Source organism: Tachyglossus aculeatus, chromosome 3 (assembly GCF_015852505.1).
Source record: "Tachyglossus aculeatus isolate mTacAcu1 chromosome 3, mTacAcu1.pri, whole genome shotgun sequence".
In the NCBI taxonomy this organism is placed as follows: domain Eukaryota; kingdom Metazoa; phylum Chordata; class Mammalia; order Monotremata; family Tachyglossidae; genus Tachyglossus; species Tachyglossus aculeatus.
In genome coordinates, this window is record NC_052068.1 from 78252262 (window position 1) to 78540619 (window position 288358).

The following is a 288358-nucleotide window of genomic DNA, read 5'->3' on the forward strand; positions in this document are numbered from 1 at the left end:
GAGCAATGAATGAATTCAGTCTCTCATCCATCATCAACATCATCAATAGTATTTATCAAGTATGGTGCAAACATTATCCTTCCCAAAATGATTTATTGAACATCTACCTTGTGTGCTAGGTCGAACTAAATGTTTGGGCTATACAGACAAAATTAACTAGATACAATCCCTTTCCTCAAAGAGCTGCCTGCCCAAGGAGGAAGACCAGCACAGAAACAATAACAGTTCAACATTGTAAATGCACATTTCACCTATCAGAAAAGTGTAATCAACTGGATTTAATGTGGAACACTGAACAGCACCTTGCGAAGCCCATCAAAGCAGCTCAGCGACCCTTTCCCCAGCCCATTCCTGAACTCCATTCATTCATTCAATCGTATTTATTGAGCGCTTACTGTGTGCAGAGCACTGTACTAAGCACTTGGGAAGTACAAGTTGGCAACATATAGGGACGGTCCCTACCCAACAGTGGGCTCACAGTCTAGAAAGGGGAGACAGAGAATAAAACAAAACATATTAACAAAATAAAATAAGTAGAATAAAGATGTACAAGTAAAATAAATAAATAAATAGGGTAATAAATATGTACAAACATATATACATATATACAGGTGCTGTGGGGAAGGGAAGGAGGTAGGGTGGGGAGATGGAGAGGGGGAGGAGGGGGAGAGGAAGGAGGGGGCTCAGTCTGGGAACACCTTTATCTCTCATGTTCTATCATTTTTCTAGCTTATCCTCCCCTGGAGTAGTAGATAGAGCATGGGCCTGGGATTCAGAAGATCATGGGTTCTAATCCTGCTCTGCCACTTGTCTGCTTTGTGGCCTTGGGCAAGTCACTTTACTTCTCTGTACCTCAATTACCACATCTGTAAATTGGGAATTAAGACTGTGAACCCCACATGGGACAGGGATTGTGCCCAACCCAATTTGCTGGTATCCACCCCAACGCTTAGTACAGTGTCCGATGCACAGTAAGTGCTTAATGATACCACATTTATTATTATCATTAATGCCCTCTCCTTTGTGGAGAGGCTGGGCTTGGACAGTGTGGTGGTGGACATTGCTCTGAGGGTGGGGAGCGACCTGAAGCCTCAGCGTTCCAGGAAGTCCAGCCCCATGGCAGCAGTCTCGCACTGCAATCCAGCTCCACCCAATCCTGACTCCTTCAGAAAGCCATCTTTGGTTACCACAGTGGTGGGTGACATTCTGTTGGGGAGGAGGTTGAGGCTTTTGAAGCCCAGGTAATTGAGCACTAGTGGCAGACGGTTCAGGCTGCAGTCTATCTGGCTCCATCTACCCTCCACTTTAGGGGAGAGGCAGGACATGGCGCTGTAGTGGAAGACAGCTCTCTGGTTGGGTGACTAAGCGTCTAAATACACATGCCACCTGGCTCCAATGGCAGGGGTTCCTCCACCCTGGTCCCTGAGGGCCAGTAGATTGGTGTGAACCTGAATACTATTTTCTTTTATGTGCCTTGCAATACTTTATTCATTCTAGGGTAAGTGTACACAAGACCACAAGAAATGCCATATTGAATAAGACCATTACCTCAGTCAGTCCAGGATTGTGTCTCTTCAGTGGTGGCAAAGGATGCTTGGAGGATATATAATGTGTCACCCATTCTCCTGGTTAGTGATGCACCTGCTAAGAATCCCAATTTATTTTTAATGATATTTGGTAAGTGCTTATTATGTGCCAGGCACCGTACTAAGCACTGGGGTAGATACAAGCTAATCAGGTTGGACACAGTCCATGTCCCATGAGGGGCTCCCAGTGTTAATCCCCCCTGTACATATGAGGTGACTGAGGCCCAGAGAAGTTAAGTGACTAGCACAGGGTCACACAGCAGGAAAGTGGTGGAGGTAGGATTAGAACCTAGATCCTCTGACTGCCAACCTCGTGCTCTTTCCACAAGGCCACACCATAAATTTTCCTTCCAGTAATCCAGCATAGAGTTATTATACCTGCTGTTATTTTCCCTAACTTTTTCCACTGTTGTCTTGTTGTCCATGAATCTACTCAAACCCTTTTTGAACCTTTGGCTATTTCCTGTCTCCACCACTTCCTCATATTTGTTGTGGGCAATGAATTCTATGTATTCACCACCCACGGGGTGAATGTTAGACCATGTGCACTGTAGAAGAATCAGATCGCAAGTGTCCATGTTAACAATACTCGGGATTTAATGGAATCATCCAAGCGAGAATTTCCCGCTGCCTGCAACCAACCTTTCGTTAGTCCTCCCCAGTTATTTCATTGATTTTTAAAGAACAGAAGCACAGAGACATGTCAGCAGCCACAATCAGTACAGTACCGTGTCTAAGGTATCCTGGGTACCATACCAGCTCAAACAAAAGACCACCTCATTACCCCAAGACTGGGGGGGAAATTACATAACTGCCCTTCCAATTAAAAACACAAAAACGATGACAGCTTGTCCTTCACACCCATTCATCCTACTCACGCTTGGCTCAAGCTGGGTTTGCTTTTGTCTTTATTGTTTGGTTGTCAATAAACACTGCACCTTCTTTCCTCACCCTTTATTTCCCTCCGGGTGTGTTCAATCAGCTGTTAAGCTTGGTCACTAGTACCTTTCAAAGGGGCATCAAAACAAAAGACTAGAGTCATGTATTTGCATCCAGGCCTGGAGAGGTTTGTATTAAATGGAACACAAACATGAACTCCCACGACTTTAGTGTTCTGAAGCTGAGCAAAAAGCAGGCATAAGGCCTTAAATCTGGCCTGGGACCCTCCTGGTGAATGGACCCTATCACTGTCATTTCAGTCTATGATTAATCTTGGAGAAAAAACTCCACCAGGGCAGTGGCACTGGGCTCAAATGGGAATTTTGCAGAGGGCATTGCTTTTGGATAGAAGATCCTGAATGATGGGCATCTTTTGCATTACCACTTTCACCCATCTCTCCTCTCCAACAACAGGACTGAAAATGAAATTAATGCTGCTGTCACCACCAGGAATATCCACTGGGATGTAGAAAGAGAGGGGAGGGGAGAGGAAGGAGGCTTGGGTGAATAACCTTTTAGTTGCCTTAAGACTTGGATCTGCCACAGATGTGATTTTCGATTTCTGGAACGATTTTGTCAGCAGCTTACTCTAGAGTTCAGTGGTAAGACAGAATTATCAACCCCAGGTCCAGAAATGCAGAAGGTTTACCTGAGGAGCTATGTCTTGGCCTCTGGAGAACAAGGTACGGCAGGTTGTTTAAGCCGTTTCTAGGTGAAAAGAAGAAGGGTCTGTAATGGGTTCAATTTGCCTATGAGGCTTATAATTGGCTCACTAATTTGTCTGGATGTCCCATCAGATAATAATAATCATAATAATAATGGTATTTGTTAAGCACTTACTATATGCCAGGCACTAAGTGGATACAAGCAAATAGATTTAGACACAGTCTCTGTCCCATGCAGGCTCACAGTCTCAGTCCCCATTTTACAGATGTGGTAACTGAGGCCCAGAGAAATGAAGTGACTTGCCCAAGGTCACGCAGCAGACAAGACACCACTACCACTTCCCAGGTGAAGGGGTTGAACTATGACCCAACATGGTGCCACCTCCCCTATTCATCAATCAATGGCATTTACTGAGCACTTACTATGTGCAGAGCACTGTACTAGGTGCTTGGGAGAGTACAATACAACAGAACCAGCAGATGCGTTCGTTGCCCATTACGAGCTGGCAGTCTAGAGGGGGAGACAGACATTAAAATGAATAAATGATTGATATCTGTCAGTCATGTGATGCAATCTGACACCTGCCTGGGAATTTCCACCCTATTCCCCACACTTTCTCGTGCTCCCCAGCTGTGCTAGTGATGCTGACAGCAGCAGTGGCAGCTGTCCACACCCAACAGAGAGGCCTGGCTCCCCCTCCTCCAACTGAGAGACCTTTCCATCCTCCTCTGTGGCTCCTCACCCTACGGAGCCAGGACAGAGTCGCTTTGATTTTTTTTAAGGTACTTGTCAAGCACTTCTTATGTGCCAGATACTGTACTGAGTGCTGGGCTAGACACAAAATGATCAGGATAAGTACAGTCCCTGTCCCCCATGCAGCTCACAATCTTCATCCTCATTTACACATTAGATAACTGAGGGTCAGAGGTGTGAAGTGACTTGCCCAAGGTCATGCTGCAGACACATGGCAGAGGTAAGATTAGAACCCAGGTCCTTTGACTCCCAGGCCAGTGTTCTTTCCACTAGGCCACACTGTTTCAATCAATCAGATGTATTTATTGAGCACTAAGTGTGTGCAGAGCACTGTACTAAGCGCTTGGGAGAGCACAATATAACAACAGACACATTCCCTGCCCACAATGAACTTACAGTCTAGGCAGAGAGACAAACATTAATATAAATATATTACAGATATGTACAGAAGTGCTGTGGGCCTGGGAAAGAGAATGAATAAAGGGAGCTTGTCAGGGCGACGCAGAAGGTAGTGGGAGAAGAGGAAAGAAGGGCTTGGTCAGGAAAGGCCTTTTGGAGGAGATGTGCCTTCAATAAGGCTTCAAAGGCTTCACAAAGTAATTGTTGGATTTGAGGAGGAAGAGTGCTCCAGACCCGAGGGAAGACATGGGCGAGGGGTCAAGATAGATGCGATCAAGGTACAGTGAGAAGAAGGTTAGCAGTAGAGGAGCAAAGTGTGTGGGTTGGGTTATAGTAGGAGAGTAGCGAGGTGAGGCAGGAGGGGGCAAGGTGACAGAGTTGTTCAAAGCCAATACTGAGGAGCTTCTGTTTGATGCAGAGATGGATGGGCAACCACTGTTTGGGGTTTTGGAGAAGTCCGGACAGGGGGATTGTGGTGTGGGCAGCTCTCTAAATTCTGGCACATAGTAAGCGCTTAACAAATACCACCATCATTGTTATTATTATTATTATTAAAAAACTCCGAGAAGTGTGATTTAGTGAAGTAGCATGGCCTAGTGGATAGAGCACAGCCTGAGCAGTAGGAAGGACCTGATTTCTACCCACCCCAGTGCTTAGTACAGTGCTTGGCACATAGTAAGTGCTTTAATACCACAATTATTATTATTGTTATTATTATTAATTCCAGCTCCACCACTTGTCTGCTGTGTGATCTTGGGCAAGTCTGCTAACTTCTCTGTGCCTCAGTTATCTCATCTGTAAAATGGGGCTTAAGACTGTGAGCCCTGTGTGGGGCAGGGGATGTGTTCAATCTGATTAAATTGTATCTACCACAGCCCTAAGTACAGTGCCTGGTGCACAGTAAGAGCTTAAACAAACGCCATAAAAACAAATTGGAGACAGGGAAGATGGTGGTGTTGCCTACTGAGATGGGAAAATTAAGATGGAGGAGCGGATTTGGGAGGGAAGTTGAGAAGTTCAATATTAGACATATTGTGTTTAGTCGTGATGACCTGGAAGCAAGGAGAAGTGTGAGATTGCAGGGGAGCTGAGAGTTCAGTAAATCAATTAACAAGTCACTCAACGAAGTGCCTGGGAGAGAACAATAGAATTAGTGGACAAGATACTTGTCCTCAATGAGTTTACAGTCTAGCATGAGAGACAGACAATAAAATCAAGTACATATTATAGAAAGAAGGAAAAGGGGATTTGGGCCTGTGTTAGGGGTTAAGTAATAGGATAGGTAATTTATATAAAAATTGAATATTAAGTGCTTAAATGATGCAGACTGTAAGCTCCTCTGTTACACTGTCAGCTCCTGGAAGGCAGGAATTATGTCTACCAATTTTACTGCACTTTGCCAAGTGCTTTATTCAGTGCTCTGCACACAGTAACTGGATTGCTGGGGTCAAGAAGGGTGTTGGAGGAGACACGGTGAGATGGATTTAGATGGGCTGAAGAGGACAGCTCTGCTCTTACCTCTGAATGAGCATGGACTGGTGGATAGGACTGGGAATAATTAAGCTCTCATTGCCAGGCCAGTGTGGAAGATTCTATGGGCACCAACTGGAAGAGAAGTGCCTTGCATTATGTCTTCTCTTAGAACGGAGTCTTTCTCTGAATATCAGGAGCACACACAACTTCTCCCAGTCCAATATGGAGGTGCTCACAGAAATAGTGAATGCCACAGAGGCTCCAGTATCCATGGAGGTGTGTGTTCAAATCCCACCACAGTCTTTCTTTCTCCCCCTCTAGAGTGTAAGCTTGTGGGCAGGGAATGTGCTTATCAACTCTGTTGCATTGAACTCTCCCAAGTGCTTAGTACAGTGCTTTGTACATAGTACGTGCTCAACAAATACAGTTGATTGATTGATTGGAAGAGCTTAGTACAGTGCTCTACACACAGTAAGCGCTCAATAAATACAACTGAATGAATGATTGAAAGAGCCAATTCCCAGGGGGGCCAAGACAACCTGACTCAAGCCAACTACATCAGTGGAAAAGAAGGTGCTTGGTCTAGTAAATAGAGTATGGTTTTCGGGTCCTTGAGTTCTCATTCCAGCACCACCACTTCTGCTGTTTGACCTTGGGCAAGTCACTTCACTTCTCTGTGCCTCAGTTACCTCAGTTGTAAAATGGTGATTATGACTGTAAGCACCACGTGGAACATGGACTGTGTCCAACCTGATTAGCTATATCTACCCCGGCACTTACTACAGTGTCTGGCACATAGTAAGCACTTAACAAATACCATTAAAAGAAATAGCTTTTCCCCAGTTCAGAGACCTCTGCCAGCCTTCTGAGGTGATCCTTGATATGGGAGGGGTAACAGCCAGGAAACTTCAGGCCCTAAGCGCGAATTCCTTTGACAGAATTGCATAGCTTATGCTGCATGAGGACAACTGGATGGTTTTTCTATCACTCAGCCTGCCTCAGTTAGGGTCACCCCCCTGCTGAATCTTATGTGATGGGTGTCCCCACAGCTGTTTAAAATCTGTTTAAAAGGACAACTTGGTAGTATTTCAACCTAAATAATGAGAGACACTGGCTGACAAAGGCCACTGGGCAGAAAAGTGGGGCTTCAATCAGCCAATCAATCATCAATCGCATTTATTTAGCACTTACCCTGCAAGGTGACTGTTGCAATAGTCAAGCTAGGATCTATCACATGCCTGAACCACCACGGTGGTCATTTGAGTGGAGAAGAATTGATGGATTCTGTAAATGTTATGGAGGAAAAATAGACAGGATTTGGTGACAGACTGGATGTGGAGTTTGAAAGAGAGGGATGAATCAAGGATACTGCCAAGGTTGTATGCTCCAGAGATCGGGTGGATGATGGTGGTGGAACGGTGATGAGAAAATGATGGGAAGGAGACAATTTGGTGGGGAAGATAAGGAGTTCAGTGAATGAAGTTCAGATTCCACTATTCCAGTGCCATTAGCATGCAGAACTCAGCCAGACCTGCCCTGTGAATAAAATAATGTCAGCTAAGCAATCAGGATATTTTCTTAAATGCTTTAAAAAAACAAGCCAAGGAAATCTGGAGCCTGAGTATCCAGAGAAAAGATATCCAAGGGAGATCTAGGGGAGGGGAGAGTCTTCAGTTAGGGCTTCTTGGCATTTTCATTGCAAGCAGAAAATATTAATGTTCCTGAAGACAGATATGGTTGGCATGTGCTTGATGTTGTTAGCCACTCATTAAGCAAGGCCCGAGGCAGAGAGCTGTCGAGAATGGAACAAGCCCATCTATCTCTAATAGTTGAATCAGTGACTTAAACTATTTTCTGGAAAATAGTGTTAAGGGATATATTTTTAGATACTAAGTTCAATTCTATTTTCTGATATACATGTCATTAGTCAAGATCTATTTTTTTCCTTCAAATGATCTCTAAAGAAGATACAGAGTACAGCAAGAGTGAAAATACCAGCACTAGTTTCTTATTCTCACAGTAGTAATAATAATAATAATAGTATTTGGCAAGCCTTTACTATGTACCAAACACTGTTCTAAGCACTGGGGTAGATACAGGGTAATGAGGTTGTCCCATGTCAGCCTCACACTTTTACTCCCCATTTTACAGATGAAGTAACTGAGGCACAGAGAAGTTAAGCGACTTGCCCAAGGTCACACAGCAGACAGGTGACAAAGCCAGGGTTCGAGCTCATGTCCTCTGACTCCCAAGCCCATGCTCTTTCCACTAAGCCACATTGTTTCTCTATTCATCTAGGGAATAATGGGAAGCAGAGGGGCCTAGTGGAAAGAGCATGAACTGGGAGCCAGAAGGATCTGAGTTCTAATCCCACTTCCACCACTTGCCTGCTGTGTGACCTTGAGCAAGTCACTTACTTTCCTTGAGCCTCAGCTGCCTCACCCATAAAATAGGAATTAAATCTTCCTCCCTCCTACTTAGACTGTGAGCCCCATGTGGGACAAAGGCTGTGTCCACTTGATTATCCTGCCTCTATCCCTGTGCTTAGTACAGGGCTTGGCACGTAGTAAACAGTAAATTCAATTGTTATTGTTGTTGTCTTTATCATTCTTATTGTTATCTAGGGATTTCAAATTTTACAATCCAGGGTTACATATTAATATCCTCATCTTAAAGACACCATGGTCAAGTGACTTTAGTACAGTTACTTTCAGGCTGCTGAACATGCTATCATGTGACCTCCCCAAAAATGGCTCAAGATTTTACAGTAGGCCTTGGTCAGTATTTTGGCACTGTTCATCTGACATGGTGACAATAAGCCCAGTGGAAAATGCCACATGGGCCCAGTGGCCATAATCAAAACAAAAAGAGTTTCAGTTGGGAGAAAGATGGCAAAAGGGAAAGAGTGGGAGGGAAAGGGAGGAGAGAAGAGAAAAATGAGGGGGAAAAGAGAAAGCCAGGAAGGGATGGAGGGGGGAGAGGACAGGAAGAGAAGGACTGAGAAATGAAGGAAATAATAGGAAAGAGCGAGTGAAACAGGTAGGAAGAAAGAGGGAAACAATTAAAGGGACGGAAAGCAAGAAGGAGAGAATGCCAGTGAGAGAGAGACAAAGAAATTTACTTTGAGGGACTAACTGTCTGGTATCTGGTAGTACTGTTGAATAACTGGGGCCCATAGCATGCTCAGGCACTGTATAGCACTGCTCAAGGTGCCACAAACCACGCCCGCTAACTTCTTGTGTCCATTTGTCACACAAATATGGGTGGCTTCAGTTGTGCTGCAGGTGGACAGAACTATGCTCTGCTATAATGTTCAACAGGTTCCTGTTCTGAGGCTTACAGGATGCCAGTCATAAAAGAAAATGGCTCTATCTAGCCCACAGCCCGTGTTGGAATTAAGTGGCAGACTTATGTGTCACAGGACACACCTGTCATGGTGTGCCACACATATACGAAAAACAATCTTCCATACTGTCTTGGAAATGCTTCTTTTTTCTCTTCTCTCTCATGTGGTAGAGCTAATCCATCAATCAACTGTATTTATTGAAGGCTTACTGTGTTCAGAGCACTCTACTAAGCTTTTGGGAGAGTATGATATAACAGAGGTAGTAGATGCGTTCCCTGCCTGACAATTACAACAGGGGAAGGGGTAATGACTTGACAGAAACACTTCGGGGATATGGGACTTTTCATCCCATCAGTAATTTTGGTAGCTGGAGGGGTTTAAGGAACATTTTGAGTCAGGGAAGGAAGGAGACATGACAAAGAGAAAGAGGAATAGCTTCCAGCATGTCAGACAGCTGGAAGAACTAGCTTAGCCTAGAATAGTTGAAGGGAGCAGGTAAAACATGGCTGAAATACCTCCCCATCTTCCCTCCCTCTTAAATTGTAAGTCTCATGTGGGATAAGTTCTCTCTCTGATATAACTGCATTGTAACTACTCCAGCACTTAGCACAGTGCTTGGCACATAGTAAGTGCCTAATGAATATGATTATTATTATTATAATTATTAGCAAGCAGGGAAAACGGAGCAAATGATAAAGATGGGGAATGGACAAGATGAAAGCCCCTTCAGATGGGGTTGTATCGGTATTCCCATTACTCAGATGAGGAAATTGAGGTATAGGGGAATTTAGGCTCAACACCAAGCCTTTTGACGATGGAAAGTTTGGGGACAGGAGTCATATTTTCCAACCTAGGAAAACGTCAAAGAGCCTGTGGGCAGGGACCACATAATAATAATAATAATAATAATAATAATAGTAATAATAGCATTTATTAAATGCTTACTATGTGCAAAGCACTGTTCTAAGCGCTGGGGAGGTTACAAGGTGATCACATTGTCCTGCGGGGGGCTCACAGTCTTAATCCCCATTTTACAAATGAGGTAACTGAGACACAGAGAAGTTAAGTGACTTGCCCAAAGTCACACAACTGACAATTGGTGGAGTCGGGATTTGAACCCATGACCTCTGATTCCAAAGCCCATGCTCTTTCCACTGAGCCATGCTGCTTTGATTTATGGTACTTGTTAAGCACACACTATATGCCAAGCACTATTCTAAGCACTGTAGTAGGTAAAAGTTAATCAGGTTGGACACAGTCCCTGTCCCACACGGGACTTACAGTCTAAATAGGATTTAATCCCCAATTTCCAGATGACATAATTGAGGCACAGAGAAGTTAAGTGACTTGCCTGAGATCACACAGCAGACAAGTGGAGATGCTGGGACTAAACCCAGGTTCTCTTACTCCCAGACCGTGCTCTTTTCAGTAGGCCATGCTGCTTCCCCCAACCCACTGGTTCTGCAGTTTACACTCTGAGTAATACTTCGGGAAACAATTTTAGATCCTTTCCACTATCAGCATCCATATCTACAATTTGACAGGAGGAGAATTTAGAGAGCTGGGGGAACACACATCACAATATGTTCTCACATCTTTTCCTCTTTCTTCTTTTTTTAAAAAAAATTCCTCCAGAGAGTGGTGCCAAGATAACCTTTCAATAATCTGAAATCCCAATAAAAAGAAATTCCCTCTTAAAAATACTTGGTGTTTGGGAAGGTTTTAGGATATAGTAGATTTTAAAGATTTGCATTATTGTTTCCAATCTCACTGTGTGCTTTGGAGACCGGGGGGGGTAGTAATATTAAACCAAACGAAAAGGTCAATACCTAAAGTGTTGTTTTTAGTTGAATATGTTTGACATAGAAGATTCCCCCTAGAAACCTGAGATATTATGGAACTGGTAACATTTGGGTCATATTGTGTAGGTACAATTACTGTCAAAAATAAAAGGAAATAAAGGAGCCTCTGAGAGTAAACAGCTTAGTGTATCAGCACCCGGAATATGATGAACAAATGTGACCTTTGCATTCTTTTTCATACACTTTCTATTTTTTCCTCTTTCTCTACTTCTCCCCCTAAGAATATCTTGTCATTCTCACATTCTATGAATCCACATGCTTCTAGTAAAGGCCCTAGTACAATTGGCCTTTTGTGTTTGCCTTGGGTCATTTGCCTCTTTGAGTCTAGGGGTGTTCTAACACCCACTATTCAACACTGCCTGATTCCCCTTGTCTTCAGTGCAGAACTTTGTGCAGTTTGAAATTCTGCAAGGTGATTTTGTCTTATCTAATGCTATCAAGTCATCCCTGACCCATAGCGACGAGGCTTCCTGATTTCTTTGGGGCAGCCCTGAAATCAGAGAAACTGTTGACCTGTCTCTAGATTGAGGGTCAGGTTTATGTCACACAGACACAAAAAACCAGTTTACCAGGCTGTTGGCCCCTTAGCCAATGATAAGGGTGGGTTCACAAAGGCAGGCACCTCCCCAACTTCCCTCCCCCAACAAGACAGAGTGAGGGTGGCAAGAAAGAATTTGGGGGGTGCTGGAGAAGAAGGTGGGCTCACAAGCTTCCCAGGGGATAATAATAATAATGGTGGTATTTGTTAAGCATTTACTATGTGCCAGGCACTGTGTTAAGCACTGGGGTGGATACAAGCAAATCCAGCTGGACACAGTCCCTGTCCTACAAGGGGCTCACAATCTCAATCCTTATTTTACAGATGAGGGAACTGAAGTCCAGAGAAGAGAAGTGGCTTGCCCAAGGCCACACAACAGACAAGTGGCAGAGCCGGGGTTAGAACCCATGACTTTCTGACTCCCAAGCCTGTGCTCTATTCACTTTGCCAGGCTGCTTCAGGGGGATCCAGGCTCAAGGGCCCCAGAGGTTCAGTATATATACTACTAATAATAATTATGGCACTGCTTAAACACTTAAACACTATATAGCTAAGCACTAGGATAGGAATAAGATAATCAGATTGGTCCCAGGCTCATAATCTAAGAGGTGCAAAGAACAGGGATCTTATCCCTATTTTGCAGATGTGAAAATGGAGGCACAGAGAGATGACATGGTCTGCCCAAGGTTACACAGCAAGCTGATGGCAGAGCTGGGATTAGAACCTGTGTCTTTTGCCTGCAAGAGCCCCAGGCTCTTTGTGCTAGCCACACCATTTTCCAATAACATAAGAACTCTGATGGAAAATCCTGGCTGGAAAGGACCATTGTGGGTTTTCCGAATGCATTGTGGAAAAGGAAATGAGCTAATTAATACGGTTCTGCTGAAACTTGACTAGCAATAGTTTCCATTTCCTGTGGATTTCTGCAAATTAATATGGGGGCCAAGACACTACCCCTAGCTAGTTTCTTTGCTGGTCACATGTCATCCCTGAGGTAGTAATGGTAAAAATTGCCAATATGCTGTCTCCAACTACACAGACAAAGTGCTTCTCCACAGGATCCCCGCCATGGCTCTTCAGTCAAAAAAGAACATGATTTCCCTCCTTCAGGCCCCCATATCTCCTTTTATTCTCCTCCCTCCCAGCTGGGCCTGTCTCAGCTCATTCCCCTCCTTCTAGAGGCTGCATTTCATGGTGCATGAACCTCTGTACTTCCCCAGTTAGTCGATCAACCAATCACTGGTATTTACTGAGAATTTTGTGCGCAGAGTACTGTACTCCACACTTGGGAAAGTACAATAAAAATAGCAGACAATGATCCCAGCCCTTAAGGAGCTGACAGTTTAGCGTGGGAGATGGACACAAAATAATTTACAGTTGGGCTACAGATAAGTGTGAGTGCACAAGTGTGTAGTTGGTGCAGTAGTTGGGGGATATGAGCAGGAGAGATTCAAGATTAATCAGGGAAGGCTTCCTGGAGGAGTTGGAACTTCAGGAGGGCTTTGAATATGAGGAGTACTCTGGTCAGGCAGGCTAGGTCATGCAGAAGAAGCAGTGTGGCTCAGTGGAAAGAGTCCGGGCTTGGGAGTCAGAGGTCATGGGTTCAAATCCCGACTCCACCAATTGTCAGCTGTGTGACTTTGGGCAAATCACTTAACTTCTCTGGGCCTCAGTTACCTCATCTGTAAAATGGGGATAAAGACTGTGAGCCCCACGTGGGACAACCTGATCACTTTGTAACCTCCCCAGTGCTTAGAACAGTGTTTGGCACATAGTAAGAGCTTAATAAATGCCATTATTATTATTATTATTTGAATAATAATAATGGTATTTAAGCGCCTACTATGTGTCAAGCATTGTTCTAAGCACTGGGGTAGATGCAAGATAATCAAGTTGGACACAGTCCCTGTCCCACATGCGGCTTACAGTCTTAATCCCTATTTTAAAGACGAGGTTAGATTAGGTCTGGAGAAGTGAAGTTACTTGCCCAAGGTCAATCAGCAGACACACGGAAGAGCCAGATCCTTCTGAGTCCCTGGCCCGTGTGTTATCCACTAGGCCATGAGGCTGGAAAAGGGAGGGAGGGCACTCCAGACAGAAGGAAACCCTTGGGCAAAGGTTCAGAGGTAAAACAGATGAGAATGAGACACAGTGAGTAGGTTATCTCGAGGGGAGCAGAGAGGTGAAATGGAAAGAGCACAGGACTTCTACCATTCACCTGTGGTGTAATCTCGAGTAAGCTATTTAACTTTTCTGTGCCTCAGTTTCCTCATCTATAAAATGGAGAGTCAGATGCCAACTCTCCCTACCTCTTAGACTGTGACCCCAGCATGGGACAGGGACTGTGCTTCATTTGATTCTTTCTATTTATTCTGACGGTTTTGACACCTGTCTACATGTTTTGTTTTGTTGTCTGTCTCCCCTTTCTAGACTGTGAGCCCATTGTTGGGTTGGGACCATCTCTATATGTTGCCGACTTGTACTTCCCAATCACTTAGTCCAGTGCTCTGCACCCAATAAGTGCTCAATAAATACGACTGAATGAATGAATGAATCTCCCACAGTGCTTAGCACAATGCAGGGCACATAGTAAGATTTTAATAAACACCATCATTAGGAGCAAAGAGGGCAAGCTGGGGTGTAGTGGGAAGAGAGTGGATAAGTAAGAGGAAGAAAGCTGATGGAGAGCCTTAAATTTAATGGTCAAGCATTTCGGTTAGACTTTGAGCCCACTCAAAGTAGGGTTGGGTAGGGACTGTCTCTCTATGTTGTCAACTTGTACTTCCCAAGCGCTTAGTACAGTGCTCTACACACAGTAAGTGCTCAATAAATATGACTGATGATGATGATGATGATATTAGAGTCTTAAGTTCCCACATGGAGTGTACACTCCTTCTTGTTGTGGGCAGGGAATATGTCTGTTTATTGTTATATTGTTCTCTCCCAAGCTCTTAGTACAGTGCTCTGCACACAATAAGTGCTCAATAAACAATAATAAGAAGAATAATAATGGCATTTATTAAGCGCTTACTATGTGCAAAGCACTGTTCTAAGTGCTGGGGAGGATACAAGGTGGTCAGATTGTCCCATGGGGGGCTCACAGTCTTCATCCCATTTTACAGATGAGGGAACTGAGGCCCAGAGAAGCGAAGCCACTTGCCCAAAGTCACACAGCTGACAATTGGCAGAGCCGGGATTTGAACCCATGACCTCTGACTCCAAAGCCCCTGCTCTTGCCACTGAGCCACGCTGCTTCTCCTGAGCCACGCTGCTTCTCTACAACTAATTAATACAACTAACTGACCCCTGGGCAGGAGACAACATTCCTTAATCAGTCAATCAATGGCATTCATTAAATGCTTACTGAGTGCAGAGCACTGTACTAAGCACATGTAGATTATAAACTCATTGTGGGCAGGGAATGTGCCTGTTTATTATTATACTGTACTCTCCTAAACACTTAGTACAGTGCTCAGAAGCAGCCTGGTGGTGTGGATAGAGCATGGGCCTGGGAGTTGGAAGGCCATGGGTTCTAATTCCTGTTTCATCACTTGACTGCTGTGTGACCTAGGGCAAGTCACTTCACTTCTCTGTGCCTCAGTTACCTCAGCTGTAAAAAATGGGGATTAAGAGTGGGAGCCCAATGTGGGACAGGGACTGTGTCCAACTGATTAACTTGTATCTATCCCAGTGCTTAGAACAGTGGTTAGTACATAGTAAGTGCTTAACAAGTACTATAATTATTATTATTATTATTGTCAATAAATATGACTGATTGACTGACTGGTACAGTAGAGCTGGTAGATAGGATCCTTGTCCTGCCGGGGCTTATAGTCTAAATGAGGAGACAGACAACAAAAAAAAAATTATTGAGAGGAGAAACAGGAGATTATAAGGATATGCACGAAAAATGATGCAGGGCTGAGGGTAGGGTAAAAAAATTTTTAGGGGCTCAGATCCAAGTGCATAAGTAGAGCAGAAGGGAGGAAGCCATGCAGAAAGGAGGGGAAATAGGATGGGATAATGAGGCGTTCATCAGGGAAGGGTCTCTTAGAGGACATGTGATTTTAATAGGGCTTTAAAGGTAGAGAGACTGATGAATTGTAGGGGGAGGGAGTTCCAGGCCAGAGGAAGGACATAGGCAAGACAGATTGAGATAAAGTTAGTTTAGGTTGGTGTTGGAAGAGCAAAGTGTAGTAGGAGATTAGGGAGGTTATGTAGGAAAGGGGGAGCAGAATGAGTGCTTTAAAGCCAACGATAAGAATTTTCTGTTTGATGTGGGATGGATGGGCAATGATTGGAGGGTTTTGAGGAGTGGGAAGCTATGGACTGAATTTTTTTTAGAAAAATGATCTGCGAAGCACAGTGAAGTGCGGAATGGAGAGGGGAGAGAGAGAAGTCAGAGATTTCAGCAAGGAGACTGTGAGCCCACTGTTGGGTAGGGACCGTCTCTATATGTTGCCAACTTGTACTTCCCAAGCGCTTAGTACAGTGCTCTGCACACAGTAAGCACTCAATAAATACGACTGAATGAATGAATGAATAAATGCTTGTATCAGTGTGGTGGACGTTTGGATGTAGAGGAAAGGGTGGATTTTGGCCATGTTGCTAAGGTAGAATTGACAGGATTTAGTGACAGATTGCATATGTGGGTTGAATGAGAGGGATGAGTCAAGGATAATGCCAAGGTTGTGGGCATGTGAAACAGGGAGGATGGTGGTGATGGGAAAGTTGTGGAGAGCACAGGGTTTAGGGGGAAAGATGAGAGCTCTGTTTTGGACATGTTAAGTTTGAGATGTCAGTGGGACAGCCAAGTAGAGATGTCCTAAAGGCAGGAGGAAATGTGAGATTTCAGAGAAGAAGAATCAGTGTTGCTTAGTGAATAGAAGAGGAGTACGCGAAAGAGACTGAGAATGAGCAGCCAGAGAGATAGGAGGAGAACCAGGAGAGGACAGCGTCAGTGAAGCCAAGGTTGGATAATATTTCCAGGAGAAGGGAGTGGTTCACAGTGCCGAAGGCAGCTGAGGAGTTGAGGAGGATTAGGATGGAGTAGAGGCTGTTGGATTGGGTTAAAAAGAGGTAACTGACTTTTTAGAGGACAGTTTCTGTGGAGTGGAGGGAGAAGAAGCCATATTTCAGGTGGTCAAAGACAGCTGGAGTAGAGGAACTGGAGACAGTAGGGGCAAACAACTCAAAGAGTTTGGAGAAGGATTGTAGGAAGGACTTGGGGTGATAACTGGAGGGAGCCATGGGTGCTAAGGGATGGGATCCGAAGTGCATGTGGAGGGGATAGATTGTTTTGTACTTCCCAAGTGTGTGGAATAGAGCATTGAATCTGGAGGGTGCTCAGTAAATACTGTTGCTACTGATTCAGAGAGTAACTGATCATCATTGAAGGTTTTGAAGGAGTGGGGAGATATGAACAGAATAATAGTTTAGAGAAATATGGCATAGAGAGAGAGGAGAGGCTGGAAGCAGGAAGACCAGAAAGGAAGTTGATACAAGTAGTGAAACTGGAAAATGATAAATATCTTGGACCAGGATGGTGGATGTTGGGAGGAAGAGGGAGATCTGATTAGAACTGGCCCAGACCCTTAAAAGCTCTAAAAGACACAGCTTCAAGAACTTAAGATTGAATTGGGGAGACCGAGCAAGTACAAATGCATCAACCCAAGAGACAGATGTGTAAACGTTCTTGTCTACATTAATAGATTCCTTCTCTGTGGATTTGCAAGTGTTCCCACTCTCTCTCCCACTAGAGGGTAAACTCCTTGAGGGCAGGGACCGTATTTTGCTATTTCGATTGCACATTTCCAAACAACAAATACAGTGCTCCAAATACAACAGGCACTCAATAACAGTGAAAAGGATGTCAAGTAGGTGGGGGTAGGAGGTTAGAAAGAAGTGTAAAATTTCCCACTGATGTTAGTCTTGAAGAATGGAGCTGGGAATAGTGAAATAGCTGGTGTTGGGGATAGGGAGTTCTTAGAAAAAACACCAGTCTCCACTTTCCTTTTCCTAGCTTAGGAGTTTGCTCTCCTGTGCTCTTCCTTTCGTTGTTGATCATTCATTGGCTATTTACTGACTGCTTATCACACCCACCCCCTACCCCATCAATAGTGGTCCAGAAAGAAGCCTTCACTCGGAAGGGGAGTATTCAGGAAAGGGAGAAGGATATAGGATGGAAGAAGGGTTAGGGAAAGAAAAGAACAATAAGCCAAGAGGGGCCAGTGTGGAAAGACTTCATGGAGGAGTTAATGCCTCACTGACATCCTGAAAGAATTATTTTCTGGAGCGGGCGGGGAATATGTCTATCAGGTTTGTTACATTGTATTCTCCCAAGTTCTTAATACAGTGCTCTGCACACCGTAAGTGCTCAATAAATATGATTGATTGATTATATGTCAATTCATATTCAACTACTGGTGTTTGTTCTGTTTTGTTTTTGGTATTAAGTGTTAAGTGCCAAGCACTATCCCCTCTCATGACAGCACCTGGAGAGTTTCCAGTACTCTATCAGTCTTGGCTATGGGAGGGAGAGTCAAACAGAGGCCTAACTATTCCATTCCTAGCTGGTCAGGGGGTAGCCAGTGGAAGGCAATCTGATACATGTCAAAGCTCAGCTGTCCTGGGCAGCAGCGGCATGGGAGAGAGTCACAAGTTTATTGCGCAGAAGGAGGCAATGGTAAACCACTTCCATGTTTTTTACCAAGGAAACTATGGATACACTACCAGAACAATTACAGTTGGAGGGGAGGTGTTCTGGGGGAGATGTGTCCTTGGAGTCGCTATGGGTCAGAGATGACTTGGCAGCATAAGACAAGACAAGCACTATATTTAAGTCTGCCGCAGATATAAGATAATCAGGTCAGACAGAGTCCCTGTCACACATGGGGCTCACAGTGTATGGGAGAGGGAGAACAGGTATTGAATCCCCATTTTACAGGTAAGGACATTGAAGCACAGAGAAGTTAAGTGATTTGTCCAAGGTCACAAAGTAGGTTAGTGGTGGTGCAGGGGTTAGAATCTAGGTGTTTGTAACTCCCAGACTCAGGCTCTTTCCACTAGGCCATGATGCTTCTCACAGAAGTTCTTGGGATTGTTTGAGAAGCCCAGTTCCCTCGAGCCCCTCCTGCCACCTCATGCGCTGCTGCAGCTGTTTCACCCCTGTGTTTCTCCATCTCATCCCAGCCCTAATATTCAGGACTTGATGAACTCTAATTGATGTTTGCCTGCACACACTGTACTTGTTTCATGTTTCATCTCTACTCGAATATCCTCAACCTCTATTATCTTTCTTGTCAGTCTCATTATTCTCTGAATTATTTACTTCTTTCAAAATGGCATCTAAACACTGATCAGCACACCTGGAGGTGGTTGTTATCTTACTCAAATAAAGGACTATACATCAGGCCATAATTGAAGCCCAGTATGTACGTATATATATAGTGTGTGTGTGTGTGTCTGTCTGTCTGTCTGTCTGTCTGAGTTCCACAGCAGGTCTGACAGAGAAGAGATCCCCACAGAGAAGCCCAGAAGGAGCATGGTCTAGTGGACACAGCATGGGTTTGGGAGTCAGAAGGACCTGGGTTCTAATCCTGGGTCTGCCTCTTGTCTGCTGTATGATTTTGGGCAAGTCACTTCACTTCTCAGTGCCTCAGTTCCCTCATCTGTAAAATGGGGATTAAGACTGTGAGCCCTATGTGGGACAGGGATTGTGTCCAATCTGATTAACTTGTATCTACTCCAGCACTTAGAAAAGTGCCTGGCACACTGGGGAAGCAGCGTGGCTCAGTGGAAAGAGAACAGGCTTAGAAGTCAGAGGTCATGGGTTTGAATCCCGACTCCGCCACTCAACAGCTGTGTGACCTTGAGCAAGCCACTTAACTTCTCTGTGCCTCAGTTGCTTCATCTGTAAAATGGGGATTAAGACCGTGAGCCCCAAGTGGGACAACCTGATCACCTTGTATCCCCCCCAGTGCTTAGAACAGTGCTTTGGACATAGTAAGCGCGTAACAAATACCACCATTATTATTATTATATTAAGTGCTGAACAAATACCACAATTAAGGGATGAATTGAGCATTCATATCCACCCCTGGAAGCGGGTCAGGAATGGCAAGTGGGACGCCTTTCCCAAGGCTCACACCCGGGACCTGGAGTAACCCAATCACTGGTTCTGTACCACCACCACTTTTGAGGAGCCTCTCTGGCTTGAGAAACAGAATAGCCTAGCGGATAGAGCACAGGCCTGAGAGTCAGAAGGTAATGGGTTCTTATCCTGACTCCTCCACTTGTCTGCTGTGTGACCCTGGACAAGTTACTTCACTTCTAAACTTAACTTCTCTGTGCCTCAATTACCTCATCTGTAAAATGGGGATTGAGACTGAGAGTCCCATGTGAGACTAGGGACTGTGTGTTCACACCAATTTGCTTGTATCCACCACACTGTTTAGTACAGTGCCTGGCACATAGTAAGCGCTGAACAAATACCATAATTATTATTATTATTCTGTGGGGGGCCAGAGGGGAAAAGGGCAGGCAACCGTAGGGACTCCGGTGAAGCATTGCCTCCAGCTGGAGATTTTGACCCCAAAGGCAGGACTGCCTCTCTTGGGCAGTGTGGAGGACTACAGGCCCTGTTTTGAGTGGTCTATGGGTCACAAAGGTGGGCCTGGAGGTGTGAAGCTAGCAGGCGAACACTGATCTCACTTACTCTCAACACAAACCTTGCCAGCGAAATGTGGACATTCAATGGTGCCAAGTTAGCTCTGGAGCATTGTGGCCCTGGGCATCGGTGGGTCAAATGGGCCCCCAGAGGTCTTAGCCAACCTCCCTGGAACGACAAACCCGCACCTCATATCTCCAGGGTATCTCTAAATGATGAAAGATACAGGTTTGAAGTGGGCTGGTTAGTGATGATATTTAAGTGCTTACAATAAGCCAAACACTGTGCTAAGTGCTGGGGTGGGTACAATGCAGTCAGATTGGAAACTGCTCCTACCCCAACCAGGGCCCACAATTTATCTCATCCCCATTTTACATATGGGAAACCTGAGGACTAGAGATATTGAGTGATTTGCTAAAGATCACACAATAGGTCAGTGGCAGAGCTGGGACCAGAAATCCATTTTTTCCAGCCCCATTTTCTTTCCTGTAAGCCACGCTGTCTCCCTCAGGAACCAGCTCTTGCCCCAAGCTTCTGTAAAGGCTCTCTTCTGAGGCCAGGCCAGCCACAAAAGGACCAAAGGGTGAGGATGGACTCAAGATCCTGTCCCAGTGCTTTCTCAGAGTGGGTAGGGACCCATGGGAGTGATCTAGAATCAATCAGTCAATGGTATTTATTCATTAATTCATTCGATCGTACTTATTGAGCGCTAACTGAGTATGGAGCACTGTATAACAATAAACAGACACAGTCCCTGCCTGCAACGAGCTTATGTAGAGCACTGTGCTAAGTGTTCGGAAGAGTAAACAGAGTTCCCTGTCCGCAGTGAGCTTAGACTGTACAGGGGGAGAAACGTTAAAATACATTTTGGATATGTACATAAGTGCTCTAGGAGCATGGAGTGACTATGGAGAGAAGCACGTGGCTTGAGTGGAAAGAGCCCGGGCTTGGGAGTCAGTGGTCATGAGTTCTAATGTCGCCTCCACCATTTGTCAGCTGTGTGACTTTGGGCCAGTCACTTAACTTCTCTGTGCCTCAGTTACCTCATCTGTAAAATGGGGATGAAGACTGTGAGCCCCACGTGGGACAACCTTGTTACCTTGTATCAACCCCAGTGCTTAGAACAGTGCTTGGCACATAGTAAGTGCTTAACAAATACCAACATTATTAAAGGGTACAGATCCAAGTGCACAGGTGATGCAGAAGGGAGAGGGAGTAGCGGAAATGAGGGCTTAATCAGGGAAAGCCTCTTGGAGATTTGACTTCAGGAGAGCTTGGAAAGTGGGAAGAGGGGTGGCCTGTCATATATGAAGGGGGAGAGAGTTCTAGGTCAGAGGGGGAATGTTGGCAAGGGGTCGACAGTGAAACAGACAAGACTGAAGTACAGTAAGTAGGTTGGTGTTGGAGGAGCAAAATATGTCGGCTGAGTTGTATAGGATAAGAGAAGATCAGGAGTGGGGAGAGTAGATGGAGTGCTTTAAAGCCAAAGGTCCCCTGGTCTGGGACAACCAACTTCTCCCTCTTCAGTCTATCTGATGTGGTGCCTGGGTCATATCTGTAATGTCATTTTGACCACATCATTCTGCTCTTCAGAAACATCTAGTACTTGCACATTTCTCTCTGTTTAGACCAGAAACACCTGAAGAAAACTCCCGTCCATCTCTCTCCTTACTTTTCTGTCTTCTTCTCCCACTGCATCACAGTTTACAGCATTCATTCAGCCTAAGCTCCTAGCTGTACTTTACTCCTGACTCTCCCTTCCTCTTGCTGGGAGCTCCCTCCTTCCAAACCAAGACCCTCTCCTTTTTCAAAACCACCCCATAAATCCATCTCCTCCAATAATAACAACAGAAATAATAATAATTATGGTATTTGTTAAGTGCTTACTATGTGCCAAGCACTGGGGCAGAGTCAAGAAAATCAGGTCAGATACGGTCTTTGGCCCACACAGGACTCACAGTCTAAGAGGGAGGGAGGACAGGTATCGAATCTCCATTTTGCAAATGAAAAAACTGAGAGAGAAATTAAATGACTTGCCCAGATTCACACAGAGGCAAGTGGCAGAGTTGGAATTGGAACCCAAGTCCTCTGACTCCCAGAACCATACTCTTTCCACTAGGCCACACTGCTTCTATAAGAAGCTCTCCCCTATTAATCCTCACCTCCTGTAAGATCGACCCAAGAAGCCACACTTAGCACTCATAGGTCCATCATTTGAAAAACACATAACCCTGCTGTTAGTACAAGAAAGAGCATAGTTTTTTGTTGCGTTTTTATTCTGTGTGTGTGTGTGTGTGTTCATGATATTTGTTAAATACTACTATGTGCCAGGCACTTTACTACGTGATAATCAGGTTGGACACAGTCCATGTCCTACATGGGACTCACAGTCTTAATCCCCATTTTACAGATGAGATAGCTGAGACTCAGAGAAGTTAAGTGACTTTCCCAAAGTCACAGAGCAGACAAGTGGTGCAGCCAGGATTAGAACCCAGGGGCCTGGGCTCTTTCCACTAGGCCAGCTGCTTCCCATACCTAGTCCTGGTTCTGCAAGCAGGGAAATGTTTCACTGGTGAAGGCTTCTAGACAAAGAACTATCTAGGACATTCCTCAAGGTGGACAGGCCCAGGAGGAGGCCGGAAACATAGCTGGACAAAGTGGGTGCCCACCTGCTGGGCACTATGGCACAGCATTGTCACTATGCTGCACTCACTTGGGCTGCTATTGGGTTCTTTACAAGCACTTCTCAACGGTCGGCACCCCTGCCCATCTCCCTCATTGCGCTTTGTGCCACAGTGGGAACATCACTGGCAGGGATGAGGGATTGACTGGCGCGGCCAAACCACTATCACCATAATCAATTCCAGGTACAGATTCTCAATTCTCAAATGACACCTCAAGGGACACTTTTCTGGGGGAGAGTCCATCCTCATCATATAGGTTTATTTATTCTTCCCTAACCATTTATGCCCTCATTTTTGCTTCCTTTTGTTGAGGATCTTTTTCCATTACTGGGAAGGCATTCACTGGGCCATTTCTCACTGGAACGCAAACCTATCCAATTGGTCCCTCCCTTGAAAATGTTACTGGCCAGTGAGATAGAGGAGATTGAAGTACAGTGAGTTTATTGGTGTTGAAGGAGCAAAGAGTGCGGGCCAAGTTGCAGTAAGAGATTAGGGGCGGGGAGGGCTGATGGGGCGCTTTGAAAACAATGGTTCCCTGGACTGGGACAACCAACTTATCCCTCTTGGGTCTATCTAACGTGGTGCCTGGGGGTTATGTCAGTTGTGTGGCTCTTCGGAAGACTAATTCGAAATTCCAGAACGCCGTCCATGAGCCACGAGAGGGCACCCGTGCAGCTCTGTAGAGGAAATGAAGCCAAAGAACTAGGACCTCCTCCCTTCCCAACAGGACGGTAGGGCTCCTCCAAAACTCCCACCATCATCATCATCAATCGTATTTATTGAGCGCTTACTATGTGCAGAGCACTGTACTAAACGCTTGGGAAGTACAAATTGGCAACATATAGAGACAGTCCCTACCCAACAGTGGGCTCACAGTCTAAAAGGGGGAGACAGAAAACAAAATCAAACACACTAACAAAATCTCCCTGACATCCACAGCCTCGGAAAGCCCAGATTACCGGAAAATGGGCCCAGGCAGAGTCGGTCCTGGAGCTTCCTTCCCAGGATCGGATGGTGGGGGTGGGGAGAATGCTCCACTGACACATGATCTCCCCCTCTTAGACTGTGAGCCCACTGTTGGATAGGGACTGTCTCTATATGTTGCCAAATTGTACTTCCCAAGCGCTTAATGCAGTGCTCTGCACACAGTAAGCGCTCAATAAATACGATTGATGATGATGATATAGACCCAGGCCCAGTCCAAAGTGCAGGGATGGAAGAAAGTTCCATTCTAATGGAGTTAATTGACTTTCCAAATGGTTCTTGCAGCTACAGGAATGTTTTTAGCCGGTACCACTCCTGGGATTTTCAAAGAAAACTTAAAGTTCCGGACTATGAGTTCCTTTGCCTTGATTTTCTTATCTGTAAAACAGGGATTCAATACTTGCTCTTCCTCAAACATAATAGTAATGATAATAATGATAATAATTGCGGCATTTGTTAAGTGCTTACTATGTTATGTGCCAGGCACTATTTTAAGCGCTGGAGTGGACCCGAGCACAGTCTCTGTGCTCTGTGTGGGACACAGTCTCTGTCCCACATGGAGCTCACAGGGACTGTGTCCAACCTCATTAACGTGTATGATAATAATAATAATAATAATAATAATAATAATGCCATTTATTAAGTGCTTACTATGTGCAAAGCACTGTTCTAAGCTCTGGGGAGGTTACAAAGTGATCAGGTTGTCCCATGGGGGGCTCATAGTCTTAATCCCCATTTTACAGATGAGGTATCTGAGGCACAGAGAAGTTGAGTGGCTTGCCCAAAGTCACACAGCTGACAATTGGCAGAGCCGGGGTTTGAACCCATGACCTCTGACTCCAAAGCCCGGGCTCTTTCCACTGAGCCACGCTGCTTCTCCAATGCTATCTACCCCAATGCTTAAAAAAGTGCTTCCCACATGGCAAATGCTCAACAAATACCAAAATCATCATCATCACAAATACCATAATAAAAGTTGGAAAAAAAAATCACGCTCAACCCTTCCTCGTAAAGGGAAGCGATGTGGTTTGAAGACAGGGCTGAAGAAGAGCCCTTATCTTGCCCTGGCCCCACAAAGCCACAGAACAGACTGTTGAACAGATGCTGTCTCCAGCTGACCACATCCACCGCCTGTGCTTTGACCTGAGAAGCCCAGATGAGGAAGTGGTAGCTGACCACACCATATGGGTAGAATCATTGTCAATCTGCCTGCTGAGCCCTTGTGAGAAATTTACTAGGTCATCATCACTTAGACTCCCTACTCTGATGTAACGCTCCGGGCTGATGGAAGGCAATAAGACACTGTGTGAAGTTATAGGTCAAGGTATGTTTTCGCAAACCAGTCATAGGCAAGAAGTAATATTTTAAATTTAATCAAAAGGAAAGGACAGAGAGTAAGTTGTATACAGCAATTCCCAATTATAATGCTCTTCTTTTATCCTACTTTTACAGCCTGTAAAGTCTGCCTTGGCTTAGATGCCTCAACTTTTGAAGTACTTTGAAGTTGAATAGAGACATTAAAGGCCATTTACATTTAGCATTAGCTAATGATAGCTCTCTAGTCTGTTAGTTCAAAGTATCTTTTTGCTGAATAGGACCAATCTTATTTATTAAGCACTAACTCTGTGCAGAGCACTCTACTAAGCAATTGGGAGAGTACAGTTCAACAGAATTGGTAGATGTGCTCCCTGCCCACAAGGAGCTTAAAGTCTAGAGATGAAAAAAGAACATTCTGAAAATCAAATATTTGCGCATGCAAACGTTATTGGTACATATGTATATTGCTACTTCAAAGCCCCTCAAAAATCCTATCTCCACCAAGAAGCCTTCCTTGACTAACATCTATTCCCACCCTATACCCCCTCCCCTGTGTGTTGCCTAGGCACTTGGGTCTGTACCCCTAAGCACTTTGATAACTCATCCCACTTCCACAGCACTTATGTCCATATCCTTATTCTCTGCTGCCTCCCCTATCTGAAATTGATTTTAATGTCTCTCCTGCATGATTATAAACTTGAGGACAGGGACTGTATCCACCAACTCTATGTATTGCACTCTCCCAAGTGCTTAGAACAGTGCTCTATACATAGTAAATGCTCAATAAATACCACTGATTGGTTAACTATTTTGATTTTATCACAAATTAGGACAATTTTTTTGGATCTTGGAAATACTTTAAGCACTTTCCATTATATTCATTTAGCGCTCTTTCACTTAACATTCTCTTTTCATGGAGCCCTTTAAGAGCTTTCCTTGGGATATGACAATGCTGAGCCAGTTTTCCTCAGGTTTCTTAGTCTTGTGAGAATAAGACCAAGTGGTTGTTAGTTACTTCATTATTGCAACAGCTGAAGTCACTGAAATCTGTAAGTTCTAAATGATTTTACTCCATGCTATCAGCTAACATTATAATCAGAGATCCAATTCCACTATTTGCTTTGGTTTTTCCCTCCCAAGAAGACCATCTCCCCCAGCAGAAATTACCCTACGACTACCCGTTTCAGCTCTTGAAATGGCCTCTCCACCATCACTGTCAATGCCAGCCCGGAGACAAACGTCAATAAGCAGTGCCCAGAAAACAGATAGAACTAGGGAAAGAGAGAAAGACAGAATAGGAGGAATATTATTTTTAAAGCAATACAGTGATAACATCTCCTTTATCGCTTAAATAGACGAGGTTCTTATTGTAGAGGAGGATAAGAGCAATAAAAATATTTATATTCCTCTTGCTCTCATCACCCCATGCTAGTCAACTCAGCCCCAATTTCTCACAAAAGCCTACTGAGCTACAGCTCAGCTTCGAATATAGAAGGCGGGAAGTGAAGTTACTTAAATAATATTACGCATTTAATATTTGGTACATTAAGCCTAAAAGACAAGGCTATGCAAATTCAAGCTCTACCATAAAATCCTATTTGTCAATATAGGCAATTCAATCCTAAACCAACTTTACCATCTCTGCCCCCAAATTAAAAACATCAACGGCATATCCTGGCAGTCCTTAAAATATTTAAGGACAAAATTGTTTTTATAATAATGTAACTTTCTCCTACCACTCTCTTTAAATTGCAAGCTGGACCACAAAGCTTCTGAGGAACCCAGTATTTTATCTCTTTCACCCCCCAAAACAGATGATAACATCCACAAAAACAGCAGCTCCCCCAGCTCACCATGGTGGTATCGGTATAGTGAATCAGAGTTTCCTGGAGACCATTGTAGAGGATGATCAGCATAGGATGCATCAAGTAGCAGGCATAACTGATTTTTGCAAGGAAATTCCAGATGTTCCAGGAAAGCACTTGGTTCAATGGGCCTGTGGCAACAGAATCTGGAGTTAATGGTTCTACGATGTTCCTCAAGTATGTCCCTATCATTCTCAGAGTTGAACATGGGTTGGAAGACAATGCTGATGGAGGTGAGCGCTTTTACAAAAATGTTCAGTCCGTGGTTCCCCACTCCTCAAGAACCTCCAGTTGTTGCCCATGCACCTCTGCATCAAACAGAAACTCCTTATATCTGCTTTAAAGCACTCAATTACCTTGCCCTCTCCTGCCTCACCTCATTACTCTCCTACTACAATCCAGCCCATTCACTTTGCTCCTCAAATGCTAACCTACTCAATCTCAATCTCATCTGTCTCGCTGCTGACCCCTTGCTCACATCCTGTCTCTGGCCTGGAATATTTTTCCCTCTTCGTATCTGACAATTACTCTCCCCTCAACTCCGCAAACCTTCAAAGCCTTATTGAAGGCAAATTTTCTCCTAGAGACCTTCCTTGACTAAGCTCCCATTTCCTTGTCTTCCACTCCCTTCTCAGTCACCCTGATTTGCTCCCTTTATTCACCACCCCTCTCCCAGCCCCACAGCACTTATGTACATATCCATAACATTTATTTTTATTAATGTCTGTCTCCCCCTTTAGACTGTAAGATCATTGTGAGCAGGGAATGTGTCTGTTCTATTTTTATATTGTACTCTCCCAATCACTTAGTACAGTGCTTTACACCCAGTAAGTGCTGGTAAATATGATCGATAGGTTGACTATGGTTATATCCATGAGTGTAAGGGTCTTTGAGAGAGAATCTCTTGTAAACTTGCATACTGTACCAATGAAGATTGCAGGCAGGAAACCTTTCCGGCCTCTTTTTTTTTAATGGCATTTATTAAGCGCTTACTATGTGCAAAGCACTGTTCTAAGCACTGGGGAGGTTACAAAGTGATCACGTTGTCGTTGTCCCACGGGGTGGGGGGGGGGGTTAACAGTCTTAATCCCCATTTTACAGATGAGGTAACTGAGGCACAGAGAAGTGACTTGCCCAAAGTCACACAGCTGACAAGTGGCAGAGCCGGTATATGAACCCATGACCTCTGACTCCAAAGCCCGGGCTCTTTCCACTGAGCCACTTTACTTCTTGCCATTTAGGTGACTGATCATTAAGAGGGCAAAGCTCTACTCCACCTAGTACTTAGCCTTGTGAATGCAGCATGGGCATAGGAGTCAGGAAGACCTGGGTTCTACTCTCAGCTCCATCACTTGCCTTCTGTGTGATCTTGGGCAAGTCCATTCACTTCTCTGTGCTTCAGTTACCTCATCCATAAAATGGGGATTAAGACTGTGAGCCTCATGTAGGACAGGGACTGTGCCCAACATGAAAACCTTGTATCTACCTCAGTGCTTAGTACAGTGCCTGGCACATAGTAAACACTTAATGAATACCGTTAAAAAAAAAACATGCATTCAAGTTGTTTTTGTAGTAGTGGTGATGGTTGGTGCTGAGTCTGGTATCTGTCCTGGTCTCACTGTGTCCAGTGGCAGGGACTGCGTGACAGTCGGCAAGGAGAATGGCTGCAATCTGTGGTCCCAAAACACAATATCTCTATGTCCTCAATGGGAGCGGAAGCCACTATGTCCTCACCCATTTCGTTACCCATCGTTGAGTTTGACAATCCAGAGTGGCCTTGTAAAGACCTGAGAAATCTTTTCCATTCTTGCAAAAAACATCAGCCAAGCAAAAAGAAGAAATAAAAAAACAAAAAGCAACCACAAAAAATTCAGTTGTGCCCTGCCATTATTGCTTCCTTAGCATCACGGCAGGAAATGTGTCTGCTAATTCTGTTGTACTGTACTCTCCCAAGCCCTTAATACAGTGCTCTGCACATACTAAGTGTTCAATAAATACCATTAATTGATTTCAAATTTCATCCAGGAAGGACTACACTATAAAGACATCCATTCAAATATTTCAGCAAAAAAGAAATAATCAAAACACAGTTACCCATACAGCAACGTAAAGGAACCAGTTGATTTTAGTTATGAGAACAAAGTGGCTGAACACCACGTTCATCCCCTATTAGGAGACCTTGGCTTAGTCAACCCGAGCTACCCATAAGCCTGGTTTCAAACCCCAAACATCCTCGGGCCAAAACCCTGGTGAAAGAAAGACTATTTCGATATGTCTTTGTACATTATTAGGAACAGGAGACTGGCCAGCTGTCTCTAGTTTCGCAAACAAGATGAAACAGATTCAGGGTCTACGTAAGCAAGGGCTTCCTGCCCACAGTGGAATGAGTTGTGGAAGGAGATTATGAAATCTCTTCCTCCCAGAGATCCTGGTCTGCTCGGCGGCAAGGAGGAGCAGGGATGAGGAAACCATGGTAATGATCCAAGCTTCTCAACATCTGAGGTCTGCTTCTTTTTGCCTATGGCCCTCTATGTCTGGTTTAGGGCTCTGCATGGGCTGAGAAGGGTCTTGATAATTGATGATTATCAATAATCCAAGCGCTTAGTACAGTGCTCTGCACATAGTAAGCGCTCAATAAATACGATTGATTGATTGATTGATGATGCTCTGGAGATCTTTGTCTGTCTCCCTCCCTCCTGCTGTGTGGCACATCCTGACCTTTTGGCCCTTGCTTTCCTCCATGATCCTCTTGTACATATTTATTACTCTATTTATTTGTTTATTTATTTTACTTGTACATATCTATTCTATTTATTTTATTTTGTTAGTATGTTTGGTTTTGTTCTCTGTCTCCCCCTTTTAGACTGTGAGCCCACTGTTGGGTAGGGACTGTCTCTATATGTTGTCAACTTGTACTTCCCAAGCGCTTAGTACAGTGCTCTGCACACAGTAAGTGCTCAATAAATACGATTGATGATGATGATGATGATGATGTTCTTCATCTGAGATATTCCAAGGTTTCTGTTAGCATCTCGTGGCTTTCTGCTCAGCTTCTGGACTAAGCACTGGGGTAGATACAAGGTAGTAGGATTGGACACAGTTCCTGTCCCATTTAGGGCTCACAGTCTTCAACCCCATTTTACAGATGAGGGAACTGAGGTACTGAGAAGTGAAGTGATTTGCCCAAGGTCACACAACAGACAAGTGGCGGAGGTAGGATTAGAACCCAAGTCCTCTCGACTCCCAGGCCTATGGTTTATCATTCATTCAATCATATTTATTGAGCTTTTACTGTGTGCAGAACGCTGTAGCAAGTGCTTGGGAAAGTACAATGTAACAATAAATAGTGACATTCCCTGCCCACAACGAGCTTAGGCCATGCTGCTAATGAAGAAGGGCAACCCAGAGAAGGAGGGTAGCCAGAGCCAGCTAGTCTCGGAAGGCCCCTAATTCCAATTCTGCCTGGAGGGAAGGGATCATTTGTGCTAATTCCTTTTCTAACTCACACACTGTTGGTAGAATACTCTACACAGAATGAACACTCCACACTTTGCGGAGAAAGAGTGAATGCAGAGGTTGCTTTATCGGCCATCAGAACTGTCGATGTGTTGACCCCTCAAGAATCCTTGAATCAGTGGGTAATTTTCATGAAGTGCACTTTATTTACAGAGTATTGGATGTCATGCTGTCCTTTTGGCTCTTTACGAAAAAAAACAAACCTCATGAAACATTGATTTTTGAAAGGATGGTTCTGAATTTTCATTACAGGTTGTCTCCACCCTCCCTTCCTATCTTGTGCCCCACTAAGGCTGTGACGGGCTGCGGCAATGCTCCTGCACAGAGAAAGAGCCCGCTCATCATCAGATAAGCAGTGTGGTCTAGTGGAAAAAGCACAGGCCTAAGAGACAGAGGACCTAGGTTCTCATACTGGTTCCATCTCTTGTCTGCTGTGTGACTTTGGACAAGTCACTTAACTTCCCTGTGCCTCAGTTACTTCACCTGCAAAATGGGGGTTAAGTCTATGAGCCCCATGTGGGACATGGACTTCATTCAACCTGATTATCTCAAATCTACCTTAACATCGAGTACAGTGCCTGGCACATAGTAAGCATTTAAATACCATTTTTTAAAAAAGTACCTACACCTTGGCATCTGATCACTCCAGCTACAAACCAGCCACCAGCCCCAATTCCTCAGATTGTGTTTGCAGAGTGGCTCAGTGGAAAGAGCCTGGGCTTTGGAGTCAGAGGTCATGGGTTCAAATCCCTGCTCCACCAATTGTCAGCTGTGTGATTTTGGGCAAATCATTTAACTTCTCTGTGCCTCGGTTACCTCATCTGTAAAATGGGGATTAAGACTGTGAGCCCCCCCGTGGGACAACCTGATCACCTTGTAACCTCCCCAGTGCTTAGAACAGTGGTTTGCACTGTAGTAAGCACTTAATAAATGCCATTATTATTATTATTATACCAGGCAGCTTTAAAGAAATTTGGTCAGTTTGACCTTGTGCAGGACGGTACCTCCATAACCTTCCTGGCAGGAAAAAATAATCCAGCCCCCAGCAGCAGCCCAGGCGGTTCTGTGAAGGGCTTGGTAGACAGCAGCTGCAGTCGAGTAGGAGTCAAAAGAGTCGTCCACTGTATAGGCCAGAGAAACCACTGCTAGAAGTGTAAACAGGGAGCACAGCCACCCAGCTAGAGCCTGTGCCTGCAGGAAAACAGCATGGGCAAGTCTGAATAAGCCGTCCATATCTCGGCAGTTTCCTCCTCCCCTCCACAATGATCAATCAATCAGTGGTATTTATTGAGCACCTACTGAAAGCAGAGCACTGTACTAAGTGCTTGGAGAGCACAATATAACAGAGTTGGCAGACATGAACCCTGCCCTCAAGAAGATTACAATCTCTTTATTCCTTTGATTGAAAGATAAATCATTTATCTATGTTAATGCCCATCTCCCCCCCTACATTGTGAGATCACTGTGAGCAGGGGACATGTCTACCACCACTGATATATTGTAATGAAGGTAATAATAATGGTACTTGTTAAGCACTTACTATGTGCTAAGCGCTTGTTCTAAGCACTGCATCTGGTACAAGTTGATCAGGTTGGACACAGTCCCTGTCCCATATGGGGTTCACACTCAATCTCCATTTTACCGATGAGGTAACTGAGGCCCAAAGAAGGTAAATGACTTGCACAAGGTCACATGGCAAACATGTGGTGGAGCCAGAACTGGAACCCAGGTCCTTCTGACTCCCAGGGCCATACTCTATCCACTAAGTTACACTGCTTTCCCAAGTGCTTAGTACTGTGCTCTGCACACAGTAAGTACTCAAACACCACTGATGATGGAGATGAAAAGGGACAACCTATAAAGTGGTTGAAAAATCTTTCTTCCATCTGCCTCTGGGCTACCTTCTGGCCTCAGTGCCGGAGCAGCTAGTGGTCAGCAGGGCTAGACTACAGAAACTTCCTTTGCAGGTTCATTAAATCCGTAGTGGCCCCAATTCGAGAAAACTGAATTTTCCTCCCCATATAAGAAGTAAACGATGGGCTTCAGTGGAAGCTTAATCAGGCATGAAGGGAAGAAGGCCAGCCTCATTGCTTCTCCCCAGACCAATGTGGAACAGAAGCCTCATACCCTGTGGGAGTGGTGGGCAGAAGCGAGGAGCCACATGTCCAGGAGCCCCTAAAAGGCCAGGAGCTTTAGGGTCTGGTCACCATCAGGTTCCTGGCCTGGCTCCCCTGCCTCCTGAAAGATAAAGTGGGGCATAAGAGAAGCAGCATGGCCTAGTGACAAGAGCACAGGCCCAGGAGTCAGAGGACGTGGGTTCTAACCCGAGCTCCATGCTTGTCTGCTGTGTAACCTCGGGCAAGTCACTTCACTTCTCTGGGTCTCAGTTACCTAAACCATAAAATGGGGATTAAGACTGTGAGCCCCATGTGGGACAGAGGCTGTGTCCAACCTGATTACCTTGTATCTAGAACAGCCCTTGGCACAGAATAAGTGCTTAACAAATACCATAACTCCCCTTCTAAGCTCACTGTGGGCAGGGAATGTGTCTGTTTATTGTAATATACTTTCCCAAGTGCTTAGTACAGTGTTCTGCACACAGTAAGCACTCAATAAATATGATTGAAAGAATGAATGAAAGCTCCATCCCCCCATCTCCAGAACCATTCTGATGCTGGGGAAGCTTTTGGGGTTTGGAAACGAACACTGTTGCATGAGGAGTGGCAAGACTGAAACCTCCTCTATCCAACAATTGTATGGAGTTTTTTAGTCCCATGTGGGGCCGGGAAGGGGGAGGAGGGCCTGCGACTGCCCATAGCACAATGCTTGACTCATAGTAGGCACTTAATAAACATCACAATTATCCTTTGCTTAACGTTATTATCTTGGATTGTTGATTTTGCAATTCACTGTATTGTTGTTTTATATTTGCCGTTATTAGCCTAGGGGTCTGTTTGTTCCCATTTAGACTGGATAAGACAGTGGGACAGGAGGCCATGTCTAATCTGTTTTAGCACAGTGCTTAGTCCACTGTAAGTGCTTAGTAAATAAATGACATGAGGTCCCCTTTGGACTGCCTTCTGTCTATATTATAGGAAACAAGATGTAACAACTCATTAGCTGTCAGGTTTCACCTTACAGATCTATGAATAGAATGCTGTTTGGTAATTAGGAAACGTTTGTCCAGCCACACAAGCCTGATTTACTGGATACAGCCGCCGGGGGTCAGAAGAAATAGCTTGTATCCATGAACGCTCCAGCATGAGTATTTCTTAACTTAGGGTTTTGCAAGAATGCAACCTTTCATGCGCACACACACATACACACAGACAGTCTCTCTTCCTTAGACCACTCCCTCCAATTCCTTGCATAGTGTATGGGCTAAATCGATGTCATTACTCCTCATTTCTCTCCTATTTCTTCCCCTAAAACACAAATGTATTTTAATCATATGAAAGCACTCCAAAAACAAAAATAAAGATATTTTCTAACAAGTTAGCGTTGAGCTGGATAGGCAACAGCATGCCCAGTGGAAAGAGCACAGTCCTGGAAGTCAGAAGTCTGCGTTCTGATCCCAGCTCTGCTACATGCCTGCTGTGTGAACTAGGCAAGTCAATTAACTTCTTTGTGATTCAGCCTTCTCATTTGTAAAATGAGGATGGATCCTAGCTCTCTCTCCCTCTTAGACTGTGAACTCCATGTGGGACTTTGTCCACCTGCTTATCTTGTATCTACCCCAGTGCTTAGTACAGTGCTTGGCATCTAGTGAGTCCTCAACAAATACCAGGATTATTATCAGGCTGAATCTCGTAGCTGAAATTTAGGATTGTGTGATTGGATTTTCAGATGGTTTTCCTAATTGATTAGAAGACTGCCTGTCTGACACTTCTCATGTGCCACTTCAAAACTTCCCTCTTTAGCAACTACTGGAGCTCAGTTTGAAACAGTTTTCCTTTATTCCTTTTGCAACAATGTAACCCTTTCATGATCTCTAAATCCAAAGGCCTAGGGCAGCACTTCTCAAACTGCAGTTTCTATGGTAGATGATCCCAGGAAAAAAAAAATCTAAACTAGGTTCCCATATCTGAAATCAGGAAACATTCAAAATCAATAGTCTAACACAAAGTCATTTGCTGTATTTTGGGTAGTGTACTTGGGTAGTACTGTATTTGGGTAGTGTACACACACAAACTGTACCGCAGTACAAACGTAACACACAGAATCCACATAGGTATACAAATCCTCTGTTATGATGACAACATGTTTAGGCTACAATCTATGTTACATTTGATATAAAATAGGTGGAAATTTGATGCCCTGACTTTTTTTTTCCATTATAGTGTACGCTCTTGGAGAAGAGGGAATGTCTTCTTCTGTTGTATGCTCCTGAGCAATTAGAACAGCGTTTAGCATCTAGTGGGCATTCAATTTAATACCGATGATGATAATTTTAGAGATACACTGAAAGTTATCCCCAAATTTGTGGAAAGACTTATTTTTCTTAATCCTGTTCACAGAGCCTCTTCATGTCTCCATCCATATCCTGGGCTATCCCGGGTGGGGGTAGATCCCAAACCTAGTCATTTGTTTAAAAACCTTCATGGTTCAGTGCAATATGGTAGATACCAGCTAACAGCTTCCTGAGCTTTTTAGAACAGACCATCAGATAGGTTAACTCAATTCAAACCCAAAGAAGCTGCATGGCTTAGTAGATAAAACACAGTCAGAAGGACCTGGGTTCTACTCCTAGCTCTGCCACTTATCTTCTCTCTGACCCCGGGCAAGTCACTTCACTTCTAGGACCTCAGTTACCACATCTGTAACATGGGGATTAATAACGTAAGCCCTCTGTAGGACAGGGACTGTGTCCAACCCAATTTCCTTGCATCTACCCCAGCGCTTAGTAAAGTGCCTGGCACATAGTAGGTGCTTAATAATATCACTATTATTATTATCATCTTATGGGAGGGAACATGACATTGTGTATAGAGTGGGCCTGGGAGACAGAAGGTCATAGTTTCTAATCGTTACTCTGCTTCGTGTTTGCTGTGTTACCTTGGGCAAGTCACTTCACTTCTCTGTGCCTCAGTCAACTTATCTTTAACATGGGGATTGAGACAGTGTACCCCACGTGGGTCATGGACTGTGTCCATCCTGATTTGCTTGTATCCACCCCCCTGCTCAATACAGTGCCTGGCACAGAGTATGCCCTTAACAAATACCATGGTTAGAATTATCATTATTGTTGTTGTCTTAATGGTATTGGAAAGCACTTACCTTGTGTCAAGTACTGCTTTAAGTGCTGGAATCAGTCAGGTGGAAAGTTCTGCATTCGGTTTTAAGGCAGGATGGGCAATACCTTACCTTGTGTTTCAGGACTTGCGTCTGCTGGTGGTGCATGAAAAGACTCAGTATGATACCCACGAGAAATGGTCCATATCGGCAGTAGGGCTTGCTGTAGTATTCCAGGAAATACTCTGAGGCAGAATTTTCTCTGAAAAATATGTGAAGAAAACAAGAAGATTAAGTTCACGCTGAGAAGAGAAACCCAGCAGATGCCTATTGGGTAGGGGAGTGAAAGGCATAGAGGCAGAGATAGCTGTTTAAGCAACCTAAGGAATTTACCTATTTTTACCCAAATTAAAAATCATCTAGCTGACACGAACCAGGATAAGTGTCGCCAACTAAGATTTCAAAGAGGCACGACATTCATTCATTCACTGTACTTATTGAGCACTCTCTGTGTGCACAGCACTGTATTAAGTGCTTGGGAAAGTACAACACAACAATAAACAGTGACATTCCCTGCTCACAAGCTGGCACATAAGAGCCCTCCCAAAATTGTACTTGATTTTTCTATAGAGGTATGTAAAACTAGCCAAAACAATCAGTGGTCTAGGGGAGAAAGGGGAAGGGATATCACAGAACTGTGAAATTGAAAGAGTCACAGATACAATAATTTCAAATGGGAAAACTGTCTTTGACAAGTATCTCCAACAGATTTTCAACTCCTTTTTAAAAATTTGTGTTAAAACAGTGCTTTTCCTCCAATGTATTTATTCAAGGCACATCTGTGATCTGGGATTATAACCTGGGTCATCTGACTCCCAATCCAATGCTCTTTCCACTAGGTTATGCTTCCTGCCCAGCTATCGCTAACATGGGTCACGATGATTCCTTTTTTCATTTTTAGTTTCTGCCCTTTGTCCTACAGTTGTGAGTGTGAGATTAGGAGACAAAACAAAACACAACAAGAGGAGCTGAAAATGTTAATTTCAGCTGGGCAGGGGAAAGTCTTGGTGTGTACACAGTGTGGTGGGGACTGTCAGTTTGCTACTCATCTTTCAAGCTACATCTTCACACAGGGATGATATCCATCGCCCATGGCATCATCTTTAAATATGAAAGACTATGAATACTGTGCAATGAGTGAGAGGGACATATGATCCGGGAGCCTCTGATTCTCAGTTTAGGCTGGGAAGCTGAAGCAATAGTAATGATAATAATAAAATTGGCAATATTTGTTAAGCACTTACTCTGGGTCAAGTACTATACTACGAGCTGGGAAAGATACAATACATGCAGATCGGATGCAGTCTCTGTTCCACACAGAGCCCACCGTCTAAGGGGGAAGGAGACCGGGAATTGAATCCTCATTTTACAGGTGAGGAAACTGAGTCACAGAGAAATTGAGTGACTTGCCGAATGTCCCGAACAAGCAAGCAGAAGAACCAGAACTGGAACCCAGGTCCCCTGACACCCAGGCCCGAACTCTTTCCACCAGCCCATACTGCTTACAAAGTCACCATGCAACGGAAAAGGTTTGAAAGCACCAGTATGAAATGGCACACTTCACTTGCAGGACAACTGAATGCCCGTTTCAATCAGGTTAGGGGCGGTTATCTTATTTGAAAGGGGTTTCAAAGGTGGATTTAATCTTTAGTCTGAACACGAAGACTGACCATTCCTGTGCTATATTCTTTAAACAGAATAAAGAGTTGAGGGCACAAAGATCCGTTTACAATTCAAACTTGGCTGCTTGCTAATTTCTATTTACTCAGGACTCCGCTCCCTTGGGTGATGTTTGAAGAGGACTCTCGTGGAGGCAGGAATCAGAGCTCAGGTGGTTGCTTATTAAGTGTGGCAGCTGACATACTTATCCCCACAGAAGGACTACCTTTTCCTCACTGATGCCCAGGGGGCTCTCAGAGCCATATGTGAGGTGACCAGGGTCTTGGATCTCTGCCACTAGCAACTAGCTCCCCTCTCCAATCCTGGTACCTATTTCTCAGCAGCAATCTGGGTTGGCAGGGCCTGGGAAGGAGGTGAGGGAAGCACCAGGGACGAGTCCTAAGTGGCTTCTCCAATTACCAATTCCCCCCTCTCTTCTCCATGCTACTTCTGCTGCTGGGAAGAAGAGACAAAAACATAAAGGGAAGAGACTTGGGTGTGGAAAAAGAATGTATTCCAGATATTGGGGTGATCATGCCAGAAACCCAACAGTAGAGATCTGGAACCATTAATTACCTTGCATCTGAAGGGGAGGCAACAGGGAGTTTGAAGAGCAGAGACAGAAGAGCCGTCACTGTAAAAGAGGTCAGGAAGAGCATGGTCACCAGGAGAAAGAATGAACATTTCCCCCTGGAAAAGAATAGTGACAGTGGCAGGCATATTCTTTTAAGCCCTTGTTTCCTCTTCTCCCACTTCATTCTGCATTACCCTTGCACTAGGATTTTATCCCTTTATTCAACCCTCCCTCAGCCTCCCAGCACTTATGTACATATCCAAAATATATATGTTGCCAACTTGTACTTCCCAAGCTCTTAGTACAGTGCTCTGCACACAGTAAGCACTCAATAAATACGATTGACTGAATGAATGAATATTTATTTATATTAATGCCTGTCTCTCCCCTAGACTGTAAACGCATTGAAGGCAGGGACCATGTCTACCAACTCTTTAATATTTTTCTCTCCCAAGCACTTAGCAAAGTGCTGTGCACACAGTAAGCACTCCATATATGTGATTGATTAAAAAGCATTCTAAGACAGGCATTCCTTTTCACCTTTGGGATCACATTTTATTTTTCTAACATGGCAGGTTTATGATGCTATGGTGGCAGCACTCAGAGCTGGCATGATTTCAGAAAGTAGAAAATTAAAGGGTCAGAGATCAACGAGGCTATTCCACTGGTATCTCTGGTCAATGACTTGGAGGCATGTAGCTCATGAGGAGTCAAGAAGATCACATGGCCCCACTGGAACTCAGAAGGGTGGGGGAGAGAAGACATTCCCCTGTTCCACCCATACTCTGTGGTCCCCTCTCTTCCCCATGGGAAACCAACGCAGTGCTGACTGCAGCAGCCCACTGAGCTGAAATATTCTGGGCCTCAGGGAGACGAAAGGTCCAGTTCTCCACAGTTCTTTCCTGAGTCCTGGGAGTTCTGCAGACCCTAAACTTAGAGTAACCTCTCCTCTCTCTGCCTCCTCCTCCTCCCCCTAAAACACCCATCAGATTTACAGTGGGAAGAGTGGCTGTCACTGTCCTGTGGCCCTGCTAGGTGTTAGACCATTCAGGCTCCTCTCGAAAGGAGAGCTTCTGGAAGGCACAGTTTGTTGGAGGCTGAGAAGGCCAGAGTCTTCTCAGAGATATTCCAGGTGAAGGCCCAGAGAAGAAGAATGGAAATCTTTACAGAAATGTACTGAGGCTCAGGGAAGATGGAAAAAGGAAACAGGCCATTGCCTGGATGCAGGGGACACTCACTTTCCATGGACAAAGACCACCAGTGGCGTTGAGAGGTGAAACTGGAAATCGTCCGCCAGGTACCAGGTCCAGCCACTGCACTAAAGATGGTAAGATGAAACATAGCATGTGCAGTGTTCCTGGGCTTCTCCTAACCTCTTGCTCCCATCAAGCATGGCGCCCCAGGGTGGCCACATACCCTGTCTATCCTCCCCATGAAGACAAGCTACGTCAAATCTTGGCTGGGCAGGGCCTCAAGGGCTTAAGTAAAGTCCAGCCCTGTCTCACACCCCCTCCTCCTCCTCCCCTGGCCTGCACCAACACTTGGTATTTTTGCCTGGCTGTTCAGTTTGGGTGGTGGCATCACAGCCAGGAGAGGAGCTCTGAGGAGAGCTCTCTTCTTCCCTTCAAAGTCCTACTGAGAGCTCACCTCCTCCAGTAGGCCTCCCCAGACTGAGTCCCCTTTTCCTCTGCTCCTCCTCCCCTCCCCATTGCCCCCACCCCCCTCCCCTACCCACAGCACTTGTGTATATTTTACATATTTATTGTTCTATTGTATTAATGATGTGTATACAGCTATAATTCTATTTATCTATTCTGACAGTACTGACATCTGTCTACTTGTTTTGTTTTGTTGTCTGTATCCCCCTTCTAGACTGTGAGCCCGTTGTTGGGTAGGGAACATCTCTATCTGTTGCCGATTTGTACTTTCCAAGTGCTTAGTACAGTGCTCTGCACACAGTAAACGCTCAGTAAATATGAATGAATGAATGAATGAATGAATGAATGAATGAATGAATGAATGAGAGAGAGCAGGCTCTTGAGCTCCCTGCTGCCTTGCGGGGATCTACTCCAGGACTGGATTAAACAGGGGCTCATGGGGTCAAAGTCAGGGATCCCAGGCTAAGGCACTTCACTCTTCTAGTGCTAACCTTCTCACTGTATCACTGTATTTCAGTCTTGTCTATCTTGCCACTGACCACTTGTCCACATGATGCCCCTGGCCTGGAACATCCTCCCTCCTCATATCCGACAGACAATGACTCTCTCCAGCTTCAAAGCCTTATTGAAGGCACATCTCCTCCAAGAGGCCTTCTCTAAGCACTCCTTTCCTCTTCTCCCACTCCCTTCTGCGTTGCCCTGACTTGCTCCCTTTAGTCATCCCCCCACCAGCCCCACAGCACTTATGTATATACCTGTAACATTTATATTAATGTCTGTCTCTTGCTCTAGGCTGTAAACTCATTGCGGGTAGGGAATGTATCCATTTACTGTTATACTGTACTCTTCCAACCGCTTAGTATGGTGCTCAATAAATATGATTGACTAAGTGAACCACAAGGCATAAACCTCAAATGTGGCCCCTGGTCTTGCAAGTGGCTTCCGCTACTCTGATCCACATCCCCATCAAAAGCAGCCCTAAAGCACAGATGGATCAGTCAATCGTATTTATTGAGCATTTACTGTGTGTAGAGCACTGTACTAAATTCTTGGAGAGTAATAATAATAATAATAATAATAATGGCATTTATTAAGCGCTTACTATGTGCAAAGCACTGTTCTAAGCGCTGCGGATGTTACAAGGTGATCAGGTTGTCCCACAGGGGGCTTACAGTCTTAATCCCCATTTTACAGATGAGGTAACTGAGGCACAGAGAAGTGAAGTGACTAGCCCAAAGTCACATGGCTGACAAGTGGCAGAGCCAGGAGTACAATATAACAGAGACGGTAAAAACGTTCCTTGCCCACAAGGAGTTTACAGTAGTGGATAGAGCACAGGCCTGGGAGTCATGAGGTCATGGGTTCTAATCCTGGCTCTGCCATTTGTCCGCTGTGTGACCTTAAGCAATTCACTTCACTTCTCTAAGCCTCAGTTACCTCATCTGTAAAATGGAGATTAAGACTGTGAGCCCCATGCGAGACAGGGACTGTGTCCAACCCAACTGGCTTGTATCCATCCCAGCCCTTAGTACAGTGCCATGCACTTTGTAAGCGTTTAACAAATATCACAGTTATTATTATTATGGAGACCATTTCCCCCCAGGCAATCCCTCCATGCTTCCAGCAGTTTGGGTCTGTAGCAGGGAACAGACTGCAGGAGCTGCAAGGGATCCTTTCTCCCTGCAGGGGCAATACATGATGGGGGCATCTGATTTCCCAATATCTCTATGTCTCTATTAATAGCATCTCTCTTTAGCCACACTAATGGGTTCATCACGTTGATTCCCAGAATAATACAGGCTACATCTGAGGGGGTCAGTAACCCAGTCAGGCCTTGGACCATTTCAGGGAAAAGAGCAAACCATCCCTCCACGGAACTTCCCACACCTGCCCATTGGCGTAATTAGGCAATGATTTATGCTCTTCCCTACCCTATTGCACATTTGTGAATCGAAGGCAGCTGTCCACTTTATCAACTGGGTTATGTTCAGTAATTACCAAGCTTCCATACATCAATGGTTTCCCTTTCAGCAGGGTTTTCAACTGCAAATCCAGAACTGGCTACTTGATTTAATTACAGCCATAGAGCCTTTAGTCACACGAAGAACACTAAAGAGGAAATTGCTTTTGTGCTTTGCAGAAGCAGCTTGGGAAAAAAGATCGCTTATCCTTATAGACTCCGGCTCAGGTGTGCGATGCACGGATGGAACTGAATTAGGAGGCCAAAGAGCCAAGACTTACGGCCTCCTTTACGGAGATGAAGTTGTTTAGAAGGAGCAGATTGGTCCACCAGACACGCCTGCAGTTATCCAGATGGAATCTGGGGATCTCCCAGACTGATCCCCAGGGAACAAGGGAATACAATCCAACTAGCGTACACACCGAATAGAGGTGGAGAGGCTGCAACCTGCAACAGACCAGGGAAAGAGGTGACTTGGTGCATTTCATTCCCTGAGTACAGCTAGCGGGTACATAGTCTCCCTTAAATGCAGAGTGTGCTTCACAGGCAGATTCCCCATCCCCAAACCTTGGATTGCTCTTGTTGTGGGAGTGAAACCCTCCAGGAACAAGCCGCTACGTCATCATCTTAAAGGAGACTATTCCATCCTCTGCCTGACCTCCTCATGGTGACCACATAGACCCAACAGCTCGGTCTTTCTGGTCATCCAATTCTATTGTCCTCTCCCAACTGCTTAGTATGGTGCTTTTCACACAGTAAGTGCAGTAAGTAAGTGAATACGATAATTGACTGTCCTTTTCTTACCTTTAATACCTTTAACTGTAAAATCAATTAAACCACCACAAGCCAACAGCCACCAAGGATATAACAGAAAATAATTTCAGAAGAAACATGATGAAAAAGATCGTAAGCTTTCACCTCTAGAGACCCAATAGCTCACTTAATGTACAATCACACATTTTCTCCTGCCTCCAGGATGGATGCATTTAGCCGTCCTTCTGGCATCTTTAGTTCAACATGTCCAAAACAAACTTCATATCTTCCCTCCCCAAATCAACCCTTCTCCTAACTTTTCCATTCATATAGAAACAACTCCATTGTTCCTGTCCCAGAAGCACACAACCTCAACCTCATCTTTGAATCCTTACCATCTTTCAGCCCTCACAGCTAATCAATTGCTAAATCTTGCCATTTCTTCCTCTGTAGCATATCCTAGATCCACCCTTTCCTCTGCACTCAAACATGACCACCCTGGATCAAGCTGTGGTCATATGTATCTACCAATTCTGCTGTACTGTACTCTCCAAGCACTTAGTACAATGCTGTTCACACAGTGAGTGCTCAATAAATTCCATTGATTGATTGACTGATATCAAAGTAAAACTGCGGAACCAGTTTTACTGCCTCCAGCCTCCAACTACTCCCCACTTCAGTCCATACCCCGTGCTGCTGCATGAATCATTTTACTGTGAGCTCATTGAGGGCAGGGACTATGCTGTTTGTTTTTATATTGTACTCTCCCAAGTGCTTAGTACAGTGCTTTGCAAACAGTAAGCGCCCAATAAATACGATTGAATGAATTTTGCAGTGGTCCTCTCCACATCTCAAAAGGCTCCAAGGGTTACTTTGCATCAGACACAACTTCCTTCCTATCGGCAATCAGTCTCTTCTCCACTCTCTCCATCAGTTCTCTCCATCTTAAACATTGATTTTTGTCACCCACTACTCCCCAGCTCATACTCTCCACTCCTCTCATGTACCCCGTTTTAGACTCTCCCACCTCTGACCCCCTAACTCATGCCATTCCCCTTGGCTGAAAATCCCTTCACCTGCAAAGCCAACAGACTTCAGCTCTCTCCATCTTTAAAGCCTTCATAAAACACCAACTCCTTCAGGAAGCCTTCTCCAATCAATTCACCATGCCTCAGTTGCACTGGTCCAATACTCACCCTTGGCACTTTTGTTCTTAAATTTCATCCTTACCACTTGTGTACATTAATATTTGCATACTATTCACAGGTTTATGTGCACATTAAATTATTTTTCATGCCTGTTCACCTCGTAGCTTTATACTGCTTCCAGCTTATACTTGTTCTTCCTCTGTCTTTCACTATCTGGGAATAATTTTGTTTGTCTCCTCAGTTAGATTGTGGGCTAGAGGGCAGGAATTATGTCTTGTTACTACTGTACTCTTCCAAGCAGTTACTACAGTACTTAGCACTCAATACACCCAATAAATGTCACTGAGTGATCCACTGTTCTGGATCTAGATCCACTGCATCTTTTATTTCTATTGCATGTTTCCAAGCATGTACAGATCTCTGCATGAATCAATCAATCAATCGTATTTATTGAGCGCTTACTGTGTGCAGAGCACTGTACTAAGCACTTGGGAAGTACAAGCTGGCAACATATAGAGACAGTCCCTACCCAACAGTGGGCTCACAGTCTAAAAGGGGGAGACAGAGAACAAAACCAAACATACTGACAAAATAAAATAAATAGAATAGATATGTACAAGTAAAATAAATAAATAAATAAATAGAGTAATAAATATGTACAAACATATATACATATATACTCTGCATATTGTAGGACCTCAATACATGCTGTTGATTTTAATAATGAATGTGCAGCAAAAATAAAACTGGAAAATAGAAAGAAACCTACCTTGTGAGTCGATTGCCCAGGTATTTTACTATGATTTTTAAGGTTATTCCTTTTTCTGATCTTTCAAGCATCTTTAAAAATGACCTTGTGCTTAACCAACCACTGAAAAAAGCAAATAAGTGTTTCAGTAATGTCAGAACATTGTTCAGTTCATGCAGTTTAGTCTTTCAATCAAGTAGCTCAAAGTGACTTTTATGGTATGAAGTGCTTACTTTTTTATGGTATTCATTAAGTGCTTTCTATGTATCAGGCACTGGGATAGATACATATAATTAGGTTGGACTGAGTCCAAGTCCTACATGTAGCATACAGTCTTATTCCCCATTTTGTAAATTAGGTAACAAGGACACGGACGTTAAGTGACTTGCCCAAGGTCACACAGCAGACAAGTGGCAGAGTCAGAATTAAAACCTAGGTCCTTCAAATTCCCAGGCCCATACTCTATCCACTAGACCACAGTGCTTCTCAATGATGTTCTAATATTATCTGCTGGCAAAGATCAAAAGTTAAAAACCTCTGGCCAATGAGTGAAAGAGAGAATGCAATTGAACCCAAATCTCCCCATTCCAGTGTTCCAGACCCAATCAACCAGGTTGTTTGCTTTGTCTTCTATCCTAACTCATCTCTTCCTGGCAATATACCTCAATCATGGTCAAATCGAAGCCCTTGAGATTCTTAATCTTCCCAATTGGATTCTCACCCGCACTGCCAGCTCTGTACCTTTTAAACACTTGATATTTATCCCACCCTCAGCCCCACAGGGTTTAGGTACATATCTATAATTTATTTATTTGTATTAATGTCTGTTTCCCCCTCTAGACTGTAAGCTTCTGGTAGGCAGGGAACATGCCTACCAACTCTTCTGCATTGTCCTCTCACAAGTGCTTAGAATACTGGTTTGCAAACAGTAAGAGCTCAGTAAACACAACTGATTGATTTATTGTTCAATTGGTAGTGTGTGTGTGTGTGTGTGTGTGCACATGCGCGCACATGCACTTGTGTGTTTTCATTTGGGAAACCTTTGTCTGAAAATTAGAGCCAAAGGCAGACACAGAGAAAGAGAAAGAAGTAGAGGCCAAAGAGAGTCAGGTGATGAGAAACAGGCAGCAGGAGGTCAAAGACAGTGTTATAAAGAGTCTAGGAAGACAGATACAGGAACACAGAAACAGAGGCTGGAATGGTCATGTCACCAGAGATAGAGTATTGCATAAAGACAGTCAGGCAAAGGGAGAAACAGAATGGCAGACAAAGACAGAGGGGAAAAAGGAATCTTGGCAGGGAGCACAATGGCCCACTACTGATTAGACTGAGACTTCCATTCTCTTTTTGACCCTTATTTATTGCCTAATTTAATCTGACAGCTACTTTCCTTTTAAACCGTTTTCTAAACAAATACAAAGACATCTTTCTAACCAAAGGCAGAGAGCTCTTCCGATGTTTCCCCACCCCATTTGATTCGGCAGGCAGAAAGAAGAGAATAATGTTCGTAGCATAATGGCAGTGGATGGAAATTAAACAAAGTCACCTACAGAGACCATTCATTCTCCAGCTTTCTTCACTGACAGAAGGAGAAAGAGTTTCTGCAGGAACAATGTTTTAACCTTGTTACCTGATTAAGAAAAATGTATCCACCCCTAGGTAGAATGGACCGCTGTGAGAATAGAGGTACAGGGGATTTTTTAGCACTTTGGCTCGCCATTCAACTGCATTATCTGGAAGAAACATATAAATGCACACACTCATATTTCGGCGGTCAGATTAGCTAACGGTCATTTAGCCAGGTGCAGAAGTTGGAAACTGAATTTCTTGCTGTGAGTTGGGGTTTGTGGTGGTCAGAGGAGTCCCTCAGTGGATTTTTCTATTCATCCAAACATCCAGATTTTGATGAAAAGTCCGAAAGGAAGGGTAGGCACTTGTGGGCACTGAGGTTGCTGGCCTGACTTCTAGGAACATAATGAAACAGTATGGGCAAACCTACAGAGCAATGACCCCATCACTCATACCTAAATTGAGCCAACTAGTAATCTGACTGGTGTGTCCAGAAATGATCCATAAAAGACTTAAGACATGGATGCCATTCAGTGAAGAATAGACCCCATCAGCTGTCTTTAGAGTCCATACGCTTTGAATGTTCTTCTGACAGGAAAAACACCTTAGAACATAATCCATTGCTCCTATGAACCCTAAACAAAAAAAGATGATTTTAGAGAAGGTTCCTCAAATCTGTTCAATGAGGAGTTTCACCAGGCATGTCATCCCTAGTCCTTTTTCCAAGGAGTAGGGCAGCATTTACTAGCACCACTGTTCGGGTTTTCCCAGGGAAAAATAAGCATAACTGCTGGAAAAGGTGGTGGCCAGAACATTCACACTTCTCCCCCACTAGATTATTAAGAACCTTGTGGGCAGGGATCATGTCTGCCAACCCTATTGTATTGCACTTTCCCAAGCACTTAGTACAGTGCTTTGCAAACAGTAAGCCCTCAATAATAACAATGATGGTATTTGTTAAGCACTTACTTGCATCAGCCTCCTGTCTCTCCCCACTCCAGTCCATACTTATACTTCACTCTGCTGCATGGATCATTTTTCTACACAAACGTTCAGGACATGTCATCCCTCTCCAAAAAACTCCAGGGGTTGCCCATCCATCTCCACATCAAACATAAACTCCTCACCATTGGCTTTAAAGCACTCCAGCACCTTGCATCCTCCTACCTCACCTCGCTTCTCTCCTTCTACAACCCAGCCCTCACACATCGCTCCTCTAGTGCTAACCTTCTCACTATGCCTCCATCTCACCTATCTTTGTTGCCCACCCCTAGTCCACATTCTGCCTCTGCCTCTGCCTCTGCCCTGGCCTCCCTCCTCAAATCTGACAGGCAATTACTCTCCATACCTTCAAAGCCTCACTGAAGACACATCTCCTCCAAGAGGCCTTCCCAGACTAAGCCCCACCTTTCCTCAACTCTCACTCCCTTCAATATCTTTGCTCTTTGCTCGTCCCCCCAACCCCCAGCCCCACAGTACTTATGCACATATCTGTAATTTTATTTCAATTGATGTCTGTTTCCCCTCCTTTAGACTGTAAACTTGTTGTGGGCAGGGAATGTGCCTGTTTATTGTTGAACTGTACTCTCCCAAGTGCTTAGTACAGTGCTCTGCACACAGTAAGTGCCCCCTTCTAGACTGTGAGCCCGTTGTTGGGTAGGGACCATCTCTATATGTTGCCAACTTGTACTTCCCAAGCGCTTAGTACAGTGCTCTGCACACAGTGAGCGCTCAATAAATATGATTGAATGAATGAATAAATGCGATTGAATGAATGAATGAACAAATAAATGAATGTGTCGACACTGTACTAAGTGCTGGGGTGGATAAAAGCTTATCGGGTTGGACAAAATCCATATCCCATGTGGGGCTCACAGTCTTAATCCCCATTTAACAGATGAGGTAACTGAGGCACATAGAAGTAAAGTGACTTGCCCAAGGTCACACAGCAGACAAGTGGTGGAGCCAGGATTAGAAGCCAGCACCTTCTGACTCCCATGCTCTACCCACTAAGTCATACTGCTTCTCAAAATAAATACCACTGTTGGATAGACTGATTGATTGAGGCAGAGCTAAGAGTACTAAGGGTACTCTGCTTTCCAATCAACTATCTTCTGGGGCTACATTTTTAGAAAATAAAGCAAGAGGAGGAACTCAAAGATTTAAGCACCTTATTTATTTGCTTTTCCATTTCTAAATTCTCCTTTATGTTGTAAAGATAAATTATTTTGTGTCAGTCTCTCCTGTTATAGTGTAAGCTCCTTTAGAATAGGAAGTGTCTTTTCCTTGTATTGTATCTCCAGACACTTAGTATTTAAGGCTCTGCTTACAATAGACAATAAATACTATTAATTGACTGAAAAATGACATTATTTCTCAACTGCATACTTGCTTTGACACCATTTGACATGAATGTGGCCTGGCTGTAACTAAAGGACCTACTTTTTCTTCCATCAGAGATGTTGTTGGGGGCTCCTGATGGTAATGAATGAGTCTGACATGGAATCCATCTGAAACCTTCTCTTGATTCACCTCTGGACAAACTCCCATAGCCGGCAGAAGGTAAATAACCTGGGGGTGATTCTTCTTCATGATTGGCATCCCACTTCATGACTTCTACATAGATAGTGCCAGCCACTGGGAGGGCGATGAACAACAGGCTAAAAAACCTTCAGGGAACAAGAGAGTAAGACGTTTTAATCTTCAAATTCCCCTCTTTTTTCCTCCTTCCCCACTTCTTATAATAATAATAATGGCATTTATTAAGCACTTCCTATGTGCTAAGTTCTTATAGCCCAAGATAGGTGTCTTCCTTCCTGAATAGACCACATTCCCTTTAGAATTTCTTCCTGCCTCTTATCATATACTTACTTTTTTCAATACTTGTCCTTGGATGCACTGATCTATCTGTTTTTGTCTTGCCTAGACTATATTGTGAGCTCTCGGAAGGTAGGGTACGTGTCTTCTCTTGATGACATATTCATGCTTCATGCTTCTGGGACAGTACCAAGTAGTGTGTAGGCATTCAATAAATATGAATTCAGTTCCTATCAACTCATTTCAAGGACTGGGTTGCCCTGCCTGAATGAACACCACAAAAGCAGCATAGCATAGTGGCTAGAGCACAGGCCTTGGAGTCGGAAGGTGATGGGTTCCAATCTCAGCTCTGCCACTTGTCTGCTGTGTGACCTCGGGCAAGTCATTTCACTTCTCTGTACCTCAGTCACCTCATCTGTAAAATGGGGATTGAGCCTGTGAGTCCCACGTGGGACAGGGACTGTTTCCAACCCGATTTGCTTATATCCACCCCAGCACTTAATATAGTGTCTGGAATATAGCAAGCGCTTAACCAATACCACAATTATTATTAACACCTGAGATCCAGACACCTGCTGGAATCTCTAGCAAAGTTGCTCTTCAGGTTGGCCATGCAGAATAAAGATGTGGGGTTGGGGGAGTGCCAAGTTGCTCATTGGGTTGGCCAACTGGGGTAAAGATGAGGGGCTAGGGGTGCACCAGGTTGCTCACTGGGGTGGCCAATCGATGTGGGGTGGGGGTGCCAGATTGGCTGGTGCTTTGTTGAATGAATGGCAGATCAGTGGCCATTCAGGATGCCTATGGTAAAGACGATCCAGGACTGGGCCTTGGGCAGCCCTGAAGCTGCTCCTTTCCTTCCTCCATCTCTTCCTTCCCTCACTCTACAGCTTCAACCCCAGTTAACACCACTCTGCTGTGACAGTGCTTAGTACAGTGCTCGGCACATAGTAAGTGCTTAATGAATATTATTATTAAGGGAGGACAGCAGGATGAGAAGAACGGCTGCTTCCGTATCATATTACCTGTGCATAGCATGTGCCAGGCAGTAGAGACCCACATTTTACCTAGCCTGGTCTATGGGTATCAGCTGCAAAGTTGCAATTCACGGTAGGTAAGTAGACTCGGAGACCCCAAGTGGGACAGGGACTGTGCCTGGACTGATTATCTTGTATTTAGCCCAGGGCTTAGTCTAGGGTTTGTCATATACTAAGCACTTAACAAGTACCACAGTTATTATTATTATTTTTATTATTAAAGTTCTTGGTGGGTAAAGGTGAATGGTCTGCAATTGCATGGTGGGTACAGGTACAAAATATAATGCCAGTGCAGGACTTTATGGAAAATCAGTGCTTGGGGTAAGAATAAAAAGGAAGCAGGATCGTTTGTGTCTCATTTTAATCAATGAAGTAAGGTACTGGCGGCATGGTTTATCCATAAGCAACTGTCAAAAAACTGGGATGACTTCAGATGCTCCCAAAAACAAGGGTGTCAGCTTGCCTTTTTTTAAAATGGTATTTGTTAAGTGCTCACTATATGCTGGGCACTTTACTCAGCACAGGGGTAGAAACAAGCTACTCAGGTTGGACACAGTCCATGTTCCACATGGGGCTCACTATTTTAATCCCCATTTTACAAATGAGGTAACAGGCACAGAGAGGTGAAGCGACCTACCCAAAGTCACACAGCAGACAAGTGGCAGAGCCAGAATTAGAACCTAGGTCCTCAGCCTCCCAGGCCTGTGCTCTTTCCACTAGGCCATGCTGCTTCTCTAAGACCTCCTAAGGCTCTTCTCTAAGACCATGCACTGCCCTGCACTAGTTCAAATACTGAGAGCACATCTTAGACCAACACACCAAACCCCTAGTACTCACAAGCACAGAGCAGCAAACGGATCGAGTGGGAAAAGGCCGACAGCACAGCTGGCACCTCTCCCAACAGAGGCCGTGTTATTCAAACCAAACAGGGTCAAGGAAGGGGCTGCAAATGAAGTGTTTCTGAATTTTAAAATATCTGCCAAGAAAGGAGAAACTGCCATGAAATTTTCAGAGAAAATCCCTTCCGAAACACAGAACTTGTCCAGTCACTGAATATCTGAAAATACTTCCAGAATCTCATCTGTGCACATGTTCTATGTGTTCTATGCAGAAAGCAAAATTTGATTAGCTATGTAGTCCAGGTGAATACCTGGGATGCATTGGGTAATTACAGAGCCTGAAGGGAAAAATCTAAGGCGGTTTAAAAAGTTATGTTCAAAAAGTTATAAGACAAATATCCTGCTGGGAGGTTTAAGATAATAAACAATGATTTGGGGAGGTGTAAAATGAAGGGTGTGAAATTACTGCCTTTGAAATAATCAATCAATGCAAACTGCATCCCAATGGCCCCAGGTTACATTTCTATTGCACTGTAATTATTTCTAAAAGAACAAAATTTCCCTTAACAACTCGGATTTTCCCAAGAACATTAAACACAGCTCTGACGGCCAACATTTAGAGGCTTTGCTTTAAATGATAGCTTCATGTTCTGTGATTCACGTGCAGCATAACTAGATGGCTGAGTGAGTTGAACTGCATTAGGCTCATTTACTTGGAAAGCAGCCCCTTCTTTCCTCCACTTCCCCTTCCATCAGGCTTGGTGGATTTCCAGCTGGAGGGGAGGAAGGAGCTGCACTGATTACTGAAACAAGAAGCTGGGCCACCTGGTCCTGTCCTCCTCTGAGGAAGATCTGGGTCATCAGGACAAATCAACGCTCGTCCAGGAGCCAGAAATAGATGAGTAGGAGATGAGAAAGGAAGTAGGAAGGTGAGAAAGGGGTCCAAGTCATTCAGAAAAGCAGAGATGGGACCAGGACGGTGGTAGTTGGGGTGAAGGTAATGGGTTCGATCCCCTGGGGGTGGCAGTCCTGATTACCTATTTTTAACTGTGTTATCAGAGAAATTGAGGGCACTCTAGACCTCAGGAGCATGAGGGATCAAAATCTGACTCTGGAGTGACTCCAGGGGTCAAAACACAAGACTGGGGTTCTGCACCCCCAGCCTTGGAACAGGGGCAGAATTACCAGCTCTCATATGTGCTATGTAAAGTGAGAGAGGGATAGTTCTGCAGGCCAACTGTGCTTGGTGCAGTGCTATGCACTCAGTAACTGCTCAAAAAATACCACTGATTTAACAATTGAAGTGGTCAATAAATACCACTGATTGAGAAGCAATGGGCAGAGCACTGCATTAAACAATAAAAATAATACTAACAACAATAATATTGATCATGGTATTCATTACATGCAAACTATGTGCCAAGCACTGTGTTACAGGCTGGAGAAGACACAAGATAAATCAGCTTGGACACAGTCCCTGCCCACAGGGTGTGCAGAGTCTGTGAGGGAAGGAGATGCTTAGTACAGTGCTCTGCACATTAAGTGCTCAATAAATACGATTGAATGAATGAGACTGGTTTCTTATCCCTGTTTCATAGTTGAGGAAACTGAGGCAAAGAGTGGTCAAGTGACCTGTCCAAGATCACAAAACAGGTCTATGTGGAGCTAGGACTACAAACTGGATCTTCTCACTAGTAGTCCTGTGCTCTCTCCACTAGATCAAGAGTACAGTGCTTAGTACAGTGCTCTGCACACAGTAAGTGCTCAATAAATATGATTGATTGATTGATCAAGAGGCTACCCACCAGATACAATCTTTTGCAAACTAATGGGACAGATTTCTGAGCTGCTCAATTTCAGAGTCTAGATATGGTAGCTTTCACTTACTAGCCATAGCCAAGTATTTATTGAGCACCTACTATCTGCATATCTCTGTATTAATCTTTTGAGAGAAGACAATAGAGTTAAAAGACACAATCCCTGCCTTCGAAGTGCTTACAGTTGACTGAAGGAGAAACAAAATCATTTTCAGAGAGACGAGAAAATAAAATCAGATATATAGAATGGGTGGGTGTAAGTGCATAAGTACATAGTTGGCACAGAAGTTTTGAAGTGGTAGTGAGGGAGATGTGACAGGGAGAAGAAAAATTTATTGTGGAAGGCTTCCTGGAGGAGACGAGATTTCAGAAGAGCTTTGAAGATGGGGAGATCTGAGGTCTGGTGTATTTGAAGGTGAAGGGAGTTCCAGGAAGTAGGAAGTGTATGAGCGTGAGGTGTGAGGAGAGAGAGATGGGAATGAAGCATAGTGATTATGTTTACTTTAGGGGAACAAAGCGTGTGAGCTGGGACATTGTTGGGAAAAGAGAATGGGTAAGTAAGAGGTAGAGAACTGATGGAATGCCTAGACAATAATTGTCAGGAGTTTTTGTTTAATGTGAGAGGAATGCATAATTATTGGAGGTTTTGAGGAATGGGAAATGGGTGCAGAATAGAAATTTAGAAAATAATCCAACAGGAGGCAGGAGGCAGGTAGAAAAGTGAGCAGGTTGCTGCAGTAATCAAGCCAAAATATGATAGGTGGCTGCTGGGATGGAGAAGAAGTAACAGAAGTGAGAAATTTTGTGGCGGGAAAACTGAAAGGATTGATTTGCAGCAGACTAAATATAAGAGTTGAAAGGGAGGGAGGAGTCAATGATAATGCCACAGTTGAAGGAGTCAGAGACAAGGAGGATGGTGGTTTTGCCAACTCTGACGAGAAAGTTAAATGGAGAACATGGATTAGTTCAGTTTAAACATATTGAATTTAAGATGCCACCAGGACATCTAGAATATAAGCTCATTATGGGCAGGGGACGTGTCTACCCACTCCACTGTATTGTATTCTCCTAAACGCTAAATACAGTATGCACACAGTTAAGCGCTCATCATTGATGATAATGTCATCCACGGGGAGAAGATCTGGTGGCAACAGGTGGTAGTTGTACCCATGGCAGAGAGATGACCTCCCCAAGGGAGTGACTGCAAAGTGAGTTTAAATTAGAGGCCTTTTGAAAGGCTGAATCAGTCATCGAGGATTCTATTGCTTGGCTAGAAGGAGTCAGTGAGTTTGCGGCCTTGCGTGCAGACTCCTCAGATTTTTCACCTACCTAAATGAGCCAGGTTTGCCACATCTTCCTCAGTGCAGGAATCAGGAACACACACAGCGACAATATAGTCAACTCCTCCCTGCAGAAGATAACATGATTTAGCTTCTTGGCCCAGGGGATGACAATCCCGTAGTCAGAATATTCTAAGACACCTGACAGATGCCGGTTATAAACTAGAGTTGATTAATTTCTCTGAAATTGCCTAAAAGCCTCCTCATGGTAATGGAAACCAGTTCATTAATCACAAGATAAAACAAGCATTCATAGATTTTACTAAGAATATATTCTAACAATGACAAGATTTCCTGGGCAGGAAAATAAAATATTCCCTGACAATTACATAAAAAAATGAAGGGATTATTTTACCTAAAGAATTTAAGTATCTGTGCTTGACATTTTGCTTTTGATTCTGAACCATTAATCCATTCTGAAAATACTCTACAAATTGTTTTCACATTGATTGAATGATATAATAATAATAATTCAAAGGCTCCATGTGGCTCAGTGGAAAAAGCACAGGCTTCGGAGTCAGAGGTCGTGGGTTCTAATCCCAGCTCTGCCACATGTCTGCTGTGTGACCTTGGGCAAGTCACTTAACTTCTCTGTGCCTCAGTTACCTCACCTGTAAAATGGGAATTAAGACTGTGAGCACCACGAGGGATAACCTGATCACCTTGTATCCCCCCCAGCGCTTAGAACAGTGCTTTGCACATAGTAAGCACTTAACAAATGCCATTATTATTATTATTATATATGATATTAACCTTGCCATCTCCCATGATTACCATTTGTACCTCAATTTTACACTGGACTGTTTTAAGGGTTGCAAAATATCTGTAAATCCAATTTTCTTTCCTCTCATTGTTTAACACATGGGTTCAAGAAATAGGATTTTCTCTTTTGCTTTCTGTAACTGTGAAAATCTGGATCTCGAGGTGATTACATCATTATTGTCAACAGGCTATTGGGTGCCAACTGCATCAAGAAAGGTGTTCTGGGGCCAGTAATGCAAACAGAAACATGGTACTGGGTGGTGTATGGAGATGGTGTTCTTACCATACCAGGAGCCTACTGTTGGTGATAGCATTTGTTAAGCATTTAATAAGTTCCAAGCACTGTTCTAAGCACTGGGGTAGATACAAGCTAATCAGGTTGGACACAATCCCTGTCCCACGTGGGGCTCACAGTCTTAATCCCCACTTTATAGATGAGGTAATAATAATAATAATCACAATGACATTTATTAAGCACTTACTATGTGCAAAGCACTGTTCTAAGCACTGGGGAGGTTACAAAGTGATCAGGTTGTCCCATGGGGGGTTCACAGTCTTAATCCCCATTTTCCAGATGAGGTAACTGAGGCCCATAGAAGTGCAGTGACTTGCCCAAAGTCACACAGCTGACAACTGGCAGAGCCGGGATTTGAACCCATGACCTCTGACTCCAAAGCCCGTGTTCTTTCCACTGAGCCACGCTGCTTCTCAACTGAGGCACAAAGAAGAAAAGTGACTTGCCCAAGGTCATATAGCAGAAAAGCAGCAGAGCCAGGATTAGAAACCAGGTCCTTCTAACTCCCAGGCCAGTGCTATACCCACTAGGCCATGCTGTTTCATAGTGGTGGCAGAGGACTTAGTGAGGTACCTACTGGCACAATAGTGAAGTGGAAGCCCATTGTGGTAGGGACAATGTACCAGGTGCTTGGGGAAATTGAGGCTCTGGGCCTTCAGGCCTCATCCTCAATTTACCATGTCCCCCCCAAAGCCCCTTCTCCTGGCAAAAAGAGCACAGGTGTCACTTGTGAATTCCCTCGGGAGAATGGGGTGATGAAGAATCTCAGCCCTCCCTAGGCCAACCAGGAAAGTGTACTTTTCTCCTCAGAAACAAGGTTTGATCATGTTTTGCTGAAATTACCCAGTGCCACAAGCTGAGGGAACAATAATTTAGAGATGATCACAGAGCTTATGCCTTTACATCTGAGCTTCCAGGAAGGTAGGCCACAAAGAGTGGGACCTAACATGAATTTGTACTTGTACGCAGGTTTCAGGGAATGTGTCCATTTGTTGTTATATTGTACTCTCCCAAGTGCTTAGTACAGGGCTTTGCACACAGTAAACGCTCAATAAATCGATTGAATGAATTGAATGAATGAATGGGTTCTTCAGAAAGTGGATGGAGCTGCATTTTAATATTTTATTTTAATTAATTTGCAACCGATCTTAATGTGCTAGAAAACTAGCTAACTCCTTTCCAAAGGAAATCAGGCTTTTGCCATCCCAACTTTGGTATTCACTCGCTCTACCTTGCTTTACTCAGTTCTGCCATCAGCCCAACAAGTATTCTATGGGCCTATCTCACAGAAGGGTTGTGATGGGAATCAATTTGCAGAGCACTTTGAAAATGGCTAAGAGTTAATGTAAATGCTGAAGAGTGAAATCTCTAGGAGTCATTTTTCATAGAGGCAGAGTCAACAGGATTATAGAGAACTGCATTCATTGCCCGGCACTCCTTTGCAATTCACCAACATTTACAGTGTTCAGCCAACGGTTTCCATGGATGCAAAATAAATTAAAGCTGCACAGATGACGATTAACATACCTGCTGCATTTGAAGCTTGCAGTACTGCCCTTGGAAGTTCCCAAGAGGCGCTTTGGCAGACAGGCACTCGCTGTAAGACCCCAGCCTGTCTGTGTTTCCACTAAGTATATTGCTACCAAGTTTTCCCACAGAGTCATACACTGCATAAAGAAAACAAAAAGACTTTATGTAAGCCCCAGCTACTGGTAAAATCAGAAGTGAAAGCCAGTGGGGATGGGCTGGAATGTGGTTCCGGGAAAACAGTGAGCACCGGAATGCCATTCTGGTATGAATATTTGGAAGTGTTGAACCTCATTCTGTAGTGACTGTGTCAGACTCTCAGACCATCAGTAGTATTTATTGGGAATTTATTGTGTGCAGAGTCCTGTACTCAGCACTTGGAAGAGTACCAAGGAGGAAATAGATACGATCCCTACACCCAAGGAGCTTACGGTTTAGTGGGGGGGAACAGGTAGGAGGAAGCAATTACAAGAAGCAATAAAGGTTATGTACAAGAGTGCTGTGGGGAATGGGAAAGTATCTAAGTAATAATAATAATAATAATTGTGGCATTTATTAAGTGCTTACTGTATGCCAAGCACTGTTGTAAGTGCTGGGGTAGATACGTCTGTCCCGCCATCGACCCCTGGCCCACAGCCTACCTCTGGCCTGCCTGGAATGCCCTTCCTCCTCACATCCACCAAACTAGCTCTCTTCCTCCCTTCAAAGCCCTACTGAGAGCTCACCTCCTCCAGGAGGCCTTCCCAGACTGACCCCCTTATCCCCTGCTCCTCCTCCCTTCCCCATCACCCTCACTCCCTCCCTCTGCCTACCCCCTTCCCCTCTCCACAGCACTTGTGCATATTTGTACATATCTATTACTCTATTTTAACAACCATATATATCTATAATTCTATTTATTTTGATGGTATTGACACCTGTCTACTTGTTTTGTTTTGCTGTCTGTTTCCCTCTTCTACCCTGTGAGCCCGTTGTTGGGTAGGGACTGTCTCTATATGTTGCCAAATTGTACTTCCCAAGCACTTAGTGAGTGACTTGCCCATCACACAGGACTCGAGTGGCAGGGCTGGGATTAGAACCCATGTCCTTCTGACTCCAAGGCCCGTGCTCTATTCCCTAGTTCACACCACTTCTTGAGTGTTTCAGGGGTGAAGACTCAAATGCACAGGAGACCCAGAAGGGTGGAAAACAGGGTGGGGAAATGACAGATTAGTCAGGGCAGGCTTCCTGGAGGAGAAGCCATTTTAAGATTTAATACAGACCAGGGAGAGAAGCACATAATAAGTGTGGGTACTCCCATGTGTGCCAGGAATGCCCATGGCACTGGCACAGTTTCCCCTACTGCTCAGGCCAATCAATCAATCAATCAATGGCATTTATTGAGCACTTCACTAAGGGCAGGATGCCCGCCGTGCTGTCTGCTCCCAAAGCTACCTTGGCCTGACTCTGCAGGTAAGGGAGGGGAGCACCAACCCACCACCATGGCTGCTTCACCCTTTTACCAGCCATTAGGTGAGCAGTGGTGTGGCATAGGTGTGTGTCATAGATGCCCTGTGTCAGGCTCCATGTGCATTGATGGCAGCAGTGGGCAGTGCCATCTGCCTGCTGCCATCTGGGCAGCAGGGACGAGGATGAGTCTGAGGGAGATTGAGAAGGGGAGCAAACGGCAACCAAGTTGCCTTTTACTTCACTGGGCATCTACACCTACTGGGTACAGGGAACTGAACTAGGCGCTTGGGACAGTGAAAATGATGCTCTCCTGCCTCAGACACCAGAGTTCCCCACTGCCGAGATTTGAAGTCTTCGAACGTCCCTGTAACAAAATCTTTTTACTTTCACACCTGAAATGCAAAATAATTAAGGGGTTCCTGAGCTACTGCCCAACTGGGATGAAGGCTTTAAAAATACAAAATCAGGAAAGTTTCCCTGCTCTTTCTGTTGCCCAACCAGCCTAGCTTTCTACCTATACTCTCTGATTGGTGCCCTTTTCTGTTCTTGCCTATGTATCTGATCTATGGGGGGGGGGGGGGTGTGTGTGTGTGTGTGTGTGTGTGTGTGTGTGTGTGTGTGTGTGTGTGTGTGTGTGTGTGTGTGTGTGTGTGTGTGTGTGTGTGTGTGTGTTAGAGAGAGAGAGAAGGTGTTGGTGTATAGAGTAGAAAGGGAAAGAGAATAAAATAAATCTGGAATGGGAGAGAAATACAAAGGGAAGGGATGGCAAGTAGGTTAAGGAGAGCTGGAAGGAGAGAGAGAAAGAGAGAGATAGAGAGAGACTATAATGGGAAAAAACGACACCCTGCCCTCCTCCTCCTGTCCCCCCTTCTTCTCCTCCATCACTTCTCTCAGTAGTTGAGGTGGTACAGCTACTGCTCTAAATAAGCAGCATGGATTAGTGGACAGAGCATGGATCTGGGACTCAGAAGGACCTGGATTCTAATCCCAGCTCTGCCACATGTCTGCTGGGTGACCCTGGGTAAGTCACTTCACTTTTCTGGGCCTCATTAACCTCATCTGTAAAATGGAGATTAAGAGTGGGAGCCCCATGTGGGACAGGGACTGCATCCACCCTGATTAACTTGTATCTACCCCAGTGCTTAGAACAGTGCTTAGCACATAGTAAGTGCTTAACAAGAACCATTATTATCATTATTAGTATTGTTAACTAAGGGATCTCTTTTACCCCACTGGCAATGGTCTTTCTTGATTTTCAGGCCATTGGTCATAAGGCAGGTCGGCCTTCTCCCTTAAATTTGATGAAAACTGCAGGAGGAGACGGTAGTCATGTTGGCAGCCCTTACACCTGTTTGGAAATTCTCCGGCTACTGGACTGAGAAACACTGTAAGTTTTAGCCTTTAACAAAATCACATAAATATCAAGTGTTAGACAGCCAAGTTTTCATAAGTCTTTCACAATGATAGAATATGTTCAGCTCACATTTTCTGAGAAACTTGTGTGGCGAATGAAAGTGTTTGTTTTAATCTTGTCACATTTTCTTTAAACAGGAACTGAAAAAGCTGAAGGATTTGATTTGCTTTTGAAGCAAGCCTATACTGGAGATTAACGATATGAAGTTACATAAAGATTTTCATTTTCATCTCAAAAGACCTATCAATGTTCTAAAATAAACTTCTAAATCACATTTAGGGGGAAATCACTTTGGAGAGTAATTATATCATACTGTATATGAAGAATATCATTCATAGGAACCCATTTTCATCCACTGGATTTACTTTTCTAAAAATAATCACTTCATTTTAGATGTATCCTGGCTCTTCCACTCAGTTTGGACAGACCTTTAACTAGCACATGAATATATTTCTCAGTTCACATCCTTTATTCACTTTCAAAAGTGCTACGTGGTACACTCTCTTGTACTCCTTTTTCTAGTTTTTTTTAAAAGGTATTTGTTAAGTGCTTAACATGTGCCAGGAACTTTATAAAGTGCTGGAGTAGATACAAGATAATCAAGGTTGGACAAAGTCCCTGTCACACATGCAGTTTACAGCTAAATCAGCGGAAATAGGATTTAATCCCATCATCATCATCATCAATCATATTTATTGAGCGCTTACTATGTGCAGAGCACTGTACTAAGCACTTGGGAAGTACAAATTACAAAGTACCCCATTCTACAGATGAGGTAGCTGAGGCACAGAGAAGTTCAATGGCTTGCCCAAAGGCACACAGCAGACAGAGGCAGAGCTGATGAGATTATTACCCAGATCCTCTGGCATAAAAAGTTAAGTGGCTTGCCCAAGATTAGATAGTAAGCAAGTGGCAGAGCCAGGATTAGAAACCAGGTCCTCTGATTCCCAGGCCTATACTCCTTTCACTAGACCATACTGTTTCCAATTTTACCCAGAATCATTAAAGAGCCTAAATTCTAAGTACAGAGTTTGGAGCATTTGTGATAAAATCCTGTCTGACTCTACCTTCTGCAACGCATCTAGACACATGGCTGGCACAATCTGACAGATGGTTAAATCTGGGCACATGAAATTTGGGGGTGGGGCCCTAAGGGATGAGAAAATGATTGCAGTGATGATTTTTAGTGGTTGTGATATATTTGTTTTGAAAAGATACATTCATATATCCTTCAAAATATGAGACAATTAATGTTTTACATTAAAAATGGGAAGCAGCATGGCCTAGTGGAAAAATCACAGGCCTGGGAATCAGAGGACCTGGGTTGTAATACTAGCTCTTCCACTTGCTTGCTATCTAATCTTGGCAAGTCACTTAACTTCTTTGTGCCTCAGTTTCCTCAACTGCGAAATGAGGATTCAAAACCTGTTGTCTCTCCCACCTAGACTGTGAGCCCAATATGGGACAGGGACTGTGTCCAACCTGATTGATTTGTATCTATTCCAGTGCTTGACACATAATATTCACTTAAAAGATACCATAAAAAACCTGTGATTTTGCCACTGTTGGGTTGAAACCTTCCCTTGCAAATGAAATCAACTTGAAGTGATGAAATTTTGCTTATAAAAGTGCACCACACCAAGTGGATATTTGCACTGTCCTAAGTAGTACCCACTACCACTATGATTAGTGGTAAGTGCTTAGTACAGTGCTCTGCACATAGTAAGCGCTCAATAAATACGATTGATGATGATTAAACAATAATAATTATACTAATTGTGGTATATGGGATATCAGTACCATAATCATTATACTCAGGCTGGGAAATGTTACCTGCGTCTATAACTGACAGATTTATGCTAGCATTTGAGTTTCCCAAATAATTATAATATTTTATCCCTATAACATCCCTGTGAGATTAAGATAAGCAGGAATTCTTATCATTCATTCATTCAATCGTATTTATTGAGCGCTTACTGTGTGCAGAGCACTGTACTAAGCTCTTGGGAACTACAAGTTGGCAGCATATAGAGACGGTCCCTACCCAACAGCGGGCTCACAGTCTATCAATCATTTGACAAGTGAGAAAACTGAGCCCGAGAATTAAAATGACTGGTTTAAGGTCTCAAAGCAGCTTAGAGGCAGACAAGATCCCAAGTCTCCCAACTCCCAGGTCAATATTCTTTCCACTAGGTCACATTGCCTCTCAACACAGTGAGGTAAAATGAAAGTGCTTTGGAAACATAATGGTAAAGTAAATGTGAGGTACCCCTTTATGAATCTCATGAACTATTACAGAAAAAAGAAAAATCCTTGCTACCTATGCTTGGGAGTCCAAGAGCTGACAAAGTCATCTTTCTTCAGGTATTTCTATTGAGGTCAAGGCTGACCAGGTACATCTAGTTCTGGGGGAAACTAAGTCTGGCTCAGTTGGAATGGAACTACTCTAGCTTGTTGTCATGTAAATTGTCAGGTCAAATACTTTAACCACTTGATTCTCACCTCACTCTCATCCCCACAGCACGTACGTATATAACCATAATTTATTTACTTATATTAAAGTCTGTCTCCCCTTCTAGACTGTAAGCTCATTATGGGCAGGGAACGTAACTGCCAACTCTGTTGTTTTATACTCTCCCAAGCTCTTAGTATAGTTCTCTATGAACAGTAAGTGCTCAATAAATACCATTGATTGATGTAAAGGGAATTCATCCATTCATGAGTCCTTACTGAATTTGCAGAACATGGTGCTATGCACGTGAGGGCTTGTCTTGCCTTATGCTGTCGAGTCACCGCCGACCCATAGCAACTCCATAGACACATCTCTCCCAGAACGCCCTGCCTGCATCTGCAATCGTTCTAGTAATGTATTCATAGAGTTTTATTGGTAAAAATAGGGAAGTTGTTTACCACTGCTGCCTTTCACGCAGTAAACTTGAGTCTTCAACCTTGACTGTCTCCCATGCTGCTGCTGCCCAACACAGGTGAGTTTTGACTTGTAGCAAATTGCCTTCCACTCGCCAGCCACTGCCCAAGCTAGGAATGGAATAGGTATGCCTCTGCTTGATTCTCCCTCCCGTAGTCAAGACTGGTAGAGTACTGGAAACTCTCCAGGTGTGATCCTGAGAAGATCATGAGAGCTTATGATAGCAGTAAAGGCTTGGCCTTTACTCTGGAGGAATTTACAATCTTACAGAATGACTGGCCACCCCACCCAGCTGACTCCAACTCTGACTTTCTAATCTAAACAAGCAGAAGCAGGGAGCATGCATGCCCTCAATCCGAATCTAGGTCTGGAGAACCAGAGCGGTTCTGCCACTGTGGACAATGCATTTGGAGCAGCGTGGCCTGTGGAAAGAGCACTGTCTAGGAGTCAGAGCACCTGGGTTCTAATCCTGACTCTGCCACTTGCCTGCTGGGTGGCCTTGGATACAGTCACTTAACTTCTCTGTGCCTCAGTTTCCTCACCTGTAAAGTGGGGATTCAATTCCTCTTCTCCCACTTGGGCTGTGAGCCCCCTGTGGAACAGGGACTATGTCCAACCTGATTAATTATGTCCGACCTGATTAATTTATATCTACCCCAGCACTTAGAACAATGCCGAGACATAGTAACCTCATAAACATAATAATCAGTGGGACTCCAAGACCCTGCCAATATGCAAATCAATTGATAGCGTGTGACCAACTTTGACTCTCAGGCACTTCCAGAGGCAGCTGTCAGGGATAGCTTTGTCCTGGCCAAGCCAAGCTAAATCCAGGCCACTTATGAAGAACTTAAAGAAACATCCTCTTCCTGCTGTCGGGTCCCAACAGCTAACTAGGCAAACAGGGAGTAGGGTAGGGGATTAAAGACTTATTTAAACCTTTCCTCCATTTCCACCATGTACCTGCTGTGTGACCTTGGGCAAGTCACTTCACATCTCTGTGCCTCAATTCCCTAATCTGTAAAATGGTGATTCAATACCTGTTCTCCTACTTAGCCTATGAGCCCATGTGGGATCTGGTTATTTTGTATCTACTGGTTATCTTGTCTCTACCCCAGCACTTGGCACAGTGCTTGGCACATAGTAAGCACTTAAACTATGAGCCCATTGTTGGGTAGGAACCGTCTCTATATGTTGCCGACTTGTACTTCCAAAGTGCTTAGTACAATGCTCTGCACACAGTAAGCGCTCAATAAATATGATTGAATGAATGAATTTAACAAATACCATTATTATTATTAGTCATAATGGTATTATGATGATACCTACTTTTCCCAGGGGTCACCCTGAGCTGCCTCTCAACAAACAAGACATGTTTTCCACTAAATGGCAGCCTGATGCAGGCAAACTGAAAAAAAAAATTGGAGAATTAGGAGCCTGGGCCCCAGTGGAATCAGATGGAGCAAGATCCCTTGTAAACAGACTCAGATGATTGGCTAATTAGAGCATGGGCCTGGGAATCAGAAGGACTTGAGTTCTAATCCTGACTCCACCACTAGTCTGCTGGGTGACACTGGGCAAGTCACTTCAATGCTCAGTGCCTCATGTCCCTCATCTGTAAAATGGGGATGAAGACTGTGAGCCCTGTGTGGGACAGAGGCTGTGTTCAACCCAATGATCTTCTATCTACCTCCGAGCATAGAACAGTGCCTGGAGCATAGTAAGTACTCAACAAATACCACAATTATTAATTATTAGATGAGCAAGAGCCCTTGATACCTGTTCCTTGTTGAGTTCTTCCAGCCAGGTGAAGGGGAGAAAGAACTTCGCCAACACAGATGCTTAAGCAGTGTGGCTCAGTGGAAAGAGCCCAGGCTTGGGAATCGGAGGTCATGGGTTCTAATCCCAACTCCGCCACTTGTCAGCTGTGTGACTTTAGGCAAGTCACTTAACTTCTCTGTGCCTCAGTTACCTCATCTGTAAAATGGGGATTAAGACTGTGAGCCCTACATGGAAAAACCCGATCACCTTGTATCCTCCCCAGCGCTTAGAACAGTGCTTTGCATATAGTAAGAGCTTAACAAATGCCATCATTATTATTACTATTAATTTTGGAAATCTCACATCTATTTCAAGTCAGAGGACCTCAAGAAATCTCCTCAACTGGGAAGGAGAAAGCTCTGGTCTCCTTGTCAGTCTGGGGGGTTGGACATAGGTGGACAGGTTTTAGGGTTCGTGGTCGAAGTTGATATTTTCTGGGCTTTGTGGAGGTGGTAGACTTTTTTTTTGTTGGGTTTGAACCGTGTTTCTTTCGCTCCTGAACACTGATGCAAACTGCCCTTTTACAATCATATTCTTAATTAGCTTTTGTTGCATCCCCTAGAGACCTAAGGGCATAGGTGCCTTCAAAATTAAAATGAATGACTTCAATTATGAGGATGAAGAATAGCGCACAGTAAATGCTTAGCAGCATCTGCTATTTCAGATAGCGGGTTAGTGGGTTCAAGTTTTCCATTTTCAAAATATTAAAAACAACTCATTTCAATTATGTTAGACTAATTGGCAGCCAGATTTTTCCTTTCCCACATTGCAGCAAGGATGCAGAGATGCTCTGACATAAAACGGTCCGGTGCCTGTGCTGGGGCTGGAAAGGGCAGAGGGATAACCAAATTCACTCCTTTAAACATGTCAATATCTTCATTTGCCTTGAGGTTAGAGGCAGCTGGACCTTACGAAATGCTCTAACAAAGTTCAAGAGGCCAGAAAAACGAGAATAAAAATGATTTTGATAAGGATACCTGAAAATGTTACTACTGTTATGCCCAGGAGATTGATGTTTACTCACTCTACGCCATGTGAAACAGCATCACTTTTTCTACAAGAATAAAACATAAAATACTGTCAAAGTACAGAGACGGAGAGGAAATCCACGAAACAGTCGAATTCAACATTCAGCCATTAGCTTCCACCACATTGAACCTTGGACCAGAGCTGCAAGCAAGGGTGTTGCCTCTCATAGCTGCTCTGTACTCAAACTCATCCGCATCTTCTGGTGGGGGTGGTAACGACATTAAAAACGATTTTGATAAGGATACCTGAAAATGTTACTAATGTTATTCTCAAGACAGTGATGTTCACTCTACGTCATGTGAAACAGCATCACTGTTCCTACAAGAATAAAACATAAAATACTGTCAAAGTACAGAGTGGGAGATGAAATCCATGAAACAGTCAAATCCCACATTCAACCATTAGCTGCCACCACATCGAACCTTGGACCAGAGCTGCAAACAAGGGTGTTGCCTCTCACAGCTGCTCTGTACTCTACCTCATCCGCATCTTCTGGTGGGGGTGGCTAGAGTTAAGGGAAAAAGTCTGAAGAAAGTTGGTAATAGGAGGGAAGAAGTGTAATATCATTCCCTAAATAAACAATAAAACAGTGGGCACAATTTATTACGATGCCTCAGAGGATGAAAGCTCCAGTGAGCTATGGGGAGGGCATGAGAAGCCATTATCAATCATCATCATCATCATCAATCGTATTTATTGAGCGCTTACTGTGTGCAGAGCACTGTACTAAGCGCTTGGGAAGTTGGTAGCATATAAAGACAGTCCCTACCCAGCAGTGGGCTCACAGTCTAAAAGGGGGAGACAGAGAACAAAACCAAACATACAAACAAAATAAAATAAATAGAATAGATATGTACAAGTAAAATAAATAAATAAATATTTATTATTTCAATCAGTCAATCAACAACCAATGGTATTTACTGAGTGCTTACTGGGAGCAGAGCACTGTACTAAGTGTCTGGGAGAGGACAATACAAGAGTTGGTAGACACATGCTCTGCCCATATTGAGTTTACCGTCTAGAATTCCCACCAGTATGTGTGACTTCTCCCTCCCACGAAGTATCCAGGGGAAAGCAGAGGTCTGAACTCCATGATTCCTTGCCCCACTCTCCCCCCAACAACCACCACCTTAATGGGCTCTCCTACCACCAACCAAGATGTGGTGATGACCCCAAGAATCCAGCTTCTACACACTTGGGTGACTGCTGTAACTTTGATGCCCTGGGAAACGGACCTTCTCTTTTATTATTATTATTGTTAATAATAATTATGCTATTTGTTAAGTGCTTATTATGTGCCAGGCACTATGCTAAGCACTGGGGTGAATACAAGCAAATCATGTTGGACACAGTCCATGTCCCGCATGGGGCTCACAGCCTTAATCCCCATTTTACTGATGAGGAAACTGAGGTTCAAAGAAGTGCAGTGACTTGCCCAAGGTCACAGAGCAGACAAGTGGTGAAGCCAGGATTAGAACCCAGGTCCTTCTGACTCCCAGGATGGAGCTCTACCCACTAGACCATGCTGCTTGTTCCCAAGCTTAGATTTTTTTTTTTTTACCATGCCTTGATCCTATCTCTCCCATCAGCTGGTCCCCCTACCTCCTGCCTGGACCTCCCCTTGTAATTCTGCAAGGTCACAATGTTCCCCATCTTAAGAGCCCTGCTGAAAACCCTTCACCTTCAGGGAGGCATGTCCCTATTAAATTCCACTAGTCCTGGTCATATTATCCCAACAGCCTCCTTAGGATTTATGAATCTCTTGATTTACATAAGCCATTTATTTACTCATTTTTCTATACTCATGACATGTGAGCTCCTTTCTCTCCTCCTACAGCCCAGCCCACACCCTCCGCTCCTCTGCCGCTAACCTCTGTGCCTCGTTCTCACCTGTCCCGCCGTCGACCCCGGCCCACGTCCTACCTCTGGCCTGGAATGCCCACCCTTCCTCACATCCACCAAACTAGCTCTCTTCCCCTCTTCAAAGCCCTACTGAGAGCTCACCTCCTCCAGGCAGCCCTCCCAGATGGAGCCCCCCCTTTCCTCTGCTCCTCCTCCCCTCCCAATCGCCCCCCCTCCCTCTGCCCTACCCCCTTCCCCTCCCCACAGCACTTGTATATATTTGTACATATTTAGTACTCTATTTTATTAATGATGTGTATATATCTATAATTCTATTTATCTATTTTGATGCTATTGATGCTTGTCTACTTGTTTCGTTTTGTTGTCTGTCTCCCCCTTCTAGACTGTGAGCCCATTGTTGGGTAGGGATTGTCTCTGTTGCTGAATTGTACTTTCCAACCGCTTAGTACAGTGCTCTGCACACAGTAAGCACTCAATAAATATGACTGAATGAATGAATGAAATGAATGATTCAGTGCAGTTCTCCCTTCTATTTAATAATAATAATAATGTTGGTACTTAAGCGCTTACTGTGTGCCAAGCACTGTTCCAAGTGCTGGGGTAGATACAAGGTAAGCAGGCTGTCCCACTTGGGGCTCACAGTCTTCATTCCCATTTCACAGATGAGGTAACTGAGGCACAGAAAAGTTAAGTGATTTGCCCAAGGTCACACAGTTGACAAGTGGCAAAGCTGAGATTTGAACCCACGGCCTCTGACTCCCAAGCCCGTGCTCTTTCCACTAGCCATGCTGCTTCTTAGAGCAGACTTACTTTCTTACTTACAGACTTACTTACTCATACTTAGAGTATAAGCCCCATTTGGGGCAGGGACAGTGTCCAATCTGATTATCTTGGTCCTTACTCCAGTACTTAGAACAGTGCTTGGCACATAGTAAGCACTTTGTCACATAGTAAGCACTTAAATACAATAATAATAATAATGATGATGGCATTTATTAAGTGCTTACTATGTGCCAAGCACTGTTCTAAGCGCTGGGGTGGTTACAAGGTGATCAGGTTGCCCCACGGGGGGCTTACAGCCTTCATCCCCATTTTACAGATGAGGTAACTGAGGCACAGAGAAGTGAAGTGACTTGCCCAAAATTACACAGCTGACAATTGGCAGAGCTGGAATTTGAACCCATGACCTCTGACTCCAAAGCCCATGCTCTTTCCACTGAGCCACGCTGCATCATGAATGAATGATAACCAAACAGATACTGTTTATTTATGGTACAAATGAGAGTCAATTTACATTCTAAACAGGGAATGCATCTACTAACTCTGTTATATTGTACTCTCCCATGTGTTTAGTACAGTTCTCTGCACACAGCAAGTGCTCAATAAATATGACTGATTGATATCCAATGTGAACCACCAAACACATTAGCATACTCCTCCCAGAGTAGCTTTAGCAGTGAAGAGAATAATAAACACTGCCTGAATAGCCGGAATTCATCATGAATATGGCACCAACCCCAGAGAAGCCTGCATAATATAAAGCTCTTCATTTCAACACTTTGAATGCCAACACATTTAACAAACAGAACGCCTGTCTCCCAAAACAGTTCAACCCTTCTTGAACTCCCTGACTGGATTCCCTGTCACTCATGCTTTTACCTCCTGAAATCAAAAATTATCATCTGGTTCTTCAGCATAATATGAATAATTAGAGTAGGATAAGGCTTATCTTTCTTTAGTAGTCTTAATTTTCCTTTCAACAGTTTTAAGTGCTATTCTAAAAAATTCCTAGCATGAGCAACTACATGGCTCCAGGCCTGTTCCCTATTTTACAGAGAGGGAAAGTGAAGTACAGAGAAGTTAAGTGACTTGCCCAGGTGCTCTGATTCCCAGGCCCATGCTCTTTCCACTGTTCTATGTCAGTTTACATACCTGTCCAATCACCAAACATGGAAAAAAGAGCCTACTTACTTCTTATGGCATATGCTTTAGGATCCATTGAATTCAAATAGGAAAGAAATTCATCAGTGTTTTTCAAGCATTTTAGAGAAATATTTCTTGCAGATGATGCACAGGGCAATAGAAGGGGCAGCAAAAGAGTCAGCAAACTGGATACCATCATTTCTTCCCTTTTTCTGGCTCTCTGCGCCACTCGCTCAGGCAAAACTGCATTTTTATGCAACAATGACCATTTCACACGTTATTGGAGAAAAACATGATACTCCTTTCTCTTTTAACCTGCATAGACAGGTTTTTGTTTTTTAAACATCTGCAGTGACCAAGATGAACAAAGAATAAAAGCAATTTATATCCTATTTTGTGGTTGGAAAAAATATCTCTAGCCTTGTGTACTCCCCAGGCCACCTGCCCTCCATTAGTTATGCAGCTCAAAATTTAATTTTAATATGGATCAGGCTTCATCTTCTTTAATTAAGTTGTTTTCAACACCTCAGTTACTTTCCAGGCTCAAATTTTCAAAGGGCACACTGATGCCTTGCCCAGAGCTAGCCTTAAAATGAGAAACCCAGGGTCAAGAAAAGGAGGAATCTTTGAGGTTAAGATGATTTACTATCAATAATTTTTTTTAGTATTACAAGTCCTTTTCTTACTACTGGAAAGGATGCAATCTTATTTTAGCCTTAATGATGATTCATATTAGAGATCAATAAAAAGGTGTGGCAAAATTACTTTTTTTTCCCCCAAAATGTCAGTGGGTTGGGAAATTTTCCTTTAAGATCACAATTTGATATTTATCCAATACATACCTTTCATCTTTGGGATATTTTCCCAAAATGATTCATTCATTTTCTCATTCTTCTGTGAGTTGGTATTCCCCAACTGAAGGAGAGATTAAAATCATTTGACGAAGGGGTGGCAGAGTTGGGATTGAAATTCTCTTTTCCTAACTCCATCTTCTGACTAAACCATTCTGCTACAAAACATAAACAAACAACATGTAAAGAAGCTGTAACAGGTGATTTGGGCATTTATAGATACCTTTAGAAGACTTTTAAATAGAAGAATATCTAAAAACATGTTCAAAGAGCCATGTCAGAAACAGAGTATCTCTACCTATATGTAAAATGTATAAATTTGTACAGAATTTTAAAACTCTTTTTCTATTAATCTGCTTGATAATGGTTATAGGATCAAGTGTTTAGTCCTGTATCTGACATGTCCAAAAGAAATGCAAAAAAGAATGAACCTGAATAATAATAATAGTTATAATAATTTTGGTATTTGTTAAGCACTTACTATGTGCCAAGCACTGTTCCAAGCACTTGGGGAGATAGAAGGTAATCAGGTTGTCCCACATTGGGCTCACAGTCTTAATCCCCATTTTCCAGTTGAGGTAACTGAGGCACAGAGAAGTTAAGTGACGTATCCCAAGTCACGCAGCTGATAAGCAACGGAGCCAGGATTAGAACCCATGACCTCTGACTCCCAAGCCTGTGCTCTTTCCACTGAGCCACGCTGCTTCTCTATTACAAGAGCTGAGCAATATCCATTAGCTATGCTAAACAGATCCTGATTGAAACTATAATCCCTCTATTCAAGTCAGTCAAAATATTTAAAAGGGAGGGAAAACGAACTGCTCAAGACTGCAGTGGTGTTTAATTAATATAAGGGAACTTGCCATAGCTAGATGCCAACTCCACAAACTGCATTCAGAAGCAAATTTTACAACTCTTCACAGGAAATGACTGAACAAATAGTTTTAGAAGACGCTAGACCCTTAAAGATAAATATCAGAGAAATGACAGGGAATGATTTCCATAATGAGTAAATACAATGGACTCTGCACACAGTAGGCACTTAATAAATCCTATTGTTTGAGTATCAAAGGGAATATAGGATGGTCAAGTTCACTTTTCTCCTTGATCTCCCATCTAGAAGGCTGACTTAGGAAGTGGATTCTCCTGATGGCAATAATAATAATGATAATAATGATGGCATTTATTAAGCGCTTACTATGTGCATAGCACTGTTCTAAGTGCTGGGGAGGTTACAAGGTGATCAGGTTTTCCCATGGGGGGCTCACAGTCTTAATCCCCATTTACAGATGAGGTAACTATGGCACAGAGAAGTTAAGTAACTTGCCCAAAGTCACACAGTTGACAATTGGCGGAGCTGGGATTTGAACCCATGACCTCTGACTCCAAAGCCCGGGCTCTTTCCACTGAGCCATGCTGGGTATTCCAGGAACACTTGAATTCTTAAAAAGATATTGTTGCCCATTTAAACAAGAGGCAACTTTGGAGTGCCGTGGTTGTCTAACTGCGGGTTGTCTAACTGAACTGGTCATTCATTCTCAGTCTCTTTTGCAGGCTCCTCCTCCCCCTCCCATCCCCTTACTGTAGGGGTTCCTCTACGTTCAGTTCTTGGTCCCCTTCTGTTCTCAATCTACACTCACTCCCTTGGTGACATCATTCGCTCCCACGGCTTCAACTATCATCTCTACGCTGATGACACCCAAATCTACATCTCTGCCCCTGCTCTCTCTCCCTCCCTCCAGGCTCACATTTCCTCCTGCCTTCAGGATAGCTCCATCTGGATGTCTGCCCGCCACCTAAAACTCAACATGTCCAAGACTGAACTCCTTCTCTTCCCTCCCAAACCCTGCCCTCTCCCTGACTTTCCCATCACTGTTGATGGCACTACCATCCTTCCTGTCTCACAAGCCCGCAACCTTGGTGTCATCCTCAACTCCGCTCTCTCGTTCACCCCTCACATCCAAGCTGTCACCAAAACCTGCAGGTCTGACCTCCGCAACATTGCCAAGATCTGCCCTTTCCTCTCCATCCAAACTGCTACTCTGCTCGTTCAAGCTCTCATCATATCCCGTCTGGACTACTGTATCAGCCTCCTCTCCGATCTCCCATCCTCCTGTCTCTCCCCACTTCAGTCCATACTTCACGCCACTGCCCGGATTGTCTTTGTCCAGAAACACTATGGGCATGTTACTCCCCTCCTCAAAAATCTCCAGTGGCCACCAATCAACCTACACATCAGGCAGAAACTCCTCACCCTCGGCTTCAAGGCTCTCCATCACCTCGCATCCTCCTACCTCACCTCCCTTCTCTCCTTCTACAGCCCAGCCCGCACCCTCCACTACTCTGCCGCTAATCTCCTCATGGTGCCTCGTTCTCGCCTGTCCCGCCGTCGACCCCCAGCCCACATCATCCCCCTGGCCTGGAATGCCCTCCCTCCCCACATCCGCCAAGCTAGCTCTCTTCCTCCCTTCAAGGCCCTACCGAGAGCTCTCCTCCTCCAGGAGGCCTTCCCAGACTGAGCCCCTTCTTTCCTCTCCCCCTCCTTCCTCTCTCCATCCCCCCTGCCTTACCTCCTTCCCTTCCCCACAGCACCTGTATATATGTATATGTTTGTACGTATTTATTACTCTGTTTATTTTAATTGTACATATCTATTCTATTTATTTTGTTAATATGTTTTGTTTTGTTCTCTGTCTCCCCCTTCTAGACTGTGAGCCCACTGTTGGGTAGGGACCGTCTCTATATGTTGCCAACTTGTACTTCCCAAGCGCTTAGTACAGTGCTCTGCACACAGTAAGCGCTCAATAAATACGATTGATTGATTGATTGGGGGAACTGCCCTTTATGCTGGCTATAAGGCAATCATGACTAAGTCCACCATCTAAGGAAGTATTGCTATTTGATTGTGAAATTACTAGGGGGAGAGGACTGGGGCCTTGACCATAACGACAAGACAGAAGACAGTTGATCTAGATTGGGTCACACACTTCTTCCAGGAAATAAACCATAGGAACGAATGGAAAAGTTCTGAGAGCAATCAGGAAATCCTCATCTGCAAAAAGTCTACTTTTTGTGTTTCCTATGGGAATGTAGAATATCTGACAATAGCAAAGCCCTAAAGTTGGGTTCATGGCCCAGCAAGGAGGGCCTATTTCTAAAAACTAACGTGAACACAAGCAGCCAGGCTGGTGTTCAACAATGTCATGTGGATTGAGATCTACATTAAAATGTAGATGTTTCATAATTCTAAGGTTAGGAAGTGAAATATGGGATTTCTAACAATATCATGCTCCAGGCAGTTCAGAGAAAGGAGAGACATTAATTTTATTTTTCTAGGTCTATACAAGGATAAAAATGATTCCATCCCTGCTTCAATTACAAGTAACAGCATGGGCTAGTGGAAAGAGCATGGGCCTGAGAATCAGAGGACCTGGGATTTAATCCCCACTTGTCTGCTGTGTGACCTTGGGCAAGTCACTTAACTTCTCCATGCCTCAGTTACCTCACCTGTAAAATGGGGATTAAGACTGAGCCTTATTTGGGACATGGCCCATGTCCAACCTGGTTATCTTGTATCTACCCCAGTGCTTCGTTTTGTGTATGACCCATAGTAAGTGTTTACTAAATACAGTAAAACACAAAAAAGGGATTTCCTGGAATGGAAGTGTGGCTACAAAAGGTGTTGGCTAAGCTAGTAATAATAATAATAATAACAATAATAGTGATACTGGTTTAAGTGGTTACTATGTTCCAAGAACTGTTCTCAGCACTGGATTAGATACAAGATAATCAATCAAGTTGGCTACAGTCCCTGTCCCACATGGGATTCACAATCTCACTAGAAGAGGATAGGACTTAATCCTTATTTCAAAGATAATGGAACTGAGGCACAGAGAAATTAAATGACTCACCGAAGGTCACACAGCAGGCATGTGGTGGAGCCAGAATTAGAATCCAGGTCCCCTGACACTCAGGCCTGTGCACTTTTCACCAGGCCACTGAATTCTCTCTTACCATTGCAGGAAGCAGAATAAACAAAGGCCAAGAAGGAAATTGCCGAGTCACTTGCTGTACACTTGCTCTAAGTATAATACAGCCAACTTGGATGCAATAAAAAAAAATTAACCCAGTGGCCTTAGACAGTGATTTGCACACCCAGAAGTTTGAGAAGTTAACAAAGCAGCTCCGTGGGCTGGGAAAGCAGGCTGCATCTCCTATCCCAGGATCCATATTCACAGCAAGGCCCATTTAAATTGAGATGAACATATACAAGTGTCACCCTCTCTGAATAAATAATTCATGGTCTTCTGTTTTGGGAGATAATCAATCCTCACAAAGGATTTGATGGGTCTAGAGGTAAAATTAACATTTATAACATCCTTTTCTGAGAGAAAAAAACCTAAAAACTCTGATTGTGGATGAGGCAGAAATCCATCCATATGGATGGATCATAGTTTTAGAGAACTCTACTAAGCATTTGGCTGAGTACAAACTAGGCTTTCTCTTTGTGGTGTTTTTTTGTGAAGGACTTGCATTTTCCGATTTTGGGATCATCTTTTTCCTTTTCTTTTCAAGAGGTTGGAGGCGGAGTGCTGAAAAAGGATAAAACATCAGGTTTAGTAGTGGGAAAAAGTTAACTCTGAAAAGCCCTTCTTCCCTGCCCCCAATTTTTACCTGGAACCTCGTCGTTTTGGATCAATAACCCTGTAATGGTTTTATAGGGAGATCCATGTGATCTGTGACACTGAAGGAGGCTGAGGGCCCCTGGTTTTACTGGACAACTTTGCTATATGAACACTTAGAAACAAAATCCTTCACCCCCATCATACCGACATAGTGGTATCATCTCTTGTTGTGGCAGGGCATCTTGATGATGGCACTGCCTGAAGTAAGCACTCAATAAATATATCTCAGCTCCGCAACATTGCCAAGATCCGCCCTTTCCTCTCCATCCATACCGCTACCCTGCTCATTCAAGCTCTCATCCTATCCCGTCTGGACTACTGCATCAGCCTTCTCTCTGATCTCCCATCCTCGTGTCTCTCTCCACTTCAATCCATACTTCATGCTGCTGCCCGGATTATCTTTGTCCAGAAACACTCTTGGCATATTACTCCCCTCCTCAAAAATCTCCAGTGGCTACCAATCAATCTGCACATCAGGCAGAAACTCCTCACCCTGGGCTTCAAGGCTGTCCATCACCTCGCCCCCTCCTACCTCACCTCCCTTCTCTCCTTCTACAGCCCAGCCCGCACCCTCCGCTCCTCCGCCGCTAATCTCCTCACCGTACCTCGTTCTCGCCTGTCCCGCCATCGACCCCCGGCCCATGTCATCCCCCGGGTCTGGAATGCCCTCCCTCTGCTCATCCGCCGAGCTAGCTCTCTTCCTCCCTTCAAGGCCCTGCTGAGAGCTCACCTCCTCCAGGAGGCCTTTCCAGACTGAGCCCCTTTCCTTCCTCTCCCCCTCGTCCCCCTCTCCATCCCCCCCATCTTACCTCCTTCCCTTCCCCACAGCACCTGCATATATGTATATATGTTTGTACATATTTATTACTCTATTTATTTTACTTGTACATATCTATTCTATTTATTTGATTTTGTTAGTATGTTTGGTTTTGTTCTCTGTCTCCCCCTTTTAGACTGTGAGCCCACTGTTGGGTAGGGACTGTCTCTACATGTTGCCAATTTGTACTTCCCAAGCGCTTAGTTCAGTGCTCTGCACATAGTAAGCGCTCAATAAATACGATTGATGATGATGATGATATTGATTGACTGACTGATTATGTAAAGTTTTTCCCCATCTCCAAGGGGCGGAGGTAGTTCCCATCATGAGCAAAAATATCTTAAATTAGAAATTCCGAATTAAACAAATATATTCTTTCTTACCTGAAGGGCAACAGTGTTTATCAGTAAGTTGCATGTTTTCAAGTGAGAAATAAAAAGCGCAAAAAGCACCCAGATATTGGACAGGTTGACTAACATTAAGACTTACACCATCAACGGACGCAGAGCTTCAAAATGCTTAGTTTGTCTAAAATCTATTTCTTTAGAACCACAGAGGACAGAAGAAATAACCAGGAGTCCAACAACTAAATTGGCAGTGGGGTTACGGGGCCAAAATGTGTATTTCTAGGGGTCAAGTCTTTGTGATAGTTCACGAAAACGGCAGCGTTGAACTCTAAATAACAGTATGTCACAGAACCACGAAGGGCCAAATGTGCCACATTTATTTACATATGAAATGCGTTTAATACAGTTATAATGAACATAGTGTATAACATCTGACAGCAGCAAGACTTTTTAAGGAACTGAACAATTACTACAGTATATCATGCAATTATCTCTATATACACAAAAGAATTTTTAAAAAAAGTACAAAACTTGTTTAGGGATAAATACAAGGTATAAAATGCAAAAACAAACCAAAAAATATAACTCTCATAGAGAACTATATATAGGGTAGGGACAGAACGGTACCTTTTCTGCACTTCATTAAAGCATAACTAGTGATGTTAGGTATACTTACTGAAATGGCTGAACTAAATTAACAGAACCCTGGCTAAATCTAAAAAGACCAATTGTAACGAAATAGGCTACTGTACTAACACTTTGGTGGCTACAGCTGTGCATCCCAACTCTTAAGTACTAGAACATTTGGCATTAGCACCCAGAAAAGGAAGCATCAACTTTTGAGACAACAAAGGGTTAAATCATGATTTTTTTTTTTTTTCCGTGAGTCAAAATAATTAACGCTTAGGCTTCTTTTTATATGTTTAATAAATTACATGACCAATAATCCAACCATAGAAATCTACTGATCTAATTACCTATTTGCTTCTTCTACAGCAGTCCAGCCGTTTTGTAACAACTGTGATTCCTTGTGATCATAATTAAAACCAGCCTCCTTACAAAGTACAGAGAAAATGATCATTCCCCAAAGTTTTTTTTTTTTAAGCAGCCTATCCCACCTCCACCTTGGGGGTGTTCAAATATAAAATGAATGAAATCAGCATTCTTTTCTACTTATTTGGCCTAAATGGTTACTCACTGTGGTGAGTGGCTATTTGCAAGGCTGCCTTAACTTCCAACATGACCTAAAAAATATGCAGTGATGCACTGATGAGCAATAATCGGTCTCAAGTGTGTGCCTTTCCTCCTTTAAAGCACACACACTGAGTTAGTGCTAAAATACTTGACATTTCTAGTGTTGGTGCGATTTAGAATCAGCTGCATTCAAACAGTGATTTCTTAAAAAATAATAATTAAAAATATCTAAAAAAACAGGCATTGCCTTTGGGTGTAATTTAATTAGCTAAATCTGCTTTCAAATTTAGGTCATAAAAAACTGTTTACCTGAACCCAAGGAACTGCCCCAGTACTAAGACTTTTGTCTTAAAAGAAACTTAGTACAAAAGAAAAACCCAAACCAAACAAAAAAAACCCAAATGTTTTCCACTAAATACTGATACAAACACGTAACAAAGAGTATAAAAATTATTAGTTTAAATATATACAAACTCTTTTTAACTCAAATACTGTTTTAATACTTATTGAGGGTATATATGATGAGGTGAAGAGGATACGTTAAAGGAGAATATATTGCAACAGCCTAAACAGTACTGTTAACTCTCTATTATACTGCGGTCCTTCTGTAACAAAAAATGTCTACTATATTCCAATATGGAGAGGGATTTTCCTTTTGGAATACTTGCAATCATTTTTCGGCGGAGCTCATTCTTTTAGATTTAATGAAGGCCATGCCATGCGTTCTCATGTGAGTATTTAAGGCAGCTTCAGTTTCAAAAGTCTTTGCACACACTTTGCATTTACGGTCTGACATCATGCTATCTGACGACTCATCTTCATGACTGAGTTTGTTTTCCTGCTGATTATCCTCCCCGGACCCATTCTGCTTAGACACCGGTTGAGGTTCCTTCAACTTGTGAACTATGAAGAGATGCCTAGAGAGAGAGACGTGGGATGTGTAGCAAAGACCACACTCTCTGCACTGGTAAGAAGAACCATCAGACTTGTGCTGAGGGATGTGTTCGTGAAACTGCAGAAGGTTTTCTGTTGTAAAGCCACACACGGCACACTTGTGAACTTTAAACACATTTATCTTGAGCTTCTTCAATGGTTGAGTAATTGCTCCTCGGGGGGGCCTGAAGTCTAAGACGGGCTCTTCCAATTTTCGCTTTGGACTAGGAACCTGAGGTTGGGGGAGAAATGAAAAATTATCCAATTAAAAATGGTTCCAATATTTTCCGGACAAACGTATACAACGTGTTGATTTCTAAAATGTTATCAAGATATGTTCTAACCATAAGCATCTGGCACATGAAAACAACCGTAATGCACAAGTACCACAAGAGTCCCTGACTTTCTCAAATTACCAAGCTTTGAGCTCTTGTCGAGACACAGTCAAATTCACCCAAGATTCACTCACAAACCCAAATTCTCTAAAGAACACCTAATGAAAAGGAAAAGCTTAAATTTCAGTTTCTCAAAGGTCCTGAGCATACATTCACAAATTTTCAGAGTTAATTTTAGAGGTTTGCAGTTTTTCTAGTACTGCATGCTGTAGGGACATCTTACAGCGGCTACCTACTGTCACTTGTCTTCTGTGAGATGACTAGCAGATTTTTTTCTACTGCTAAGGTATTTGGTAAGCCCATACTATGTCACAAGCATTATACTAAGCACTGGGGTAGATACAATGCAATCAGGTCAGACACAGTCCTTGTCCCAGCCAGGGCTTACAAACTAAAGGGAAGGGAGGACAGGCAGAGAATCCCCATTTTACAGACGAGGAAACTGAGGCACAGAGAAGTTAAGTGACTTGCCTAAGGTCACAAAAGTAGGATGGCGGCAGATCTGGGATTAGAACCCAGGTTTTCAGTCTTCCAGGCTCCCAGTTCTTTCCTTTCTTTTTGACAGAAGCGGTGTGGACTAGTGGAAAGAGCACAGGCCTGGGAATCAGAGCACTTGGGTTCTAATTCTGACTGCCATTTGTCTGCTGTGTGACCTTGGGCAAGTCATTTAACTTTTTGGTGCCTTTGTTTCTTCAATGAAGAATGGGGATTCAAACCTGTTTCCCCCCTATTTAGTCTGTGAGCCTTACATTGGACAGGGATGGTGTTTGACCCAATTACCCTGAAGCTACTCCAGGACATGGTACAGTGCTTGGCATATACGAAGTGCCTAAGAAATAATACAGTTGGTACAATTCTGACACCAAATCATGCTGTATCCAAGCAGGCTTGGGGTGTCAGACAAATACTCTCTAATTCCCTAACAGTGATCTAGAAAAAAAGGCACTGATTTGAACATCAAAATCCCTAGAATGAAAGATGTAGTCAAGCTTCCTGAGTCCCTTATATTAGTACAAAGTAAATGCTTACCAAAGTCACAATTAATTACGGTTGGAAAAATTCTGAAAGGTTAACAATATTCTATTTTGAATTGATAGAATATGGGAAAATGTTGTCTACCAACTCTGTTATATTGTACTCTCCTTAACGCTTGGTGCAGTGCTCTAAACAGAGTAAGCACTCAATAAATATGGCTGACAGATTGATTTGTCTTATATGGAAACTCTTCATCCCATGTAACAGGAATGCCAACCTCATTCCAGCTCTTGAGGCACTTCTGTGGCTGCATATTTATAAGCAGGCCATATGGTGAGTCACTAAATAATTCTCTGTAAAACAATTAGCAACCAATCACATTTGTAAATAAAATGAAAAAACTGAAAAAAAGGAAATGAAAGTTCCTTTTTGCTTGATTGAAATTAATGAAGATCAAATCAATTCACAAATTTATTGCAGATACGGAGTTAGTGGGTGCAGTTTCTATCAAAGGAAAGGATGTGGCCTAGGATTAGGAGGGAGGGGTACCTATTAAGGGAGAAAGAAAACCCTAGATATAGAAAGACATAACACAGATGCCTTAGACCCCAATCCTTCAAACCTCTTTAAAAATGCTTGTTTCTACTATCCTCCCCTCTCACTGCTTTTTTCAATCTTGCCCTTTCTTTTGGTTCTGTCCTCCATGCCTTCAAACAAGCCCAAGTCTTAGCCATAATGAAAAATCCATCCCATGACCTCACTTATCCTGTTTCTAATCTAAATCCTGGAATGGGATTGTACATTCTCACTGCCCCCATTACCACTCCACAAACTTTCTTCTTGACCTCCCCTGAAATCTGGATTTCTCCTCTTCACTCTGAGACAACATGTACCACAGTAACCACTTCCTGGCTTAACTTGATGGGCTCTTCTCTGACATAATCTTCCTTGATTCCCCAGCTATCTTTGACACTGATGACCACTCACTTCTGGAAAACCTCTCTGGCCTTGGTTTTACTCACACAGCATTTTCCCAGTTCTTTTTCTTTCTCTTTGACAGAAAGCACAGGACTGGAAGTCAGAGGACCTGGGTTCTAATCTAATCGTGGCTCTGTCATTGCCTCCTGTGTAACCTTGGGCAACTCCCTTAACTTCTTGGTGACTCAGTTTCCTCATCTGTAAAATGGGGATAAAGCACCTGTTCTCCCTCACTCTTTGTCTATAAGCCATTATGTGAGACAGGTACTATGTCCCACATTATTATCTTGCATCCCCCCAGTGCTTGGCACATAGCAAGTTCTTAACAAGTATCACAATTACTATGATTCCTTCTGTTTCCTTAGCTGGCTCTTCACCCTCTCTCACCCTTTAATAATACCTTGGATGTATAAAGCACTTTTATTACCAAAGCACTTTCACACTACTTAGGTCCTTTTTGTTTTAACAATATCCCTGTGAGATAGGGAAAGGAGAGGCTAAGAGGACTACTACCCTCGCCAGTTGTTTCAGGCATTTAACTCCTCCTCAAACCCCCTGCTCCCCCACCTCCACATCTCTTGCCCCTAATAATCTGGCCATGTATTTTACTAAGAAAACTGAAATCATCAGGCATAATCTCCCTAAAATTTCCCCTACTCCTCTCCAGTCTCTCCTCCTCTTGCCCCTGCTTCGACTCTCCCATCTTTCTCAGCAGTATCTCAAGAGATCTCCCACCTCCTCTCAAAATCCTTGCCCTCCACCTGCACATCTGACTCCATTCCTCCTTACCACATCAAAGCACTTGCTCCATCTCGTCTTCCCTCCTAGACTTCCATCTTCAGCTGTTCACCCTCCAATGGCTTCTTCTCCACTGCTTTCAAACATGCTCATGTCTCTACCCCAGTTTCCTCGTTACTTCCCCATCTCTCTCCTATCATTCCTCTCCACACTCTTCAAGTGCTTCTACTTCCGCTACACTAATTCTCTCCTTGACTTCTTCAAATCTGGTTTTTGCTCCAATCACTCCATTGAAACTGCCCTCTCAAAGGTCAGCAATGATCTCCTTCTTGCCAAATTCAATGGCCTCTACTCCATCCTAATCCTCCTTGAACTCTCAGCTACCTTCAACACTGCTGACCACCCCGTTCTCCAGGAAACATTATCCAACCTTGGCTTCACTGTCCTCTCCTGGTTCTCCTTCTAGCTCTCTAGCCACTCATTCTCTGTCTCTTTCATGGGCTCCTCTTCGGCTTCCCACCCACTAACTGTGGGAGTCCCTCAAGGCTCAGTTCTGGGTCCTCTTCTTTCTCCCTTGGAGAACTCATTCACTCCCATACCTTCAATTACCATCTCTATGCAGATGATTCCCAAATCTCCATCTCCAGCCCTGATCTCTCTCCTCTGCAGTTTTGTATTTCCTCCTGTCTTCGGGACATCTCTATCTGAATATCCTGTTGACACTACAAATTTACAGTGTCCAAAATAGAACTCCTCATCTTCCCACCCAAACCCTGACTTCCCCATGTCTTTCCCATCACCGTAGACAATACCACCATCCTGGTCTCGCAAGCCCATAACCTTGGTGTTATCCTTGACTCATCTCTCTCATTCAACCCACATATTCAATCTGTCACCAAATCCAATCCTTCATCCTTCAAGACAGCACTAAAATCCATCTTTTCCTCTTCATCCAAACTGCTACCTCATTACTCAAAGCACTTATTCTATCCCACCTTAATTACTGCATCTGCCTTCCCACCTTAATTACTGCATCTGCCTCCTTGTTGACCTCTGCCTCCCGTCTTTCCCTACTCCAGTCAATATTTCATTCTGCTGCCCGGACCATTCTTCTACAAAATCATTCAGTCCATGTTTCCCCAGTCCCCGAGAAGGTCCAGTTGTTGCCTAACAGAAACATTTTATCATAGGCTTTAAAGCACTCAATCACCTTGGCCTCTCCTACCTTACCTCCCTATTTTCCTACTACAACCCTGACTGAACACTTTGCTCCTGTAATGCCAAACTACTCGTTGCATCCCCATCTTGTCTATCTTGCCCCGACCCTTCGTTCACATCCTGCCTTTAGCCCCCCCCCACCTCCCTGTCATATCCTACAGACGATCACTCTCCCCACCTCCAAAGCCTCATTCAAAGTATACCTCCTCCAAAAGGGCTTCCCCGACTAAGCTCACATTTCCTCGTCTCCCACTCCCTTCTATGTCACCCTTGCACTTGGATTTGCACCCTTATTCTCCCCTCCCTTGGCACCAATTCAATTATATTAAGTCTGTCTCCCCCTCTAGACGTAAGCTCATTGTAGGCAGGCAATGTGTCTGTAACTCTGTTACACTGTACCCTCCCAAGCACTTAGCACAGTGCTCTGCACACAGTAGGCACTTGATAAATACCACTGATTGACTGAAGTCACAGAGCAGGCAGATAGCAAATTGGGGACTGGAACTTGGTTCCTGCCTCTCCTAGACCTGTTCTCTTTCTACTACACGAGGCTCAGTCCTAGGTCCTCTACTGTTCTAACTCTACACTCGCTCTCATGGAGAGAGAGCTTTCAGTGGCACTTGTACATAGTACACAGCCATAATTTATTTATTTACACTAGTCTGTCTCCCCCTCTAGACATAAGCTCACTGTGGGCAAGAAACGTGTCTACCAGCTGTTATACCATACTCTCCCAAGTTCTGTACACAGTAAGCACTCAATAAATACAAATGACTGACTACTTCTCAAAACATCATCTCCAGCCCTGTCTTCTCATCTATTTTATAACATCTTCACAAAGGTCAATCCTATCTGTATGACCAACTAGGACCTTCAACTCGAATATTCCCTCCTAAACCTTCACCTCTTAACTTTTCCAGGACTGTGAACAACTATACATATATATATATATATATGTCTTTAAATCCTGCAGGTTCTTCCTCTACAATATTTCAGATTCACCTCAACTGCTCATTCCTTATGGCCATCCATCTTGTGCAAGCCGTTACTATTTTCTGGCCGGGCAACCCTCTTTCTGGTCTTTCCGGTCTCTCTGCCTCCCTCCTCTCCCCTCTATCCCGCACAAACCAGCCCTTATCTCCTTGAACACCCATGACAGCACAGCGTGCTCCCCTCTCTCAAACCTAAATGAGCTACCCATTTCTTCTGGCAAAAATCAGAAACTCCTGCTAACCAGCTTCTTGGCTCTCCACTGGCTGACTGCCTCCTACTGATCTGCTCTCTTCTGCACTGTTCCCAATACAACCCCAGCCTATGCACCACTGTAGAGGTGCTTCCTCGCTCCCGATTCCCTGACTAATCCCCGGCTTCCTGGTCATGCCACCCTAATTTTAAATCTGTCACATTTTCAGGACTAGTTTTATATCTGCTTATTTCTCTGTTAATTGCTGCTTTTGTCCTTTGATCATTAGCAACTCTGATCTTACCATTTAACTTAGTGTACTTTGGCCAAATTGTGCCCTTCTCCATGTTCCCTGGACCGGACGTTATCTTTTATTGGTCAGAGCAGTAAGAAGCAGACAAAGCAGGCAGCATTCATGGGCCTGGGAGTTAGAAAGAGCTAGGTTATAATCCCAACTCTGCCACATGTCTGCTGTGTGACCTTGGGCAAGCCACTGAACTTCTCTGTGCCTCCGTTACCTCATCTGTAAAATGGAGATAACAGATTGAGTCCCTTGTGGGACAGGGACTGTGCCACTGTGTGATTAACTTGCATCAAGCGCTTAGTACAGTGCTCTGCACACAGTAAGCACTCAATAAATACGATTGATGATCTACCCCAGTGCTTGGCATAGTAAGCGCTTAACAAGTACTATTATTAAGTTAAACTCCTGCCTGCCATCTGGCTTTGAGCAGGACACTGGAGGGGCTGCCGCTCCCTTGTGAAGGAGATTGCCCTGACGAGGACACAGCAGATGGAGCCTGGAAAATCCCACACGTGCTCTCCAGTCAACAGCAGCCGTAGTGTTGGCAGCTCTAGCCGCAGACCCCAGCAACTCCCCAAAGAGGGAGACTTTGACAGTCAGTCAGTCAGTTGTATTTATTGAGCACTTATTGTGTGCAGAGCACTGTACTAAGTGCTTGGGAGAGTACAATATCACAATATAACAGACACATTCCCTGCCCACAATGAGCTTACAGTCTAAGGGACAAGTCTATGCCACTAACTACAAGCCTGGGTGACGTGATAGAATCCTTCTTTGAGTTCAGGCCACCACACTTGAAAGCCCATGACTTTTTTATCTGTCTCTGCTGTGATGAACCAGCTCAGGGCCTGTGCAGACTTCTGGCAGCAGCAGCCTGAACCAGAAGAACAAGCCCTAACACCCCAAGCTGGTTGGGAAAGCACTATCCACCACCGCTTTATTCTAATTGCAAAGACTCGTCACCCTTCAAAGGAAATCAAAATTCCAGATTTCGTTTCCACTGGTGCCCTGAAGCGCAGTAAGCCCGTCTCTAGACAGTAATCTCCCCTCTAAGAGTGCAAACTTGTTCTGGGCAGGGAACGTGTCTGCTAATTCTGTTGTACTGTACTCTCCCAAGCACTTAGTACAGTGCTTAGCACATAGTAAGCGCTCAATAAATACCACTGATTGATTGCCATAGCCATTATTTTAAATCTAAGACCGACTAAAGCAAAATTTCCCACAGTAAATAAGATGCAAATGCCGGGATATTAGATGTATGCTCTTAATACAGTGCTCTGCACACAGTAAGTGCTCAATAAATCGATTGAATGAATAATAATACTTTACCATCAGCACCCATCATCTCAATGACCAAAATGTAATTATTTTGCCATCTCACAACCATTTTCTATTAAGTCTAACTAATGATAATAATTAGTAATAACAATAATATTAATTGTGGTATTTGTTAAGCATTTACTATGTGCCAGGCACTGTGCTAATCACTGGGGTGGATACAAGCAAATTGGGTTGGACACAGTCCCTGACCCACACGGGGCTCACAATCTTAATCCCCGTTTTACAGATGAGGGAACCGAGGCACAGAGAAGTGAAGTGACTTGCCCAAGGTCACACAGCGGACAGGTGGCAGAGCCAGGATTAGAACCCAGGACCTTCGGACTCCCAGGCCTGGGCTCTATCCACTAGGGCCACATTACCCTCTTCTTTGTGTGAGCCCATTGTTGGGTAAGGACTGTCTGTATATGTTCCCAACTAGTATTTCCCAAGCGCTTAGTACAGTGCTCTGCACACAGTAAGTGCTCAATAAATACGATTGAATGAATGAATGAATGTGAGAAGCAATCTTTGGAAGTAAGTCAGCACAACTTAAACCGATATTCAATGTAAAGACAAGTGGTTGCATTTTACCTTGGTATCTTCCTTTATTTCTGTTTCTTCCACACTGGTAGATTCTGTCATTTCTTTCACATCGGGATCCTTAATACCGTGCATAAGCTGAATATGCTTTTCTAGCATCAACCGTTTTGTAAACGTACGTCGTGAATCTGGGCAGTGCCTACGCAAACCAATAGAAGGCACATTCAATTCAATGCAGGGTTGCAGCTGACTCTTGAAGCTTCAAAAACCTGCTTTCGTCTTCAAGCATGTTGAATGACTGGCTCATGGACCTTCCAGAACTTACCAGTGTCAAGAGGACATAGCCGAGCTGCAGGAGCCTAAAGAAATGCTGTGGGTCATGAAGATTTTCATTTGCCCTCAGCATGATTTATTTTAGGCCCAAATTAACTTTGTTTACGTTCGGATTTATTAACATCTACAGATGAATATAGAGTTCCTCTACCCCAAGTACCTGGGATTCCTAACAAAAAGAATTCGCCTGATGGTTATATATTAATTCAGCATATTAAAATTATCAGAGAAACTAAAAAATCATGGAAAATAAAATGAAATGCTCTCACATTTAGTTTACCAAATCTCATTCCGGTGAACAACTCACTGGGACAGTTTATCAGGTAGCACAGCTGGCTACCATTTCGGGGATAACTGGCTTAGAAATATATTTACTCACTTCTACCCATAATTCTTACAGTCATAACTACTTATACATTCTACTATTCAAGCACTTATTTATTTGCTTATATATCTTTCCATTCTGTTGTCACAACTATTTGTAACTATCTTTCTCCTCCTTGCTTATCAAGCTGTCAGAGTCGCCTCCAGCCCATAGTGACATCATGGATATATCTCTCCCAGAACACCCCAACTCCATCTGCAATTGTTCTGGTAGTGTATCTATGGAGTTTTCTTGGTAAAGATATGGAAGTGGTTTACCATCACCTCCTTCCGAACAGTAAACTTGAGTCTCTGCCCTCGACTCTCTCCCATGAGGCTGCTGCCCAGCACAGGTGAATTTTGACTTGTAGCAGATTGCCTTCCACTTGCTAGCCACTGGCCAAGCTAGGAATGAAATGGATATGCCTCTGTTCAACTCTCCCTCCCACAGTTGAGACTGGAAGAGTATTGGAAACTCCCCAGGTGCGACCCTGAGAGGGGATTTTTTTTCTCCTAACTGTAAATACCTGTGTGTCTGCCTGATTCTCCCAGTGGGCTGTTAAGTTCCTTGAAGGCATGGGCTGGGTTCCCAGTCCTATGCTCTTTCCACTAGGCCACACTGAATCAATCAATTAATCATATTTATTGAGCGCTTACTGTGTGCAGAGCACTGTACTAAGCACTTGGGAAGTACAAGTTGGCAGCATATAGAGACGGTCCCTACCCAACAGTGGGCTCACAGTCTAGAACAACTGAACCTAATAGAGCATGGTCTGCCCTGTGAGAGGCACTGTGGGAAGCTTTCAGTCCAGCCCTCTTGACTGGAAGCTCACGGTGCAGAGGGAAAGTGTCTGTTATATCCTTTTGCACTGTTCCAAGCACTTAATACAGTGATCTGCACACAGTAAGCACTCAATAAATACGAATGAATGAATGAACTATTCCAGGGCTGCCCTGTTCGCAATCCTGTCTTGACCCTTGACACTGAGTATGGCTCAATCTGTTGTCGGTGGAAATGCTCAAGGAGTATGAGAGTGGCACTTGTGGCGGGTGCATGTGTCCAACCACAGAGACTACAAAGTCAGTCATTAGCAGGGAATGAAAACCTGGGTACAGAGCATGAGTATTAGCTGCTTTGGGTCACACAAGACAAGTCCTTACTAGGGAACAAATATGGTCTTGCCAGGCACTATATTAAGTGCTGGGGTAGATACAAGCTAATCAAGATGGACACAGTCCACGTCCCTCGTGGGGCTCACAGTCTCAATCCCCATTTTACAGATGAGGTGACTCAGGCACAGAGAAGATAACTGACTTGCCCAAGGTCACACAACAGATAAGTGGAGGATCTAGAACTAGAAACCAGATCCTTCTGACTCCTAGGCCTGTGCTCTCTCCACTAGGCCATGTTGCTTCCTCAGAGCTAAAGTACATATAAAATACTTAGATCAGATATAGTCCCTGCCCGACACAGATAGAGGGCATAAGTATCTTATCTTTGACATGGCAGAGACCATGCAGAAGGAGTTTGGCAGTTTGTTGCCAAAAAGCATATTAAGCCTAGGGGGCAGAGGGGAGGGAGACAGACCCATTTATATACCCTGTCAATCACTCTTGGCTGGGCCAGCTCACCTGGGATTCCTAACAAAAAGAATTCGCCTGATGGTTATATATTAATTCAGCATATTAAAATTATCAGAGAAACTAAAAAATCATGGAAAATAAAATGAAATGCTCTCACATTTAGTTTACCAAATCTCATTCCAGTGAACAACTCACTGGGACAGTTTATCAGGTAGCACAGCTGGCTGGCTTCCCAATACTAGGGAAGGCTAGGGGCTAAAGGGAAATCAAGGGACCAAGGGTCACATCAGGAAACACTAGGTAACACCAATTTCTTGGTGCCTCTTGAGCTGAAGAACTTGGCATTTCAGCTAGGACCAAAAAAGTAAGTTAGAATGCTTTCCCCAAGCTGAATGTGTTAAATCTGGGGTAAAATCTTGTCTTAACGGACTGAGACAGCGAAGTGACAACTATTTGAGGGTGGCAGCGTGGTTTAGTGGAAAGAGCACAGGCTTGGGAGTCAGAGGTCATGGGTTCTAATCCCAACTCCGCCACTTGTCAGCTGTGTGACTTTGGGCAAGTCACTTAACTTCTCCGTGCCTCAGTTACCTCATCTGTAAAATGGGGATTAAGACTGTGTGCCCCACGTGGGACAACCTGATTACCTTGGATCTACCCCAGTGCTTAGAACAGTGCTTGGCACATGGTCAGTGCTTAACAAATACCACCATTATTATTATTATTATTATTATTACTTGAAGGACATTTAAAGACACTATGTATAGCTGGATTTTACAAATACTTGACTTCCGTAAGGCCTTCGTAAAAATGTCTTTGGTAAGGCTAATTTGGGAGGGTATGATCATTATGTTTTCACCTTTTACATTTTAATAATCCAAACAAAAGAACTAGGGGGAAGACACCCAAGTTACCATTCAATTATTAATTTGGTAAAAAGCTAGAGCAGAGTATTTTAGAAAAATTAAAGAGGGATGATCAAAAACAATTCAGAAAGCAACAAATCTCAAGAAGCAATATGCAATTCAATCAAAAACAGCTTACATTTATTTTTCACTCTTATTTGCTAGGTCTATGAGAACATTAAAAACCGGAACTTACGAGCAGGTGTAAACTTTCCTTATGCCTTTGTGTTTGATGCGATTATGGCGACAGAGACTGTGTGATGAACTGAACGATTTGTCACACTGGCGGCAAGGATGCTTCTTCATTTGCTTTACAGGAAGAGAAGACAGATCACTTAGAGGTATTCAAAAGCATTTTCAAAGTTAAGAACTCTGTGTTAAAGGTTACAGTTCATGCTTGAGGGACTGTGGCAACTTGATGTAGAGAAGGACAAGACAGGGAAAGAAGTGCTTCGAGGAGAAACGTTAATGAAAAATTAGGAGTTTATCTGGGTAGCTTTTAATCAACGCTTCCCCTTTATAACAAGATTTCTATAAAAACTCCCTTACTTGTGATAATGAGGGAAAATATGTTATTGCTTTTCCTCGGGAGACACAGCATAAAATAGTTCCACAAATAAATGCCAAATACAGTTATTGTTTAATTTAGTGCTTTCACATACACCCCGTTGTCCCATCCTGCATGCCATTTTAAATTGAATTCTTTAAGGAATAAATCTATCTAGATCATTTTAAATGTAATCAAAACTCTATTTTTTTAAATGAAGCAGTGATGATGCCACATTATAAGAAGCAACAGAGTCAGTCAGAACACTTCGTTCTTAAAATCTAAATGGTTAGGAAACAAAAAAGTTTGGAAACATCCCCAAAGAGACTGAAAACTCAATTAGGAAACAAACCCCCACTCACGTATCAAAAAAACCAAGAATTTTTAAAAAACGGAATGATAGAGATGCTGTCATTTTCAACTCCAAAACAGTTTCATGTTATAATTATATTCACTAAAAATTGGAGCTCAAAATAAAACTAGCACCTCAACTTTAAATAATGTAGAGTAAAATCAATTCTGCTTCATTCACAAAGCATTTCCCAAGTGTCAGTTTAACTGGACTCTCTACATTCATCTGATAAGAAGCTGTACTATATTTCATAAAACAATTTATTAAGGTAAGAGACAATGTATAAATAGTACAGCACGTGCAAAGACATGATCTCATGCAGTACAGGGTCTCAAAAGACCTCAAATCTAGGACTTTTTTTCACTAGCATAAGGAGTTAGAGAATCAACTCTCAGCATGGCCTAGTGGAAATCAATCAATCAATCAATTGTATTTATTGAGCACTTACTGTGTGCAAAACACTGTACTAAGCGCTTGGGAAGTACAAGTTGGCAAACTATAGAGACAGTCCCTACCCAACAGTGGGCTCACAGTCTAAAAGGGGGAGACAGAGAACAAAACCAAACATACTAATAAACAGGCCTGAGAATCAGAAGGACCTGGGTTCTAATCCCGCCTCCATCATCTGGCTGCTGTGTGACCTTGGGCACGCCACTTAACTTCTCTGTGTCTCAGCTTCTTCATCTGCAAAATGGGGTTTAAGGCTGTGAGTCCCATGTGGGGCATGGACCATGTCCGACTAGATTAGCCTGTATCTACCCCAGCACATAGTACAGTGCCTGGCACAAAGTAAGCGCTGAATGAATATTGTAAAAACAAAAACAAACTCTGGGGTGATAGAGATCAGCATTAGGAGGGCTGATTTAATTTACTTAATAATTTTCAGAATTTCCACAAACATAAGTCAATGGGCACAGGTGAACGGAACCCAGGGCTGCGCCTTATGGTATGATCTATTAGGGCAACTGCCTTGGGGCATGTTCGCTAGAGCTCTGCATGCCTACTGCCACTACAAGGTACTGTGGGGGAAGAGGAGGTGGCACTTTATGCTCAAGTCACCACGTCCCTGTCCTATCTTGGAGAAGCAGCGTGGCTCAGTGGAAACAGCCCGGGCTTGGGAGTCAGGGGTCATGGGTTCTAATCCCGGCTCCGCCACATGCCAGCTGTGTGACTCCGGGCAAGTCACTTCACTTCTCTGAGCTTCAGTTACCTCATCTGTAAAATGGGGATTAAGACTGTGAGCTCCACGGGGGACAACCTGATCACCTTGTGTCCCCCCCCCAGCGCTTAGGACAGTGTTTCACACATAGTATGCGCTTAACAAATGCCATCATTATTATTATTATCTCCTCCTCTGCTGCCCCATGCAGTACCAGTTTTGTGAGGCCTTGCTCGGTGAAGAGCTGGTGCTCAGGGTTCGGGGATGAAGGGACTCCATGGAGTGGGGTGGGGAAGGTGCTGGCATAGTATCAGACTATGGTGGGGTGGAGGGGTGTGTGGGTAGGTGGGGTGAGACTTAAGAATGGAACAACCGCTTGGAAATATTCTCCCTTCTGCATCAACATCCCACTACTGCCTCCCTGCCCCTTGTGATGGCGTTTCAACATTCTTAGCCCTTTACCTGAATGGAGGGCTCTACAGGTTTTGGGGCCTGCCACCAGAAAGGGAGGAAAGAAGGAACAAGGGGGCATGCTGATTTTAAAGCTTTAGAAGGTGCAGGAAGACGGTGGGCATGATGCTGGCTCAGTGGTGGGAGAGCAGGAGATTTTAAGAACGGAGGTTCTGTTCTTTAAATGACCTTCCCCGCACCCCTCCACCCCATCAAAGTTGCGAGGAAAACTTCCAGTGCAAACCAATGCTCAGGAGACTGCAGTCATGCTACTGTAGACAAGCTCACAGAGGATAGGACTAAGACCCAGACACTTTTTCCCTTCTGCGGTCCCAATATCACTGCCACCATCAGTTCCTCCTCTCCACGAATGTCCAAGCTATGCAACCCCAGTAACGCAGCCTAGCTTTCAGTAGAAAAATTCACCAACTACAAGTACTGGGAGAAATTAGAACGCTCCCCGAGGGCACTCAGTATTCACTCCCCACTTCGACAACTAGATTGTCCCTGAGGGACAGGGACCATGTCTGATTCCCATCTGAGTATTCTCTCCCAGGGCTTGGTATAACATTCTACACACAGTAAGTGCTTAATAAATACTATCACTACTACAGCATTACTGCTTGGGGCATAAAGATAATTTCCATTCATTCAGTCATATTTACTGAGTACTTACTGGGTGCAAAGCACTGTACTAGGTGCTTGAGAGAGTTCAATATAACTATAAACACATTCCCTGGCCACAACAAGCTCCCATCCCGACTTCCACTCCACCATTTTTCATCTCTTCCCCAGGTCCTACCTGAGAGTAGGAATCATGATGAAATGAATTGAAATTACTCAGTAATTACCAAAGAGACTAGTTTATTACTAGGGATAAGTGACAAACCATCTTAGTGCTGGGGAAAAAACAATAGGTGTCGTAAGTCAACCCTTAAAGGAGAAAATTAGTTAAAATTGCTAACTTTTTCCAAGTAGCAGTGATAGCATTTATTGAGTGTCCATTGGATGCATTGTACTCTACTAAGCTGTTCGGAAGTACAACATAAGTCAGTGATATTCCCTACCCACAAAGAACTTACATTCTTTGGCAGTCTGACAAACACTCTAAATACATCTTCAAGTTTGAGAAAGGTATGAGAAAATTAAAGCTATGTGCCTTTTCAGTGCATACTGTAAATGTCAGAGGGTGGGGGGAAGACTAATGTAAATGACAGAAGCAGTGATGGGAATTCAGGCACTGCTTTTCACTACTCAATGTCCATGATATTCTCCTACGTGGTCTTTCTGAATGAAGCAGTGTGACTTAGTGAAAACAGCATGGGCTTGGGAGGAAGTCACAACTTCTCTGCACCTCAGTTTGTTCAACTATAAAATGGGGATTCAAAACCAGTTCACCCCCCCTACTTAGACTGTGCACCCCATGTGGGACACAGACTGTGTCCAACCTGATTAATTTGTATCTATCCTGGCACTTAGAAGACTGCTCAGCATAGTAAGCATTTAACAAATGCCATAAAAAAGAATACTCTCATAAAAATGAGAGGCACGCAACCAAAGTAAGCAACGGTCACTACTTCAAAAATGATTAAATTAGTACCCAGCATGCTTTTATGATGCACTAGGGTTAATATTCCTCATTCTAAAATGTTTCTGTAAAATGTTGGGAATTGTGTACGCATAAACACTGAGGTAAAGGTATGATATTCTCTGCTTCAGTTCTGTGACATTTGATTGTAAGCTCTTTATACTTTCCAAGGTCTGCCTACCAATGTGTAGCACTTTGAAGGCACTCAAAAAGTGTTATATGTATATACATATATATATACATATATCTATATATATACACACACATATATATATACATATATCTATATATATACACACACACATTTATATATATATATATCACTGTATATTACTTTACCTTTGCAAATATTTCAACACATCAATAGGAAACTAGGAAAATAGTCTACCCAGTGATGTATTTACCCACTTCCGGGAAACAAAACATAGATGCAAAAATTCCCTACAAGTATCACACTTTAAAGTGAAAATTACTTATTTTGCACAAGGAGTGCATTTAAAGGAGTGCACTCAGTAGACAGAGCACAGGAATGGGAATCAGAAGGATCTGGGTGCTAATCCTGACTCTGCAATTTGTCGGCTGTGTGATCTTGGGCGAGTCACTTAACTTCTCTGTGCCTCAGTTACCTCAACTGTAAAATGGGGATTAAGGCTGTGAGCCCCATGTGGGATGTGGACTGTGTCCAACCTAATTAGGTTGTACCTACCGCAGTGCTTAGTATAGTGTCTGGCACAAAGCGAGTGCTTAACAAATACCATAAAAAAGCCTGCTCACCCAAAATGGGTGATTGGTCACTCTAACAGTGGAAGATGGAAAATCTCCAAAAGGTCATTCTTCAAAGGATGAATGTTGAAGGGACAAAGCTAAGTGTACTGCTACCTTTATATCTCAGTGAAAGTTTGGGCAAAACTGCTCTTCTGTGTACACAGAGATTGCAAAATGATGGAAAGGGTCCTGAGTTAAAATGCCAGAGGCGCAGAAAAATGGTGAATTGAATGATGCCCCTTTGCAAAATACTATCAAAATTATTTCTGAGTTTTAGAATTTCAAAATAATTTCAAACTTTTAATCATTTAAATCATTTTATTAACTTTTTTGCTCTAAATGTTTCTTCATATTTTAATAAATTACATTAGGCAATCTTGTTTGGAATTCAGATATAAATCAAATAAACACCGGGAGGCAGGCATGGAATTCCTAGGGGAATTTTGCAAAACAAATTAATTGATGTGGAAAAATAAGTTTCAAGGGAATGATCAACGGGAGGCTAAAGAAGAAGCAATAACGGTGAATAGGGGAATTTTTTAAAGATACAATCTAGAGTTGCTTGGTAACGTTCATGAAAAAAGTTTGGACAATAATAGAGTTTCTTTTTCATATTTCACTTAAAGGGAAAAGTTGAGAAACATTTTCCTTAGTTCTCATGTAAATTCTAGGAATTTATAATTTGTTGAAAAGTGTGTATTAATAATTTGTTCTAACATTTCCCGCACAGAGAGACTGCATCGATAAAATAAGTTAAGGACTTCTAAGCAACGGCTAAGCAGGCTTCAAAGCTGCTTTCAGAACCCATATATTTTGCCTCCAGTGTTCCTGTCAGGTCAAAGGAGAAGAAAGGGGTGAAAATGTGCAGAAAGAGAACATCAGAACAGTCTAAAAACTTCATAGCTAAGATTTCCACTTCATCCTGCTAGTGAATGATTTTGGGTGCTACCAAATCTACAAGTATTCCAATGTGGCTCAGTGGAAAGAGCCTAGGGCTGGGAGATGGGAGACCTGGGTTCTAATCCTGGCTCCAATGCTTGCCTGCTGTGGGAACTTGGGCACTTGACTTCTCTGTGCCTCAATTTCCTCATTTGTAAATGGGGATTAAATATTGGTTCTCTTCCCCCTTAGGCTGTGAGCCCTGTGTAGGATAGGAACTGTGTCACATTGGATCATCTTGCATCTCCCCAAGCCTCTGGCATATAGCAAAGAACCAATATTTTTATTATTAAGAAGATATAGTACTTTGGTCAAAAGGTTGTTAGAGGGAATAACTTATAAAACTATTTTTTTCATTGTCTTAATAGCATTTCTTAAGCACTTACAATGTTTCAAGCACTGAACTAAGCCTGTTGTTGGGTAGGGACCGTCTCTATACGTTGCCGACTTGTACTTCCCAAGCACTTAGTACAGTGCTCTTCACACAGTAAGCGCTCAATAAATACGATTGAATGAATACAAGATAATCAGGTCAAACACAGGCCTTGTCACTCATGAAGCTCACAGTTTAGACTGCCGAAGTTCTTTGCAAACATTAAACACTGAACAAAAAAACTTGTTCAAACACTTAAACATGTAACATTACATGAGAACTCTCAAAGTTCTCACTGTTACAATAAGCCAGTTTGAATTTTTATTGTTCCTCTGACAGTTGACTGAGACTGCCTTAGAACACCGATAAGAACCACTGCAACTGTATCAAAAGGCTTAAACAGTAGAAAACCAGATCAATATTGCTCTACAGTTCTTCCACCAGCTGTGTTTCTACTCTGAGTTTTGGATGCAACACTGTAAGGGAATTAGGGAACTTTATTCCAATAATACGTGTCTATCCTGGATAGAGGTCCTTCGGCAAGTCACTTAACTTCTTCGTGCCTCAGTTATTTCATCTGTAAAATGGAGGTTGACTGTGAGCCCCATGTGGGATATGGACTATGTCCAACCTGATTAGCTAGTTTCTAATCCAGTGCTTAGAACATTGCTTGACACATAGTAAGTGCTTACCAGATAATATTTTTAAAAACCAACAAAATCTTGATGGCAGTATTGGAAGAAATGGTTGTGCATGTGTGTGGTATTCAACATGCTGTTCACACTAGAAAGCAAGCAATTTTTCCTTAACATATAACCCCCATAGTACAAGGGAATTGGCTGCATTACTTGGAGATATTTATAGTCATGCCAAACGACAAAGCCACTTTAAGTGAAGCAGCATGGCTCAGTGGAAAGAGCACGGACTTTGGAGTCAGAGGTCATGGGTTCGAATCCCACTCTGCCACATGTCTGCTGTGTGACCTTGGGCAAGACACTTAACTTCTCTGAGCCCGTGTTACCTCATCTGTAAAATGGGGATTAAGACCGTGAACACCACGTGGGACAACTTGATCACCTTGTATCCCCTCCCCCAGTGCTTGTAACAGTGCTCTGCACATAGTAAGTGCTTAACAAATGCCATTATTATTATTATTATTGACACTAATTCCCTATACAAACAACTGGTTTGACATTATTATATAACAAAAGGAGTTCACACCTTTCAAAATTATTGATTTATAATGAAACCTCGGTATAGGAGATTATCCCCAATTACACGGGAAAAACGTGTCCTTTCTCCTCTTTGAGAGCAGGTAGTCATTTCTGCTATTACTTTGTAGTTATATTCCTTGGTCTAGAGGGAAAACCATTCTCAATTCAATTCCTCATAGATGATTCCCAACTTAAACTCTGCAGCCCTATCCTTTCTCCTTCTCTGCAGTGTTGCATTTTCCAGCTTCAAAACATCTATATCTGGATTTCTTGCCAACACCTCAAACTAAACTTGTACAAAACAGAACTTATCTTCCCACCCAAACCCTGTCCTACCTGTTACTTTCCTATCATTATATGCACCACTGCTGTCCTACCTAGCTCATAGACCCAGCATTATCCTCAACTCATCTCTCTCATTCAACCTACATATTCCATGTCACCAAATCCTGATCTTCTATCTTCACAGCACTAAAATCCACCCTTTTCTTTCCAGCTAAAACTGCTACTACTGATCCAAGTAGCACTTATAGCCAGCCTTGACTATGACATTGGTCTCCTCGCTGACCTCCCTTCCTCCTGTCTCTTTACACTCCAGTCCTACTCTGTGCTCGTCTGCCTGGATCATTTTTCTAAAAAAATGTTCAGTCCACGTCTTCCTACTCCTCAATCATCATCATCAATCGTATTTATTGAGCGCTTACCAGTGGTTGTTCATCCACCTCTGCATCAAACAGAAGCTCTTTACAATCAGCCTGCCCCCACCTCAGCTTGCTGATTTCCTACCACAACTCAGCTGAACACTTTACCCAACTTATTCACTGTACCTCAATCTTGTCTATCTCGCTGTCGACCCCTTGCTCATGGCCTGCAACTCCCTCCCCATCCATACATGCCAGATCACTACTCTTTCTACCTTCAAAGCTTACTGAAGGCTTGTTTCTGCTAAGAGGCCTTCCCTAAGCCCTCTTTTGCCCTACTCCCTCTCCCTTCTACATTGTCTATGCATTTGGATTTGCACTCCTTAAGCACCTGATAGTCACCCCACACTCAGCTCCTCAGAACTTATTTAGGTATCTATGATTTATCTATTTATGTTAATGTCTGCCCCCTCCACTAGACCAAAAGCTTTGTGTGGGTAGAGAACATGTTGTATTGTATTCTCCCAAGTGCTTAGTACAGTCTGCACACAGCACTCTGCTGCCTGGATCATTTTCTACAAAAGCATTCAAGACCTGTCACCCCACTCCTCAAAAAACTTCAGTGGCTTCCCATCCACCTCTGCATCAAACAAAAATGCCTCACCATTGGCTTTAAAGCACTCAATCACCTTGCCTCTTTCTACCTCTCCTACTACAACCCAGTTCACTCCTCTAATGCTAACCTCCTTACTGTGCCTTGATCTCACCTATCTCACCACCGACCCCTCGCCCATGTCCTGCCTCTAGTCTGGAACGCCCTCCCTCCTCAATTCCAACAGAAAATTATTCTTCCCTTCTCCAAAGTCTTATGGAAGGCTCGTCTCCTCCAGTAGGCCTTCCCTGACTAAGCCTCCCCTTTCCTCTTCTTTCATTCCCTTTTGCATCGGCCTGACTTGCTCCCTTTGTTCTTCCCCCGTCCCAGCCCCACAGCACTCATATACTTATCTGTAATTTATTAATACTAATGTCTTGTCTCCCACTCTCTGGACTGTAAGCTTCTTGTGGGCTGGGAATTTGTCTGTTTATTGTTGAATTGTACTCTCCCAAGCATTTAGTCCAGTGCTTTGCACACAATAAGCACTCATTAAATACAACTGAATGAAAGAATGAATGAAAAGTACTCAATAAATACCACTGATTGACTGGGAATTAATGGATTAGGTGTTGGCTGATTCAAAGATACCATGACTGACCTTTTGTTTTGCACAAATCTCTATATGGCCCTACTCAAATTACTGCTTTCAATTAGATTCAAATACACTTCTAACAAAGTATATCCAGTCCTGCTATAGCAAGAGGGTCATGTTCTTGCAAAATCCCACATTAAGATAAACTAATGCTATAGTTGCAGAACACTTAATATTCAAACAAGCTCAAATTGTCAGACAAATATTCCTTAAGTCTTCAACATTGTTCTGACTAAAACATTTAGTGAAAGCTCATATTATCACCGAACTTAGTGTAGTTTCCCATATGAAATTATGTGAAGCACATGAATGCATTCCAAAGATCCAAAATACTAACCCAAACTATATAAATATGATTTCTATAATAGAGGTAAAATAATAAATGTGTTCCTCAACTGAAGAGCAGTGTAAGTGTGCACAAATGATAACGTAATAAAGGGCACCTATGTAAATACTCAAAAGTTTCACCTTTTAAATCACATTAAGGTCACATGATCTCCAAGAAGCCTTCCCCAACGATGTCCTCTTTTCCCTGACTCCCTCTCCCTTCTCTGTTGTCTATGCACTTTATCCGTGATCTTTAGGCATTTGATATTCACCCTATCCTCAACCCCACAGCACTTATATCTATAAATCATATATTACAGATCATTCATTTATATTCATATCTGTTTACCCCTCTAGATTGTAAGCTCAATGGGGGTAGAATAATAATAATGATGGTATTTGTCAAGCACTTACTATAATAATAACAATGGTATCTGTTCAGCACGTACTATGTGCAAAGCACTGTTCTAAGCACTGGGGAGGTTACAAGGTGATCAGGTTGTCCCACGGGGGGCTCACAGTTTTAATCCCCATTTTATAGATGAGGCACCTGAGGCACAGAGAAGTTAAGTGACTTGCCCAAAGTCACACAGCTGACAGTTGGCGGGGCCGGGATTTGAACCCATGACCTCTGACTCCAAAGCCCATGCTCCATCCACTGAGCCATGCTGCTTCTCCATGCCAAGCACTGCTCTAAGCACTGGGGTAGACACAAGGTAATCAGGTTGTCCCACATGGGGCTCACAGTCTTAATCCCAGTTTTACAGATGAGGTAACTGAGGCACAGAGTAGTTAAGTGACTTGCTCAGAATCACAGAGCGGACAAGTGGCGGAGGCAGGATTAGAACCCATGACCTCTGACTCCCAAGCCCGTGCTTTTGCCACTAAGCCACGCTGCTTCTGTAGGGTAGGGAACCTGTCTACCAAGTCTGTTGCATGTACTCTCCCAAGTGCTTAGATTGCGCTCTGCAAATAATAAGTGCTCAATGAACACCACTGATGATGATGATTCTGAAAAAAGGCACTTTTTGTTAATGCACTAGATATGTCATTATCTATGATAAATAAATCTGCTATTAACTAATACCACATTAATTTGCTCAAAATACTTCAAAGATTGGGGAGGAGAGGAAGCCAAGTTATATTGTACAGGTCTGGGCATTAACATTCAATAGAGTGCTTTTAAGAGTAGCAATAGAAAGTGGATGACTTTATTATCTTAATGTTCACCACTAGCAAAAAGCCTCTGTACCCTTTCCACTGATTGTTATTTTAATAAAATACATTCTATAAACATGCAGAAACACAAACTATTGTACTGTACTGCACGGTAAAGCTAAAAAAGTCAGCAAAGCAAAGCAGTATTGCACTTTGACTGAAGCCACCCATGTGAACACAACCACTTCTTCCTACATTAACCTATTTGCGCCAACTCATAGATCATGTTATGCCTATTACGGAAATGACCCTTGCTGGGAGAAAAATGTTCCCCGATACTTCTATCTTGTTAAGTCTAATGCATGCACTGAAAACATGAGATAGCAGAAATGACTAAACTCCCAAATCGATGCAATAAAAATGACATTTTAGGCATATTTGGATTGGGCACTAGGGAAGACAATGTATGGATACACATCAGATATCATCTGGGAGCGCTGATTCTGTCCAACTAGACATTGGAAGTTAGAAATCAGCCATTTCACAAGGCTTCAAACTGTGTCTTTCCATTTAACAACAAATGTGAAGCTCACACTACAGCACACATTTTGGAGCTACAGGTCACTTACAGGCAACTTATGACAAAAGAGAAAAACTGCAAAACGCTCCAGGGTGACTGGCACTTGTGAACCTAAAAAATATGTTCCATGATAAAAGATGTAAGGAACTTAAGAAAATGTTAATACATAAATACACAGTATGCCACAGTTTTATACATCAGTGTTTACTTCCCTTACTACCAACTTGAAGTTTATCTGCCACCTTATCTAAATATGCATCTACATCTCTGCCCCTGCTCTCTCCCCCTCCCTCCAGGCTCGCATCTCCTCCTGCCTTCAGGACATCTCCATCTGAATGTCTGCCAGCCACCTAAAACTCAACATGTCCAAGACTGAACTCCTTGTCTTCCCTCCCAAACCCTGCCCTCTCCCTGACTTTCCCATCACTGTTGACGGCACTACCATCCTTCCCGTCTCACAAGCCCGCAAACTTGGTGTCATCCTCGACTCCGCTCTCTCATTCACCCCTCACATCCAAGCCGTCACCAAAACCTGCCGGTCTCAGCTCCGCAACATTGCCAAGATCCGCCCTTTCCTCTCCATCCATACCGCTACCCTGCTCGTTCAAGCTCTCATCCTATCCCGTCTGGACTACTGCATCAGCCTCCTCTCTGATCCCCCATCCTCGTGTCTCTCCCCACTTCAATCCATACTTCATGCTGCTGCCCAGATTGTCTTTGTCCAGAAACGCTCTGGGCATGTTACTCCCCTCCTCAAAAATCTCCAGTGGCTACCAATCAATCTGCACATCAGCCAGAAACTCCTCACCCTCGGCTTCAAGGCTGTCCATCACCTTGCCCCCTCCTACCTCACCTCCCTTCTCTCCTTCTACAGCCCAGCCCGCACCCTCCGCCGCTAACCTCCTCACTGTGCCTCATTCTCACCTGTCCCGCCATCGACCCCCGGCCCACGTCATAAATGCCTGGAATGCCCTCCCTCTGCCCATCTGCCAAGCTAGCTCTCTTCCTCCCTTCAAGGCCCTACTGAGAGCTCACCTACTCCAGGAGGCCTTTCCAGACTGAGCCCCCTCCTTCCTCTCCCCCTCGTCCCCCTCTCCATTCCCCCTCATTACCTCCTTCCCTTCCCCACAGCACTTGTATATATGTATATATGTTTGTACATATTTATTACTCTATTTATTTTACTTGTACATATCTATTCTATTTATTTTATTTTGTTAATATATTTGGTTTTGTTCTCTATCATCCCCTTCTAGACTGTGAGCCCACTGTTGGGTAGGGACCGTCTCTATATGTTGCCAACTAGTACTTCCCAAGCGCTTAGTACACTGCTCTGCACACAGTAAGCACTCAATAAATACGATTGATTGATTGATTGATTGCACAAGAGCCATCTAAATATGCAAAAGAGCCACTTAATACCTGAATTTAGAAGATCCTATTTTCACAACTATTAAACAATGAGTAGCCTGGGGAGAAACAGTAGTCTAGGCTTGGTTATTTTACATGATGTTCAGATAAATTTCCTAGAAAACCCAGAATTTAAAGAGGTTTCAACTAAATTTTGAGCAATCTACATGGGAAGATTATTTTTTGGTAAAGAAGACAAGTGGCAGAGATTAGAACCCAGGTCCTAATGCCTGTCTTTCCTTCTAGACTGTAAGCTCGCTGTGGGCAGGGAATCTACCAACTCTTAAATTGTACTCTCTCATGCACTTAGAACAGTGTTCTGCACATAATAGGGGCTCAAAATATGACTGATTGATGAGGCTCACAGTCTACGTGGGAAGTATTTAATAGATGAGTTAGCTGAGGCAAAGAGAAGTTAGATGACTCATTCAAGGTCACAAGCAGGAAAAATAGACTGTGGAATAAACATTTTTAAGTAAGAAATTTAATAATTACCAAAAAATAATCTTCCCATCTACATTGCTCAAAATTTAGTTGAAAACTTTTTAAAACTGGGATAAGAAGAGAATGATATATTTTCAAAGGTGAATACTGACCACCCCAATTTTGGTGGGAAACTTTAAATCAAAAATATATGGTAAATGGTCACCTCTTCTCCCTTTATCAGCTCACTATCGGAACTTCTCACAGTTAGCACAAACAACCAAACAATGCATCAATTTGTATATTCAATTCAATTAGTGTCTTATGGGATGAAATCTACCTCCTACCCCAGCTACCTAATCCTCCTGTTTCCATCTCTATTTAGGTGGAGCAGGTGCCTCCCAATTCATTGCTGTCTTTCTGGTACCCAAAATCTGCAGACCCAGCCAGCTTCATTTTTCAAGTATAAATGTCTCTACTCCTTCTCATGCCTCCTAAACAGTTCCTAAAAGGAGAGGTGAACTCAGAGGTCTGCGTTAAGTACCAGGATCCCACTGAAGACTGCAGAGACCACAACCTTATTTTAGTTCCTCTAACTGTCTAGCTTTAAACTGACAACATCCCTGAAAATAAATCAGACCTCAAATTTATTCAGCTGAAGCTACTAGTTATCTCCAATTGGGCTGCAAGAAAGCCAGCCAGTAGGAAAACTAGAGACAACTACTCTGATTCCAGAACTTCTTGCCCAACCCAACCTAAGGACACAAATGAATTCATTTCCAGGTCCCTTCTGGACTGAACAATAGTGTGCCAAAACTGTTAATTCAGAATTGTTTAAAAAAAAAAAAGGTGCCACAAGTTGTTGAGGTTTTGTATCTTTCTCCTAATTTCTAGTTCTTTTCTTTACAGTTTTGTTGCTTGGCCTCTAAAATCACTGTAGTTCCTAAGTGGTTGCTTGCAGATTGCAAAGACCATATTTCTGCTCTCAGCAAGTCATGGACTTAATAAATCAGTATTTGCTTTACTGGGAAAATGGGAAAAAAGACTCGGGGCAGGACGAAGGACCTGGGTTCTGGTCCTGGCTCTACCACTTGTTTGCTGTGTGACCCTGGGAAAGTCACTTAACTTCTCTGTGCCTCAGTTACCTCAAGTTTCCTCATCTGTAAAATGGGGATTATGACTGTGAGCTCCATGTGGAACATGGAATATATCATCATCATCAATCTGATTACCTTGTACCTACCCCAGTGCTTAGAACAGTGCCTGGCACATAGTAAGCACTTAATTTTTTAAAAAGATGCATAGTGCTATTCATTTGCATATTTTTATTTTTAAGTGATTGGGTTTGGATTTTCTTTTTAAAGACAGCATGACCACACTTAGCAAGGAAGGGTAGTCAAGGGAAAGGAGTTGAAATGGAGAGCATTTTCTTTTTCTCTTTGAATAACTGTCAACTACTCCAAATAAAGGGATCTGCCTATTTAACAAAAACCAAAAAATAACAATATAGTTCTGGGGTAGTGTCACTGAAATGTGATATTAAAAATCATAATGTTTCGACATTCTAAAACAAATTTCATAAATTGCCTTTTACTGAAACTCTAAGGAGAAAGGGAGTTGATCAGTTCCTCCAAGTGATTTAAATTACCTGGGAACAAACTATCATGGAAAAATGATAAAAATAAAATGTGAGAAAGACACTTGTATTGCTTGTGTAACTTTATGAGTATTTACTAGCTGGCCCAACAAGTCTTTTAGAGCAGATGTTTCTGGCATGCTACGTGTATGCTGGCCAAGGAAAAAATGGAAGAAATGTGAGTACTACTGACAAAACAACACTGGTGCCCAGCAAAGAGGAATGTACTGGGAACAGAAGTCACATTATTTTCCTCATCTGCCTGGCAGCTACCCCACCACCCCACCCCAAACCTGATAACCCTGCCTAAGCCCTCATATAATGAATAACATTGATGGTATTTGTTAAGCGCTTACTATTCATTCATTCAGCTGTATTTATTGAGCGCTTACTGTGTGCAGAGCACTGTACTAAGCACTTGGGAACTACAAGTTGGCAACATATAGAGACGGTCCTTACCCAACAGTGGGATCACAGTCTAGAAGGGGGAGACAGACAAACAAGTAGACAGGTGTCATCAGAATAAAAAGAATTATAGCTATATGCACATTATTAATAAAATAGAATAGTAAATATGGACAAGTAAAATAAATGGAGTAATAAATATGTACAAATATATACAAGCGCTGTGGGGAGGGTAAGGAGGTAGGCGGGGGGGCGATGGGGAGCGGAGGAGGAGAGGGAAAAGGGGGCTCAGTCAGCGAAGGCCTCCTGGAAGAGGTGAGCTCTCAGTAAGGCTTTGAAGGGAAGAAGAGAGCTAGCTTGGCAGATGTGTGGAGGGAGGGCATTCCAGGCCAGGGGAAGGATGTGGGCCAGGGGTCAACGGTGGGACAGGCGAGAACGAGGCAAAATGAGGAGGTTAGCAGCAGAGGAGCGGAGGATGTGGGCTGGGCTGTAGAAGGAGAGAAGGGAGGTGAGGTAGGAGGGGTTGAGGTGATGGAGAGCCTTGAAGCCGAGAGAGAGGAGTTTTTACTTGATTCGTAGGTTGACAGGCAACTACTGGAGATTATTGAGGAGGGGAGCGACATGCTATGTGCCAAGCACTGTTCTAAGCACTAGGGTAGATACAAGGTAATCAGGTTGTCCTATGTGGGGCTCACAGACTTATTCCCCATTTGACAGATGAGGTAACTGAGGCACAGAGAAGTCAAGTGACTTGCCCAAAGTCACACAGCTGATAAGTGCTGGAGCCAGGATTAGAACCCACGACCTCCGAGTCCCAAGCCCGTGCTCTTTCCGCTAAGCCACACTGCTTCTATGCTCATTTCACCTCTGGGCCACTGACTGTCAACTACAACCTTAGCTGTGTACTCCTTGAGCATTTCATACTCACCCCAGCTGCACAACACTTATGTGTATATCTTTATACTCTACTACTTCCCCTGTCTATTACTTATTTTAATGTCTGCTTTTCCCTGTAGACTTGTGGGCAAGAATCACATCTACCAACTCTACTGTATCATACTTTCCCAAGAGCTTAGCACAGTGTTCTGCACACAGTAAGCACTCAATAAATACCACTGATTGACTGATCAATTGATAACTAGGGGCTGGGTACCTCCATTTTAAAGAACTGCTTGTTAACAGTGCTTATGAGATGCTGTGTCTGTCTCCCCCTTCTAGACTGTGAGCCCGTTGTTGGGTAGGGACCGTCTCTATATGTTGCCGATTTGTACTTCCCAAGCGCTTAGTACAGTGCTCTGCACATAGTAAGTGCTCAAAAAGTACGATTGAATGAATGAATGAATTACAGAGGTGTTCAGCAACCCACATAGAACTGAAAGCAACTGAGTGTTTTATATCAAGGATTATGCAAAAAAGAGATTACTGAAGTGACAAAGAGAACTGCAAAAACCTCTTACCCTGTTGATCGGGGTGTAAGTTTTTGCCTGAATGTCCTCTAGAGTAGTCCAACTCTGCTCCTTGTTTTATGGTATTTCTTAAGCACTTACTATGCATCAAGTACTGTTTTACGCGCTGGAGTAGATACAAGTTAATCAGGCTGGACACAGCCTCTCTCCTACCTTGGGCAAACAGTCTAAGTAGGAGGGAGAACAGGTAATGAAGCCCCATTTTACAGTTGAGGAACCTGAGGTTCAAAGAAGTTGAGTGACTTGCCCTAAAATCACCCAGCAGGCAGGTGGAGGTTCTGGGATTAGAACCTAGGGCCTCGCCCTCCCAGGACCGTGCTCTTTCCACTAGGTCATGCTGCTTCTACTGCAGAATTTCCTTGGGTATTTGTAATGTCCACTGCCACCAACAATGTTCCTTTCAAACTCATCACTGACAAGTACATGAGGGGTCCCCAAACAGGGAACAAAATGATGGGTACAAAAATCCCCCAGCAGAATTGCTGAGAGGGTATGGTAAAGCATGCTTCCAGCTACTTCCAGCAAAGCTTTCCAATTGTACTGTCCAACTAACTGCTGTCACTCACCCTGGGGAACTGAGCCCTCAAGGAATGGAGAAGCTGAACTTATGGCTTGAAAACGGTATGCTGTGGGAGACTGGCTCTGTTAATCAAGTCAGGTAAGTTACATAGGATCAATCAATTAACAGCATTTATTATTAAGCGCTTACTATGTGCAAAGCACTGTTTAAGCACTGGGAAGGTTACAAGGTGATCAGGTTGTCCCGTGGGGGGCTCACAGTCTTAATCCCCATTTTACAGATGAGGTAACTGAAGCACAGAGAAGTTAAGTGACTTGCCCAAAGTCACACAGCTGACAATTGGCAGAGCCTGGATTTGAACCCATGACCTATGACTCCAAAGCCCATGCTCTTTCCACTGAGCCACGCTGCTTCTCTAATTAATGGTATGTATTCAGAGCTTACTGTGTGAAGGGCACTGTAATAAGTCCTTGGGAGAGGACAATACATCAGTCGACAAACATATCCCTTGCCCACAAGGAGCTTACAATCTAGAGGGGAATACAGGCATTTAAAAAATGAATAAACAACAGATATGTACATGAAGGCTGTGGGGCTGAGGGTGGAGTGAATATCAAGTCCTTAAACGGACTTTAACGTACAGATCCAAGTGCACAGACAATGTAAAAGGGAGAGGGAATCAGGGAAAAGAGGGCTTAGTTGGGGAAGACCCCTCTGAGGAGATGTGATCTTAGTAAGGCTTTGACAATGTAGAGAGGAGTGACCTGTCATATATGGAGGGGGAGGGAGTTCCAAAAACAGAGGATGTGGGCAAGGGGTCGGTGGTGAGATAAAAGAGATTGAGGTTCAGTGGTCGGGTAGAAGCAGCATAATTCTTAGAATCCCAAGTCTTTCTACGTCAGGGATCGGCAAACAAGCTACATTTGCCTCTTCTTGGAACCAAATATGGCTTTTGAGCTTCCTACCTCTCTCAAATCCAGTCCTTAATTCACTCTGCTACATGGATCATTTAAAAAAAATTCAGTCCAGGCCTCCCTACTCCTCAAGAACCCTCTGTGGTTGCCCACCCACATCCACACCAAAAAGAAGCTCCTTACCACCGGCTTTAAAGTACTCAACCAACTCCCCCATCTCCTAACTGATTTCCTACTAATGCTCCTCTAGTGCCATTCATTCAATCGTATTTACTGAGCGCTTACTGTGTGCAGAGCACTGTACTAAGCGCTTGGGAAGTACAAGTTGGCAACATATAGAGACGGCCCCTACCCAACAGCGGGCTCACAGTCTAGAAGGGAGAGACAGACAACAAAACAAAACATATTAACAGAATAAAATAAATAGCATATGTAAATATGTACAAGTAAAATAAATAGAGTAATAAATTTGTACAAACATATATACAGGTGCTGTGGGGAGGGGAAGGAGGGAGGGTGGGGGGATGGGGAGGGGGAGAGGAAGGAAGGGGCTCAGTCTGGGCAGGCCTCCTGGAGGAGGTGAGCTCTCAGTAGGGCTTTGAAGGGAAGAAGAATGTAGCCTACTCACTGTACCTCGATCTTGTCTATCCCGCCTCTGACCCCTTGCTTACGTCCTCACTTGGCCTGGATCTCCCTCCCCCTTCATATCAGACAGTTCACCACTCTCCCCACCATCAAAATCCTCCAAGAAGCCTTCCCTAACTGAGCTCATTTCCCTTAACCACCTTCCCCTCACCACTGACTATGCACTTGCCTGTATATCCCTTAATGATAATAATAATAATAACGATGCTATTTGTTAAGCACTGTTCTAAGCACTATGGTAGATACAAGGTAATCAGGTTGTCCCACGTGGGGCTCAAAGTCTTAATCCCCATTTTACAGATGAGGTAACTGAAACACAGAGAAGTTAAGTGACATGCCCAAGGTCACACAGCAGACAAGGGGCAGAGGCAGTGTTAGAACCCAGGTACTCTGGCCCCCAGACCCATGTTAGGTCACACTGCTTCAAGAACTAAGCACTTGATATCCTTGAAGGGCAATCTTTTTCAATCAGTGGTATTATTAAGCACTGTGTGCAGAATGCTGCACCAAGTTTTTGGGAAAGTTGAATATAACAAAGTTGGAAGATGTGATTCCTGCCCACAATGAATCAATCGATCATATTTACTGACCACAATGTGTGCAGAGCACTGTACTACATTCTTGGGAGAGTACAATACAACGGAGCTGGTAGACACGTTCCCTGCCCACAAGGAGCTTACAGTCTAGAGGGGGAGACACGTTAATATAAACAAGGAGCTGACAGTTTACAATCCTTCTGCTCAAGGTACTGTTTGTCCGGTCAATATAAAAGTATAAAAATTCTTGTTAGACTATCAGCCCATTTGGAGAGTGGAAGAAGAGGTGGCTCATATGAAGCAGCATGGCTTTTGGAGAAAGCATGGGCTTGGAAATCAGAGGACCTGGGTTCTAATCCTGGCTCTGCTAGTTGCTTGCTGTGTGACTTTGGGCAAAGCACTTCACTTCTCTGTGCCTCAGTTTCCTGAACTGTAAAATGGAGATACAAAATTTTTTCTCTCTCCTACTTAGACTGTGAGCCCCATGTGGGACAGGGACTATGACTAACCCAATTAACCTGCATTTACCCCAGCACTTAAAACAGTGCTTGACACATAGTAAGCACTTAAACACCTAAAACAAAAGCAAAACAAAACAAGGTAGTATAAATTTGAAACACTTTGGTAATCCCAACAGTGTCACAAAAGAAACAAGTATCTTACGAAAGCTCATTATGGGTTAATTGTGTTGTACTGTACTCCCCCAGGGGCTTAGTACAGTCCTCTACACATAGTAAGTGCTCAATAAATACCACTGATTGACTGAATGATTATGGTTGATGTTCATTTAAATAATCAATTATCAGACCTCCTGCTTCTCTTTCTTTTCCCTCCAAACACCCTTCTTTTGGATATCTCATGACTTTTTAGTACCTCTGATAAAGAGCAGACATGGAAAAGGAACTATTAATATAATTAATAAGTTAATAATTAATTATTCAAATTAAAATTATTAATAGTACCTGGAAAGATTTGAAGGGGGGGACTAAAGTGAAGTTTTTGGATAACTAAACATTTGTACTTAACTTATCCATATCCTCATTCATAGGGTTAACTGGAAGTTGACTGTATCAACACTTAAATAATGAAATGGGTGGATCTAAGAGAAAAGTACGTAAGAATCATAGGAATTACAACGTTGTTACCGTTAGGCACAAAAATCAACCAACGGTTGTCTTATGTATTTAGTGATTCCAAAATTTGCGGGATTTTTTTTCCCTTGGAAAATCCAAAATTAAATAAATTATAAAACACAGACCTACTTTCCATAGCACCTCTCATCTGAGGACTTCCGAGCACTTTAAAAATGTTACTTCAGGACAGTTCAAATGAAGACAGGATCTCTAGCACACAGCAGCAGTTAAGAAAGCAAACAAGAAAAACAAGCATCAAGTACTCTAACATTACTTCTGTCACTTTATAAAGAAGGCACAAAACCTTATTTACAGTTCTGTGCTTTCATTCCTCACCTTGATAAAGGTACAATACAGATGAAAACAAACCTTGAAATGTTAAAGAGATGTTAAACAGTCTATGAAAATTCAAAATCCTCCTTTTACTCTACCTGGTTGGGGGGGATGGGACAGGGATAGAGATGAATTGAAAGGATGTTGGTACATATAGAACAATGAAGGCATCTGATGAGTATAATCAGCTGTCTTTCTTTGCATTTGCTTAGTGGACATACATTTTTTAAAAGTTTCTAAGGTCACGGTTACAAACTGAGTTCTATTAACAAAGCAATCAGGAAAACACTTTCTGAGAAAGAATAGGGATAGTGGCACATATGTGCATATCTGCAATTTATTCATTTATATTAACATCTACTTCCACCTCTAAACCGTGAGCTTGTTGTGGGCAGGGAATGTGTCTGTTTATTGTTGTATTGTACTCTCCCAAGCACTTAGTACAGTGCTTTGCACACAGTAGTGCTCCATAAAAAGACTGAATGAATGACAGGAGAAAAGAGAGTACAGGTGCTGCTCTCTCTGAGCACCTGAGAAGATGCACTATGTCATAAAGTCCCAGTTTTAACTGGGACTTCAGGCTGATAACCCAGTATATACCACTGGAAAGATGGACAGAAAAATCACATAGCTTTATCAGCCTTGGAGCAATACTACTAGATTCCAAAGCAGACATGCTGGCATAGGCAGCACTAATAATCTTACTTAACATTTTATGGAATTAGGAAATTCTGAATCTGAAATACAAATGGATGCCAATGAACTTGCATGCATGCAAATTGTTTTAAAACTATGAATACCCAGCAAGGCAAAAGACTTAGGAAGGACAACTTCTCCCAAGAGTCTCATGCTTGGTCAGTAACAAAAGCAACAGTGCATATAAATGTGCCTTCAACCCTAATTACTGGGCTTCACAGCACTTATGGTTAAATTCCAGAGCTTAAAGAGAAAGGTTTCACTGTAAGTGGCTATAAAAAGTAACAGATCTGATTCAAGAATTGATTTCAGATTCACAAAAATGATTTCTTCTAATAATCAGGAGGCATTCTTTAGTTATGAACCAAATTTGGCATTATCATTTGTCATTCTTCTGTCTAGACTGCAAGCTCCTCGTGGGCAGGGAACACAAGAGAAGCAACATGGCTCAGTGGAAAGAGCACGGGCTTGGGAGCCAGAGGTCATGGGCTCTAATCCCAGCTCTGTCAATTATCAGCTGTATGACTTTGGGCAAGTCACTTCACTTCTCTGGGCCCTAGTTACCTCATCTGTAAAATGGGGATTAAAACTGTGAGCCCCACGTGGGGCAACCTGATCACCTTGTATCCCCCCCGCCCCCCAGCACTTAGAAGTGCTTCGTACACAGTAAGCGCTTAACAAATGCCATTATTAATTAAACACATCTACCAATTCTGCTGTTTTCTACTCCCCCAAGTGCTTAGTTCAGTACTCTGCACACAGTTAAGTGCTCAATAAATACTACTGATTGTCTAATTAGCCCTTAACTGCTATATTTAGGAAACAAGCTTTTTGTTTATGGGGAGAGTATTAAAGCTATGCTATCTCTGAAAGATTTCAAGGGCTTGCTTTCTTAACTAATCTTGCCATCATCTTGCTCTTCATTTTTCTTTATTTTTTTTTTATCATACTGAAAGATAACATGGGAAAGTTAATTTTCAAGATGAAGGCAAGACAACCAAACCAAAGAAACTAAACCTACTGGTAGCAGGGTAGTGCACTTTGCTTTCTGGTTTCCTGATGATCTATGACAGGAAAAAAAATTTCCACAAAGTATTTCATATTTACTTAGGCAGAGGAGTGGTTGGTTTATTGGAAGCTCATTTAAATGTGGAATTATAAAAATTGATAGCAGACACTGGACCCTAGTGCATGCAGACATGACAGATTCACTTGCAAGGTATGTGAATATTACACGTGTGTGTGTGTGTGTGTGTGTGTGTGTGTGTGTGTGTGTGTGTGTGTGTCCCCATGTCCGTAGTGGTAAATGTTTATTCATTTTAAGCCTTGGCTTTGTATACAATCAGTATTATCACCTACATAATCCCACAATTTTCTTATTCATTCATTCATTCAATCGTATTTATTGAGCACTAACCGTGTGCAGAGCACTGTACTAAGCGCTTGGGAAGTACAAGTCGGCAACATTTAGAGACGGTCCCTACCCAACAACGGGCTCACATACCAAAGTAAACCACTGACCACTCCAGAAATTAAACCTAATACTCTGAAATAACCATCAACACTTGTGAATTCCAACTTCTGAGAAATGCTTCCATTTTTGAGTGATTATATGTTTTGAATTTTCTATTATTGGTCAGAATTCTTGGATAAGATTACTAAATATGGATGAGGGGACACAATTATGTCAAGGACAACAAAAATGTATTTTAAAATAATCTTGTGGGCAAAATCTGCATCTACGTATATTTGTGGTGCAAAACACAAATTTACTGACCTGAATTTACGTGTCTTTTACCCCTTGGACCTGGATTTGACTCTAGCCATGAATGAAGTGACATAATCATCCTGTTTTAACAACTGTGGAAGGGTAAAAGTAAAAGTGCAACTGATTTTAAACCCATTTCTAATAAGCAATTCTAGCAACTATAAATGATTGCCAAAACTACACAAAATAGACAATATAATTAACTTTTTTATGTTGCTGAGGTAAAATGATTTTAGTAGAACGTGACTTGTAATGCCACTTAGTGGACCGGTTCAAGTTCATTTTGATAAGAACACAGGTTTAAATGCACACAGAAAGAGTCAATATAGTGCTTTTAGTCAATTTGTGACGAGACAAGTAGCAAGAGGACAAAACAGAGATAGTCCTTATACCATGAAAATGGAAAAACATGGAAGTGACTATGGTATGTGAAAAGGCCCCATAAGTAACATTCATGCCCTATTTTTGCCATGGGTAAGCAGAAGCAGTCAATGTTGCAGAGGTTTCAAACCCAGTGAAAAATGGAAAAAAGTAAAGACTGAGCTTGAACAGTACAGAAATGTCCTTAGATAGCACTCAGCGTTCTCTATATGTGGCACCGGGTAGGAATACGGTGACACAGAAACAAAGGGAGAATTAATATTTTCCCACTGACTACCGAACCTTTAGCTTGGAATGACTTTCATAGGGTTCTAAGAAAGATAATACAGAATGTTTGGGCTAGGACATGGTGGTAGAATCAGAGAACATTCTCTTGACAACACAAGCCCGTCTAGATAGAGCGTAACCTGTTGTTGGAACAAATGGATGTGCATATGGGCACGGCATCAGACATGCTGAGTGCCTCAATGTGAGTTTTCCTTAATGCACGGTTCTGTAAGACAGCAATCCCCACGTTAACAGACGAGCGAGATAAACTGTGAGGTTTTGTAATCCCATTACAACATATTCAAAGTAAAAGGAGACCATTTCCTCTAGACTGTAAGCTCCTGGAGGGCAGAGAACATGCCTACCAACTCTGTTACACTGTACTCTCACAAGAGCTTAAAACAGTGCTCTATACAGTGCTCAATAAATATAATCAATTGATTAATTGGCATTTTGGGACTACCACAGAGACAATTTTGGGGCACTGTAGAGGAGAAATCCCTGGTGATCACTCAGGGTCTCCAATTTTAAGGAGCCGCCTGTTGAGGAAAAATAGCCTGACATAAACGCTCATCCCAGGAGAGGAGGCAATTTAAAGAGCAGAACTATTAACTCAGCAAATGGCTGCTTCCTTTCTCCTCACTTTTCCTTCTTACACTTGGCACAGAAGCAGCGTGGCTCGGTGGAAAGAGCACAGGCTTGGGAGTCAGAGGTCATGGGTTCAAATCCCGGCTCCACCACTTGTCAGCTGTGTGACTTTGGGTGAGTTAAGTTCTCTGTGCCTCAGTTACCTCGTCTGTAAAATGGGGATTAAGACTGTTAGCCCCATGTGGGACAACCTGATTACTTTGCATCCCCATAGTACTTAGAACGGTGCTTGGCACATACTAAGTACTTAAATATCATCATCATTATTATAGAACCGGTCCCAACAACCAACAGAGACAACACAAGTCCACAGGACCTACACAGGACCACTAAATTCACAGAATGGCTTCTGGGCATCTAAACATGTTACCCTTGAGGGGAATAGATAATAAGGCTGTTCTCATGAGTTTTCTCCCTTGTTCCTCCTCTATCCTTGTCCAACAATGAAGTTGATGGCACTGCTGCTGCATCTGGGCCCACAGGCACTCAATAATAAAATAACAATATGAAATAAGCAACATCATACTGGATCCGATTCAGATCAACTGTCATGTGTCTCCCCCGCCACTTGACCCCCGCCCCCAGTACAGGTTCACTCTAGCAGTGGTGCCAAAAGGATGCTTGATCTCCAGGAGCTCCTCTACCATAGAGTAATTTTGTAACCACCAAATGCTCATTTTGGGCAGGGAATGTATGTTTACTGTAATACTGTACTCTCCTGAATGCTTAGTACGGTGGTCTGCACACAGAAAGCACTCAGTAAATACGACTGACTGAGATGATTGAATGCCATTTCAGTGCTATACATCCCGATGACACCCAATAAATGCTTCCTGACTAGCCCGGAAGCATTTTTCCTCCTAACTTAAAGTAGTTCTGGGTGCACACCCTGGCTTATCTGATCCGCCCCACCTGCTAGCTACCTTAACCAAGTTCTCAACATGAATGGCAATTACAAAATGTCCCTGGGAGCATACTTGGGTCCCTCCCTTTTTTCTCATGCCAGGGAAGAGAAAGAGGGGTAACGCTGCCAGCACCCCTTTAGAATTGGTCTTCGGGCTGGATTTGAGATCTGGGGCCAGATCCTTTGTATGAAGCAACTGGAGAGAATCACAGATGACTCCACCATATTCTCGAAGCAGTGTTGCCTAGTAGAAAGAGCAGGGGTTTTGGACTCAGGGTTTTAATCCCAGCTCTGCAACTTTCCTGCTGGGTCATTGTGGGTGCCTTGGTTTCCTCACCTATAAAATGAGATGAAATACCTGTTTTCCCCCTGCTTAGGCTTTGCGGGTACTGCATCTGACCTGAGTATCTTGTTTCTACTCCAGCGCTTAATACACTGATTAGCACAAAGTAGGCACCTAACGAATATCACAACTCATTACATGCCAGCTACTTCTGGAATATCTATATTTTCATATCTGAATCATGCATGTTTGAGAGTCATCCACCTATGCAGAGTTTTACTTTGTAAAGGGCCATGTCCAGGCCTTTACTGATATTCTGGATACTGGATACTCTGATACTGGAAATGGCATTCATGTAAAAACAGTACATGGCTGCCCTGCTTGACATCCCACTGTATCATCAACCTCGTTAACTTTTCCCAATATTAACCAATTATCCATGAATTATCCAACCCCTTCTTTAACCTATTATTATTTTCAGTCTGCAAACAACATTCTGTGATAATGAGTTCCATATGCTTACCATCTGCTGTATTAAAAAAAGTCTTTCCTTTTATTTTAAACCCATTGTCTTCAGGTCATAGTGGGTTCCCCCCTAATTCTGGCTTTGGGAGATGTGGGGAATAATAATTTTAGGATTACCTTATGCAATTACCTAACCTAATAACCTTTATGTACAGTAAAATAGTGGGGGCCTAGCTACCACAACGCTAAATTTGAAGAACATTCCCTAGACATATAATAACATATAATTAATAGTGATCATTCAAATGAGTTAGTAATTTTTCTAGTATGGATTTTATTTTGAATTTGAAACAGAGCTGTCATGCTCTGTTTAAAATGTGGGTAAATGACAACTATTGTATTCTATGAATCACCTAAAAGGAGTGGGTGGGAAAAAAAATTACCCAGACATAAACTTTAGTTCACACCTTTGCAGAATATAAAAGAAGTTATATATCAAAACCCTTTCTCAAGGTCCCATCGAAGTAATAACAGCAGCACTAGTAGCAACAACAATAAAGCAATCTCTGTTGCAATATGGTTGCCTAAATTATTCCCCAACCTTTGCTACATCATTACATGAAAAAAAAAAATTACTGAAGTCATTTACACCTCTGTGGTACATTGGTTTGAATCATTTACATATTTGTTCTAATATAGCTATACTGTTTCACTGAAGAAGCCAACCAGATTTTTCCAAGAAACTTTGTGATTACAAGGATTTCTGTGCTACAAGAAACACTTTTCTTGATGCGAAAATTAATGTGTGCTCTAAGTGCCTAAATGACAGATTATACAGTAATTGGTTAGACACAAAATGCAGGCCATTTTTTCTTTCACTCCAGTAGGAGAGAGAAGGCAGTTTTAATTAAATTCATGAACTGATCATCTGGGAGAAATGTACATTACTATTGCAAAAGGCACCCTCCTATTTCCTTCTGGCATCATTAACACTTGAAGATTAATCCTAAATCTTACAAATGCTGAAGTTTTCAGTTGCTCTGACAACAGTCTCTATTTGCTCTTCCCCAAAAGCAAAAACAACATTAGCATCTTTGAGGTGATAAAAAAAATATTGTTTTTAGAGTTACTTTAGGGTACTAAGAACATACAAAATATATTTTTCCTCCCCACCCCTGGAAAAGCAATGAACGGCAAAAGATTTTCTGTTACGCCACACACACATATTCTCTCTCGCTCATTGTTTCACATCTTAAATGTCATTTAGATTAAGGAAAATGATTAAGATCTATTCCAGAATCCTTTTTTTATAACTTTTACAATTCATCATTAGGATGATGGGTCATATTAGTTTTATAGGCTCCTGGACTGGACTCCACTGGACTCCTTTCAAAAGGTTTATGAACTTCACCGGTTAACAGGAGTTCCTAGACTTGGGGCTAACAGGTTAAGAAGAGAGCATCTTATGAATAATTTTATATCTGCAGACACAGTCACAATTTCCAAGCCATCATATGCCAAAGTGTATTTATAGATATAATGCAAGTAATATGGGATTATAAAATACCTTCTAAAATATACTTTCTTCATTTGAAGACATCTAATGTTACTTTTATCATGGGGTCTCATCCTGCCTAAATAATTATCACACAACTCAAAATAGAATATGTTTTTTTAATTTTTAAATGGTGTTGTGGCTTATAGACGCTCATTATTCTGAACTAAAAGGTTCTCAATTCATGATTCCAAACTAGATTCTGCAGCCATCTGTCATCAGTAGCAGGCATTGCTGCAAAGCGCAAAAATGCTAGTGAAATAGGCTCAAATGAACATAGGCAAGAAGAAAATGCAGTGTGGCCTAGTGGATGGAGCATGGGTCTGGCAGTCGGGAAGACCTGGGTTCTAATCCTGGCTCGGCCACATGTCTGCTGTGGGACCTTGGGCAAGTCATTTAACATCTCTGTGGCTCAGTTTCCTCATCTGTAAAATGGGGATAAGAGATTGCGCCTCATGTGGGACAGGGACTGTTTCCAACCTGATTAACTTGTATCTACCCCAGCACAAAGTAAGCGCTTAACAAGTATCATTAAAAATATATATGTATATTGTATCTACCCCAGTGCTTAGTACAGTGCCTGGCACATGGAAAGAACATAAATACCACAATTATTATCATTATTATTATTAAAATTGAGCATTAAAGTAAAAATGTGCCATGTACTATCTCTATAGGAAGAAGCATCAACTGAGCTTCCAAGAAGAGGAAACTAAATTTCCCAGAGGCCAAAACTAGCCAGAAACTCAAGGCGAAAGACCTGTGGTCCACACTGATGACTCCAGGTAAAAAGCATTAATGTCCCTTAATCTCAGGTTCCTCATCTGCATACATGAGAATGGTGGGATGACAGACCTTTCCCCTTCAGAGATGAGTCAAGTTGCATTAGGTTACTCACCTTTCCATGCTCCTTTCTCATGTGGGATATGTAAACATCTCTCTGGGTAAACAGACGGTCACACTCCCAGCACGTCCACCCAGGATTGGTTATTTTTTTAGATTCTGTTGATTTTTTCCCAGGAGAAGGAGATTTTTTCTCCAGTTTCTCTTTCCCATTGATGGATTTTGTGTCCTCTTTGCCGTGGCTGGATGAATTTTGAGTTGTAGGCTTAATGCTCAATGGCAAATTTATACCCAAATTTGGAGGCCCCTCCACACTTTTCAGTGTTCCATGCATAGACTACAGTGTGAAAAAGAAAAAAAAAAGACATCACAAATTTTGCCATAAGGCCTGAAGTGCAACAACTAATTGTTAAAGTTGCATTTATTCTTTAGTTGTTTTTTATTTAAAACACCCATCAAGCTTTGCACCAGAGAAACCTAACCAAAGTAAAAAGGACAAAAAGCAAACGATAATACAAAGCTGGACTTATTTCAAGGGTTGCCATATGCTTTGTACACGCTATTTCATGTTTGCAATCACAAACTTTCCTTTTCTGTAGCCAAAAAATGGTTACTAATTCTCTAACTTATGAGTTACAGAAATCGAGGGTGATCTTACAATGCGCATGCACTGGCATCGTCTAGGTCATTGCTTTCTCCACCTTGCATTGCTCTATACAATCCAGTGCTACTGGAAAGAAACTATCCCATCGTGTATTCAATCCTCACCAAAGGTAAAATGTCCTGAAGCAGCAAGGAGGATACATCTCTCCATGTAGTACCCTGATTATAAAAGGAGCCCCACAACATATCCTGGCAGGGGGAAAAAAAATCTGAGTGTTTCTTTAGTAAGTTCTGAGGTAAGGGAAAAAGCAGGCAGGAAGTGAGGATGAGGAGGAGCCTTATGTAGCAACATGGCTGTGTGTGGTATTCTTTGCCATGTTGCCACCTGCTTTTGGTGTTTAAATGGGTGTGCCTGAAACACGAGCCGACAGTATCGACCTCAAAGAAAAGCCCAGGATTTCTTTTTAAGTTATATCCAAAAACAAAAGGAAAAAAACCCTGGCTCTTTAAATAGTCTTTAAATACAATTGGGGGCCAAAACATTATGAAACTTCACAAGGTGAATTGGGGATAATGACACTTTCCACTAAAAGATGAATTCGGAATACATAGGTGTGGGCAATCACTAAATACCACTGATTGATTGATTGTACTGCAAAAGAATCAAATTAATTTTGAATAGTGGAAGACTGTAGGGTAATGTAGCAATCCCTCTGTTCTTTTTTTTCCTAATTTGCTCATTCTAAATCAAAATATGATTATTCAGCAAGAATTTAATTCATATAAATATCGAAATGTGACTATTCGGTAGTAATTATATATCGAGAGATAGATGGATATGTACATATGCTATTTCAGAGCTCATTTGGAAATAATTCATTTTTAGACTCCTCAATAATGAGAATTCAGTACTAAGACAATTGCCTAGCTGATTAGGGAGTCAGGGACAAAACAGAGATACAAGGACAATATATTCTACTTTTGGCAAATTAAACTAATGATGCAAATTCTGGTTAAAGCAGGCATGTCTACCAGACAGGTTAATAAGCCCAGAGAGAAAGAGACACTTTCCTTGCCCTCCCTCTCTTTTTACTTCCCTCCAGTTGAAGTAATTCAACTAAGATACACATTTTTATAGAAATGCAAGTGGGGGATAAAGTAAAATACTTAGTTTTTCTTTCTACACCACATTATACACACTATAAATGTGTTTGAAATACTTCATTCATTCAATCAATCGGATTTGCTGAGCACTTACTGTGCACAGAGCACTGTTCTAAGTGCTTGGGAGAGTACAACAATTAAACAGACACATTCCCTGCCCCCAGTGAGCTTACAATCTTGAAATGTGATTATGAGACACTCCCATATTCTCCCTGTCACCCTGTTATTTTCCTCTTCCTAGGCCCTGGATTCTAAAACTTCTCCAGAGTTCACAGTTTCTTGTCAGCTTTGGTATTAACTCAAGGGAGCCCTTAGCTTCAAAGGGGGTGGACCTACTCATGGATTTTAAGAGGAACCATAGAAATCATATATGGTAAGACCTTCTTAAAGGGTTACATATGCCTCTTCTTCAAGAGGTTTTTCCCGAATAAGCCCTCATTTCCCTATCTCCCTCCTACATTGCCCTTGCACTTAGATTTGTACCCATTATTCACTCCACTCTCATCTCCACAACACTTATGTACATATCTGTAATTATTTTAATGTGTCTCCCCCGTAGAGTGTAAGCTCCTGGTGGGCAGGGAGTGTATCTATCAACTCTATTATATTGTATTTTCCAAGCACTTAGAAAAGTCCTTTGCCCACAATAAGTGCTTAATAAATATTATTGATTGACTGATAAGAGAGACAAAGTGACCTAATGCAAACAGTAGGAGAATAGGGAAGCAGCCCTATCCAGTAGAAAACACAGTCCTGGGAGTCAGAGGACATGGGTTCTAATTGTGGCTCTGCATTTTCTTTTGTGTGACCTTGAGCAAATCACTTAACTTCTCTGTGCCTCAGTTACCTCATCTGTAAAATGGGGATTAGGACTGTGAGCCCCATGTGAGGTATGGATTGTGTCCAACCTGATTATCCAACCTTGTTATCTTGTATCTACCCCAGCACTTAGATCACTGTACTAAGTGCTTGGAAAATACAATTCCTCAACAGATAGACAATCCCTACCCAATGACACTCCCGCAATTCCCTAATAAGTAATGTATTTTAATGTCTGTTTCCCCCTCTAGACTGTGAGCTTCTCATGGGCAGGGAATATGACTACCAAGTCAACTGTATGTACTCTCCCAAGCACCTAGTACAGTGCTCTGCACACAGTAAGTACTCAATTAATAACACTGATTAATGGACTGATCAACTGGAGACAGGAAACCCAGTTTCTGGCCCAGCTCTGTCACTGTCTGCTATGTGACCTAAGTTGGCCACTTAAATTCTCTAGGCCTCTGTTTTCTTGAAGGTAAAATGGAGATAATAAACCCGCTCTTCCTCCCACTTAGACCTGTATGAAGGAGGGCTATGTATGACCTGCTTATTTAAAACCTATCCCTCAAAGCTTGGAATGGAGGAACGATAACATGAATACCATTATCATTAAAAAAATTCCTATGTTTACTTCAAAAAATTCAAATGTTCAGGTCCCATTAATCCATTTAAAATTTCCATTTCCTCCAGTAAGAAATATATGTTTATTGGGAAGAACTGAATAACTGCTCCTTTGAAAACATCTTTAAAGGTTTTTTTAAAAATGAATTTATACAAGTGAGGATATATAATTTATTTTCCATTAAAATGTGTTTTCCTTTTACTCAAATGTAATCATGATGTACTTGAATGGCAAAGACTGCATCTAACTGAGGGTGACAGAGTTCACATTCTCTGTAAGAAATGACATGACTAGGCATGTGGACATTGGGCAATAAAGATACACTTCTGGAATGTATTCAGTTGTGTTCAACCCAGAGAAAGCAAGGGCTTTAGAACTAGAAAAATCGATTTACTTTGTCACTGAAAGACTAGAAGCACTATGGGTAGTTTCACATTTAAAGCTATCACTTTCCTGGAGTTTTGACCAGACAGCAGTTACTGCAGTGCCATTCTGGAATTAAAATGGAGAGTTGTAATTTAAGCAAAAATGAGATTCCATGTTTCCAGGGTAATATTACATCTCAGTTTAAAAAGGCACTTTTAACCCACTATACTGAATAACTGGCAAGTTCATACATGGTTGGGATGGGAAGGTAAAGGAGGAAGAAAGAGGGCAAGAACTGTCACACAACTCACAGGGGAACAAGATTGTTCTACCAGTCAGACTGGGCCATAAAATGGATGGGATTCAAGGAAAAAATTTCCAGAACTAGCCTGCAGACTTTGAAAATTACCTGCACCTTATTTTATCAGACTCCATATTAGTCATTTATTGGCCAGTTTATCTGCACCCTCTAAAAGAAGAATCAAAAAACAGGGGTAAGGCTATGGTGAAAATGAGATAATTTCAGAATATTTATATACACACATATTATTTATATATATATGCATATATACATGAATGCATATGCACACAAACATGATTCTATGTTCCCCACTAATGCCACTCAGATCCACCTCTGCAAGGATAGTGTCTGTTTCTTTGAATAAAGTAGTACTGGCTGATTCGCAGAAAAATGTTAAATTGTGAAATTACTACTGATGCCCCAAACTAATATAAAGCGTAAAGTTAACTACATGCAGTTAGAGTCAACATTAGTTAACTTTTACAATTATCCACATCACAGCTTCAAACAAGAGCATTTTAGAGTTGCACCGTTTAGAAGATATTAACCTGTAAATTGCTCTAAACAAGAGTATGCATCCACCCCTTCCTTCATAGCGCTTGCCTCCATCTACTACCAATAAACAAATCTGCCAGTGAATTTAAAGGAGATGAGAGATGCCCACACACCTTGATATGGTCCATCATAAGTTGCTTCTGTGCATATAAAAGAGAACAGTCTGGACACTTGAAAACAGACACCTTCTGGTTTTCAATGTGTTGGTCAAAGTGGCGATACAGCAAGGGTTGCAGGGTAAACACAGTGTCACACATGGAACATTTATATATTATTCTAAAAACAGAAGAAGTTCAGTAAAAATAACGTCAGTTAAGCCCGATCGCTTAAGTCGCAGGAACTGTTATTTTACAACTGGTGTTATCAGGAGGTATAAGTACATGGAAAATAAACATTCACAATAAAATTAATTGCGCTCATCTAAATAATATCTGAAAAAAGAACTGGTTATCACTCGACTCATTCTTCCATTTAAAATAAAGGAGCACTCCAATACCTACTCATCAAAGCCTGAAGTGATGGGTCTTTTCACCTCTTATAAATTCATAAATAAAACATCCTGACAGATTTGACGGGAAACTTAATTTGACAGGAGAGGGTAAGCAAACACGCCCGCTGTCCTATGAGCCAATTACCTATACTTAACTGATAGTGCAGCCACAAAATACACTTTGGCTTTCAATACCCTAGATATATCACCTGTAGGTGTCTCAAATGTACATACTGCTTAAAACCATTTTAGGCATTTAGCTGGCTTTAGAACGAATCCTGAATCTGGTTGTTCAATCAGCATCTGGGGTAAGGCAACTATGACTCTTCTTCATTGTCCAAATTTACAAATCAATCACTTTTGAGGTGAGCCGTTGTTGCAGTTTTTATATGTCCAATTTTAAGCAATGAATTCCATCTTGGTGGCCAAAGGGGTGGGCCAACAAGAAGGAAATGAAAAAAGAAATCACAAGCAAGTTAGTGTTTCAAGTGCTGAAGCTTGATTTCATTTTACAGGAAGAATGCTAGGCTACTGAACGATCATTTCTACAGTAACCACCTCTCTTGTTACCTGCCTGAGGTACTACTCTTCAGCAACTCTGAATCCCCAGATCATCTCTTCATCCCTCCCCTCTCCCCCATCCCGCTCTCTAAACACAGACACACACACACACAGACACTCAAAGCCCTGGGCAGAAGTTGTCAGAAATGTCCTGACCCTAGATTTTCCCTACCATCTCTTCCTTGAAATGGATTTTATCAGTCACTTAGAAACAGTTCTGGCCTCAGCAGGACAGTCTCTCCTTTTCCACTGTGTTGGTTTGTGGAGGGCCTCCTAGAAGGCCCCCAATCTGAACCTTCCTCTCCTTTGAAGAACTGTGGGAATAGGCACAAAAAATACTAGGGGGAAGCTGAGGGAAACCAACTGAAAGGGGATGAATGTGGAGGTCACGGAAGGAGAAAAAGAAGGGGATGAGACCCCCTGCATCAATTTCTAGGGTAAAAAATGAAGATGGGGACATAAAAACTAACAGCCTCTTTTTCTCTTCAATCTGTTCTTCCTTAATGCAATTTTTGAACTTAAAATCCCTGATTTAAATTTCCTGAGTTAGACAGCTTTTTAAGAAATATTTGCTATTTACAGGACTTAGATTATCTCCTTCTGTTTTCTCTTTAATTACTGAAATAACTCCCAAGTGAAATGAAAAGGTGTAAAGTTGGTGGCAGTGCTATTTTAATAGCACTATTTTCCCAAATACTTTCGGAATAAAATTATTTCTTTAAAAGTAAAATGATGTCATTTCATTCACATCACACTTCTTCCCTTAAATGTGAAAAGAAACATCTTCCTTAAACTAAGGAAACCTTCCCCTCCACCCCCGCCAAATTTTGATATTTCTGTGTTTATTTCTGTGAGCACGTTCAGGAAAAAACACGAGTTTTTCCTCAAGAATTTTCTGGGAGGCAGGATGGAGAACATGGGCATGGGAGTCAAAAGGACCAGAGTTCTAATCCCAGCTCAGCCATTTGTCTGTTGTGTGACCTTGGGCAAATTACTTTACTTCTCTGTTCCTCAGCCTCCTCATCTGTAAAAAGTGGGGATTAAGAGTGTGAGCTCAGTGTGGAACAGGGACTGCAGTCAACCTGATTAACTTGTATCTACTCCAGGGCTTAGAATAGTGCTTGGCCCATAGTAAGTGCTTAACAAGTACCATTATTATTATTAGGATAAGGGGGCACATTTCTCCCTAGGATGCAAAAAAGTTATAAATTACTTAGCAAAAGGTACTTATGACTTCCCACCATATAACAATACTGCAGGGTGAATCAACAATAAAACTTTGTACTATAAATCCACTTAGTTCCACAAACATGAATTTTTATACCACTTCAAAATATTTTGAAATAATGAACTACAAATAATGAACCATTTCCAATTAAGATTATCAATGTTTATCTCTAGATAGAAATGGACAATCACTGTCAAGAAGACAGGACTATAGAAAATATCCATATTGAGGCTTGATCAACCAAAGATGAACCCTTCAAATCATATTCGATCCTCTTACTTCTAAACAGGACCATATCTAACAGTGTACTATGCAGACAATGACTTATCCTTTTCCAAAAATGTATGTAGAATTAGAGTATTTGTTCATTTCATTTAAACAATGATGAGAGACATTTCCTTTTTCTCGTAGCATTTAATAATACATTTATACTTTATATGGACCACAACTAATAACGTTACAGTTTTGTTTCCTTAATATCAATAGCTTTATTCATTTAAATGTTTATGAATTTATAAATCAAGTTTATGGTCTAATTTTGGGGTTTAATATCACTTCAGAGTGAGAAAAAAAATTATTCACATCAAAACATCATCAGGAGATAAAACATCAGCAGGAGATTCAAAGGCTATTTTAAATTTTCTATTATTACTGGAAAAATAGTCTCACCAAGATGTAACGGGCTTGAAAAGATAACACAGCCAAAATTAAAACTATCATTTCTGACATGCTTCCTCCGAATAATAATAATAATAATTATGGTATTTGTTAAGCAAATATGCAGTACTGATCAGAAATAACCATCAGGAGAGTATAACCATCAATAAACTGTAATCTAATCTGCTTTCCTCTGAGCCCTCAAGCATTACACACCACCAGGTCCTGCTCAAGTCAACTGACCTAACCAAAGAAAGGTTCTTATCTAATAATAGTAATAATAATGGCATTTATTAAGTGCTTACTATGTGCAAAGCACTGTTCTAAGCACTGGAGAGGATACAAGGTGATCAGGTTGTCCCACGGGGGGCTCACAGTCTTAATCCCCATTTTACAGATGAGGTAACTGAGGCACAGAGAAGCTGTGACTTGCCCAAAGTCACACAGCTGACAATTGGTGGAGCTGGGATTTGCAACCATGACCTCTGATTCCAGAGCCCATGCTCTTTCCACAGAGTCACGCTGCTTCTCTATCTGGCCATAAAACCCTAAACTGACAGAACAGAGCTCCAAGGCAAAAAACCCAAGCCTTCCAAGGAAGAGCACTCAAACAAAGAAGTTACCCTAGCCCTCTTAAGCTCCTAAACCTCATTCAGATTTCCAGAATCAAAACTCAGGCCTAAAGGGCAGTTTTCTGAGAAGTGGTTAAAAGCTAAGCATCATGGGCTCTCTATTTCTGTTGGGTCCTAGGCGTAATCTTAGCAACTTTGTAGAGAACATAAATACCTTCTTCCATATTTAAGTGATTAGCATAGCAGCAATTTATGATCAAGGCAGCATAGGAGAAAGGAAGGGAGTTGATTCAGTATTAGAAAAGGGTGACTTTTTATACTCAGTCAAAGCCTGTAAATTAGGACTGGCTGGAGTAGATTCCTAATACTTGATATCTGCCTTTAAGATTGCCATTTTTATTGGGAAAAGTGCAAATTGTTTTCCTTTCCTCCCCCATATTCCCAACCTCCAATTCTCTCCCCCAAGTCCCCAGACTCCTTTTCCTTTACCTTTTTAGCTGGATTAAAAACAAGGGTGGATAAGAAAGGAAAAGAAGGTCTTAGATTTTGGAAGAGACAATTTCAGAGGGAAAAGAAAGGTACATCAGCCTTCTCACAAAAGCCCCAAATGAGACCCTACCTCTCTTAAGGCCGACCTAGAGTTTTGTCTTTTCCTTTGAAGATAGTGCTATGTATACATGACTGAGTACCTTGGAGTAAAAAAATATTTTTGCACATTTTGTCCATGAAAAGGCAGAAAGCAGATCCTTTCTGACACTTTGCCTTTTGGGGAACACTCCTCGGACTCCAACAATTTATTAGAGAAAGGCATATCCTACTGCCAAGAGGATACTACCTTTTTATGGTATTTGTTAAGCACTTCCTATGTGCCAAGCACTGTACTAAGCACTGGGGTAGATATAGGCTAATCAGGTTGAAAGAAGTTCCACAAGGGGCTCAGAGTCTTGTGCTAGAGTTGGTTTTGCAGAGTAGATTTGCCCTGAGGTAGCTCCATTACTGGTTAATCCCCCTGTGCCCAGTGACATTTCCAGGTGGTTGGCAAGGAGAACGAGTGCAGGCTTTGGTCACAAACGGAATACCTCTCAGCCTGAAGAACGGCAAATGCCATTGTGCTCTCGTCCATTTGGTAAGCCATCAGTAAGAATAATGCTTACAGTGGCTTAGTACAGACTGATAGGGTTTTTTTCATTTTCTTGTGAAAAGCACTAGAAAAAGCAAGGAAAAACCCCCACCAATGAGCAATAGCAATAAAAAATGTGCAGTTATTCTCCACACAACTAGACAGGCTGGAGCCAGAAAAGTACAGGAGTATCAGGACAGGGCATTTGCAGGGAAGGGAGAATTTCTTTTAGGGAACAGTACTGCATCACCAGTCTACTACAACTGGGCAGATTTGGAAGTCAGCTGCCACTACAAAATGATGATAATAATAATATTTGTTGAGTAACAATAACAATGATGGCATTTATTAAGCGCTTACTGTGTGCAAAGCAGTGTTCTAAGCGCTGGGGAGGTTACAAGGTGATCAGGTCGTCCCACGGGGGGCTAACAGTCTTCATCCCCATTTTACAGATGTGGTAACTGAGGCACAGAGAAATGAAGTGACTTGCCCAAAGTCGCACAGCTGACAAGTGGGGGAGCCGGGATTTGAACCCATCAATCAATCAATCAATCGTATTTATTGAGCGCTTACTGTGTGCAGAGCACTGTACTAAGCACTTGGGAAGTACAAGTTGGCAACATATAGAGATGGTCCCTACCCAACAGTGGGGTCACAGTCTAGAAACCCATGACCTCTGACTCCAAAGCCCGGGCTCTTTCCACTGGGCCACACTGCTTCTCATCCTTACTATGTGTCAAGCACTGTTCTAAGCACTGGGGTAGATCAAAGTTAATCAGGTCGGGGCTCACAGTCTAAGCAGGAGGGAGACTAGGTACTGAACTCTCATTTTTACAATGAGGAAACTGAGGCACAAACTGACTTGACCAGGGTCTCCCATCAGACAAACAGCAGAACCAGGATTAGAACCCAGGTTCTTTGACTCCCAGGCCCAACGCTCTTTCCACAAGACCACTCTGCTCCTCTGTTGGAAGAGGAAACACTTCTCCGAAATAAGGTGCAGCCAGATTCCATCTCCATGAGCCCTCTTTCATAAGGGTGTGGAGTCTCATCTAGTACTGAAATAGTGACTTCACACTTGCCTGGTCAGTCCTTGTGCTACTGTATTGACACCACTACAGTGTAGGTGATTTATTTATATTAGCGTCTGTCTCCCCCTCTAGACTGTAAACTCGCTGTGTTATATTATGTATATTGTTATATGCAATGATATATTAATTATATACATAATTATATATATATTATGTAATTATACACTGCTATATGCAATATTATACTGTACTCTCCCAAGTGCTTAGTACAGTCCTCTGCACACAGTAAGTGCTCAATAAATACGATTGACTGATTGACCATACCTTCTAATTGACGTTAGCATGTTTGCTTTGCTAGACTGTAAATTCCTTCAGAGCAGGGATTGTGTCTACTGTACTCTCCCAAGCATTTAGTACAATGTTCACCAAATAGTAGGTGCTCAATAACTACTATTGATACATTAATATTTACTGGAAATTAATTCCTGTCATTTCTCAGCAGTCCCATCAGAGGCCGCAATACGGAAATACATTGTAGATAGTGAAGGGGGAGGGTGAAATGGTTAAACAAACCCACTCTTTGTACCAAACACTCCCAGGAAGCCAGAAATGAGGAAACCCTGAATGTCCAGAAGTCTCTTTTTTTGAGCTGGATCAGTTGAATGTCACCTAACAAAAATAGCTTACCCTACTCATTGTCCTATTGCTTAGAACGACTCACTTCCATTGTAAAGAATACACGCAATTTAGAAGAGGTTGAGAAATGGGAAGCTGGTTGTAGAAAGTGAAAGATGAATTTAAACTATGTGACAGTCTCCAACTTGCAGAGAATTTCACATTTTACTCCATGTTGACGAGGAGGCATGCATTAGTGAAACTATTGTGCCCCACTTTACTAACATATCTACCCCAGTGCTCAGAACAGTGCTGGATACATAGTAAGTGCTTAACAAATATCATAATAATAATAATAACTTAAGCCAGTGTATGGGCATGTAGGTCAAAGGAAAAAGGACAAAAATAAGAGAGGGGGGTCTTACTCCAACTGCTGCCCTCCTGTTGCCTAATCTTGTTGCTGCCACAAAGTGAAATGGACTCTGGCTCTAGATTGTTCCCAGTGAAGGCAGAGTTCGACTACATTCTTGAAGCAGGGTAGACCATTTCCGTAAACATCAGATTATGAAATGGAGCGTTAAAGTAGCTAGTTTCATCAAATGAAAATTCAATTTATATAAATTTCAAATTCGCTCACCTCTGGCCTCAAGTGCTTCACATTCCCTGAATCAATGCCTTTAAGTTTGGGAGGTATTTTTCTGGTCCTGTTGTTTTTCATTGTTACCCAGTTTTCTTCCCCATCTGTTCCTTCTTTCTTCCTTCCTCTCTCTCTTTCTCCCTGACAAAATGCACCTGCTTCCTTCCTTCCTCAAAATCTAATGCCATCATATAAGATATACTACATAAAAATCCAATAATATGTTTAAAACATAAATTTTAAAATGCTGTTTTAAAGGCAAGCGAACACCCACACACCTGTTCTTAGTCAACTGCCATAAAATAGACAAGAAGAGGCATGAGGGGCTGCATGAGGTGAAATGGTAGTGGACAATTTTAAGCTGTAGCAGCTGTGATGGGTCTTTCAGGAAGAGAACTTTTTTTCTCCCTTCAGCAAAACAACCTCTTGCCTGGAACTAAAGAAATGGAATTCAGATTCTACCCTCCTGAAATGTCTCTCTGGGAGTGTCACAAGGTAAGACAAGTCATATGCTAATTATAAGTAACTTCCTGATTTCATTTCTTCTCAGGTATTTGGTAAGCACTTACTCATTTGCCAAACACTGCATTAAGTGCTAGGGTAGACAGGTAAAATGAAAAAGAGATTATAGACAAAAAAGTAACACCAGCAATGATTCTTCAATTCACTTTCCTTCTTATTTGTAGGTGGCTGGTCTCCCCCCAGAATAAAACGAAAAGGCATATATTCACTGAAAATCATTACTGCTCAACAGAAATCTTGTTGGGAAAATGCTGGTAAATGGAATCCCCTATTTAGGGATATGGCCAATGGTTTGTTTCCATGTCAAGATGGCATTATTAAAAAAAAAAAAACTACAATGCTTCCTTCTACTGTTACCACTGTAACTATCATGTACTGGTTTGGGTTTCTAAAGGATAAACAATTATTAAAACTCAAACTAATTTATTAGGAGAAGCCAATGAATGCTAATTTACAAGCAGCTAGAATGATGAAAGTAGAGACAATTTTGAGAAATAAAGTTTTACTTAGGGGGGCTAATTTAACAATTCTAAATTTAATAGGAAATAAAAAGGCATTTTTTTTGCTCAGCAGCCTCTCTGGTTTGGAACAAATTAACTTATTTTTGCTTAAAGACATGGTGGCAAAAGCTGCTGATAACCACTGTCCAGAAGTTTATCTGAGCCCTTGTGCTGACTGAATTAAGGAATTTTAAGAAACAATCGAACATTTAAAATTTTTTATGCTTCCAAAATACCAAATATGGTGACATTCCAGGATTAACGATTTAAAAATCAACTCCAGCATCATTTTTAAAACAATTTCAGAGTTTCTAAAGTGTGCTCTCAATTCTTTTGCTTTCAGGCAGAGCCCCACCCCAACCATACCATGCAGCTAATAATCTCAATATTGCTTTTTTTAAAAAATCCTTTGCTAAAAGGAGTTTCATTTCATCTGCCTCATTCCCAACCAAATTCTTCTTGCTGCAGCTTAAGTCCATTTCCTTTCATTCTATCTTTATTCAAACATCACATAATAGCATTTGCGTGATCTAAAGAATCCTAAAAACTATAGTTGGTCTTCAATTATAAAACACAGGCCACTCAGTTCTCCTATGCTGCATGTTTTCATTACACATGTGGATATAACCCGATTAGGGACTTAGGGGATGTTCTACCAAAAACGCAGGTCTATCTGAACAGATTGCAATGTCTCTTCAAAAGTAATAGTCGGGCTATGTCACTCACACCATGGGTAATTTAATGTGCATTTTCCTTAAAGCATAATTTGTGAAAATCATAACCCCCTAATAATGGGAGAACTGTATAATGCACATCAAAACTATTATCTGGGCCTTGTCTGGGTTCACTAGATTATACGCTTCTTATTCTCTCCCTTTTCAATTTCAATTCTATTTTTCCCCCTCCTGTTTTCTTCCTACCTCTTGCTTTTTCTGGAACCTGAATCTTTCTGGGTCTCTGTCTGTCTCTTGCTTCTGGGTGTACCTGTGCTTTTGTGATTGTGTATCCTGGAAAGTTTTTCTGGGTTCCTGTGCACATAGCCACTTGTGTACTCCAATTGGTGATCTTAGCTTCTCTGGATAAGCGTGTTCCTCTGGGTCCTGGCACATGTCTATATTTATGTGGGGATATGTGGGGATATATAGGTATGTATACATAGATTGTGAGAAGGGGAAGGTGGTCTGTGCATTTATAAGTGTGTGTAAAATGCCTCTGGTAGTACTTTCTTTTAATGTGGGTGGTTGGGTGTGTGTATGTATTGAATGAAGTGGGAGATGAGTATGTGCTTGCATATATATTAATAGAAATATCTAGTCTGTGCCCATGTTTCCCTCCTCTCTGCCCCTATAGATGAAGGATGAAGTCTAATTTTAGACATGTTTGAGGTGCCTGGGAGGCACCTGCCTCAACAGCAATCCACTGTCCAACTTCCTCCTCAGTGGGCTCTCTCAGGGGCCGGTCCTACCACTCTTTTCTCCCCGAGCTATCCTGAACGAGAAGCAGCATGGAGTAGTGGATACAGCACAGGCCTCGAAGTCAGAAGGTCATGGGTTCCAATCCCTACTCTGCCACTTGTCTGCTGTGTGACCTGGGGCAAGTCACTTCACTTCTCTGTGCCTCAGTTATCTCAACTGTAAAATGGGGATTGAGACCGTGAGACTCACATGAGACAGACTGTGTCCAACCCTATTTGCTTGTATCCACCTACCTCAATGCCTGGCACATAGTAAGCGCTTAACAGATACCTTTTTTATTAATTATTAACAGCTTGGGGAAGTACATTCTAACAGAGTGGGTAGACAGATTCCCTACCTACAACAAGTTTAGAGTCAAGAGAGATGGCACCCAAATCTCAGGCTCTGGCCCTCCTACCTCCTCCCCACTGCTTACTCTTCATTTGTCCTCCCCGTCTCTCTGCCCAGCCCCTCCACCCTCACCCCCCAGTCAAAGATAGCTAGTGAACTAGCTCTGAAATGAAACCTCTCTTCGGGCTAAAATTGTTTCACATGTCATGGCTGACTCCCCAGTCAACATCTCCAGCCCTGACTACCAGTCACTTCTTTATTCTTGTCTCCAGGACAACTACACTTGGAAGCCTCCCAGGCACCTCAAACATGTCTAAAATTGAATTTAATCCTCCCCCTAAATCAACTCCTCCTCCTAACCTTCCCATTTGGTGATAACACTTCCATCTCCCCTGTCTATGAAACCCACAGTCCTAATGTTACACTCAACTCCTCACTGTCTTGGATCATGTTCTTTAACTGTTGTTTGGCACCCCTCACTCCACTCCTTAAAACACTCCAAAAGATCTCCATCTTGCTCCACAACAAAACTCCTTGCACTTGATGTCAAGGTTCTCTCCCATATCTTGCCCTCTTATACACTAGCAGTCATTCCCCCACCCCTCCAACCCCACACACTCTCTGGCTCACCCCCATGCTACTCTCAAACTCACTTTCTAACTGCACTTTACTCTCCACTCTCACAGCTCCAACTTGTCATTCACTCTGTTCTCTCAGCCTAGATTACTTTCTTGCACCCAAAATATGCCAGGTCACAGCTGTTCCAGTTTTCAAACTCCTCTTAAAAATCCCACCTTCTGCAGGAAACCATTCCTGATTGTCATATTAATCAATTTATGATATTTATTGTGAGCTTACTGTGTGCCAAGTACTGTAGTAAGCTCTTGGGAGGGTATATATATATATATTACTCTATTTATTTTACTTGTACATATCTATTCTATTTATTTTATTTTGTTAGTATGTTTTGTTTTGTTCTCTGTCTCCCCCTTCTACAATGTGAGCCCACTGTTGGGTAGGGACCGTCTCTATATGTTGCCAACTTGTACTTCCCAAGTGCTTAGTACAGTGCTCTGCACATAGTAAGCACTCAATAAATATGATTGATTGATTGATATAATACAATAATGTTGGTAGATACACATGATCCCTGATAACAAGTAATTTACAATCTAGTTGGGAAACAGATATTAAAATACATTACAGGTAGAGGAAATGGGAGAGTATATGGAGATGTACAGAAATCCAAGTACTTCTGTATTCAATTCCTACTCACTACACTTTTGCATATCTGCATATTTAATTATTTATTCAGCTATTTCACCTTGAAATCAGTTGTACTACTTTCTAATATCCTTGTTCTTCTTTCAGCTCCCATCTGTAAATAAAATACATCTGACGGCCCCATTAAATTATACATTTCTTGAGGACTGGGAACTGCGTGTTTCGCTTCTATTGTACTTTCTTGAGAGAGTGCTTTGCATTCATTAGGTACTCAATAAATACCATTGGCTGAGTTGGTGATACTGTTGGACACAACTTCTTTAGACACAATGAACAGAGAGAGGACCAGGGGCCAGAGCAGAAAAAGGGAAAGGAGTGAATGAGTATGTTTGTGCTTCTCTATACATATCAGGTGCATGAAAAATCAAATCTCATGCTAGAGTGACCCTTATTTTATTAACTTCTAATGTTTTAAGATAATTGAGGCGATGGATTAATTCACAGATCAAGAGAAAGTAGAATAGTCTTTTTTGAAAATCCTATACATGCTTTTGTGGATTAAGTGGGAGAAAGTGGTGTGTGTGTGTGTGTGTGTGCGTGTGTGCATGCGCACGCTGGCGCACATTTTCCGTTTCCTTCCATACAACCATTGAGATGATTGGAAGGAAGAATCCTGACTCTGCTTTGCTGCAGGCTCAAGCCCTCTGTCCAGGAATTTGATCTCCTCTGGTTCCTGCCATCTTCTCGTCCCCTTCTTGCCCCTCCCCATCATCCCACCCCAGCATGGAGTGACTTGCACTGGTTAGGCCCTCCTGCCTCCTTCGCTGACCTTCAGGTTCTAAACTCACCCTCCCATCCCCATAGTGGCAAATTCCTCCACCCCCACAGCCCATATCTCTGCTGGATTCAGCAGTCCCTTCCCAGAGATTCCTGGACTGGGGACAAGTGGAAAGGGGTGTTGAGGAGTGGGAAGGGGAGAACACCACTCGGTATCTCAGCGGCAGTTGAGCAGTTCTACCTCTCCTGGGGAGGAAGAACAGTTCCAAGCAGAGTAATGCCCACATTTCTGTGGAATACAACTGGGAGACTGACTTCCACAGGCAAGGAAGGAAGTGCTTCAGTAATGTTGTCTACATCGGTCTTACCCCATAAGCATGGACTGGTCAGCATATGCATTTTACATTGCTTTGTGGAAACAGAAAAATGGTAACACTTCCAGGAAACATCTAGATTTATAGATAGGAACTTTGTTAATCCTTTCCTCCTGGGAAAATCCCCAAGGGTAGAAAGTGTCAATCTTTTCTCTGTGGGAATGAATCACTAGGTTTCTGCTGCTTGCTTGTATCTTATTGTAGCATACAAAAGCACTGTCACTGAAAAACCATGAAGCCCTGGACTGGCTGTGTATGAAGAGATGGGTAGACTATAAGCTCCTTGAGGGCAGGGATTGCGTCTACTAACCTGATTCATTTGTATCTATTTCAGCACTTAGAACAGTGCTTGCAATAGCAAACACTTACCAAGTACTCTTATTATGATTATTATCACTGAATTGTACTCTTCCAAGAGAGTAGTACAGTGTGTTATACAGAGTAAGTGCTCAATACATATCATTGATGAATGGATTGAGTGATGGGTTGGGGAAACTCTCAGCCATCTTAGTTTTCAGACATTTAAAACTCTTGATTTCATCTGTCTCTCACAAAAAGACAAAAAAAATCTTTCCATGAGTAACCCAATGCTGCCTAGGAGATGCATTGTCAGGCAGATGGCACTGTGCCCTGGGAAGTCATTACATTAATGGATTCTGGACAGGAAGCTTAGTTCTACTTCTCATTCATTCTCGTATTTACTGAGTGCTTTCTGTTTGCAAAGCACTGTACTATTCACGTGGGAGAGTACAGCATAACAAGAGACATTCCCTGCCCACAGTGAGCTCACAGTCTGCAGGTGGAGACAGATATTAATACACTTAAATAAATAATAAATTACATGTACATATGTGCTGTGGGGATGGGAAGGAGGATGAATGAAGGGAGCAGGTCAGGGCGAAGCAGAAGGGAGTGGGAAAAGAGGAGAGGGGGGCTTAGTCAGGTAAGGCTTCTAGGAGGAGATGTGCTAAGGCTTTAAAGTGGGGGAGAGTAATTATCTGCCTGATATGAGGAGAGAGGGTGTTCCAGGCCAGAGGTAAGATACGGGCAAGAGGTCAGCAGTGACCTACCAATAACTTTCTATGAGGCGTCGGTGGGGGGGAGTGGGGGAATCACTCCCTCTCTCTCTGCTTCAGTATCTCCAATCCTAGAGACAATAGTGTTGAGGATGTGATGATGATACTTCCCGCATAACTCACAAGGGTGTTTTCAGGATTAATGAACTAAGGCTCGCATGGTATTTTTATATACACAGAAAGCTTTTTAATAACATAGAATTTGAGGAAGGAGGACTGTCCCTTCATTACACAGCAACACTGGTTAAATGAAAGCGTTCTATTAGTGGCCTGCCAAACACATGAAATGGTCCTCTGGTAGCCTGGTGTGCAACCCAAATTGTTTTACTTCTATTCTTTGCCTGCTGATAAGATGAAAAGCCAATGTAGTACAATTCTGTCAAGGAATGGCAAGTACAAACAGCTTGATTTTTCAGAGCTACAGTCTTTTCATGGGACGTGATTAGACCGTTATATACTCAATCACATGGAATCCAAGCAGGGCGATCATATCCTTGCACTCTGACACTTCCCTATCCAAAACTTAATTTTACTATCCCTGCCACTAGACTTAAGCTTTTTGTGAGTGGGGAGTGTGTCTACCAGCCCTGTAATACTGTACTTTCCCAAGTGCTTAGTAAGCTCTGCCTCTAGACTAGTTGTGGGCAGGGAATGTGTTTATTGTTGTATTGTCCTCTCCCAAGCACTTAGTACACTGCTCTGCACACAGTAAACACTCAATAAATTCGGCTGAGTGAATGAAAAAGTGAGCAGTGCTCTGCACACAGTAAGCAATGAGACAAATACAACTGAATGATTGATAAGGAGAGTCTGTGGTCTTGAATGCTTTCTGAAAGAGAACTACAGGGAAGCCTAGTGAACTGCAGGGGTGGGGGGGGAGGGGAGGGAAACAGTGACTAATGAGTTCTTTCTAGGTTCTATCTCGTGGATGTAATAATAACATGGTATTGAGTAAAAAGGCATCATGATTCAATTTTTAAAAAAATTAAAATGCTTTTACACTCAGTAGGGGGTGGGGTGGTGGGGGGGATGTGTGTGTGTGTGGCAAATCAAAACAAAAAGAGAAAAAGAAGCTTCTTGCCTCTCAAAACGTCATTTGAAAATTATAGCACTGGTAAGGTATCATCTTTTAAAAATAGACTTGTTATGCAAACCTTCTTTCTTTCTTAAGTATATTCAGAGCAGTCAAATTTACACAGGCATGTTCTACATCCCCTGTACTAATAACAATGGTAGCCTAGTTAAGCACAACTTGACTTTCTACTACCACTAAAACACTCAACAGAAGACATTCTCTTTCATGTGAATTACTTACTTTGGTTCTCCAATCTTGATTCCAGGATGCTGGGTATAAGCATGGGAATGTGTGCTAGGAGCTGATTTAAATGCCATTGGACAGATAGGACACTTGTAGAAGACTTCACAGTGAGAACCTTGAATGTGAGACTTCAGTGCAGCCACATCAGAGTACACGACATTGCAATGTACACATCTGCAAAACGGAAAAAGTAACAATCATCATTTGTGGGAAGACTTAAGATGAGGCTTTCATTACATTCTAGACTGTGAGCCCGTTGTTGGGTAAGGACCATCTTTATATGTTGCCAACTTGTACTTCCCAAGCACTTAGTACAGTGCTCTGCACACAGTAAGCGCTCAATACATACGATTGAATGAATGAATGAATTGCATTTCCCGATTTCATTAATTGAGCTCTTTTCAAAAGACTGAAGGCTTGGTGTAATTCTCAGATATGAATAGAGCTGTTGCAGAAAAAGAAATCAGTGTCAACTTCAGAAGTGTATAGAACAGCTAACTTCGAAGGTTTTAACCAACCCTAATATGTGTCAGTAGAACAACATTTTGTACTGACGCAAAAATCCAATATAGAACAGATTTCGGAGAAACATGAAAGGCACAAATTAGTGGTGGCTTGTCTGGGAGTTACAGATTCCACATCTATGAGTGACCTAAAAGAGAGTATGGGTTTTCCCAGATCTGCCCAACATACCTATAGCATCAATCTTGTGTTTGCCTAGCACTTTAGAAGGGCCTTTCCTCAGGCACTGCTGTATGGTACTCTAGGAAAACCTATAGTGGCAAAGATCAAAGCAGGGTTACTCACCATTCATGATTTGCCTGAGAACAGTGCATGGCTCAAAGAAAGTTGCCTTTTTAGGGTAAGCATGCCTTGATTTACAACAGAACCTATTCTAAAATACAATGGCTTTTTCTATCTTGCTTCCATTGAATTCCAGCCTTTTATGTACAATAAATCTATAATTTCACTCATCAGCAGATCTCTTGGGTGCCTCCTGAGGTTTTCTGGCAGTGCTCAGACTACCAAAAAAAAAAATCCTCCAAAACACTGCTACTTGTATCAAAAACTGTAAATACTACCTTCTCTTGGTTAACACCTCCAGTGCTCACCCAGCTATCTTTAATCCATCTTGGAAGCATCTTTTGCTGTTACCTGGAAGGGTCTTCTAGAACACATAACCCTCATCCAGCATCTCTGAAGATACTTTCTTAAAGTAAGATACCTCACTTAAAATTTGCCTTATTTGGTTAATTTTTTACTCTAGAATAGACACTTCCATCCTAAGTGTCAGGGCAGGATCGGTTAGATAGATAATCACCACAGGCATTGTTTCAAATGAATGTTTTTCATGCACAAAATGGAATTACAAATATATGAAAATTGATTCAAAAGTATACTCCTCCTTTTCCACCTGACATACTCTTGTGAATAGAAATGCTACCTAAGCACTAAAAATCCTCCGTGGTGGACCAAGTGAACAAATCAACCTTGTTACAGTGAGGGAAAACTTAGCCAATCACAAGCAAAATACACTCTTTATTTGTAGAATTCTTAATATGGTCTATCTGTTTCCTAATACAAAAAGTGTTTTGCTGTAGCCCAAAATGCATTTATGGGGCTGGCATGCTGTTTCTATTATCTCAGGGAAAATGAAAAAAATAAATGGACAACAGCATTTTGACTGTGGGATTCATTCTCTGTCATTCATGCTGAACACAGTAGTTCCAGCATCCCCATCTTGAAGAACTGAAAGTCAATAATACTAACAGACATTATTGCAGCTTGTTCCTAAACACTTTTTACATCTTGGTTCAAGAAACTCCAACAATGATTCAAGTGGAATATCTTCATTTAACCAACCTTAGCCAATAGTAGCTAACAAATTGGAGGTAATTCAAATGAAAAGCACCCTCTTCCATTTGAGAGATCTGACTGACCTCAAACATTTTTATATTCCCTGAATAGCTAAGGAAACAGGAAACACAGAAATGGTAGATTGAAAAAAAATAAAACTTCATGGCTCCAAGAGATGAATTTAGTAACACAGACAAGGGTAAGAATATGTCCTTCAGAAGAAAATGATGGAGTCTCATCAGGGATCAATTGTATTTGAGAGCTACTGCATGCAGAGCAGTGTATTAAGTGCTCGGAACAGATGAGCTTCGGTCCTCAGATTTCAGGCCTGAGAATATACACAGTGGAACCAGTAATAGTGGTAGTGGCTTTAGCCTATCCCCATTTAGTCATGTTCCTGAAAGGGCACAGAGTACGCTAAGAGGGGCAAAGTACAGGGAATTGCCATGGTCCTATGGGGTTTCAGCCTTCATCAGCCAGCTCCAGCCAGCTCTCCATTTGCAGTGGTCTCTCCAGTGGACCCAGAGCAGAGCTTCATGTCCTTTACATGATATTCAAAAGCAAAAGAAGGATTGAATCAAGCATATTTATTGAGCACTTCCTGTGTATCGAGTATTGTACTAAGAGCTTGGGAGAGTACACTATAATGGAGTTGGTAAATACATTCCCTGCCCATAGCGAGCTTACAATCTAGAGGAGGAGATGGACATTAATATGAATAAATGAATTACGGATATGTACATAATATCTGCGGGGCTGAGAAAACGTGAACATGGGTGTAAATCCAAGTGCAAGTAGAGAAGCAGCGTGGCTCAATGGAAAGAGCCCGGGCTTTGGAGTCAGAGGTCAGGGGTTCAAATTCTGGCTCCACCAGCTGTCAGCTGTGTGACTTTGGGCAAGTCACTTCACTTCTCTGGGCCTCAGTTCCCTCATCTGGAAAATGGGGATGAAGACTGTGAGCCCCCCATGGGACAACCTGATCACCTTGTAACCTCCCCAGCGCTTAGAACAGTGCTTTGCACACAGAAAGCGCTTAATAAACGCCATTATTATTATTATTAACACCGAAGAGAAACGGAGAAGAAGAAATGTGGGCTTGGTTAGGGAAAGCTACTTGGAGGAGATGTGCTTTTAATAAGGCTTTGAAGGTTGAGAGAGTGATCACCTCTCTGACATAAAGAGGGAAGGCATTCCAGACCAGAGGCAGGACGTGAATGAGAGGATGGCGGTGAGATTGGCAAGAATGAAGTAGTTATTAGGTTGGCATTAGATGAGCAAAGCGTGCCAGCTGGGTTTCAGTAGGAAATCAGGGAGGTAAGGTCGGAGGGGGAAAGGTGATTGAGTGCTTTAAAGCCTATGGAAATGAGTTTCTGTTTGACGCAGAGGTGGATGGGCAACCACTGGACGTTCTTGAGGACTGGGGAAACATGCACTGAGTGGTTTTGTAAATAAACGATCTGTGCAGCAGAGTGAGGTATGGACTGCAATGGGGTAGAGATAGAAGAAAGGAAGGTCAGCAAGGAGGCTGACGCGGTAATCAAAGCAGGATAAGATAAATTCTTAGATTAACATGGTAGCAGTTTGAATGGAGAAGTGGTGGATTTTAACATTCTTGTGAAGGTTGAACCATCAAGGTTTGGTAACAGATTGAATTGGTGGGTTAAATGAGAGACATGAGTCGAGGATAACGCCAGGGTTATGGCCCTGTAAGAAAGGGAGGGTGGTTGTACTGTCTAAGGTGATGAGAAAGTCAAGGAAGGGAGGACAGGGTTTGAGTGGGAAGATAAGGCATTCTGTTTGGGACATGTTAGATTTGAAGTGTCAGCAGGACTTCCAAGTAGAGATGATCTGAAGGCAGGAGGAAATGCGAGACTGCAGAGAAGTAGAGCGATCAGGGCTGGAGTTGTAGATTAAGGAAGACTGAAGATCAAGAATAAGGGATCTGTTCTCCCTCCTACTTAGACTTTCAGTCCCACATGGGACAGGGACTGTGTCCAACCTCATCATTTTATATCTACCTACTGCAGTGCTTACAACAGAGCATGACACATAGCAGGTATTTAACCAATATTCCAATAATTATTAATCATACATGATAGATTTTAAGATCTTTGAGAAAAGGAATCATTTATACTCACTTTAACTGATTTTCAATTATTCATTCAATCGTATTCATTAAGCATTTACTCTGTGCAGAGCACACAGGCGCTAAGTATAGTTCTCTGTCCAGAGGGTGCTCAACGTTATGGATTGATAGATTGATAAGAGGTTCACAGAAAAGAGTTACACTAACAGTTACAAGATAGTGTTAGGATAAAGAGTGATGAATGGTGTATGATTAAAAGTAGCATATAATCCATTAGATGGTAACCTCTTCGAGGGATGGGAGAGTGACTTTTACTTCTATGGAGCACTCCAAGTGCTTAGAAAAGTGCACAATAGGAGCTTAATAAATAATATTGATTAGTTGACTGAAGTGTAGGGTGAAATAGTGATATTGTGAATTAGGTTGGTGTGAGAGGAGGGGATTCTAATCCTGGGGAGTTTACAAAGGGAGCCACTGGATTTGATGGAATTATAGGTTGCTTCTGAAATGACAATAGGCAAAGTTGTTGATACATGACTTTTGGGCACCTGATATTCACTCCAGACTCAATCCCATAACACTTATATACATATCGTTACATTATATATTATACACAATTTATATTTATACTAATGTCTGTCTCCCCCTCTAGATTATAAACTTGCTACGGGTAGGGAACGTGCCAACTCTATTACACCGTACTCTCTCAAGTGTTTATCACAGTGCTCTGCACATAGTAAAAGCTAAGCAAATCCCATTGATGATGATGATGATGATGATATAGATGGATGAGAAAGTAATTTTAGAGTTTGCTAGAATGTCAAGACTGTGGAGACAACAATGAATTCAGCTGAAGAAAACTCTTCTTATTTATGAATGTGTAAATATCTGTCTATATATCTATATATAAGAATCCTGTCATTGAAACAAAGAGACTTAGTAGGATGTCACCAATAAAAAGGGATAAAAAATGTAAAAGTTAAAGAGACTGATTCATTCCATCAAGAAAGGTTTCTATTACAAAGAAAACATCCTCAGATCTAAATCTAGCCTGGAAGATAGGAAGAAACCAAAAAAACAAACAAAATACCCCTCTGGAAAACAAATTGAGTTTAGGAGCAAGAACTAATCCTTGATAATGAAGGTTATCCTGTAGTTAGGAATGACACTATGAACAGACACACAGGAGGCTGAAAACAGCTTAAAGTGTTCATGGATGGTGGTGGGGCAGGGTGGGAGAGCAGTGAATCTCCTCCAATTGAAGAAATAATAGAAAGTTAATTTCATAATTACTTAGCCTCAGAAATATTGCCAACAACAAAAGACATTAGGAATTGCTATTACATGTTCCCAAGTGGCTAATGCAGTGCTGTTCTCGCTGGAGGGGTTCAATGCAATTGCTAATGCTATTTTACAGCAGCTGTAACTGCTATATAGACTTATTTACTCAGGTACCTAATGAAATTAGGTTGCGGCATAAGCACCCTCCCAACACCCCGGGGCATATGCACGCGCACACACACACACACACACACACACACACACACACACACACACACAACTCCCCCCCTAAATTTATTGTATAAGGTGATATCACTGACAATGAATTATTTTTCATTAGGGCAAATGTTGTTGAATATGGGAACGGGTAAGTACTTTCAATGCAGTATTTTTACTTTATTATATAGCTCTGGTGAGGATTAGAAAGAATTTCAAAAATACAAGGCCAATTGATGTATTCTGCCCTACTGCAAACTTGGAGAATCTGGGAAAGTTGTAGTTTCCACCAAACCTAAGGGATATTGGGGTGATAATATAAACCCTTCATCGCCACTTTCACACATTTCAACTTTTTCAGGTTTGAATATATTGGAGTTGAGCTCACACTCTTAGGAATATTGAAACAAAATTCTAGCAATACAGCAATATAAAGGTAAAAAATTGTATTTTTTCCAATCAATATTGAAAACAATCATAATCTTTTCTTAAAGTTAGTGCTTACTTCTGATTGGTTCATTCTCCAACAAAACAAATCAGATGTGAGAGGGGTGGAGAAAGAGGAAAATTGAAAGAAGCTATTCTGCAAGGATATTGTATGACCTTAGCCAACCAAGTTGACTCAAACACATGGGATATAAACCTATCATGCCAGAACACTGCCCAGCTCCCTGGAGGTCAGAGTTGAACACCTGCCACAGACTTTACTCCCATACAATTGCTACATGCAACATCAAATTAGAAACACATTTCCGTGGCCTTCAATAACACCCCCACAAGGTGTTAGGAACCATAAGGTTTAGCTTATTATAATAGCTAAACCAAGGATAAATACATAAGCCCCTTGAGAAGCAGCATGGACTAGTGGCTAGGGATGAGCCTGAGAGTCAGAAGGACATGGGTTCCAATCCTAGCTCTGCCACTTGTATGCTGTGTGACCTTGGACAAGTCACTTCACTTCTCTGTGCCTCAATTACCTCATCTGAAAAATGGGGATTAAAGCTGTGAACCCCGTGTGGGACAGGGACTGTGTCCAACCTGACTAGCTTGTATCTACCCCAGCGTTTAATACAGTGCCTGTCACATAATGAGCACTTAACCAAAAGACAGACAGGCAATGCATTCCTAAAATTTTGAAAAGATTCAAATATCATCCATCACTTTTTTTGAGCTGAAATTTTTCTGAGTTTTAATTACTTAGAGTGGTCTGTCATTTCCAGTACCTGCCAAGTTTATTTGAGCCTTCAACCCTTCCTCATCTTCTCAACTTTTGATGGGCTTTGGCTGTCCTCAATGGAGACTACAGTCCACTTCAATATTGCATTAAATGTTGGCAAATCTTTGAGACTGGTCATGGATGTCGGGCAGGGCAAGGCACCCGCTGGCCACGATCAATGGCTGGAGCAAAGCACATGCTAGCCACTGTCACTGGGTGAAATGAGGCACACCTTGGCCACGGTCATTGGTGAGGCAAGTCACCCACTGGCTATGGTCACTGGGTGGGGTGGAGAACTGAGTATGCATGGTGATTGATAGGGGTGAGGCACATGCTAGCCACGGTCATGGGGCCGAGCAAGCCATACCCTGGCCGTGGTCGATGGGCAAACTGAAGCAAACACTGGCCAGGGTCAATGGATGGACTGAAGCACACACTGGCCACAGTCATTGGTCAGGGCATAGCACCCCTGGCCGTGCTGAATGGAGAACCCACTGGCTGCAGTCACTGGGGAGGTTGAGGCACCACTGGCTGCCATCATTTGGTGAAGCTGGATAATAATAATAATAATGGCATTTATTAAGCGCTTACTATGTGCAAAGCACTGTTCTAAGCACTGGGGAGGTTACAAGGTGATCAGGTTGTCCCACGGGAGGCTCACAGTCTTAATCCCCACTGTACAGATGAGGTAACTGAGGCACAGAGAAGTTAAGTGACTTGCCCAAAGTCACAGAGCCGACAATTGGCGAAGCTGAGATTTGAACCCATGACCTCTGACTCCAAAGCCCGTGCTCTTTGCATTGAGCCACACTGCTTCTGCTTCTCTATTGCAGGTGGTAGGTGGATTAAGGCACACATGGTTGTGGTCACTGGGTGGGGTGCACGCTGGCTATAGTCATCACGCAATGGCTCCGGTCAATGGGTCAATGGCTACAGTCAATGTCAGTGACAGCCACCATCTTTCCCTCCCTCCCGCACCGTGGCAGAGCAACCAAAAAAAGCATCCAGGGTAACTGCAGCCTTCCCTCCAAATACCGAGAGCCCCAATTCCTGGCGTGCTCCACGCCTGTCAGACCGGGAATAAAAACGACAGCAAAACCCTCATTTTACATGAGGAAGGTGAGGCACAGAGCAGTTAAGTGAGTTGCCTGAGGTTACACAGCAGGATAGTGGCAGAGCTGGAATTAGAACCTAGGCCTCTAACTTCCAGGCCTATGCTCTTTCCACTAGATGATGCTGCTACCCATCTATTAACATGCTGCTGCAGCGCTAATACGTTAGGATAAGGTGCTTTTTGCTGAATGAGGTGAAAAATAATTCTCTGAACATTAAGTACTTATATAATTAAATATTAAAACATATATTCATTCATTAATTCTTACCCTTTATTACTGGCACATATTTGCAATACTATTGGATCACCAACTGTATTTTGCTTTTTTTATTTTTCAAAGGAGGTTTATATTGTTTTGCTCAATATTTTGGATCTCAGAACTGCATTCATGTACATTCTTTCCTATGGAGCCTAAGCTTTAGACAGCCTTTTTTGCTTAACCCTATTTTCCTGGGATCAATTAAGAGGGCTAAATTGGGGTATGGCACGAACACAATTTAGTCACAACACAATTTTACTTGCACACGAGGAAAAAGCATACTGACCGGAAACCAACTCTCCGTGTATAGTGCAGACAGTTCTTGGTGACATGGGTTTGGAAGTGGACCGATCTGCAGATTGCCCCACATTCGGGGCACGTATATGGAGATTTGTGCTGATGGATTCTCTGGTGGGATGCAAAACTGCACTGGTTAGGAAGCAGCATCTGGCAGATAGTGCAAGTCTTCTAAATAAACAAAAGGAAACACAGAAATGAAAAGTGAAGTTTGGCTGCACCACGCATTTTCTGTTCCGCAAAGAATTTTGGCTATACCTTAGAAGATAACCCTCAGAAAATCCCCTCATTTTAAACACTACCATGGTTGAGGCTAAACAAACCAATGGAAAAAGCCAAGTGATTAATTTAACAGTAAATGTGAACCTGCTTAATTTGGTACAGGTGAAAAATGTTACATAATTCATTCTAACCCAACCAGGTGAGACAGGGGCTCGGTTACTTTTACAGTTCCCAATTTAATTAATGTGAGTGTCTCTTGCATAATACTGCTTAAATGTGATATGTTTGAACTTGACTTTCTCCTTCAAGTCTTTCAAGTCTTTCAAGTCTGCCAAAACACATTTCATCTGACTGTTACATGTTCAAGCCTTAATTTTCATGCATATAAATATTATAGCTAGTGAATATTTCTTTAATACACCTCTGCAGGAGTCACAGTCCCAATCACTCATTATTGTTTTCTTCGAAGTACCTAGAATAATTTATACGCTAATCTATTTGTGACTTGTTTCTACAATGTTAACTCTGAAATATGGGTGTACAAAAGAACATCGTCAGTTAGTCTGGGGGGTGGAGGGCGGAGGGTTTGCACCCAAATTAATCTTTAAAATGACTTATTTTGTAATATCAGCACCAATATCAAATTCAAAGATACAAATTCCAAACTAAGTTAATATTCTACTTTAGAGCTTTAGATTGCTACTTTATTTCCATTTAAAATACACACATAAAAACTACAGTTAGGTGCTGTCAAGTCAGAAAAATCAGGATTAAGTGTGATCCACTCTTCTCTAACAGGAAGTTACACAACAGTCTTTGGGCACCATATGTGAAACACTTTAAAAATCACTAACTAATCACTAATAAACTAATCAATAACTAATCACTAATAAAAAACAAAAACTTACAAATGCAGGATTTATCTTAAAATCTTACTTCATTAAACCAAGCTATAAATGCAAATGAAAAATAATGTGCACTTTGTGTGAATCAGAAAAACGCTGTCAGAACTCAAAACTTGAAAATCGGCCATCAAACTTTCTTTAAAAAGAGTGTCTTTCAACTTTACTATTGTTAGTCTTTAAATGAAAAATAAAACACTTAAAATGGTCCTTTATGGTACTTTATAGCATTTAGAAATTCAAATAATAAAGCACACTCACTATTGTTCAATTTTGGGCTAATCAAATCTTAAAATTGACCTTTAAATTTCCTTAATACTTTAAATATTTATGCAAGGCATACAATTAAGCCCCACATGGGACAGGGCCCGTGTCCAGTCGGATTTGCTTTAACCCACCCCAGCGCTTAGAACAGTGCCTGGCACATACTAAGCGCTTAACCCCCATTATTATTATTAAACTACATTTACACTGCTAAATATTAACTCTAAACACATTTGAAGAACTTCACAAGTGGCTGCTGTTTGCTACAGCTTCATTAATAACAGCCATCCTACCTAAACCTTATTATTGATAAATGGTATTAGAGTGGGTAGGTTTTTTTTTTTAAGTGTCCTAATGTATCACAATAATTTAAAATCTCAGAAAAGTAATCCTTTTCTGAAATATTCATTGCGTGTTAACATTAGTCTCAACTATGAAAATGTCTTGTACATTACAGTTTAATTTCATTTCATCTGGGACTCCCATACTTCTACACCACCCTTCCAGGAAAATACTGACTCCTAGACTCTATTAGGTTTACTAGCTCTGCAGGAAGTGAACCAGCAAAAAAAAGACAGGAAAAGAGCATTGGAGCAAGGTGAGAAAGCTGTGCTCTACTGCTCCCTGTGCCACTGATGTAATACTCTGAATTTGATAAATCAGTATCCATTTCATATTTATAAAATGGGGTCCCTCTCTGCCTCCAGAGTGTGAGGGGAAGAATGAAATGCTTAGAAAATATTTGGGGTTTTCTGAAAAAAGCGTGCTTTTTGGCCAATGGACAGCACTCCCCTAATGAAGAGGTTATGTTCTCTATGAACCCGGGTTCATAGAGAACAAGTCGTGGTTGAGTACCCATGTCTTGACTGATGCTATACTATGCACACAACTATATCCTTTGACACACAGGTGTGTGTCATTGGAAGAATGTTCTCTGATTCTCAAACACCATTCTAACCCAAGATGGTACTGATAACGTATTATGGAAGAACTGAGTGTATAGCACTAGTTCTTTTCAATTACTGTCAATCAATCATATTTACTGAGCACTTACTATGTGCAGAGTACTGTATTGTCATTAATTATCACCAGATTATTCCCCTTTATTCCTCTGGAGTGGTGTCACTGATTATATTTTTTGACATCCTAATTTCCATAAATTTATACTTTTTAATCTGCACTAATTGAGCTCTTTTAAAATGCCCTAACTTTTATAGAACTCTTCATTCTGATCATTTCTCAAGCACTTCTCCATGTTTTGGACCATAAGACACTGCGTTATGCAAGGATACATATACATATATATTTTTTTAAAGAAAACAAAGTACTTAGACCATGTAGGTGCAAGATAGTCTGTATGTCAACCACAACCTTAGGCTACTTCACAAAGGTTATATACAAAGCTAGATTTGATGACCATTTCTTTCAGCAAAAGATTTTGCTTCCTAATTTATTCTCTCACCTAATTTCAAAATGGAAGCTCAAAGCACTACATTTTAGAATTATCTGAAATGTAATGGAATAAAGTCGACTTTAAAATAAAAATATTTATTCAATTATTTGGAAAACAACAAGCCCCCAAAGAGATCCCAAAGGGAAACTGATAAATTTTATTGTTGAGAACTGCTTTTGGAATTTGCCTGAATTTGTCAAGACTCGATTAAGAGCAAAAGCCTAACCATAACCCTGTTTAAAATGGCCTTACCACATTTAATGAACTTCAAAACCAATGCCAATAATTTATCTTTTGTCATCTACGCATTAATAAAGACCAAAGTGGAGAATCTGCAGTACTCTTTGATTACATAAGAAAATGGCAAAACAAAAGTTCTTATTCCAAAAATAGAAATACACGGTTTTTTCACAGTCCTTCCAAAGCATCTTTCTTTACAGCACTACAAAAGAAAACCTGAATGTTATGCCACAGAAAAAAGCCACAGACCAACCCCAAGAAATATCTGTGAAGTGACAAAATTAGTTTGTACCACTAACAACCCACAGTGTCAAAGCAGCAATTTGACTAAGGTGAAGAAGAATCAAACATTCACATTCGCTTTTGGTTAAGATTCCATGGAAGATCAATAGCAGCCAGATGCTGTGGTTATGAATACTAGCATAAAATTTGCTCTTGCTAACCACCTTCTGCGTTTATGATTTCAGCCTGACAAGAATTACATACTTTGCAATAAGACTTAGCACACAGAAGAGTGAGAGGCAAGGGATGATTTTCCTACTAGACAATCCATTTTTGTATTTCATAATAACAGGTATGTCCAGAGACAAACATAACCGACATAGCTTGTTATGAATCTTAATAATTTCTCAAAATCTACCCACAGGTATTGTAAATAACACATTTCTTATTTTTGTGAATACAAGATGCACAATTAAGCCAAAGGCATTCTGTTAGAAGTAAACCTAACAGATTTGTACTCAGAACCATAGGGATAAATCATAAGCCCTTCAGTAGAATTTTGCCTTTCAGCTTTCAAAATTTTACATTTTTTATGGTATTTATTAGATACTTACTACGTGCCATGCACTGTATTAAGTAACCAAGATAATCAAGTTAGACACAGTCCAGTTTTCATCCCCATTTTACAGATGAGGTAACTGAGGCACAGAGATACTAAGTGACTTGCCCAAGGTCACAGAGCTGACAAGTGGCAGAGCCAGGATCAGACCCCAGGTCCTTCTGACTCCCAAGCCCGTGCTCTTTCCAATGAGCCATGATGCTTCTCTGTGCCTCAGTTACCTCATCTGTAAAATGGGGAAGCTGCATGGCTCAGTGGAAAGCGCAGGGCTTTGGAGTCAGAGTTCATGGGTTCAAATCCCGGCTTCGCCTAATTGTCGGCTGTGTGACTTTGGGCAAGTCACTTCACTTCTCTGTGCCTCAGCTCACTCATCTGTAAAATGGGGGTGAAGACTGTGAGCCCCCTGTGGGACAACCTGATCACCTTGTAACCTCCCCAGCGCTTAGAACAGTGCTTTGCACATAGTAAGCGCTTAATAAATGCCATCATTATTATTATTATCAGGCCCACGCTCTAGCCACTAGGCCACGCTGCTTCTCATTTAGATCAACTCCCAGGACTCTGGAAAATATTCAGAGGAAAAATCCTGGAATGACATTTAAATGGAAACTATTTTTCCATTTCTGTTCCAAACTGCAGTTGAGGTGCAAAAGTACACCGTAAAATGCTCATGTTTGACTCCAGAGCAAACTACTCTTGAAAGCTATTTCAATAATGTACACACTTAGGAAACAAGGAAAAGCAGATTTTGAAAATCAGGCTGCAACCTCTAGAATCCTTACTTGTTCTGATCTGCTCTAGGGCTCTGCTTGGCCCAGGCACGAAGAATACGTGGTGCTCTGCTGTTTAAGTCTGATTGATGCCCCAAATTCTAAATTTCCTCTGATTGGTGGTTTCAGGTGGACGCACGGTGGGGAGGAGGCTGTTACACAGCCCACTATATGAAGATACACCACCCCAAACACAAGGATTTTCAACATGTGCAACATGTAGAGGGCTGCTGGGACTTGTAGTTCCAGCAGTCCACAGGGAAAACAGTTCAGGCATGGTTCCATCTCCCGGAAATAATAATAATAATAATTATGGTATTTGTTAAGTCCTTACTATGTGCAGAGCACTGTTCTAAGCGCTGGGGTAGTGCTTTGCACAGAGTAAGCACTTAACAAATGCCATCATTATTATTATTACTACAAAGAAATTAGATTGTCCCACGTGAGGCTCACAGTCTTAATCCCCATTTTACAGATGAGGTAACTGAGGCCCAGAGAACACAGAGAGGCACAGAGAAGCAGCATGGCTCATTGGAAAGAGCAAGGGCTTGGGAGTCAGAGGTCATGGGTTCTAATCCTGGCTCTGCCACTTGTCAGCTGTGTGACTTTGGGCAAGTCCCGTAACTTCTCTGTGCCTCAGTTACCTCATCTGTAAAATGGGGATTAAGGCTGTGAACCCCACGTGGGTCAACCTGATCACCTTGTATCCCCCCAGCACTTAGAACAGTGCTTTGCACATAGTAAGCGCTTAACAAATACCATCGTCATCATTATTATTACTATTATTATTAAGTGGCTTGCCCAAGGTCACACAGCAGACAAGTGGCAGAGTCAGGATTAGAACCCACATCCTCTGACTCCCAAGCTCGGGCTCTTTCCACTGAGCCATGCTACTTCTCCAGTAAGCCTGGACCCGCTTGTAAATATGCTTATTATTGCACTGTACTCTTCCAAGTGCTTAGTAAAGTGCTCTGCACACAGTAAGCACTCAATAAATACAACAGAATGAATGATTCTGCCAAAGATCACTTCCAGTCCAGATTAGTTTCCATCTGTCCATCCACTGCCATCATGGACCTGGATTTCTAGGGCACACTGGGATCTAAGTGTTTTTGGTTTTTCTATGGAATACTGTGTGATGGGCACTGTATTAAGCACTGGGGTAGATACAACCTAATCAAGTCGGACATAATCCATGTCCCACGGGGGATCGTAGCCTTCATCCCCATCTTACAGATGAGGGAACTGAGGCACAGAGAAGTGAAGTGATGTACCCAAGGTCACACGGCAGACAAGTGAGGGAGCTGGGATTAGAACCCAGATCCTTCTGACTTCCAGGCCTGTATTCTGCCCACTAGGCCATTCTGCTTCCTAAATTCCAGCATCAGGCTGCTTGCTTTTGCTATTCTACTTCTTTACTGCCAAATGCTTTCATTAATGATATACTTTATTAGCCTACTTACAGGTGCTTTTTAAGTAAAGCATTTTTCATTTTTACAAATTGAAAAACAAAACAAATGAAGCAGGAATACTGAGTTGATTGTTTTCGTTATTCTTCTTCTCTGCTATCAAATGTTACTGTTAATGAAACATTATTATTTACTATATATAATTTACTAAATTTTATTACTTTTAAAATCACGGGGGATAATTTTTCAGAATGGAAAACAATCAATCTTATTTATTGAGCACTAACTGTGTACGGAGCACTGGGCTAAGTGCTTGGGAGAGCACGCTGTAACAGAATTTGTAGACATGTTCCCCGCCCACAATGAGCTTACAGTCTAGAGAGGGAGACAGACATTGAAATAAAGTAAATAAATTAGGGGTATGTACATAAGTGCCAGACTAGTGAGTGAATTCTTCTTTTAGGGTTCTAAAGGGACATTCATTCTACCCTGAAAGAATTGCAGCCAGCAATCCTAAGGCCTTTGAGGCTGTCAGAAATGCAGCATAGGAAACCACACAAGGGCTTCTGCAGCACCCCTGCTCAATCACCAAACAGATCTGCGGAGGTTGCCCAAAGCCATACTGCCAGGCATGCTATGCTATGCTATACGCCCAGAGAGCACCATGCCATGTCTCTCAGAATGGGGGAGAAACCAGAAAAGTGTTTTCCACCGATTGTAAACTTGTGGAACTACGTGACTTTACAACAACCCAGTTTTCCCTTATGTAGGGAATGCCACATGTGTAAAACTTTGCATTCGAAAATATGATAGTTGGTGCTATGGTAGCTCAACCCGTGGAGATGACAAGAAACTCTAGTTCATACAGCCTCTGTTTCTGCTCCATGGGCGCACCAAAATCCTCAGGAGTTGGCCCCCTGACTGGGGCCTTATCCTGCCTCCCAACACTCTGACAAATCAGCCATGTTCCCAGAAGTAACAGGTGGGCAGAAAGAAACCCTTGTTCTACCTTCAGGACACGAACAGTGGTGGCAGTTTTTCACTAAAGACTGATTTGCCCCAAATGATGATGTATCTAAAAACCGCACCTTCCAACTTAACTTTTAAACAGCTTAACAAACTTAGCTGACATCGTTGATACATTTGATTTGTTCAGTTTGAATTGTCTTTTATGGTTGAATGTATAATAACCTTATTATATGTGTCTGTCCTCCCTCACTTAGGCTGTGTGGATTTTGTGGGCCAGGGTCCCTGTTGGAATTGATTTTCACATAATTACTCCAGAACCTAATATGGAGGAGCTATCAGCTCCTCTAGACTGTAAGCTTGTTGTGGGCAGGAAGTGTGTCTGTTGTTACAGTGTACTCTCCCAGGTGCTTAGTACAGTGCTTTGCACACAGTAAGCACTCAATAAATACAATGACTGAACCTAGCACAGTGTTTTTGAACTAAACAAACGGAAGTAACAAATAGCGCACTTAGTGGAGTCACTTCAGAACTAAATCAGTAATGCCGATGGTCCTGAAACAATCTGGGACTCGCCACCTTTTTGGTAGAATACAAGGGATAATACTAGAAATTTTCCCAGGCACCATCTAGCAGCCTGCACCAAAACAGGGGACCACCACCACCACCACCTCATCTTTCCCTAGGTCTTCCCCTTGTTCCTCCAACCCCAATACCTCTCTCCAGTTCACCTGCTCACCTCTAGCCCCTCAAATATTCCACCTGTCTTCCATAGCTTTCTCTCTTATGAATCAACACCTTATTGTGGCAGGAGAGTTTGCGGATGCCAATGAAGCTCAGAGCTGTACCACTAAGTGATATTCTCTTGCCATAATGGAAAGGTCTAAGACAAAGCATCAGACAAAGCTGTTTCACCTATGCTGAGCGGCAGCAGCATGGGAAAGAGTAAAGGAGGATGATCAAGTGATCAAAATGTTGATCAAAGACAACAGCACAGACTTAAGTTTTTACTGCGTGGGAAGATGGTAATGGTAAACCACTTCCGTATTTTTTTTTAACCAAGAAAACTCTAAGGATATACATACCAGAGTGACTACAGAAGAGCGAAGATAGGACGTTCTGGAGAAAATAAGTCCACAGAGTGGCTATGGATCGGAAACGACTCAACGGCATTTGATGATAATTACAGCTATGCTATTTGGGCTTGTGGAGCAGAACCACATGCTCCCATTTGTTCTGTTCTCTTTCGCAGCCTGGGCCCACCATGCAATACTGCAGTTAAGCCCAACACACATGCATAAAAACACCAGGCTCCATATTCCCCTACTCTTGATTAGAGAATTCTGAATAATCAAAAGAAAGTCTTGTCTTGCCATGAACGAGACCCACACAATATGGAAACTGGCAAAGGTGAGAGTCTGTTTCAGCAGGAGATGGTTTGCTTAAAAATTTAAGGCTCCTCGGGAATGCTCCGGGGAGTCTGGACATCATATAAAAAAGTCAGTTAGTTGATCGTATTTATTGAGCACTTATTGTGTGCAGGGCACTGTAATAAGAGCTTGGGAGAGTATGACAGAACTATACAACAGACAAATTCCCTGTCCACGAGTTTACATTCTAGAGGACGAGCTTACAGTCAAGAGGGAAGAGGGGATGGTGGCAGGTAGGGAAGTGAAGGCTTTTGTACTCTCCCATGCTCTCAGTACAGAGCTCAGCACATGGTAAGCACTCAAGAAACAGCACTGATTGAATGACTGGGGTGGTAGAAGAGGTAGGGAAAGAGATACAAGTCTGACATACATTGCTGCCTGTTGGTGCTGAGGATCTCCCAAAGATTTTGCTACTAAAATGAACTAGCAATGATGACATGTTGGCATGATCACGTGGAAAACACGTGTCAAATATTCAATTCAATTCCTTGGGAAAAAACCCCAACACACTTTAGGTAAGAAAAGTTGAATTAAACTTAAAAACTAAACTATCTCCAATACAAATAGGGAATTTCCTAATGGAGTTTCAGAAACTGAAGTATATTGTGTTAGTATTAAGTCATATCATAGACCCAGGAGGATTGATGGACTTTGCACTACCGTATTACTGAATTCATTTAAGATATGTAGTATAAAAGTTCAGAATGGTCACAATATATCAGCATTAAACAATTTGTGTCATCAATCTAGGAGTTTCTCAAAACCTCTAGATACTTATAAAAATGCTCTAGCTGTGTTTTTTTTGTTCCAAAGGTACACTGATAGCAGTGACCTCTGAAAATAAATCCCACAATAAAAAAAACTACATACATTTTGACAAAAATGTGTCCAACTCTATCTAACCTGATTAGCTTATATCTACCCCGGAGCTTAGTACAGTGCCTGGCATATGTTAAGAACTTAAAAACACCATAAAAACAAAGAAAGATGGAAGGATTTAGAACAAAAAGCATTTTTCAAAATGATCAAAATTAATCCCCTCAAGATTTAAGGTCTTTATGGGTGGGGTTCATGTCTACCAACTTTACTGTACTTTCTCAAGGGCTTAGTTTAGTGCTCTGCACAGAGTAAGTGCTCAATAAATACCACTGATTTAGTATTTAGAGGCAACACATTTCTAAGAATAAAGCTAAGATTAATCTGAAATACTGAAAGTAATTATGGCATTTGTTAAGCACATACTATGTGGTAAGTGCTGGGGTCGATGCAAGGAAATGAATTTGACAACATTTAGTCATTAAAAAGTGCAGTACAACTGCTGGTAAGAGGATTTCACCTCCCCACTAACCACTCATGGTTATCAAGCTCTATCCCTAAATACAAATATGTTGTCTTGACATTGGCAGCATAAACACAGAACATCCAATTTACAGGTTGAAGCTACTTCAGATTAGATATGTGTCTTTTCTGCATTAATCCTAGGAAATTCTGCATTAATTTCCTGACATTAAACAGCTAATAATAATAATGGCATAACAATAATAATAATAATAATATTATAAAATGCTAACAGGAGTGTGCTTTGGAAATTGCATTTTATTTCACAATTTGGCCAGGTAAAGCAAAAAAGTATTAGGCTGACTTCTTGGAGACACTATTTGGATAAGAGGTGGGAACAGGTCTGCTAATTCTATTGAACTGTACTTTCTCAATCACTTAGTATGGTGCTCTGCACATAGTATGTGCTCAATAAATACCACTGACTGATAAGAGACGACTTGTTGATGCCTCCTCTTTGGTTAGATGCCTGGCCAAATGGCAGTTCCTATCCCAGAGTCCTGGAGAGCTGTCCCAGTTGCTACACCTGCTTGGGCTCTGAAGAATGACAATCAATCAGTGGTATTTACTGAGTGCTTAATGTGTGCAGAGCACTGTACTGAGCACTTGGGAGAGTTCAGTAAAACAGCAGTGGCAGATATGATCCCTGCGCACAAGGAGCTTACCCAGAGGACCCTTACAGACGCAACAAGGGAAAGGCAGGAACAGGGACAGTTTTGAAGGAGTAAAAAAGCCTGAGTTAAGGAGAATAGTTGATGTACATTGCTAATAGGGACTTGGATTTGGTGCTAGTGAATATGGATCATAACCAATTAACACTAGGTTGGTTCTTCATGTTGAATTTGCCCTGTAAAGTTCCATGGGCAAACTGGAATTATATATGACAGATTTATCTTCAAAATACACATGTGTTCCACGACACCCCAAGCCAAAGAGACCTACCTGAAAAAATAACAAGGAAAGCTTCTAACTGAAAACATAAAAGCAAATAGTGAGTGGGACCAAGCAACCTATATTTGCCAAAAAGAAATGAAAAGGAAATACTTTTTCTTCTTTTGATTTCTTCCTTCATATCTGACTTTAATGTCTTTGGTAAAACGGGGAAAACATTCACTGTGGTAATTGTTTTAAAGGATGAGAATAAAATTGGAGTCACATGGCAGGTGTGTCTCAAGTGCACATTTTTACAATAAAAAGGACAGTTCTCCTTTGGCAAAATGGTAACAATAGGGAGGCTTTCACTCTAGCGAAAGAATATGTACACTTTCGCTAGAGTGAAAGCCTCCCTATTGTTACCATTTTGCCAAAGGGGAACTGTCCTTTTGGTAGCCCATTTAGTTACCAAACCTGTCACACTATTCTACTCTCCTTTGACGGGTACATAATAATAATAATAATGGTATTTGTTAGGTACTTACTATGTGCCAAGCACTGTACTAAGTGCTGGGGAGAATACAAGATAATCGGGTTGTCCCATGTGGGGCTCACAGTCTCAATCCCCATTTTACAGATGAGGTAATAGACCCAGAAAAGTTAAACAACTTGCCCAAAGTCACACAGCTGACAAGTGGCGGAGCCGGAATTAGAACCCATGACCTTTGACTCCCAAGCACGTGCTCTTTCCACTGAGCCACGCTGCTTCTCTAAAGGCCAGAAACTTAAAAAGCATGCAAGATGATGATGCTACTCCCCTAACTGCTCTTATTTCAGAAAACTAGAGCAGGAGACACTTGAGGACTCTTTATCTTTTTATCCCAAAGAACTTAAAAGATTCTCTGGTCCACTGCAATAGGAAAAGGGGGATGGATGGAAGAGGGAAAGAGAGGAAAAGGGTTAGGATCCTAGAACACTGCTCTGCACATAGTAAGTGCTCAATAAATACAAATAATTGATTAATTGAAAGTTTCAGGAGTAAAGGAACTGAAGGGCTTCCCTCATCCCCCTGTAAAATTCATGGTTTGTGGAAAGCAAAGAAAAAAATATTCTAAGCCAGTTTCAAGGGGATGACTTCTTATCCTAGCACTTCAATCCCATTGTGCTTTTCCACCATTGTATCAGTAATCATTAGCATTACAAAGAGAACTTAATTGCTTAAAGTTCTCTTATCATAAGCTTAGTGGTAACAGTGAATTTAGTTCCGATTATGTTCTCCATGTAATGCAAACGAACTCTGACAGTATCAAAGAAGCTCAATGTTGTCTCAGAATCGCTTGAAATGACAGTATTATTTGGGGCCAAGGAAAAGCACTGTTCAGAATGATATACCCTGAAAGCCAAAACTGAATTAAAAAAAAAATTGAGGCTACAATCATTTCTGCCATAATACCTACTTTCATCACTTTAGACACAACGTTGTGGAAAAATTAGGGAATGCTCTTTCCACAATACGCATCAGATCGGTCTGGAAAGAACATGATCTGGTGTTGGCAGAAATGGCTGTGTTCATGCTTGAGGCATCAGTCAGGTGATGAGTAGTAGAACACGAGTTTTACATAACCTGGGGGTCTTTAAGAACATGACCCCTGTGTTACAGGAGAGCTGACTGTAGTTAAAACCATGACTAGGAAAACTGTGATAGGCCAGGAAAACATAGGAGTCTGTAGAGTTCCCTTTCTCCATACAGCAGAAGGTTGGATGACTGAGACCAACACTAGACAATTCCTCAAAAACACAACAAGCTCCTTCTTTTCATCCTACACTGGTTATGGAGGGGGCGGGGGGGAATGATGGAAAAAGCCAATTCATACCAGTTAATTAGAAGATTAAGGGGGACAGAGCAGATTGGACTAAAATGAAAACAATTTGGCAAATTGGCTTAAAAGGGGGAGGACCAGATGTCTTGATTTAGACAGAATATCCCAGGATTTTAGGGCCTTTAAATCACCTTTGGGACACAGCTGAACCCTACACCACTGAAAGGGGGAAAGAATGGTTGGCTCATAAACCAAAGCTGATTGGAGGGACCAGGAAAGGAGTGAAGGAAGAAGGACAGTGGCAGTAACCCTTTATTTTCCCTTCTCTCCGTATCCCTTTCTACCTTCAACCCACCCATGTGGTCCAACATTAAGCAACCAGATTAATAAGTACCTTTCCCCAGTTCCTCTCTATCCCCTATTTTCTTTGTTTATTGTCTTTCTGCCTTCCTTTTTATTTCACCTCTTACTACCTTTCTTTTTATTTCTCATTTTTTGTCCCATCATTTCCACCTCTTCTTATGTCTTGGATGCTTTTCTTGCCCTGTCCCCTCCTACTCTCATACCCGTCCCAATTTGAGCTGTCCAAATTCTGGTTGCTTGGCTTCAAAGATATACTAAAATCATTTAGATACTTGAAACTATCACTAAGTGAAACTTATGAAACTTTGGAGAGAACATGTTTGAAATAAAGAGCTTCTTATTGAAAACAATTTTAGTAAAACACCAATTCACACTTCACTGTCCGAGAAGGGTGCTATTTAAATGGGCACGGGTGGTTACTTATAGTTTCGGGTCACTGAAAGGAAATATGTTAATCTGAATATCTTCCCTGAGACAATCTAATTTTAATAGGCACAACAACAAACAAGATACCCAATAAGAGGATTCTACTACATGCCATAAATCCAAAAGCTATAACCAAAGGAACGAAATACGAAATAACCGAAGACTGTCACTATCGTGCAGTATAACTGATGTGAAATTCTGAGTATTGAGTATTACTATCATGCCGACTGACCCCATAGTTACCAAAATCTCCAAAAGCCCCATCACCAAAATAAACAAGCCCTAATACTCATGCAATGAAGATGCTAAGATCTTCTCTTTCACTTGTTCTAAATCAAACTTTTCCATATTTATTCCTTGATTTAACTGTTCTAAAATGGCTTTCGATGGTTTACAGTTGGTAAAAGTAGTGGAGAAATGGTTTCCTAAAGGGAGCTTTATGGCTCAATAATGTAACATTTTGGAATGAAACAACAACTTCCCTCTAAGCTACCATTACAAGGTTACAGAGCTATCACTCTCAACTGGTACGGATCCTATTTCTGAAATATTAGTTTCTAGTCTTTTGCCAAAACACTAAAATGTAAAGATACTCTACTTGTCCACTCGTGTCTGCAGCCTGCTGGAAATGCGTGGCAAGCGACGTCTCATCTTGGAAAACTTCATTACACTCCAAACATTTTAGACTATGTCTACAGAGTTTTGATGGATCTTCATCTAGAGGCATAGCTGGAATGATAGGTGTGCTCGAAGGGGCTGAAATTACCGTCCCCGTTATGCCAGACTGAATCTTTGTTACGGTATGGGTGCCAACTCCCATCGGACTCTGAAGAGAAGAAGATGCGGCGGAAGTATTGCTTGAAGGAGAAGCTATCATTTGATCGGCCGGAACGGGTTTTAAAATTAAATGGGAGCACTGCATTACCACTCCCTTTTCCTTATGCCCGCGAGCATGGGAAAGGAGACTGCATTTGTTGTAGAAAACTAAGTTCTTTGTACAATGGTTACACGTTACTTCAATGCGTACACTCCGCCTGTCATAATGCTGCGTCAGACTCTTTTCAAGGGCAAAGGAGTCGCCGCATTCCAAACACTTGTAACCCCGGGTGGGTAACGTGATACCTGCGTTAGCTGGAGGGCTAAGGTTTGGGATGTAAACCGGGACAGGGTTGACGCTGCTCAGCACCTTGTTGAAGGCTTCCACAACAGAACTCTGTAAAGAGGACACCACCTGGACTCGCGACACTTTCTTGGGGGGCTGGGAGGTGGCCGCCGAAATTATTGCCTGCTTGATTTGCTGCTGAGGTTTCGTTAGCACTTGGCGGAGTTCGGAGGTGGCCTGAGCACCTTGAGGCAGAAGATTAAGATTGGCAAGATGCACGGTCTTTGGCACGAGTTTAGCGTTAGCGAGGCTAGACGCTGGCACCACCACAGTCTGCTGCTGAATAGCGTTGGCAGCCTTTATAATGGCACTGCTGGCACTCTGGACAGATGCAGCAGAGATGACCGTGGCTTTCACCGTTGTGTTGTTAGCGAGCTTCAAGTTAATCACTTGGGAGCCTGCCGTCTTCACGGCCGAGACCGGGAGGAAGGCGGTGGCTACAGGCTTAATGGTGACCTGCTTGGGGGCCAATTCTGCGGTAGCGACTGCGTTCGTCACCACCGCTGACGGAAGAGGCGCTCTGGGGGGAGAAGAGAGGACTGCGGCAGAAGCGGGAGACGACAGGAGGGATGTCATGGAAGCCACCATGGCAGCAGTTTGCTCAGAAGGTTTTTTCCCGGCATCCAGATCAATTTCGGGCAACACCCTGGTTACCGTTCTCTTAATTTCTCCAGAGGAAGTCTTGATGGTTTTGATGCGAACCTTGGGGATTGCTGGTGTTGATCCTGCGGGAGAGGACGGAGACCCTTTGCTACTGTTCTCACTTGAGACACTCCTGGGGCTGTCCGGTGGCTTCAGAGATGCCTTTTTTGCCCCGTCAATGAGACTTTGTGACTCGGGCGACTTCTCCACAGCTCGAGGGCTTTCAGTCACATCTTTTGGTAAAGGAGAAGATTCCCCTGAATTGGTCACTGGCTCTTTACAGATATCTGATGCAGCTTTCTTAGCACTGAGAGCTGCAATGGCGGCGATGCATGAAGAAAGTTTAGCAGATGACTTGGTTTTGGCCTGGGAAACGCTGGCAAGATTAGCCTCATTCTTCTCAGAGCTTAGCTTTCCGTCCGGGACCCTGTTTTCAAGCAACTTTTCAGAGTTTTCTTTCAATTTCTCCTCCACTTTTCTAACTTTAAAGGGTTCATAGACACCCAAGTTCACAGAATTTGTTTCGATCTCTCTCTTCACAACTTTGTTTTTGTCCACATTGCTTGAAGTAGAAATGCCCGGCTTGATCAAGTTCTCTCCTGCAAGCATCTTGAGCTTTTCATAGTCCTGCTGGGAAACCGCTCCCGTTAACACGTTTGCTCTGAAATTTGAACACATCTCTTCCTTATCAGGTGGATCATCCACCTCGATCTTTTCATCATCATCGAACTCTTCAGCACTGGAGATGGGGCTAAACTGGTTGAATGCTGAATCTTTAAGGGTCACTTCGGAGGTGGGTCCTTCCTCTTTCAGAGACTTCCCTCCATCTTTACTATAACTCTCGAGAGTGGATGCTGTCAGGAACCCATTGTGTAAGCCATTCCCAGTGGAATGATGGCCATCTTTATCTCCTCCTTCGGAAGAATCGATGTTGCGCACGTTCTTTACGATAACACTGACTCCAACGTCAGAAGATGAGGGGGCGTGAGAATCCTCATCTACATGAGTGTTCTGCTTTATGTGGCCTTCGTGGTCATCGTGTCCAGACTCAATAGCTGCTTTAGGATCGACCATATCTGGGATGTCGAAGGCTGCAAGAAGGTCATCAAAATCCGGGGTCTTCATATCCCCCATGGTCATGAATTTGTTTAGAAAAGGTTCTGTGAAATAAGCAGAAAATAGTTCCATCAGCACCCAGAATTTTGGCATAATGACTTGTAGTATACCGCTATACAATGAAACACGACAGTGACACATCCTGGGTCAGAGCAATGGCCCATAGAGCACAGTGTTCTCTCTTCAAAAGTGAAAACAAAACATGCTTGGAAGAATACAGTGTGATGGTTGCCCTCCTTACATCCATCCTCATAGTTAGGAATGGATGTCCAACTTAACCTTCCTAATGTTACCCTCAAATTATTCATTTATCTACTCCCTTCTTGAATTTATTGGTAGTTTACACCAAAACAGAGGGACTGATGATGACTAAGAAATATTATTAATGCTAGTAAGAGCCGCATACCAAAATGAATAAACAACCACTTGCCTACAAACTCACAGAACTCAAAAATTACATTTTGAAACTGGTCTCCCTTAGAGTCAGGATAGCCAACCCTCCAGAAACAGTCTGGGGCCTACATTAGCAGCCAGCAGTCTACTTAATCACTGCAAACCTGATGCTCCAACAGCATCAGAGGAACTTCAGAAGACTCACCAAGAGCGTGGTCAGCTTAAGCCTAGTGACCACACAGCTCTATAATAGGGTGAGAAGTTTGAGGTACTAGGTTGAGGAAGGGCTGAGTCCACCCCGCGTTCCTGCCCTCGATGTCTCCAATCTACCACACCATGCAGTGTCCAGTAGGGAACTGAGAGAGTCCTAGGGAAATAGGTGACAATGCTTCTTCTGGAACCACAAGCAGCGTAGAATCAGCGCTGTCTAGTGGAAGAAGCTCGGACCTGGGAATCAGAGGACCTGCTTGCCTGTTATGTGACCTCAACCAAGTCATTTAACTTCTCTGTGTCTCAGTTTCCTCATCCGTAAACTGGGACTTAAATCCTACTCCCTCCTACGTAGACTGTGAGCCCTGCATGGGACATGGATTGGGTCCAACCTGATGATCTGGTATCTAACCCAGCGCCTGGTAAAGGTGCTTGGCATAGGAGTGCTTAATATCATAATCATTATTATCATCACAAAGAATGACTCCAAATATCACCTGGGGAGCCAGGGCTGCTCATTCTGGCCCAACTTTCCGCTACCCCAACCTGGCCATCGAACGACCTCTCCAGGAGCAGCAGAGATTTTGATCCTTAATCCTTTTCTGGTTTTTGCTCTTTCTTGCATTTGTTAAGCACTCACTATGTGCCAGGCACTGTACGAAGCACTGAGGATGATAAAACATATAATAGGGTGGGGCACAATCCCTGTCCCACATTGAGCTCACAGTCTTAATCCCCATTTTACAGAGGAGGGAACTGAGGCACAGAGAAGTTAAGTGATTTGCCCAAGGTTACACAACGGACAAGTGGCAGAGCCAGGATTAGAACCCAGGTTCTTCTGACTCCCAGGCCCATGATACCAATAGTTATGAAAAAACTAACTCAGTTCTTTATCACAATAATATTTTGCTGATTGAGTCTTCAATCTAAAGGGGTGAATCAGATCACATTTATCAATCAAATTTATTGAGCGCTTACTATATGCACAGCACTGTACTAAGCGCTTGGGAGAGTGCAATATAATTGAATTAGCAATCATGTTCCCTGCCCACAACGAGCTTACAGTCTTACAATTTACTCACACAATTAAACATGCAAAATTTTCTCAGATTTCAGAAGCATTGCATATTACAGATAGGTTGGGGTAGGGACAATTTATTTGATTCTTCCTCTGGTTTAGGAAATGAGATGAATAAACAATTTAAATTCAGGCACTGAGACTTTAAGAGATTCTCCAATGTCTGCCTTTGACTTTGGATACTGAATTCCAAGGTGGGGCTTACTGGAGTTGAGCATCATAATACGGCAAAATGCCATCCACACTGTAGACAACAATGTGCTTTCAAACAGAAGCCACTGTGAAGTGGGAATAAGCCAGGAGCTATGTTAGATTGAAACTGGCTGTAAACTCTTCTTAATAATAATAATAGTTATGATATTTGTTAAGCTCAAGCACTGTTCTAAGGGCTGGGGTGGATACAAGGTAGTCAGGGTGTCCCACATGGGGCTCATAGTCTTAATCCCCATTTTACAGATGAGGTAACTGAGGCACAGAGAAGTGAAGTGACTTGCCCAAGGTCATACAGCAGATAACTGGCAGAGCTGGGATTAGAACCCACATCCTCTGACTCCCAAGCCGTTCTTGCCACTAGGCCATGCTGCTTCTTTCCTTCACCTGAGCCTTGAGCTGCTCTAAAATGGAGAACAGACACAGAGAATGGAAAGGATAACTGCGACATGGTTACTCCATCAACTGCTTTATAAAAAAGTTATCTAAAGACTTCCATTCTGGATAGCTTTTTAATTCAACCGACATTTTTCAGTGCTAAATCGGTTCAATTTGCTAAATGAGCCATTAGAGTTTCACTATTCACCAACAAAACAGTGACAGATTATCACACAGATCAGGCAAAAGGGTACACTAAAGCAGCACGATGTTAGTCAAGTTATCAAAAAATCAGGCACATGCGTCATCAGGAGTTGCTTACCACCGATGTCTGCCCTATCTAAGAGTTAGGGAGTGTGCGCCCTTGAAAAATTATGGGGAAGGACCGACATTCATTCAATTGTATTTATTGAGCGCTGTGTGCAGAGCACTGTACTAAGCACTTGGGAAGTACAAGTTGGCAACCGACAGAAGGGTATTCTCTTTTCCTAAAGCTTCCCAAGGACAATTATCTCACTGTGGCTGCTGCCCCTCGACTGCTGTCCTTTCTGAAGCTGCTGTTGTCCCCATCCAAATTCCTACCACTGTGACTTCTGAATCTGTCTGGTCCTCCATTGTTTGGTGGAGCTTCCTGTCTGAAATGCATTGCTGAGGATAATAAAGTACCACAATAAAAAATGCTAAACAGCTATTACTTTCATCCTTACCATTTTCTTACTGATCACTAAATTTGCATCAATGAACTATTTCCCTAGATTCTCCTCTTTGCAATATCAATATCACCCATGACTAATTTTGCATTAGTGACTACTGAATGTATCTATCTATCAGTATCTATTAATGTCTCTTTTACATCCTGATTTGGTCAACCCCCCCTCAAAATTGCACTGAGACCGGAAAATCAGCAACTCTGTTAACGCACAATACTTAACACAGGTGTGAGACATCAGAGGCTCTGATCAGTATTTGCCTAGGTCAGAAAGGCACTAAGAGTACTAGGTACCTGAAATATCAGCAACAGTTAAATGGGAAAAAAAACCCACTTTCTGATTAACTTCTGATTATTTGGTTCTGAAAGTGAAAACCCAACAAGTGAAAAACACATTTTTAAAAATTGTTTTCAAGAACCAGTTAGGTCATGGCTCAATGCCATGAATTTTTAAAAAAAACCCACAAACAAAAAAAATAACCTTGAAGATTACATGGAGATCCAATCTTTGCATCGTCCCTAGGAGAGAACAACCACAACAATCAGGAGGATGAGTCATTACCGAATAAGGATAAACTGGGAAGACTAGAATTCTTCTGTCTGGAAAGGCAAAGGCTGAGGGAAACAGGATTGAGGATTACAAAATGGCAAGGGAGGTGAATGGAAGTAGCAGAGAACTGCTGTTCACTAAATCCCACAACAGCTGGATGAGGAAGTGAAATAAGCATGAGCCCGGGAGTCAGGAGAACCGGATTCTAGCCCCAACTCTGCCACTGGCCTGGGAGAATCACTCAACCTATGTGCCTCAATTTCCCTATCTGTAAAATGGAGATAAGATTCCCGTTTTCCCTATCTCTTAGATTGTGTGCTCTGGGAAGGGCAGGGACAGTGTCCAATCCGATTCACTTTTATCCTCTCTAGGCTGTGAACTCCTTCTAGGCTGTGAGCTCACTGTGGGCAGGGAATGTCTCCACCAACTCTGTTATAGTGTATTCTCCCAAGTAAAGTGCTCTGCACACAGTACGCACTCAATAAATATGATTGATCCACCTGCCTCTTGGCATAGTGGTTGGCACACGAACACTTAATAATAATGATGGCATTTGTTTAGCACTTACTATGTGTGAAGCACTGTTCTGAGCACTGGGTGGGGGGGATACAAGATGAACAGGTTGTCCCACGTGGGGCTCACAGTCTTAATCCCCATTTTACAGATGAGGTAACTGAGGCCCAGAGAAGTGAAGTGACTTGCCCAAAGTCATACAGCTGACAAGTGGCAGAGCCAGGATTAGAACATATTACCTCTGGCTCCCAAGCCTGGGCTCTTTCCACTGAGCCACGCTGCTTCTCTTAATTCCACAATAATAGTAATAAAATCAATATTACAATAAATATTGCTAAAGCTTACAGGTGAAGGTGATAGAATTAAAGCAAACAAATGGAAAAATCTTTTTAAAGTAGGTGTTTAGCAAGTGGAATTTCCTACTATAGGAAGTTGTGTAGTCAGTCAGAAATTTCAATTGCCTCAAGAAGAGTTTGGATATTTAATAACAGATCCATAATGGGCTATTTCCAGAAAAGGATGAGTGTCCAAAGATATCACCTACCACACTTTTTTCCCCCAAAACTGGACTGACCATTGGTCTGAGTTAATATGGCATTTTACACATTTTTATATTGTCTCAAGCAATTTCATCTATTTCCATCATTTCAAATTGAATGTTCATATTACCCTGGGCACTCAACATTCTGTCAATCTATGAACTTAATTTGCTCCCTGTGAATTTGTGGCCATTGTTCCTCATTTTAAAAGTCATGTTCAATATTATTAATCTTCTCTTACAACACCCCAGCATTTACTGGAGACTAACAAGGAAAGAAGCACAGGACAGAACAGAAGATTTCACACACTTCCTTCCCCAGTGGGTTTAGAACCTTAGTTTGATAGGCAGGCAGCCAGCCAGAATGTGAAGATGAATAAAATGCTTAGTCTATTACCCAGGTCAGCACAATGCACAGGTAGGCAAATTAATAAATGGCCCTGGAGAAGCCAAAGTACAGAAACACCTTTGAGCTAACATCAGTGTACATCCAACAGTGTTAAATTCAGCAGAGGTTGTTTGCAGGAAATCCATCATCCAGCAAACCTTTCAAAGAAGCAACTGTTCTGGAAGATAATGATAACAATAATAATATTTGTTAAGCCCTCACTACATGCTAAGCACTGTTCCAAGTGCTGGGGTAGATATATGATAGTCAGGTTACAGTCCCTGTCCCAGAAGGGGTTCACAGTATAAGAGGGTGTATGATTTAATCCCCATTTTACAGATGAAGAAACTGAGGCACAAAGAGTTAAGTACATTATCCCAAGGTCAGACAGAAGATAAGTGGCAGAGCTGGAATTAGAACCCAGGTCCTCTGATTTCCAGGCCTGTGCTTGGATAACAATAATAACAATGATAGCAGTAATATTTATTACATGCTTTACTGTATGCCAAGCAGTGTATTAAGTGCTAGGGTAGATTTAGAATAATTAGGGCCCACATGGGGCTCACAAAGTATTAGGAGAACAGGCACCGAATCCCCATTTTGCAGATGAGAGAACTTAAGCACAGAGAAGTTAAGCACCTTGCCCAAGAACATAAAGCAGGTAAATGGAGGAGTCGGAATTAGAACCCAGGTCCGTACTCTTTCAGCTATGCGACACTCGTTCCCATGAATGAATTTGAAAGTTGAGGAGATATTTTCTAGTGGAGGAATGCGAAAATTTGTTTGCATATAGAATAGTTCCTGAGAATAAACATAAGATGAAAAAACAAGTCTCAGAATCCTGGATAACCATGACTAGGATGGCAGCAAGAAGCCACGTAGCCATCCAAAAAGCAGTGTGAATTAGAGTATGGGAAAGGTGGAAAGACCAATATTTGGTCTTTGCCTTTCATCACCCCTAGTTGGTGGCTACTCTGCTACCTGATATCAACCCTTTTTTTTTGATGGCATTTATCAAGTTACTATGCTATGGCATTTACTATGTGCAAAGCACTGTTCTAAGCGCTGGGGAGGTTACAAAGTGATCAGGTTGCCCCATGGGGGGCTCACAGTCTTCATCCCCATTTTAAAGATGAGGTAACTGGGGCCCAGAGAAGTTAAGTGACTTGCCCAAAGTCACACAGCTGACAATTGGTGGAGCTGGAATTTGAACCCATGACCTCTGACTCCAAAGCCCATACTCTTTTCCACTGAGCCACGCTGCTTCTCTTCACAGTGTAGAGAGTGGGAAAAAGTGGGGAATCAAACCCTTTCCTGCTCTCAGAGCCAGTTAAGCCCATTTAGGATTAAAATGAAACTTCAGCAAGTGCAAATTCTCTACCCTATAAACAAGGCAGGGCTGCACTTGAATCATGCCTCTAAAGGAGGAGATGTGACAAGTCAAGTCAAATAATAATAGTAGTAATGGTATTCCTTAAGGGCTTACTGTGTGCAGACCACACTGTGCACACTGAAGCACTGTGAGAGAATACACAGGTAGGAATTGGACAGGATCCCTGTCCCTTGGGGGGCTCACAATCAAAGAGTTTAAGTGGGGAGTGTGCACAGAGAGAGTTCTATCATTTTTCTACTGTCTAGTAGACTAGTGGCCTGCCTCATGCTAAGGGAAAGGGAGTTCTAGCCTAGACAGAGGGGTGGGCAAAGGTAATCAGAAGGAGAGATGAAAGGGAGAAACCTGTGAGTAGACTAGCTTGAGAGGTCTGAAGAGTGCAAGCTGGGCTACATAGTGGGAGAAGAGAGTGGATAAGCAATGACAAGAGAGCTGTTTGAGTGCCTTAAAAGTCAGGGTCAGGAGTTTCTGCTTGATGTGGAGTTTCTTTAATGAATCCACTAGCTTCAATGGACTCTTTTTAATAACTATATTCATGAGCTTTTATCCACATAGAATTGGTTTCATTTTAAGCTTCCAGTAATACCTAAAGTCTGTTATCCCTTCTGCACCCTTTAAAGCATATCTTCCCAATAATCACCACATCACCTCTCATTTTAAGAATAGTTAACTTCAATGTTCATCAACTGTTTGGTCCTTTTAAAATTCCCTGCTGATTTATGAGCTAGGTAACTTCAGATCCATGGGGTGGACAGTCCATTTTACACATAGTGTACCTAAGTTCTTGGTCCTCAAGCATTGCATTCAGTTAAGTGTTCAGTAACTACCATTACTAGTATTGATACAGTGATGAGCGACCTACTTGATTTACCACACCTCTGTGCTGTACAGTCCCACAGAGGGGAATTTTGTGGCCTTCGAAAACTTGCAAGTATTTGACCTCATGCAATTATGCATTTCACATGACAATCTTGTAGAGATCTGCAGAGATGTGGCTCAGTGGAACGAGCAAGGGCTTGGGAGTCAGGTCATGGGTTCTAATCCCAGCTCCGCCACTTGTCAGCTGTGTGACTTTGGGCAAGTCACAACTTCTCTGTGCCTCAGTTACCTCATCTGGAAAATGGGGATTAAGACTGTGAGCCCCATGTGGGACAACCTGATTACCTTGTATCCCCTGCGCTTAGAACACTGCTTGGCACATAGTAAGCGCTTAACAAATGCCACTATTATTATTATTAAATAGGACCTATATTCCCATCTCCCAGGCACCTGTCTTAATCAGAAGAAAACACTCCTACTGCGGAATGATTTGCTGCTTGTATTGTGACTAATAATAACAATGATAATAATAATGGCATTTGTTAAGCATTATGTGCCAGGCACTGTACTTAGCTCTGGGCTAGATACAAGATAATTGGGGTGGACACAGTCCCCGTCCCACATAGAGCTCACAGTCTTAATCCCCATTTTACAGATGAGGTAACTGGGGCAAAGAGAAGTTTAGTGATGATGGCATTTATTAAGCGCTTACTATGTGCAAAGCACTGTTCTAAGCGCTGGGGAGGTTACAAGGCGGTCAGGTTGTCCCACGGGGGGCTCACAGTCCTAATCCCCATTTTACAGATGAGGTCACTGAGGCACAGAGAAGTTAAGTGACTCGCCCAAAGTCACACAGCTGACAGTTGGCGGAGCCGGGATTTGAACCCCTGACCTCTGACTCCAAAGCCCGGGCTCTTTCCGCTGAGCCACGCTGCTTCTCAGTGACTTTCCCACATTCACACACAGCAAAGTGGCAGAGCCAGGACTAGAACTTGGGTCCTTCTAACTTCCAGATCCATACTGTAACTACTAGACAATGCTGCTTCCGTGAATATCAACTCGCAGTCAAACTCTCCTTATCCCATGGCTTTTGGGGTTTGCATTTGGCTTTCACATCTTCTGAGTTGGAAATTAAGGATAAATTTCCAAGTGAAGCTCATTAAATGGCTTCAACCACAATGACTGAGAATCCCGTTTGAAACTACCCTGCATGCAGAGCGAACCAAATCCAACCTGTAAATATGCAGCATTAATGGAGGATGGCAGTGTAGAAAAACCATCATGTGAACATGACATGTGAAAAAAAGCCATTCCCCATAATGAAGATCATTACCTGAGGGACCCTCACCTAGAAAGTTCCCACTATCTGGGAGGAAAACAACTGAGATGTAGATCGTGTGAATCATTTCTTAAAACTCAAGAATACACTTAAAATCATATAAACTTTCCATAAAATAATGATGCTAAAAGAAAGTATATTATTCTTTGGTTTTATTACCTCCCTTTTATAGCCACATCTGGCAGTTCCAAACCTTTTCAGTGTCTATTTTCCACTGGACTAATTTTGTTCCTACTGTCACTTTTTTATAGCTATATCTGGCTTTCCAAGTCTAGTCAGAATCCATTTTCCATTAAACTAATTCTTCTACAAGACTCTCCCTAGTTTTCCTTCATCTCTTTCCACATCTAATATTTTTCTTACTTTACAGTCACTTCAACAGTATCTTACTTTGAGTTTTTTCCCTTTATCACACTTTAAAGTCTATTTTTCTATAGGAGTAAACTTTAATTCCTAGCTTCCCCCTTCCAACCTATTTGCATTTCCACTGCTTTCTCTTCCCTGTCAACTCTCAAATGCAACATCAAATAAGAAGGGAAGTAACTGCTGCCTCCATAGCCCCTCCTCCCCACACCCCAACCCCACTTTCCCTTCCCAAAGTGGACTGTTTAAACTAAAAGAAAACCTACTCCCACAAGTTCAACTGAAGTCCTGGTCAGAAAAGCTTCCCTGTCATGGCTCAGCTTCTCCTAGCCCAATCAGGAACAGATGTCATGCCCGCAGCCAACAGAGATCAGCCAACTGCCTGCCTCTTCACAGGCTGCAGAGCATGGCTGTTGCACTGGGATCCCAGGTAGACCTGAAAACGTTCGGATCAAATCTTTCTCTTTTGGTTCATTAAGTGCTTACTCTGTGTCAAGTACTCTTCTCCACGCTGGGATTGATACAATTTAATCAGGTCAGACACAGTCCCCGTCCCTCAGGAAGCAAAGAGTCTAAGGGGAGGGAGAAAAGGTATTGAATCCCCATTTAACAGATGAGGAAACTGAGGCACAGAGAAGTTTAGAGACTTGTCCACGGTCGCCCAGCAGGAAACTAGCAGAACCAGGATTACAACCTGGGTCAGACTCCCAGATTCATGCCCTTTCCACTAGATCATGCTGCTCCTTCAGGCATCTCTTATGTCTAGCCAACATCTGTGGGATACCAAGGAACAGGGCAAAAGGGTTACAGAATTGAAAAGTAAAGACACACTGATATTTATATCTGCCTCCCTCTCTACAGTGGAAGCTCTCTGTGGGCAGAGAATACATCTTCCTACACTTTTAGTTCAGTACAGTGCTCTGCACAGAGTAAGCACTCAAATACTACTGATTGATATAGCAAAGAAAGACCTTTGAACACTGACTCTCGTGAGTAGCTCGATAACTGAGATAGGTAGATAGGAGACTCCAGTCTAGAGATTGTTCAAGCAACATATCTCCATTTTTATTTCCCTTCCTCTTGCTGGTCCTCAGTGGCTAGAGAGAACTATGGTCAGCATCTTCCACCTACAAACTTTTCTTCTCTTTCAAGATGGTTATAAAGTTACCTCTCAGTTCTCTTTCTTCTGTGGTAGATAACCCATATTCATTCATTCGTATTTATTGCGTGCTTACTGTGTGCACAGCACTGTACTAAGTGTCTGGAAAGCACAATTCGGTAACTGATCTTCCACCTCCTTCAGTCATACTTGGTGCCCTGCTCATGCCCCTTGGTAATTTCTTCACAACGTTTCCCAGTTCTTTTCTAACCTACATTGTCACATGACCTTTCTATGCCTTAATTCTTTTTACTTCTCATTACGAGCAGAATTAGCAATTTTTGATCTTCTTCACAGAGATATTGGGCAATGTTGCTTATGAGGAGAAAAACTGTTTATGAAAAAATCTGTAAATCGCTTTGTAAAATACACATACTTTTTATTCGAAATTTGAACTGATACAAAACCAGTGTGTGATCAAAAAATTCTAGCTGCGTACAGGACAGACATTTGGGCTGAAGATCGCTGTCTAAACTCTCCATCAGCTAAACACACCTTCTGTCTCAGTCTGCAGGTCGATCTATAGAAAGATCTGAGCAGATTACCTTTTTTTAATAGTCCTGAGATGGGTGCTGGACTCCTCTAAAACTGAGTATGTGATATATCTAGACCGTGAGTCCCTTGAGGAACAGGGTGATGCCTAATTTCCACTTGTACACTCTTTCATGGTGCTTAATATGGTGCTTTGCAAACAGTAAGTACTTAATATAAAATACTATTTCTATAGCCAAAAGCTATCCAGATGAAACTTGGACAGATAAAGATCTAGAGTTACACTTCTGAAAAACACAAAACAATTAAGAGCAAGATGGACCCCTCCAAAAAGTTGAAGAGAAGTGAGACTCAGCTGCACACTGTAAAGAAGTGAAGGCAATCTTTATTTGCACAGAGTTAAGTGAACTGCAGAGTACACATACATCTTTTCAACCACAACCACACACATGCATAGGAACTCTCCTTCAATAGCATCATTTTCCACTATGAAGGACTATACATAAATACAGGTTGTTTCTGAATATTAAGAAACTGGCTTATAAACATTTTCCCATTTTAACAAATATAGAGGAGAGAACCCTTGCACTGCCAGTGTTAACTGACTGTAATTCGGTGCCACACCTCTCTTGACAATTCCTCTTGGAGGTCTGTATGAAAGTTAGCATTTGGATCTTCAAATCCAAATCTGCGATACCCAGAAGTATTTTTACTGTATTGATCCTCTAACTACAGCCCATTCCACATACTTAGCTCTTCTAGTGCCAGCTTCTTCACTGTGCCCTGATCTCATCTATCTTTCCATCTACCCCTTTCCCACATCTTCCCCCTAGCCTGGGACTTCCGCTCACCTCCATATACGCCAGACCACCACTCTCCCCATCTTCAGAGTATTCTTAAGGTCACATCTCCTCCAAGAGGTCTTCCCCAATTAAGCCTTCTTTTCCCTGTATCCCTCTCCCTTCTACGTCATCTATGCACTTGGATCTGTGACTCTGGGCATTTTCATTCATTCATTCAATCGTATTTATTCAGTGCTTACTGCTGGCAGAGCACATACTAAGCGCTTGGAAAGTACAATACTGCAATAAAGAGAGAAAATCCCTGCCCACAATGGGCTCACAGTCTGGGTGGGGGAGGAGGGGAGGGAGGGAGGACAGACAGCAATACAAGTAAACAGACATCAATACAAATAAATAGAATTATAGATATGTAAGTGTTGTGGGGTGGGGAGAGGTGGGGAAGAGCAAAGAGAGCAAGTCAGGGTAACGTGAAGGGAGTGGGAGCTGAGGAAAAGTGGGGCTTAGTCTGGGAAGGCCTCTTGGAGGAAGTGCCCCTTCCGTAGCGCTTTGAAGGGGATGAGGGGGAGAGTGACTGTCTGGCAGATTTGAGGAGGGAGGGTGTTCCAGGTCAGAGGTAGGACGTGGGCCAGGGGCGAGACAAGTGAGATCGAGACACAGTGAGAAGGTGAGCACCAGAGGAGTGGAGTGTACAGATTGGGAGGTAGAAGGAGAGAAGGGAGGCGAGGTAAGAGGTGGCAAGGGAATGGAGAGCTTAAAGCCAATAGTGAGGAGTTTTTGTTTGATACAGATCAAGCGCTTAGTACAGTGATCTGCACACAGTAAGCGCTCAATAAATACGATAGAATGAATGAATTTAATATGCATTTGATATTCAACCCACCTTCAAGACCCCACTGCACTAAAGTACGTATCTTTAAATTATATATTATAAATTATTTATTTATACTAATATCTGTCTCCCCCACTGGACTGCGAACTAGTTGTTGGTAGGGAACATATCTGCCAACTCTGTTATACTGGACTCTCAGGTGCTTAGTACAGTGCTCTGGACATAGTAAGCACTCAATAAATACCACTGATGATGATGATTGCATTTAAGACACACTTTGACTTTAAAAACAAAATGTTGGCAATTCATAATGAATGCAAGTTAGACAACCAGCTCTCATAAAATTCCCTAAGTTACAAAATCCCACCTTTCACAAAACTGTAAAAACAAATCACACAGATAAGTTTAACTGAAATCCATACCACCAGATCCACACTAGCGAAGAGCCTGATGGAACTGAGGCAATGTATAGTACGGTCTCACAAGCCATTCAAACCTTTGGATAAGAGTTGACAATGCTCAATAAATACTACTGAATGAATGAATGTCAGCCTTTATCTAGATCTATTTCTCTGAAAAGCTCATGGTGTGGAAATCCACTCCAATCCAATGAGTCTTGCAATACTCAGAGCGCACAGGATAGCTTCCTCATGCTGGGCACAACTACAGAACATGGAGTTGAGGGCTCTTCTAAGAAGCCTGATGTGTTGTCAGTGTAGGTATACATGTACCGGGAACGGGGGTGGGGGGGTAGGGAGTGTCTGTACACAACATGGAGTGTGTTCCCAATCACTTATTCACTGGTATTTATTGAGCACTGTACTAAGTGCTCGAGAGAGTACCATACAACAGAGTTGGTAGACATGACTCCTCCCCTCAAAGCGCTTACAGTCTCAGAATGTGAGTTGTGTGTTTCCCCAAGTGAGAGAGTGTGTGGGTCTGGTAAATTCTAAGTTCCTTGACGGTGAGGATCATATCTCCTAATTCTACACTGATATTGATTAATAATGATATTGATTGATTGTGTTTGCATGTTTGTGGCTGGGTGAATGTGTATGTTTTTATGTTTATGGCTAGGTGAGCATCTATATGTTTGGAGGTGAGTGTACAAATCTAGTGAGATATGAGTATGATTCCTTTTTCTCTCTCCTGTTTGGGGGGTGGGGGGGAAATCACTAAGTGTAGGTACTTTCAGGCCCTCTCTGGTTTTCTGTGTGTGCTTCTTCTCTCGCAGCCTCGAATAGCCCATTAATGACCCCAGTGCACTCACAGAATTCCTAGAAGCACAGAGGGGCAATTGTGAATGTGACTCTTTTCCTTCCCATCAAAGCTGGGTAGAGTTGGGCCAGATGAGGTGGTGTCAGGGCAAGATGGGTTCCCAACTCCTCAGATACGTTCATTCACTCATTCAATCATATTTACTGAGTGCTGCTGTGTGCAGAGCACTGTACTAAGCACTTGGGAGAATATACTATAACAAAAGACACGCGCATTCCCTGCTTAGGCAAGACCACAGAACTTTAGTTCAGTAGACCTATATCCTCTCCACCTTACAGGGATGTTAGTGAAGATAAAATGGTGTTTGTGAAAGCATTAGTTCATAAAAAAACCTCTACAGAAATCAAACTGGTGGTGGTGATTGAAAACAATGATAATGCTAGCCAGACATACATATGCTTGCCAGTGGCTACTTTAAGACAGTATTGTTCAAGTTCTGATGGTAGATAGGGGCACTTCCCCTTCATTAATACAAATACAAATGTACAGCTAACCACAACTATGGAAAAGTGAGGGCAGGCTTCCTCTGAAGTATCTGTGGAGACACACTTCCAGAAGCAAGATATGGGGCTAGACAAAACAATGACTTTATGTAACATGGAAATTCCTACGCCGACAAGCAGGGAGGGAGAGACATTAGTATCCATATCCAAACTCTCACAATCTGCCCCCTCCTTAAAACGTGTTTACAATTTTATTACATCCATGTTTTGAATGCAAATGTACCATCACAACTGGACATCAAAGGACTTCCATCTGGATCAATAGATTGTGCCAGAAAGTCTCACAGAGATTCTGCTTACTAGATAGGTGGCCCAGCAGGAAGGAGGACACAGCGTCCTTTGGACTAGATAGGTGGCCCAGCAGGAAGGAGGACACAGCATCCTTTGGATCTGATATGATTCCTTTCTCAAGAAACTAATTTTTCCATCTCCACTTCTTGTCCCATAGCACAATCCTTTCGGCTCTATTTTACAGTCCCCAAACTCTTACTTCAATATAATTCCTCCACTAGGTTTATGCTAACGGCATCAATGATATGTGTGGAAATACTGAGTTCTTGGGAGTGAGACGTATGAAAAGGATGCACTCCATGAAAAGGGGGAATTATTTAACGTGTTCCAAGAAGAGTCATAAAAACAAAATAAAGCCCAGAGAACTGTTTTGGTCACTACGGATCAACTCCAGGAAAAATTCTTCAAAATCAGCTTAAATCTGAACAAGCTTTCCAAGCGCCACGGCCTGACCCTTCTCCAAATTTGAGACAAGTGTCAAAAGAGTAGAGAAGGAAATAACTATGACGATTGTAAGCTCATGGTGGCAAGGGATGTGTCTGTTTATTGTTATACTGTACTCTCCCAAGTGCTTAGTACAGGGCTCTACACACAATAAGTGGTCAATTAATATGATTGACTGACTGATGACAGGTCAATGGGTGGAAAACAAAATGATGGCATCAAGGTGTGTCTAAGGTAGGAGATGTCTTTTTTCAAATGGTATTTGTTAAACACTTACTGTAATAATAATAATTCTGGTATTTCTTAAGTGCTAAATATGTGCCAGGCACTGTACTAAGCGCTGGAGTGGATACAAGCAAATTTGGTTGGACACAGTCCCTGTCCCACGTGGGGCTCACAATTTCAATCCCCATTTTACAGACGAGGTAACTGAGGCACAGAAAAGTGAAGTGACTTGCCTAAGGTCACCCAGCAGACCCTGGCAGGCCTGGGATTAGAACCCAGGTCCTTCTAACTCCCAGGCCCTTGCTCGAGTCACTAGGCCATGCTGCTTCTCAGCTTCTCATGCTGCTTCAAGTTAATTGTAAAAAAATCATACTCTGATCACAACGGGGTAATTCCTGGACTACCCAAACAATTAGATTCTGAAGTGAAAGACATGAACTCAGCTGTTAAGTAGCAATCAATCAGTGATGTTTACTGAGCTCCTGCTCCTCCTGAGTTGAGCACTGTACTAAGCACTTAGGGGAATACAATAGAAGATATTTACAATCCAAAGGGAGAGACAGGCAGACATAAATCATTTACAAATAGTGGAAGGAGGAAGAAGAACAAGGACACAGTATGTACTAATACAAATAAATGGGCAGGGGAAGTGCCTATCAACTAGGCTGCTTTATACTCTCTGAAGCGCTTAGTGTAGTGCCCCTCACACATTAAGTACTCAATGAATACCACTGATTGATACACACATAATTACCGAGGATTGGTAGAAATCAGTAACTTCGAAAGGAGGCAGAATAGGTTGATATGATTGACTGATTGGGGCACAGGATGACCACAAGAATAGGGAAACAGCATGGCCTAACAGAAAGAGAACAGGTCTGGGTGTCAAATGACCTGGGGAATAATTCTGGCTCCGCCACATACCTGCTGCGTAACCTTGGGCAAGTCACCTAACTTCTCTGTATCTCAGTTCCCTCATTTACGAAATGGGGATTCAATACCTGTTCTCCCTCCTACTTAGACAGTGAGCCCCATGTGGGACCTGATTATCTCGTAGATACCTCAGAGCTTAACAAACACCACTAGTATTATTATTATCATCATTCAGGCAAGTGCTGGGCGAGAGGTGCTTTAGGAAGTCATATAAGAATTCTGCCCACGAGGTAAAAAGCTTTACCCAAAAGTGAGAAGATTCCTGGACACCTTTTTAGCTGACTCAGTCCCTTCTTGCCCCAAACCTTTGGTTAGATGGAAAAATCAATTCAGGACATTTTGAAACCGTTCACTAAAAGACTACCCACTAGCAAAAGGCATGACTGTGAAAGTTTTCCGTGGATGTTTCATCAGGGAGGGAAACTAACCACAGCTCTCATTATGACTCAGTGTGGTTTCAAACATTCACTAAGTCACTGGAATATGGAAGAGGCCACTTTAACCCCAAAGAGCAATACTGCATATTTCTGTATGACACAGAAGCTCCTTTTAACTTTGAGGCACTGGTTTAAAAAAAAATATTGAATTCCAGGTAGAAAATGAAAATAAAAGATCCTTTGGCACTGTCAGTTGAATTTCTTGTTACTTTTTTCCTACTGAAATTCTTCACTATATTTTGATGTCTCATTATGTGACCCAATTTACATGTTCGGAACACAATGATGTGATAATAATAATGTGTCTTACCACTCTCATCAAAAGGCCAAAATAGCACTGACTTATTCTGCAGTTTCCTTTACACTGGAGTACCTATTTATCTTGTATACCTTCTTTTCAAAAGCATCCTCTATTGCTTTCTCTAGAAAATTAGAGGGCAAAAACCCCTTTTCTGCTAACAGTTTAACTTATTTTTCCTGCTACAAAAAAAGCTGACATCAAGGAAGACCCGAATAAGAATAGAAAAGCAATAATAAAACAGCTTTCTAACAGTTTTCTAACCAGCCACCACATTCCACAATTGACCCTAATTTAGTGATGCTACAGTAGGCCTCCAGACCCCCTTGACATCATACAACTCTGCTGAAAACTGGATCAACAAGCCCACTCTAATAAGTGCCAGAAATCTACTATGGTGAATTTTCCTGGGTTACTCTTTGATCCAAGCTTCTAATTCCTCTCCAGAAACTCATCTCAGGGATTGAGCCCTGTCTTGAGGTCTGGCACCAGTATTTATGATAATTACACAAGACTTAGATTGCTGAAATGCCACTATAAAAGAGAAGCTTCAGCTACAGAGAATATGAGATTAGGCAGAGCCTACCCAGGACACCTCAAGAAATACACAGAAAAAGCGAAAATAAAATATATGACTTTGAGAGTGGACAAGAGTGAACAAAAGGTGTAGGGAAAGGAAGATAAATGACCTGTGGGGATGAAAGGAAATGGAAAGGAAAACACCCAAGCCCAGACACATGCACATATACATGAATATTCCTTTGCACATTTCTTCCTGAATCTGGGAAAAACCAATGTGAATGGTTTAACTGTTTAAAGATTAAATTATCTTAATTACAGCTGTGCTCTATTCTAAATGGTCTACAAGACACAATGACAACATTTAGGATTACCCATCACAGTAATTCAAACAAAAGATTTCTTTTGGCTTGAATTACCATGAATGGCAGTGTAGAAAGCCCACCAAGTCCACCAGATAATTGTGCAAGACTCAGATCTCAAATGCCACTTATTTAGGAGCAATTCTCTAAGAAGGTGGACATGTTTACAAGAAAACAGGAAACATCATGATAAAATTCCATTCCCATAAAATGCCCTTCTGGAGCTGCTGACACTAATAATAGGATCATTCCAAAGAAAAAAAATTCCTCAACTTCCTGAGCCATAGGATTTTTTTTTTAAATGAGAACAGTGTAGGAGTTGTCAAGACCTCAAACTTGAGCAGTCATTTTGAATGGCTCTGAACTACAAAAAAAAAACCTGTAGTTCACAAGTCAAATACAAAGATTTACCAACTCGTCATGCACAAAGGTATTTACACTTCAGAATTTGTTTATGGGGTTTCGATTTAATGAACTCATTCAGACCTCACAGGCTAACTCAGGTGACCAGGACCAAGTTGATGATCATTATTTTCCTAAATTTTCTAACATCGTTCCTAATTGACGTAGTTTTAAGATTGAATTTCCAAGTTGTTACTGAACAATCCAAGACAATACTGATAAAGGTGGAGGGGAATGCTCCTAAAGCATTTGATCTTAAAATATACCACTTAATACAGCAATTTTAAAGATATAATTTCACACACAATAAAAACCCCACAAAGACACCAAGAACTGTTTAGTTATGACCAGAAGACTTCCATCTTAAGAATTATATGAGGGAGAAATTTGGGGTAGTTTGAAATATAAAAAAAATTCTCTAAGGTTGTTTTTGGAAAAAAAACACAGATCCCTGGCAAAGTTGTGTATGTGTTTCTTTAAAGACAGCAGGCGTACTTTGGAAATTTTCAAATCATCCTGCAGTTTCTGCTGCCAGAAGGCTCCAGGGCATAGGGAAACCTCCTCTATCCAAACAGCACCCAAAATGCAAGCTGCCACCCACGTCATCACCATATTCAGCAGCCCTTCAACATCTGGCATCTCACTGGAAGTAACAGGCAGGGTACACAGAGTATTTGGCTCCTGCTGTTAACTAGTGAGTGACCCTGGGAGACACTTAAGTTCTTGCAGTTAAGTAGAGAGTTAAGAAAGTTAGGTAGGGAGGTAAGAGAGAGGGAAGAGAGGGACAACGTGATTTATGAGAGATTAAAATATTTGGAAGAGAGAGGAAATGTAGAGATTTCTGTGGTACCGTTCTTGGTGGTGAACACGTTTCATTGCCAGAACGGACTGAGGGACCTGTTGTTTTTAAGTAAGGTGGAGATTAAGGTTTTACGTCTGTTTTGGCCAAATGTATTGGTATTGGAAGGAACACTCTCTGCATTATTATTTTGAGTATGTATCCACTGCCTCCATTTATCCTATTCCAACTTCCTTCTTGATCTTCTCCAATACAGATTCCACCCTCTTCAGTGACCACTTACTTGGGAAATCTAACAGAGACCATATTAATTCTCCTCAACCTCTCCGCTGTCATCCACATGATGGACCACCTTTTTCTCCTAGATAAAATATCCAACCTTGGTTTTACTGATACAGTTCTCTCCCCTGGTCCTCCTCATACTTCTCTGGTTGATGCTTCTCAAACTCTTTTGCTGGCTCTTACTGCTTCCCACCCTCTAATTGTGGGGGGGGAGGGGTGTCAATCAAAGTTCTGTTCTGGGTCACCTTCTCTTCTCAATTTACACTTCCTCACTTTGGGAGCTCATCCACTCCCACAGCTTCAAACACCATCTCTATAAGGCTCTCACATCTACCTCACTAGACCTGTCCTTTCTCCTCTACATTCTCACATTTCCTACATTCCTCATCTTCCCCCACAAATCCTCTTTTCATCCTAACTTTCCCATTATCGTTGACAACTCCACCGTTCTCTTCCCTGTCTCTGAGGCTCACAACCTTGGCATTATGTTTGACTCCTCCCTCTCTTTTAACCCCCAAAATCATTTGCCAAATGCTGGTAGTTCTTCCTTCATAATATTTCCAAGATTTGCCCCTTTCTCTCAAATCAAATGGAAACTTTGAGAGTTAAGGCACTTGTAATATATCAGCTTGACTACTGGACCCCATGAGCACCTTATTTCTTACACCACCCCTGTCCCACAGCACTAATAATAATAATTAATAATAATAATGGTATTTGTTAAGCGCTTACTATGTGCCAAGCACTAGTCTAAGCACTAGGGTAGTGGGATACAAGTTTATCAGTTGGATACAGTCCCTGTTCCACATGGGGCTCAGTCTTAATCCCCATTTTACAGATGAGGTAACTGAGGCCCAGAGAAATTAAGTGACTTGCCCAAGGTCACACAGCAGATATGTGGCAGAGTCGGGATTAGAACCCACATTCTTCTGACTCCAGGGCCCAAGCAACACTGCTTCTCTATATCCTTTCATTCTGCTGCTTCCCCTATCTGGAATTTAACACTTGTCTCCCCCATTAGACTGTAAGCTCCTTGAGGGAAGCAGGGATTGTGTCTACCATTTCTACTGCATTTTACTCTAAGTGCTTAGCCCAGTGCTCTGCACACAGAATTTGTTCAATAAGTACCACTGATGGATTAGCTGCCTTACTTGCCTTCCTGCCTAAATCAATCAATCAATCAATCGTATTTATTGAGCGCTTACTATGTGCAGAGCACTGTACTAAGCGCTTGGGAAGTACAAATTGGCATCACATAGAGACAGTCCCTACCCGATAGTGGGCTCACAGTCTAAAAGGGGGAGACAGAGAACAGAACCAAACATACCAACAAAATAAAATAAGTAGGATAGAAATGTACAAGTAAAATAAATAAATAAATAAATAAACAGAGTAATAAATATGTACAACCATATATACATATATACAGGTGCTGTGGGGAGGGGAAGGCGGTAAGGCGGGGGGATGGAGAGGGGGACGAGGGGGAGAGGAAAGAAGGGGCTCAATCTGGGAAGGCCTCCTGGAGGAGGTGAGCTCTCAGCAGGGCCTTGAAGGGAGGAAGAAAGCTAGCTTGGCGGATGGGCAGAGGGAGGGCATTCCAGGCCCGGGGGATGACATGGGCCGGGGGTCGATGGCGGGACAGGCGAGAGCGAGGTACAGTGAGGAGATTAGTGGTGGAGGAGCGGAGGGTGCGGGCTGGGCAGTAGAAGGAGAGAAGGGAGGTGAGGTAGGAGGGGGCGAGGTGATGGAGAGCCTTGAAGCCCAGGGTGAGGAGATTCTGCCTGATGCGCAGATTGATCGGTAGCCATTGGAGGTTTTTGAGGAGGGGAGTGATATGTCCAGAGCGTTTCTGGACAAAGATAATCCGGGCAGCAGCATGAAGTATGGATTGAAGTGGAGAGAGACACGAGGATGGGAGATCAGAGAGAAGGCTAGTGCAGTAGTCCAGACGGGATAGGATGAGAGCTTGAATTAGCAGGGTAGCGGTTTGGATGGAGAGGAAAGGGCGGATCTTGGCAATGTTGCGGAGCTGAGACCGGCAGGTTTTGGTGACGGCTTGGATGTGAGGGGTGAATGAGAGAGCGGAGTCGAGGATGACACCAAGGTTGCGGGCTTGTGAGACGGGAAGGATGGTAGTGCCGTCAACAGAGATGGGAAAGTCAGGGAGAGGACAAGGTTTGGGAGGGAAGACAAGGAGCTCAGTCTTCGACATGTTGAGCTTTAGGTGGCGGGCGGACATCCAGATGGAGATGTCCTGAAGGCAGGAGGAGATGCGAGCCTGGAGGGAGGGGGAGAGAGCAGGGGCAGAGATGTAGATCTGGGTGTCATCAGCGTAGAGGTGATAGTTGAAGCCGTGGGAGCGAATGAGGTCACCAAGGGAGTGAGTGTAGATTGAGAACAGAAGGGGACCAAGCACTGAACCTTGGGGAACTCCCACAGTAAGAGGATGGGAGGGGGAGGAGGAGCCTGCAAAAGAGACTGAGAAAGAACGACCGGAGAGATAAGAGGAGAACCAGGAGAGGACGGAGTCAGTGAAGCCAAGGTCAGATAACGTGTTGAGGAGAAGGGGGTGGTCCACAGTGTCAAAGGCAGCTGAGAGGTCGAGGAGGATTAGGACAGAGTATGAGCCGTTGGATTTGGCAAGCAGGAGGTCATTGGTGACCTTTGAGAGCGCAGTTTCCGTGGAATGAAGGGGACGGAAGCCAGACTGGAGGGGGTCGAGGAGAGAGTTGTTGTTGAGGAATTCTAGGCAGCGCGTGTAGACAACTCGTTCAAGGAGTTTGGAAAGGAATGGTAGGAGGGATATGGGACGATAACTAGAAGGTGAGGTGGGGTCAAGAGAGGGTTTTTTTAGGATGGGAGAGACATGGGCATGTTTGAAGGCAGAGGGGAAGGAACCAGTGGAGAGTGAGCGGTTGAAGATGGAAGTTAAGGAGGGGAGAAGGGATGGAGCGAGAGATTTCATAAGATGAGAGGGAATGGGGTCAGAAGCACAGGTGGCCGGAGTAGCACTTGAGAGGAGGGAGGAGAGTTCCTCTGAGGATACCACTGGGAAGGATGGGAGAGTAGCAGAGAATGTTGAGAGCCGGGGGGTTGGAGAAAGGGGGGAAGAGACTTTGGGGAAAGTCTCTCCCCTCTCCAGTCCATACTGCATGCACTCTCCTGTACAGATCACTTTTGCAAAATGTCATTCTGCACACACCTCCCCACTCTGCAGAAATCTCCAATGGTTTCCCATTCTTCACCACATCTATCAATCAGTCACATTTATTGAGTGCTTACTATGTGCAGATCATGATACTAAGGGCGTGGGAGAGTACAATGCAACAGAATTAGCAGACACATTCCCTGTCCATAATGAGCTTACAGTCTAGAGGGGGAGAGAGATATTAATATGAATAAGTAATTTATAATATATAATTTAAAGATATGATGAAGTGTTGTGGGTTTGGGGGTACTAACTCCTGACTACTGGCTTCAAGGCACTTCATCAGTTCTTTCACTCTTTTTTAACCACACTTTTCTCCCACTACATCTCAATGGCCCTTTTTGTTCCACTCCAACTAAATTACACACTGTGCCTCACATATTCAATATCAGGAAATCCTGTAGGTTTTACCATTACAACTCTAGAACCTGCCTTTTTCTCTCCATCCAAATTGCTACCAGCTAATCCAAGCACTTATTATATCTCACTGACAACAACATCAGTTTTCTTGCTGAACTACCTTCCTCTTGTCTGTCTTCTCTTCAGTCCACACTTCACGCTGCTGCCCAAAGCTTCAATGCTTGTCCATCTGCCTCTACTTGAAATAGAAACTCCTTATCACCAGCTTTAGGGCAATCAATCAGATCTCTTCCTTTAACTTCACTGATATCCTACTACAACTCAACAAGCACACCCCACTCCTCTAAAACCAACTACTCTCTGAACCTCGATCTCATCTATCCTGCCACTGAAACCTTGCCCACTTCCTCCCTTGGGCCTGGAAATCTCCCCCTTCATATCCAACAGTCCATTGCTTTCCCTACCTTGAAAACCCTCCTAAAATTACATCTCCTCCAAGAGGCCTTCCCTAAGGCCTCATTTTCTCAATCCATCGTCCCCTGACAATAGGCAATTGATAACTCTCCTTAGCCCCACATTTATGTAAATATACTTATACTCCATTTCCCCTCTCTGTAATGTATTTTAATGCCTGTCTCCCCAGTAGAATGTAAATTCCTTGTGGGTAGATTGCATGTACAAACTCTGTTGCATTATACTTTCCTCAAGTGCTTAGTAAGCAGTCAATACCATTGATTGATTACCTAAGCACTTAAGTACTCCTAACTTCCCTTACTGTACCCTATTAAGCACTAACCCATTGCATATCCCCTTTTCCTTCTTCCCCCTATTTGTAATTTACTGGTCTCACACAATAGATTATAATCTCCCAAACACTTAGTAGAGTGTCCTGCATGCAAAGGCCCTCAATAAATACTAGTGATTGACTGATTGCTTCAGGTGATAACTAAATCCCGCAATTTCCCTGCTAGATTTTGGTAAGGTTTAACTCTGGACATCATTACCAGACCAGACCACAAAGCACAGAGGCTACCTAGAAAAAAATGCCAAATGCACTCACTTCAAGAAGTAATATAAGAAGAACAAAGAGAAAAAACTGGAGAAAAGTTGAGTGGCAGGCTCTTCCTTTGGATTATGAGCAGAGTAGATAAGTGACCTATCACACTTGCCTAACTTTATAAGGATCGCAGAAAGGGTGGAAAGCATCCTTTGTGGAATGAGTGTATAAACAAGTATCCCCAAGTTTAGTGTGTAGGTACATTAGAGAAAAGAGGGAAGGGAATTGTGGTTGCTTTTTTTTTCCTGTGCTGATCCTGTGCACTTCCAAGAGCCACAGGATGAGGGGGAAAAATGCTACAAAGATCAAGGTGAAGCACAATTATGGCAGGGCAACACAGCCAATTAGCAAGAACCTCTTGCAGTGGCAAAGCTAGCAGGCAATTTATAAGGGGCAGAGATAGATTGTATTTCCTAATTTTAATGTCATTGTGAGATTTTACAATTCATCTCGTGAAATACAGCTCTTTGAGAAATCAATCAGTGAATATTTGACTGAGCTTTTTCTCTGTGCAGAGCAGGGTACTAGGCACTTGGGAGAGTTAAATAAAATTACAATCCCTTCCCTCAAGGACCGACACTCAGATTTTAAAATAAGTTACAGGTAGAGAGAGGCAAAGAAGTTTAAATATTTATACAGAAGCGCTATCAGGGGAGAGGTTTAGCAGGAGCATAGTCTTCTAGCAGAAGACAAACTTGATGTTAACTCAGTATGGAGGTCACTAAAGATCATTTATTAGTCTTTTTAACAATATTGTCATGCGTAAATTACAGTGTAAAGATTTTGTGCATACCCACATTGTATATTAAATTGCCCTTGAGACATCGAACATTTTTCCACCAAAATGTGGATAGACCTCAGTTTGCTCAGCCTACACAGCTCTCAGGCAGTACCCTCTGGCAGGCTAAGGTTATCTATGAAGGATGTAATAATAATAACAATAATAATGATGGCTTTTGTTAAGCACTTACTATATGCCAAGCACTGTTCTAAGCACTAGGGGGGATACAAGGTAATCAGGTTGTCTCACATGGGGCTCACAGTCTTAATCCCTATCTTACAGATGAGGTAACTGAGTCCCAGAGAAGTTGTGACTTGCCCAAAGTCACAGAGCAGACAAGCGGCGGAGCTGGGATTAGAACACATAACTTCGGACTCCCAAGCCTGTGCTCCTTCCACTGAGCCATGCTGCTTCTCTAACCATGTAGTTAACCATGCACTACTGAACTGCAGTACGGCTTCAGGGAAATCAATCAATGGTATTTACTGAATGCTTACTATGTGCACAGCGCTGTACTAAGTGCTTGGGAGAGAACCCATGACAGCAAATTAGATTCCTGCAACATGATAGCTCAGAAAAGTGCAAGCACAACCCAAAGACCTCTATACTGTTTTCACAGATTTCACAAAAGCATGACACTATCAAAGCCTGGACTCTGGCAACTAGTTGCTGAGCAAATTTAACTGCCCTCGGTTCACTGAGATCCCTAACCTTCTCCACAGTGGTATGGTCAGTTGAGTCAGAGTTGGACATACACCACCAGAATGAAGCACAGTGGCATCATTTGTCCATTCCTATAATAAACTGATGGCCCTGCCTCAAGCCTCTCACCTCTTCAGTTAATGCCACAGTCAGCTGTTCACAATGATTTCTTAAAATATATATCACTCCACTTCTTAAAAATATCCAGTGGCTCCCTGTTTCTCTTTGCATCAAACAAAAAGCTCCTAACCACTAGCTTTAAGGCTCTCCACCAGCTGGCTCCATTACCTGTCCACTCTTGGCTTTTGCTACATTTCAGCTCACACTCTTCTCTCCTCCCAAGCAAACTTTTTAAATATACCAACAATTTCTTGCCGTTCACTTTGGAACAACTTTCTCCAACCATCAATTTCATATCCTTCCTAAAAAGCCACTCCCTAGAAGGGGCATTCTGTGATTTATCTCTTGCTTCCTCATGTTTCCCCATCATCTTTATTATTTGCTTTGTTTTGTTTTCATTTTTATCTAATTCTTATTCTTAAATGTTTATATGGCTAGAAATGTATGCCCACTTGTTTCTCATTAGATTGTAAGGTCCTTGAGGTGAGAGACTATTTTTCACTTCTACTGAATGTTCCCAAATGTCAGGTATATTTCTCCAAACAAGGTAGACCAAGTTGAGAATACAAGAGATTTGGAAGCTGGTTTCAGAATACACTTCTAATGCACAGAGATGAACGGATGGATAGACAAAAAATAATTTTGTGTGTTGCCCTAACAATCTTTTCCAATTAATCCTGATATGAGCAACAACAAAAATCTTAAAGCAGACATCCAGGAAGCCTTCCAGCTGATGTCCGCTTTCTGAGGCATCAAACCCAGGAAGACATGTACTTGATTATTACTTGTTTTTTAAACGTCAGTACATGGCTGTAAATTGAGATTAAGCCTGAAGAAACTAAGGTTATATAACACAAACCCCTGCACCTGTAACAGCACTCACAAAAAATATATTTTCATCAGCAACAAAGAATTTTATGCTATCTCTTAATTCTACTTCCTAGGCAGTAGAACATAATACACAGTAAGCTCAAAGGCAGAGTCTGTATCTCTTACACATCTGTACCCTCCTAAGCACTTACATGATTACTCTGTACGAAGTAGGCACTCAAAACATTTTACTGATTTTACAGTCCTCTATGCTGTAAGCTCACTGTGGGCAGGGAATGTGTCTGCTATAATGTACTCTCCCAAGTGCTTAGTACAGTGCTCTGCACACAGAAAGCGTTCAATAAATATGATTGACTGACTGACTCATTTGATGTGGTTGTGAGACCTGGACCTACCCCTGAAAATAAATCTAGCTTCTTGAGCAATTTTATCAGGTCCTCAAACTACACTTGGCATCTACTGACAGAATACAATGATCAAAAATCAGGTCTCGGAACACAGTCAGCTCACCAATATTGAGGTAATGTGCATCACAATACAGCTTTGCAGAGTGGCAGAAATGAGAAGGATTTTGTGTAAGGTGACCTGAGAAAGGCAGCACCCCAAGCAGGGAGGACAAAACAAACATTTTAAAGGTCCAGTGAAGAACAATCTCAAGCACTTGACATACAATAATCAACCATTGGGGAATCACCCCCAACAGATGGGTTTAATAGGCAAAATTAAGAGAGGGATTGCTTTCAGAGAGCAGAGGCTTCACGAAGACTGGGATGCCAAGAGGCAATTTTGAAAACAGAGTCAGGTTCTACAAACGATAAATGCAACCAGCACAGCAAGAAACTACACTTACATCTACACAGAGTTTGGTGGTTATCTTTTGCACATCATATTTCCAGCAAATCTGAATGCAAGGATCAGATTTAGACACCAGCAGCAAAAACTTCAAAAGAGGACAGAAAGACAAAAAAAAAGTAAAATGCAGTGTAAAGGAAACTAAGGGAAGGTCTGATATTTAGGACATACAATGAGATTGGGGGAGGGGTTGGCACAATTTTAAATATGGAGTTGTGCTAACCTAAAGATGTGTACCATCAGTTGTGCCTCCACAGGTAAACAAGACTGACAAAATGTTCTGGTTTAATTTTTCATCTCACTGTCACATCTAACTTCTCCCTGTGATTCTGGGCTGCTTTTAGGCTACTAACAGAACCAGTGATGCCATCCAACTGGGCTTGGTCTCATGACAGCGTTCTTAGCAGGGGACAGGAGCCCGTCTTCTAGACTGTGAGCCTGCTGTGGGCAGTTATTGTCTCTGTTGCTGAATTGTACTTCCTAAGTGCTTAGTGCAGTGCTCTGCACACAGTAAGTGCTCAATAAATACAACTGAATAAATGAATGAATGATAGGAGGTGGGATGGAGCTAAGAGGGATGGCTGACAGGTTCCCCACTGAGAACTTCCCCTCCTCTCAAGGTGAGAACAGACAGAATTGAGACTAGCAATAGAACTATCATCTTACTACCTATAGGTACTATGTTGGAGTCTCTCTGTTCTTCATATAAAACCTTAAAGAATTATAATACCTATACGCTCCTTGTGGGCAGGGAACATGCCTACCAACCTGATTCAATTGTACTCTCCCAAGCACTTAGTACAGTGTACTGCACAGAGTAAATTCTCCATAAATATCATTATTTTGAAATTTACATAGCACCATGCCCCAAAGGAGTTGATGAAATAGAAGGCCCATGTAACTCCATCACAATATATCTCTCTCCATCAAATTTGGCTTTTCAAATTAAGGTACACTCGACTTTTTTGCTCTGTCCCTCACTATAAAAAAAGAGAGTGTCCTGTCTCGCAGATGTGTGAGCTGTTCCTCAGTCAAACCCATTTCCAGGCCTTACGGACACAGAAAGAATCCTCTTGCATGATTTACTTTGTTGCAACATGCTCCTATACTTTGTAGATAGATTTTTAAAATAATGTCAAGATAGTATTAACATTTTTCAGCTTCTTAAAAAAAAAATCATCAACCTATGACTCCCCACAACTCTCAAAAAAAATGAACTGCTCCAGGTCAAGGCCTAGTGGGAAATCCACCACAGGCTGAGACTCTTAAGTCTACTGGAGTCTGAACTCAATACCTTGTTCATGCCAGAGAGGGCACAGGAGCCCCCAACAGACTTTAAACAGGCCAACTAAATGCTGAGGCCATTAAGTCCAGGTTTAATGCCACCACAGACTTTGGGGCTTCATTATGAGTTCACCTGAAATGAATGACAAGCAGCTTTATTATTCTTTACACAGCTCCAAAAGGTAGATTGACTTTCTAGGGAACGAATGGAGAGGTTTAATGATTCAGATGAATAAATTTAGACCAGGATGCTGTATCAAAGGATGATAACTAAAATTCTATCACTTCCCAAACAAATGATTAATATCACAGCATCAAATTGGTCTGACATGCACGGATTGGAGGTGGAAAAGCACATACGTGACATCGGCCAAGGGAACAACTTGTTATATGTTGACTCTAGATCTGATGGCTTCCACGACAACCAATGAACTATTATAGTAGATGCCTTCTGTTTAAACATGACTTTTAGTCTAATGTTTGTGGAAAATTCACCTCTACCAAAGATATTGGTTTAATTAATTCTTCAGTGGGGGGGGGGACGGGACTTTTTTTTATCCCAATGGGTATTAACCCTACCACTAAACCTGAATAGGCTTGAAAAACTACCAAAGTTTCTGAAAGGCTGTACTGTCTATTTCTGAATCACTCTGACAATGGTTTATAACTGGTTGTATCGCCCATGACTGAAACATCTCAGTCAGGATCCTTTTCTTCTCAATTTCCTGTTTCTGCGATAAAAGATATGTAAACTAAGGTGGTTAGGTAAGAAACCTGAGTGACAGTAATAGTCAACCAATTGGTAATCGGATCACACCACAACCTACAATGATCAGTTCTGGTATAGAGCTGTCAAAAAAGTTTTTTTCTTATCCTATAGACCACAGAGAAAGATCAATCAATCATATTTACTGAGCACTGACTATGTGCAGAGCACTGTCCTAAGGGCTTGGGAGAGTACAATATGAACGTTGGTAGACACGTTCCCTGCCCACAGTGAGCTAACAGTCTAGAGGGGGAGACAGGCATTAATATAAAAAAAATGACAGACAGGTTCATTAAGTTCTGTTGGGCTGAGGGAGAGATGAATACAGTATGCAAATCCAATACAAGGGTGACACAGAAGGGAATGGGAGAAGAGGAAATGAGGACCCACTCGAAGGCAACTTGGAGAGGCTGTGCCTTCAATAAGGCTTTGAAGCTGGGGAGAGTGATCGTCTGTCAACTATGAAGAGGGAGGGTATTCCAGGACAAGATAGACAAAATCAAGGTACAATGAGTAGGTTGGTGTTAGAGGAGCAAAGTAATCAGGCTCTGTTGTAGTAGGAAATAAGGGAGGTAAAGTAGGAAGAGGGAAGGTGCTTAAGTGCTTTAAAGCCAATGGTGAGGAGTTTCTATTTAATGCAGAGGTGGCTGAACAACCACTAGAGACTCTTGATGAGTGGGGAAACATGGACTGAACTTTTTTTGAAAAATAACCTGGACAGCTGAGTGAGGTAAGGACTGGAGTGGGGAGAGACAGGAGGCAGGAAGGTCAGCTAGGAGGCAAATGCAGAGAAGGTAGAGGCCTCAACAAATGTAACACGGTAGGCCTCTCAGATGATGGAATATATGTACATGTGAGGATCTCTACATATATTTATCTAAACATATGAAAAAGTAAACATCATTTATTGCCTTGCTGATGTAACTGACATCTAGTAAGATGATAGGCATTTGGTAATCAGTCAACAGTATTTATTGAACACTTACTGTATGCAGAGCACTGTACTAAGCCCTTGGGAAACTACAAAAACCGCAGAGTTAGTTGGTAGACCGGTTTTCTTCCCACAAGGACCTTACAATCTAAAGGGTGATACTGTAATAGCATAGTAAATACATCTCACTTATGTGTAACAGCATAGATCTTCACTGTTTTTTAAAAAAAGATGATAAATACACCTCTTGATCTTAAATCCCAAACTGCACTGAAGAGTTGGTTCATTGCATTCACAGCCAAGCGGAAATGTGAAGAAAGGAATCTGCATTCATTTCCAAATTTCCAGAAATCCAGACTTACTCACAGCCCAAGGGACAAAAAAATTCCTCAGACTTGGCTTAGCCCCCCGAAATAACTCAGTAAACGTGGAGCAAGTCACCTGGTGACTGCCAGATCACTGAATGACATATTAGGGTTCCACAAACACAGTAATCAAGGTTGACAAGTGGTAATCCTATATGTAATTAGCAAACATAGAAGCTAGAGGCAAAAAAAAAAATTGCAATAAGATTGCAAAAAAACAAAGAAATCATCCAAAAATGGCACAAGGAGCATAGACAGCAGAACATATTATGCATAGATTTCCAAACTGCCCACATTCTAATAAATTAGAATAAAAGTAGAGCCATAAAAATAAGGGCTAGAATTGTAAAATACAAAAAAATCTGCCTCCCATCATATCAATTTTACATTCTTTTAAAAACAGCTCTTGCTCCAGGTTCTGCAATCTCTTTGCTTCTTCTACAGTTCTTGTATGGGTCTCTACTTTTGACCCTGAAGCCACAAAGGAAAAATTGATCATGTCTCACATCCATTATTAGTCCAGGTAAGACAGCCTTCATTGCACTGGAAGGAAAAGAAGCGGCGTGGCTCAGTGGAAAGAGTGCGGGCTTGGGAGTCAGATGTCATGGGTTCGAATCCCAGCTCAGCCACTTGTCAGCTGAGTGACCTTGGGCAAGCCACTTAACTTCTCTGTACCTCAGTTACCTCATCTGTAAAATGGGGATTAAGACTGTGAGCCCCACATGGGACAACCTGATCGCCTTGTATCCCTCCCAGCGCTTAGAACAGTGCTTTGCACATAGTAAGCGCTTAACAAATACCATCATTATTATAATCATTACTATTATTAAAAAGTAAGAGACCATATTCAAATAAGTTTTACTTTGCCTAAATCCTAACAAGATGATGCTGAGAAAGTTTTGCAGGAACTGAATCTGCTTTTCATCCAATTAATTCCCTTCATCTCCCTGGGTCCCTCAGATTCTGTGAATGACTTGAATTTTATCTAATGAAATGGACCACTGCCTTTCTTTGGTCACATGGGCTTTGCTGATCCAGTTATCTAAACTGCAGTCATCAAGAGAGCTTATGGTTTACATGACAGAGGAAAGAAGAAAATTAAGACTGCCTGATCACGTGCCCAGTCACCACTTCCCAGCCGAGTTCCAAGCCACCCAGGCTGTGTGGAAATCTCCCCTAAACCTCACGGAGGCCACAGCCACACACACCCCCCTTTCCGAAATGGAGTGGGAGATTCAGAAGCTGCGGGGCCTCAGACCCACCCAGCTCCACCACCTGGGCTCCAGAGACACATTCCCCGAGTGGCAAAGGTTCTCGTTTTGCTGGGAAGGCTGGAGTTGCATGCCTCTCAACTCTCAAGACAGAGCAGGCAATACAGAAGCTGCCTTCTCAACTTTTAGAAAATGGCACCAGCTGAATTCCATATGGCTGATAGTCTGCCCCACCAGGTCCTCTCCCTCTTCCCACCCGTTATTCTCTCCTATCGCCCTGCCATGCCCACTGTCCCTCACAACATTCTCTAGCACCTCACCCCTGTCTCTTGCATCCCTACCCATCACCTTCCATCCTATCCACTCCCTACACCTCATTCTCTCTGTGGTCCGTAGAAGCTGTGCTCCACTGTGGGCAAACTCCCATTCATCCTTGACCAGTTCCTGGCCCACTCACTCTTCCTTGCCAACACCAAGATTAGGTTTTCACCACTCTCTCCTCTCTCCTAAGGATCTCATCGTCGCCCCACCTTATGTGGAAATTCATTCAATCGAGGGGTAGGAGTCAGCCTGCTCCTCTCCTGCCAACATCACTTTCACTCTCTCACCCCCTATTTCTCTCTTTTCCTCTTTGAATCCTTCATTGACCACTTCTTCTATACCCTCTCCAGTTACTAGCTGCTGTCTTCTCCCACCCTCCTGATCCCACCTCGACATTTCCTGCTGATTTCAATGTTTTTGCTGCCTTTCTTTTCTTTTAATGATACTTGTTCAGCAATTACCATGTGCTAAGCACTGTTCTAAGCACTGGGGTAGATACAAGGTAATCAGGTTGTCCCACATGGGGCTCAGAGTTTTAATCCCCATTTTACAGATGAGGTAAGGCACAGAGAAATGACGTGACTTCCCCAAGGTCACACAGCAGACAGACTCCCAAGCCAGTGCTCTATCCACTAGGTCACACTGTTTCCTCCAATCCTTGAGAATTTCAACCTCCACTGATGATCCCTCTGACTCCCAGCCACCATTTCCTTTTCCTCCTCAACTTCTTGCTCCACCCAACTTGAGCCACTCACCAACAGTGAGACAGGTTTAGTCTATGTCAAAACAGTGCCTCATCTTTAATTTCACTGACTGATGTATCACTTTCTGATCACAATCTTCTAATGTGCTACCTCTTCCACATTCCCTGCCCCTCAACTTTGGCCTTCACCCTCTACTGCTGCCTCTGTATGCCAGGCCCACTCCGTCTCTCCTAGACACACACAAACACATACACACACACACACTCTCTCTCTCTCTCCCTCCCCACCTCCCCAGACTCTGTACCAGAAGTTCCTGCCCTAGATGTGAACTCTGTCCTCTCCATGAATCTCAACTCGCTTTGCTGCTCTCATCCCACCAACCCCCACCAGCCCTGGGGGACTGCCAAAGTTTACTTCCCCCACTCCTGTGCTCGGGTGGCTGAAGACATAGGGTGGAAATCTAGGCTCTGAGATTCATTCATTCATTCATTCATATTTACTGGGCGCTTACTGTGTGCACAGCACTGTACTAAGCACTTGGGAAGTACAAGTTGGCAACATATAGAGACAGTCCCTACCCAACAACGGGCTCACAGTCTAGAAGGGGCAGACAGACAAAACAAAACATGTGGACAGGTGTCAAGTCATCAGAATAAACAGAAGTAAAGCTAGATGCCCATCATTAACAAAATGAATAGAATAGTAAATATGTACAAATAAAATTAATAGAGTAATAAATCTGTACAAACATATACTCTGCCCATCCGCCAAGCTAGCTCTCTTCCTCCCTTCAAGGCCCTGCTGAGAGCTCACCTCCTCCAGGAGGCCTTCCCAGACTGAGCCCCTTCTTTCCTCTCCCCTCGTCCCCCTCTCCATCCCCCCGTCTTACCTCCTTCCCTTCCCCACAGCACCTGTATATATGTATATATGGTTGTACATATTTATTACTCTATTTATTTATTTATTTATTTATTTTACTTGTACATTTCTATCCTACTTATTTTATTTTGTTGGTATGTTTGGTTCTGTTCTCTGTCTCCCCCTTTTAGACTGTGAGCCCACTGTTGGGTAGGGACTGTCTCTATGTGATGCCAATTTGTACTTCCCAAGCGCTTAGTACAGTGCTCTGCACATAGTAAGCGCTCAATAAATACGATTGATTGATTGATTGATTGATATACGCAGGTGCTGTGGGGAGGGGAAGGAGGTAGGGTGGGGGGATGGGGAGGAGGAGAGGAAAAGGGGGGCTCAGTCTGGGAAGGCCTCCTGGAGGAGGTGAGCTCTCAGTAGGGCTTTGAAGAGAGGAAGAGAGCTAGCTTGGCGGATGTGTGGAGGGAGGGCGTTCCAGGCCAGGGGGAGGACGTGGATGACTTCTGCCATTATAAGTTCACTCAACTGCAGTATTTATTAAGTGCTTACTATGTGCCAAGCACAGTACTAAACTCTGGGGTAGCTACAAGATAATCAGGTCCCACATGGGGCTCACAATCTAAGCTCCACACTCTTGGTATAGCTCAGCTGCTTTCTGATCCATCTGTCAATTAATGGTACTTATTCAATCAATCAATCAATCAATCACATTTATTGAGCGCTTACTATGCGCAGAGCACTGTACTACGCACTTGGGAAGTACAAATTGGCAACATATAGAGACAGTCCCTATCCAACAGTGGGCTCACAGTCTAAAAGGGGGAGACAGAGAATAAAACCAAACATACTAACAGAATAAGATAAATAGGATAGATATGTACAAGTAAAATAAATAAATTAATTAATTAATAGAGTAAAAAATATGTACAAACATATATACATATATACAGGTGCTGTGGGGAAGGGAAGGAGGTAAGATGGGGGGGATGGAGAGGGGGGCAAGGGGGAGAGGAAGGAAGGGGCTCAGTCTGGGAAGGCCTCCTGGAGGAGGTGAGCTCTCAGCAGGGCCTTGAAGGGAGGAAGAGAGCTAGTTTGGCAGATGTACGGAGGGAGGGCATTCCAGGCCCGGGGGATGACGTAGGCCGGGGGTCGATGGCGGGACAGGCGAGAACGAGGTACAGTGAGGAGATTAGCGGCGGAGGAGCGGAGGGTGCAGGCTGGGCTGTAGAAGGAGAGAAGGGAGGTGAGGTAGGAGGGGGCGAGGTGATGGACAGCCTTGAAACACAGGGTGAGGAGTTTCTGCCTGATGCGCAGATTGATTGGTAGCCACTGGAGATTTTTGAGGAGGGGAGTAATATGCCCAGAGCGTTTCTGGACAAAGATAATCCGGGCAGCAGCATGAAGTATGGATTGAAGTGGAGAGAGACACGAGGATGGGAGATCAGAGAGAAGGCTGGTGCAGTAGTCCAGACGGGATAGGATGAGAGCTTGAACGAGCAGGGTAACGGTATGGATGGAGAGGAAAGGGCGGACCTTGGCAATGTTGCGGAGCTGAGACCGGCAGGTTTTGGTGACGGCTTGGATGTGAGGGGTGAATGAGAGAGCGGAGTCGAGGATGACACCAAGGTTGCGGGCTTGTGAGACGGGAAGGATGGTAGTGCCGTCAACAGAGATGGGAAAGTCAGGGAGAGGACAAGGTTTGGGCGGGAAGACAAGGAGTTCAGTCTTCGACATGTTGAGCTTTAGGTGGCGGGCAGACATCCAGATGGAGATGTCCTGAAGGCAGGAGGAGATGCGAGCCTGGAGAGAGGGGGAGAGAGCAGGGGCAGAGATGTAGATCTGGGTGTCATCAGCGTAGAGATGATAGTTGAAGCCGTGGGAGCGAATGAGGTCACCAAGGGAGTGCGTGTAGATTGAGAACAGAAGGGGACCAAGCACTGAACCTTGGGGAACCCCCACAGTAAGAGGATGGGAAGGGGAGGAGGAGCCTGCAAAAGAGACTGAGAAAGAACGACCGGAGAGATAAGAGGAGAACCAGGAGAGGACGGAGTCTGTGAAGCCAAGGTCAGATAGCGTGTTGAGGAGAAGGGGGTGGTCCACAGTGTCAAAGGCAGCTGAGAGGTCGAGGAGGATTAGGACAGAGTATGAGCCGTTGGATTTGGCAAGCAGGAGGTCATTGGTGACCTTTGAGAGGGCAGTTTCCGTGGAATGAAGGGGACGGAAGCCAGACTGGAGGGGGTCGAGGAGAGAGTTGTTGTTGAGGAATTCGAGGCAGCGCATGTAGACAACTCGTTCAAGGAGTTTGGAACATTTACTGTGTGCACAGCATGGTATTAAGCACTTGGGAGAATAAAATAAAATAGAGTTAGGAAGACATGATTCCTGCTACTGCTCCTTAAGTGATCTGCACACACTAAGCACTTAGTAAACACGACTGAATGAATTTCCCACTCCAAGTGCCACCATGTTTTCTGATCCTTCCATTCTCTTCTGAAGGCCCTAAGGTCCCGTCCCCACCACACATACACACCTTAACCCCAAATGACCTCACCAATTACGCTGTTGGGAAAAATCACAACCATCAGGAGTGGACTTAACAAACCTCTCCCACCTCCTTGCCCTGCCCTGCAGCTCCTGCAGCAGCAAATCTGCCCTTATTTGCACCTCTGACTTTGTCTCCTTTCACCTCCTAAAATCATTTTTTCCCCACTCCCCTCACTGCTACTTTCAACCTCTCACTCTTCAATTGCTCCTTCTCCGCCTTCAAACATGCTCAAACCTCCCCCACATAAAACAGTGCTCTTTCAATCCATGGCCCCCTCCAGCTATTATCCTCATCTCCCCGCTCCCACTCCTACACCAGCTCCTGAACGGGTCATATACTCCAGCTATGTTTATTTCATTCATTCTTTCATTCAATTATATTTATTGAGCACTTACTGTGGGCAGAGCAGTGTACTAGGGGCCTGGAAAGTACAATTCAGCAACAGATAGAGACAATCCCTACCCAACAACGGGCTCTCCACCTACTTCATTCTTCACCGCACTATATTCAAAGCTTTCGACCACTTCACTTCACCAGAGTGCATTTTCTAACGTCACTGCTGACCTCAATTTAGCCAAATCCACAGGGCTACTCTCAGTCCTGATCTTCTTCAACCTCTTTCTGCCTCTGACATTGTGGAAATGATGTGTCCTAGTAGAAGCAGTGGGGCCCACTTGATCAGCGCTTAGTACAGTGATTGGCACACAGTAATAAACAACATAATTATTATTATTATTATTGAAAGCTCCTTGATGACAGAGATTGTTGACTACTGACTATATTGCTTTGCACTCTCCCAAGCGGTTAGTACAGTGCTTGGCTCATAGTATCAGCTCAATCAATTCCATGGATTGATTGACTGATTGATTAGCCAAGTGGAAAGAGCAAGCACAGGCCTGGGAATCAGAGGACCGGGATTCAAATCCTCACTCTGCTATTTCTCTGCTGTGTGACCTTGGGCAAGTCATTCAACTTCCCTGTGACTCAGTTTCCTCATCTATAAAATGAACAATCTCCCTCATACTTATATTGTGAGTTCCTTGAGTGACAGGGTCTGCATCCAACTTGATTATCTTGTATCTACCTCAGACCTCAGTGCAGTGGTTGGTACATAGTAAGCACTTAATACCCAAATTATCATTATCATTGTAGTTATTATTGGACCATCCCCCTACCCCTCAAAAACTATCAGGGCTTGGTTTTACTGACTGACACAGAATTAACTTTGTTTTCCTCCCTCCTTCCTGACCACTCCACCTCAGTTTTGCTTAAGGCTCTGTTCTGGATCCTCTACTCTTCTTACTAGAAACTCAGTCCCTTGGGGAGCACATCCTCTCACACAGTTTCAGCTACTCTTCTCTACTCCCACATCCAACTCTCTAGCCCTGACCACTGCTCTGCTTGCAATTCTGCATCTTAATAGTAATAATAATAACAGCATTTACTAAGCGCTTACTATGTGCAAAGCACTGTTCTAAGCATTGGGGAGGTTACAAGGTGAAAAACAGCTCCCCTGAATGTGCTTGCTGGCATCTAAAACTCAACATATCTAAAACAAAACTACTCACCTTCCCCCAAAATCCACTCCTCCTTCTAATTTTTCTATCTCAGTAGATAACACCAGCATCCTTTCCGTCCCTGAAACCTGCTGCGGCTGTATAATCTTTGACTCCTCGCTCTTCTTCATCTCTCAATCTACTGCCACGTCTTCGGATCTACCCCTTTCAAGCTCTGGTTATACAGTGGCAAGACTATTGCATCAGCCTCCTTGCCACTCTCTCTACATCCAACCTCTCCGCACTCCAATCTTTACTACTTGCTGCTCAAATCAGATTCTTGGACTGAAGTTTGCCACATATCTCTCCACTCCTAAAACTAAGCCCTCTTTTCCCTTACTCCCTCTCCTTTCTGTGTTGCCTATGCACTTTGATCTGTAGCTTCTAAGCACTTGTTCTTCACCCACTCTAAGCTCCCAGCACTTACATACATATCCATAATTTATTTATATGAATGTCTGTCTCCCCCTCTAGTCTGCAACATTCTTGTGGGCAGGGAACATGACCACCAACTCTGTTGTATTATACCCTCCCAAGCTCATAGTTCGGGGCTCTGCACAGAGTAAGCACTTGATAAATACCAACGATTGACTGATTCATACACATGGTACTGTCCTCTCTGTTGGCTAATAGGTGATCTTTTGGGCTCTATCTGCAGGCACCCAGTAATCACATTTTAGTAGTGTCATCCTCAGATAGAACCACTGTAATCTCTGGCTTCGATGCAGGTATTGCAGGACAAGGACCCATCTACTATTTTATAGCCCAGCCATCTTAAAGAAGTATTGAATTCTGGGAGTGTTTGGTTCAGCATGAATGAGATCTGGAGAAAAGAACAAGATGAAGCAATTCTGCAGCATTGTCAGTTGCTCTCTTTAATATTGCAGCACCCACTAAACATCACCAGACTGCTAACTCACTAGCTTGAAAAATCCTTGAGGGCATGGATTGTGTCTACCTACTCTACTGTACTCTCCCAAGCATTTAGTACAGTGCTGCGGACACAATAAATGCTCAATAAATACTGACTGATTGAATGACCCTGCTACACTGTAGTTGCTGCAGCATCAGCCCACAGAAGGCATTCAATAAATGCTTCAGGTGCTTACTTTTTTGATTCATCGCCTGACGAGAGTGTAAGAAAAGTATTCATTCTCGTCAATGGAACAGGATAGTGTCTCTTCTCAGGACATGCGCTTTCATCCAAAACATAAGCCAAATTTTCAATCAATTGCATTTATTGAGCACTTACTGTGTGCAGAGCACTGCACTAAGTGCATGGGAGAGTACAATAAAACCTTATAACAGACACACTCCCTGCTCACAATGAGCTTGCAGTCTATTTAACTATGGTATTGTATAGTATAGGTGTGTGTACAATGAATGATGGTGACACCTTATCAGAATTGTATAGTAAATACACCTGGGCAGAAAGAGTGTTTTTACTACACATTTTGCCTAGAGCACAATGGCAAAACCAGAGAACATTCTTCTAACGCAAACCTGTCTGCAGGCAATACATTGCAGAGGAAGAAACAGTGGTACCCACATGCAAGGCACGGAACGTGGGGTGAGAACCACAAGTTTTCCACAATGCAGAGTTCTGCAAGAACGCAACCCCCACGTGGCTTAGAACTGGGTTTATCTCTCTTAAGGTCCTCCCTCTTGAGCCCCTTGGCATGTCCTGGCAACAGGGGCACTTTCCTCAATGACAGGCATCGGTGAGCTTTTAACAGAGGAAGCCAGGTTGAATTTGAACAGGAGGGAAGGGGGCAGGCCACACACCCGGATACTAATGGGGATTTGACCATTAAAGTGTTTCACTTCTTCTTCCCCTTCCTTACCCCCTACTGCTGAGGAATGAAAGCAACAGACACTCCAACATAAAGGCATTCCCAGGCAGAACAGCAAAGCACATCACCCTCAGGAATTTACAATGGAAGTTTCCAAAAGTGTCTTAAGTCTATGTCTCCAAATGAATTCCCTTTGTCCAATCCTGTGTCTTCAACATCTCTCCAAGGATGCCCTGTCTAAAACAGAGTACATCATCCCCTTCCAAGATGCTCCACTCTTCCCCAACTTTTCTAGCAACCTTGGGACCTGATTACCTTCCTTGTTCCTAGAACAAACTACTATACCATTTTCTTTCCTTGTTTCCTTTTCTACTCCCCTTCACCCACCTAGCACAGAGTATGGCACAAAGCGGCCGTTCAATAAGTGCCGCTGCTGCTATTATTACGTCACGTACCCTTCAAAATCAATGCAACCTTCTATAGCCTCAACAAAAGCCAAAACCCAAAGCTTTGATATTACTTCTAAAATAAGTTCTTTCCAACCTTGTTTGTTCTAAGATACACTAAACGTACATGGTCCACCTTTCCTCCAGTCTGGAAGAGTGGGGATGCTGACCTTCCTCATCATTACTAAGGATTTTCTTGCCCCTCCACAGGTTGCTTATTCTAGACACTCCCACTGCTTGATAGCTTCAGTGTGCCCTGAAAAAAGTCACATCTGGGCTCACGCCCATGCAGAGATTAGCTCAGGACCATAGGGACACCTGCCCAAAACAACAAAGCCCAGTGCGCCCAGGATTTCCAGGGCACATCTGAAAGCTTGCCAAGTCACAAGGGGGTCACAACAAGTAGCACTGTTCTCTTATTACGTTACATTATTACACCATCATTATCTCATTACTGATTTTCCTGTTTCTCCACAAGACCACTCCAGCCCAGAATTAAACAGCCACTTCCAAAACTCACCTTCCTGTTTCACTGGTTTGACAGAACTCTAAGTCTTTTCACTTTAATTAAGGTTTGGCCGAAATATATTCTATAAGCAATGTTTTGCACTCACAAATGCTACAAGAAATGAGTCCTCACTCAAGGTACTGGTTCTCCACTGAATGTCCAGGCCACTCTGGCAGAGAGTAAAGAAAACAGATGGCTTCACCTTGTACCCAGTCCCAGTAAGGACCAGGAAAGCAGCAGGGGCCCCTGCTGCTGCCTCTTTCATCCAAATCAGATTCGAGCAATACCCCCTCCCCCGGAAGCAGCTCACCCACTGAGACTGCTTTCTGCACCAATCGACCATATTCACTGGCTGCTTACTGTGCATACAGGACCATACTAAGTGCTTGGGAGAGTACCGATAGAATCAATAAACACAATAAGCCCACAACGAGCTTACAAAGGGGAAGACAGACATTAATATAAATAAATTACAGATATGTACAGAAATGCTGTTGGACTGAGGAAGGGGTGAATAGAGGGTGCAAATCCTAGTGTGAGGGCAATGCAGAAGTGGGGAGGGGAGAGGAGGAAATGAGGGCTTAGTCGGGGAAGGCCTCTTGGAGGAGATGTGTTTCAAATAAGGCTTCGAAGGTGGGGAGAGTGATCAGTCTGTCGGATATAAAGAGGGAAGGAGTTCTGGGACAGAAGCAGGATGTGGGCAATGGGTCGGTGGTGAGATTAGATGAGCTCAAGGTACAGTGAGTAGGCTGGCGTTAGAGGAGGGAAGTGTGCGGGCTGGGGGTAGTAGGAAATCAGGGAAATGTGCCACTAGTGCCAGCTGTGACTCACCTCCATGGGTCCCTGGGTCCAGGGGCATTGTACATTCATTCAATCGTATTTATTGAGTGCTTACTGTGTGCAGAGCACTGTACTAAGTGCTTGAGAAGTACAAGTCAGCAACATATAGAGACGGTCCCTACCCAACAACGGGCTCACAGTCTAGAAGGGGGAGACAGACAACAAAACAAACATGTAGACAGGTGTCAAAATCGTCAGAACAAATAAAATTAAAGCTATTTATTTCTTTTACCCTCCAGCCATTGGAGGGTAAAAAGTAAAGCCACCTTGTAGCCTTCACCTCTGATACCTTGCCAAATCCAAGGAGCGGGTAAGCTATCCCGAGAGCTGTGGGAACCTAATGGCATTTTTCCCACGATGCCAAGTCCACAGCGACACAGTCTCACGGCCCCCAAAATGTCGGTGCCTACGATTAAGAATACACTATCGATCTACAACTAGGTTTCAATCACCGCTTTTGCCATTGTTTGAGAAATGAAATGCATGCTAGCAGTGAGTCACAAGACGAAATAAAAATGAAACAGCTAGATAATTTTGAAAAATTCGAACAGGTGAAATAAATACTATTTCATGACTCATTTTTTCATTACCAGTTTTAGCAATCCAAATTACTTCTAGGTTGGGATGGACATTAGTCAAGTGTATAACATTCTTTGCCTCCATCATCTCACATTCCCATTTAATTGGTAGGGGCTGTTTGCTCCATTTACACAGTAATTCAAAAGTTTTGTTTTTTTAATATACAAAAAGTGTGACCTTGTAATCTAGCTACAACCTACCGTAAAGGCCACACATGGAGGGTTTTTTTTTAACCATTCTCTCACCCTCCCAGGATAAGGGAAGTGTGATCCTTTCTGATATCTTCAGTTCCTCCTTTATTAGCCACTTTAGAGGCACTCTATTAAGGCAACCAATTCTGGAAGTCAACAGTTAAATCAGTGGTGGTCAAACGCTGGACATGGAGTTACAAGTTGCCTTTCTGGTCATCTGAAAGTAGACTGCAGGAGAGAAGCCAAAAGAGTTTCCAGGACTGAGGAATTAGGCACAACGAGCTATTTCCCCAGGATGCTGTTATGGCCTATTTTCTATTTTAAGGCACAGCTGCCACACCTCAGGGCCACTGCCTGAAGCAGCTATGCCTCGGCCCATGCTCAGCATTTTCCAGAGTATCAGTATGGGATAACTACTTTCCCGCAGTCCAGTGTGTGATGGGAGATGCTTCCAGGGAGGTGGATAGGGGAGGAGGGATGTTTTCAATGGAAGTCTAGATTGGGAATTCTTTCCCCCCAAGCTTTTCAATGCAAGCAGTAAAACCAATCTTCCAGCAACCACGGTAGGAAGAAAAAACTGAAAGCCAGGTCCTCCAAACCACAGCTAAGACCGACGGTAGTGTCAGAGGCTTGGAGAAGCTGGGGGTTAGAATCTCCCTTCTCACCAGCCGGCCTAGGACAGAAAGGAAATGCAGAGGAGGAGCTGGGGTGAGAGCCTTTTTTCTGCTCTGGTGCTTCTCCTATGACTCGGAGTCCGTTTGAGGGGTCTGAGCCGGTGGGAGCACTCCGAGGCTGCTGCTCAGAAGAACTGGGGGCCCAAAGCCAGAACAGGCTGCCACAGAAAGGAAGCGAGCGACGTGCCTCTGCACCAAGATATTCTACAGCACGTCAGGAATCGGACTCTATACTGTGGCTCTGACAAAAAACAAGCTGGGGTTGGGAGGAAGGGACAGCCGTGCTGAGCCTGCATCGCATAATTTGAGATTACAATGAAAGATGGATTTTACTGGACTGTGGAACTGCTAGAATAGGTGCACCATCAGACTTGACAAAGCTACGGGCCACTGCGGCAAACTCCCTTTCTGCCCTCTGATCGTTGACACGACAGGGAGTTGACACACCCTCTGCTGCTGGAGGCCCACTCACCTCCGAAGATAAATTCCTAACCTCCAGGGCCATCTCTTGTTCTTCAAAGGAAGTGGGCAATGAGCTCTAGTCCAGAGCCCTATGAAGAATGCAGTTTGGCACAATGGAAAAAGCACTGACCTTGGTGTCGGGAGACATAATAATAATGTTAATTGTGCTACCCGTGAAGCACTTACTATATGCCACGCACTACGCTAAGTGCTGGGATAGATAAAAAAAATACCCAGATCAGGCACAGTTCCTGAGCCACCAGGGCTAATGGTCTAAGGGGGACAGAGAAGGAGAACAGGTACTGAATCCCCATTTTACAGATAAGGAAATGAGGAAACTGAGGCACATTCATTCATTCATTCAATCACATTTATTGAGCGCTTACTATGTGCAGAGCACTGTAGTAAGCGCTTGGGAAGTACAAGTTGGCACAGAGAAGGGACTCGCCTAAAGTCAAACAGCAGATAAGTGGCGGAGTTGGGATTAGAACCCAGGTCATCTGACCCCCAGGCTGTTTCCACTAGTCTAATCCTGGCTCTGTCACTTGCCTGCTGTGTGACCCCGGGCAAATCACTTGACTTCTCCGGGCCTCCATTTTCCTCATCTTTAAAATGGGGATTCAATACCTGTTCTCCCTCCTACTTAGACTGTGAGCCTCTTGTGGGACAAGGACTGGATCCAACCTAATTACCTTGTAGCTACCCCAGGGCTTAATGCAGCGCTTGGCATATAGTAAGCATATAACAAATGCCACGATTATTATTTAAGTCTGATCAAATGCATGCTAGATACAGGTTTTTACCTGTGTTAGCCTAAGGATTGGGGAAGGTCATTCAAAACCAATATAAACAGTCCAGTGATGCATTTCGGGAGGGATGAGGAAGGGAGACAGATAAGTCACCAACAGAACTGGGAATAGACCACTCATTCTTCAATTGTGCATTGTAGATTGCTGCCAACAGGAAAATCCCAGTCAAATTAAGCTCTTATTTGCCTTCCTAGCTTCTCTTTTAAAACAGCCCAAATAACCTTTTTTGCTAAGTATATGTTTTATGGAAAGGGAGGGGAAAAAAAAAAAATCCATCCTCCTTTCATGTCAGGCTCCACCCAAGTTATAAACTCCTTGAAATCAGGGATTTGTACCATGGAAAAACGGCTTTCTATAAACAGAAAGAAAACAAAAACAAGTTTAGGAAGGGCCCTGGGTACATTTCCTTTCAGTTTACTTCCTCCAGCCAGAGAAGCAGCCTTCTCCAGCCCGGATGGTAATTCCCGCTCACAAGCACCATGATACAGCTGCAGGCAATCTCAGGGAGAGCTCGACTGGAGGCAGGGCCTGTCTGCACAACAGCAGCAGAGCCCAGGCCCTGAAATGTCTGTGTCAACATCTCCCGCCTCCTTTCTCCCTCCCGCCACTCTCCCAGGAATCAACATGTTTATGATGTATTCTACAAATTTACATCTACTGTTTCCAAGGCTAGCAACCTAGCTGTTCCTTTCAAAAGGACACCAGGAACTTGACAAATTGTTAAAATGTGAGATCAAATACCCAACACAAGGCTCGACCCACGATGAGCTATTACTGAAGCAGAGGACCACAATCCTCCAACGTTAAACGGCATGTTCAGCTGGAAAGGCTGGCCTACACTACAATAGAAAAAAATAAAACAAAACAAAAAAAAAACCCATCTACCAGGAGGGTGGGCAGAATCCTTAACTAAAATCACTAACAGGACTATAAAACAGGAAGCATTTTTTGATGTTCAATCCCCAAAAAGGAATGTGAACATCTTTTCTCCTCAAAAGCCCCTAAACCACACTTGATAAAGGATTAACTCGAGAACTCAAATCAGCAAAAAAATAATTTCTTGAAGAGAAAAAGATTTGAAGGCCCTTTATTTTCAAACAGCCTGCTGGCCTAATGCTACAATAATCTGTGTGATCTTATTTAAACATGAATTTCAGGTGTCACTGGAAAAAATGAATGCAATGCCGATTCATGTATACTTGGCAAGCCTAATTCTGCTAGTCAAACAGAACCCCTGGCATTCAAAAATGATGTAGAATGTGAAGAACAATTTCAGCATAGTGATTTGTAAGACATTTTGTTCCATCATGCCACCTATTTGCTAGTCTATCAAATCTGAGAAATACATTATAACCATATCCAACACGCCATAAAATATTTTTGATCTAAATGTAATGTGTCAGCTTCAGTTTGCTAGTTTACCCCAATATTTTATGTTCTACAGTCAGATACGAGAGCCCAAGTGCTGGTTCCCCTTGAATGCAGACATCATCACTGACCATACAACTTACCTAATTCTGAATTCTTAAGGCTTTTCAGATTGCCTATTCTGCTGAACACCTCGATGACAATAAACACCATTTCACATTAGACTCTCACTTTCAGTCTTTCCCTATCCAGCTAAACTACAAGGATGGATGATTCGTTTCAGGATCAAATTAGATAGGACTCCATAGAGTTGCTGATTTCCTGTTTAAGGAAGTTAGTTCTGTTTTTTTTTTTTCACAAGGACCCTTCAGGCAAAATGTTTAGGGTTCCTGAGTAAGCTCCAACGGCCTTTGTTCTTCACTTTGCTCTACTCATTACTGCTTTCTTCTTGCTCTCCTCCCCCTCCGAAGCTACCAGATTTCAGTGTAAAATGGAAATGCCAGCTCAAATCTAAGTGCACACTTCCCAGACACTAGACAGTTTTCATTATCCCTGATTGTGAGGCATCGAGTTAAAAGTAGGTATCCCCTGGCAGCTGAGGCACTGCCCATCCACTTTCATTTCTGGGTTTCATTAGTATTCCACATTACAATCTCCGCCTCAAATAATCCACTGGAAGATTCAACCTCCATCCAACCCTTCCCTCTCCTCCCACCCCAAAAAAGGAGGGGGTGGAGGGGGAGGGGAGAAAAAAAAAATCACATGGATACTTCCATTTGGCCTCTTAATTCAATGGGCAAAAGCACAATAAACTTGGCCAGCTGAAGGCACAAAATGTGTGTGCAACTTGAAGGCTCCTATATTCAGAAATGATGACTAGGTTGCCTAGATTTGGTGAGGCAATTATGTTTTATATAGCCATATGAAAAATGCCAAATATGCACTACTGTAGGGCAACGCAGAATAGCGTATTCTCCCACAAGGCCCCTGATTTCTATCCAATATTTGCCCTTGCCATTTATCAAGGCCTATTCTTTACCTCTGAAGGGAGTAAAAATGCTCCACACATGCCATTTGAATGAAGTCATTGTTTTCAGCCTTGATATTTGTGTCGTAATAAACAATCAGACCAGTCCCATTAAATTTGGATAAAATTAACAGTACTTCTTCTCCTTAAATTCACACCACAGTTTCTGTCCAAGTGTGCCAATCAGGAGTCAGAGCCCATATGGGTAATGCATGAGCCTTCAAATTATCAGAATATTCATGCTCAAAATATCATATCTCACCTTGTGAACCTTGACCTTTTGGAAAGACTTTAGCCAATGCTCAGCTACTGTCACATGGATTCATTACCTCTGCAAATATGAAAGGGTTAAAAGCAGCCCCAGTCAACAGGCCTACAAGGAAAAAAAAAGACAGTATGTATGCCTTACAGCATCTCTGCAATGCACTTACACTCATTCCTAGAACAATATTGTCACCTTTTGGCCTTCACAAAAGTCATTGCCCCCCCCCCACCCACATACACACAAACACCCTTGAACAGCTTCTACAAAGAAAAGCACAAGACAGTACATACCCTGCAAAAGAAAAACAGCAAGCAAAGCAGCATTCTCCAGTCACAAACACATCTAAAAATCACAAATCCATCAATCCACTTTGGTTTGGTTTTGTCCAAAAAGAATCTGCACAAACCTTGTGTCCCCACCCTAACAAATAATTTTTTTTATATCATAAGGGTCATAAATCTCAGCTCCTTGCCCATCCCTTAAGCAAAAGAAAAAGGCAGGAAAAGCCCAAGTTATCTCAGAAGCTGCAAACCTGAACATTTTTTTCCTCCTTCCTGTACATAATCTTTTAGGACTATATTAGCCACATACCAGTGCTGTGTGGTGTCTAAAGTGTGCATTCACATACTGTGTTGGGATGGTACCTTCCTGCAAGCTCCTCTGCTTTTGGCTGCCATGAAGGGAGGAAGCTGCTATCCCACTGTAGTAGCTCAGTGACTGCATTGTGTTCAGGAGCTGATCTGCCTCAAACCAGTTTCAGCCGGTTCTGGTCACCCTACATAAAAAAGCTATGGCAACCCTCGCTGAGTTGCCAACAAGTCCCTGAAAATCATCAGCGCAGGGGGCTCTCACTGGGGGTTGCTCTTCCCCATTTTGGTCCTGGGGAGGAGTGGGGGTGGAGAGGGGGTTGGGAGCAGGGGGGGTCATTGTGTAGCAACCCCCACCACCACCAATCCCCAGCCCAGCCCCAAATGCTCACCTCTCACGTAGCCCCTGGGGACTCCATCCACCACCTCCTCCTCCTCCTCCTCCTCTTCTTCCTCCTCCTCCCCAGTTGCCCCAGCCCCAAGCACACATCCACTTCCCCCTCCTCTTCCCCACTTACCTCCCACAACCTGGCTGGGAGCTGGGTGTATGTGTGTGTGCATGTGTGTTGGGAGCTAACAAAGAGCCCGCAATAAATAAAAAAATAAAAGAAATCTCCTTACACAGGATGGGTTTGCAGCACCAGGCGGCCTCGGCCCCACAGCAGAGTGGGGCTGGATGGATGACCAGAATCTTCTCTGCCCATGTCACCCCCAACCGACCCCCTCCCTTCCCTCCCTCGCCTCCCTTCTCCAGCCCTGGCACCACCACCACCACCACCCCTGTTCCTTCTCCAACCTTCTCCTCCTCCAAGTACCTGGATGGGGGGGGGGAGGGGGAGGAAACCCATAAATCCTTTCACCCCGTGGAATTCCGTCGGGATTTTTTTTTTCTTTCTTTTCCTTCTGGAGGACGGAGACGCCTCTAAAATAAGCAGGGGCCGGTGCCTGGGCTGGAGGAGGGGAGGCGGCTGCTGCTTGACTCTGGGCCCTTCTGCGGGCCTATGGGGCCTAGCCCAAGTGGCGCCCTTTTACCACCGGGCTGGGGGGAGGCTGATGGGACCGGCCAAGCCGCCCACATCCACGCATATATGCACACACACGGGGACACACACAGGTGACCGAGTTGGGAGGGGGCAAATCAAATGTAAAGCCCCCCCGAGCTCCCTCCCACCTCCCCACTTCTGCCCTCCGACCCCCACTAGGCCTCCCCCTCCACCATCCCAACCTCCCCCCCAACCCGGGGTTGGCCTCCGCAGCCCCGGGCCGCCTGCTCGGATGACCTTTGTTTTGTGAGTCGGCGGCTGCTGCTGGAGCTGTTGTTGTTGCTGCTGCGGCTGCTTCCATATTACGGGCGTGTCATCTGCATTCCCGCTGCCCGGGTCTGTGCGTGTGCGGGGCGGCCTCCCCGCAGCCGCTGCTTGCCGCTGGCTGCCACTACTACTGGCTGAGCCCGGGCTCCCGGGGCAGCCGCATGCAACGGCGGCGGGAGCTGCAGCGGCTGCAGCAGATGCAGCAGCAGCAGCAGCAGCAAAGGCTGCTGCAACCCGCCCCCACCCCCGGGCCCGAGCGGGCTCCCGGACGGGGCTGCAGGCTAGGCCGCGCGGCACGGGCCTAGGAGGGTGGTGCGGTGCCCCCGCCTGAGCTCCGAGCGAACAAAAGGGAGGCTAGGGAAGAAGAGGGGGGTTAAAGGAGGAGGGGGTGGGAGAGGAAAAGGCAAAAGCAAAAAAAAAAAGGGGGGGTGAGAAGAAAAAGAAGGGAGACAAGGCATGCAATCTGCTATTATTCTTAACCAGCTCCCATTAATTAGCACGAATTGAAAATAAGACAGACAGACCTGTCAACTCTCACTCATGGAGGACTGGATTTTTAACTCTCGCCCTGGTGATGATGGAGGATGTTTGGGTTGGATTGGGGTTGGTTGGTTGTTTTTTTTTTTTTGGTGGTGGTGGAGGTTGTTTGTTTGGGGTTGTTTTTTTTACCCCCCCTTCTCTCCCAACGTGTTTCAATCAGACATTTTAGGATCGGAGTCTATCCCTTCGTCGGCCGCGGCCGCCGGGAGAGCGAGGCCTTGCTAAAGATGGTTGAAAGGGATGGGGAGGCTCCGGCCGGGAAGCCGGGAAGAGGGGAGGGAGGGAAGGAGGGAGGAGGAGGAGGAGGAGGGGGAGGCTGGCCCAAACCTCCCTCGACAATGGTGGCTTGCAAAACAAAACCAAAAAAAAAAAAAAAGGTATGGGGCAAGCTGCAGAGTCATTCATTTTAAACTCCTCGCCCGAGTGTGAAGACGGGGCCTTTTATTGGAGTGCGTGTTGGAAGCCCTTTTTTTATTCCCCTTCCCTGTGACAAAGGAAGCCGGGACACCCTCTGGGGGCGAATCCAGCCGGTTTAAAAGCCACCCATTTTGCTTTCCGAGAAAATAAAGGGCCCGAGGCTCGAGCTGGTGTAGAATGGACCCTTCTCCCCTTCTGTGCTCTTTCTAAAACCCCCTTCCCCAGGGGCGGGGAGGTGGGGATGAGACGGGACCAGGCCTGATGCAAAAATTCGAGCTCCAAGGTTCAGCGGTAGAGGGATCGGTCACACTGCGCCTCTTTTTATGTGATCGTCCATGTGTACACACGTGAATGCGCCCCTGGACATTCGTGGACACATATGAATCGACCGCAGAAACAATGCCCTGACCCATATCCACTGTTTATAAGGCCTCCCCCCCAAAAAACAAATCCATCCCTCTCCAATGATAGGTGGGATTAAGGTTTTCTGTGCCAAATCTGATGTTTACCCCGTTTTGTCCTCTGACTTTGCAACTACCAGGCCCTCCAGCTTCACCTAAGCCTACACAAATCAAAGCAACGCTGTTGATTGTGCGAATGTTGGAAATATGACCCAACAGCAACAATGGAAGACAATTCATTCCTGACCTCTACCCCGAGTGCCCTTTTCACTTTGTGTTTCATTAAGCTCCATTTGGCCGCTTCACTTCGAGTATTAATTTTGGTTATTGAATTTACACAGCCCCCTTTTTAAGCCTTGCTTCCCTAGTTGATTCTCAACTCCAGGAATCACCCCAGGTGACTACAAACAGGGGAAAGATGAATTTCCTTTTGTTTGTTTTAAATTAGATTAATTAGTTCATGTTTGCAAAGCAGTTTGAAGGTGAAAAGCACTCAATATATTTGTACTAAGTATTCTATTTACCTAACATTAACTTCAAGGAGGAATCCATTGTTCTGTTTGGGGGCTTTGTATTATGAAATTTAAAATTAGTGCTTCTTGCATGAAAGACTTCTCAAGTGAGTGAACAATTACAGTCACCCAGAAGTGTGACTAGTCTTAAATTTGAAACAGTGTGTGTTGTTCGCAGTTATATGCAAGTTTGAATAAATATTTCCATGATCAAAAGCTCCCTAAGCACAAAAATTCCACCAGCAAGGCCCACATTTCCTAATGTCTCAAGCATCAATGCCTTGAAACCATACTGTACGGAGGGGAAACAAACAGGAGGTTGTATTCTCAATTTTTGATACAATTTTCTTAGAAGAATGATTTAAAGTCCAGATAATTTTTTTCAAGCTGTGGCCTTCTGTAAATTTGCATGATTGGGTTAAACTACATAATGACTATTGTACAATAATCTATATGCCAGGATAAGCTATTCATTCAATCGTATTTATTGAGTACTTACTGTGTGCAGAGCACTGTACTAAGCGCTTGGGAAGTACAAGTTGGCAATATATATAGACGGTCCCTACCCAACAGCAGGCTCACAGTCTAGAAACCAGTGAATTGTTAGTCTGGTCCTAATTTCCAGTTCATCTAATTTTATCATGTGTCTACTCTCTAGTAAAGATTACAGAAACATTTCTCAGATTTGAGCTGTGATTACTTTCAATCACAGGGATGAGCCCTCAGCCCATCCTCGGCGACTCAGACTGGCCAAACGTAATCCAAACTCTGAACTCCAGATAAATGTAAACTGAGTGTTTTCCATGAAAGGTCTTTACCTTTGAAATTTCCAGGTGGTCACGAAATATTGCCACTTTAAAAAAAAAAAATTAGGTTCCTGTAAGATGCTCAATCAAGCTCTTCCCTAAATGGTAGGAGTCCTGATGGGCTAAAACACATAAAAATGGCCTAATAGTACAATTTGTCATCCTCACAAGTGCCCAGAGGCACTGTCAAGTGGTGCAAGATATTAATTTTTAAAATACATAAATACATCACTATTAGAAAAAGAGGATACATTTTCCATGCAAATGACCCCAACTCCAGTTTTGAAAACAAAGATTTGATTTAGTCATTTTGCTAACCAACAAAGCTTGGTCGGTCCAGAGTTAGCAGAGAGTTAAAATCTTAAAATCTGATCATTAAAAAAAGGGAAACACAGAAAACAGCACTATGGAAATAACAGCATTATAGAAATGTGTACATGGTGAATACCACCCTGCTTTGGTGTCAAACACAAAAATAGAAGAGATAACCTTTCTAAGAATCAATCAAGTAATCAATGGTATTTACTGAGCACTTACTTTGTTCAGAACACTGTATTAAGCGATTTGGAGAGTACAACAGAGCTAGTAGACACATTCCCTGCCCACAGGGAGCTTACTGTGTAGAGGGGAAGATGGATATGAAAAATTATATACTTAAGTACTGTGGGGCTGAAGGTGAGGTAAATATCAACTGCTTAGTCCTTTTTTCTGAGTATCGCACATAAAACAACAAAAAATTATGTCACATGCGAGCTGAGCAGAAACTACAGGGCATTCAAATTATTTTTTTTTTAATAACAAGGGTTTTTCAGGTACTGATTAACCTGTATGAATCCAACAGATGTCAGTTTGAAAAACGATTGTACAGTCTATATTCCTTAATGACCCCAACATTTCTAGCATGATTTTCAACCAAATGGAAATGCTCAAAATAATAAGAATAACAATACTAATGATATTTATCAAGGTCTTACTCTAGGGCAAGCACTGTACTAAGCACTGGTTTAGCTACAATACAATAACGTCAGTCAAAGTCCCTGTGTCAAATGGTGGCATCAATCTAAGGGGGAGGAAGAGCAGGTAGGAGGAAATTTAGGCACAGAGAAGATAAGGGACTTGCCAGAGGTCACCCAGCAAAAATGAGTCCAGTGAAAATTTGGGAAAGTCTACTGGATCATAGCCCCATTGAGTCAGCACAATAATCAATGGGATGATCTGACGTGATCCCAGGTGGAGACCTCAGCAAGCTCTGAACCAGCCTCACACGGATAGGGATTAGAAACACGCTTCTGGGGCAGCTAAAGGATTATCCGGTGGAGTTCCTCAAAATCTCCCAGAGATTAATTTCTAGCTCCTTCTAGGTTGGCCCTACTGCTGAGCCTGCACTGGCCCTACTGAGAGCTCACCTCCTCCAGGAGGCCTTCCCAGACTGAGCCCCTTCCCTCCTCTCCCCCTCGTCCCCCTCTCCATTCCCCCATCTTACCTCCTTCCCTTCCCCACAGCACCTGTATATATGTATATATGTTTGTACATATTTATTACTCTATTTATTCATTTATTTATTTTACTTGTACATATCTATTCTATTTATTTTATTTTGTTAGTATGTTTGGTTTTGTTCTCTGTCTCCCCCTTTTAGACTGTGAGCCCACTGTTGGGCAGGGACTGTATATGTTGCCAATTTGTACTTCCCAAGCGCTTAGTACAGTCCTCTGCACACAGTAAGTGCTCGATAAATACGATTGATGATGATGATGGGCTGATGCCAGGCTGACTGGCCCAAGTAAAGGATCCAGACTCTGGCTTTCCAGCCCATGCAGGGTTCTAGGTTGAAGTCCTGGAGGTAAGGTTTTGGAGCATGCCTTCGGAGTCGGGAGACCAGGGTTCCAATTCCGCCTCTGTCACTTGCCAGCTGGGTGGACTTCGGCAAGTCCCTTAACTTCTCCGTGCCTCAGTTTCCAAACCTGGTCTCCCGCCTACTTAGACTGTGAGCCCCATATGGGACCCGATTCACTTGCATCTATCCCAGCGCTTAGTACAGTGCTTGAAAAATGGCAGAGTTTATTATTTTTGTTTGTTTTTTCCCCAGGAAATTCAACTGTGATTAGTAGTTCCTGAGGGCAGCTGCCCCAAAAGAGTGGCCTGGAGTTTCATATCTCTTTCAGACCTTACTCCATCTGTATCAAAGGATATGTGGCAAAATTGAAAATAATCAGTGGTTTTGATTGAGTGTTTACTGTGTGCAGACCCCTCTACTAAGCTCTTGGGAGAGTAAAACTGAGTTGGTAGACATTTTCGTCCCTACTAGGAGCTTGTTTTGTTCTTTCAGAATGTAACTTTTGTTACACTGAAGGTTTTGGAGAGATTACGGAATTCCTCATATTCCCACCCCAACCCTGTCCTCTCCCTGACTTTCCCATCACTGTCAAATAGTATCACCACCTTCCCTGTCTCAAAAGCCCATAACTTTGGCATTGTCCTCAACTCATCTCTCTCATTCAACCCACTCATTCAATCTGTCACCAAAGCCTTTGGGTTCTACATTCACAACATCACAAAAATCCACCTTTTCCTCTCCATCCAAACTGCTATCATGCTGATCCAAGCACTTGTCCTATCCCACCTTGACTATTGGCAACAGCCTCCTGGCTGACCTCCCTGCCTTCTGTCTACCATACTTCACTCTGCTGCTTGGATCATTTTTCGCCAAAAATGTTCAGTCCATGTTTCCCCATTTCTCAAGACCCTCTAGTTGTTGCCCATCCACCTCCCACAGAAAGTCCCTATCACTGGCTTTAAAGCACTCAATCACCTTGTCCCCTCCTATCTTACCTTCTTGATTTCCTTCTACCACCCAGCATGCTCACTTTGCTCTTTCAACACTAACCTCTTCCAACACCACTGTGCCTCATTCTCATTTATCTCACCATCAACCACTAGCCCACATCCTGCCTCTGACCTGGGACTCCCTTCCCCTCATATCCGACAGATTATCACTCTCCCCACCTTCAAAGCCTTATTAAAATCACATCTCCTCCAAGCAGCCTTCTCCAACTAATCCCTCATTTCCCTTACTTCCTCTCCCTCTGTGTTACCCTTACACTTGGATTTTGTACCCTTTATTCACCCTACCTTGCCCCACAGCCCTTATCTGTAATTTATTTTAATTTCTGCCCCCTCCCCCACCCCAGACTGTAAACTCACTGTGGTTATGGAACATGTCTACCATCTGTTAAATTGTACTCTCCCAAGTGCTTAGTACAGAACCCTGCACACAGTAAGTTCACAATAAATACAGTTGATTGATTGATATCTGGTCCCAGATAGGTCTGCAGGCTAGGCTCAGTGCTGGGAGATCCCTAATTTTTCCCCCTATTTTCAGGCTTTTGACATCCATGATGCTGGTCAGCAAGGTGGTTGGGATGGCATCTCATTCCCATACATGCCCATTAAAGTCCAAAGCAACTCCAGGGACAGACACATATTCAGTGACACACCATGCACATTACTGCCACGTTACCCTCATGCACATAACTTTCCAACCCTAATCCCAAACCCCACACACTCGTATTTGTAAAGGGAGTCCTGTACAGGCCCCATATTCTGGACACTAGCTCAGATCCAGAGCTCCTTCTAGTTTATATTCAAATATTACCTAGAATAGCCCAGTTAGGATTCAGGGATTAAGTTTCAATTTAAGCCCCCATCAGGGTCCTTGTGAATCAGGAAATCGGGATCTGGTATCTATTGGTCTTATCTTAATTAGGATTTGCAATTTAGGTAACTTCCCTGGTAGTTTGGGACTTCCTGGTAATCAATTGTTAAATAGCTGCTTTATTTTTTTTTTTGGGGGGGGGGGGGGGGGGGGCTGGGTTTTTTTTTTCCTATGAGAGCAATTTATCTTCCCTGAGGTGTGATTGTTGAGATGCAGTGCTAAATCAGCAGGTTGTAAAGAAATAATTCTCTCAGATAACCCATCCTTTCCTCTGTATGTAGGTTAGGAATTTGAATGAGTCTGTATTTTCTCTTAAAATAGTAAAAATGGTAATAGTATTTATTGAGCGGCCCTTGGGTGCAATACACTTAGAATAGTGATATTCTCATTATATGTCCAATTCATTTTAATAAGGTTTCATTTATACTTGATCCTTATAGCAACATGCATATTGTCTCCACTTCTGCTTGCATTTTTGTACTTTGAGGCCATGGAGGATCAACACGGCCTAGTGAAAAAAGCACGGGCCTGGGAGTCACAGGACCTGAGTTCTAATCCTGACTCTGCCACTTGCCTGATGTGTGACCTTGGGCAAGTTGCTTAATTTTTCTATGCCTCAGTTACCTCAGTTGTAAAATGGGGATTCAATACTTAGAATAAGAACCTCGTGAGGGACAAGAACTGAGTCCAACCTGATAAACCTGTGTGTACGGCAGTGCTTAGAACAGTGTTTGACACATAACCGCTTAACAAAAACCATGAAAAAAAGAAAAGAGTGCGGACCTGGGAATCAAAGGACCTGGCTTCCAATCCAAGCTCTGCCACCTAGCTGCTGTGTGACCTTCGGCAAGTCACTTAGCTTCTCTGTGCCTCAGTGACCTCATCTGTAAAACAGGGATTAAATCCTACTCCATGGGCTGTGTCCAACCTGATTATCATATGTACCCCCATGCTTAGTACAGTGTGTGGCACACAGTAACTGTTTGACAAATACCATCATTAATTCCTCCCCCTTCTGTGCCAACTAAAGACTTGTTCCCCATCCCCTTAACCTTATTACAACCAAAGTAACTTCAGATCTTAAAGGAAAGTAAAAATTGGTAATAGGGCTCATTTTACACACTTACAAATGCTTGACTAACATAAACAAAAGACATTTTGGGTTAAGAGGGCAGATTAAGATCTAAATTTATTTATATATAGGCCTACAGCCTGCTCTTCAAAAAAATGGCAAATTGCAATGGAAATTTCATGATATAAACACTTGTTTTCTGGCATAGATACTAGAGTAAGACCACCAGCACATTTAATAGGCTGCCAAAACCACAGTCACAGAGGAGTAGGTTTCAATCACTACTAACCCAGAACGTATTGGCACCGCAATATAATAGACCTTGTTTTTGAGTTGCCTTCCCCATATTTTCACTGTTTCTTTCGAGCATGTTTTACTCTCTGACTAGCTTCTTCCTTATTGTGCCATTCTCTTGGCACACTTGATAATTGAATTGACTTCCTTGGGGCCGGCTCTTCAATTAAAGATTCTGAGAGCATTTTCCTTCCTCAGTCAAAAGTAATAATAACAACAATAACTGTGGTATGTATTCAAGTGCTTAGTATGTGCTAAGCACTATACTAAGCCCTACAGTAGATACAAAATAATCAGGTCAGCCACAGCATTCACTGAGCCCCTACTGTGAACAGAGGATTGTACTATACCACTGAGAGGGAAATAAAATGAGTTGATGTGAACCGAATGCTATCCCCAAGGACCTTACAACCTAAGAGGGGAGAGGAGAACCAGGAGAAAACTGTGTCAGAAAAAGTGTTGGACAGAGTTCCAGAAGAAGGAGGTCATCCAAAATGTCATAAAGACAACTGAGAGGTTGAAGAAGATGAGGACAAAATAGAGTTCATTAGATTTGGCCAGAAGGAAATCATTGGTGAACTTGGAGAATGTGGTCTCAGTGGAATAAAGGGGGAGGAAATTGGATTGTAGGGGGTAAAGAAGTCATTTGAGTGGGAAGACAGGAATGGCAGGAGGGAGACTTAGTGATTGTTGGTTAGTGCAGTGGGATCCAGAGGTGTACAAAAATGTGGTGGGAAAGGGGGTGGGGTGAGTGTTAAAGGGGTAGGGGGTATAGATCCAAGTGCACAAGACAACACAGGAGGAAGGGTGAATAGAGTGGGGAGATAAGACATTAGTCAGGGAAGACTTCCTGAAGAAGTTGTAATTTTAGTAAGACATTGAAGATGGGGAGAGTGGAGGTTTGTTAGATATAAAGAAGGGAGAGTTCCAGGCAGCAAAGAAGATGTGAGCAAGGGATTGACAGTGAGAGACAAGATATAGGCACAGTAAGTAGGTTGGTGTTAGAGAAGTGAAGTGTGCAGACTGGGTTATAGTAAGAGATCAGCGAGGTAAGGTTGATGCCTTAAATCCAATGATGAGGAGTTTCTGTTTGATTCAGAGATGAATGGGTAGACATTAGAAGTTTTTAGGAGTGGTAAGAGGTGTAACAAACAATACTTTAGAAAAATGATCTGGGCAGCAGAGCGAAGCACAGAATAAAGAGGGGAGAGACTGGAGGCAGGGAGGTTGGAGAGTAGGCTGATGCAGTAGTCAAGGTGGGACATGTCATTCATTCATTCAATCATATTTATTGAGCGCTTACTGTGTGCAGAGCACGGTACTAAGCGCTTGGGAAGTACAAGTTGGCAACATATAGAGACGGTCCCTACCCAACAGTGGGCTCACAGTCTAGAAGGGGGAGACAGAGAACAAAACAAAACATATTAACAAAATAAAATAAATAGAATAAATATGTACAAATAAAATAGAGTAATAAATACATACGAACATATATACATATACACAGGTGCTGTGGGGAGGGGAAGGAGGTAAGGCGGGAGGGATGGAGAGGGGGAGGAGGGGAGAGGAAGGAGGGGGCTCAGTCTGGGAAGGCCTCCTGGAGGAGTGTCAGGTGCTTGGACTAGCGTGCAAGCAGTTTGGATGGTGAGGAAGAGGTCAATTTTAGAGATATGAAGATAGAATCAATAGGATTTGCTGACAGACAAAAATATGTGGTTTGAATGAGAGACATGAATCTAAGATAATGTCAAGGAGGTAGGCTTGTGAGACACAGAGAGTGGTGGGTGTTTTTTTTACAGTATTTGTTATGTGCTTACTATGTGCTGGGCACTGTACTAAGTGCTGGGGTAGATACAGGTTAATCAGGTTGTCCCACAGGGGCTCACAGTCTTAATCCCTATTTTACAGATGAGGTACCTGAGGCACAGAGATGTTAAGCAACTTGCCCCAGGTGACACAGTAGAGAAGTGGTGGAGCTGGGATTAGAAACGAGGTCTTTCTGACCCTCAGGCCCATGCTCTATCCACTAGGTCATGCTGCTTCTCTGGTGCTGTTGTCGACAGTGATGGGAAAGTCCGGAGGAGGGCAGGGTTTGGATGAGAGCATGAGAAATCCCCATGCTCTATCGCCTACGCCGTTCTCCCCAGCGCTTAGTACATTAAGCGCTTAATTATTATTATGTTATTTGTTAAGTGTTTACTGTGTGCCAGGCACAGTACTAAGCGCTAGGGTTGATACAAGCAAATCGGGTTGGACACAGTCCCTGTCCACTTGGAGTTCACAGTCTCAATCCCCATTTTTACAGATGAGGTAACTGAGGCTCTGAGAAGTGAAGTAACGTGCCCAAGGTCACACTGCAGACAAGTGGCTGAGCTGAGCTTAGTCAAGGAAGGCCTCTTGGAGGAGATGTGCCTTCAGTAAGGCTTTGAAGGGGAAGAAAGTAATTGCCCGTCGGATGTGAAGAGGGAGGGTGTTCCAGGCCAGAGGCAGGACATAGGTGAGAGGTTGGTGGCAAGACAGATGAGATGGAAGTACAGGGAGTTTGAAATGTTGATGAGGTATACTGGTAGAGATGTCCCGAAGGCAGGAGGAAATGCCAGACTGCAAAGGAGAGAGATTGGGGCTGGAGAGGTAGACTTCATAGTCACCTGTGTTGAGATGGTAATTGAAGTCATGGAAGCAAATGATTCTCCAAGGGAATAGGTGTTAATGGAAAATAGGAGACTCTATTGTATTATACTTTACCAAGGGCTTAATACAGTGGAACTCCTCCCTCCATCCCCGTCTTGCAGGTCAACCTGTTGCCAGGGTAAATATGCAGGAAGGGCATGTGAGCCCCCAGCATGTAGGAGTCAAAGATCCCAGTCATTCCGACTTGGGAGGCCCCAGCACCTTCAGATACTTTGGAAGGGTAAAGAGTACCCAGAGCTGCAAGGAGAGAAGCTGGGGATGTGGGTTCATTTCCATTTCCTCCACCTTGTTTTCTCCTCTTTTCCTGCCCCCAAAGCCTTGGCTACCAGGGCTCTGATAGGGCAGAGCTGCACCACCTGTGTGGCTGGAGAAAGCACCTCCCAGAAGACCAAAATGCTAAGAGTCCCATTAACAAAGGGGGATTATTAATGGGATTGTTCATGGGAGGGAGGCAAACAGGTGTGAACGACCAATCCCTGCTGGGCTGGGAGAGTGAGTGTGGGACAGCCAAGATGGGGATGGCAAGGCTACATACAAGCCCAGCTCTTTTCAGTTAAATGGAGGAGATGGCTCCAATAGTATCAAAAGCAGTGTGATGTATGATGTCACCCATCTTGTAGGACTTGGAATGCCTACAGGTCCCATTAGCTCCAGGACAAAAGGGCATCCCAGGGGTGCTGAACACACCACCAAACCAAGGAATTTTTACCAGTCATTAAAGCAACTATGAGGCCTCAACCATACTACTGAAGCACCTCTGAAGAGGTCAGATGGAACCTCCTTCCTCACAGACAAAAGAGACTATTACGAAGATGGTAAGAATACTGCCGTCTTCTTCTGAACATTCCTCCCACTACTGAGGAGACCTTTCAAGGCATAGAAAACTGGTCAATATGAGAAGACGTGACTTTAGTTTCAATTAACTTCTGAAGTCCAACCTCAAGACCATACCTGCCACTATCTATCCAGTGGCGTATGGATGGACAGAAGAGCAGAAACCAGAATCCAAAAGGCAACATGACTTTGGGAGAAAATAGACATAATTCGGTGACAGTGGTCAAAGAAACCTCCGATGATTGCTCATTCCCCTCCATATCAAATAGGAATTACTGTTTCCTGGCTGTAAGACACTCAACAGTTGTCTCTTGTCTCATCCCTACTTATTCCACTGCATCTCATCTCTCACTCTTCAATCCTCTAGAGCTGACCTACTCATTCTGCCTCCTCTTTATTTCTCCCATTGCTGACCTCTTGATCAGCTCCTCCACACCTGGAACTCCCTCCCACTTCACTTCAAAACTGCCCCTCCCCACTTCTTCAAAGCCTGTCAAATTACATCTCCTCCAGGAGGCCTTCCCTGATTGATTTCTACTTTCCTCACTTTACAGCTCCAGCTGCCATTCCAGCCTTTTCATGCTATTTAAGCACTTTCCCTTCCCTGAGGTGTGACCATTCGGATGCAGTGCTAAATCAGCAGATTGTAGAGAAATAACTCTCAGGTATCCATTAGAATGGAATGAATGAATGAGCCTGTACATTCTCTTAGAAAAGTAGCAGTGGTAATAGTATTTATTGAGCGCTCCCTGGGTGCTATGCATTTGGAATCGTGATAGTCTCTTGATAAAGCCAATTCATTTTGTAAAGGTTTCAGTTATACTTGATCCTATATAGCAACATGTATGCCGTTGAGGCCACCTAGGGTCAGCATGGCTTTAGTGGAAGCAGTGTGGCCTGGTGGAAAAAGCAATGGACTGGGAGTCGGAGGGCCTGGGTTCTAATCCCAGCTCGATCTCTTGCCTGATGTGTGACCTTGGGCAAGTCACATTATTTCTCTGAACCTCAACTGCCTCAACTGTAAAATGGGGATTCAATATTTAGACTGTAAACCGCATGTGGGACAGGAACTATGTCCAGCCTGATTAACTCGTATCTAAGCCAGTGCTTAGAACAGTGCTTGACACATAGTAAATGTTTAATAAATACCATTTTAAAAAAAGAAAGAGCAATAGCTTGGCTCTGGGAGTCAAAGGACCTGGGTTCTAATCCCTGCTCTGCCACCCAGCTTCTGTGTGACCCTGAGCAAGTCACTTAGCTTCTCTGTGACTCAGTTACCTCATCTGCAAAATGGGGATTAAAGCCTACTCCTTCCTTACTCAGTCATCCATAGCTTTTATGTACATATCTATAAACTTTAAAATCTGTCCTTTCCTCTCCATCCAAACTGCTTTCAATCAGTTGTATTTATTGAGCACTTACTATGTGCAGGTACTGTACTAAGCACTTGGGAGAGTACAGCACAACAACATAACAGAAATATTCTTTGCCCACAGCGACTTTACAGTCTAGCCATGTTAATCCCAGAATTTATCCTATCCCGCCTTAATTACAACATCAGTCTCCTTCCTGACCTCCGTGCCTCCTTACCTCTTCCCACTTCAGTCCATACTTCATTCTGATGCCCTGATCATTTTTCTACAAAAATGTTCAGGACACTTTTCCCCACTCCTCAAGAAACTCCAGCGGTTGCCCATCCACCTCCACATCAAACAAAACCTCCTCACCATTGTCTTTAAAGAATTTAATCACCTTTCCCCCTCCTAATTCACCTCACTACTCTCCTACTACAACCCAGCCCACACACTTCACTCTTCCAATGCCAACATACTCACTGTACCTTGATTTTGTCTAACGTGCTGCCAACCCCTCGCCTGCCAACCCCTCACCCATGCCCTGCAACTCCCTCCCTCTCCATATTCACCAGTCATTCACTCTAGAGCCCCCTGAGATGTTTTAGTGAATGTTGCCACCACATGCCATGTTGAATTTCAATCCTCCAGACCAACAGTGGAAGTTGTTGGGATTCATGGGTTTCTCCCCTGCAAAATCCCCCTGTCAGTTTTTTCAGTTGTTTAACCATCCCTTTCAAACCCTTTACTCCCTTACCCACCCCTCTACCCCCATTTCTTGCCCTTAATGACCTGGCCATGAACTTCATTAATAAAATCGAAACCATCAGGTGTTCATATCCCTAAAATCTCCCCTGCTCTTCTCTAATCCCTTCCTGCTCCTGCCCCTTCTTCAGCTAACTCCCCATCTTTCCCAGGAGTATCTCAAGAGGAGATCTCTCACCTTCTTTCAGAATCTTCCCCTTCCACCTGAACTTCTGACCCCATCCTTTCACACCTTGCCAAATCACTTGCCACTTCCCTCCTTCCCTCCCCAACTGCCATCTTCAACCGTTTACTTTCCAATAGGTTTTTCTCCATGCTCATGCATCCACTAATCTAAAACAACTCTTTCTCAATCCTACAGCTCCCTCCATTTAAGGTTTCATCTCCCTCCTATCATTCTTCTCCAAACTCCTTGAGTAAGTTCACTACACCTACTGCCTCCTATTCCTCTCCTCCAATTCTCTCCTTGATCCTCTCCAATATTACTTCCTCCCCCTTCGCTCCATGGAAATTGCTTCTCAAAGGTCACCAGTGATCTCCTTCTTGTCAAATCCTCTACTCCATCCTAATCCTCCTACACCTCTCAGCTGCCTTCAACACGGTGGACCACTTCCTTCTCCTGGAAACATTATCTAACCTTGTCCTCTCCTGATTCAATCAATCAATCAGTGGTATCCATTAAGTGCTTACTGCGGGCAGGGAACTGTACTAAGCACTTGGAAGAGTACAATACAACAGAATTGATTAGACACGCTCCCTACCCGCAATGAACTTACAAGTGTAAAGGAGGAAGCAGACATTAATATATTGTATAATATGTGATTTAAAATCTATAATTTTTGGATCTGTACAAAACACCTATGCTAGGCAGCAGCAGCATGGGAGAGAGTCAAGTGGAGACTCAAGTTTACTGTGAGGAAGAGGGCATTGGTAAATTAATTCCATATTTTTACCAAGAAAACACTATGGCTACATTACCAGAATGACTGCAGATGGAGGCAGGGTGTTCTGGGCGAGATGTGTCCATGGATTTGCTATGGGTCAGAGATGACTCGACAGCATGAGACAAGATAAGACAAAGTCCTACATAATTCATACAGTAATAATGATAATAATAATGGCATTTGTTAAGCGCTTACTGTGCAGAGCACTGTTCTAAGCACTGGGGGGGGATACAAGGTGATCAAGTTGTTTCATGTGGGGCTCACAGTCTTAATCCCCATTTTACAGGGCTTGAGGCTCGGAGAAGTTAAGTGATTTGCCCAAGGTCACACAGCAGACATGTGGTGGAGTCAGACCCATGACCTCCGACTCCAAAGCCCGTGCTCTTTCCACTGAGCCACGCTGCTTCTCTAAAAATAATATTTGATAGAGTGGGTGATGTATTACCATTTTCTTGCCACGAGGAGATCCAAACACTCCATTCCTCCTTTTGTCTGACTTTGACATGGTAATGTTCTGTGCAGGGGTTTGTAGGTGTCCTTATTCAGTTGTTTCAAAAGGAAATCAATAAAGTAGACTCCTCCTATCTCCCTGACCGCTCCTTCACAGTCTTTTTCATGGGCTTTTCCTCTGCTTCCCAACCCCTGATTGCGGGAGCCTCTCAAGGCTCAATTCTGGATCCCCTTCTATTCTCCTTCTACACCCACTGCCCTGGAGAATTTATTCGTTTCCATGGTTTCAACTATGATATCTGCACACTGATTCCCAAATCTAACTCTCCAGCCCTGACCCCATGCCTTGTCTGTGGTCTCATATCCCTCCAGTGTTCAGGACAACTCTACTTGGTTGTCCTGCCAACACCACAAACTTAACATGTCAAAAGCAGAGCTCCACATCCTCCCACTCAAACACTGTCCTCTCCCCGTTTTTCCCATCACTAGACACCACCATCCTCTCTGTCTCATAAGCCTTTAACTGTCCTCTCCCTTTATGTCCCATCACTGTAGACAGCACGACCATCCTCTCTGCCTCAAACCTGTGACCTTGGCATTATCCTCAACTCATCTCTTTAATTAAACACCCATATTCAATCTGCCACCAAATCCTGCCAGTTCTACCTTCAGAACATTGCTAAAATCTGCCCTTTCCTCTCCAAACTGGTACTACATAAATCCAAGCACTTATCTTCTTTGACTACTGCATCAACTTCCTTACCAACCTCCCTGAATCCTCTCTTTACACTCTAGTCTTTACTTCACTCAGCTGCCCAGATCACTTTTCTATAAAACTTTCCCCTCCATGTTTACCCACTCGTCAAGAATCTCCAGTGGTTGCCCATTCACAAACAGAAACACCTTACCAATGGCTTTAAAGCACTCATTCAGCTTGTCCCCTCATGCCTTAACTTACCTCACTGATTACTACAACCCAGCCAGCACACTTTCCTCCTCTAATGCCAACTTACTCACTGTTTTTGATCTCATCCATTTTGCTGCTGTCCCCCTGGCCATATTCTCTCTGGGATGAAACTCCCTCCCCTTTCATGTGACAAACACCACTCTTTCCACCTTCAAAGCCTTATTAAAACCACATCTCCTCCAAGAGAACTTTTAAGAGCTCGTTGAGGGCAGGGAATGTGTCTGTTTATGATCGTACTGTACTCTCCCAAGCACTTGGTACAGTGCTTTGCACACAGTAAGTGCTCAATAAATACGACTGAATGAATTAATGATTCCCACTCCTCCCTTTACCTTCTGTGTCACCTATGCACTTGGATCTGTACCGTTTAAGCACTTAATATTCACCATCCTCCTCACAGCACTTATGTAAATATCCTTAATTTATTTTGATGTCTACCTCCTCCTTTGGACTGTAAGCTTTTTATTTTTTATGGTATTCTCTAAGCACTTACTGTATGCCCTATACTGTACTAAGCTCTGGGGTAGATACAAGCTAATCAAGTTGGACACAAACCCTGTCCCGCATCGAGCTCACAGTCTCAATCTCCATTTCACAGATGAGGTAACAGAGGCACAAGAGTTAAGTGACTCACCCAAGGTCACACAGCAGAGAAGTGGTGTGTGACCACACCGCGGGAAAAAGGCCCTTGTTATCACCAAGTTACATTAACGACAACCTCATTCGCACCTACTCAGCCTTCATGTCCCGCCATCGACCCCCGGCCCACGTCCTCCCCTGGGCCTGGAATGCCCTCCCTCTGCCCACCGGCCAAGCTAGCTGTCTTCCTCCCTTCAAGGCCCTACTGAGAGCTCATCTCCTCCAGGAGGCCTTCCCAGACTGAGCCCCTTCCTTCCTCTCCCCCTCGTCCCCCTCTCCATCCCCCGCATCTTACCTCCTTCCCTTCCCCACAGCACCTGTATATATGTATATATGTTTGTACATATTTATTACTCTATTTATTTATTTTACTTGTAAATATCTATTCTATTTATTTGATTTTGTTAGTATGTTTGGTTTTGTTCTCTGTCTCCCCTTTCTAGACTGTGAACCCACTGTTGGGTAGGGACTGTCTCTATATGTTGCCAGCTTGTACTTCCCAAGCGCTTAGTACAGTGCTCTGCACACAGTAAGCGCTCAATAAATATGATTGATTGATTGATTGATTGGTGAAGCTGGGATTAGAGCCCAGGTCCTTCTGAGTCCCCAGGCCCATGTTCAATCCACTAGGCCCCACTCCTGCTTCCTTATAAGGAGAGTGTCTCCTAATTTTGCTGTATTGTACGCTCCCAAATGCTTAGCACAGTGTCTGCACACAGTAAGGGCTCACTAAATACAATTCATAGATTGACTATATAGACTTGCCTTATAGCTGTTTTCTGGTCTCCTCTCTCAGCAGCATGGATCCATGTCCAATCTGACCTTAATATTGTAGTAGGAATACCAAACAAGACCAAAGTATTTTATTTTATACAAGAAAATGGATGACAAGTATTTTAGTAAAGCTAAAGGTGGATTTGAGCATTAGGTAGCATCAACAGCACCAATCCGCATTCAACAAACTAACAGTAGACAGAAGGCATAATTAGTACCAGATCAAAAGTGCACAGGCGGAAAACCGGTCCCAAGACACAAGTTTTCCCTCTACAGTTGTTTTCTTTAGCCTTTGACTCTTTGGTCTCAAGGATTTCACAAGCTATTCAGCCTATTCCAGTTTGGTGTCGGGAGTCTCTCTCTTTGCCAGGTTCTTTTTCATGAAACATGGCTTTCCCTCTTCATGAGAAGCAGCATGGCTCAGTGGAAAGAGCACGGGCTTTGGAGTCAGAGGTCATGGGTTCGAATCCTGACTCCACCACATGTCTGCTGTGTGATCTTGGGCAAGTCACTTAACTTCTCTGCGCCTCAGTTACCTTATCTGTAAAGTGGGGATTAAGACTATGAGCCCCATGTGGGACAACTTGATCGCCTTGTATTCCCGCACCAGCACTTAGAACTAGTGCTCTGCACATAGTAAGCGCTTAACAAATGCCATTATTATTATTATTATCATTATTATTATTATTCATGAGCTCCTCTGACCCTAAACTCCTCTATCCTGTCATTCCTTGGCCCCTGGTTCACAATCCCTGCCTCTTCTATTTAACCTTGTTCCCAATCCCCAGATCCAATTTCTGAACCAGTTTGGTTCAGCCTTTGGTCACATCACCAGAGATTTAAGACCCCCAATTCCCCCCTCCTCCTCGAAACCCACCCAAGCTATTTGGCAAACCACTTTCTTCTTTTCTGTTCATTGTAAATCCAGCAGACATTTGGAACCTGTGAACTTGCAATCAACCCCTGCCATTAGCCATTTGGGCAAGTCACTTAACTTCCCTGGGCCTCAGTTCCCTCATCTGTAAAATGGGGATTAAGACTGTGAGCCCCACGTGGGACAACCTGATCACCCTGTATCCTCCCCAGCGCTTAGAACAGTGCTTTGCACATAGTAAGCACTTAACAAATGCCAATTATTATTATTATTATTATTAGCAGCCTATTGACTAGTCCAAGGGAAAACTACAGGGTTGCATGAAAAAAAAATAACTCTCAGTCCACATAGTCTAGAGATATTCATTTAAAAGTTCAGCATTTTAAGCTTGGAGGCCTGGGCCAGCCTTCACAGTAGATGGTTGAGAAAATGACACTCGGCCTGCCAACCTGTGCGGATTAAGGATCAATCTTTACCCAGGTTCAGTTAGTCTCACTCCTCCATCATAGCCGAGAATAGCCGAGAAGAGCATCCACGGTAGCTGCCGTCTTCCCTCCCACTCCCGAGGGCCCCTGCCCCAGCACATGCTCCTTGCAGGCTGGGCCAGGGATAAAAGTTTTTACCTCAGCTGAGAAAAGCATCCATGGAAACCTGCTGCCTTCTCTCCCCTTCCCCAGGTCCCTGCTCCCAGTTTGTTCTGTGTGTGCTGGACTAGGGATAAAAGCTGCTGCTGCCACAAGCTCTTGACATGTCCCCCCACTTTCTGCTGGACAGCCAGCCCCTCTGCCTCCCAGGGATTCGGCACAGGCCCCCCCATCACCCTCGAGGACACTCCATCCTGTCCTACCTTCCACCATCCCAGGGAAGAAAAAGAGAAAAGCCGCCACAGGAGGTGGCCTCCACAAACCTCCTAGAAAATCAGGGACTTCATGGTGATTGCCCTGGCTCAGAGTGTGCCTGGGATTCTGGAGTGGCTCAGTGGAAAGAGCACGGGCTTTGGAGTCAGAGGTCATGGGTTCTAATCCCGCCTCCACCACTTGTCAGCTGTGTGTCTTTGGGCAAGTCACTTCACTTCTCTGTGCCTCAGTTACCTCATCTGTAAAATGGGGATTAAGACCGTGAGCCCCATGTGGGACAACCTGATCACCTTGTAACCTCCCCAGTGCTTACTTAGAACAGTGCTTTGCACATAGTAAGTGCTTAAGAAATGCCATCATCATCATTATTATTATATTCCACTCATCACCAAAGGACCCTGCTGATATTTATTTTTATTTTGTTTATTTGCCTGTGTGGTATTTCCATATTTCATCATTCCTCATGTGTCTGTTTCCTGTCCCTTCTCTTCAGTTATACTTTAAATTGTGAGCTCATCTAGGGGCAGGGACTATCTAATTCTCATCTTTGCATTCCTTTCTAGCACCTAGCACAGTGCTCTGCACCCAGTGGGTGGTTAATAAATTCTATTACTACTGTCCCTCTCTTGAAAACCTCCAGTGGGTACTCATTTCTCTCCGAATCATGTAGAGATGCCTTTATTACCTTCTCAGCATTTATCAGTACCATTTTACAGTATTTAACCTCTTTATTCCCTTTAGAAGAAGTGTGGCCTAATGGAAAGAGCATAGGCCTGGGAATCAGAGGACTTGGGTTTTAATGAGAAGCAGCGTGGCTCAGTGGAAAGAGCCTAGGCTTGGGAGTCAGAGGTCATGGGTTCTAATTCCTGCTCCACCACTTGTCTGCTGTGTGACCACTTAACTTTTCTGTGCCTCAGTTACCTCATCTATAAAATGGGGATTAAGACTGTGAGCCCCATGTGGGACAACATGATTACCTTGTACCTACCCCAGTTCTTAGAACAGTGGTTGGCACATAGTAAGCACTTAACAAATACCGTTATTATTATTATTATTATTATTAATCCCAGCTTCGCCTCTTGTCTGCTAGATGACCCTGGGCAAGTTACAGAAATTCTCCGCACCTTAGTTTCCTCTTCTGTTAAATGGGGATTAAATCCTACTCCCTCCTCTTTAGACTGTGCGCTCTGTGTGGGACAGGGACTGTGTCCAACCTGATTATCTTATATCTACCCTAGCACTTAGTACACTGCTTGGTACGCAGAAAGCATTTAACAGAAACCACTATTTAGTCATTCACTTTTTGCTTCCTTTGCTGTTACCTATTGTATTTATGTTTTTCCTCGTGCCCTCATGCTTCTCTCCTTCTACAACCCAGCCTGCACACTTCATCCCTCTAGTGCTAACCTTTTCATTGTGCCTCAAACTTGCCTATCTCGCCGCCGACCCCTACACCATATCCTGCCTCTGGCCTGGAATGCTCTCCCTCCTCAAATCAGACAGACAATTACCCTCCCCGCCTTAAGTCTTCAAAGCCTTATTGAAGGAACAACTCCAAGAGGCCTTCCCTGACTAAGCCTCACCTTTCCTGGTCTCCCACTCCCTTCTGCATCACCCTGACTTGCTTCCTTTGCTTTTCCACTCTCCCAGATCCACAGCACTTATTTACATATCTGAAATTTTATTTATTTGTACTGATAGCTGTCTTCCCCTCTCTAGACTGTGAGCTCATTGTAGGCAGGGAATGTGTCTATTTATTGCTATATTGTACTCTCCCAAGTGCTTAGTGCAGTGCTGTGCACACAGTAAGTACTCAATAAATACAACTGGATGAACATACAGGTTGCCTGCACATCTCCCTCCTTATAGTATAAGTTTCTAGAGAATAGAGATCACGTCTTTGATTCTTTGGTAACCTCCTCAGCACAGTACTCTGCATACAGTAGGAGCTCAATAAATACCAATAACTGAGTGTTGTATTTGTTATTTGCAGTACCTAGTGTTGCTTTCCACTGTGTTACTTCTAACATGGGTATCCTGAAGTCTCTAAGAGATCCACTCTTTCTTTCTTGCTAGTTAAACTCCAGGCTAACCAACATTGGAAGTATTGGGAGATGCCATCTTTACGCTACCAAATGAGGAGAAGCAGTGTGGTCTAAGGAGAAGCGGCATGGCCTAGTGGTTAGGGCACAGTTCTGGGAGTCAGAAAGACCTGGGTTCTAATCCCAGCCCCACCACTTCTCTGCTGTGTGACACTGGGGAAGTCACTTAACTTGTCTGTGCCTCAGTTACCTCATTTGTAAAATGGGGATTAAGACTTTGAGCCCTATGTGGGATAGGGAGTGCATCCAACCTGATTAGCTCACATAAGGCTACCCCAAGCCTTAGTAAAGGGTCTGGCATATAGCGCTTTATTCCACAAAAAATGTTTAATACAGTGCTGTGCACCAGTAAGGGCTCAATAAATATCATTTTATTGACTGATTGGTTTTCTCCCTACCCCATTACTACAACCTTGTTAGGAAATTTGAACAACAGTCACTGGTCTTTAAGATCCATCCATACTGCTTTTTAAACAGTGTGGCTCAGAGGAGAGAGCACGGGCTTGGGAGTCAGAGGTCATGGGTTCTAATCCCGGCTCTGCCAACTGTCAGCTGTGTGACTTTGGGCAAGTCACTTAACTTCTCTGTGCCTCAATTCCCTCATCTGGAAAATGGGGATTAAGACTGTGAGCCCCATGTGGGACAACCTGATTACCTTGTATCCCCCCAGCACTTAAAACAGTGCTTGGCACATAGTAAGCACTTAACAAATGCCATTATTATTATTATTATTATTATTATTAATAAACATTATCTAGAATGTAGTACATTAATTCAATCATATTTATCGAAGGCTTACTGTGAGCAAAACCCTGATTTAGGCACTTAGGAGAGTACGACATTGTATTTAACCCCATCAGCAGGATTTTAGCCTCCTTCAATATTTACTGAAAATAATTCCCCCACTGATCACACCTGTGCTACGCCTTGAGTAGTTCAAATAAAAGAAATGGATAAAAAAGGTATTTCTCCTGAAGGAGATTGTTTTCTGAACCTTCTCTTTAATCAATCAATGGTATTGAACACTTACTGTGTGCAAAGTACTGTACTAAGGGTTTTGGGAGAGGACAATTGGGGAGTATTGTGTACAAAAGAGACAATGAAGCAAAGTTCCCTGTACCCGGCCATGATTTGCAGTGGGCTGGCAGTGGGCTGTGTTCTGACTAGCTTGCCTGTGGAATCTAAGGGACCCTCTTGATTTCACACATAGGATTAGAAGACTTCCTTTTCCATATGTAGAAGTGGCTGAAATTATGCTTTGCTCCCTTTCCTTTTGGGAAAGCAGTTAGAAATTGGTGGAGGTGGTCGGGTGGGGGAGGGGGACCGGGGAACAGAAGGTAGAGCTTAAAAGATCAATGAAGGAAGATGAAAGCCAGGCATATCAGTTGAAAGAACTGGGCTGTTTGGAGAGTCAGGGACCTGGGGAAGTATCATATGTGAGCAGGGCACTGCAGATCAATGAGTGGATGCACGCCAATTAAGTTAAGCACCTAATGAAGCTGTTTGCTCTAAACTGGACTGGAAACACTCACTAGTGAGACACATATTTATAAGGGAAGAAGGTTATGGGAAATGCTGGCCCAACTGACTACTAAAGTATGGCCAAGACCTGCCAGAGGGAAAGAGATCATTTTTTAAAGCTAGAAGGTCCTTGAGAATAATGGAATGGATACAGAGAAGCAGCTCACCCTTCCTGGTGCCATGAGCAAAGACTTAACCACCCTGCTTTCTCCAGATTGATAGGGGTGCACGGAGGTCATACAGTTCATCTTCGGTTTGACTAAGAACCAATTTTTCCTTTCAAATGAGAAACAAACATCTCCTAAATAACAAGAAGCATACATATGAGAGGTGAAATTAAAATAGCTTTCAAGACACTATTTTCAACAGCTTCACCCAATATACTTGCCTGCTTAGAATCATGGAAATTAAATAGCTCATCAAAGAAAGCCATCTGTTTGTTCTTTCCTATTAAATAGAGAGAACATTAATATGGTTGAAACAGGGTGCTGGAACCACAGAGACCATTATCAATTTTTCATGGATGATTTGTTCGTGGTTTCAGAGTGATAAATAATCCCACTTTCTAACCCGACTAGGCTCCACACTGAATATTTGCCCCATTTAAAACAAATTCATATAGCATTCTTCAGATCCCTGATTTAATCACAGATGATGGGAGTCCTTGGTTTGAATTAATGAGAATCACCTGACATAGTTATCGCTACACGGAGAGTAGATTAGGGTTTGAGTATCGAGCATGATTTGAGCATTTTGTTCTAATAAGGAAAAGTGTTTTTTCGTGATTTGAATTTCCACGAGGTATCACTCAGTCAGTCAATCCTATTTCTTGAGCTCTTACTATTTGCAGAATACTGTTCTAAGCATTTGGGAGAGTACAATATAACACTAAACAGACACATTCCCTGCCCACAATGAGCTTACAGTCTGGAGGAGGAACCAGACGTACGTATTTATTACTCTATTCATTTTATTTGTACATATTTATTCTATTTATTTCATTCTGTTAATATGTTTTGTTTTGTTGTCTGTCTCCCCCTTCTAGACTGTGAGCCCCACGTGGGACAACTCCTCTCCCCCATCTTACCTCCTTCCCCTCCCCACAGCATCTGTATATATGTATGTACGTATTTATTACTCTATTTATTTTATTTGTACATATTCTATTTATTTTATTTTGTTAATATGTTTTGTTCTCTGTCTTCCCCTCTAGACCGTGAGCACACAGTTGGGTAGGGACCGTCTCTATATCATCATCATCATCATCATCATCAATCGTATTTATTGAGCGCTTACTATGTGCAGAGCACTGTACTAAGTGCTTGGTAAGTACAAATTGGCTATATGTTGCCACCTTGTACTTCCCAAGCGCTTAGTACAGTGCTCTGCACACAGTAAGCGCTCAATATGATTGAATGAATGAATGAATATAAATGTATAAATTACAGATTCCATTCCATTTATTCAATCGTATTTATTGAGCACTTACTGTGTGCAGAGCACTGTACTAAGCACTTGGAAAGTACAATTCGGCAACAGAGAGAGACAATCCCTACCCAACAACAGGCTCACAGTCTAGAACAGGGGATGGGGGGGATATGGACATAAGTGCAATGGGGCTGAGACGGGGGATGAATAAGGGGAGCAAGTCAGGGCAATGCAGAAGGGAGTGGGAGAAGGAAAGAAAGGCTTGTCCGGGAAGGCCTCTTGGAGGAGATCTGCCTTCAATAAGGCTCTGAAGGGCAGGGAAAGTAATTGTCTGTAGGATATGAAGAGGGAGGGTGCTCCAGGGTGAGTAGTATCAGAGAGCCTGACCCCTCAAAACTGTCAATATTAGAAATAGAGAAGTTCCACGAGTTCTTCATCCAGCCGTTCCCTTGGCTCCAGAACTAATTTTAAGTCGGATGGTGAAAGCGAGGTTTCTCAATGAGGTTGGTCAATGAAACCAAGCTGGAGGCCCCTGCGCTTGGCGGGTGGCAGGACAAGGGAGCTCTTGAAGAGCTCCTCCTGCTGCCTAGCTTTTTCTGGCCTACTTGTTTACTCTCCTGCTTTGGACTGTTGACATTTATTGTGCACCTTCTAAATGCTTTTCACCTCCAGTACTCAGCTCCTGGGTTTGCTGCCTCCTGCTTGAAATTGATTTTAGTGTCTGCCTCCCCTCAAGGGAGGGGATCATGTCGACTAACTCTCCCAGATTCTTAGAACAATCTTCTGCACAGAGTAGGTATTCAGTAAATGCTATTGATTGATTAAAACTATTCCCATCACCCCTTGGGGCAGCCATTCTCTGCTGTGTTGCTTTCCAAGAAGGAATTTTCTCCGTTGATCCCCTCATACCCGACTCGACTGGGGAAGTGACAGAGGGGCCACCTAAGGACTACTCGTCCTCTTCTTTTAATTCCTGGAGGTTTTGGGTTCATTTCAATTGAATCAGCAATTTCCTGCCAGCTCTGACCTCGGATATTTTAAAGCTGGTGACTCAGAAGTGTTAAGCTTTGCCTCCTGCATACTGACTTGATTGCTTCGGAGAGTCATATTTTCAATCAATCAATCGTATTTATTGAGCGCTTACTATGTGCAGAGCACTGTACTAAGCGCTTGGGAAGTACAAATTGGCAACACACAGTCCCTACCCAACAGTGGGCTCACAGTCTAAAAGGGGGAGACAGAGAACAAAACCAAACATACCAACAAAATAAAATAAATAGGATAGAAATGTACAAGTAAAATAAATAAATAAATAAATAGAGTAATAAATATGTGCAACCATATATACATATATACAGGTGCTGTGGGGAAGGGAAGGAGGTAAGATGGGGGGATGGAGAGGGGGACGAGGGGGAGAGGAAGGAAGGGGCTCAGTCTGGGAAGGCCTCCTGGAGGAGGTGAGCTCTCAGCAGGGCCTTGAAGGGAGGAAGAGAGCTAGCTTGGCGGATGGGCAGAGGGAGGGCATTCCAGGCCCGGGGGATGACGTGGGCCGGGGGTCGATGGCGGGACAGGTGAGAACGAGGTACAGTGAGGAGATTAGCGGTGGAGGAGCGGAGGGTGCGGGCTGGGCAGTAGAAGGAGAGTAGGGAGGTGAGGTAGGAGGGGGCGAGGTGATGGACAGCCTTGAAGCCCAGGGTGAGGAGTTTCTGCCTGATGCGCAGATTGATTGGTAGCCATTGGAGGTTTTTGAGGTATTTTCACACAGACTGTTCAGTGGTGCCTTAGTTTTTCCTGGTAAAATCTTCTAAGTGCACACCAAAGGTAATCGATAATACCTTGAATTTGCAGAACACTTTAAGTTTCCAAAGCACTTTCACATTTTTATATGGTAGGGAGAGGTAGGGATTATAATCTCTCCACTCTCCAAATAACAAGGTCATGTTCAAGGTCACTGATGCCACACAGTTGAGCAGTGGAAGAACTGGTGCTGCAATCCAGTCCCCTGCCTCTCAGACTGTAAAGTTTCCTCTAGCCCATGCTGCCACATATAAAGACCGGACGAGAAGCAACGTGGTCTAAATGGACAGAGCATGGACTTGGGAGTCAGAAGGACCTGGGTTTTAATTCCAGCTCTGCCACTTGTCTACTGTGTGACCTTGGGCAAGTCACTTAACTTCTCTGTGCCTCAGAGCTCCATGTGGGACAGGGACTGTGTCCAACCTGATTAGCTTGTATCTAACCCAGAGCTTAGTAGAGTGCTTGGCACATAGTAAGCTGAACAAATGTCATTTTAAAAATCTAGTGTTTAATACATTTCAGAGCTTGGCAAAACCTCAGGACCTGTTCTGGAGACTGGGACTTTTGGGAGAGAGACTCCCCTCAAGGGAGTCTTCCAGACTGAGCCCCCTTTTTCTTATCCTCCTCCCCAACGACCCCCCCCACCTCCTTCCCCTCCCCACAGCACCTATATATATGTTTGTACAGATTTATTACTCTATTTTACTTGTACATATTTACCATTCTATTTATTTTGTTAATGATTTGCATCTAGCTTTACTTCTATTTATTCTGATGACTTGACACCCGTCCACATGTTTTGTTTTGTTGTCTGTCTCCCCCTTCTAGACTGTGAGCCCGTTGTTGTCTACACACGCTGCCTAGAATTCCTCAACAACAACTCTCTCCTCGACCCCCTCCAGTCTGGCTTCCGTCCCCTTCATTCCACGGAAACTGCGCTCTCAAAGGTCACCAATGACCTCCTGCTTGCCAAATCCAACGGCTCATACTCTGTCCTAATCCTCCTCGACCTCTCAGCTGCCTTTGACACTGTGGACCACCCCCTTCTCCTCAACACGTTATCTGACCTTGGCTTCACAGACTCCGTCCTCTCCTGGTTCTCCTCTTATCTCTCCGGTCGTTCTTTCTCAGTCTCTTTTGCAGGCTCCTCCTCCCCCTCCCATCCTCTTACTGTGGGAGTTCCCCAAGGTTCAGTGCTTGGTCCCCTTCTGTTCTCAATCTACACTCACTCCCTTGGTGACCTCATTCGCTCCCACGGCTTCAACTATCACCTCTACGCTGATGACACCCAGATCTACATCTCTGCCCCTGCTCTCTCCCCCTCCCTCCAGGCTCGCATCTCCTCCTGCCTTCAGGACATCTCCATCTGGATGTCCGCCCGCCACCTAAAGCTCAACATGTCGAAGACTGAGCTCCTTGTCTTCCCTCCCAAACCTTGTCCTCTCCCTGACTTTCCCATCTCTGTTGACGGCACTACCATCCTTCCCGTCTCACAAGCCCGCAACCTTGGTGTCATCCTCGACTCCGCTCTCTCATTCACCCCTCACATCCAAGCCGTCACCAAAACCTGCCGGTCTCAGCTCCGCAACATTGCCAAGATCCGCCCTTTCCTCTCCATCCAAACCGCTACCCTGCTAATTCAAGCTCTCATCCTATCCCGTCTGGACTACTGCACTAGCCTTCTCTCTGATCTCCCATCCTCGTGTCTCTCTCCACTTCAATCCATACTTCATGCTGCTGCCCGGATTATCTTTGTCCAGAAACGCTCTGGACATATCACTCCCCTCCTCAAAAACCTCCAATGGCTACCGATCAATCTGCGCATCAGGCAGAAACTCCTCACCCTGGGCTTCAAGGCTCTCCATCACCTCGCCCCCTCCTACCTCACCTCCCTTCTCTCCTTCTACTGCCCAGCCCGCACCCTCCGCTCCTCCACCACTAATCTCCTCACTGTACCTCGCTCTCGCCTGTCCCGCCATCGACCCCCGGCCCACGTCATCCCCCGGGCCTGGAATGCCCTCCCTCTGCCCATCCGCCAAGCTAGCTCTCTTCCTCCCTTCAAGGCCCTGCTGAGAGCTCACCTCCTCCAGGAGGCCTTCCCAGATTGAGCCCCTTCTTTCCTCTCCCCCTCGTCCCCCTCTCCATCCCCCCGCCTTGCCGCCTTCCCCTCCCCACAGCACCTGTATATGTGTATATATGGTTGTACATATTTATTACTCTGTTTATTTATTTATTTATTTATTTTACTTGTACATTTCTATCCTACTTATTTTATTTTGTTGGTATGTTTGGTTCTGTTCTCTGTCTCCCCCTTTTAGACTGTGAGCCCACTGTCGGGTAGGGACTGTCTCTGTGTGATGCCAATTTGTACTTCCCAAGCGCTTAGTACAGTGCTCTGCACATAGTAAGCGCTCAATAAATACGATTGATTGATTGATTGATTGATAGGGACCGTTTCTATACGTTGCCAACTTGTACTTCCCAAGCACTTAGTACAGTGCTCTGCACACAGTAAGCGCTCAATAAATACCATTGAATGAATGAATGAGCGAGAGAGTCCCAGAAGCTCTCAGCTCCTGGACAGAACAGACCTACTTCTCTCAGGAAAGAGGCTCTTTGGGGGAGGCAGAAACCTTGGGAGTCATTTTGTGATCCCTGGAGCTGTGAGAGAGTGGCAGCAGCTGGTTGGGTCTTTGCCTCTGCTTACCAACCCAGCGGCCCCCAAACACCCCCCTTAAAAGATGCCTCTTGTTGTTTGGAGAGGTATCTGTCATTGTGAGAGGAGTTGGTTCAGTTAAGTGCTTAGTACAGTGCTGTGCACACAGTAAACAGCTCAATAAATACTATTGAATTAATGAAAGAACCAACGGAGTTGGTTTACCAACTCCGTTGTATTGTACTCTCCTAGGCATTTAGTATGGTGCTCTGCACACTTAACTGCTTGAAAAATTATTAGCTGAATGCTTACTATACGTAACACACTGTACTAAGAGTTTGGGAGAGTACAACTATTGATAGACAAAATCCTTGCCCAGAAGTTTTCAATCTACTGGAGGAAATAAACAAAATCAACTATAGATAAGGGAAGCAACTAAATATAAGGATTTATACAAAAGTGCTTTGGGGGTGGAGTGACAATCAAAGTGCTTGAAGGTAGTAACACAAGTTAAAGGTGACCGTGACAGAGAAGGGAGGGAGAATCAGGTGTGGAAATGAGAGTGCAGTTAGGGAAGTCTTCCTGGAGGAGATGTGATTTTGGGGGCTTTGAAGATGGGGAGAGTGGTGGTCCTTAGCTATAAAGGGGGAGTGAATTCTAGGCAGGAGGGAAATTGTGAGCAAGTGGTTTTCAGTGGGTGAGGTAGAGTAAGGGAAGGTTGATGTTAGAGGAATGAAACATGTAGGCTTGTTTATAGTGTTTTCGCCAGTTTTGCATTCTATTCCCCTCCCAGCATAAATTGTCAGGTGGAGGCAGCTGACACAGCACTGGGATACTGTAAAGGGGCAGGATTCAACCTGAGAACAGACCAGCAGCGACCAGGCACCTCTACATCCCATCATCATCATCATCAATCGTATTTATTGAGCACTTACTGTGTGCAGAGCACTGTACTAAGCGCTTGGGAAGTACAAGTTGGCAACATATAGACAGTCCCTACCCAACAGTGGGCTCACAGTCTAAAAGACTGTGTGCATGCCATGTGCATCTCAAAGAGGGGTTGAGGTAGGCAGCCCCAATGGCACCACTCTGCCCACTGGTAGCCCAGTTATCTACCCTCCCCTGACCTCAGATGTCACTTACACTGGCATCAGGGTCGCGCAACTCCACATGCCTAGGTTCCCAGAGAGGAGGCATTTTCTGTCTCCTGAAAAAAACAAATACATGGTGTCCTCTCCAGCTTCACAACAACCTTTTCTCCCTATTTGCAGAAGGTAGAATTGCTTGCTGACTATTAAAATCCAAATAAAAGAGTTAACTTTCTTTTCTTTTCCCATTCTACATTCCAGCAATCCTCTTGCCTGATGCCTTTATATTAGACATCCACACATGGGTGGCATCGAACCTTGACCTCTGGGAGCAACCCAATTTATGACCAGATTGAAGAGCTCTCCTTTCCTGTGAAAAGTTACTTCCTTAATGATGAAAATTACCCCTGTCTAGAAAGGGCTCAGTGATTACCCAAGAAATAATTTCATGCTTTTCACTGAACCAAGGAAGGCTAAATGACAGCTTTCCTAATTCAAGTTAAAGCTTTCCTCTGCTGCTAGTGACTCCTTTTATCACATGCTTCTCCTTAGTGGAGCCAAGCAATTGTCTTTCACTTGAGCATTTCTACTTTCCAGGACCATCACAGCACCTTTGCTTCGACTGCCACAACAATTAGCACAGAAAGGAAATCAGGGGAAAACATTATTTGCAGGCATGTGCATTTGCATGATTAAGGATCATTTTCAATTAAAGATCTGGGATTATTTCAAGGTTCACTGTCTTCCACGATTTCCTCATTGCTAGTTTTGGCAAGAATAGCTTTATGTGTTTTGTGGCAAGGTAAATAAGCTTCTGCATGCTGAGGAGAAAGCATCAGACCAACCACTCATCCCCCAAGATGGACACAGCCCCGAGAAGTCAGCAGATCTGGGAGCGATGGGTCTGGGTTTTGGGAGAGAGCAATTCCCTGAATTTGCTCAGGGCAGGTATGGCTTAACTCCAGGAAAGTTCACTGTGCCACGCTTCCCATCTGCTCTAGAAACAGATTGTACAAACCTGCAGTGGCTGCTTTGCTTGTAGAATAGGACTACAAAAGCTAGGGCCATGAAGTTTTAGATATGAAAGAGAATCCAACAGCTTAGTACAGTGCTCTGCACATAGTAAGGGGCTCAATAAATACTACTGAATGAATGAAATGGAGAAGTTTGTGAATTAAAAACAAAGTGCTCAAGCAAAATAACGGAGATTTGAATTCTCTGCTTTCCCTCATTTGGGTGGGTATTCATTCTTTCCATTCATTCAATTGCATTTATTGAACACTTACTACATGCAGAGCACTGTACTAAGTAGTTGGGAGAGTACAACAATAAATAGACACATTCCCTGCCCACAATGAGCTTACTGTCTGTGGCAGGGGGAGGAGGGTGGGGGGGAGACAGACATTAATATAAATAAATTACAGATTTGTACAGATTTTGCCCCAGTGCTGTGGGGCTGGGAGTGGGGAAGAACAAAGGGAGCAAGTCAGGGAGACACAGAAGGTAGTGGGAGAAGAGGAAAGGGGGGCTTAGTCAGGAAAGACCTCTTGGATGAGATGTGCTTTCAATAAGGCTTTGAAGGATGGGGGGGAGAACATGAGACATAATCCTGCTAGTGAAAAATCAATCTATCAGTGACATTTACTAAGCACCTATTGAGTGCAAGGCCCTGTAGTGAGCACTTCAGGGAGAACATGTTCCCTGCCCTTGAGGAGTTTGCAGTTTTGTGGAGGGGAGATTGACAAAAATGATTTACAGATTGGTAAAGTTGGAGGAAGAGCAAGAAAGCAGGAAGCAGTAAAAACACAAGATGAAATAACTGAAAAAATAATTGAATGTATAGATAAATGTGTAAAACTCCTCTGAGATCCCTTTTACCAACTCTGTTGTATTTTACTTTCCCCAGGGCTCAGTACAGTGCTCTGCACACAGTAAGCACTGAAATGCCATTGATTCATTCATTCATTCAATCGTATTTATTGAGCACTTAGTGTGTGCAGAGCACTGTACTAGGCACTTGGGAAGTACAAGTTGGCAACATATAGAGACGGTCCCTACCCAACAGTGGGCTCACAGTCTAGAAGATTGATAAAATCTATAAATAAATGAAAATACATATATATATATATATATACAGTCCTAGAAGCAAGGAAAATCAATAAGATGAAACATTTGAACAAATAACTGAACATACAAACCTGAAAATTAAAATACACACAGCTACACAATCAATGAGCCCACCCTGGAAGCAAAGAAAATTGGCAGAGATGTGGTAAGATTGGATGAGGCAAATGTCATTGTCACTGCCCTCCTCCCCCTACCAACTGCACCTACAGATACAGATAGAGAAGCAGCATGGCCTAGTGGATAGAGCGCGGGCCTGGGACTCAGAAGGACCTGGGTTCTAATCCTGTTCTGCTAGTTGCCTATGTGTCCTTGTGCAAGTCACTTCACTTCTCTGTGCCTCAGTTCCCTCAGCTATAAAATGGGGATTAAAATTCTGAGCCCTCTTGCCCAACCCAACTTGCTTATATCCACCCCAGCACTTGGAACAGTGCCTGGCACACAGTAAGTGCTTAACAAATGCTATAATTATCATCATCATACTCGGGCACCCCTTCTTTCTGACGACCACAACTTGAAATTCCCTCAACTTGCCAGAACTCTCAGCATTCCACATACCCTGAAGCCCCTAGGGGAGTTGGTGGCATCCCAGAAAGGACATCTGGAGCCACCAGTGATCTTTGCCAAAGTTAACAAACACACCATGACTACACTTGTGTAGGTCAAGTCATTCACAAGTGATCTATGTTACGGTCTTTGGCCTATCAGAGTTTTCAGATGCTTCAAACCTGACAGTGGTCTGACTGAAGAAACTGGAATTGGATTCAACTTCAACATCCATTAGATTGTAAGCTCCTAAAGGACAGGGACCATGTCTTTTGCTTCTGATGTACTCTCTCAAGTGCTTAGTTCAATACTCATTTCCCTCCTGCCAATCTTGCCACATCTCTACCAATTTTCTTTGCTTCCAGGGTGGGCTCATTGATTGTGTAGATGTGTATATTTTTATTTTATTTTAGAGAAGCAGCATCGATCAGTGGAAAGAGCACAGGCTTGGGAGTCAGAGATCATGGGTTCTAACCCCGGCTCCACCACGTGTCTGCTGTGTGACTTTGGGCAAGTCACTTAACTTTTCTGAGCCTGTTACCTCATCTGTAAAATGGGGATTAAGACTGTGAGCCTCACGTGGGACAACCTGATCACCTTGTATCCCCCCCAGTGCTTAGAACAGTGCTTTGCACATAGTAAGTGCTTAACAAATGCCATCATTATTATTATTACACATTTTACCCTCCCAATTGCTTAGTTCAATACTCATTTCCCCTCTAACTATATTCTCTCCCTTCTGCAACACCCATGCATTATGCCTATACCCCTTAAGAATTTATATTCACCCTTCTACTCTGCCCCTTCCCCTATCTGCACTTCCTTTTAATGTCTGTCTCCTCTGCTAGTTTGTGAGTTCCTTGAGGGCCTGGATGTTGTTTACCAACTTAATTGTACTGTATTCTCCCATGTGCTTAGTACAGTGCTCTGTACACTGTAAATGCTCAAATACCACTGATTGATTGATAATCTGCACACAGTAGAGTACATTCACTAAATGCATTCATTGGCGTAGCATTCACTGGTTGACTTAACTTTATTAGGTTAGATCTGAACCAAGTAAACTTGAAAGGAGTAATCTTATCCACAAATTCAACACTGGTCTTCCAAACATTTATTAAGTACTCACGATGTGCAAAGCACTAACCTAAACACTGAGGTAAGCGCAGGATAATTAATCTCACTCTTTGCTCTCTTGCCAGCAGAAGTTGCTTCATCTTTTTCAACTTGAAACATCATCCAAAATTACAAGATTGTTTTGCCTCGTGAATCTTGTATGTTCCACAGGGAGAGCTATTTTTGATTTTTTTTCACCAGTTTCAGTTTAAGTTTTCATTGTTCACTGTGAAGGGGAGATGAATGCCAAGCCCCAAGGCCACAGAGAGACAGTAGAGAGAAAAAAGTAATCCTATAGTGTCCCAGTTGCAGAGTGAGTTAGTGGCACTATTTGAAGTATTCTGGATAAATATCCCTAAGCAAATCCAGGCTTCCCTTAAATCACTGTCCCCAGGGTAGGATGTCCAGCTTCCTTGCAAACAGGGTTGCCTCCCCTCCATAAAATCATGGATAATCTGTTAAAAAAAATCTAAAATGAGTTGTGTCCATAAAACCCATTAAAAGATTTCACTGTCTACAGCGGGATAACCACAGGAGGAACCTGGCAGCTTATTTTGCAACATGGTCCAGTGGCTTCTCTGCACAGAACCCTGCTTAGCCAGCGTGCATGGGAAGGCCACTGTGACTGGTTGGGGGTAACTGCATAAAACAACTCCATTTCCCAGTAGGGCAGAGGAGGGGGCTGGACTCTTCCTGCCTAATCAGTGGTGGCAGCAGTTTCCGCCTTGGAACATGACCTCGGTGTGACCTCCCCTCTCAGGCCTGGAGTGAGCAACTTACCACCCCAACCCGCAATGGCCACATTCAGGGCAGGTGATCTGGTTTCTGCCTGCTCCGTGCTCTGGGACCTCAGCTGCAAGCTTCCATGGGCCAGCAGGTTCCCCAACATGGTCCAGTCAGATTTCTTTCTCTTGTCCACACTGCAGCATGAAAACAGGAGGGTGAGGACAAAGGAAGATCCTTTACACTCTCCCCTTCCCTTCTTGCATGTCTACCCTCCTTCCTTTCACCTCCCCCTTTTTCCTAGTCCCTCTTCTGTCCTTTTCCCTGCCTCTCCCTCTTTCTCATCCTTATTCCTCTGTCTTCTTCATTCCCCTCCTCTACTCTCCTCCTTAGAATGTAAACTCCATGTGGGACAGGGAATGTATCCATTTTGATTGCATTGTATCTACCCTAGCACCTAATACAACTCAACACATAATGATGATGATGATGGTATTTGTTAAGGGCTTACTATGTGCAAAGCACTGTTCTAAGCGCTGGGGGGATACAAGGTGATCAAGGTGTCCCACGTGGGGCTCACAGTCTTCATCCCCATTTTACAGATGGGGGAACTGAGGCTCTGAGAATTTAAATGACTTGCCCAAATTTAACAAATATCATTACTATTAATATTATTATTCCATATTTTCCTGGCTTCCACAGCCATTGGCAGAGATTGAAAATAGGAGACCAGAAGCAACAGCCACCATCTTTATTGCTGATCTAAAGGATTATCAGTCAGCCGATCATATTTATTGAGTGCTTGCAGTGTGCAGAGCTTTGCACTAAGCGATAGGGAGAGTATAGTATAATAATGAACAGACATTCCCCACCCATAAGGAACTTGTATTCTAGAGGGGGAGACAGACATTAATACAAATTACAGATCTGTTCATAAGTGTTGTGGGGCTGGGAGGGGGAAGCTGTTACTGTTAGTGTTCTATTTTCATTCTCTACTAATCTCTCCTTTGCTCCACCTGCCAATTCCTTTCCCTCTCTCTCATGTCATCCAAAAGTTCCACAGGAGCCACTAGTCTATAGGACAGGCATTAATGCCATTGCTTCCCAACTTTTGCACACCCGCTAGGCTATTTTTACACAACATAATTTGGGCTGTAGTTCTAAGGAGTGACTTTGACGTCATGTAAGCAAAATGGATGGTGTCGGAAGCCTTGGAAAGGCATGCTGAGCTCGCATAACATGACATGAGATCAGATGGCATTCTGGCCCCACAGTGGCCTGAAGGAAGGAAAGAAACATAATGAAAGCTCATTGTAATAAAATTGTATTATTGCCCCATTTTTAGATTTCTAGTTACTAGAGCACTGGATGACGGTCTTCCACACTAAACTGTATGCTCCTTGGGGGCAAGGACCATGTCTATCAACTCAATTGTACTGTACAGAATAGGCATTCAATAAACACTATTGATTGATTGAATATACTAGACTGTGAGCCCATGTGTGCAGGTATTATCTCTGTTGCTGAATTGTACTCCTGAAGCGCTTAGTACAGTGCTCTGCACACAGTAAGTGCTCAATAAATACGATTAAATGAATGAATGACATAGATGGCCTGAATTTGGGCCTCCAGATAGGAGTGAATTCAAAATTCCTGAAGAGTTGATAGCATCCATACCACATGACCAGACATACGGCTATATTTTTTGGATATTTTTGTTTATAACATTCTCCCTTATACTATCAGAAATTATCACTGGGGCCTAATGGTCTCAAAATCAACAGTATTTATCAAATTCCAACTATTGATTCATTAGTATTTCGGGGTCTATTATACACAAAGAACCATACTAGGTTTTGAAAAATGTACACAAAAAGGGATCCAAATCCTGCTTTCAAGGATTTTACAGTCTAAGAATCTCTGTCCTTTTCACCCATTTTCCTGCTTCTCCTACTGACCTTCCAAACACTGCTAAACCCTGGTTGAGTTGGTTTTAGGATTCTTAATCTCAAGAGGGAGGTTAAGAAGAGAGCAGTCCTCTAGACTTTAAGCTCACCTCTAGACTGTAAACTCGTTGAGTGCAGGGTATGTGTCTGTTTATTGTTCTATTGTACTCTCTCAAGTGCTTAGTACGGTGCTCTGCACACAGTAAGTGATCAATAAATACAATTGATTGAATGAAAATATCTTTCTGTATATATGCATATACATGTGTTTCTATGTACATTTATGTGTGTGAATTTCATTCATTCATTCAATCATATTTATTGAGTGCTTACTGTGCACAGAGCACTGTACTTAGCACTTGGGAAGTAAAAGTCGGCAATATAAAGACGGTCCCTACCCAACAACGGGCTCACAGTCTAGAAGGAGGAGATAGACAACAAAACAAAACATGTAGACTTAATAATAATGATAGCATTTCTTAAGTGCTTACTATGTGCAAAGCACTATTCTAAGCGTTGGGGAGGTTACAAGGTGATAAGGTTGTCCCACAGGGGGCTCACAGTCTTAATCCCCATTTTACAGATGAGGTAACTGAAGTGCAGAGAAGTTAAGTGACTTGCCCAGAGTCACACAGCTGACAAGTGGTGGAGCCGGAATTTGAACCCATGACCTCTGACTCCAAAGCCCGATAAGTTTAGGCATGGAGAAGTTGTGACTTCCCCAGAGTCATGTAGCAGGCAAAGATGCAGGATAGATACAAGATATTCAGAATGGACACAGTCGCTGTTCCAAATGGGGCTCATAGTCTTAACCCCCATTTTACATATGAGGAAACTGAGGCACAGAGAAGTTAAGTAATGATTGCAGTTTTTCTTAAGAGCTTACTGTGTGCCAGGTACTGTTCTAAGCACTGAGATAGATGCAAACAAATAAATTTGAACACAGTCCCTGTCCCATGTGGGCCTCAGTCTCAATCCCCATTTTACAGATGAGGTAACTGAGGCACAGAGAAGTGAAATGATTTGCCCAAGATCACACAGCAGACAAGCGGTGGAGCCAGGATTAGAAACCAATGATCTGTGTATATGTGTATGTACACAGATACACATTCACACATTCATGCATACAGTAGTCCTTAGTAAGATGAAGTTCTAGACCGTAAGCCCACTGTTGGGTAGGGACTGTCTCTATGTGTTGCCAACTTGTACTTCCCAAACGCTTAGTACAGTGCTCTGCACACAGTAAGTGCTCAATTAATGCGATTGATTGATTGATATGAGGGCATGTGTGGCTGAAAAGGCCAATGCAGGAACTAGAGTTCTGACCAAATTCTGCCTAGAAGAAGGCCGTCCTTTGTGCTGTGTGACTAATGTTTACAGAACCTGGCAGTGTTTTCTCCTTTCTTTTCCCATCTCTCCTTCCTTGCAAAGATTTTGCTCCTTTCTTGATAGTAGTGTGCTATGCTGGTTTTCTGGAAAAGGTTCATTAGAGAAGGAGGTTGTGGCTACAGTCTTCGGAAAAAGGAGATTTTTGAATTAACTGGGTTTCATTGACCACATCCCTTGAATTGTCAGGCCCCAGGCTTCCCCCCTTCAAAGCCATTCAAAGTGCCACCTCCTTCAGGTGGAATTCCCTGATTATATTCCACTTCCCTCAGCATGTTTCCTTGACACTCCTGCAATTCTATTTGGTTACCTACTTTTGTTCTTATCCATTCTAAGCTCTTCCAACTGTGAGTTTACCATTTGTGTCTGTCAGTCTCCCCCAATAGATGGTAAGCACTCTGAGGGCAGGGACTATGTCTGTTACTTCTCTTCTAAGTGTTCTCAAACATCCAGTACAGTGCTCTGCACCTATTAGGAACTCAATACATGCTGCTGACAATAATTATATTTGAGAATTGGCAATAATTCACAAAGCTCAGTGTCTCCTTTATGGTTTGAGGGGGTAGACAGTCCAATAATTATTTGATCTCTGACTCCCAAAGTTGGGGGGGAGTGAATTAAAAAACAAGGAAAACTCACCCAAAGTTTTCTTTTGGGTAAATTATGTGAGTTTGAGGGCTGCTGTTAGAGGAGGAAGTGTATGGTGAAGTCTTCAGGTATCTAGTTTAGTGATATATACTACGGTTCTGCCCATTTAAAGGAGGATTCAATTTCTATTTTTTACAATACCCTCATTGTTTGTCCATTAAGAGAGACAATTAAATCTGCTCCCCACAAGTCCCTGATCTGGTGCCTATCGTGACATAGAGTGGTCCTGAGTAAAGCACCCTAAGGCCATCCAGCTGAATGGCACCATTGTTCCCAGGGCCAGTCAGCTTTGTCTGGCAGGGATCTCCAGTGACATGATGGGCCACAAAGCTTCTTACACAGAAATATCCAAATTTGTGGGAGCAAGGTTTATTATTTCAAAGACTTTTTTCCTGCTTAACCTTTGGCAGTGAAGATTACAGACTAGTATTTAGATACATATTCTTAGGGAAAACCACTTCTTTCAGGAAGGAAAGAGAACTTTCTGTACTTCTCCACTATTAGGGATTTCACACTCTGACCATTAGGGAAGGTCCCTGAGATACTTAGAGTGAGAAACCCAGTTTTGTTGAAAGCAGACATGGTAGGAGACAATACCACGGGCCTAAGAAAAAGCCCAGAAGTCCTGAGGGAATTTGGACAGAGTTCAGTTAGCTTTCTAAAAGGCTTATGGCTCGGCCTACAAGATTCTCTGCTTCTCTAATCACAGCATGATGACAGATAAGGGTAAGAAGTATAGGGATCAAGGCCTTTTGCCATGTTAAAGGTTGATGCTAGAACAAGTTATAAAGACCCAACAAACCAGCTCTGCTCTCAAAGCGAGTGGATATAAATACTGAAGAAATAGCTGGTTGCTCCAAGAATTTTCAGTACTAGTTCCTATCCCTGTGTCCAGAAGTATTTGTATTCCTATGAACAATTTATGCATGTCCGTTTCTGTTGAAATTGTTTGGTCTCACTTAGGGGAAGGATGTTTGTCTTATTCTTATGTAATACCCTAGTTAAGTGCACGTAGTGGGAGGTGTGGCAAGGAGTCCAGGAATGGTCTGGGTCATTTAGACTCTCAGAATCTCAAAATATGAATTTTCTTTTTTTTACATTTCATGGCATTTGTTAAGCACATATTATGTGCCAGACACTGTTCTAAGCTCTGGTGTGGATAAAAGCTAATCAGGTTGGATGCAGTACATGTTCCACATGGGGCTTACAGTCTTAATCCCCGTTTTATATGAGGTAATTGAGGCACAGAGAAGTTAAGTGACTTCTCCAAGGTCACACAGCAGGCCACTTGGTAGAGTCGGGATTAGAATCCTGCTCTTTCTGACTCCTAGGCCCATGCCACTTGTTATCCCAAACAAAATATTTCACCTTAACTGTTGCTAGCCAAAGTGAATTTTCTCGCCATTTATAACATCCTGTAGGGCTGGTACTAAGGTGGCATAACAGCCTACCAGAAATTGCATTCCCTGTATGCACATTCCCTGCAAAGTAATTCCTCCTTACCCATGAGCCCTCTTCCTGCCCTTAGCCTTGGACATGGTTTTCTTGCCCTCTCTTCCCATAATTCCTTTTCCACTCCACTCCTTCCCTTCCCAACCCTGGTATAGCCCAGAATCACCAACTGAATCCAGAGGGGCTTCCACCGCTCTCCATCCATCCCGCCTGGGTCCAGCCTTGTCGCCTAACATTGATGATAGGGGAGGATCTGACATTCCATTCCCTCCACAGCACTTATCCAGTTAATTTTCTCTTCTCCTCAGGTTATAATCCCTTAACACCACTACAGCACTGTCTTATTTATGTACCACCACCTGCAGCGCTTCTGTACTCATCATTCACTCTATCCCTCACTCATCTACATAGACACTTTTCTTCCCCCAGTCTATAAATTATCGGTGTGCTTTTCTTCCCCAGTAACTTGTGAACTCGTTGTGAGCAGGGATTGTGTCTCCTAACTCTCCCAAGCACTTAATACAGTGCTCTGCCTGCAGTGGGTGGCAAATAGATGCTCTTGATTGATTAGCCTACTGAAAGCCGGAGAAGGGAGCACTTTGTAGAATATGTTGCACAGAGTAGGGGCTCAATAGCTACTATTGGAGGAAAGAATGAAAATGTAGGAAGGGGAAAAAATAAATAGAAGAAAAGGATATCGGCAGTTCCCAAACTGATCATTATCCCCTGAATAATTAAAAGTTAATGACAATTTTAGCCTGAGGCTCTGACATATGTTTGAGAAGAAAGGATAAATGAGCACTTTGTTCTTAGCTTTTTCCCATAAAAAAAAACCAACGAAAAAACTGGTTATGTGATGCAGCATGGTCTAGTGAAAAGAGTATGTATGGGCCTGGGTGTCAAAAGGACCTGGGTTCTAATTCCAACTCTGCCACTTGTCTGCTATATGACCTTGGGTAATCCACTTAATTTCTCTGGGCCTCATTTACAACGTCTGTAAAATTGAGATTAAAATTAAGAGCCCCCTGTGGAACCTGATTAGATTGATTATTGATAACCATTCATTCAATCGTATTTATTGAGTGCTTACTGTGTGCAGAGTACTGTACTCAGTGTTTGGTAGTACAAAGCTCAGCAACATATTTGTTAAGTGCTTATTATGTGTCAGGCTCTGTATTAAGCACTGGTGTAGATACAAGATAATTGGTTTGGACAAAGTCCCTGTCCAACTTAGGGCTCACAGAGAAATGACTTACTCAAGGTAACAAAAGACAAGTTGTGGAGCCTGGATCAGAACCCAGGTTCCAGATCCGTGCTCTTTCTAATAGCCCACACCGCTTCACATGACCAGCTTTTTTGGTTTGGTTTCATGGGAAACAGCTAACTTTCAGAACTGCTCATTTATCCTTTCTTCTCAAACAGATCTCAGAGCCATAGACTAAAATTGTCGTTAACTTTTAGTTATTCAGGGGATAATTATCGGCTTGGAAGCTGTCCAGATCTTTTTCTTTTATTTCTTTTTTGTATCTACCCTAGTGCTTAGAACAGTGTATGGCACATAGCACTTAGCAAATACCCTAAAAAACAGTGAATGGCAACCTGTCAATTTTCAGCAAATTCTCATTTTGACTTCTGCAGCAATCTCAAGAGGGTTAGATTTTCTAGATATTCATCATCAACCCAGCCAAAACCCAGGTAATCCAAGGTTTCATCCCAACCACTGTCATTCTTCAATTCATTGTAGCCAAGGGCTATTTCCTGTCAAGTCTCTAAACATTTACTTTCACACCTCCCACTTTAGACTCAGTATGTCCCAACTTAAACATTTATACAACTTTTACACTTGGCCCAGGCTTTGTCTGGAGCCAGCTGCTTTCCCCTCAGGTTTTATGGCTAACTTAGCAAGCTGTAGGCTCCCTAGACAAAAAATGAGTGTGATTTTCATCTCATTGTGGATGGACTAGTACAGGGCTCATGACATAAGGGACAAGTGTCAATCAAAGCCACAGTAAGGGATGGTTGGGAATGGCAGGTGAACGTTACAGCTGGGAATCTGGTGACAGCCACTGTTGGTAGCTTCCACGTATTTACCAGCTGCAGAAGTAGAATTGTGGAATGGAGCCTGTTCACTACGTTACAAAACTGCTAAGAACAATTAGGAAAGAAATGTTTGCTCTTGAAATCTAAAAACATTACCCTACGCAAGTGGGGTGGAATGAATAAAGAAACAGAAAGAAAGCACATTTAAAATCAAGCTCTATAGGAAGCACCCCCCACCCCCCCACCCCCTCAGAGTCACACCTGGAGAGTTTCCAGTTTTCCAGTACCCTACCAGTCTCGACTACTGGAGGGAGAGTAAAGCAGAGGCATACCCATTCCATTCCTAGCTTGGGCAGTGGAAGACAATCTGCTACAAGTCAGAACTCCCCTGTGCTGGGCAGCAGTGGCACGGGAGAGAGTCGAGGATGGAGACTCAAGTTTACTGCACGGAAGGAGGCAATGGTAAACCACTTCCATATTTTTACCAAGAAAACTCTATTGGATACACTACCAGAACAATTGCAGGTGGAGGTGGGATGTTATGGAAGAGATGTGTCCAAGGTGCCGCTATGGGTCAGAGACAACTCAAGAGCATAAGACAAGGAAGAAGATCTGCTGCTGTTTCCCTATAACCACTGCTCTACTCTTGCCTTTCAATGAAGAGGGATGGAGTTCCCACTGTTGCCCACAAACCACACAACTCTGTAATTGATTTACTTCTGTTAATGTCTGTCTCCCCCTCCTCTAGACTGTGAGCTCACTGTGGGCAGGGAATGTGTTTGTTTATTGTGGTATTGTACTCTCCCAAGTGTTTAGTAAAGTGCTCTGCACACAGTAAACACTCAATAAAAGGGCCAGAATCTCAAGGCAGGACTTCAGGGCGCAATGGGCACGGAGGCAAAAAATCTTCCTTTCTCCTTCCATCCCTGCTCCCACTTTCCTAAGCCACTAATGCCCAGCTTGGCCTTGCTGGCTTGTGATTTTTCTCCTCCAGCTGCCAGGTTTGCCCAGCTGAAGTTGAAAGAGCAAGAGAAGACAGCAGAGACTGAAGATGTGATGTGGGTGCTGGTAGGAATGACTAACCAGGGGTGTCTCCCTGTGTGCTCCCTCCCATCCTGGAAATTAACCAACCCCATTCCATGACCTCTTCCTCCCCACTCTACCCCCTTGAAGTGGTGATTCAGGAGATGATTGAATGAATGAACTGCCTCAAGAGCCACAGGTAGCCCATTTAATATATATAGTGTAGCCCTGATTTCCTAAAAAGAGTCAAGGGGTCTGGGTTCTAATCCTGACTCGGCTACTTACCTAGGTGACCTTGAGCAAGTCACTTAATTTCTCTGTGTCTCAGTTTCCTTATATGTAAAACAGGGATTAAATTCCTGTTCTCTCTTCCCCTGGGACTGTGAGCCCCACGTGGGTTAGGGAGTTTCTCTCACCTGAATATCTTCTATCTACTCCAGTCCTTGCACTATCCATGCTTAAAACCCCCCACAGTTATTAGCTAAATAGATTGTACACTCCTTGAGGGCAGGGACTAATAATAATTCTAATATTTCTTAAGTGCTTACTATGTCCCAGGCAGTATACTAAGCACTGGGGTGGATACAAGCAAATCACATTGGACACAGTCCCTGTTCCACATGGGACTCACAGTCTGAATCCCCATTTTACAGATGAGGAAACTGAGGCACAGAGAAGTAAAGTGACTTGCCCAGAGTCCCACAGCAGACAAGTTGCAGAGCCGGTATTAGAACCCATAAATTTCTGATTCCTAGGCCTGAGCTCTAGCCACTACGCTGTGCTATTTCTCTTGCAGTCTTCCCAACAACGTCTTCTGTTCACTATTTCAGGGGGATGGGGTGGGGAGGAAGAGGTCATGGAATGGGGTTAGTTAGTTTCTGGGTGGGAGCACACAGGGAGACTCCCCCGGTTAGTAATTCCTGATAGCACCCACATCACATCCTCAGTCTCCACTGTCTTCCCTTGCGCAAACCTGTAGCAGCTGTAGGAGAAAGCACAGACACAAGTCAGATGGCACCAGCAGGGCCAAGATGGGGATTAGAGGCTTAGGAAAGTGGGAGCAGGGGTGGAAGAAGACAGGAAGTGTTTTGCCTTGGTGACCATTGTGCTCTGATGTCCTGCCTTGAGATTCTGGTCTACTGATTTTGTGTAGAACATGAGATCTTAGCAAGTAGGAGCCATGAGGACGTTTTGAGAGTGGTTCCCCTACTAGTCAAAAGAAGAGTAATCAAGGCAAAGCCTCCAGCACCACTTGTCCATCCTAGTCAAAATTCCCTGACTCCTGCCCAGCATACTTGCTGGGAAATTACAATCTGTTCTACCAGAGAGCAAGGGGCACTGTGCTTATATATTAAAATTTTAATTTATCTTTACAATCCACCACTAAAACCAGCATACTTCAGTGAAAAGAATGTTAAGCATCCAGGGAAGATTACATTTTCAACCTGATAATGTGTAATAATAATTATGTTGTTTAAGCACCTATGTGCTGAGCATTGTTCTAAACACAGTGGGAGATACAAGGTAATCAGGTTGGACACAGTCCCTGTCCCACTTGGGGCTCATAGTCTTAGTCCCCAGTTTACAGAAGACGTAACTGAGGCACAGAGAAGTGGAGTGACTTGCCCAAAGTCACACAGTAGAAAAGTGGTGGAACGGGGATTAGAACCCAGGTCCTTCTGATTCCCAAGCCTGTGCTCTATCCACTAGGCATGTCGCTGCTCAACCTGACGAGTGGCTGACTCTCTTGGGGTGGTGTAGGACACCCATGGAATAAGAATAATCTACAATTACACTCTACAACTGGAAGAGACCTGAAAAAAGTTCTGAGGAGGCCAGCCTGGGAGCAAAGTTGAAAGTTGAAGCCCCCAAGAACCAAAGACATTTGAAAACTATGCTAAATTGGTTGAATTAACTCTGTGCTCCTCTTGGTTAGACTTCCAAAAGAATCCTTATAGACTGAGAATATATGTTTCTGACAATATGTGATGCCAAGAAGCTGTACCTTATGCTATATGCTATTTAGATTCTACACCCAGTGCAAAGAACCTGTTCTTTGAAGATCATCTGTCCTGTGGAAAGGCGGTGCAGTCACCTGGAAAGAGCACAGACAGGAGACTCCACCAGCTTTACCACTTGCTTGCTCTATGACCTTGGGCAAATCACTTAATTCTACGTTAGTTTCCTCACCTGTAAAATGGGGATTACATACCTATTTTTCCTCCTACTTAAACTGTAAGCCCCATGTGAGGCAGGGACTGTACCCGACTTAATTATTTTGCATCTACCCCAGCACTTAGTACTCGGCTTGGCACACAAATAACAAATAACACTGTGATTAGTGGTAGTAATATTAAGTTTGAACTTCATAGAATGGGGACAGTGCTATGTGAGAAGTCTTAGAATAAAGCAATGAGTTTCCAGGTACCTCAGAGAATATTTAACCGTTTCCTTCGCTAAGCATTCATCTGAGTGATTGAACTGAGTGACAGTGCTTGGTATGGTTGAGACATGTGAGAATGAGCAACGGCATGATATGCAAACAGCTGCTGTATGGAGAGCCGAAATGAGATCTGAAACGAGGAAACAGAAAGCAGAGGGCAGAGAAATGTTTTAAGGACACATTAAAACCTCAGAGAATGCTGACTCCTGGGTGAAAACAAGAAATGAATTGTGAAGCGCAGACCTACATGCATATCACAGAAAAGAAAGGAGCAACATTTTGAGTAGAAGCTTCAAAAGGATTGAGAGACACGGAGGCTAAAGGCAAATCAGCTCCAGGTGCTGCAAACATGAAACAAAACAGCCTGACCAGGGACAAACTCCTTGTGTCATAATGCAGCTGGGACTCTGGGTCCCATATTGTCCTTACAGGCACAAACATATGTATCAGAGGTTAATTTTCCCATCCCTTCTTTGAACGTGAAGCACAGCTTTATATTTGAGAAGCAGCATGGCTCAGTAGAAAGGGCCCGGGCTTAGGAGTCAGAGATCATGGGTTCCAATCCCGGCTCTGCCACATATCTGCTGTGTGACCTTGGGCAAGTCACTTAACTTCTCTGAGCCTCGGTTACCTCATCTGTAAAATGGGGATTAAGACTGCCCCATGTGGGACAACCTGATCACCTTGTATTCCCCCCAGCACTTAGAACTACTGCTTTGCACGTAGTAAGCGCTTAACAAATGCCATTATTATTATTATTATTTGGACATGGAGGTGGAATACTCAAAGATAACCTTAGCATTGAGGTCCACGTAGATGTTACGACCTTGTCCTCGAGTTTGAAGATGACACTGCTGACAGTGAGATTGCATCCACTGGTGGGAGTGGCACCCTGAGAATCTCTTGCACACTTGCATACTGCCCATGAAAATATATTAATGTGCCTTTTCTGGTCCCTTGCCATTCTGGGTAAACACTGCTTAGACCTAAATGGTTAAGAAGGTAAAGATATGTCCCATTGCCTGCAGGGCACATGCAGGAGTTGTTTTGGCAGTGGTGGTAATTCATTCATTCAATAGTATTTATTGAGTGTTTACTGTGTGCAAAGCACTGTACTGAGCATTTGGGAAAGTAAAATACAACAATAAACTGGGAAAGTAAAATACAACAATAAACAGACGCAAGAGCCGCCCACCCACATTCTCTCATTCTCTTGCTCAAGTCCCCTGTATTCAGTGGCAAACATTATGAGATGATGGCATTTGTTAAGCGCTTACTATGTTCCAAGCACTGTTCTAAGCACTGATGACTGGTAAGGAGAATGGTTACAGTATGATTAGAGTGTAGATTTTGTTTTATGGTATTTGTTAAGTGCTAGCTATGTGTCAGGCACTGTATGTCCCATATCGGGCTCAGCCTTAATCCCCATCATACAGAGGAGGTAGCTGAGGCACAGAGATGTGAAGTGACTTGCCCAAAGTTACACAACAGACAAGTGGTGGAGCCGGAATTAGAACCCAGGTTGTTACACTCCCAGACCTGTGCTCTTTCCACTAATCCATGCTGCTCAGTACTGTCTGCTGAGGCTGCACTGGCCATCAAAAGAACCATCTTTGCTTGCATATGTTTTGCAGTATTGGCTGTTTCTGAGCTCTGGCATAACTAGATACATGGAGGAGCTGTCCGTTATTTCTGATCCACTCGGTTAAAAGGACCAACCTGCCAGCTAACCAATACCAAAGGGACTACATCATCAGAAGAGGAATTTCCTTGAGAAGAGGTTCTAGCATGTTCCCACATACTATCAGCAAAAGGAAGGAAGTACTTGCTTATCATAGGACTCTGATGGGCTGGGAATTCAGGGGAACAGTTTGGGAAGCAACTGAGAGTTTGGATATCTTTGGTAAAAGGTACAGGCCTTTGCTGCAAAAGTGTGCGTCTACCAGATGATGCTGGGGTGGAGCTCACTGGCACATGGGGCCAGTGGATCTGCCGTAAGCTATGATCCTGATGTGTGTTTCCTTCGGTAACGGTTACCTAGTGAGACAGTCCTGTTAACCAAACGGGTCAGTGGTAATGGACACCGCCGGGTCATCCTCCATGTATCTAGTTTTACCAGAGCTGGAAAGCAATGGGAGCTGAGCTAGGCAAATGTGAGAATAGCGGTTCTTTCGTTGGCCAGCGCGGTACAGTCTCAGCAGTCTCTATGCAGAGATGGAAAGCCTGTCACCAGCAATAGTCTGTCTCTAAAACCATCCCTTCAGAGCTCCCACTCCTATGGGGAAAGACCTCCCCAAACCAGAGGACATCCAGCACTCATCTTCTGTGAGCCACCCTTCAGTAAATCAATCAATGGTATTTACTGAGTGCTCACTATATGCAGAGAACTGTTCCAAGCACTTGGGAAAGTACAATGCAACAGAGCTAGCAGACACATTTCCTGCCCAAAAGGAGCTTGCAGTCTAGAAGGAAAGACAGACATTAATGTGAACAAATTAGTAATTTATAATGTATAATTTAAAGATATACACATAAGTGCACGGGGTTGGGGGTGGGATGTGAATATCAAACGTCCAAAGGTCACAGACCCACGTGCATAGATGACGAAAGAGGGACAGCGAGTTGGGGAAAAGAGGGCTTAATGGGAGAAGGCCTCTTGGAGAAGATAATAATGATGGTATTTAAGCTCTTACTATGTGTCAGGCACTGTACTAAGCACTGGAGTGGATACAAACAAATCGAGTTGGACACAGTCCCTGTCCCATGTGGGGCTCACAGTTTCAATCCCCATTTTACAGATGAGGTAACTGAGGCCCAGAGAAGTAAAGTGACTTTCCCAAGGTCACACAGCAGACAAGTGGCCAAGCCAGGATTAGAACCCATGACCTTCTGAGTCCCAGGCCTGTGCTCTATCCACTACACCATGTTGCTTCTCATGTGATAATAATTATAATAATAACAATAATAATGACGGCATTTGTTAAGCGCTTACTATGTGCGAAGCACTGTTCTAAGCGCTGGGGGTAATACAAGGTGATCAAGTTGTCCCACGTGGGGCTCCCAGTCTTCATCCCCATTTTACAGATGAGGTAACTGAGGCTCAGAGAAGTGAAATGACTTGCCCAAGATCACACAGCAGACACGTGGCAGAGCCGGGATTAGAACCCATGACCTCTGACTCCCAAGCCTGGGCTCTTTCCACTGAGCCACGCTGTTTCTCTAACAGATGTGATGTGACCACGGTAATGTTTTGAAGGTGGCGAGATGGTGTTCTGGCATATATAGAGGGGGAGGGAGTTCCGGGATAGCAGGAGGACAATGGGAAAGGGTCAGCAGTGAGACAGATGAGACTAGGGCACAGTGAGTAAGGTGGTGCTAGAGGAACAGAGTGTGCAGGCTGGGCTGTAGTAAATCAGTGAGGTGAGGTAGGATGGGGTGAGCTGATTGAGTGCTTTAAAGCCAATGGTGAGGACTTTCTGTTTGATGTAGAGGTAGATGGGCAGCCATTGGAAGTTCATGAGGAGTGGGGAGACATGGACTGAATGTTTTTGTTGCTAAATGATCCGTGCAGCAGAGTGAAGATACGGACTACAGTGGGGACAGACAGGAGATCAGCGAGGAGGTAGATAGTCAAGGCAGGATAGGATAAGTACGTGGATCATCATGGCAGCAGTTTGGATGGGGAGGAAAGGATGGATTTTAGCAATGTTGTGAAAGTAAAACTGACAGAACTTGGTGGCGTTGCATATGTGAGCCCATTGTTGAGTAGGGACCATCTCTATACGTTGCCAACTTTTACTTCCCAAGCGCTTAGTACAGTGCTCTGCACACAGTAAGCACTCAATACATATGATTGAGTGAATGAATGAATATGTGAGTGGAATGAGAGATAGTCAAGGGCAACACCAAGATAATGGGCTTGTGAGATGGGGAAAGACAGAGCGAGGTCAGGGTTTGGCTGGGAAGATCAGGAGTCCAGTTCTGAACATTTTTAATTTAAGGTGTAGGCAGGACATCCAGGTAGATATGTCCTGAAGGCAGGAGGAAATGAGAGATTGCAGGGAAGGAGAGAAGGTATGGCTGAAGATGTAGATTTGGGAATCATCTGCATAGAGATGGTATTTGAAGCCATAGGAGCGAATGAGTTCTCCAAAGGAGTGGGTGGAGGTGGAGAATAGAAGGAGACCTATAACTGAGCCTTGAGGGACTCCCATTGTCAGAGGGTGGGAGGCAGAGGAGGAGCCAGCAAAGAGATTGAGTAGGAGCAGTCAGAGGGATAGGAAAACCAAGAAAGGACAATGTCGATGAGTCCAAGGTTGGATAAAGTTTCAAGGAGAAGGGGGTGGTCTTCAGTGTCGAAGGAGGCTGGGAGGCCTAGGAGGATTAGGATACAGTAGAGGCCATCAGATTTGGTGAGAAGGTGATTGTTTACCTAGGGAGGACTTCTTTCTGGGGAGTGATGTGGGTGGAAGTCAGATTTCAGGGAATCTAGGAGAGAATTGAAGGAGAGGAAGTGGAGACAGCGGGTTTAAAAAACTCAAGAAGTTTGGAGAAAAATGGTAGGTGAGAGATGAGGCAGTAACTGGAGAGACATGTGGGGTCAAGGAAGGATTTTTTTAGGGTAGAGATTTCCATTTCATCAGGATGGAACAGCCTCATTTTGCACCATGATACCAACTCCTCAGTCATCCAGCCTAGCTGACACAAAATAGACTGTAAGCTTCTCTGGACTGTAAGCTCATTGTGGGCAGAGATTGTGTTGTTTATTATTATATAGTACTGTCCCAAGCATTTAGTACAGTGCTCTTCACACAATAAGAGGAAGCAGCGTGACTACGTGGAAAGAGCACAGGCTTGAGAGTCAGGGGTCATGGGTTCCAGTCCCGGCTCTGCCACTCATCAGCTGTGTGACTTTGGGCAAGTCACTTAACTTCTCTGTGCCTTAGTTATCTCATTTGTAAAATGGGGGTTAAGACTGTGAGCCCAACATGGGACAACCTGATTACCTTGTATCTACCCCAGCGCTTAGAACAGTGCCTGGCACATAGTAAGTGCTTAACAAATGCCATCGTTATCTTCTAGACTGTGAGCCCATTGTTGCTTAGGGATTATCTCTGTTGCCGAATTGTACTTTCCAAGCATTTAGTACAATGCTCTGTACACAGTAAGCGCTCAATAAATACGATTGAATGAATGAATAAATATGATTGACTGATGAATAAATACAATTGAATGAATGAATGAATGAATATAAGCAGCCTACATATGTGTAAATGTACATAATCATAGTTTTCCTTTGAGGGCCGGGGCAGCTGTATCTTCCCTAGACCATGAAAATCCCCAAGGGACTTAATATCACGCGAAGCACAGAGGAGGTACTCAAGGACTAACGACCAGCAGAAATAGTCATGCTTTGCGTGAGGTAAGGTGATATTCCTAAATGTGAAAAATGAGTTGCTGATATATAGCGGAGTGCTAGATATGAGTCTGGAAAAGATACAAGATGTCAAAGGTTAAAAGGATATTTGACAGTTCAAAAGCTTAATGAAGACCTCAGGACAGAGTCATAGCTGCAGATGACAGAGGTACATAAGTAGGCAGCTGTTTGATGGTTGGGTCACGGTCACAAGCAATGGGCTGTAAAGCCTAAGCTGGTGTGGTTGAAAGGGACTTGCAAGGAAGGAAAACTCCACGACTCCAGGAGCAGAGGAGCTGCGTTGCTTTACATTTCCCAAAGGTCATTCTCCTAAGTGCTTAGAACAGGGAGCAGCACATAGTAAGTGCTCAATAAATACAATTGATTGATTGATTTGACTTTTCTACCTTAGATGGAGTGATGTATAACCCTCTGGGACAGAGCTCAGTATTTCTAAGGAATCATCTCCCATAGGAAAGGTTTTCCCCTGCTTTCACTGCTGCTAGTAGGAGCTTCTCTCTCTGGCTGGCAGGGACTGTGTCTGCTTATTGTTGTACTGTACTTTCCCAAGTGCTTAGTACAGTGCTCAGCACACAGCAGGCACTCAATAAATACGATTGAATGAATGGCTGTCTGGATACCCCATGATTGCCTCCTGCCTGGGATCCTACTCAAAGATTTCCATGTGATCAAATTGTTCTTTCTAACAAATAGATGGAGGACAGGAGGCTAGGGTGATAAAATTTGGGGTTAAGTTTTAAACTTTTTCCATCCCACTCCTGAAGAAAAAAATAAATACTTAAAAGGGAGGGTGGTCATCTTTTCTGAGCATATGTAAAAGCTTTCTCTCTTTGCTAATCCCTGAGTCTGCAGTTGCAAATCTGTCTTTGATCTCTCTATATTCTTTCCAGTTGTATTACTGATTAAACATTGACTTTGGTCATTACTCTGTTTGGGATCCTAGTTTGGCCATGGTTACTGAGGCTTTTATTGAGCCAGATCCTGATCCTGGCTAGTCTCCCTATCCCTTATTTCCCTCTAAGAAGTGTTGAACATAAATTTTAATCCTTGTTCAGAGTTGTGTAGCAAGGTGACCCCAATCTCATGAGGCATACACTTCTAATCCAACAGTTACAGATTCCAAAATGAAAATATCACCTATCATGGGAGAACATCTATGAATTCATTCATTCATTCAATCGTATTGAGCGCTTACTGTGTGCAGAGCACTGTACTAAGCACTTGGGAAGTGCAAGTTGGCAACATATAGAGATGGTCCCTACCCAACAGCAGGCTCACAGTCTAGAAGGGGAAGACAGACAACAAAACAAAACATATTAACAAAATAAAATATAGTAAATATGTACAAGTAAAATAACTAGAGTAATAAATATGTACAAACATATATACAGGTGCTGTGGGGAGGGAAAGGAAGAAGGCGGGGGGATGGAGAGGAGGAGGAGGAGGAGAGGAAGGAGGGGGCTCAGTCTGGGAAGGCCTCCTGGAGGAGGTGAGCTCTCAGTAGGGCTTTGAAGGGAGGAAGAGCGCTAGCTTGACAGATGTGTGGAGGGAGGGCATTCCAGGCCAGGGGGAGGACATGGGCCGGGGGTTAACGGCAGGACAGGTGAGAACGAGGGACAGTGCTTAGTACAGTGCTCTGCACACAGTAAGCGCTCAATAAATACAATTGAATGAATGAATGACAGTGAGGAGGTTAGCGGCAGAGGAGCGGAAGGTACGGGCTGGGCTGCAGAAGGAAAGAAGGGAGGTGAGGTAGGAGGGGGTGAGGTGATGGAGAGCCTTGAAGCCGAGAGTGAGGAGTTTTTGCCTGATGTGTAGGTTGATTGGTAGCCACTGGAGATTTTTGAGGAGGGGAGTAACATGCCCAGAGCGTTTCTGCACAAAGATGATCCGGGCAGCAGCGTGAAGTATAGATTGAAGTGGGGAGAGACAGGAGGGTGGGAGATCAGAGAGGAGGCTGATGCAGTAATCCAGATGGGATAGGATGAGAGACTGAACCAGCAGTGTAGCAGTTTGGATGGAGAGGAAAGGGTGGATCTTGGCGATGTTGCAGAGGTGAGACCGACAGGTTTTGGTGATGGATTGGATGTGAGGGGTGAACGAGAGAGCATGAATACATCATAGGATGCTGAATTTACAGAGGACACCATTTCATACAATATTTCTAAGTTATTATGGTATTTGTTAAGCACTTACTATGTGTCAAGCACTGTTCTAAGCACTAGGGGTAGATATATGTGAATCAGTAAAGCCAGACATGGGCCCTGCCCCACAGGTATTCAATAATCCCCATTTCACAGGTGAGGATATTGAGGCACAGAGAAGCTAAGTGACTTGCCCAAGATCAAACAGCAGGCAAGTGCCAGAGCAGGGATTAGAAACCAGGTCCTCTGACTCCCAGGTATGTGCTCTTTCCACTAGGTCATATGGCTTATAAAGATGAAATCTCAATTCATACTGTATTTCTGAGTTTGTCAAGGTTTTGGGTTTGGGAAGGGATGCGGGAGACAGAGTGGAAAGAATCTGAGTCTGGTTCCTACTTCCAGCTCTGCCCTTGGCCTACTGTGTGACCTTAACCTCTCTGTAAAATGGGGATAAAACATCTGCATCTCCTATCTCTCAGATTGGGATTCCTGTGTGGAAGAGGATCTGTGCCTGATTTGATAATCCTGTATCTACTTTAGCACATGGTTTGAACTTAATAAAGACCATAATTATTATCACCACTTGAGTCAGGATGGGGGTGGGGAGGGGAAGGAGAACCATGACCATGCCGTGCCCATACTGTCCCTGGGAGCGAGGGTGTGGGCTTTTCTTTGGCTATTTAAAATTGCATCACTGCTGTCCTCAAGAAACTCTCCTAGGAAACCTCCCTTAAGCAACCATAAATTAACCAGTAAAATACCAACATTGTTGCCCCATCCACCCCTCCCCCTCAGACCCAGTATCTCTGCCCAGAGACAAAACAGTTCAGATTGCTGCTCCCCAGGAGATGATTTCTTGAGCTCTGGTGCACAGCTGGGGAAAGGGAAGGAAAAGAAAATGGCTTGCACCCAGGACGCTGTAATTACTTATCCCAATCAATGGCATTGAATGCTTACTGTGAGCAGAGCACTGTACTAAGCTTTTGGGAGAGTACTATTTAGCAGAGTTGGTAGATATGTTCCCTGCCGACGATGAGTTTACAGTCTAGAGGGGGCTCTGTGCTCAATGTAATGATAATTATAGTAATTGTATTTGTTAAGTGATCACTATATGCCAGGCTCTGTACTTAGTGGTGGGGTGACTATAGGTAAATCACGTTGGACACAGTCCCTGTCCCACGTGGGGCTCACAATCTCAATCCCCATTTTACAGATGAGGTAACTGAAGCCCAGAGAAGTGAAGTGACTTGTCCATGGTCACACAGCGGACAAGTAGCGGAACTAGGATTAGAACTCATGACCTTCCTACTCTCAGGCCCTTGCTCTATGCCAAGCTGCTTACTCTATCCTGTTAGAATCCCACTCTTTCCCAGGCCACGCTTCGTGAGTAGGTGGCGAGTGGGCAGTAGGCCCCAACCCCTAAAGCACCAGCAGCGATCTACAGAGCAGCTCTGAAATACAGAATCCTCCTCTGGAGAGCATGCATTGCCTCCAGCCCTGGAGCTTGCCTCTAAATAAGCAGGCATTCACTGGAAATAACAGGACACTCAGCTGTTTGCCACGTGGACCTTGTGCCACTATTCATTCAATCGTATTTATTGAGCACTTACTGTGTGCAGAGCACTGTACTACGCACTTGGGAAGAACAAACCGGCAACATATAGAGACAGTCCCTACCCAAAGGGCTTATGTGAGCCTGTCTTCTAGACTGTGAGCCCGTTGTTGGGTAGGGACCGTCTCTATACGTTGCCAACTTGTACTTCCCAAGCGCTTAGTACGGTGCTCTGCACACAGTAAGTGCTCAATATGATTGAATGAATGGTCTAGAAGGGGGAGATTAAGGCCCCCCACCCCCTTACCCCATCCACCCCAGACAATAATTAGCACTCAGCAGGAACCATCTCCAAGACCAAAATTCACAGCGAGATACTTTGAGCTTTTAACAGCAGGGATTTTGGCCAGCTCTTAATGATCAGGTTTGATGATTAATGGGATCGACAACCTTCCCAGATACAGGGTTCGAGAAGGTAGGGGTGGGATTCAGGGTGCCCAAACTGGGAACGAACCAGTGCGGACCCAGCTCAGGTCAGGCAAAGAGGAGCCATTCCTGGAAAGGGAGTATTTCTTCCCCAACTTACCTTTCTGCTTAGAAGAGACTTCTACCTTGGATCAGCTTAGCCAGACACTTAATTCCTTCTCCTCCTTATCATGCTACTTCTCAATCTCAGCTTTTGCTGTTAACAGTATACACACACACACACACACACACACACATATATTCCACACAAGCTGACCACACAAGCCCCCTGCTGCTCTACGGCCAGCATATACTGGCCACAGTCTCAACTGGACCTGCTGTGGAACACAGTGCGTGACGGAGGAATGGTTCTGCTCGTGCCTGCAGTATCATGGTGTGCATGCAGCACCAGCCAGGCTGCCTGGGTGGATCAGGCTAGGCTGAGTCAGTCAGGCAGGTGAACAGCTTCTCCTCACGGGACTTCAGGACGAGGGCAAGAGGACCTCTCACCTGTGCCTTGATGTCCTGGAAGGACCCCAAAGACCATAGGGAAGAGGGGAAAGAGCAGATCGAGTGAGTGCCTTTTGCTTCCTTTTCCTTCCCTCATTTTTCTCCTTCCTCCTTCTCCCTCCCTTCCATCCCTCTTTTACTCCATTCTCCCCACCTCCCCTAACCCCATGCATCCCCTCTCATGCCAAGCTCACCACCACGCTCCAAACAAAAAGCTAGCACCTCAGGTTAGACACTTTCTCGGGAAGTGATTAGAATTTGGACAGGTTCTCTTCTGAGACGATACGAGGTGATTCCTTCTGAAAATGGGCAAACTCCCACGTCCTTATCAAGGACTAGGTAGGTGAGTGCTCACTCAGCACTTGGGATCCTCAAACCAGTCTTTTTCGGAAGAACTCAGAACATATAAGTGTGGGCTCACCTCTTGGGTGGGTAGGGGAGGAACTTACACTAACAAGAAGTGGCCTCCCAGAAGAGTCCAGTCTCTTCTGAAGCAAGTGCAGCATGGTCTAGTAGAAAGAACTTGAGGTTGGGAGTCAGGAGACCTGGATTTAAGCCCCAGGTCCACCACTGGCCTACTGTGTGATCCTGGGCAAGGATTTAAGCTCTCTGAGCCTCACTCTAAAATGAGAAGTTAGACTGTGAGTTCACGTTGGACAGGGACTGTGTCTGATCTCACAAACTTGTATCCACCTCAGTGCTTAGCACATAATAAGTAATAATAATACTTGTGGTATTTGCTAAGCGCTTACTATGTGCCCTGCCCTGTAGTCAGTGCTGGGGTAGGTACAAGCAATTCGGGTTGGACACAGTCCCTATTCCACATGGGGCTTACATTCTTAATGCCCATTTTACAGATAACTGAGGCACAGAGAAGGAAAGTAACCTGCCCAAGGTCACACAGCAGACACGTGGCAGAGGCAGGATTAGAACCTTCTGACTCCCAGGGCCATGCTCTATCCTCTAGGCCAGGCTGCTTCTCTAAGTACTTAATAAATACCATTTTCATAATAATATTGTTCACTAACCTTGGCCATCAGTTCTACATTTCACCTTACATCAGCATCCATAGTTCCCAGGGCTGCCACCTAATCGCCGGTGTTTTTCAGCCCAGAGGCTGAAACCTTATGCCCAGTGAAATGAGGATCACTGGTGAACTGTCCAGATAGCAGTCAGGGTAGCAGCCTGGCCTAGTGGAAAAAAGCACGGGCCTAAGAGTCAGGGGCACTGGGCTCTAATTTTGCCTCCATCAATTGCTGTGTGACCTTGGACAAGTCATTTCCTTCTCTGTGCCACAGTCTCAACTCTAAAATGGGGATTAAAGACCCGTTCCCCCATTTATTTAGACTGTGAACCCTATGCAAGACAGAAATTCTGTCCAACCTGAATAACTGGTGTCTACCCCCAGTGCTTAGAACAGTGTTCAACATATAGTAAGTGCTTAGAGAAGCAGTGTGGCTCAGAGGAAAGAGCACGGGCTTGGGAGTCAAAGGTCATGGGTTCTAATCCCATCTCTGCCATTTATCAGCTGTGTGACTTTGGGCAAGTCACTTAACTTCTCTGTGTCTCAGTTACCTCATCTGTAAAATGGGGATTAAGACTGTGAGCTCTACGTGGGACAACCTGGTTACCTTATATTCCCCCCGCCACCAGGGCTTAGAATAGTACTTGGCACATAGTAAGTGCTTAACAAATACCGTCATTATTATTATTAATACCATAATAACAGGAGCATTTGCCAGCCTCCTAGCCAGAGCAGCTATTGAACTTACTAAAGAAAGATGCAGCGTTCAAGATCTACAGTGTCTAGGAGGCTGATTGGGCAACTATGAGACCTGTTTCTGGTCATAGCACATAATTTTAAATACATTACCTTGTGGAAAACTGGTGATTAAGACCTGTGGAGCAACACAGGAAATGGAGCAGTCAACTGTCATACTTGATATTAAAGTGAAATCAACCCTAAAATGAAATCGGAACAAAAAAGGTCTTTGAGCCAACAAAGCTCTCTGATAGGGACAAATTGGCATTTCAAAGCATGGATTAAACTGAGCCATTGCTGAGACCTCAGGCTAAGTGCAGGAAACAGGGGTTACAATTGTATTCTTCCTTTATTGAGCACTTACTGTGTGCAGGACACTGTACTAAGCATTTGGGAGAATACAATATGACAAACAGACACATCCCCTGCCCACAGTGAGCTTACAGTCTGAGGGCGGAGGGAGAGGAAGACAGACATTAATAAATTACATGAATCTTGTGTGGCAGGACATCCTGTCCACAGTAAGTGACCAAATTGGAAACTGGTAAATTTTCTTTTAGACAGGGACAGAAGAAAGCAGAGTTTTCCTCTCTAGAACCAACCTTGCTGATTAGTTAGGAAATGAAGACTTTTGAGAAGCAGCATGGCCTACTGGATAGAGCACAAGCCTGGGAGTGAGAAAGACCTGGGTTCTAATTCCGGCTCCACCACTTGTCTGCTGTATGATCTTGGGCAAGTCACTTCACTTCTTTCTGTCTGTTACCTCACCCGTAAAATGGGGATTAAAACTGTGAGCCCTATAAGGGACAAGGCCTTTGTCCAACCTGATTAGCTTGAATTTACCCCAGTGCTTACTACAGTACCTGGCACATAGTAAGCACTTAAATACCACTAAAAAAAATATGGGAGATCTGTTTATTTTATAGCCTGAACAAATTCTTCACAGGCTCCCTCTTGTTGGCTTGATGATTCAGCAGCTCCATCTCCAATCCTTTCAGTGGTGTTTCTAGGGCTGCAAATAGGTCTTATCGAGAATTTATCCTGGGGATTGCTAATCTCCAGTTTCATCCTGGATGACTTGTGGGTCCCAAGGCCTTAGGTCTTGTGTAGGGCAGAGGGTTGCACCACCAGGAATGTTGATGGAGGTTTTCAGTGCATCAGGGCTTCCTTTCACTAGAGGTGTTCTAGCATTCCCTGCCAATAAAGGGAATCTGATTCAGGGCCTTCAAAACCTGCCGACAACAAGTCAGGATCTAACGAAGTTAATTTCTCTTGACAAAAAACAAAAAACAAGTTCCATGTTGAATTTTGACACCCGTCTAATGTTTTGTTTCGTTGTCTGTCTCCCCCTTCTAGACTGTGAGCCCATTGTTGGGTAGGGACCATCTCTATATGCTGCCGACCTGTACTTCCCAAGCACTTAGTACAGTGCTCTGCACACAGTAAGTGCTCAATAAATACGATTGAAGGAATGAATTGCAGGACCAAATGTGGCATTTTTTTTTTCCTGACAGAGTGGAGAGACCAAAATATAGCTGCTCTAACAGCACCTCAGGAGTTTGGATGGAGACCCCACCCTCCAGAATTGAGGTTTGTGCTGGGGCAAGCTTTGGGGTGGGGAAAAGTAGAGGTGGGACCGGGGCCAGTGGCATCACACTTCCGCTGCGCCAATGGGAAAGTGCCACATCTTGCTGGCCCATCTCCCAGCCCTCTCTGAAGCCTGGAGATTAGGGCAATTTAATCCTTTGCTCCTCTCCCTTGAGCTATTTCTGTGGATGGAGGGGGGAGGGCAGGCCTCCTGTTCCCACAGCAACGGTGCTGGATTCTCCTGCCAGGGAGCTGAGAGGAGCCCAACAGGGGAAACAAGCTGGGGGAAGGGAGGGAGCCAGGCTTTTCTCCTCCACCTTCCAGACTGTGGCGGCTCTGTGCCACGGCAGAGATGTTGTGGGAAGAAACAGCATGCACAAAAGAATTCTCTGAGGGAAGAGAAGAGCATCTTCAATCTCAGAGCCCCCTGAGTGAAGCAGAAACAAAGATGCTGGAAGCAGGAAGGCACGATGGCGTTTTTTTTTTAACAGCAACAACAACCATAATAATAGTGGCACTAGTGGTATTCATTGAGCGGTTACTATGTGCCAAACACTGTACCAAGGGCTGGAACAGATACAAGATTATTGGGTCAAGCATAGACCCCATCCCACATGAAGCTCAAAGTAAAAGGGAAAGGAAGAATAGGTATTGAATAGGTATTGGTAAGAATAGGCAAGGTAAGAATAGGTATTGGACAAGCAGTATGGCTCAGTGGAAAGAGCACGGGCTTTGGAATCAGAGGTCATAGGTTCAAATCCCAGCTCCGCCAGTTGTCAGCTGTGTGACACTGGGCAAGTCACTTCACTTCTCTGGGCCTCAGTTCCCTCATCTGTAAAATGGGGATTAATGTGAGCCCCCCGTGGGACAACCTGATCACCTTGTATCCCCCCCCAGCGCTTAGAACAGTGCTTTGCACATAGTAAGAGCTTAATAAATGCCATTATTATCATTATTATTATTATTATTATTATTCTCTGGGCCTCAGTTACCTCATCTGTAAAGTGGGGATGAAGACTGTGAGCCCCCTGTGGGAAAGCCTGATCACCTTGTAGTCTCCCCAGTGCTTAAAACAGTGCTTTGCACATAGTAAGCACTTAATAAATGCCATTATTATTATTATTTAATCCCCATTTTACAGATGAGGAAACAGAGGTACTGGTAAATCAAGTAACTTGCCCCAAATCACAAAGTTCCAGAACCTGGATTAGAATCTAGATCCTCTGACTTTTTTCAAACCAAGATTTTAGAAGAAAAAGTGAATCAACCCAGCATTCTGGGTCGTGGACCCTTGGATATGAAGGTGGAGGGAGTTCCAGGCCTGAGGGAAAATGTAGGCAAGGGGTCGGTGATGGGATAGATAAGACTGAGATATAGAGGGTAGGTTGGGGTTAGAACAGCCGAGGGTTTGGGGTGGGTTAGGTTGTTTTAGGAAGTCAGCAAGATAAGGTAGGAGGGAGAGAGCTGATGGTAAGGAGTTTCTATTTGATGAGAAGTCCTAAGAATATTAATAAGCAATGCCATTTCTGGGTCAGACTAATTATTCCCCACCTACCCAGCAGAGTATTTTATCTCTGAGGGTGATGACAAGTCACCCTCATGGGTTTGCTCCTCTAATACAGTCCCTCTGATTCATCTCTCTCACCATCAAGTATTGAGTCTCCATTTAGTAGATGAGGAAGTTTGAGGCCCAGAGAAGTGTAATGACTTACCCACAGTCATCCACTTACTACCCTCGTTCCTGCCTGGAATTTCCTCTCCTTTCATATCTGACAGACCAGCACTCTGCCCATGTTCCAAGGGAAGCCGAATGGTCTAGTGGAAAGAGCATGGACTTGGGAGTTAGAGGACCTGGCTTCTAATCTTGGCTCTGCCACTGATCTGCTGTGTGACCTTGGACAAGTTGCTTAACTTCTCTGTGCTACAGTTACCTCATCTGTAAAATGGAGATTAAATATCCATTCTCCTTTTTAGAATGACAGCCCCATGTGTCCAACCTAATTATCTTACATCTACCCCAGTGCTTAGTACAGTTCCTGGAACAAAGTAAGGGCTTAACAAGTACCATAAAAAAAAAAAAGCCCTGATAGAACTATATCTGTTCCAGGAAGCTTTCCCTGGCTTGTCTCATCTCTAGCCTATTCTCATCATCATCATCAATCGTATTTATTGAGCGCTTACTATGTGCAGAGCACTATTCTCCCTCCTTTCTGCATCACCAGTGCACTTTAGTGTATAACCCTTAAGCATTTTGATATTCACCTCCCTACTCCCTACCTTACCCTCTCAGCATCGCACCTGGAGAGTTTCCAGAACTCTACCAGTCTCAGTTACGAGAGGGAGAATCAAGCAGAGGCCTACCTACTCCATTCCTAGCTTGGGCAGTGGCTAGTGAGTGGAAAGCAATCGGCTACAAGTTAAAACTCATCTGTGCTAGGCAACAGCAGCATGGGAGAAAGTCGAGGGTGGACACTAAAGTTTACTGTGCGGAAGAAGGCAATGGTAAACCACTTCCATATCTTTACCAAGAAAAGTCTGTGGATACACTACCAGAATGATTGCAGATGGAGGTGCAGCATTCTGGGAGAGATTTGTCCATGGAGTCGCTGTGGATTGGAGAAGACCCGACAGCATAAGAAAAGACCCCCATCTGCTGCTTCCTCCAGCCGCAATTTTAGTGTACTAATGATGGCATTTATTAGGCACTTACTATGTGCAAATCACTGTTCTAAGCGCTGGGGAGGTTACAAGGTGATCAGGTTATCCCACAGGGGGCTCACAGTATTAATCCTTATTTTACAGTTGAGGTAACTGAGGCACAGAGAAGTTAAGTGACTTGCTCAAAGTCACACAGCTGACAATTGGCAAACCCGGGATTTGAACCCATGACCTTTGACTCCAAAGCCCGTGCTCTTTCCACTGAACCACGCTGCTTCTCCTACTACTAATCAATGGAATTTATTGAGCACTTACTGTATGCAGAGTACTGTACTAAGAGCTTGGGAAACTAGAGTGCAGCAAAATTGGTAGACAAATTCCTTGCCCACAGTGAGCTTACAGCTTAGAAGGGAAGACAGACAATCGTCTAAATAATTTACAGATATGTACATAAGTGCGGTGGGGGTGGGGTGAACACCAAATGCCCAAAGGGTACAGATCCAAGTGCATAGGTGACACAGAAGGGAAGCACTGGTGAAAAGAGGGCTTAATTAGGGAAAGCCCCTTGGAGGAGATTCATTCATTCATTCAATTCAATCGTATTTATTAAGCACTTACTGTGTGCAGAGCTCTGTACTAAACGCTTGGGAAGTACAAGTTGGCAACATATAGAGATGGTCCCTGCCCAACAATGGGCTCACAATCTAGAAGGGGGAGACAGACAACAAAATAAAACATGTGGACAGGTGTCAAGTCATCAGAATAAACAGAAGTAAAGCTAGATGCACATCATTAACAAAATAAATAGAATTGTAAATATGTACAAGTAAAATAGAGTAATAAACCTGTACAAACATATGTACAGATGCTGTGGGGAGGGGAAGGTGGTAGGGCGGGGGGGGGTTAGGGAGGGGGAGAGGAAAGAGGGGTCTCAGTACCTTAGAGGTGGTGAAACCGATTGTCTGGTGCATATGGAGAGGGAGGGAGTTCCAAACCAGAGCTGGTGGGGAATAGATATGAAATTGATGAAGATAATAATAATGGTATTTGTTAAGCACTTCTACATGCAAGGCACTGTACTGAGTGCTGGGGTAGATACAGAATAAATGGGCTGGACTCATCCCTGTCCCATATAGGGCTCACAGTCTTAATCCCCATTTTACAGATGAGGAAATTGAAGCATAAAGAAGTTAAGTGACCAAGGTCACAGAGCAGACAAGTAGTGGAGCTAGAATTAGAACTCAGGTCCTTCTAACTTCCAGGCCCATGCTCTATACACTAGGCCTCTCTGCTTCGGAGAGATTCATTCATTCATTCAATCGTATTTATTGAGCGGTTACTGTGTGCAGAGCACTGTACTAAGCATTTGGGAAATACAAGAGATAGGTGAATTCAGAGCTCAGTGAGCTAGCTGGCGCCTCAGGAGTTAACTGTGTGGGCTGGGCTGCAGAAGCAGATCAGTGAGATAAGGTAGGAGGGAGCAAGCTGACTGAGTGTTTAAATCCCATGGTAAGGAGTTTCTGGTTTTATGAGATGGATGAGAAACTGCTGAAGATTCTTGAGGAGTGGAGAGAAGTGGACTGAACTTTTTTTAGAAAAATGATGAGGGAGCAGAGTGAAGTATGGACTGCAGTGAGGAGAGACAGGAGGCAGGGAGGACAGTGAGGTGGCAGATGCAATAGTTCAGATGGCTTAGGATAAGTGCTTGTATCAACATGGTAGCACTTTAGATGGACAGAAAAGTGGATTTTAGCAATGTTGTGAAGGTAAAATTAACAGGATTTGGAGATAGAATTGAACATATGGGTTCATTCATTCATTCTATCATATTTATTGAGCACTTACTGTGTGCACAGCACTGTACTAAGCGCTTGGGAAGTACAAGTTGGCAACATATAGAGACAGTCCCTACCCAACAACGGGCTTACAGTCTAGAAGGGGGAAGGAAGTCTAGAAGGTGGGGTTGTATGAGAGAGATGAGTGGAGGCTTGTGAGATAGGGAGGACAATCAATCGATTTATTGAGCTATTACTGTGTTGCATTGATAGTGGGCCCCTCAGGGTTGCAACTGGAGAGTTTCCAGTATTCTACCAGTCCCGACTTAAGGGAGGGTCATGCAGAAACATTTCCATTCCATTCCTACCTTGGGCAGTGGCTAGCGAGTAGAAGACAATCTGCTACAAGTCAAGACTCCCCTGTGCAGGGCAGCAGCAGTGTGGGAGAGTCAGGTGCAGAGACTCAAGTTTACTGTATGGAAGAAGGCAATAGTAAACCAATTCTATATTTCTACCAAGATAACTCAAGGATACATTACCAAAATGATTCAAAAATGAGGGTGGGGCGTTCTGGGAGAGATGTGTCCATAGCGTTGCTATGGGTCGGACAAGACTCGACAGCATAAAACAAAAACAATTGATAGTGGGATTGTCTATGGTGTTGGGAAAGACAGGGAGGACAGGGTTTTGAAATGGAAGAGTTCTGTTTTGAAAATGTTTCAATTACTAAACTCCCTGAGGGCAGGGATCATGTCTTTCAACTCTATTGTACTGTATTTTCCCAAGTGCTCAGTAACAAATCAACTCATCAATAGTATTTTAGACTGCTGTATGCAGAGGACTGTACTAAGTTTAGGATAGTACTGTATAACAGCTGGTAGACATGATCCTTATCCACCAGGTGCTTACAATCTAGAGGTTCAATGCTTGGGAGAATACAGAATGTTTGCCTTCCTAGGCATTTATCCTAGTGGATAAAGATGTACCCACTAATTAACTTGTCCATCTACATCCTAACTTTCCCTTTAATCCATTATAGATCCTTTATCCATACACTCTTGAAACTGCTTATATTTTCTGTCTGTGGGAGCAAATTCTATACGGTCACACTTACTATTGGAAAGTGTTGCTTTATTGCCTTGATAGCATGATTAAGCTTTACTTGGGCACACAGTCCTTGGTAACTACACACCAGAAAGGGACACAAACAGCCAAAGCAAAAGACCACCAATACATTTTCCAAATAGAGTACAGGGGAATAGAGATACATTCAAGAAAAATGGAAGGGAGAAAAAAAAGCAAACATAAAAAATTAGGCTTAATTCTCTAGGGTAACCATGAACCTGATGAATTATATAGTAGCTTTTTCTTAGAAATCATTTTAGACTACCTCCACATATGGCCGGATAAAACACCGGAGTACTGATTATTGGAGGGAATGATCTTGAACTTCAGGAGTTGGAATGAAATACGCCAGTTTCTCAGATCTCTCTGGAGATTTTATGGCCCTGCAGATACTGATCAGTTTTGACCACACCCTGAGTAAACCAGGGAGTGGAAAAAGGAATAACCTGGAACAAGAGAGTTTGTTCAACCTCCTTCCTGTAGGCAGAAAGAATGCCCCATGATCAGAGGCCTTGTCTAAAGTCAGTTTACTAACAGTGGACAATTTGTTTCAGAAGCATGTGAGCTGGCAAGTCGTGCAGAGCCAGAGAATAAAAAACCCTGGTCTCGTAACTTCAGAAGATTGCTCCTGAAGAGTTTCCCCTAGGAGAGAACTTGGGAAATCTCTCTAGCACCCAAATAAACAGGATACAAGGTGTAGCCTGATTTTTTTTTTTAAAAAAAGCTCTCAGACAGCCTTAGAGGGTTATCCAGTATGTGTATTACCTCTAGTTGGTAAATTCGTTAGGAGCAGGGAAAGTGTCTACATACTGTTATACTGTATTCTGCCAAGCACTTAGCATACTGATCTGCACAAGGGAAGTGTTCAAGAAATACGATTGATTCATTGTTCCAAGTCTCTTTCTCTAGTTATTATCTTTCCATTTTTCCTGAATGTATCTCTATTCCCCTGCACCGAATTAGCCCTGTCCTCAGATGGAGAAACTTCAAGTCTCATATTTTGTTCTTATTAACAACTCTGGTTTAATGTTTGGTGGGAGATCATTGGAATGAATATCAAATGTGATTTTTGGGGATTGTCTATAGATTTTCACTTCCCATGCAATTAATTTTCAGTTGCTGCACGGAAGCAATATGCCAATATACAATTTCTACGGGATTTACAAATACTTCGAAAGCTGGAAGTTCTCTCAAGGCACATCACAGAAAAAGTCAAAGGTTAACAAACAAAAGCAAAATGTTAAAAACTTTTTTTCCTCCCCAAAAGCCACCTTGAGGATCTGGTCTCTGCCTCAGGCAGCTTAAAATCTAGGGGAAAGAGTTTCAGCAGAAAACAACAGGCTTTGATGTAAACTTTGAGGCTTGAGAGAGGAAGAATTCACGGTCCCATTTTTGACAGATTTCAAAGCAACAAGTATTTTTACAATTTTTTGTGCCATTTTGGATCATTTGGTATCATTCACAGAATTCATGTTCTTTAAAAACAGAAGTGTTGAAAATGGTGACAAAACAAAGTTAATATTTACTGTTCAAATTGCTAAATGGGAAACAAGTTCAGGGACCCCAGAAATCAGAAGACTATGCAACCATACTGCCATCGGCTCCCTCATCCCCTGGGCCTTCTCTACTGAACTGAACTCACTCACTCCCCTAACCCTTTGCCGATCTTATACCACTAACCCAGAGTCCTGGATCACCTCCACGGTCCGCTTCCTTTATTCCTACGTACAAGACACAGAGCACTGCTGGCAGAAATCTTCAAGTTCATCTTTGCTTGCTTTACCTTTGCTCTCTCTGCCCAGCCACATAATATCTCCATCCTTATTGACTCTCCTGCCCATTGCCTTCACCAGTTGTTTCAGATGTTTAACTTTCTCTTCAAGTGCCCTATCCCCCAAACTCCTCCATCTCTTGCCCCTAATGATCTGACCACGGACTTTATTAACAAAATTGAAAGCATCAGACGTAATCTCCCTAACATCTCACCTGCTTCTTTCTAGTCCTTCCCTCCTCCTGACCCTTCTTCAACTCTCCCAGGAGTATATCCCATCTCTTCTCAAAATCCACCGCTTCCACATATGCCTCTGAACCATCCCTTCACACCTTAAAATACTTCCTTCTTCCCGCCCTGACTGCCATCCTCCATCTTCAACTGTTCACTCCCCAATGGCTTCTCCCCCACTGCTTTCAAACATGTTTATGTCTTTATCCTAAAAAAAACAAAAACAAACAAACCTCCCTTGGCCTTAGGCTCCCTCCACCATCATCCTATCTCCCTTCTACCATTCCTCTCCAGACTCCTTGAGCGAATTGCCTACCCCCATTGTCTCCACTTCCTCTCCTCAATCCCCAACAATCTGGTTTCCATTCCCTTAACTCTATGGAAGCAGCCCTCTCTAACATAACCAATGATCACCCCTTTGAATCCAATGGCCTCTACTCCATCCTAATCCTCCTTGACCTCTCAATTACTTTTGACACTGTTGACCATCCCCTTCTCCTGGAAACATTACCTAACAGTGGCTTCACTGACACTGTCCTCTCCTGGTTCTCTCTCTCTGGTCCCTCATTTTCAGTCTCTTTCGTGGGCTACTCCTCTGCCTCCCACTCTATCTGTGAAAATCCTTTATTGTTCAGTTCAGGGTCCCCTTCTATTCTCCATCTACACCCACTCCCTTGGAGAACTCATTTGCTCCCATGGCTTCAGCTACCATCTCTATGAAGATGTCTCCCAGATCAACATTTCCAGTCCTGATCTCTCTCCTTCTCTGCAGTCCCGTATTTCCTCCTGCCTTCAGGTCATCTCTATTTGGATGTCCCACTGACAACTCAAATGTAACATGGCCAAAACAGTACTCCTCATAGTCCTGCCCAAACCCTTCCCCCTTGGCTTTCCCATCACTGTAGACAGCATTCACTCATTCATTCAGTCATTGAGTGCTTACTGGGTGAAAAGCATTGTAATAATGATAATAATCAATCAATCAATCGTATTTATTGAGCGCTTACTATGTGCAGAGCACTGTACTAAGCGCTTAGGAAGTACAAATTGGCAACATATAGAGACAGTCCCTACCCAACAGTGGGCTCACAGTCTAAAAGGGGGAGACAGAGAACAAAACCAAACATACTAACAAAGTAAAATAAATAGAATAGATATGTACAAGTAAAATAAATAGAGTAATAAATATGTACAAACATATATACATATATACAGGTGCTGTGGGGAAGGGAAGGAGGTAAGATGGGGGGGATGGAGAGGGGGACGAGGGGGAGAGGAAGGAAGGGGCTCAGTCTGGGAAGGCCTCTTGGAGGAGGTGAGCTCTCAGCAGGGCCTTGAAGGGAGGAAGAGAGCTAGCTTGGCGGATGGGCAGAGGGAGGGCATTCCAGGCCCGGGGGATGACGTGGGCCGGGGGTCGATGGCGGGACAGGCGAGAACGAGGTACGGTGAGGTATTATTATAATAATAATGACGATGGCAAGTGTTTCACACTTACTATGTGTGAAGAACTGTTCTAAGCACTGGGGGGGATACAAGATGATCGGGTTGTCCCACGTGGGGCTCACAGTCTTCACCCCCATTTTACAGATGAGGTAACTGAGGCTCAGAGAAGTTAACTGACTTGCCCAAAGTCACACAGCTGACAAGTGGCAGAGACAGGATTTGAACCCATGGCCTCTGACTCCCAAGCCCGGTCTCTTTCCATGGAGCCATGCTGCTTCTCGTACTAAGCTTTTGGGTGAGTACAATAAAACAATAAACAGATACATTCCCTGCCCACAATGAGTTTACAACACCATCCTCCCTGTCTTACAAATCTATAACCTTGGCATTATCTTTGAGTCATCTGTCATTCAACCTACGTATTCAGTCTGACAGTAAATCCCATTGGTTCATTCCCTATAACACTGTTAAAATCTGCCCTTTCCTCTCCATCCAGACTACTACCAGGTTAATTCTTGCACTTATCCTATCCTGTCTTGATTACTGCATCAGCCTCCTTGCTGACCTCCCTGCCTCCTGTCTCTTCCCATCTTTGTTCATACCTCACTCTCCTGACTGGATAATTGTTTTACAAAACCATTCAGTCCATGTTTCCCCACACCTCAAGAACTTCCAGTGGTTAAGAAGTTATTTATTAAGCACTTAGTATGTTCCAGGCACTGTGTGAAACACTGGGGTAGCTACAAGCTAATCAGGTTGGACACAGTTCTTGTGCCACAAGAGGCTCACTATCTAAATCCCCATTTTATAGATGGGGTAACTGAGGCACAGAAAAGTTAAGTGACTTGCCCAAGATCACATAGCAGACAAATGGCAGAGCTGAGATTAGAACCCAGGTCCTTCTGTCTTCCAGGCTTCTGCTCTATCCACTAGGCCACACTGTGGTTGCCCATCCACCTCCGCAACCAGAAACGTTTTACCATAGGCTTTAGAGCATTCATTCATCTTATTCCATCCTACCTTAATTCCCTAATTTCCTACTATAACATAGCCCACACACTTTGCTCCTCTAACACCAAGCTACTCACTGATCCTCAATCTTGTCTCACTCTCTGGAACACCCACCCACTTGATATCCAACAGGTGCTCAGTCTCCCCACCTTCAAAACCTTATTGAAGGCACATTGCCTCCAAGAGGCCTTCCCTGATTAAGCCCTCACTTCCTTTCATCTCACTCCCTTCTGCACTGTCCTTGCACTTGGATTTGCACCCTTTATTCACCCCTCAGCCTCACAGCACATATGTACACATCCTCAATTTATATTAACATCTGCCCCCACTCTTGAGTGTATACTCAATGTTGGCAAGGAACAGGTCTGCCAACCTGCTATATTGAACTCTCCCAAGAGCTTAGTACATTGCTCTGCATACAGTGTGTTCAATAAATGATGGCTAGCCTGCCAAGTTTCTCAGCTTGTCAGAAAAGGATCAATTTCCAGCATAAGCAAGGAAGGCCTCCAGAAGAGGCACAATTCATTTGGCCATTTGAGATTCCAGGGGCCTCTATGGCCCCACTTCTACCTGTGTTTCCTCACTGCGCTACTCCCAAAACCTGCGGGGTAGTGCAGTTAAAGATTTGATGTTCCTCCTTGGACAGGATGGTTATGAATTCTGCAGTTCCATCCCCACCTGAAAAGCCTCCAGTGGGATACAGTAAGGTCCTGTTTCCATCTGAGTAGCAGAAAGGGAATGACAGCCATGGTGGTGATAGAGCAGAAGCAGAGGTTGTGGAGGAGGTGACATCCTCCAGTCTTCTTGCTCCTCAGTTGTTTCCACAGCTAGAATAGCTTCTGCCCACACATTTCCCATAGGTTTCTAGTGTGTTGGGCTACCTCAGAAGCACTCAGGAGACCACTGCAGCTGCAGTGAACAACCATCCCTCCTTAACTCGGTCTAGGCAGGGAACATTTCTATCAACTCTCCCAACCATTTGTACTGTGCACTGCACACAGTAAGTACAACTGATTGATAAATTGGGGCACTCCTGCTTCCCCCTGGGGCTCACTGATGGAGCCACAGTGTGGTTCTGGGCTTCCTGTTAGCTCGGGGTGCGGTGGTGGACTATGTCATAGCCTTGCTCTTCCTCCTGCTTTCCCATCTGTAAATTATTTTAGTCTATCTGCCTCCCCTATTGTAAACTCCTTGAGGGCAGAGAGCATGAATCTTGCTTCGATTGTCCTCTCCCAAGCATTTAGTACCATGTTTTACACACAGTAGGTGCTCAGTAAATATGATCTAAATATGATTGGTTGTCTGCTTGTGGGCAGCACCCAGAGTCGGTCTGTGGCAGTTGCGTTGCTGTCTGTAAATGTCTTTTCGCCTCAATTTCCCTCTCCCATTTTGTACCCTTCTCCTTCTATCCCCTGCTCCCTTTTCCCCTCTTCCCTGTTCCCTCCTTTTTCCTCCACTCTGATTTCATATTTTTCCTCTCCCCTCACCCCAACTCTGGTCTTTTTCATTCTCTTTCTCTTTTCTTCCTTCTGCCTGTCTTTCCCCCCTTTACACATTTGTCCCAGCTCCAGTCACTAAGCTCACGGAAATTTGGGCAATAAAATCCGAGTTATTGTAAGGTCATTTTCTAAGGAGGAAAGCTCAATCTTCACTTCCAAAGGTCTTCCCACAGTGAATGGGCCTTACTGGATTTGAGGATGGGAGAAGAAAACTAGCAAAATGAGTTAACAGTGCACATGTTGCTTATAATCATCTCTCTACAGGATAACAGTGACACCCGGTGGCAATTTAAGCCATTTCAAAGTTGTTTCTCCTGCGGAATTCAAATGTCCAAACTTTTATTGAACGGCTGTGAGCTCAGGACCTACCACAGACTCCACATTTAACTTTTAGAACAGTTCCACCAATGCACCCCCTTGTTCCATACTGAACATCAAGGGGCATGTCAAGATCGCAAACAATGGGATTCAGCCAGACCACCAGCATCGAAACAACGCTCATCTCATCCTACCTTTGTTGGTGTGACATGTGAGGAGAATAGACAACAGCAGGATATCCAAACAGCCTCTGTATGGGGAGTTGAATGGAGAAATCACAAACGGAATGAACAGAGGAAGCACTTCAGGGACACAGTGAAGCAAAACCACAAACCATGTGGTAGAGCACGGCAGGATGGACAGGAAGATAGTCTAGCCTGGCGTGCAGCAGTCAGAAATGGGGGACTAACTTGGAGCAGAGACTTCAAAACAGACAGAAGTGAAAATAGTATCCGGTCCTGAAGAAGTAGCAGCAGAAGTGCAAGGGGCAGTCTTACATGTGGTCTCTCAGAAGTGACTGTGATTCATCTGTCTTATCAGTCTCACCTCCAGCCTGATAAAATTTCAATGTCAGTAACATCACAGTCAAACCCATAGATCAGATAATAATAATAATAATGATAATAGCATTTATTAAGTGCTTACTATGAGCAAAGTACTGTTCTAAGCTCTGGGGAGGTTACAAGGTGATCAGGTTGTCCCAAGGGGGGCTCACAGTCTTAATCCCCATTTTACAGATGAGGTAACTGAGGCACAGAGAAGTTAAGTGATTTGCCCAATGTCACACAGCTGACAATTGGCAGAGCCAGGAATTGAACCCATGACCTTTGACTCCAAAGCTTATGCTCTTTCCACTAAGTCACGCTATTCCTATACTGAGAAGCTGTATAGGAATTCCAACTCTGTCACTTACCCATGATACTGAGCAAGTCACAACTTCAAATTTTAAGTGCTTAGTACAGTGCTAAGCACTTATTATAGTGCTCTGCACACAGTAAGCACTCAAATATGATTGAATGAGTCTGTTTCCTCATTTGATAAATGGGAATTAAGTAACTGTTCTCTGTCCCGCTTAGACTGTGAGCTCCCTGTGGGATAGGTACTGTGTCTGGTATGATTGTGTTGCAACTACCCCAGGGCTTGGCACATGGTAAGTCCTGAACATCAAATACCGTAATTATCCAGTCATCAACTGCCCTCCATTAGCAGAGTTGGAAAAGAGTTTTAGCCAGATTTTCTAAGAGTTAGTAATATCCATCTCTAATCCTTTCATTAGATGACTTTTTTTCTTCCTGTAGAAGACTTTTTTTAGGTAAAATGTTCAAGAACCTCAGGGGCTACAAAAATTCTTTAGAAAATGGAAAGGCAGCAGTTTATAGAAAACCAATCAATCAGTGGTATTTATGGAGCACTCAATGTGTGTATTGAGCCCTTTGGAAAGTAAACAAAATATGGAGTTAGTAGACATAGTCAGCACACAAGGAGTTTACAGTGGGTGCCGGGAAGACAGACATTAAAATAAATTGCAGATATGAAAAATAATCGAGCTTAAGAATAGGTAAGTCAGTACTGTGGTGCTGGGGTGAATCTCAAAGTGCTTAAAGGGGTATGTAGCCAGTGTATAGCAGACATGGAAGGGAAGGTAGGCAGGCAAAATAAGGGCTTAGTCAAGGAAGGCCCCTTGGAAGAGATGTGATTTTAGGAGGATTTGGAAGATGGGGAGAGTGGTGGACTTTCAGATATGAAGAGTGAGGAAATGTGGGGGAGTTATTACTGTTGGTTATTTATCCTAGAAGTTTCTTAGCCATTCATTGCGTCAAACGTAGAGGGTTATGATTCCCCTTAGGTTATCATTAAATGGTATTTTAGCACCTACATGAGCTCCATACTAGTGTCATAAGAACAATCACTTTCACAGGCCCCTTGTATCCAACTGTAAAGTCATTAAAGGATCAAAGCTTCCAGTAGTGATAGTTAGTGTTTATGGAGCATCTATTGTACAAGAATCCCAGAGCTCTTTCCAGGCATTAACTCATTAATCCCTACAGTATTCCTTTATGAAGCTAGACGGACTGATTAACATCGTATCAGAGGACAAGTAGTTCTTCAGGATTTACCACAAAGTAACCTTTTCATCATAATAATAAAGTTAAGATGTAAACATACAAAATAAAATCATTCTAGGCTGCAAAGAGAAAAGAAAAACTGGGTTTTCTTCCCTTAGTTCCTGCTGGGCTCTAGTTGCCAGCAGCATGGCAGCCCAGATCCAAATCCTATCCACTCAGGGTCTCCTCAGGGTGAATGACCTCTTTCCATGGGAAAACCCCCAAAACCAAGAAACTTGATTAACAGGCCTCATTAGATGCCAAGTTGCTTTACGCAGGCAAGGCCTTCCCAATGTTGCTTCCTTCTCTTGGAAGCATCTCTGAATAATCTCTTCTGACCCTTTGAAATGCTCCCTCTTTGGTGATATAAACCAGCCAGAGGAGAGGAAGACATGATTTATCTGGCCCATATGGGGTCAAAACTTCCCCTAATTCACTCCAGTGTAGATTCCCTCCTCTGGTGCAGAGGCACAGCCGAGTTGGCCTGGTGAAACTTGGCATTTACCTCTTGACATTCACTCAGGACTGGCACTGCCTTGTCAGAAGAGCATTTATGAACCAACATCACCAGCACTCTTAGAAAGAACATCAGGGCAAACTCTACTGTGCTTGACCTTTCCATAGAGACAGGAGCGGAGAGAAGAAAAGTCATTGGGACAAGAAGACTATTCAGTGGCAGGATCCCAGTTCCTATCAGACACCTGTGAAATTGTTTTTCATGCCATGTGACCTTTTTCAGGGAACATGTCTATCAATTCTGTTATTCTCCCAAGTGCTAAGTATTGTGCCCAACCCACAGTAAGCACTGAATATTATTTCATTTAATCATATTTATTGAGCATATTTATGGAAAGCAGCATTGCCTAGAGGATAGAGCACAGGCCTGAGAGTCAGAAGACCTGGGTTCTGACCCAGCTCTGTCACTTGTCTGCTGTGTGACCTTGGACAAGTCACTTCACTTCTCTGTGCCTCAGTTACATCATCTGTAAAATAGGGATTAAGACTGTGAGCCCCATGTGTGACAGGGACTGTGTCCAACCCAAGTTGCTTGTATCTACCCCAGGGCTTAGAACAGTGCTTGACACACAGTAAGTGCTTAATACCATAATAATAATAATAATGATAATAAAGCTCTTACTGTGTGCACAGCACTGTATTAAGCACTTGGGAGAGTACAACAATGAGCTTACAGTTTAGGGGGGAAACTGACATTAATATAAATAAAAGAAAGGTACATAAGTGCTGTGGAGTTGAGGGTGGGGGAATAAATGAAGGAAGCAAGTCAGGGCAAGGCAGAAGGGAGAGGGAGAAGAGGAAAAGAAGGCTCAGTCAAGGAAGGCCTCTTTGAGGAGATGTACCTTCAATAAGGCTTTCTTTGAAAGGGGAGAGAGTAACTGTCTATCAGATACAAGGAAGAAGGGTGTTCCAGGCCAGAGGTAGATGTGGGCGAGAGGTTGGGGGTGAGATAAATGACATCGAGGTACAGTAAGATAGCATTAGAAGAGTAAAGTGTGTAGACTGGGTTGTAGTGAGAGAGTAGCAAGGTGAGCTGGGGGGGAAAGGTGACTGAGTGCTTTAAGGCCAATGGTGAGGAGTTTGTTTGATGCAGAAGTGGATGGGCAATTGTTGGGCTTTCTTGAAAATGAGATTAGTCCCTTTTCCAAATAAATTCAACTTCCTGAGATGTCATATGGGCACAAATAAAAATCATTAAAAATGAAGACAAGGGAAAAGTGTGTGGTTTGTGACAAGGTCACAGACTAAGCCTTAACTAACTGCAGAAAGTGGAAAAAAAATCAAATGTTATTAGGCAAACAATTCTGAAGCATCCCAGAGGTTCTTATTTAAAATGTCCTCTCCTATTTCAGCCTACGACTATCATGGAAAAGAAGAAAACTTCAAATTCCTGTTCTTATCCGAGGCATAGAGCATATGTTACAGTTTGGACAATTCATGTGGAGAAGGTAAATGCAATTGAAATGAGCCAGTAGACTGAAATAATAGCTGTTTGCTCGACCTCTACCTGTGCTTCCAGTTCCCAGCTGGCACTCCTGGTGAGGAGAGTCAACTATCTGCGTGGGGCAGATGAGGCCTTGGTGCTCTCTTTCTCATTCTGTGCCAGTACGCCTTTTGGCTTGCTGGTTTGCTATTTGACCTTAGCTCTGGGCCTACCTCCAGCCACAGAGCGATGAATTGTGGGCTGAGCAGTCACATATCTTATGAGGGGAAGACTGAACCTCTACCTTAGTCCCAGGAAAACCAAGGATTCATCCAGACTCATTCCTTCCCTCTCTTCTCCCACTCCCTTCTGTACCACCTTACTTGCTCCCTTTGTTCACTCCCTTCTCCCAACCCCACAGCACTTATGTGCATATCTGTAGTTCATTTACTCATATTACTGTCCCCCCTCTAGACTGTAAGCTCCTGTTTGTTATATTGTAATCTTGCAAGTGCTTAGTACAGTGCTCTGCATATAGTAAGTGCTCAATAAATTCAATTGACTGATCCCTGATGTAGGAGTGGCTAGGCAGCATGGCTGGTTTGTCCAGAGTCCAGCAGCATTCCCTCTGGCCCCTCATTCAGAGGCCATCCTGAAAACCTAGCCTGGTTGATTGCTTTCTCGGCCAGCCAAGTTTCATGAGTTTTCGTAGGCCTCAGAGCTATAAAGGCCACATGAGAGTGCCTGAAGAGACACCAGAGTCCTTTTGTCACTTGTGGCCAATTAGACATTTTGCTGCCAGAGGCTCAATGCTTAACCACTGTTCCACCAGCAGTTTTATCGCACGGTCCCATGTGACCACATGCTAAAAAGAACCAAAAGCAAAACACGTGAATGGAGAATGAGGGCATAAAATTAAATGAGGTTATCTATTACCAATTTGATTAGGCCCCCAATGACAAAGCATGCCAGCCACTATTAAAGTTTGTGGACAGAGCCCTTGAGCACTGACGACAGACATGCCCGTCCTGTCCCTGTGGCCACATTAACGTACACAACCTGCAGCTTTTGAAAGCTGATGTGGCAGCGAACGTTTAAATGTCACCCATTTATTCAGGCTAATGAAACAAACCTGAATTATGAGAAATTGGCCCAGAGAAATGAGAAAAATCAAGTGTGTAGACAAGAGCAGCTTCTATGAATCAGCACCAGAGGATTACAAACTGGGCTTTTTGTTCTCTGGTAAACACAAAAATGCCAAATAGAGAGGAGAAGTTTGATTATTAAGAGGAGAGCCAGCCAGATTCCTGTGGTTCACTGGGGTGACTCTCTCCCACATTAGTGGGAACAATAAAGGGTGGGTAGGCACCATTTTAGCAATCAGTGCCAGTAGGATCATAGGACACAGAGGACACCCAAGGGTTGGTCAGAGCCAGAAAGTATGCAGTAGTTCTTGTGGACTTCAAATCCACCCTCAAAAATCCAGTCCTGGTGCTTTTATCTACTGCTTGTTTAAAATTAAAGATTCCAGATTCATGGGGAGGGGTGGAAAGAGCAAGGACAGGGATAGAAGAAATGATCTGGTCCAGAACACTCTCTTGGCCCCTGATCTTGGATATAAACAAGGTCTAGTTTGGGGATTATTATCTTGTGCTGGCATGACTTTGGCCAGAGAGGTTCCCCGTTCTTGCCCACCCCTATGCACCCAACAGCATATGTCAGAAGACAGTGAGCAGGATTTAGTCCAACTGGTGCTATGGACTATCCGCTGAGTGCAACATGCCATACTAAATGCTTGAAGAAGTACAACAGAAGCACAAAACATATTCCTATGAGAATAATAACAGTATTTATCGAGAGCTTGCTTTGAGCTAGGGATTGTACTAAGCACTGGGGTAGATACAAGATAATCAGGTCAGATATTGTCCCTGGCTCACTAAGAGCTACCAGTTAGTTGGAGGGAGAACAGGGGTTGAATCCCCATTTTACAAATGAAGGAACTGAGGCACAGAGCAATGACTTATCCAAGGTCATCCAGTAGGCAAGTGGCAAAGCTTGGATTACAAGCCCAGGTGCTCTGGTTCCCAGGTCCATGCTCTTTCCACTAGGTCACACTGTTTCGGAACACACTTACCACCTTGTCAAACACACACTTACACCCAGCTAATTGGACTGGCTTGTGGGCACAGTGTGCTTTTGTGCCCTCTAAGCAGCCAGCAGTTTCAGGCTGTGGTTGGTGAGGGTTGAGTGAGACCCAAGGTGATTGGGTCTGGAGGCATGAAGACACTTTGCCCAAGCCCAAGAGGAAACCAAGACTTTTTCTTTTCGCGGAGGGTGGTTGTTTCTGGCAGAGGTCTTTGCAGTGGTAGGGCATTCATTCCTTCCCCTCAGAATGCCCTTGGTGTCTAACCAATGCTCACTGCAATGGTAGAGGGCCGGAAAAGGTACCTGACTTTGAGAACAAAATGTTCAAGTGTACCAGAGATTCTCACTCAAAGACATCAGTTTCATTAAAAGGAATGTCACCTTTGAACCCTAGGACATGCTCTCTCTACTTTCCCTCTATTCACACTACTGCAGTCTTTCCCTGGCTGGGCCAACTAACTCCTGCTGAACTGCTTCCCTTCCCTCCTTGGGAGGGAGAGGGAGTGGGAGAGAGAGAGAAAAACAAAACAAAACAAAAAAACGGAAAAAGGTGTCCCAGCCTCATTGTTTGGGTGGAAATGCTTGCAAGCCAGTGGGGTTTGGGGCCTCACCTCCTGCCTGCTTTTTGTGCAAATTTCTTGTATATTTATCTATAGTCCAAACCTTCCTAGGAAAATGAAACCAGGAAATTTAGGTTGCAGGGAGAGGAGGGTTGGTGGTCACAGAACAATAGGCAGTCGACAGAGAGCTGAAGAGCAAATGCATTTTAATTGTGCTGTGGAGTTCTGGTTTCCCCTGTCTAATTGGGCTGGATCATTTAACTTCACTGCATATCAGTAAATAGCAGTGCTAACAGCACAAATTGTGCTGGGGCCTGCAGTTATACACAGCAACGTGTACTACTCAAGAACATTCATTCTCCCCCATTCACCTCTCAGAGCCCCTCTTCCTCCACCACACACACTCTGGGCCTGGGGAGGTACTAGTACCAGGAGATCATCTTTATTTGGGATTGTGGAAAGAGGCCTAAGGAGGGAAGAGAGCCAAAGGAATGAGGGGTGGGAGGGAAGCCATGGAGAGAAAAGAGGGAAGAGGAGGAGGTGGGGGAGGGGGGGGGGGCAGTCAGCCCTGCAAAAAATGAAAGTGAAAATGAGGGTGGAGGAGAATTAAAGGACTCTTGTGGGGCAGGCTCTCAAATTCCCAGCCTAGTCCTCTGGTGGACATGGGGTTCTTGACCCTGTCACCACTGGTGGCCATAAATTAATGCTGATTCCGAGACCATTCTCAGCTGAGCCTGATCTTGGGAGATGAGATCACCAGATCTTCTCTCTGTTGACCCATACCTTACCCCCCCTTCTTGCTTTCAGGCCGTGGATATTCAACCTTCACTGCCCCATTTGTAATTTTAACACCATTTGTGGACTCTTTTCTGGAAGATAAATAGGAGAGGATTTGGGGGCCCAAGAGCAGGCCAGAAGAGCTCAGAGTGGCCTAATTCATTCATTCAATCATATTTATTAAGCACTTACTGTGTGCAGAGCACTATATTAAGTGCTTGGGAAGTACCAGTCGGCAACATATAGAGACAGTCCCTACTCAACAACGGGCTCCACCTGAGGCCTGGCTGGCTTGGTTACTTTTCTTAGAACTCAGTTGAAAGTGGGGCAGGCATAGCCACTTCAGGGAACAATCATTCTTGGGCAATAAAGTCGTGCCAGAGTGGGGAGGGGTAGGGAATAGGAGGGAAAGTAGAACTATGAAGACAGAAATGCTGATGCCTGTTGCAGTCAACACTCTCTGCCCTTCCCCAAGCTGCTGGCTCTCTACGAGAGGAGAATGAGAGAAAGAGAATGGGAGTGCGGAGGGAATGGAAGCAGAAGAGAAGCAAGATGTTTCTCAGTTGAACACAGGCCCTGAGGGAAGGGGTGGAGAGTGAGATGAGAGAAGAAAGGGGCCAATGAGGAGGGTGGGTATTTCTTGTACCAAGAAACTGCTTCCTCAGGTTGAAAGGTCTGGAGCTCTTCCCCCTTAGCATTACTCACTTCCTAAGGTTTTGCTTCTTGAACTTAGATAATGATTTGAGTACCTTTGGGAATTTCTCTCCACTGCTCCTCCTCCTCAGCAACCTCCCTCCCTCCTGGGAGTCTCTCTGCAGCTCCATGAACTTCCTTTGAATCTTCCCAGAGAGTTCTGATGAGCAATTCAGGAAAGTCATTACCCTGCAGGTGCCACTGTGAAATAACTGGCTTCTTAACAAGGAGATGGGGATCAGCTGGTTGGTGCAAAAACAACCCCCTCGTTCCCACAGGTACCCATCCGTACACACATTACCCTATAGGCAGTATGGCTGATTTCTTAAAGGGACAAGGTTCATTCATTCATTCAATCATATTTATTGAACACTTACTGTGTGCAGAACACTGTACTAGTGCTTGGGAAAGTACAACACAACAATGAAGAGTGACATTACCTGCCCACAATGAGGTTCTGATCAAGCTGGGTCCAGTTTCCAGTAGGGACTCGTCAAAGACTGGAAGTAGTAGCCTATTCTCAAGGAAGTTTTTACAGCTTTCCTGGCTTGTGGGGCTGAAGAAATAGGGAGTGAGGGCCAGGTGAATTAGCCAAGGAACTTGATGTTATGAAAAAATGCTATCAGGCCAGCCAAACAGATATCAGCTACCTTGGCTTAGAAACCTTTTGGCCACAAGCCCAGAAAGAGGGTGGCTATAAAGCACAACCCACAGAGTCAGAAGGGCCTGGGTTCTAACGCTGACTCTGCTACTTGTCTGCTGTTGATCTTGTGTAAATCATTTAACTTGTCTGTTTCTCAGTTACCTTTTCTGTAAAATGGGGATTAAGACAGTGAGCCCCACGTGGGGCAGGGACTGTGTCCAACCCGATTACCTTGTGTCTACCCCAGTGTTTAGAGCAGTGCTTGACACACAGTAAGTGTTTAACACATACCATCATCATCATCAATGAATCATCTGCTTCACGAGAAGTAGCGTGGCTCAGTGGAAAGAGCACAGGCTTGGGAGTCAGAGGTCATGGGTTCTAATTCCGCCTCCACTGCTTGTCAGCTGTGTGACTTTGGACAAGTCACTTCACTTCTCTGTGCCTCAGTTACCTCATCT

At 43.4% G+C, this 288358-nt stretch overlaps 2 protein-coding genes, 1 long non-coding RNA gene and 3 other non-coding genes across 8 annotated transcripts; 2 read left to right on the plus strand and 4 right to left on the minus strand.

The window, feature by feature from the left end:
• Positions 1-24197: 24197 nt before the first annotated feature.
• On the minus strand, positions 24198-75645 carry LOC119925307 (O-acyltransferase like protein). The gene is made up of 19 exons (XM_038743413.1): positions 75550-75645; positions 74339-74450; positions 74158-74256; positions 68862-69056; positions 56389-56528; positions 53794-53872; positions 50646-50784; positions 48400-48626; positions 46413-46592; positions 46019-46121; positions 44410-44511; positions 42021-42186; positions 39360-39439; positions 38124-38237; positions 35961-36090; positions 31601-31787; positions 27069-27211; positions 26383-26486; positions 24198-24213 (listed from the first exon to the last, which is right to left on the minus strand). Exons 1-19 carry the CDS (start codon positions 75643-75645, stop codon positions 24198-24200), a joined length of 2412 nt encoding a protein of 803 aa, XP_038599341.1.
• LOC119926006 lies at positions 62246-62383 on the minus strand. The gene has a single exon (XR_005449925.1). It is a non-coding gene; the product is annotated as a small nucleolar RNA SNORA7 (small nucleolar RNA).
• A 230-nt stretch (positions 75646-75875) lies between the features above and the next one.
• ZNF532 (zinc finger protein 532) lies at positions 75876-209371 on the minus strand. Of its 3 annotated transcripts, none has more exons than XM_038743927.1 (10): positions 209329-209371; positions 206905-207015; positions 158226-160591; positions 144300-144481; positions 135982-136158; positions 121591-121753; positions 117100-117381; positions 88670-88782; positions 85343-85490; positions 75876-77872 (listed from the first exon to the last, which is right to left on the minus strand). In XM_038743927.1, exons 3-10 carry the CDS (start codon positions 160569-160571, stop codon positions 77378-77380), a joined length of 3906 nt encoding a protein of 1301 aa, XP_038599855.1. In that variant the 5' UTR covers positions 160572-160591; positions 206905-207015; positions 209329-209371; the 3' UTR covers positions 75876-77377. The 3 variants fall into 3 exon arrangements, with proteins under 3 accessions (XP_038599855.1, XP_038599854.1, XP_038599856.1); XM_038743926.1 differs by lacking the exon at positions 209329-209371 and adding an exon at positions 208775-208880; XM_038743928.1 differs by lacking the exons at positions 206905-207015; positions 209329-209371 and having other exon boundaries at positions 158226-160592.
• LOC119926331 lies at positions 86351-86488 on the minus strand. The gene has a single exon (XR_005450217.1). It is a non-coding gene; the product is annotated as a small nucleolar RNA SNORA7 (small nucleolar RNA).
• On the plus strand, positions 112494-129173 carry LOC119925601. Its single transcript, XR_005449818.1, has 4 exons — positions 112494-112548; positions 116879-116986; positions 128803-128883; positions 129075-129173. It is a non-coding gene; the product is annotated as an uncharacterized LOC119925601 (long non-coding RNA).
• Positions 209372-269484: 60113 nt separating the features above from the next.
• On the plus strand, positions 269485-269622 carry LOC119926137. Its single transcript, XR_005450042.1, has one exon. It is a non-coding gene; the product is annotated as a small nucleolar RNA SNORA7 (small nucleolar RNA).
• Positions 269623-288358: the final 18736 nt, after the last annotated feature.

What these genes read in the sequence shown, in the direction of transcription:
- ZNF532 (XM_038743927.1), bottom strand. Translation starts at nt 160,571, where the DNA reads ATGACCATGGGGGATATGAAGACCCCGGATTTTGATGACCTTCTTGCA. An exon ending in ATCAAGATTGGAGAACCAAA is followed by an intron (nt 121,754 to 135,981) that starts GTAAGTAATTCA and finishes TTCTGTTTTTAG; the next exon opens with AATAATATATAAATGTTCCA. An exon ending in AGGAAAGTTTACACCTGCTC is followed by an intron (nt 85,491 to 88,669) that starts GTAAGTTCCGGT and finishes TGGTTTGCGTAG; the next exon opens with GCACTGCCCAGATTCACGAC.
- LOC119925307 (XM_038743413.1), bottom strand. Translation starts at nt 75,645, where the DNA reads ATGTTAGTCAACCTGTCCAATATCTGGGTGCTTTTTGCGCTTTTTATT. An exon ending in TAAAGCATATGCCATAAGAA is followed by an intron (nt 56,529 to 68,861) that starts GTAAGTAGGCTC and finishes TTCTTTATGCAG; the next exon opens with TGTATGACTCTGTGGGAAAA. An exon ending in CATCTCTGATGGAAGAAAAA is followed by an intron (nt 46,593 to 48,399) that starts GTAGGTCCTTTA and finishes TTTTTTGTTTAG; the next exon opens with GGTTCATAGGAGCAATGGAT.